General features: G+C 44.8%; 1 protein-coding gene, 2 long non-coding RNA genes and 1 pseudogene across 6 annotated transcripts; 2 read left to right on the forward strand and 2 right to left on the reverse strand.

Moving 5' to 3' along the window:
• The first annotated feature begins 44161 nt into the window (after positions 1-44161).
• Positions 44162-55712, forward strand: LOC130277185 (uncharacterized). Its single transcript, XR_008845390.1, has 3 exons — positions 44162-44247; positions 46753-46803; positions 55575-55712. It is a non-coding gene; the product is annotated as an uncharacterized LOC130277185 (long non-coding RNA).
• Positions 55606-174113, reverse strand: LOC130277184 (uncharacterized). Of its 4 annotated transcripts, XR_008845386.1 has the most exons (6): positions 174071-174112; positions 172521-172550; positions 148657-148720; positions 144640-144744; positions 95563-95756; positions 55606-55744 (listed from the first exon to the last, which is right to left on the reverse strand). It is a non-coding gene; the product is annotated as an uncharacterized LOC130277184 (long non-coding RNA). The 4 variants fall into 4 exon arrangements; XR_008845387.1 differs by lacking the exons at positions 144640-144744; positions 148657-148720; positions 172521-172550 and having other exon boundaries at positions 174071-174113; XR_008845389.1 differs by lacking the exons at positions 144640-144744; positions 148657-148720; positions 172521-172550; positions 174071-174112 and adding an exon at positions 107303-107407.
• On the forward strand, positions 55752-56003 carry SMIM38 (small integral membrane protein 38). Its single transcript, XM_056527582.1, has one exon. It carries the CDS (start codon positions 55788-55790, stop codon positions 55917-55919), a length of 132 nt encoding a protein of 43 aa, XP_056383557.1. The 5' UTR covers positions 55752-55787; the 3' UTR covers positions 55920-56003.
• Positions 93077-93169, reverse strand: LOC130277964 (U2 spliceosomal RNA; annotated as a pseudogene).
• Positions 174114-288358: the final 114245 nt, after the last annotated feature.

Raw genomic sequence — 288358 nt, forward strand, 5'->3', positions numbered from 1 at the left:
GTAGTTTCTTTCCAATAAAATACAGGGGGTGGAGAGGGATTCTCCAGGGTGCAGAGAGAGAATTCACATAACCTTAAGTTTGCACATGTTGTTAGGGAAAGTATTTCTGTTCCAAAAGGTGTATTTATTTTTTATTTTTATTAAAATCTGCTTAATATGGCAGAAATAGTGAAATGTATTCATTCTTGTGCTGCCAAGCCAGCTTGTCTAAATTCTCTTCATATCTCAGTTTAAGTTTGTTTGTCCCATAAACCTAAAATACTAAAATATAAAAGGCTAATTCGTACGTCTATACTATGGCTGCCAGTAAGCGCGGTTGTAATATAGAAATGTCTGTATTCTGTTTATAGGAATTCAACCTAATGGGGTTGAACAGGATTGTGTTAAAAAAAAAAAAAAAAAAATCATGGCTGCCTAAAAGATAGCACCACCCATGTGGACAGGTTTTGTGGGGTATTGCAGCTCGGCCCCATTAGCTTCAATGGAGCTAAACTGAAATGCTAAACACAACCCGTGGACAGATAAGTAATATGAAGACTGACTTCCAGGAACAACTTTAGAAGAAAGGATTGGTTTGCTAGAGATCAACAGTCTGACAGGCCCAGAAGACAGGAGTAATCTGAGACAGTGGTTGCTAGGGACCATAGTCTGACAGACCCAGAAGAAAGGAGTAATCGGAGACAGTGGTTGCTAGGCACCATAGTCTGACAGGCCCAGAAGACAGGAGTAATCTGAGACAGTGGTTGCTAGGCACCATAGTCTGACAGACCCAGAAGACAGGAGTAATCGGAGACAGTGGTTGCTAGGGACCATAGTCTGACAGGCCCAGAAGACAAGAGTAATCTGAGACAGTGGTTGCTAGGCACCATAGTCTGACAGACCCAGAAGACAGGAGTAATCGGAGACAGTGGTTGCTAGGGACCATAGTCTGACAGGCCCAGAAGACAAGAGTAATCTGAAACAATGGTTGCTAGGCTAATGCAGCCTGACAACCCAATATAAAAGACTCTTAAATGGCAAATCCATAGCAACCAGGTGAAAAGAAAAAAGGATCTTGGCAGCAGGCCATTCTGTGTGTCAGCCTGAAGAAACATTGTGGGCAAAAAATATAGAGCGGGTTATGTCTAGAGCAGGGTCTGAAAGGGCCATGCCAGAAACGGGCATACAAGAAACCAAAGAGTATTGGGAAAACGTATCAATACCCATGCAGAGGGAAAGTGGAGCCCATAGCAACCGGAGTCCCTCTTTAATTTTTTAAAAAGGCCTTTGAAAAATGAAAGACGCAATCTGGTTGCTATGGGCAACTGCACCACCAACTACACAGGTTTTCATAAATCTTACTCAAAATATCAAGCCTTACTACCCTTTGCCTTCTATTATACATAACCCCATTGTTCTACTAACCTTATCTTAATATATTATGTTTATTTAAGAGATTTGGAATTTTTTTTTTTATGTTCTTGTTTTTTTTTTTTAGCACTTTAAGCAAAACTTTACTATTTCTTAGCACTTTTTAAAGATTTGAGGAGGTGACCGAGGCCGAAGCCGCCAAAAGGGGCTTACTATAGAAAAGTGTTGTGTTCTGGGTTTTCTATTCTATAAATTATTGCACAAAGCGGGAAGGACTTCATTTTTGACGGAAGAATTATTTAATTTTTTGAATGTGTGCATTTTTTTATTGTCAAACAAAATGAGAAATTAAATATTTTCAACAAATTGTGTATTGTAATATTGTATGCTGGGAGGAGAGCATCGTAAAGACGTGTGGAAACTTATAGGCCAGTATTTTCCAAACGTTGTGCCTCCTGCTGTTGCAAAACTACAACTTCCAGCATGCCCAGACAGCCTTTGGCTGTCTGGGCATGTTAGGAGTTGTAGTTTTGCAACAGCTGGAGGCACACTGTTTGGGAAACCATGGTATAGTGCAGGACCTCCGCCCCAGCAAAGGTGCACAACTGCACTTGGGGTTGAGCACTTTGTATCACCTTAGATCACATCAATGTAAGTGTTTGAAACCATGGTATACGCTGCTGTTTTGGCATAAACATTTCCAACCATGGTTGTTAGATATAGCAGGGTGAAGAACAAGGCTGTAGGCTTCTACCCCTGTCCGGCTGCTTGATGTGACCGAATGCTGGACACTGGCTCCGTACGATTGAGCAGCTTCACCCGGCTGTATCTAACAATTGAGAGGATCTTATGATTGAGACTAGAGATGAGCGAACTTACAGTAAATTCGATTCGTCACGAACGTCTCGGCTCGGCAGTTGATGACTTATCCTGCATAAATTAGTTCAGCTTTCAGGTGCTCCGGTGGGCTGGAAAAGGGGGATACAGTCCTAGGAAAGAGTCTCCTAGGACTGTATCCACCTTTTCCAGCCCACCGGAGCACCGGAAAGCTGAACTAATTTATGCAGGAAAAGTCATCAACTGCCGAGCCGAGAAGTTCGTGACGAATCGAATTTACTGTAAGTTCGGTCATCTCTAATCGAGACCCTGACTGATCTTAAGTTTTGACGTGTCTGTGCAATGTGCCATGCTTAAAGGGGTTATCCAGGAAAAAACTTTTTGTTTTAGATATCAACTGGCTCCAGAAAGTTAAACAGATTTGTAAATTTCTTCTATTAAAAAAATCTTAATCCTTTCAGTACTTATGAGCTTCTGAAGTTAAGGTTGTTCTTTTCTGTCTAAGTGCTCCCTGATGACACCTGTCTCGGGAACCGCCCAGTTTAGAAGCAAATCCCCATAGCAAACTTCTTCTGGACGGTTCCCGAGACACGTGTCATCAGAGAGCACTTAGACAGAAAAGAACAACCTTAACTTCAGAAGCTCATACGTACTGAAAGGATTAAGATTTTTTTAATAGAAGTAATTTACAAATCTGTTAAATTTTCTGGAGCCAGTTGATATGTATAAAAAAAAAGCCATTCATTGTCTATGGGAGCGCAGGAGATACAATGGACTCTGGTATATCTGTTGCTCCTATAGCCAACGAATGGAGGGCATGGCGTGTGCTGCGCGCTCCAGTCAGCGGGAAACAAAGCAGGGGGCTCTGTTCTAGAGATCACAGGGTATCCCCTCCACTACTACATTAGACACTTAAAGGGGTACTCCCGTGGAAAACTTTTTTTTTTAAATCAACTGTTGCCAGAAAGTTAAACAGATTTGTAAATTACTTCTATAAAAAAAATCTTAATCCTTCCAGTACTTTTTAGGGGCTATATACTACAGAAGAAATGTTTATCTTTTTAGATTTCTCTGATGTCATGACCACAGTGCTCTCTGCTGACCTCTGCTGTCCATTTTAAGAACTGTCCAGAGCAGAAGAAAACTCATAGCAAATATATGCTGCTCTGGACAGTTCCTAAAATGGATAGCAGAGGTCAGCAGAGAGCACTGTGGTCATGAGATCAGAGAAATCTAAAAAGATGAGCATTTCCACTGTAGTATACAGCCCCTAAAAAGTACTGGAAGGGTTAAGATTTTTAAATAGAAGTAATTTACAAATCTGATTAACTTTCTGGCACCAGTTGATTTAAAAAAATAAATAAATAAGTTTTCCACAGGAGTACCCCTTTAAAGGGTTTATTCACCATATTCACTTACCTGGCAGGCAGTAATGGACATGCTTAGGAAGGATCTGCACTTGTCTAGGGGCTAAATGGCTATGTTGTGAGATTACCATAAAACTGTGGCTAGCTTTTTGTGTACTGGGTATTTCCTGTTCGATTTCGTTCTCTCAAACTAAACATCTCATAGGGGAAATTAATAAAAACTTGTCCAGAGGAAAAGTTGCCCATAGCAACCAATCAGCTCGCTACTTTCATTTTTAACAAGGCCTCTGCAAAATTAAAGAAGCGATCTGATCTTGCACAGGTTTTGATAAATCTCCCCCATAGTTCCTTGTTAGTGTGAGGTCACTTTCCTCCCTCCCCCACATCAGCCACCCCACCCATTGAAACTCAAATGAGCTGCATTCCATTCAAAAGACCAGTGTTTTCTATCCAGGGTGCCTCCAGCTGTTGTGTGAATACAATTATTTGCAGAATGATCTCCCACCCACCCACCCAGCGGCCTCTCCACCCATTGAAGCAGGACGGGCTCCCTTTGCACACCTGACTAGTGATGTTGTCACGTCTCGGCTGCACTGCAACTTGGAAGTACCTGAGACCTGAGTCATTTTGTATGCTATTAAAAATTATTAGGGCGAAAAGCACAGAAGAATTTGCGAGACCATCATGAAACACAGGTACAGACACTATATTATGAACTACACTAACTGTAGCATAGTCAAATAAAAAAATTCCTGGAATACCTCTTTAACAGGAGACCCCTTTTTTTTTCTTTTTTTCTTTTCAGTGCTGAAATACCCCGGTAAGCATTAACATGGTTCCCTATCAAAGAACGGTCACCCCCTGACAAAGGTTTGCGCTGAAATGTACGTTGGGTTGGTGTCCCTCGTGTCCTGACTTCATCTGTGTAATGCACTGATTTATTGGGTCATGCAGGGCGATGATGTATGTCCCCGATGGCTTCCTGACTAATGAAATGAACCAAGTGGCTCAAGTACCAGCGTGTCCTTCAGGTGAAAGAACATCCAATTGACCACTAAACTGGTGTCTGGACTGTTCTTCACGAACCGCAACGCATCGTGTTCAAGGGGCACATATATACACATGACCAGGTGGACATCACTGGTTTCGTGGTTGCAGTATACCCACGATCATAGTAGGGTATGTTATGTGTCTGCTCGGGGACAAATACCAGAATGGACTTTCTTTTATACCTATCTGACCAATTTACCATCCGGTTACTATATTTACTGTCAGGTTAGGCTTATCTCCCTGTCCTTGTGCTTCTATCTTCACCTGCTTCTTGTAGACCAGTGTATACAGCTGCCAGGACATAAATAACATGGTGACCTTTGAGACTTTCATTGTATTCTAAGGCGCAGCTATTTCTTTTGCACCTGCCTGATTTATTTGTACAGAATGGTATACGCAATGCCAAGAAGGTGCCCTACAGGTCGTCGTTCTATAGTCGCAATCAAATGCTTTCTATTTGTCAGTGTTAGACATTTTACACGACGCAATTCTTACTATGGTAGACAAGTGGGCCAGACAAACACTTTTATGGATGAATAACACAGATATTTTGGTTAAGAATCTACAGAACAAATTACATTTGCATCTATATAAAAGGACAGGGGATAAGATGTCTGATTGTGGGGGTCCTGCGATCTCGGCATGCGGCACCTTAGACATCCGGTGCATGGAGCAAACTTCGCTCCGTGCCGGATGACTGGTGATGCGGGGTGGAGGCTTGTGACGTCATGGCTAGAGATGAGCGAACTTACAGTAAATTTGATTCGTCACGAACTTCTCGGCTCGGCAGTTGATGACTTATCCTGCGTAAATTAGTTCAGCCTTCAGGTGCTCCGGTGGGCTGGAAAAGGTGGATACATTCCTAGGAAAGAGTCTCCTTGGACTGTATCCACCTTTTCCAGCCCACCGGAGCACCGTAAAGCTGAACTAATTTATGCAGGAAAAGTCCAACTGCTGAGCCGAGAAGTTCGTGACGAATCAAATTTACTGTAAGTTCGCTCATCTCTAGTCATGGCCATGCCCCCTGAATGCATGTCTATGGGAGGGGGCGTGACAGCACGAGCGGGGCGCAGCTGTGACGTCACGAGCCTCCGGTGCTCCACCTGACTCTCTAAACGAACGCCAGGTGCAAGGGAGATCCCGGGGGTCCCCAGCAGCGGGACCCCTGCGATCTGACATCTTATCCTTTGGATAGGGGATAAGAATTCTAGGGGAAGAGTACCCCTTTAAGGTATTATTTTGGAGGTGTCATGAATGTGAAGTCACATTTATAGTTATGAGAATCCTTTTAATGCATACCAATAAATAATTGTTTTTAAACTTGATTTAAACAAGGGTCTAATAGGGCTGTGATATCAAACTTTAATTGGCCTTTTGAGTTATATTTATAGTTTTTTTGCTGCTAGAAAATTCTCTTATGCAAGGCCTATTTTCTTGAACAACTTCCCTCTTACTTGGCCCAGGTCTGACGCATCGTCCTAGGGGAATCCAAGTGAGGAATTCCTTCCATAGATAGATGACTGACCCAGGAGAGTAGGCCTGTGTCGCCCAGTCTGTGTGTAATGGAGACCCCAGAAACTCTGGGGGAGATTTATCAAAACCTGTCCAGAGGAAAAGTTGCTGAGTTGCCCATAGCAACCAATCAGATCGCTTCTTTCATTTTTAACAAGGCCTCTGCAAAATGAAAGAAGCAATCTGATTGGTTGCTATGGGCAATTGGGCAACTTTTCTGGACGGGTTTTGATGAATCTCCCCCTTTGTCTCCAACGCTACCACTTTCTTCTATCCTGTCGGCGGGTCTTGACTAGGTGAACTATAGCTTGTAATCCTCTCTGTTCTCTGGTTCGGGTAAACCAGGGCTTAAAGGGGTACTCCAATGGAAAACAATTTTTTTTTTTTTTTATCAACTGTTGCCAGAAAGTTAAACAGATTTGTAAATTACTTCTATTTTTTTTTCTTAATTTCTTTTCTGTCTGACCACAGTGCTCTCTGCTGACACCTCTGTCCATGTCAGGAACTGTCCAGAGCAGGAGAGGTTTGCTATAGGGATTTGCTTGTACTCTGGACAGTTCCTAACATGGACAGAGGTGTCAGCAGAGAGCACTGTGGTCAGACAGAAAAGAAATTCAAAAAGAAAAGAACTTCCTGGGGAGCATACAACAGCTGATAAGTACTGGAAAGATTAAGATTTTTAAATAGAAGTAATTTACGAATCTGTTTCACTATCTGGCACCAGTTGATTTAAAAAAAAATGTTTTCCTCTGGAGTACCCCTTTAAATTCCCTCCCACTAACTTTTTTCTTTTCTAAGAGTCTATGCACACTATGGAACAGTGGTGGATCCAGAGTCTAGTCTTGGAAGGGGCCCTATCAGGCTATATTCACACCGAGGGAATGTCCACATGGAAAATCCTATATATATTACACATAATATAGTGGCAGGAGGGGTCCCTCGGGGGATCCGACACTGCTTTGGGATTGTGTTGTCCCGGTCCCGCATCTGATGCAGCACCTGTATGTTTGTGGGTCCCCATAGCCAGAGTCCCTAGGACGTAGGGATCCCCGTTCTATAGTCTGCCTTTGTCACCCCTATCTCATATAGTAAATCAATAGTTTATTCAAGCTTAATGTAAATAGACTGATATACCTGTAAATAAAGGGTTAATTACCTGTTCCATAGCGTTGCAGGACCTGCGGGTAACGTGACTAGGTAAACTCTATGGTATTCTGCATAAGGACCGTTGGAGGCCCTGTGACGTAAGCAATCCCATTACTCTCTGTAATGGTGATTGACAGATGTTCGGACCAATCAGATTCACCCCGCCCCCTGCCCATATAAGGGAGCAGTGAACATGTTTTCTCTCTCTTGTTCCTGCGCAGCCAAGCAGTAAGGATCGCTCTCTTGTTCCTTGGCTGTCAACTGATCAACACCTGCGCAGCCATTCTCGCAGTGAGTTAGGCCTGACCCTTGCGGCGACGGCTGATTAATACTGAAACTAGAGAGTATCAATCCCCAGACACTCTGCAGCATCACCGGACCTAATATAACCCCTAAATCCGGACAGATCTGCAATATCTGCCCTAAATTAAGAGACTTTAATTTAACTCAAGGTCCGCAACAACTGCCAGTCACTACGCAATACAAGGACTGTAAATTAGACTGTTACTGTGTCTTGGATGTACCGCAAGCACTTAAGTAAAATCTGTTCAAGTTCAATCTCCTTGTGGACCTTCATTCATTTTATGCACCTATCGTTCCTAGGTAGGGCGGCGATAGGCCGGAGTATCACCTCAGCATACCAGCCCTCAGCCTGGCGTCACGAACTCTAGAGTTAACATTAACCCCTTATCTACCTAAACCATACCACCACTACCATACACCCCCCCCCCAAGGGCTACCACAGAATCTTCGGCCGGAAAAATTTAAGCGAAGATCGCAAGGGTGCCCGGCACCATTGACGTGCTAGCGCAGCAGCTGGCAATGCATTCCGATTTGCTCCGCCAATGAAATTCCGTAGTGTGCACTGTGCAGCAGAATCCGATTGACATCAATGGGACTCTGCTGAAACAGAATTTCCAAGTGGAATTCCACTTGGAAAATCCGTAGTGTGCATGGGCCCTTAGGCTTCCTATAATAGTCTTTTTATGGAGGCCGCTGTATTGAAAAATAGCCACAAGATGGCAGTGTTTCCTACTTGTGTGCCTGCAGCAACAAGGTGTTTGTGTGTGACTAAAGTCATCTGACGCTCAACCCCTAGACCAGTGTTTCCCAACCAATGTGCCTCCAGCTGTTGCAAAACTACAACTCTCAGCATGCCCGGACAGCCTTCGGCTGTCCGGGCATGCTAGGAATTGTAGTTTTGCAACAGCTGGAGGCATCCTGGTTGAGAAACACTGGTCCAGACATGTGCTATGCTTTGGGTAAATGGGTAAAACCTAAAGTTTGGTTACAGGCAGAAAAATAAATATGGGCCCATATCTGTGTGATTTAAAAATCTGGTCATTCGCTAAGATCTTGCAAATTTTCTTTTTAATGACTCATGGCTTGTCTTTATTGTGATAAAAACCAAAGAATAACGCGTTTCAAGGCTGGAAGAAGCTCCATTTTGCCATATGTGCATTTGAGGAAGAGACGTCTTTCAGCCACAAAATGCGTTATGCTTTGACCTCAACTCATTATGTGCAAAACCAACGTTTTCAGTCAGATGGCTAAATCTGGGCCATGGTCTTTATTGTGGTATAATCCAAAGTATAACGCGTTTCAAGGCTGTGTGTCTCTCCCCAGGGCTGGTGCAAGGATTTTTGCCACCCTAGGCTAAAGCTAATTTGACTCCTCCCATTGACCCGCTCCACCTTACTACTGGGGTGACACACTGTAACAAACACCCTCCTCATGTAATCACCTTACTACTGGGGTGACACACTGTAACAAACCTCCTGCTCATGCAATCTCCTTACTTCTGGGGTGACACACTGTGGCAAACACCCTCCTCATGTAATCTCCTTACTTCTGAGGTGACACACTGTAACAAACCACCTCCTCATGTTATCTCCTTACTACTGGGGTGAAACACTGTAACAAACCCCCTCCTCATGCAATCTCCTTACTACTGGGGTGACACACTGTAACAAACCCCCTTCCCATGTAAACTCCTTACTACTGGGGTGACGCACTGTAACAAACCTCTTCCTCATGTAATCTCCTTACTACTTGGGTGACACACTGTAACAAACCTCCTCTTCATGTAATCTCCTTACTACTGGGGTGACACACTGTAACAAACCTCCTCCTCATGTAATCGCCTTACTACTGGGGTGACACACTGTAACAAACCTCCTCCTCATGTAATCGCCTTACTACTGGGGTGACACACTGTAACAAACCTCCTCCTCATGTAATCGCCTTACTACTGGGGTGACACACTGTAACAAACCTCCTCCTCATGTAATCACCTTACTACTGGGGTGACACACTGTAACAAACCCCCTCCTCATGTAATCACCTTACTACTGGGTTGATACGCTGTAACAAACCCACTCCTCATGTAATTATCTTACTACTGGGGGACAGTTTTGCTTCTGTCAGGAACTGGAGAAACGTTTTTTTGGAGGACAAACAGCACCCCTAACAAGAAGACGCTCTAGGTGGCTGACTATTTTGCCTATAGGTGGAGCCGGCCTTGTCCCCCCCCCCAACCCCCTTACTATGCACAATATCCAATATTACCATCCAAAACAGTAACCAGCAATGTTCCCGGAAACACCTTTTCTGCCCCTTCACAGTTAAAGGGGTACTCCACTGGAAAAAATTTTTTTACTTCTATTAAAAAATCTTAATCCTTCCCGTACTTTTCATCTGCTGTATGCTCCACAGGAAGTTCTTTTCTTTTTTAATTTCTTTCCACCCTGACCACAGTGCTCTCTGCTGACACCTCTGTCCATTTTAGGAACTGCCCAGCAACTGAGCAAATCCCCATAGCAAACATATCCTTTTCTGGACAGTTCCTGACATGGACAGAGGTGTTAGCAGAGAGCACTGTGGTCAGACTGGAAAGAAATTGAAAAAGAATACAACTTCCTGTGGAGCATACAGCAGCTGATAAGTACTGGAAGGATTAAGATTTTTAACAGAAGTAATTTACAAATCTGTTTAACTTTCTGTCATCAGTTGATTTAAAAAATTTTTTTTTCCAGTGGAGTACTCCTTTAAAATCCCTCTTGGGTGCATTCTTGTATTACACCAACACTTGACAACCCGGTGTCCTGTATCCCGTGTACTGTAATTGGTGTTTTTCCGTGAAAAGGCCGGAACAATGACTTTTTCTGAAGAAAGTCAGAAACAAAGCTTTAAGGTGTTAAGACGGCACAAGAAAAGGCCCAGATCAAAGGGAAAGGGTCAGAATGCCATAAAAGGGAGCAGACTGTTCGTTAAACTTTAGCACCTCCAGCAAAGAGCGCCATTATACTCGCACATTAGATTACGTGAAAAGACGGCGATTCTTTATGTAACTCAATCAATGCTGGCGGCTGCCTCTGCCCCCCTGCGCACCTGCCTGCTTAATCTTTGCAGGTTGATAGGTAAGCGCAGAACTCTGGGTAGGCAGACACATACCCTTTCGAATTTTTGGGAAAAAGATGTTTTCATATGGCATCGATTTATTTACAAGACCATGAGATTGACGCGAATTGCGGTGAATGTGTTAAACGTTCTGCACGTGTTAGAGACTTAATTTGCCACCTCATTGTTGGGGAACTAGTCTTCCCCCAATATCCAAATGTTTGTCTTGAACAGGGTTTCCCAACTAGGGTGCCTCCTGCTGTTGCAAAACTACAACTCCCAGCATGCCCGGACAGCTAATTTCTATTTGGCTGTTGTTTACCAAGCAGACTTTCCCAACCAGTTTTGCTCCAGCTGTTGCAAAGCTACAACTCCCAGCATGCCCGGACAGCCGTTGGCTGTCCGGGCATGCTGGGAGTTGTAGTTTCGCAACAGCTGGAGAACCGCACCTTGGACACCTAGGGAGATTTATCAAAACCTGTCCAGAGGTAAAAGTTGCTGAGTTGCCCATAGCAACCAATCAGATTTCTTCTTTCATTTTTGAAAAGGCCTGTGAAAAATGAAAGTAGTGATCTGATTGGTTGCTATGGGCAACTCAGCAAATTTTCCTCTGGACAGGTTTTGATAAATCTCCCCCCTAGGGTGTTAGGCTGGGTTCACACCTCGTTTTGTACTTACGGTTCCCGTATACGGCTGGGAGGAGGGGTGGGCGGGGCTTAATCGTGGCGCCCGCACTCAGCCGTATTTGGGAACCGTATTTAATGCATGTCTATGAGCTGACCGGAGTGAACCGCAGCCTCCGGTCGGCTGCTTTTTCGGCCGTATGCGGTTTCCCGACCATAGGCAAAAACGCGGTCGACCACGTTTTTGCCTGCGTTCGGGAAACCGCATACGGCCGAAAACGCAGCCGACCGGAGGCTGCGGTTCACTCCGGTCAGCTCATAGACATGCATTAAATACAGTTCCCCTATAAATACGGGCTCCGCGATTAAGCCCCGCCCATTCCTCCTCCCAGCCGTATACGGGAGCCGTAAGTACAAAACGAGGTGTGAACACAGCCTAAGACAGTACGGGGGTTATTTATTAAAACCCTGTGTATAAGAAAAATAGTGCAGTTGCCCATAGCAACCAATTAGATCGCTTCTTTCATTTTTCCAGAAGCCTTTTTAAAAGTGAAAGAAGCGATCTGATTGGTTGCTATGGGCAACTGCTCCACTCTTCCTCTACACAGGTTTGGATGAATCTCCCCCTATTTCCCAATCAGTGTTGCTCCAACTGTCTCAAAACCACAACTCCCAGTAGCCATTGGATATCTGGGCATGCTGGGAGTTGTAGTTTTTGCAACAGCTGGATGCACCTTGGTTGGGAAACTCTGGCAAACATTACCATTTGAGAGGGGGGGGGGGGGCGTACATTCAGGGGTACAGTTTTCCTCTGTTCAGGGTCTCAGTGGTCAGACTGCAACGGAACAGCTTGTTCTCCTCTTTCCTATAGGAAGGGGTACTCCGGATAAAGATGTTCTCAAAACAACTGGCTCCAGAATGTTAAACAGATTTGTAAATGACTTCTATATAAAAATGTTATTCATTCCAGTACTTATCAGCTGCTGTATGCCCCAGAGGAAGTTGTGTAGTTCTTTCCAATCTGATCACAGTGCTCTCTGCTGCCACCTCTGTCTGTCAAGAACTGTCCAGAGCAGGAGAGGTTTGCTATGGGGGATTTGCTTCAATTCTGGACAGTTCCTAATACAGACAGAGGTGGCAGCAGAGAGCACTGTGGTCAGACAGAAAAGAACAATTCAACTTCTTCTGAAGCATACAGAAGCTGATAAGTACTGGAAGGATTAAGATTTTAAAATAGAAGACATTTACAAATCTGTATAACTTTCTGGCACCAGTTTCCCCTCTGGAGTACCCCTTCAATTATTGGAGATGGAAATACCCTTTCTTAGTGGATAAGGAAGTATTACTTTACTGAGAGTAGTGGATGCATGGAATAGCCTTCCTTCAAAAGTGGTATCTGCAGATACAGTAAAGTAGTTTGAGCATGTATGGGATAGGCATAAGGCTATCCTTTATATAATATAGAGATAGGCATAAGGCTATCCTTCATATAAGCTGGAGATATGCATAAGGATATCCTTCATATAAGATAGAGATAGGTATAAGGCTATCCTTCATATAAGATAGGGATAGGCATAAGGATATCCTTGCTAATATGCTCAAAAAAATAGGGTCCTGTACAAGACCTGTAATTATTCCCTCTTAGCCTGAAAACAATAGTGTATCAGCAGCTGACCATAACCAGTGCAAGAGGTGCCTAAAATATACCTTTTATTATTAATTATTAAAATGACAAAGCAAATAGTGTGTATCAAGTGCTCGCATTCTGGTTTATATATATTAAAAAAAAAATCTGTTAAAAGATAAATATATCAGACCAGGAGTGCTACATTAGTCTCACAAAAGCTCATCCAAGATCTGTTTGAATGACTCAATAAGGTCGTTATGCAATAATCACTCCCTCAGTCATCCATCACTGGTGACTGGCTCACCAATAAGATAGGGATATGTATAGGGCTATCCTTCATATAAGATAGGGAGAGGCATAAGGCCATTCTTCATATAAGATAGGGATAGTCATAAGGCTATCCTTCATATAAGATAGAGATAGGCATAAGGCTATCCTTCATATAAGATAGGGATAGGCACAAGGCTATCCTTCATATAAAATAGGGATAGGCATAAGGCTATCCTTCATATACTATAGGGATAGGCATAAGGCTATCCTTCATATAAGATAGAGATAGGCATAAGGCTATCGTTCATATAAGATAGATATAGGCATAAGTCTATCCTTTATATAAGATAGGGATAGGCATAAGGATATCCTATATATAAGATAGGGCCAGGGACCTTTGCATTCCTTTCCTGGCACTGGAAGTGAGAGGTGGTGCCTGGTAACTATTAAAACCAAGTACACTAAGCGATTGTCTGCGCTAGTGATTGTGTGTCTGTATACAAGAGTGTGAAGTATACAAGTGAGTGTAAGTATAAAAGTGAGAGGGACTTAAAATTAAGGGACTTTAAATTCAGGGAGTTCAATTGAAATATTTGATGTATTTTTTTTTTACTATTATTTTTTGCAATCCCATATCTAGTATGGCCTCCATGTTTGAGTTTGGGTTCATGGAGAACTGGGCCGACTTCGCTGTCGGATACCGGCTCTACAGTAGGGACGGGCTGCACCTCAATTGGGATGGTGCAGCTGTGCTTGGGGAGAAGATGGCTAGAAGGGTGAAGGAGTGTTTAAACTAGGGACTGGGGGGGGAGGGAACCTACAACATAGAGGGGGAAGATAGTGTAGACGGAGAGGGGGGACTTATTAATATACCTGGGAGTGGAGCGGGGGAGGGGTTAGAATAGGTAATAGGGATAGGAGCGGAGGGAGGGGTTAGAATAGTTAATAGTGATCGGCTTCATAGGAAGACAAAACATACACCATTGAATTGCATGTTGACTAATGCCAGAAGTCTGATCAATAAAACAGAGGAACTGGAGTGGTTGATGTCTGAGGAGGATTATGACATAGTGGGTATAACAGAGACTTGGTTGGACGATAGCTGTGACTGGGCGGTCAACATACAGGGATATAGTCTACTCAGGAAGGATCGCACAAAACGGAAAGGGGGGGGGGGAGTTTGTCTTTATGATAAGTCCAGTCTGAGGGCCGCACTGCGGGAGGATATACGGGAGGGAAACGATATTGTGGAGTCATTATGGGTAGAAATATATGGAGATAAAAATAATAAAATTCTGATAGGGGTTTGTTATAAGCCACAAACATAATGGAAGAGGCAGAAGATCAATTACTGAGACAAATAAACAAGGCAGCAAATCAGAATGAGGAGATAATAATGGGGGACCTTACCTATCCTGATATAAATTGGGAGACCGAGACCTGTGAGTCTCATAAAGGAAACAGGTTTCTGACTATAGCTATAGGCAATTATCTGTCCCAAATGGTGCAGGGCCCGACCAGAGGGGGCGCCCTACTGGACTTAATATTAACCAACAGATCTGACAGAGTAACTAATGTGCAAGTAGAAGGACATCTAGGAAATAGTGATCATAATATAATACATTATAACTTGTTCTTCAATAAGAGAATCTCTCGAGGGGACACAAAAACAATGAACTTTACGAAGGCAAAGTTTGATCAACTCAGAGAAGCCCTTAACAATATAAAATGGGATAATGTCCTCAAAAACAAGAATACTGACACTAAATGGGAGACTTTTAAAAATATCTTAAATTCTCACTGTAAGATGTATATACCTTATGGGAATAAAAGGGTCAGGAATAAAAGAAAACCAATATGGATGAATAAAAATGTTAAGGGGGCAATAAACGACAAAAATAAAGCATTTAAACTACTAAAACAGGACGTCAGTGAAGAAGCATTAAAAAGCTATAGAGAAAAATGTAAAAAAAAAAGATAAAAGCCGCAAAAATAGAGACAGAAAGAAACATTGTCAAAGAGAGTAAAACTAACCCCAAAATGTTTTTAAACTATATAAATAGCAAATAGGTTAACATTGAAAGTGTTGGCCCTTTAAAAAATAATTAGGAAGAAATTATAAACCGGCATCAGGAAAAAACAAATATATTAAATAAATTCTTCTTCACTGTGTTCACCGAGGAAAATGAAATGCCAGGTGAAATACAGCGAGATAAGGTAAACTACCCAGTACAGGTCACGTGTCTAACCCAGGAAGAAGTACATGTCACCTGTCTAAACCAGGAAGAAGTACAGTGCCGTCTACAAAAAATCAAAATAGAGAAATAAATCATTAGGTCCAGATGGCATTCACCCCTGTGTTCTATAGGAATTAAGTAATGTAATAGACAGACCCCTATTTTTAAAGTTCAGGGACTCTATAGTCACAGGGACTGGCCCCAGGACTGGTGCATAGCAAATGTGGTTCCAATATTTAAAAAGGGGTCAAAAGGTGACCCTGGGAATTATAGGCCTGTTAGTTTAACCTCCGTTGTGTGTAAATTGTTTGAGGGTTTTCTAAGAGATGCTATTTTGGAGTATCTTAATAAAAATAAGTGTATGACCCCATATCAGCATGGGTTTATGAGGGATCGGTCCTGTCAAACTAACCTGATCAGCTTTTATGAGGACGTGAGCTCCAGACTGGACCAGGGGGAATCGCTGTATGTCGTATATCTGGATTTTTCCAAAGCATTTGATACGGTGCCACGTAAAACATTGGTGCATAAAATGAGAAGGATGGGGCTGGGGGAATGTGTGTAAGTGGGTAAAGTAACTGGTCAGTGATAGGAAACAGAGGGTGGTTGTTAATGGTACTTATTCTGATTGGGTGACTGTTACTAGTGGGGACCACAGGGGTCAGTCTTGGATCCTGTTCTATTTAATATATTTATATATATTTATTATAATGACCTTGTAGAGGGGTTGAATAGTTAATTAGCAATCTTTGTAGAGGATACTAAACTCTGTAAAGCGGTAAACACTAGAGAGGACAGTGCACTGTTACAAATGGATCTGGATGGGTTGGAGGTTTGGGATGGGAAGTGGCAGATGAGGTTCAACACTGATAAATGTAAGGTAATGCACATGGGGAGGAAAAATCCGGGCTGGGATTATGTATTAAATGGGAGAACACTTGGGACGACTGATGTGGAAAAGGACTTGGGAGTTTTAGTTCACAGTAAATTTAGCTGTAGTGACCAGTGTCGGGCAGCTGCTGCCAAGGCAAATAAAATCATGGGGGGCATCAATAGGGGCATAGATGCCCACGACAAGGAAATAATTCTACCGCTGTACAAATCACTAGTCAGACCACACATAGAATACTGTGTACAGTACTGGTCAGACCACACATAGAATACTGTGTACAGTACTGGTCAGACCACACATAGAATACTGTGTACAGTACTGGTCAGACCACACATAGAATACTGTGTACAGTACTGGTCAGACCACACATGGAATACTGTGTACAGTACTGGTCAGACCACACATGGAATACTGTGTACAGTACTGGTCAGACCACACATAGAATACTGTGTACAGTACTGGTCAGACCACACATGGAATACTGTGTACAGTACTGGTCAGACCACACATGGAATACTGTGTATAGTACTGGGCACCAGTGTACAAGAAAGATATAGTGGAGCCGGAGAGGGTTCAAAGACGGGCAACCAGGGTAATACAGGGAATGGGAGGACTACAGTACCCAGAAAGATTATCAGAATTAGGGTTATTTAGTTTAGAAAAAAGAAGGTTTAGGGGAGACCTAATAACTATGTATAAATATATCAGGGGGCAGTACAGAGATCTCTCCGATGATCTATTTATACCCAGGACTGTATCTATAACAAGGGGGCATCCTCTACGTCTAGAGGAAAGAAGGTTTCTACACCAGCACAGACGGGGGTTCTTTACTGTAAGAGCAGTGAGACTGTGGAATTCTCTTCCTGAGGAGGTGGTCATGGGGAACTCTGTAAAAGAATTTAAAAGGGGCCTGGATGCATTTTTGGAGAGTAATAACATTACAGGTTCTGTATACTAGATTTATAGGGACAGAACGTTGATCCAGGGATTTATTCTGATGCCATATTTGGAGTCGGGAAGGAATTTTTACCTCTAGTATGAGGGTTTTTTGCCTTCCTCTGGATCAACTCAGTAGGGACTCATTAGGGTTATAGGTTGATCTTTTTTCAACCTTATGAACTATGTTACTATGAATATTTTTTGCGCAAATCTACATCTGCTCACAGCAGGCATAGAAAAAGTTTTTTTATTTTTACCTGCCTAAAGTTGAAACTACACCTAAGGGTTTACTAACTTTAGGGTTTACACCTAAAGTTTACTAAGGGGAACCGGTTACGTAAGAAAGTTTTTTGTCATGCCAAAAATGTTGGTCGGTCGGGGTCTCTGTGTTGAAACCCCCAACACTGAGGGAAACAAGCTGTTGCAGTGCACTTCACTCCCCGGCATGTAGCGATATCCATTATACATCTATGGGGCTGTCTATAGAAGCTGGACAGAGATTGCTACAGCTCGCTTCTCCCGGCTCGTTCTCCTGATCAGTGGGGGTCCCAGCACTGAGACCCCAGGGGGAGATTTATCAAAACCTGTCCTGAGGAAAAGTTGCTGTGTTGCCCATAGCAACCAATCAGATCGCTTCCTTAATTTTTAAAAAGTCCTCTGAAAAATTACGCGATCTGATTGGTTGCTATGGGCAACACAGCAACTTTTCCTCAGGACAGGTTTTGATAAATCTCCCCCCAGGTGATTAGAAACGTGGATCTGGAGGGACAAAAACGGCAGAGCTTCCTCATGGAACAAGTATCGTCTGATACATAATATATGTGTCGAGCAGATAGTGTGTGGTGAGTGTACTTGTACCACTCACCTTGCTTAGTTGTGTATAATGACACAACTGCAATAGCGCTTAGACAGTCAGATAGGTGATGCAGCCTCCTGGTTCCGGGTCTTGGAATGCTCCAGGCCGGTCAGTGGAATGGTAGGTTTAGGAAAAAGATACCAGGTTGTTGGCGCAAACCACCAGCGATAGATAACAGTTTCTTCAAAAGGAATTTTTATTGCCAAAGAAAACAACGCGTTTCAGAGCTTTGGAGCTCCTTCATCAGGTAAGAATGGCAGCATGACAATACAAGATACACAGACGCTCTTTATGCTCAAAATTGGCGCCAGATTCTGGCGCCAATTTTGAGCATAAAGAGCGTCTGTGTATCTCGTATTGTCATGCTGCCATACTTACCTGATGAAGGAGCTCCAAAGCTCTGAAACGCGTTGTTTTCTTTGGCAATAAAAATTCCTTTTGAAGAAACTGTTATCTATCGCTGGTGTTGTGCGCCAACAACCTGGTATCTTTTTCCTAAACCTACCATCCCAGGTGATTAGAAAAAGGCATAGGATGACGTCGGATCCTTCTGACCATCACATGTGACTGATAACAGCTGACTACATGACTAGTTCTCCGGAGCCGCCCACATGACTACTTGCAGCTCTTTAAGTATGGCGTGCGCTACTTTTTAAGGTTTATCCTCTTCTTTCACACGGTAGGAATTGCTATCAAGAGTGATTATACTTTGTTGGTGGTTTATGTACTGACAGGCCCCCTTTAAGAGACACGCTTCTTTTAGTAAATTTAGTGCAAATCTCACCAATTACCTCTTCTTTTAAAGCTTTCCCATATTCCGTTGTATTTTATCCCTGGGCACAAGGAACCTGATCAGTCGCTGACTTAACTTTTTGAAAGCATATGACCACTAGGGGTCAGCAAACAACTAGCGAATGGAAGTTCTTGGGCTGCACATCCAGAATGTTAGAGCGCACAAAGCGAGGCCTGGCAGATGGCTCCTGGGGGACATCAACAACAGAGGGCCCTGTGAAGGAAACACGAACTCCATGGTTGGTTCACCTCTGACCTCACCTGACCAAACTAGTGATATCATAGCTGACTACCTGATGGAAACACCCTGGTGATGTCACAGCATTTTATACGACTAAAACTAGTTGTGATGTCATGATAGCTTACAAGAGTGACGTAGATTTGTGATGTCACAGCATGTCACCTGAAGCCCACTTGTGATGTCACAGCCATCGACCCTACTTTCATATATAATTGGGATCTCATAGCTGTCTACCTTACTGTAATACACTTGTGATGTCACAGCAAGTCACCTTACTTTTAAGGGGTATCCCAATTGTGATGGAGGGAATGGGGTATGGGGGGGCTTTGACAGAGGGAACGGGCTAGCGCCGTAGCACCGCATGGCACTAACTTATAGTTTATCTACACAGGGTGCCTCCAGCTGTTTCACTACTACAACTCCCAGCATGCCCTGACAGCCTATAGATGTCAGGGCAAGCTGGGAGTTGTAGTGGTGAAACAGCTGGAGGCAGCCTGTATAGATAAACTAAGGGCGGAAGTGTTGTCCCCAGCAGGCATCAGTTACGTGGTGCCTGCTGGGGAAGTCTGCCTGGTAGTGAGCACACTGCCAGGCAGACAAAAAGTTATTTTTAATATAGTAAAAAGACTAATTAAAAGCAGGGAGGGGGTTAGGGATAGATTGGCAATAGGCAGGGACAGAAAAAAAAAATAGGATGGTGGGAGCTACCCTTTAAAGAGGTACATTTTTTTAAAATCAACTGATGCCAGAAAGTTAAACAGATTTGTAAATTACTTCTATTTAAAAATCTTAACCCTTCCAGTACTTATCAGCTCTGTATGCTCCACAGGAAGTTCTTTTCTTTTTGAATTTCCTTTCTGTCTGAACACAGTGCTCTCTACTGACACCTCTGTCCATTTTAGGAACTGTCCAGAGCAGGAGCAAATCCCCATAGCAAACCTATCCTGCTCTGGACAGTTCCTGACATGGACAGAGGTGTCAGCAGAGAGCACTGCGGTTAGACAGAAAATAAATAAAAAAAGAAAATAACTTCCTGTGGACAATACAGCAGCTGATAAGTACTGGAAGGATTAAGATTTTTTAATAGAAATTTACTAATCTGTTCAACTTTCTGGTACAAGTTGATTTAAAAAAAAAAAAAAAAAAGTTTTCCAGTGGAGTACCCCTTTAACTTAATGTAATACTTGTGATGCCATAATAGCTTACATACATGACATACATGATACAGATTTGTGATCCCAAAGCATACTGCGTCTGAAACCCACATGCACCGTAAATGAACCCACCTATGATGTCACAGCCGTTTACCTGGCTTTAACACACGTCTGATGTTACAGATTTGTGATGTCATTGTATGCTACGCCACTTTTATGTCCCAGCAGTTTACCACACTTTTGTGATGTCACAGCAGCTTACCTGAATGATGCAGTTTTGTGATGTCATTGCATGCCTCCTATTTGTAACCCCCTTGTGATGTCACAGCCATTTAACTCACTTTAACACGGTTTTGATGTCACAACAACTTACCACCTCTATAATGCAATAGCATGCTACCAACCTGACACCCACTTGTGATATCACCCTGCTGTACCACACTTCTGATGTCATTACATGCTACCTAATTAAAATCCTCCTGTGATGTCATAGCTATTAACCCTGCTGTAGCACACTTCTGATGTCATTACATGCTACCTAATTAAAATCCTCCTGTGATGTCATAGCTACTAACCCTGCTGCACCACACTTCTGATGTCATTACATGCTACCTAATTAAAATCCTCCTGTGATGTCATAGCTATTAACCCTGCTGTACCACACTTCTGATGTCATTACATGCTACCTAATTAAAATCCTTCTGTGATGTCATAGCTATTAACCCTGCTGTACCACACTTCTGATGTCATTACATGCTACCTAATTAAAATCCTCCTGTGATGTCATAGCTATTAACCCTGCTGTACAACACTTCGGATGTCATTACATGCAACCTGTTTAAAATCCTCCTGTGATGTCATAGCTATTAACCCTGCTGTACCACACTTCTGATGTCATTACATGCTACCTAATTAAAATCCTCCTGTGATGTCATAGCTATTAACCCTGCTGTACCACACTTCTGATGTCATTACATGCAACCTGTTTAAAAGCCACTTGTGATGTCACAGCAGCTTACCTGACTGATTGCAGATTTGTGATGTCATCGCGCGCTAGCTATCCCAAATCCACTTATGATGGTCATAGCCATTTACTCCACATTAACACATGTGATGTCACCGTAGTTGACCTGATTGATGCAGATTTGTGATGTCATAGCCCTACCTATCTGGGACCAACTTGTGAGGTCTCATCAGTTTACCTAACTTTAACAAACTTGTGATGTCACAAAAGTTGTAAGGTGTTCGCCTGACTAAAACCCAATTGTGATGTCACAGCAGCTTACTGGATGGAAATATGTGATGTCACAGCTGCCTGTCAGATAGAAATACTCGACTGGGGCAGACGGGAAGAGTTCTATGTCCTGTCCCGTGTGAAGGCGCACAAAGACCACTCATCGTGTGGTCTGCACCAGAGAGGAGGAGGAGACAACACTGTTGGCATGGGGGCAGGGAAGAGACCAGTTTCTATTTTTATTTATTTATTGTTTTCAGCAAGCGGACACTTATCTGCCTACAGGGACACCCATCTACCTACAAGGAGCACCTGTCTGCTTACCGGGGCACCCATATATCTACAGGGAGACATATCTACTTCCTTGACAGGTGCCTCGAGCACCTATCTACATACTGGCAAGCCAACTTACCGAAGGGTGATTTCCAACATTTGGGACACTAGGGAGAAGAGGGGGGGGGGGGGGGGGGTGTAAGTCATCTGCTTTATCTGCCTAGGACACCAAAACCCTGTTTCCCGCCCCTGGGACCCTCGTTTTACAACATCTGTAGCGGGGCCTCAGTTTGGAGACTACTGCTGTAGTTTTACTAAACAATAACATTTAGGCCACGGTCAGGCAGTGTTATGTGGGCACCATATAAAAATAATATATAGAGAGAGTGTGAACAGGTGCCAATAAAAGATATCACACTGAACACAGCCCAAACTAAGGTCGGCTCCAGATTCCAGATATTTGTAGCCAGAGATGAGGTAACATAGGAACCAATATGTTTCTTTGGGATAATGGACTCTACATGGAAGTACCAGCCCAACATGGACGCCCTTACTCCATGACCTATAATGTTCCAGTGTAATCTTATTTAAAGGAAATGTTTGAGCTCTAAACATTTTCCCACAGTGTGAAGACAATATCGTTGCCCTTTGCCAAAAAAACGCATTCACATTGATCTCTCCCGTCTCAGCATTTCAAGGTATGCTACTGGAAGAGGAAGAAAAAGCCTTCACTCCTTGCCAGATCCCTCCTATTGATGTTATCATGTAAGGAAACCCGTTGACTTACAAGGCCTGGAGGTGTCACCCAGAAGGCCGTACCTTGAGCCTGGCAGGAGCCGCTGTGTCTCAGGGGAGACCTGCAGTAAAATGTTAATCCTGTGCAAATACCAGATATAATTGTTTAAAGTGACGAGCTCAGCTGTTCTCTTAAAGGGGAAGTATGCATTTTTCACATAGGAGTGGTCTTTTTTTTCTTTTCCCCTTTGAACTATTGTTTTATTTCATTTTCTTGGTGACAGAATTTGCACACTTTGCCAGGGGCTGAGCTGTTTTTATCATGGCCTGACAGGTGACAGTGCCCTTCATTGTGGAGCACGGTGAGCATTGTAAAGCAGGTTAAAGGGTATATTCGCCTTGGAGCAGAAATCACAGTTTACCTATAGAATAATTCTATTAGAAAGGTTGAGTCACATTGTAAATATGTCGGTATTTCCTCTTGTATTGATCATGTCAGGTGCACTTACTATTCTGTTGGTGAGGTCACTGTGTACATATGTTATATAACTTATCCTGTACTGATCCTGAGTTATATCCTGTATTATACTCCAGAGCTGTACTCACTATTCTGCTGGGGAGGTCACTGTGTACATACATTACATTACTTATCCTGTACTGATCCTGAGTTATATCCTGTATTATACTCCAGAGCTGTACTCACTATTCTGCTGGTGGGGTCACTATGTACATACATTACATTACTTATCCTGTACTGATCCTGAGTTATATCCTGTATTATACTCCAGAGCTGTACTCACTATTCTGCTGGTGAGGTCATTGTGTACATACATTACTTATCCTGTACTGATCCTGAGTTATATCCTGTATTATACTCCAGAGCTGTACTCACTATTCTGCTGGTGGGGTCACTATGTACATACATTACATTACTTATCCTGTACTGATCCTGAGTTATATCCTGTACTATACTCCAGAGCTGCACTCACTATTCTGCTGGTGAGGTCATTGTGTACATACATTACTTATCCTGTACTGATCCTGAGTTATATCCTGTATTATACTCCAGAGCTGTACTCACTATTCTGCTGGTGGGGTCACTATGTACATACATTACATTACTTATCCTGTACTGATCCTGAGTTATATCCTGTACTATACTCCAGAGCTGCACTCACTATTCTGCTGGTGAGGTCTGTGTACATATATTACATTACTTATCCTGTACTGATCCTGAGTTATATCCTGTATTATACACCAGAGCAGCACTCACTATTCTGCTAGTGGAGTCACTGTATACATACATTACATTACTTATCCTGTACTTATCTGGAGTTATATCCTGTATTATACTCCAGAGCTGCACTTACTATTCTGCTGGTGAGATCATTACTTATCCAGTACTGATCCTGAGTTATATCCTGTACTATCTGAGTACCCGGTGTTACCCAGTTTTTCCTTCCTAATCCTTGTTGTGGAGGAAAATCAACAGAGGAGGAAGCTTTTGACTTCATATCCCATCCCCATATATTGTTGTTATATCCCAACCCCATATCCCGTCCTCATATCCCAATCTCATATCCCGTCCTTCTATCCGTCCTCATATCCCATCCTCCTATCCCGACCTCATATCCCGACCTCCTATCCTGTCCTCATATCTCTGCCTCATATCTCGACCTCCTATCCCGTCCTCATATGCTGTCCTCATATCTCTACCTCATATCCCAACCTCATATCCCGTCCTCATATCCTGACCTCCTATCCGTCCTCCTATCTTGACCTCATATCCCGTCCTTCTATCCCATCCTCATATCCTGTCCTCATATCTCGACCTCCTATCCCAACCTCCTATCCCGTCCTTATATCCTGTCCTTATATCCTGTCCTCATATCCCGACCTCATACCCTGACCTCATATCTCGACCTCATATCTCGACCTCCTATCTCGACCTCCTATCCCGTCCTCATATCTCGACCTCCTATCCTGTCCTCCTATCTCGACCTCATATCTCGACCTCCTATCCCATCCTCATATTCCATCCTCATAAGCAGTCCTCATATGCTGTCCTCATATCTCGACCTCATATCCCGACCTTCTATCCCGTCCTTATATCCCTTCCTTATATCTCGACCACCTATCCCGACCTCCTATCACGACTTCCTATCCCGACCTCATATCCCATCCCCATATCTCGACCTCCTATCCTGACCTCATATCTCGTCCTCATACCCCGACCTCATATCTCGACCTCCTCTCTTTGTGAGATGGGATGTGGCTTGCAAGCCGGATTGACACATTCACCAGGAGGTGCAGAGCGGAGCTTGTGGAGTAAGGTACTGGAAGTCCCATATACTCGCATGGGACTTGAAACAAAAACCCATCTTTTATGTAAGGGTGTATGTAAGGGTTAATTTATCTATCATATCTTTTTATTTGACATATTAGTAATATGTGTATCGGGTATTATGGGACTTTAAACAAAATCCCCCGACCCTCACAAATGGGGGTAGTTAAGGGTTAAATTAACTATCCTATATTTTAAGTGGACATATAAGTAACATGTGACCAAGTATTATCAAAATATCTCCAGCTGTTTGGAAGTTATGAAGTAACATATATTTCCCATTGACTTGTATGGGACTTTAAACAAAAACCCTGACCCTGGCAAAAGGGGGTGAGTAAGGGTTAAATTACCTATCCTATGTTTGTTGTTGACATATAAGTAACATTGTTTCATGTTAATATCTTCATTCGTTTGGACGTGATGCTGGAACATACACATATATATACATACATACACACATTGGGGGACATGTATCATTATTTGTGTACGGTAGAAGCAGTTTACCCCTTTTGCCGAATTCTAAATTATGCGCAGAAGCGATAAATTTATCAATCAAGCGCAATGATTTTTATAAATTGCGGGCAAACATAGTAATCTCCTCAATCCACTCTTTGAAAAATAGAATCGATGATTTAGAGCATCTTGCTATGTCAAGTCCAAGATGGCTTATATTTGCGTTAAAAAAAAGGTACTTGCGGAAATGTTTTGGGTGTAAAGGAAAAGTACGCAGTTAATAAATCCGTGCGTACTATAGATGTCACTCCAAGGAGGAATTGCGCAAGAATTTACACACAAAAACGGTGTAAATTCTTTGATACATGTCCCCCATTGAGTTATATATATATGTAGATTATACTCCAGAGCTGTACTCACTATTCTGCTGGTGAGGTCACTTTGTACATACATTACATTACTTATCCTGTACTGATCCTGAGTTATATCCTGTATTATACCCCAGAACTGTACTCACTATTCTGCTGGTGAGGTCCCTATGTACATACATTACATTACTTATCCTGTACTGATCCTGAGTTATATCCTGTATTATACTCCAGAGCTGTACTCACTATTCTGCTGGTGAGGTCACTGTGTACATACATTACATTACTTATCCTGTACTGATCCTGAGTTATATCCTGTATTATACCCCAGAGCTGTACTCACTATTCTGCTGGTGAGATCACTGTGTACATACATTACATTACTTATCCTGTACTGATCCTGAGTTATATCCTGTATTATACTCCGGAGCTGCACTCACTATTCTGCTGGTGAGGTCACTGTGTACATACATTACATTACTTATCCTGTACTGATCCTGAGTTATATCCTGTATTATACCCCAGAACTGTACTCACTATTCTGCTGGTGAGGTCCCTATGTACATACATTACATTACTTATCCTGTACTGATCCTGAGTTATATCCTGTATTATACTCCAGAGCTGTACTCACTATTCTGCTGGTGAGGTCACTGTGTACATACATTACATTACTTATCCTGTACTGATCCTGTATTATACTCCAGAGCTGCACTCACTATTCTGCTGGTTTTGCTAAAATTTATATTCAGCTGGGGGCCCGGAAAAAATAGAAGCAAACAAACTATACTTACCTAATCCGGCCTTCCACTGGGCTTTAATCTGGTCCCCGATCTAATGTCTTCTTTCTCATTTGAAGACAAGTGCTTGGTGAGGACCTGATCACTGGCGACACCGCTGAAGATCAAGGCACCAGGTGAAGCCATAAATGGGGGCAGCTGGGACCAGGGCTAGGTAAGTGTAATTTTGTTTTCCAATTTTTTTCCCGCCCCCAGCAAGATTAGCATTTTACCAAAACACTGATTATCCCCTTTAAAAAATGTTCTGGCAAGTTTCTTTTTTCCCCATCTAGGGAACCATCACCATGATATTTCCAAAAGTTACCATGGAGCCCTGAAATTTCTCTCTCGGGTATCTCTACTAGTTCAGCTTATTAAGTTACATGTACTGGCGGATCCCTCAAAGAACACAGGGTTTGTTCGTAACCATGAAAACATATGAGTCAGCACAGGTGCTGCGTACACAAATCGGGAGCACTTTCCTTTTTCTTGAGATTAGTTGCAAAACTTTTGTAATATTTTACATGCACTGGAAAAATACTGTTGCCAAAGCGTCCATGGCCTTTAAGAAATCAATAAATTCTACGTACAATGCTACTTAACATGTAGGGCGGTGTTCTCCAACTTGATGTGTGGTGTCCCGGTACTGTATTGCATACTGTACCTAGTGTAGAGGTCCCCAAAGTAAAAGTAACTACGTTCAGGTAGGGTTCCTCAGGTGGGACAGCCCCTAGTCGCCTCTCCTCAAGTCTATTTTTATTGATAATAAATGTATATATTTAATAATTATATATTCTATATTAATGTATAGTACTTACCTTGTTCAGCTTCGCAGGACCTTCGGTAATGTGACCATGCTAGTAACCTCTATGGTATGTTGTAGGACCTTAGGAGGTCCTTGGGTCACGTGTTACCCACAAATCTCTGTAATGGTTATTGACATCAGTATGGACCAATTAGCGTTAGTCCAGCCCCTGCCCATATAAAGGAGCTGTGTCCAATTATCACCCTCTTTGGTTGCTGCTCTGGTGGATGCCGGACTAATAGGATGGTGCTACGCAACTTTCAAAGACACGCTAGGCCTCAAAACCTCCGGCCTCAGCGGAACCAAAACCGTGAGTTCAAATCTAAATCCCCGCTAATGCTAGCGTGACTACTGGACCACAACTAACCCCTAAATCCAGTGGAGAAACGCATAGTACTAAAAGACTCTTAATGCAAAAGTCCCAACCTTTGTCAATCTCCAAGGAAAAGCTGTTGTTATACTCAGAGACTGTTGTATTATTGAAGCTTGCAGAAAACCTTCAGTAAACATTAAAGGGGTACTTCGCCCCTAGACATCTTATCCCCTATCCAAAGGATAGGGGATAAGATGTCAGATCGCCGGGGTCCCGCTGCTGGGGACCCCGGGGATCGCTGCTGCAGCACCCCGCTATCATTACTGCGCAGAGCGAGATCGCTCTGCACGTAATGACGGGCAATACAGGGGCCGGAGCATCGTTACGCCACTGCTCCGCCCCTCATGACGTCACGGCCCGCCCCCGTCAATACAAGTCTATGGGAGGGGGCGTGGTGGTCGTCACGCCCCCTGCCATAGACTTGCATTAACCCCTTAAGGACCCGGGCTTTTTCCGTTTTTTCATTTTCAATTTTTCCTCCTTAACTTTAAAAAATCATAACTCTTAAAAATTTTCACCTAAAATGATATATAATGGCTTAATTTTTGCGTCACTAATTTTACTTTGTAATGACATTAGTCATTTTACCCAAAAATCTACGGTGAAACGGGAAAAAAAATCAATGTGCGACAAAATTGATGAAAAAACACTATTTTGTAAGTTTTGGGGGCTTCTGTTTTTACGCAGTACATTTTTTGTCAAAAATGATACCTTATCTTTATTCTGCAGGTCCATACGGTTAAAATGATCCCCTACTTGTATAGGTTTGAATTTGTATCACTTCCGAAAAAATTCAGGAATACATGCAGGAAAATTTATACTTTTAAAATGGTAATCTTTTGACCCCTATAACTTTTTTATTTTTCTGTGTTCAGGGCGCTTTGAGGACTCATTTTTTGCGCCGTCATCTGAAGTTTTTAGCTGTACCATTTTTGTTCTGATCAGACTTTTTGATCACTTTTTATTCACTTTTTTGTGGTATAAAAAGTGATCAAAAATGCGCTATTTTGGACTTTGGAATTTTTTTGCGCATACGCCATTGAACGAGCGGTTTAAAAAGCGGTATATTTTTATAATTCGGACATTTCCGCACACGGCGATACCACATATGTTTATTTTTATTATTATTTACATAATGTTTTTTTTATTTTTGGAAATGCCGGGTGATTCAAACTTTTATTAGGGGAAGGGATAATTGAAAGGGTTAATGATTTTTTTACCCTTTTCTTATGCAATATTATAGCTCCTATAGGGGGCTATAACATTGCATGTACTGATCTTTTACACTGATTGATCCATCTCCATAGGAATGGATCAATCAGTGTTTTCGGCGATTGATTGCTCAAGCCTGGATCTCAGGCTTGAAGCATTCATTCGGCGATCGGACAACACAGGAGAAGGTAAGAGACCTTCCTCCTGTGCTACAGCTGTTCGGGATGCCGCGATTATACCGCGGCGATCCCGAACAGCTCCCTGAGCTAGCCGGGCACTTTTACTTTCGTTTTTAGCCGCGCGGCTCAGCTTTGTGCGCGCGGCTAAAGGGTTAATAGCGCGCGGCACAGCGATCAGTGCCGCGAGCTATTAGAGGCGGGTCCCGGCTTCACTATGACGCCGGGCCCGCCGCGATATGATGCGGGGTCACCGTGTGACCCCGCGTTATATTGCAGGACCGGGACTCATTACGTACGCATACGTCATGGGTCCTTAAGAGGTTAAGGGGACGGGCCGTGATGTCATGAGGGGCGGAGCCATGACGTCACGCTGCTCCGGCCCCTGTATCGCCCGTCATTACGCACAGAGCGAACTCGCTCTGCGCAGTAATGATGGCGGCGTGCCGCGTCGGCGATCCCCGGGGCTCCCCAGCAGTGGGACCGCGGCGATCTGACATCTTATCCCCTATCCTTTGGATAGGGGATAAGATGCCAGGGGCGGAGTACCCCTTTGATGCTGTTTCAGAAACTCTCCATTTGTGGACAATCTATTCTTCTTATCTACCTCCCTATCGCTCTTGGGAAGGGCGGCGGTAGGAAAAGCGTTATTGAGGAACCCTCACCCTGGCGTCACGAATAGCAAGGGTTAACAAGCACCCTTTAATTGCTGCACAGCTACACTCCCCATACCCTACACCCCCCAGACAGATGCAAAACTTCAACTCCCAGCATGCCCTGACAGTCTGTGACTGTCAGGGCATGATAGGAGTTGTAGTTTTGCAACAGCTGGTGAGCTACAGGTTGGGGAACAATGATGCAGAGCAATGTTTCTCAACCTGATGGTCTCCAGTTGTTGCAAAACTACGACTCCCAGCATGCCCTGACAGCCGGAGGCTGTCAGGGCATGCTGGGAGTCTTAGTTTTGCAACAGCTGGAGACCTGCAGGTCACTTGCAGGTCGGGGGCGACAATGATTGAGTATACATGAAAAAGAAGATGGTTTACAGACGATCTTACACCAGTTGGAGGCTATAGATAAAGCTGAACCCAGTATGGATTCCAGTAGATAAACTGTGCCAGGCATAGACTGATTGGCAGATCTGTAAGTGGGCATGCCACCCGGCCTTTTACTGTTGGCTTTGAAACCACAGCCAAAATAGCGGGGAGGTGAAGGGACATAGTCGCGTCTGTGCCAAGTATAATATATGCCATGACAAGCTTTTTGTTTCCTCAGACGTGTGCCATTCTCGTCTCTAATTGGCGAGCTCTTTAGGGCGGCTGGTCCCTGGCACTTTGTGAGGAGATCTGGGCATTAAACCACTTCTGGAAACGCCGTGACATTATCCTTCCTTCGTATTTATGAGGGCGAAAAAGTGATGTAGAAGACCAGGCGGTAAGCAGGGAATGAATATGAAATGTGCCCGTCTGGCACTGTCATTGAACTGATGGTATTATCCCCTATGTGACTACATCATCATGATAAATCATCATTAATCATAGTCGGGGCTATGTTCATCATTAGTATTATCAATTATCATCATCACTGTAATCAATTATTGTCACCACATAAATGTCTATGATCATGATAAATTATCTTTAAAGGGGTACTCCGGTGAAAACCTTTTTTCTTTGAAATCAACTGGTGGCAGAAAGTTAAACATATTTGTAAATTACTTCTATTAAAAAATCTTAATCCTTCCTGTACTTATTAGCTGCTGAATACTACAGAGGAAATTATTTTCTTTTTGGAATGCTCTCTGATGACATCACGACCACAGTTCTCTCTGCTGACGTTATTATAATAATAACAACGCTTTATTTATTGTTGTCCTTAGTGGGATTTGAACCCAAGTCCCCAGCACTGCAAGGCAGCAGTGCTAACCACTGAGCCACCATGCTGCCCTTAGCATACATCTGCTATGCATGGTTGCTAAAATGGACAGAGATGTCAGCAGAGAGCACTGTGCTCGTGATGTCATCAGTGTTCCAAAAAGAAAGGAATTTCCTCTGTAGCATTCAGCAGCTAATAAGTACTGGAGGGATTAAGATTTTTTAATAGAAGTCATTTGCAAATATGTTTAACTTTCTGCCACCAGTTGATTTAAAAGAAAAAAGGTTTTCACCGGAGTACCCCTTTAATCATAGTCGGGCTATGTTCATCGTTATAATTATAAAACATCATCATGATTTATGGTTTATGATTAACAATGATTTTTAATGCTAATAGATAATCATAGTGATGACAATAATTAAGAATTATGGCAATGATAATGATGATTGATAATGAAAAAGATTATAATTATCTTTTTCATTATCAATCATCATTATCATTGCCATAATGCTTAATTATTGTCATCACTATAATTATCTATTAGCATTAAAAATCATCGTTACTCATAGTCGGGCTATGGTTATCGTTATAATTATCAATCATCATCAGCAATCCTTTTCATTATCAATCATCATTATCATTGCCAGAATTCTTAATTATTGTCATCACTATGATTATCTATTAACATTATAAATCATCATTAATCATAGTCGGGCTATGTTCATCATTATAATCAATCATCATCATCACCATAATCAATTATTGTCACCACATAAATGTCTATTATCATGATAAAATATGTGGTGACAATAATTGATTATGGTGATGATGATGATTGATTATAATGATGAACATAGCCCGACTATGATTAATGATGATTTATAATGCTAATAGATAATCATAGTGATGACAATAATTAAGAATTATGGCAATGATAATGATGATTGATAATGAAAAGGATTGCTGATGATGATTGATAATTATAACGATAAACACAGCACGACTATGATTAATGATAATTAATAATAATAGATATTTATGGTAATTACAATAATTGATGACTGGTGACATCATGATGATTGGTGATAAAAAAAGAATTGTTGATGATGATGGTAATGATTTTTGATAATGAAAAAGATTGTTGGTGATGATGATTAGAGATGAGCGAACTTACAGTAAATTCGATTCGTCCCGAACTTCTCGGCTCGGCAGTTGATGTCTTATCCTGCCTAAATTAGTTCAGCTTTCCGGTGCTCCGGTGGGCTGGAAAAGGTGGATACAGTCCTAGGAAAGAGTCTCCTAGGACTGTATCCACCTTTTCCAGCCCACGGGAGCACCTGAAAGCTGAACTAATTTAGGCAGGAAAAGCCATCAACTGCCGAGCCGAGAAGTTCGTGATGAATCGAATTTACCGTAAGTTCGCTCATCTCTAATGATGATTGATAATTAGGATGGGGAACACAGCCTGACTATGATTAATGATAATTTATAATGAGAATAGATAATTATAGTGATGACAATAATTAAGAATTATGTCGATGATGATTGATAATGAAAAGGATTGTTGATGATTATTTATAATTATAACGATGAACATATTCCGACTATGATTAATGATAGAAAAAATTGGGGTATGTGCAGCTCACAGAATAAATTAGTCTATATGGAATGTACTTACACCAAAAAAAGTCCAAAGTAAAATAATTTGTAGAAAGAAGAAGGTACCAAAAGCCTTTAGACTAATACCATAAATGGTGCATGATGGTTAATTACAGAAATAAAATAAAATCGGACTGTGCTTCACTTTAAATGATGAAAAATAATTTATTGTAAAATAATTATGTAAAAATGAGATATTAACCCCTTAACGACGCAGGACGTATATATTTACGTCCTGCGCCGACTCCCGCGATATGAAGCGGGATAGTGCCGCGATCCCGCATCATATCGCGTCGGTCCCGGCGCTCATCAACGGCCGGGACCCGCGGCTAATACCACACATCGCCGGCGATGTGCGGTATTAACCCTTTAGAAGCGGCGGTCAAAGCTGACCGCGGCTTCTAAAGTGAAAGTGACCCGGCTGCTCAGTCGGGCTGTTCGGGACCGCAGCGGTGAAATCGCGGCGTCCCGAACAGCTTACAGGACACCGGGAGGGCCCTTACCTGCCTCCTCGGTGTCCGATCGGCGTATGACTGCTCCGTGCCTGAGATCCAGGCAGGAGCAGTCAAGCGCCGATAACACTGATCACAGGCGTGTTAATACATGCCTGTGATCTGTGTAAAAGATCAGTGTGTGCAGTGTTATAGGTCCCTATGGGATAACAATGATCAGTATAAGAGATCAGTGTGTGCAGTGTTATAGGTCCCTATGGGATAACAATGATCAGCATGAGAGATCAGTGTGTGCAGTGTTATAGGTCCCTATGGGATAACAATGATCAGTATAAGAGATCAGTGTGTGCAGTGTTATAGGTCCCTATGGGATAACAATGATCAGCATGAGAGATCAGTGTGTGCAGTGTTATAGGTCCCTATGGGACCTATAACACTGCAAAAAAGATGTAAAAAAAAGTGTTAATAAAGGTCATTTAACCCCTTCCCTAATAAAAGTTTGAATCACCCCCCTTTTCCCATAAAAAAAATAAAACAGTGTAAAAAAAAGTAAAAATAAACATATGTGGTATCGCCGCGTGCGTAAATGTCCGAACTAAAAAAATATATAATTAATTAAACCGCACGGTCAATGGCGTACGCGCAAAAAAAATTTTGGTCACTTTTTATACCATTAAAAAATGAATAAAAAGTGATCAAAAAGTCCGATCAAAACAAAAATCATACCGATAAAAACTTCAGATCACGGCGCAAAAAATTAGTCCTCATACCGCCCTGTACCTGGAAAAATAAAAAAAGGTATGGGGGTCAGAAGATGAGATTTTTAAACGTATACATTTTCCTGCATGTAGTTATGATTCTTTCCAGAAGTGCGACAAAATCAAACCTATATAAGTAGGGTATCATTTTAACCGTATGGACCTACAGAATAATAAGGTGTAATTTTTACCGAAATATGTACTGCGTAGAAACGGAAGCCCCCAAAATTTACAAAATGGCGTTTTTTTTCCGATTTTGTCGCACAATGATTTTTTTTCCGTTTCGCCATGCATTTTTGGGTAAAATGACTAATGTCGCTGCACAGTAGAATTGGCGACGCAAAAAATAAGCCATAATATGGATTTTTAGGTGAAAAATTGAAAGGGTTATGATTTTTAAAAGGTAAGGAGGAAAAAACGAAAGTGCAAAAACGGAAAAACCCTGAGTCCTTAAGGGGTTAATATAAAACATAAATAAAGGACATAAATTAATACCTCCTTACACAGGGCCCTTGTTCATATTACCTCCCCACAAGGGCCCTGTGTAAGGAGGTATTAATTTATGTCCTTTATTTATGTTTTATATTGATATCTCATTGTTACATAATTATTTTACAATAAATTATTTTTCATCATTTAAAGTGAAGCACAGTCCGATTTTATTTTATTTCTGTAATTAACCATCATGCACCATTTATGGTATTAGTCTAAAGGCTTTTGGTACCTTCTTCTTTCTACATATGATTAAAGATAATTTATCATGATAAGTCATTTATCTTTAATCATAGTCGGGCTATGTTCATCGTTATAATTATAAATCATCATCAACAATCCTTTTCATTATCAATAATCATCATCATCATCGCCATAATTCTTAATTATTGTCATCACTAATTATCTATTCTCATTATAAATGATCATTAATCATAGTCAGGCTGTGTTTCCCATCATAATTACCACTCCTCATCATCATCATCATCAAAAATCCTTTTCATTATCAATAATTGTTACCATAATCATCAATTCTTGTCATAACCATAAATATCTATTATCATTATAAATTATCATTAATCATAGTCGGGCTATGTTCGCCATCATAATTATCAATCATTATCATCAACAATCATTTTCATTATCAGGAATCATTTTCATCATCATCTTCGCCATAATCATCAATTATTGTCATCACTAGAGATGAGCGAACTTACAGTAAATTCGATTCGTCACGAACTTCTCGGCTCGGCAGTTGATGACTTATCCTGCGTAAATTAGTTCAGCTTTCAGGTGCTCCGGTGGGCTGGAAAAGGTGGATACAGTCCTAGGAAAGAGTCTCCTAGGACTGTATCCATCTTTTCCAGCCCACCGGAGCACCTGAAAGCTGAACTAATTTATGCAGGAAAAGTCATCAACTGCCGAGCCGAGAAGTTCGTGACGAATCGAATTTTCTGTAAGTTCGCTCATCTCTAGTCATCACCATGAATATTTATTATCATCATAATTATTCATACTTAGGCTATGTTTATCACTATAATTATTAATCATCATCATCAACAATCCTTTCCATTATCAATAATCATTACCTTCATCATCACCATAAGCATCAATTATTGTCATCACTATAAATATTTATTATAACTATCAATCATCATTGTCAATCACCATAAATATCTATTGTCATTATACTTAGACTCCTCAGCATTATCATCATTACCAACAACATAATCATCATCATTATTATAATTATTATCAATCATCCGCAGTATTGTTATCAGTTATCAAGCATCATTATAATCATCATTACCATTATCATCAATTATCATTAACTTCATCAGTTCTCATCAATCATGGTTACTTGGTATGGTTGAAAGAAGACGCGTGTTCATCAAGTGAAACAAGACATCATCAGTATCATTGGGCATCACGCTCAGCCGCCATCATCCTCATTAACGTCATCATCTGCATCATTATCATTAATCACAGTCACACGGGGTGGATGAGGGAAGACACATTCATCAACACAAACAGCTTGTCATCAATCATCATCATCATTGTTCGATGTTCGCATCAATCATCATCATCATCGCTCCCATCACATAATCAGTCATTAATATTATCTTTATTATTGATGAAATCACAAATTGTCATTATCATCATCATCATCCGTGCTCCCATCATAAAATCAGTCATTGTTATTATCTTCATTATTGGCGAATTCATAAATCATCATTATCATCATCATCATCAATCATCATCATCATCGCTCCCATCACATAATCAGTCATTATTATTATCTTCATTATTGGCGAATTCACAAATCATCATTATCATCATCATCATCAACAATCATAATCATCATCATCATCGCTCCCATCACATAATCAGTCATTACTATTATCTTTATTATTGATGAAATCACAAATTGTCATTATCATCATCATCATCAACAATCATCATCATCATCATCGCTCCCATCACAAAATCAGTCATTATTATTATCTTCATTATTGGCGAATTCACAAATCATCATTATCATCATCATCATCATCATCAACAATCATAATCATCATCATCATCGCTCCCATCACATAATCAGTCATTACTATTATCTTTATTATTGATGAAATCACAAATTGTCATTATCATCATCAGCATCATCAACAATCATCATCATCATTGCTCCCATCACAAAATCAGTCATTATTATTATCTTCATTATTGGCAAATTCACAAATCATCATCATCATCATCATCATCAACAATTATAATCATCATCATCATCGCTCCCATCACATAATCAGTCATTACTATAATCTTCATTATTGACGAAATCACAAATTGTCATCATCATCAACAATGATCCTCATCATCGCTCCCATAACATAATCAGTCATTAATATTATCTTTATTATTGACGAAATCACAAATTGTCATTATCATCATCATTATCATCATACTCACTCCCATCATAAAATCAGTCATTATTATTATCTTCATCATCAATTATCATTATCTCATCATCAATCATCACCATCACTGTAAGGCTGCGTTCACACGCTGGGAATCATAAGCAGCACCGCAGCTAAATACTGCGTTGGATTTTTGCCGAAATCTCTCTAACAATGGCGCATTTTACTACAATTATGCACCGTCGCAGTAAAATGCACCATTTTTACCGCAATTTGGGTATTTTGTGGCAAAAACGCATGCGATTATTAGCTGCTGTGCACCAAATTAGTAAATCTGATTAAAAAAAATACAGTCAAGATTCAGTCCACATTGGGAGAAAAAATCTGTGGTGTAGTTCACATTGGGGACTATGGCTCAGATCCCCTTGAACACAATGGGGAAGATTTATCAAAACCTGTTCAGAGGAAAAGTTGCTGAGTTGCCCATAGCAACCAATCAGATCGCTTCTTTCATTTTTTAAAAGGCCTCTGGAAAATGAAGGAAGTGATCTGATTGGTTGCTATGGGCAACTCAGCAACTTTTTCTCTAGACAGGTTTTGATAAATCTCCCCCAATGAATGCAGATAGCGGTAGTTTTCAGGTGGAAAAAAAACACCAACTCTGCATACAAAATTATTTAGGGCCTGTTCACACGGTGGACCTTCAGCCAACGGAGCAGCAGGTGTCAGTGGTAGGACCATGCAGACTAGCACCGTTTCATAGACAGCAATGCAGTCCGACAGAATTATACCCGAAGTATGAACATTTTCGCCATGGAAAATGCGCATGGTGCAGCAGCGTCCTTTTAAAGGGGTACTCCACCCCTGGACATCTTATCCACTATCCAAAGAATAGGGGATAAGATGTCTGATCGAGGGGGACCCACCGCTGGGGACTCCCGCGATCTCGGCTGGGGCACCCCTGACATCCAGTGTACGGAGTGAACTCTGCTCCGTGCCGAATTACGTTCGAGGCGGAGCGGAGGCTTGTGACGTCATGGCCATGCCCCCTCAATGCAAGTGTGGTGTCGGGGTGCGATGTGAGGTGAAGGGGCTGATGGTGTCCCCAGGGGTAGATGGTGTTAACCCCTTAAGTGTTCGTGATGCCAGGGCGTGGTTTGCCTATGTAACCACCTGAAGGTAGCACTGTAGTTCTAGGTTAGGCAGGGCAAATAATAGTCCAAGGCCAGGTAGAGAGATGATACAGTCTTTACAGCTAGGCCAGGATCTCAGAGAGGTGACCCGTAACACAGGGGACCTCGCAGCTTGCTGGGACTTGCAGTGACTTTGACAGACTTTAACCCAGCCACGCTGACAATAATTGACTTGACTTGACTGAAGATAGGGACAGCAGACAGAGATGACTTGACTTACTGACTTGTGGCTGTAATTTAGGCTTGAGGCCTCCAGATGTGCTGGACACTGGCTCTGAGACGTCTGGACTGGACTTCACCTCAGGACCTAAGAGCAATGAATGATATAGAGACAGATTGCAGCCCCTCCCTTCCTTATAAAGGGGGGTGGGCTGTGCAAGGAGCCCATAGGCTAGCTGCGGGTCATCTGGTCACCTGGTGCTCTCTGGGTAACAAAACATGTGACTTTAACATTTAACAACCATTTTCATGTGACTAATAACCATGTGACCATATCACAGGGACTCAAGCATGATATTAGGTCGGAGTCCGGCGTGAACCCAGCCTAAAACTCTGCGCAACTGATGCTACAACTGATGACAACATGCATCAGTTGTCATCAGTTATTTAGCATTTGGCATCCATTATTTCTGACAGCCGGAGGGGGGAACACAGCAAGATGCGTTCCCTTGTCCGGCCTGTCTATCCGTCCGGGGTCCAACTTGATAAATGTCAACTGTCCCATTCACAACAATGGGTTCAGTTCTATCATCAGTTTTTATAGCCAGCAACGAAGGGACAAGATGACGGACGGCGGACATACGTGGACGAGCCAAACACTGCATTTCTCCTGGAGTGACCTGGAAACAATTATCAAAACCTGTCCAGAGGAAACGTTGCTGAGTTTCCCACGGCAACCAATCAGATCGCTTCTTTCATTTATCAGAGGCCTTTTTCAAAAATGAAAGAAGCGATCTGATTGGTTGCTATGGGCAACTCGGCAACTTTTTCCTCTGGACAGGTTATAATAAATCTCCCCCTAGGTGTCCAACCTGCGGCCCTCCAACTGTTGCAAAACTACAACTGCCGGCATGCCCGGACAGCCACCGGCTGTCCGGGCATGCTGGCAGTTGTAGTTTTCCAACAGCTGATGGAACACTGGTTAAGAACAACGGCTAAATAAAAATGAGCTCCCTTCACCCTCCATATCTTTTCCCAACTAGACACACTTGCCATCCAAAAATTCAGATATAACCAAAGAATGGAATTGTTAAGACGATTCAACTTTTTTGCGAAACTTTTTGAAACTTTTTGAAACTTTTAAGGTTTTTCAATTCATTTGTAAAAAATAAAAAATAAATAAATAAACCCAAGCCTAAATTTTGATTCCGCACTTCATAATGCCCCTCCGCAAGCTGCTCGCCGTCTCAGATCTGGCCTTTGTGCCAAGCCTCACACAGTTAGTTTCTGCCACAACCAACAAGCTGTCAACATTTTCTTAGCTGCGAGCTTTGTGCCTTTGTTCTGTTGGCCCGCACGAGCCTTGCAGCTGGTGTTAGAAGCCACTGGAGCAGCCTGTGATCAATCGTCTGTGAAATTCTCCCTGAACAGCCATGTATTCCTCATTTCTCATCCCTAATGACGCCCGGATTCCAGTCTATTCACTGGCAGTAAAACTTTACAAGGGCTGTGTGTTGGGGCACACTGGGTCTACAAGAATAGCAGGACTAATGGCTTAAAAAGCAACTGTGAACGTTAAAAATTATCGCACGCATGGGGTCCCCTCCATAGGCTCCTTTTAGATCTCAGATAAAGCTGATTTGATTATTTTAATACAAATGCAATGGTGACAATGAGAGAACAGTTGTTAAATATAACAATCCAATAGAGCCCGGGATTTTCATGCAGAATGTGTTCTTGGCTTCCCCCCCCCCCTCCTTTCGAGGCTTTCAGATACAAAGTATCATAAATTCTGGCGCGCTATATGGGGAAGGACAATCGGGAAAGTGACAGATATATGCAACAGGGCGACTGCCATATAGACACTTGTGGGAGCTGTTGGGAGCAAGATGGGTGGAAAGTGGGAAATGGTCATTTGGAAACATCATAGTCCTTGAGACGCCTTTCATTGGATGGATTATAACTAGATGAGATCCTAGGGGGTGGGGTTACATTTATAGGAAACGCCCATTATTGGTCACACACCAGCCTTCACATTTTTTGTTCCTAAAAAGCCATTGTCCCTGGTGATAATTGGCAAAAAAAATAACGCATCTGATTTGTGGGGCACTTTGGGACTTTGAAAAAGGACTTAGTTGGAACTGGTTAAGACAGTAAATCTGGCTGAACAGGTTGTAATGAATGAGGTAAAATGTCTATTTCAGAACATGCTTGCTAAAATGGCCACTCACTAGCTCACTCCCCCTCTCATTGTGTTTGAAACAATGTGTATAAGATGGCGCCTCCAGAAAAAGCTACACCCAAGATGATAAGACCCACGTATTGGATGAGGAACGCCTGCAGATGGAAGAAACCAATCACGAGGACAGTTATTCATGACGTATAGCTTTGCACACGGCACATTGTTACAGACTATAAAAACACTTGTAACCAAGTATTATTGGCTGAACTTTGTGTCAGAGTGATTTTCTTCTCTCGATCCGGATACCTAATTAGGAAGGGGGCAGATATTCATCTGATACCGGGTCCAGTTCCGATCCATTTCAAGGTAATGACTGCTACTGGTCCATCTTTTGTTTATCGGCCTATCCCTATATCATTTAGTCTATCATGGGCAGTGGCATTTGATAAGGATGATCCTTATGATTTTGAAATCTGATCAATATACATATATTAGAAATAGATATATATGCTAATATTCTGCATAAAAAAATTATTTTCCTTACGAGACATTTCAGCTTGCTGTTTGCTTGTGACTAAGATGAAGACCTTGGGATGAGGCCAGAAGGCGCCAGATAAGAAGAGGATAGAAGTTGGGAGGCAAAATATTTGAAGAAATATAGACTGAGTAGAAGGGCAGATATATCCGGAATTTTCTGGTAGCATAGGGGGATGGCAACATAAGTGAACTACGACCAAGAAAGAAATGAATGTTTAATATGCTAATATATACAGATGCAATACTCAAATAACCAATCAAAATATAACATGACGATTCTGACTTGATAACTAACCTCCCCTTTTTGTCAAATTTTAAAACCACTGTACTTCCGTATAATAATAAACAGAACTCTGAGAACTCTTTGGGACAGCTCCTTAACTTCCTGCTGAAAAGGAGTTTTATAGCAACTTATTGTCTGGTGTTTATTTCTTGTGTCGACACTCAGCAGTATACATCAGCAGTCACTTACAGTTTAAGGCCTAACCAGATGCCATCCTTGACAGCTTCATCAACAATAAAACTGATGCAGGATGGTGGTTGACCTAGCTTGTGAATATTGTGGGAGAGTAATGATTCACTCAATATATGTTCATTGGGGGAGATTTATCAAAACCTGTCCAGAGGAAAAGTTGCTGAGTTGCCCATAGCAACCAATCAGAGGCCTCTTAAAAAATGAAAGAAACAATCTGATTGGTCGCTATGGGCAACTCAGCAACTTTTCCTCTGGACAGGTTTTGATAAATCTCCCATAATATATGGATACATGGACAATATATAAGTTTCTCCCAAACATTGTTCAGTGCTAGTTAGGGTTGCCACCTGGCCGGTAATTTGGCCACCCTGATGGCATCTTTGTATTAAAAATACAATGCAATGGCCGGTATTTACCCAACCAATCCTCCAACTCCCAAAATGTTGCACCATAACCTATACCAGCTTTTCCCAACCAGAGCGCCTCCAGCTGTTGCAAAACTACAACTCTTAGCATGCCCGGACAGCCAACGGCTGTCCGGGCATGCTGGGAGTTGTAGTTTTGCAACAGCTGGAGGCACCCCAGGTTGGGAAACACTAACCTATGATATATACTACTATATAGTCCAACATGCTGGAAGTTGTAGTTTTGCAACAGCTGGAGGCACCCCTGGTTGGGAAACACTGAACTATACTATATACTACTATAAAGTCCAACATGCTGGGAGTTGTAGTTTTCATTTGGGGCAGCTGCTGAGCCACAGGCTGTATCAGGGCATGCTGGGAGTTGTAGTTAGTAACTAACTGTAACTCCTGAATTTAATTTAAAAAAAAAAACGATCAAAAAGTCACATCAAAACAAAAATGGTACTGTTAAAAACGACAGATCGCTGCGCAAAAAATATGCCCTAATACAGCCCCGTATAAGGAGAAATAAAAAAGTTATAGGGGCCAGAACAAGACAAAATTTCCCCCTCATATGTGTATCCTGTGATGTTACGCATACTGTGTGATGTTCCAGTACGGGATATGCTCCTACAGTCCTATCTGGTTGAGTCCCTATACGTCCTCAGGGCTCACCTGCAGTGTTCCCCCTATAATGTGTATAAGGCTGGGTTCACACTACGTTTTCTCCCATACGGGAGCGCATACGGCAGGGGGGAGCTAAAATCTCGCGCTCCCGTCTGTCACCGTATGCGCTCCCGTATGTCATTCATTTCAATGAGCCGGCCGGAGTGAAACGTTCGGTCCGGTCGGCTCATTTTTGCGCCGTATGCGCTTTTACAACCGGACCTAAAACCGTGGTTGACCACAGTTTTAGGTCCGGTTGTAAAAGCGCATACGGTGCAAAAATGAGCCGACCGGACCGAACGTTTCACTCCGGTCGGCTCATTGAAATGAATGACATACGGGAGCGCATACGGTGACATACGGGAGCGCGAGCTTTTAGCTCCCCCCTGCCGTATGCGCTCCCGTATGGGGGAAAACGTAGTGTGAACCCAGCCTTAGTTATATATTAAGGGTAAAGGACCTTTGATATGGTCACATGATTGTTAGTCAAATCTGGAGGCCTCAAGCCTAAATTGCAGCCACAAGTCAATAAGTCAAGTCATCTCTGTCGGCTGTCACTATCTTCAGTCAAGTCAGTTATAGTCAGCGTGGCTGCGCTAGAGTCTGTCAAGTCACTGCAAGTCCCAGCAAGCTGCGAGGTCCCCTGTGTCACTGGTCACCTCTCTGGGAACCCTACTACCCTGTAAAGACTGTTAGACCTGTGAATCCAGGTAGAAAAAACAGACATGGCCGCACACCCACAATTATGGATGACGTGGCGAGTGGGCTTATACCTTTTGATCAAAATGTATACTAGCAACCTGTTCGTTTTTGAAATCATACTGAGAAGCAATTAGATCAAAATACAAAATTGTGGATGTGCGACCATGTCTGTTTTTACTACCCGGATTCAGACTGTTATACCTGTTCAACTTCAATAAAGCTACGGTTAACCTTAACCTGGCCTTGGACTATTATTTACCCCTGCCTAACCTAGGAGTAACAGGATTACCTTCAGGTGGTTACATAGGCAAACCACGCCCTGGCATCACAAACACTTAGGGGTTAACACCATCTACCCCTGGGCAACACCATCTGCCCCTACACCTTACATCGCACCCCCGTGGCTCAACACACTGTATATAATTGTGGTAGCTTGGGGGTGTAGGGTGTAGGTGGTGTAGCTGTGCAGTGAGGAAAGGGCGTTGGATTAACCCTTAACTGTCGCGACGCCACGGTGCGGGTTCTTCCTCTATATATATCCTACCGCCACCTGTCCCAGGAACGATAGGGAGGAATAAAGGATTGCCGACAACCGGAGGTTTAGTAAACTGCAGATAACTTCACTGCAGCTTTTATGCAGATTGATAACGGCAAACGGTCTATACAGAAGAGTGGTCTGTAAGTTCCTCACAGTTGGTTGGGACCTTGTAGTATATAAGCTCTGAGTCTGGAATTACGCTGTTCCGCTGGATTTAGGGGAATTGTTTAGGTCCAGCAGTCACGCAGGATTAACGGGATTTAGATTTGGTAAACTCACGGTTAGTAAGTTGCAGCATTGATAGGCTTCAGGCCTAGTCCTGTCTTTAGATTTGTGCTGAGCTTTAGATTTGTGCTGTCATATCCCGACAGCGAGAGATTGGTTAACAGCTCCCTTATATGGAGAGGGGCAGGCTTAGAGCTTATTGGTTCCCACCAGCTCTCAGTCCTTTCACAAAGCATTATGGTACATCATGTGACCACATCATGTGCCCTGTAAGGTCCTTAAGCTTAACTTAACATTAGACTTAATGATCATGTGACCTAAGGTCCTGGAAGTACTATACACATAATAAAATATATACAATTTATACACATCAAACATAATAGAATTAAAGAAGGAAGAGGTGACAAGGGGTTATCCCACCAGGAGGATCCTACCGGTACATAGGAACTCTGACTTTGGGGACTTAGCACACAAGGTATGGTACAAGGTACGGTACCGGGGCACCACATAATTAATTATGTAAATTAGCATGGCCGGTATTTTTTTTTGCAAGAAAGGTGGCAACCCTAGTGCTAGTGTGTGACAGGAAAGAAGCTGTGCTTAGCTGAGCCTGTAAGAAGCATGTGTCTACCATAGAATAGTGAGGGCGACCAGTAAAGAGAGACAGATGTGAGTCAGGTTAAGTGAAGAGATCTTAATACAAGGGTCAAGTGCAGCTTTAGAAACCACCAGGATGTCATAGAAGGGGTACCTGGTGGAGGAAAAGGGTTACTGCGCTAAAGCTGGGATTGGAAGCGTTTCCTGAAGAAGACAGTAGAGAGGAAAATGTTATAGCCATATTTAAAGGAGCTGGCCTTGACTCACCCACACCTTCTGGACATTTCTCCTGAAACCCATGTGACTTTGACTTGTAATTAGACTTGACTTGACTATGTGCAGAACATGACTTGACTATGTGCCGGACTTGACTATGTGCAGAACATGACTTGACTATGTGCAGAACATGACTTGACTATGTGCAGAACATGACTTGACTATGTGCAGAACATGACTTGACTATGTGCAGGACTTGACTTGACTATGTGCAGAACATGACTTGACTATGTGCAGAACATGACTTGACTATGTGCAGAACATGACTTGACTATGTGCAGAACATGACTTGACTATGTGCAGGACTTGACTTGACTATGTGCAGAACATGACTTGACTATGTGCCGGACATGACTTGACTATGTGCTGGACTTGACTATGTACAGGACTTGACTTGACTATGTGCAGAACTTGACTTGATTATGTGCAGGACTTGACTAACTTCAGTGACAGCAGACATAGACTTGTAGACTTACTGGAGAGACTTGTAGCTTTGTGGTCTCCAGATGCTGAACACTGGTCCTGAGATCTCTGGTAGCTGCTTCAGCAAAGGCTTGTTCTCAGCAGCCGGTGGTAAAGCTAAGAGAGCTAATTAAAGATGGCCACCCCTTTATATAGTGAGGGGGCTGGACTAAAGCCCATCAGTCAAGCTGTGGGTCATAGGTTAAGCTGGTGCTCTCTGGGAGTACATGTTGCAACAAATCATATAACTGCATAACATAACATGTGACAGGCTCACTCACAGGTCCTTGAGACCTCCACAGGTCCTTGAGACTATCTAGACATAGGGTTCCTGTCTAAGCATTAAAGGAAAATACACACATTTATTAAACAAACAGGGAGACAATAGGGGGAGACCCTGCAGGGGAGCCCCCAGGTCACTGAGGGACTCAACCTGACAGAGCCTACAGGTAGTATAGGACCATGAACATGTACTGGGACATTACACTGCCACTTGGCAAAATTGTGCCAAAAGACTGTATTTTCACTTTATTATCTGAATCAAGAAAAGAAGAGTGGGCTTTAGTTTCTACAATCCTGTTTTTAGTGTCTCAAGCCTCAAAACCCTCAAAACACTAAGGCCACCTCAACTTCCATCATGCCTTACACCTACACCAGGAGTGCCACTTCAAGCAACGCCCAGACCAGCCCCTTCTAGGAAAACGGGTACACCAGTGAGACCCCTTGAGCTCACCAGAATGGCCGGCTGTGGAACTACATGGCCCAGCCAGCCCGCAACAACTTAAAGAGTACCTCTCATGATCTTGTTAAATTTTATAATCCTCCCAGTTCACTGCCCCCATCATGATAAACCACCCCCTGCCTTTATTTTTATTATTTGTTAGTTTTCTACCTTGACATTGCTCTGTATTTTCTGCTCAGTCTCAGTCAGATTCCCAGACTGGGAAGGGGCGTTCCCCAGCAGGCGTGACATCATCTGAAGCCATACAGGGGGAACTTCCTCCCTCACTCTGCTACACACAGCCCAGAGCAGTTCAGTGTGAGATGAGCTATGACTGGCTAGGGCTGAACACCAGCATTTTCTGATTTTGGACTTCTGCCAGACCAGCAGGAGTCTAAAGTATGTGCAGGAGATGGGGGGAAATGTGCTCTGGACAAGTAGGGAGACATCTAGTGGCAGCTTTTTTAAACACAAAACATAGAAAACATTTTTTTTTAAACAAAGTACATTAGAAAGATTTTTTATTTACCATAAGGAGTGCAATAGCAAAAATGAGTTTCAACCTTGTGTGTCTATGTTTGTGAGTCCATTTGTATGTGTGGGCAGCTGAAGAATGAAAATTAGTGCTCAAAAAGGCAACAAATGCATAAAAGGAAGACAAACAAAGCAGAGCAAAAGAAACATGCCATTGCCAAATGCTTACAGTCCATTCGGTGGTCATTTTTTTCCTTTGAAGCCTCGGTGCTACCAAGAATTCTCACCTTGGAGTACTGAGAAAGTGTCAAGGTGACACGTGATATCAGATACATTACTCTCGCTGTGTTGACTCTCTTATAGTTCATTTTCTCTAATCATTTTATGGTGCACCATGGGAAGTTTGCATAAAGTCTAGAATAGTGTTCCTCATATCTTCTTGACTTTCAGCTGCAGCTAAAACGATGGAGAAGGCAACGAATTAGGACGAGCCTGCACCCTGTAAGTCTTACTCATTTTCTGTATATCTTATTGCTTATAGTTACCTGTCGCAGTGAATGGGGTCTTCATTCAGAAGCCAAATTTGACCACCATCATTAACTGTATTTCATACATCGCATTGAATGGGGGGTTGCAGGTTTTCGATATACACATTAATAAAGATGGTAAAACAGAGTTACTGTTATTGCTGCATACTAAGTCTGCCTTTGGTAACATCTAACTGCAGGTAGCGCCGTCACTTAGGCTCTATCCCTGGGGTCATGTGAGTAAAAACTAAATGAATATAAGGACCTTATAAGCCATCAATGGGGTAAGCCTAATTTACTGAACATTGGCAATATTTTCTTTGCTCTTTCCCCATTTCTCTTTAGGTCCAATGAATACTTCTCCATGGTCCGTTGAGGATTTTGTGCATACGTATGGGAATAGGCATAACGGCACTACCAACAATATTATTCTGATGGGATTAGGGGTCCATCATTTTATATAAATTCTGTAAATCCAATCTATATGATTTACACAGGTCCATCGTGTTTCCCCTGAGGAAGCAGGTGTCTTTTACCTAGACGCGTCGGGATCGGGAATCATGTGTATTGTTGTCTATGAGTTAGGATTGAGAATCATGTGTATAATTGTGTGATGATTCATGGTAAAAGTCCATTGACTATAGGTCTAATGGTGTATATGAATGACCCCAATAATATAATCTTTGACCGCTGAATGGTGGTCAGTGGCAGCAGTTGTCCCCAGGTGGACTGTGTTGATTATTTACTTTATATTATATTTTTCCTGTACACTTTTTTGGTATCCACATTATTTTGGTGTATATTTTATATTGACTAGTAAAAGTTAAGTTTTAGAAGCACCTTTATTTTCCTTTGAGGGAATTCTATATTCACTTAATAAAGATGGTACCCAGCACTCACCAATCTTGCAAAAGTGGAGATTTAGTAAGCCATAACACGGTACAAGAGGGACATGTTTCGGTGTAGGAGCCTTCCACAGCTGAGGAAGGCTCCTACACCGAAACGCGTCCCCTCCTGTACCGTGTTATGGCTTAATAAATCTCCACTTTTGCAAGATTGGTGAGTGCTGGGTACCATCTTTATTACTGTTTACCTGACTCTACCTCATGCTGACATACCTGCTATACTGAATCCATATACACATTTCTGACCAAAGTGACCATCATCACCTGACATTGGCAAGAATGACTGAAAATATTAAAGAAAATGTAGAATTGTAATACAATATGAGATTATTAGGCTGTTGATCCAAATCGGCAGGATCTGACCATTTTTTCTTACCTGAATGGTCAGCTTTGATCTCCTGCACAGGTAACAAATGCTGGGTGACAGCCAATAATAGAAATCTTTATGGTGTACTGATTCATGATTACTGTCAATGGGATTTTCTTTTATATTTGGATGCTACTAAGTTGGGTACCCATTATAGTGCCCATAAGTAATAGATATATATGGAAGACCATGAAGGGATCTAATCTAAATTTTGTTCAATTCAAAAGTTGGACTTTGAAACCATAAGAACATAAAGGAGGAACTAAAACTGGAAAATGACAGGGATCTGGGGAAGCTGGGCGCGCGGGGCACAGATATGGTAAATTAAGTATAATGTGGATAGGTGTAAGGTTATGAACTTCGGCCGTAAAAACAACATGTACAATTATGGGCTAAATAATAAAACGTCAGGTAAAACTTTTACTGAAAAAGACTTAGGAGTACTGGTGGACAGTACCTTAGCGTCCAGTGCCAGGCAGCTGCTGCCAAGGCTAACAAAGCGAGGCATAGAGGCTCGTGACAGGGACTTCTACTTTAATTATCTTTGTTGCCCTCCTCTGCACCCTCGCCAGTTCAGCCATGTCCTTCCTTCTGATTTACAGGGACACAATACTCCATATATGGTCTGACTAATGATTGATACAGAGGTAAAACTATTGGGGGGGACATTTACCAAACCCTGTGTAGAGGAAAAGTTGGCCAGTTGCTCATAGCAACCAGGGCTGATGCAAAGGATTTTTGCCGCCCCTTGACCCCGCCCATTGGCCCTGCCCTTTGACACTCCCCACCTTACTACTGGGTGACACACTGTAACAAACCTCCTCATCATGTAATCCCCTATTACTGGGGTGACAAACTTTAATAAACCCCCTACCCATGTAATCTCCTTACTACTGGGGTGGCACACTGTAACAAACCTCCATCCCATGTAATCACCTTACTACTGGGGTGACACACTGTAACAAACCTCCATCCCATGTAATCACCTTACTACTGGGGTTATGGTATGGGGCGGGAGTTGAGGCGGATGTATGGAGGTACGAGCGATGTCAGGATGCTGGACGGACCTGATCTGCCTGTCTTCCTCGGAGGTGGCACTGTGCCCCTCCAGCAGGCAGAAGTCTGCAGATTATTATGGTACTGGGGGAAGGGAGGTGCGACCAAGGTGCTGGCTGGGCAGTTGCTTCGGATGAACGGCAGGTGCTTCAGATGCTAGCTGGATGCTAACTTTCTTGTAGCGGGCAAAGCGGCACCTCCATCAAGAGGGCGCTCTAGGCAGCTGCCTATTTTGCCTATAGGCAGAACCGGCCCTGATAGCCACCAATCAGATTGCTTCTTTTCTTTTTCAGATGCCTTTTTAAAAATCAAAAAGAAGGGATCTAATTGGTTGCTATTGGCAACTGCTCCACTTTTTCTCTGCACAGACTTTGATAAATGTCCCCCCCCCCCCCTAATAGTTTTACCTCTGTATAAATAATTAGTCAGACCACATATGGAGTATTGTGTCCCTGTATATACAGTAAGAAGGACATGGCTGAACTGGCGAGGGTGCAGAGGTGGGCAACAAAGATAATTAAATGGGGGCACAAAGGAAGGCTAACTACTAATTGGGGCACAGAGAGGCCTAACTACTGCATGTTTACACAGAGAGGCCTAATTACTGTAAGGCTATGTTTTCACAATTTCGGAGCGGAATCCAGCAGAAAATTTTTACACGGAAATTGTTTTCAAGGAGGAATTTCCTCAGCGCATGAAGACAGCTCATTTCCTAGCGGTCATAGCCCCATTTTCGGCCTACACCCTGCTTTTTGCCAAACGTCTGTACGTGTTTCCCATGTGGACAAGAATTTGGCCGTGTGAACAAGGTGGCACATAGGTGGCCTCACTGCTATATGGAAGCACAGAGGGGACCTGTCTACTATAGGGGGACACAGAGGGGCCATAAATACTATATGTGGCCACAGGGCAACACTAACTACAGTACGTGGGCCTAACTACTATATGGGGAAACTGAAGGGGTAATATTACTGTGAGGTGCAAAATAGATGGGGAATTTGTATAGGTGTAAGGAGGTGCTGGAGCGAGGAGCCTGACATCTTTGTCTGGCAGATACACATGGCCAGGAGAAGTCTTCATGATGGCTCGGGCAGGGGAAGGAAAAGGAAAAAGTCAATGACTGATCAGAGAAGATGCCCTGTGAGTCATTGGATGTAACTGACCTGCAGAACCTGTGTAGAGCTGCTATATATCTCTATATGGGTCACAGTATTGAAGGGAGGCATATTGGCCTTTGTACAGTGGATTTAAAGGGGGATAGGGGATAAGATGTATGATTGCAGGGTCCCACCACTGGGGACCTCCACAATCACTGTGCAGCCCCCGGCTTTCTGTGCCGGGCGCTGCCTCTGAGACGGGGACGTGACATCACGGCCACGCCCCCTAGTGATGTCAGCCCCCCCCCCCAGTGACGTCAACCCCCGTGACGTCACATCCCCGTCTCTGAGGCAGCGCCCGGCACAGGGATGTATAAAGCCAGAGTACCCCTAAATTCAATAAAAGCATGGTGGTATTCTTTATATATATTATGCGGTAGTGATATGATGTCATGGTGCAGCAGTATTATTTGTCCCTTGTATACTGGTACCATTGGTAATATTGACCTTGGTATAGTGGATATATATATATATATATATATATATATATATATATATATATACATATCCTCTTAGCGCTGTGACATGGGGGGATGGGGATGCAAAGGACTCTAGCTATGCCCCTGCAGAGGTTGCGGTGACAATTGGTCCCTCTGCAATAGGGGGTCTTTGTCACATAAAGAGGCTTTAAAGAGGTACTCCACTGCCTCAGCATTCGGAACATTTTGTTCCGAACGCTGGGTGCGGCCTGCGGGGATCTATATATACACTGCTCAAAAAAATAGAGGGAACACTTAAACAACACAATGTAACTCCAAGTCAATGACACTTCTGTGAAATCCCACTGTCCACTCAGGAAGAACACTGATTGACAATCAATTTCACATGCTGTTGTGCAAATGGAACAGACAACAGGTGGAAATAAAAGAGTGGTTCTGTAGGTGGTGACCACAGACCACTTATCAGTTCCTATGCTTTCTGGCTGATGTTTTGGTCACTTTTGAATGCTGGCGGTGCCTTCACTCTAGTGGTAGCATGAGACGGAGTCTACAACCCACACAAGTGGCTCAGGTAGTGCAGCTCATCCAGGATGGCACATCAATGAGAGCTGTGGCAAGAAGGTTTGCTCTGTCTGTTATTGTAGTGTCCAGAGCAAGGAGGCGCTGCCAGAAGACAGGCCAGTACATCAGGAGACGTGGAGGAGGCCGTAGGAGGACAACAACCCAGCAGCAGGACCACTACCTCCGCCTTTGTGCAAGGAGGAGCAGGAAGAGCACTGCCAGAGCCCTGCAAAATGACCTCCAGCAGGCCACAAATGTGCATGTGTCCACTCAAATGGTCAGAAACAGACTCCATGAGGGTGGTATGAGGGCCCATGGTCCACAGGTGGGGGTTGTGCTTACAGCCCAACACCATGCAGGATGTTTGGCATTTTCCAGAGAACGCCAAGATTGGCAAATTTGCCACTGGCATCCTGTGCTCTTTACAGATGAAAGTAGGTTCATACTGAGCACATGTGACAGACGTGACAGAGTCTGGAGACGCCGTGTAGAACGTTCTACTGCCTGCAACATCCTCCAGCATGACCAGTTTGGCGGTGGGTCAGTAATGGTGTGGGGTGGCATTTCTTTGGGGGGGCCACACAGCCCTCCATGTGCTTGCCAGAGGTAGCCTGACTGCCATTAGATATCGAGATGAGATCCTCAGACCCCTTGTGAGACCATATGCTGGTGCGGTTGGCCCTGGGTTCCTCCTAATGCAAGACAATGCTAGACCTCATGTGGCTGGAGTGTGTCAGCAGTTCCTGAGAGGAAGGCATTGATGCTATGGACCGGCTGCCGTTCCCCAGACCTGAATCCCATTGAGCACATCTGGGACATCATGTCTCGCTCAATCCACCAATGTCACATTGCACCACAGACTGTCCAGGAGTTGGCGGATGCTTAAGTCCAGGTCTGGGAGGGAATTGTGGTGAGCCACGGTGAATGGCGGGACCATGGGGTGTAGCAGTGTAGGTGGATGGGGCAGATGGTATTAACCCCAGGGGCAAGGTGTTTTAACCCCTAATGTTCGTGGCGCTTAAGTGGTTTTTGGGTATCGGGAACCACCCAAATGATATCTCCGCTATCCCAATGGCTAGGCAGTGAAATGAGAGTCCACAACCAGGTTATGGTTTAACGGAGGCCAGAATCCCAGAGAGGTGGCCAGGAACACAGAAGGACCTCGCAGCTTGCTGGGACTAATTGTACTTGTAATAGACTTTAGATAAGTGACTTTAGGCTTGACTGGACTGTAGGTAGTGACAGCAGACATAGACTTGACTTACTGGATGTGACTGTAGATTTAAGGCCTTCCAGGTAGCTGGACACTAGCACTGAGACATCTGGTCTCTCTGTTCCTCAGCAGCAAAAGAGGCAGATTACAGCACCTCTCTTCTTTATAAAGGGGGCTGAACTAGAAGCCCTTAGGTCAAGCTGCGGGTCAAGTGTTAAGCTGGTGCTCTCTGGGTAACATGTGACAACATCATGTGAACATATCATGTAACATCTCACAGGTCCTTTAGACAATTACATTAGTCCTCCAAAGGTCCTTTATACTGTCTATACATTAGTATACTGACTATACATACAGTAATGTACAATAAATAGCATTAAAGTAACAGCAGGGGAGACACTGTCACTGAGGGACTCAACCTGACAGGGCCTAAGTGTAGTGCAGGATCATGTCCTGTACTGGGACATTACAACATCCCTCAGGAGACCATCCTCCACCTCATCAGGAGCATGCCCAGGTGTGGTAGGGAGGTCATACGGGCACGTGGAGGCCACACACACTACTGAGCCTCATTTTAACTTGTTTTAAGGACATTACATAAAGTTGGATCAGCCTGTAGTGGGGTTTTCCACTGTGATTTTGAGTGTGACTCCATATCCAGACCTCCATGGGTTGATACATTTGATTTCCATTGATCATTTTTGTGTGATTTTGTTGTCAGCGCATTCAACTATGTAAAGAAGAAAGTATTTCATACGCTTAGTTCATTCATTCAGATCTAGGATGTGTTATCTTAGGGTTCACTTTATTTTTTTGAGCAGTGTAGATATATATATATATATATATATATATATATATATACAGTGATCCCTCAACTTACAATGGCCTCAACATACAATAGTTTCAACATACAATGGTCTTTTCTGGACCATTGTAAGTTGAAACCAGACTCAACATAAAATGTTATGGACAGTCCAGATCTGTGAAACGTGTCAATGGCTGGAAGAACTGACCAATCAGAATGGGCATTCACTGGTACAGTACAGGGAGGTATTACATGTTCTGTACTCTTTACCTGTCCCAGGGTTACCTGCTCATTGGACACCAGGTGAGGGCGACTCCATGTTACTTTACTCCATGTTACAGTACTGCGTGTACTGTACAGGACCCCGAAGAAGCTCCTGTCCTCTACATAGACCAGTGTTTCCCAAGCAGGGTGCCCCCAGCTGTTGCAAAACTACAACTCCCAGCATGCCCGGACAGCCAAAGGCTGTCCGGGCATGCTGGGAGTTGTAGTTTTGCGACAGCTGGGGGCACCCTGCTTGGGAAACACTGACATGGACAGTGATTTACAGCTCCCAGCAGATCTTTCTTACTTTTATATATAAGGATTTGCTTTATCTATATTAGTTATCTACTTATTTTTCTTTATTCCTCACTTTTTCCTATTTTTGGATGACATTTTGGTGCCTTTAGAACCAATTACCAGGTTTCCATAGAGTTCTGGTCTCAACATACAATGGTTTCAACATACAATGGTCATCCTGGAACCAATTAATATTGTAACTTGAGGGACCTCTGTATATATATATATATACATACAACTAGAGAAAACCGACTTGGTCGCACATCCACAACATGCACAAGGATCTTATGATTCTCAGCAAAATGTATTAAACTAACAGATCGTTAGTGTACTTTATGATCAGTGCAAGCCCACTCGCCACGCCATGGCCACCGGTAAATAGTGGGTCCCTAACGTCCCTAGCATAAAATAGCGTAGCACTGGGCGGTGACCACCACCGCTGCAACACCAGTGCCCACAGGGGGAACAACCCACTGGCCGCGTGTCCCCATAGTCACGGTGCCACAGCAGCAATAGACGCACCAGAGTGAACAAGGTGTGAAAGGTCACTTATCATGTGCTCCCAGTCAGACCGGGAGGCTGCCAGAAAGGAAGGGGCCCTGTGCAGCTTCCTGCTAATTTATATAAGGCTGGGCTGAGGGGGAGGGGCAGAGTGCAGACCAAGTAAAAACAACAAAAAAAGAGAGGGGGATAGAAAACACAATGGGAATTCAAATAGAGAAAACAGACATGGTCGCACATCCACAACATGCACAATGATCTAAGGCTTCACAGCAACATTTATTAAACTAACAGGTCGTTAGTGTACTTTATGATCATGAAGTGCAAGCCCACTAGCCACGTCATGGCCACCTGTAAGTAGTGGGTCCCTAACGTCCCTAGCATAAAATGGCGCCCCTCATGATGTCACACCACGTCTCCTCAATGCAAGTCTATGGGAGGGGGTGTGGCAGCCATCACGCCCCCTCCCATAGGCTTTCATTGAGGGGGCATGGTATGGTGTGATGTCACGAGTGGCGTGGCCGTGACGTTATGACCACCGCAGCCCGCACTGAGCATTCGGAACAAAATGTTCCGAATGCTGGGGCAGTGGAGTACCCCTTTAAAGGGGTACTCTGCCCCTTGCATCCTATCCCCTATCCAAAGGATAGGGGATAAGATGTCAGATCGCCGCGGTCACGCTGCTGGGGACCCCGGGGATCGCCGCTGCAGCACCCCGCCATCATTACTGCACAGAGAGAGTTCACTCTGTGCGTAATGACGGGCGATACAGGGGCCGGAGCAGTGTGACGTCATGGATCCGCCCCTCATGCACCCTTAATGCAAGTCTATGGCAGGGGGCGTGACGACCACCACGCCCCCTTCCCATAGACTTGTATTGACGGGGGCGGGCCGTGATGTCATGAGGGGCGGAGCCGTGACGTAACGATGCTCCGGCCCCTGTATTGCCCATCATTACGTGCAGAGCGATCTCGCTCTGCGCAGCAATGATAGCGGGGTGCTGCAGCAGAGATCCCCGGGGTCCCCAGCAGCGGGACCCCGGCGATCTGACATCTTATCCCCTATCCTTTGGATAGGGGATAAGATGTCTAGGGGCGGAGTACCCCTTTAAATGACACCTCTGACCCACTGATTGATGGAATAGTCTTACAATGCATTTAATCTTTTTTTTTTTTTTAGAGCTTTATTGGATTGAGGAGGACAATTTGATTGGGCAATTGTGGAACTGAAGATCTTCTCTGTGAAAAGTGCACGTGATGCTTACTGGAGCTGACGGAGCGTCCAAAAATTCAGAGCTGGTCTGCACGTGAAGGCAATACTTTTTCCCCTCTTGGAAGTATGAAATCTTTCTGAAAAAAAAAAAGTCACTTTACTTCTGAATTATATTTAAAGATGGAGTCAGGAATCCTGGTATTTTTGCTTGTTATTATTATCCTATCAAGGTTCATATTATGGTCCTGTCTGAGCACTTACATAGACTATAAACTTGCTAAAAGATTCCCTAACAGACCAAAGAAAGACTAACATGGATAGAATGTTTACGATTCTTAATGGAGAAATATTGTCTAAAAAAAATAAAATACAGTTAAATGGACACTCTCATAAAAAAAAATTGCTAATGCACTCCTTATGGTAAATAAAAAATATTTCTAATGTACTTTGTTTTTAAAAAAAATATATAAAGTTTTCTATGTTTTATTTGTGTTTAAAATAGCTGCCACTAGGTGTCTCCCTACTTGTCCAGAGCATATTTTTACATTTTCCTTTGCACAGACTTTGGACTCCTGCTGGTCTGGCAGAAATTCAAAATCAGGAAGTGATGAGGGGTGTGTGCAGCCTTAACCAATCATCGCTCATCTCACACTGAATTGCTCTGGCCTGTGTGTAGCAGAGTGAGGGAGGAAGTTCTCCCCTGTATGGCTTCAGATGATGACAGAAATAATTAAAATTAGTACAAAAAGAGGGGGGCTCACCAAATCATACAATGGGTGCTACTGCTCAGTAAGCAAGAAACTTGCTATACAAGGGTAAGGATTACTGTAAAGAGTGCACACCACAAGATCAATTTTCATATATATAACAAATTTTATTAGGTATCACATAAAAATTGCAAAAAAGACAAAAAGGGCTAAAATCACTTAAAAAGCTCTCAATCGAGCAACCTCTACAACATGGGAGAGGGGCCATGAACCCCCTTCTCACCAAAGTCCCGTCCCTCTGTGATACGATATAATGGCTCAAGTAGTGGTGCTAACTGATAAGATAATACACATGCAACATTAATCTTATCACCAAATCAAATAATCTTAACACCAAATGAAATGAAATACACAATGTGCAAAGAAAAAAATAAATTCATATCACCAGTGCATAGCAACCACAGAACAAAGGAGCCGAAATAGTAAATGGCGGGACGGGACCCCTAAGCCCCACGCATTCCGTCACCGTTTGTGACTTCCTCAGGGGAAGTCACAAACGGTGACGGAACGCGTGGGGCTTAGGGGTCCCGTCCCGCCATTTACTATTTCGGCTCCTTTGTTCACATTTAGGAATTGACAAGGAATTTACTTGCGTAATGCTGCACCAGTATTCAGCTCCAATTTCACCTTAAATGAAAGTTCTATTGACTTTAATGGTCTTTCCGCTGCTCTGTCCACACTAAACAATTTCCGTGGGTAAAATTCTGATGCAGAATATTTATCATGTTCATTGTTCATTCTTCTGGTGGAATCTGCAGGTAAAAGCCCATTGAAGTCAATGGGACTTTTTTCCTGCCGAAATGAGCTTGAAATGGAATTGACTCGGACTGACGCAAAAGTGATCCGGAATTGATGGAGAATTAATGCTGCCCCAAAGTGGCTGAAATTTCTCACAGCATTTCCTGATCCTCCTCCTGAATTTCTCGTCTGATTCCTGGTCAATTCCTCAGTGTGAACATGAGGCAGGCAGACAAAAAAGTCTGCAAAGAAGAGTTTCAGCCAATATCTGCAGAGTGATGTCAGACAGAGGAGGAGTCAATGTGGCCCCCCCCCCCGCTATACAGCCCCCGGAACATGCACCAGTAATTGTTTTCCCTATAATACTTGCATTTGACACACCAGAGGGAAAGAATTAATTCCAGAGTATATCACATGATCGTAGTACATTCTAGCACCTCTATATATTTAAAGGGGTACTCCACTGGAAAACATTTTTTTTAATCAACTGGTGCCAGAAAGTTAAACAGATTTGTAAATTACTTCTATTAAAAAAAAATCTTAATCCTTCCAGTACTTATCAGCTGCTGTATGCTCCACAGGAAGTTCTTTTCTTTTTGAATTTCCTTTCTGTCTGAACCCCAGTGCACCTCTGGCCATGTCAGGAACTGTCCAGAGTAGAAGCAAATCCCCCTAGCAAACCTCTCCTGCTCTGGACAGTTCCTGACATGGACAGAGGTGTCAGCAGAGAGCACTGTGGTAAGACAGAAAGGAAATTCAAAAAGAAAATAACTTCCTGTGGAGCATACAGCAGCTGATTAGTACTGGAAGGATTACGATTTTTTAATAGAAGTCATTTACAAATCTGTTTAACTTTCTGGTTGATTCTTTCTGTTTAACAAGTTGATTAAATAAAAAATATATAAAAATGCACTCCTTAAGGGTGCGTTCACACGCTCTTTGTATTTGCGGGTTCTCCGCTGTGTATTTGAAAGGGGCGGGCTCTTCTCGGCTGTCCATAGCAGATTGTCCGTGGTGGAATTTACACTGCGGAAAATCCGCCGCAGTGCCTACTGACCTCAATGGGGCTTGCGGCGGATTTTCCGCAGCGTAAATTCCTCCGTGGAAAATCTGATGTGGACAGCCGAGAAGAGCCCCCCCCCCTTTCAAATACGCAGCAGAAAACCCGCAAAAACAAAGAGCGTGTGAACATATCCTTAACATGTTCTTTTGATAGAGTTCCATTTAAAGGGGTACTCCGGTGAAAACCTTTTTTCTTTTAAATCAACTGGTGGCAGAAAGTTAAACATATTTGTAAATTACTTCTATAAAAAAATCTTAATCCTTCCTGTACTTATTAGCTGCTGAATACTACAGAGGAAATTATTTTCTTTTTGGAATGCTTTCTGGTGACATCACGAGCACAGTTCTCTCTGCTGACGTTATTATAATAATAATAATAACGCTTTATTTATTGTTGTCCTTAGTGGGATTTGAACCCAAGCTAACCACTGAGCCACCATGCTGCCCTTAGCATACATCTGCTATGCACGGTTGCTAAAATGGACAGAGATGTCAGCACAGAGCACTGTGCTCGTGATGTCATCAGTGTTCCAAAAAGAAAGGAATTTCCTCTGTAGCATTCAGCAGCTAATAAATACTGGAAGGATTAAGATTTTTTTAATAGAAGTAATTTACAAATATGTTTAACTTTCTGCCACCAGTTGATTTAAAAGAAAAAAGGTTTTCACCAGAGTACCCCTTTAATGTTATTGTTTTAATAAGGATGATAGCAGCTTACATCCAAAAGCAATGCTAAACCTGACGTTGGGTTATGTCTGGTATTACCGCTTTGCTCTTTGGAAGAGAATAAGCCCGACCTGTAATACCCCAAAAAAATCTGTGGACACATGTGGCGCTGTTTTGGAAAAAAAAGCAGGCCCTGTTTTACTTATGTTGCACAAGCCCTTTAAGAACAAAGCCCGGGCTGTAAAACTGTCATGGGAAATGGATTGTTATGCAACGAAAACCTCAGATGCCTATGAAAAGAAACAATGCATTTATAAAGCTATAAAGTCTCATCGGCAAGTCTGACATGACTAATGGTCTTAATCACTGGAATGAACACAATGGATCTCAATATGAATCTTGGGTCTGACTCACACACATAGGATAAATATAGATGAAATGGATTAAGAGAAAAGGTCAATGGAAATCAAAGCTTGGCTCCGACTGGACCCAACTGGAGCAAAACCATCACAGCGCCTCTCCATGGCTGGATGAAGATTGCAAGACAGAAAATGACATCCCATGAGTCGGGCGAGACCTTTTTAAGACATGGGACTTTTGTTTTGTAAACAGGTGTAAAAATCACGATCACGAGGTTCCAAATCCGTTCACAGGATTATGTTATGTGTATAGAGCGGCTTCGTGACTCCTGACTGTAACCAGACTATAACCGGCTGTGTCCTATTTATTCTATGCAGCCATTCTGTACACCCATTGTGTAAACCGGCAGTATCAAACTCAAAGCTCTTAAAGGGGTTATCCAGGAAAAAAATATTTATATATATATATATATATATATATATATATATATATATATATATATAAACTGGCTCCAGAAAGTTAAACAGATTTGTAAATTACTTCTATTAAAAAATATTAATCCTTTCAGTACTTATGAGCTGCTGAAGTTGAGTTGTTCTTTTCTGTCTCTCTGATGACACCTGTCTCGGGAACCGCCCAGTTTGGAAGCAAATCCCCATAGCAAACCTCTTCTACTCTGTGCAGTTCCCGAGACAAGCAGAGATGTCAGCAGAGAGCACTGTTGCCAGACAGAAAACAACAACTCAACTTCAGCAGCTGATAATTATTGGAAGGATTAAGATTTTTTTAATAGAAGTAATTTACAAATCTCTTTAACTTTCTGGAGCCAGTTGATATTAAAAAAAAAAAAGGTTTTTCCTGGAATACCCCTGTAAACTACAATTTCCAACATGTTCTGACAGCTTAAAGGGGTAGTCCGCGGCTAGACATCTTATCCTCTATCGAAAGGATAGGGGAAACGATGTCTGATCACGGGGGTTCCGCGCGATCTCCGCGCAGCACCCAGAGTTCTGAACAAACACTGGGTCTCGGCAGCACTGGTCGTGATGTCACACCCCCTCCCATAGACATGCATGACGTGGCATGACCATTGTTTGTTATGAATGCCAGGTGCTGCGTGGAGATCACGGGGGTCCCAGTGGTGGGACCCCCGCAATCAGACATCGTATCCCCTAACCTTTGGACACCTCTGTCAGTCTCAGGAACTGTCCAGAGCAGGAGAGGTTTGCTATGGGGATTTGCTCCTGCTCTGAACAGTTCCTGAGACAGACAGAGATGTCAGCAGAGAGCACTGTGGCCAGACTGGAAAGAACTACACAACTTCAGCAGCTGATAAGTAATGGTAGGATTAAGATTTTTAAATAGAAGTAATTTACAAAATCTGCTTAACTTTCTGGCACCAGTTGATATGGAAACATTTTTTTTTCACCGGAATACCCCTTTAAAAAAGAGATATAATTGGAATCGCTGTCTAAGAAAAAACATCCACTGCCAGAACTTATATTTTTTGATCACCCCACCCCATACATTTAAAAGCGGTCAAAAAGTCATATGTACCCCAAAATGGTATTGATAAAAACCACAGCTCACCGGACAAAAAAAGAGACTGTAAACAGAAAAATACAAAAAATCTGGTATTTCTGTAATCGATAATTTTTTACCTTAGACTAAATGCTGTAAAAAACATAAATAAAAATAATTAGAAAGCTATGGACATATGGTAGCTAGCCTTCATGGGGGATTTTCCAGGAGTTCTCCCCAATTTTTTTCTCCAGGAGCCTTTTGGTATGGTTGTACATGGAAATCAATGTGTTAATAATGGCAGCCGAGAAGTTTAACCCCTTAAGGACTCAGCCCATTTTGGCCTTAAGGACTCAGACAATTTCATTTTTACGTTTTCATTTTTTCCTCCTCGCCTTCTAAAAATCATAACTCTTTTATATTTTCATCCACAGACTAGTATGAGGGCTTGTTTTTTGCGCGACCAGTTGTCCTTTGTAATGACATCACTCATTATATCATAAAATGTATGGCGCAACCAAAAAACACTATTTTTGTGGGGAAATTAAAACGAAAAACGCAATTTTGCTAATTTTGGAAGGTTTTGTTTTCACGCCGTACAATTTCTGGTAAAAATGACATGTGTTCTTTATTCTGAGGGTCAATACGATTAAAATGATACCCATTATTATATACTTTTATATTATTGTTGCGCTTAAAAAAAATCACAAACTTTTTAACCAAATTAGTACGTTTATAATCCCTTTATTTTGATGACCTATAACTTTTTTATTTTTCCGTATAAGCGGCGGTATGGGGGCTCATTTTTTGCGCCATGATCTGTACTTTTTTTTGATACCACATTTGTATATAAAAAACTTTTAATACATTTTTTATAATTTTTTTTTTAATAAAATGTATTAAAAAAGTAGGAATTTTGGACTTTTTTAATTTTTTTTCGTTCACGCCGTTCACCGTACGGGATCATTAACATTTTATTTTAATAGTTCGGACATTTACGCACGCGGCGATACCAAATATGTCTATAAAAAATGTTTTTTACGCTTTTTGGGGGTAAAATAGGAAAAAACGGACGTTTTACTTTTTTATTGGGGGAGGGGATTTTTCACTTTTTTTTTACTTTTACTTTTACATTTTTTTACATTTTTTTTTACACTTGAATAGTCCCCATAGGGGACTATTCATAGCAATACCATGATTGCTAATACTGATCTGTTCTATGTATAGGACATAGAACAGATCAGTATTATCGGTCATCTCCTGCTCTGGTCTGCTCGATCACAGACCAGAGCAGGAGACGCCGGGAGCCGCACGGAGGAAGGTGAGGGGACCTCCGTGCGGCGTTATGAATGATCGGATCCCCGCAGCAGCGCTGCAGGCAATCCGATCGTTCATTTTAATCGCGAACTCCCGCAGATGCCGGGATCTGTATTGATCCCGGCACCTGAGGGGTTAATGGCGGACGCCCGCGAGATCGCGGGCGTCGGCCATTGCCGGCGGGTCCCTGGCTGCGATCAGCAGCCGGGATCAGCCGCGCATGACACGGGCATCGCTCCGATGCCCGCGGTTATGCTTAGGACGTAAATGTACGTCCTGGTGCGTTAAGTACCACCTCACCAGGACGTACATTTACGTCCTGCGTCCTTAAGGGGTTAAAGGGGCACTCCGCTGCTCAGCGTTTGGTACAAACTGTTCCGAACGCTGGAGTCGGCGCCGGGAGCTCGTGACGTCATAGCCCCGCCCCCTCATGATGCCACGCCCCCTCCCACTGACTTTCATTGAGGGGGTGGTGCGTGACGTCATAAGGGGAGGGGCTATGATGTCACGAGCTCCCGGCACCAGCTCCAGCGTTCGGAACAGTTTGTTCCAAATGCTTAGCAGTGGAGTACCCCTTTAAAGGGGTATTCCAGGAAAAAACTTTTTTTTTTTTTTTTTTATATATATATCAACTGGCTCCAGAAAGTTAAACAGATTTGTAAATTACTTCTGTTAAAAAATCTTAATCCTTCCAATAATTAATGGCTGCTGAAGTTGAGTTCTTTTCTGTCTGGCAACAGTGCTCTCTGCTGACATCTTTACTTGTCTCGGGAACTGCACAGAGTAGAAGAGGTTTGCTATGGGGATTTACTTCTACTCTGGACAGTTCCCGAGACAGGTGTCATCAGAGAACACTTAGACAGAAAAGAACAACTCAACTTCAGCAGCTCATAAGTACTGAAAGGATTAAGATTTTTTAATAGAAGTAATTTACAAATCTGTTTAACTTTCTGGAGCCAGTTGATATATATAAAAATGTTTTTTTCCTGGATAACCCCTTTAAGTCCATTATAACGCACCAAATATTTGACAGAGTCCTGTCTGACGCCTGCTCCGGCCGTATCTGTATACAGCAGGAGACGGCACAGTACCTCCTTCCAAATATTCAGTGACTCACTTCTACTTCAAGCTCATTGTGAAGGATTCGGGATTCCCCACATTTTTGTTGTTCTAAAAGGAGCAATGCTTAAATTACATAGGAAAGTCATGGTAGAAAAATCCACATCTATTTATACAGCGATCCTATATGTTTTATTACATTTTCGTACATAGAAGAGAGGGGGCCTAGGGCAAGATCAAAATGGACCCTCACTATATGCTGGGTTTGCCCATCCAGAATTGTATACTATATGAACCTAACTGATTCCGTCCTTTGCGGGTGATCTATCACCTTTTGTTTCATTCTTATTTTATACACAATTGTTCTAATAAAATATTTTTAATGCATAATTCCCAGTGTTTACATTTTTTATAGCTTACAAATTAAAAAATACACAGTATGCAGTGTGCTCCTTAGCTCCCTCTTCAGGTGGGAGCAGAGGCTGGGAGAAAGGCCAGGAAGTGAAGGTGGGACTAGGACACCTCTGTGCTCACGCCTGTCCTATCAGACTGCAGCATGAAAAAAAGAGAGGAGGGGGTTACAGAGCAGCATGCAGTGACTGGCTAAAGAGACCCAGCACAGCACAGCAGTCTCAGGGAGGAAGTGAATGCATGATGAGCGAGGGCAGGCTCAGTGCTTGCCCCGCACACACCCCTTCCTAAGAAGTAGATGTCAGAATGAGTGAGCAGCAGAACAAAGGGATTTGTGAGCCAGATACATGAGCTAGACCCAGTGAGTAACATATAGAAGCATCATTTTGTTCTGTGATATGACAGGTACTTTCTTTAGATCTATGTAGTGGATTTGGAGCTATGTGTCAGGAAATTGTAGACGGGACAGCTACATAGATTTTGTATAAGCGCCAAATTTTGTGCCCATTTGATTAATCTGGGCATCCTAATTGATGCTAGTACACTGTCAATATATTTGCACCTAATGACGCTTTCAGGGAGCACAAATAAATCAGTGCAAAGACCAATTCAGCTCTTCTACCTCTGTGTATGTGTGTGCATATATATATATATATATATATATATATATATATATACACACACACACATATCAGTGCTTCCCAACCAGGGTGCCTCCGGCTGTTGCAAAACTACAACTCCCAGAATGCCTGGACAGCCAATGGCTGTCCAGACATGCTGGGAGTTGTAGTTTTGAAACAGCTGGAGGCACCCTGGTTGGGAAGCACTGATATGTGTGTGTATATATAGTATCACAAGTATCACAGCTTGTAAATGCGTTTTGTAGCCAGGCAAGAGTCTTTCAATTCTTGTTTGAGGTATCTTTGCCCATTCTTCCTTACAAAAGTCTTCCAGTTCTTTGAGATTTCTGGGCTGTCTGTCACGCACTGCTCTTTTAAGGTCTATCCATAGATTTTCAATTATGTTGAGGTCAGGAGATTGTGAAGGCCATGGCAAAACCTTCAGTTTACGCCTCTTGATGTAATCCCCCGTGGATTTCAAGGTGTGTTTAGGATCATTATCCATTTGTAGAAGCCATCCTCTCTTTAACTTCAGCTTTTCACAGATGGCATCAAGTTAGCATCCAAAATTTGTTGAAATTGTATTGAATCCATTTTTCCTTCTACTCATGAGATGTTCCCTGTGCCACTGGCTGCAATACAACCCCAAAGCATGATTGATCCACCCCCATGCTTAACAGTTGGACAGAGGTTCTTTTCATTAAATTCTGTTCCCCTTCTTCTCCAAACGTAGCTTTGCTCATTCCGGCCAAAAAGTTCAATTTTAACCTCATCGGTCCACAGAACTTGTTTCCAAAATGCATCAGGCGTGGTGAGGATGTAGAAGTTTTCTTCTGATGACTCTTCAATGAAGACCATATTTGTACAAGTATCTCTTTATAGTGGAATAGTGTACCACAACTCCAGTGTCTGCCAGATCTTTCTGGAGGGATTGTGCAGTCAAACGTGGGGTTTGAATTGTTTTTCTCACAATCCTGCGAGCTGTTCTGTCTGATATTTTTCTTGGTCTTCCAGATCTTGCTTTAACTTCCACTGTTCCTGATGAATGCCATTTCTTAATTACATTTCGAACAGAGGATATTGACATCTGAAAACGTTTTGCTATCTTCTTTTAGCCTTCTCCAGCTTTATGAGCGCCAACTGTTTTCAGTTTCAGATTTCTAGACAACTGCTTAGAAGAACCCATGGTGCTGATTGTTGGGGCAAGGTCAGATGAGTCTGGGCATTTAAAACCTTTGAGATTGACATCACCTGGTCTTCCCAGATGATGATTGAGAACAATCCATGACACTGGCAGGTCTCAGCTTTGCAAAGGGGGCAGTGCATGCTATAAATTCTGCAGGGTGCCCAAACTTTTCCAGTTGCCATTTTTTTGTTTTCTGTTATTTTGAAAGTGTAAATGATGGAAATAAAATCTAACTTTTGTTGACATATTATAAGAATGTCTAATCTGTAATTTGATGCCTTTTGGAGATTTTTCCATCTTTCCTTGGCTTCTTTATGCACATTAATACAAATTTTTACCTGGGGTGCCCAAACTTTTGATCCCCACTGTATACATATATATATACATATATATGTTGTTTTGGAGAAGAAATGGTTAATTATCTCTGCTATGTTCACTGATGAATAACAATAATTCGAAGGTTATGTGTTTATTTTGTATCTCTCCCAGAATCCGTACGGCACAGTAGCAGCAACATGACAAAAGCTGCCCGGGGCGCGGCTCTCTCCCGTGTATGTAGGCAGCAGGACTTGGCTTCTTCCCCGTCTCCACATGTTGAAGGGGATTTCCGTCTGTCTTTCATCTTTTGTCGCAGTGAAAGCTGTTCCGGTAGAATTTAAATAACACCCGTCCCTTTATAAAGTGGATTTTTTTTAATGAGATGTTTGCTCTAGGGCTATGTTCACACAATGCAAAACGAGTTAAGATTACCGATGTAGTTTTGCAAAATGGCTGTATATTTTATAGCTACAAATATGACTGAAAAGACAGCAGTGTTTCCCAACCAGTGTGCCTCCAGCTGTTGCAAAACTACAACTCCCAGCATGCTCGGACAGCCAACCCAATGCTACTTCCTTTCTCCAGCCTTAAAGGGGTACTCCGGCGCTATGACATCTTATCCCCTATCCAAAGGATAGGGGATAAGATGCCTGATTGTGGGGGTCCCGCCGCTGGGGACCCCTGTGATCTTGCACGCAGCACCCCGTTAGAATCAGTCCCCCTCCCATAGGCTTGCATTGAGGGGGCATGACGTCACATGGGGGCAGAGCCGTGACATCACAACGCTCCGTCCCCTTGATCGCCAGTAATCAGACCCGGAGCGAACATGCTGTGGCAACTGATTCTAACGGGGTGCTGCATGCAAGATCACAGGGGTCCCCAGCGGCGGGACCCCCGCGATCAGGCATCTTATCCCCTATCCTTTGGATAGGGGATAAGATGTCTTAGCGCTGGAGTACCCCTTTAAGGCTCACCTATGCCATATCATCCCCCCTCTTGATCCCCCCCTGTGCCATTTTAAGTCTTCCTTTATCACCCCCTGTGCCCACATCACCCCCCCTTTATCACCCCTTGCCACATCATTCCCCTCAATATTCCCCCCTGTGTCATTTCGTTTCCCCCTTTATCCCCCTGTGCCACATCATCCCCCCTTTATTTACCCCCTTGTGCCATTTCATTCCCCCCTTTAATCCCCCTGTGCAATTTCCTTCCCCCCTTTATTCCTCCTGTGCCACATCTCTGCCCCCCTCCAAGCCATTTCATTCCCCCTTTATCCCCCTGTGCCACATGGTCCCTTGCCTCTGATCCCCCCTGTGACATTTTATCCCCCCCTGTGCCATATAAATTCCCCTCTTATCATTCCCTGTGCCACATCATCCCGCCTCCCCTCCTCTCTCTGATCCCCTGCTATGCACTTCTCACCTGTCCTGTGTCCCCCGATGCACTCCAGCAGGCTCAGGTGCAGGGGCTCGGCATCACGGCAGGTCCAATGTCCTCTGCGCTGCAGGTCCTACCACTCTGCGGCAAGACGTCAGGGGCGTCACTCATCAGTGCCGGCAGCCGTCTACTCACTAATTTAACGTGGCCTCGGCCCGTGCTGCTGATCTTGAACAGACAGCTGGCGCAGCGGCCATTTTAAATCAATCAGCAGTTGTGGCTGCTGTTGCTGCGGAACCGGACCGCTCACCGACACACTAGTGTGTTGCGGCACCCAGTTTGAATAGGCCTTGCCCATCAATTCATCCTTTACCTTGCAGGACAATGGGGAGATTCATCAAAACCTGTCCAAAGGAAAAGTTACTGAGTTGCCCATAGCAACCAATCAGATCGCTTCTTTCATTTTGCAGAGGCCTTGTTAAAAATGAAAGAAGCGATCTGATTGGTTGCTATGGGCCACTCAGCAACTTTTCTTCTGGACAGGTTTTGATCAATCTCCCCCAATGTGGCTTCCTGGACAGCGACAAACTTGTAATTGTACGGGGGCGCCGAGCCTCGTTGCTTGTTTGTTTGTTTCTTTGGCCGTTGTCATGTCCGTACGGTCACACGAGGCAGCTCCCAGATTTCAGTTCTGATACAATGCCCGCACTTCCTCCAGGATTTTGTTCCTTCGCCCTATTTACAGCCCCTGAATCACCGCCAGGTTGTATAAGCAAACGAAATATCATTTGAATGCGGGTTAATAAAGATTAGTCAGGTAGATGGTGTTCCTCGTAAAATCCAAACGATCCTCTCCCGGGCCATGTTTGCTCCTTATTGTTCATTCTTTCTATGGTTTATGCCTCTGAAAAGTTAATATTGACAGAAATAGTTTAGTTTAGTTTTGAAGCCTCCGCCCGCTTAACTCGGCACAACACGTCCCAGCACATTTGTGGTCTCAAAGTTCCAAATGAGTAGAAGAACGAACGGAAGAGCACTCACCGCTAAGCGGTGAGTGCCCTTCCATTCGTTCTACCTTGTTTCCCTGAAAACCCTACCCCGAAAGTAAACCCTAGCAGGATTATCAGGGTGGGCTGCAATATAAGCCCTACCCCCAAAAATAAGACCTAGGCCAGCGGTAATCAACTGGCGGACCACGGTCCAGATCCGGACCGCGGCCGCCAGTAATGCCCGCAGACCCCACTGTAGAGGGGTGGGGGCACTGTAGGAGTGTGGAGGATGACGGGGGAAGGGGAGGATGGGGGCTGTAGCAGTGTGGAGGATGGGGGGCTGTAGGAGAGTGGAGGATGGGGGGCTTCAGGAGTGTGGAGGATGGAGGGCTGTAGCAGTGTGGAGGATGGGGGGCTCCGGGAGTGTGGAGGATGGAGGGCTGTGGGAGGATGGAGGGTTGTAGCAGTGTGGAAGGTGGGGGGGGGGGGTGCGGCATCCTCCACATTGCTACAGCCCCCCCATCCTCCACACTGCTACAGCCCCCCCATGTTGTTCAAGGTACATACCGTAAATAAATAAGCCCTAGTGTGTTTTTTTGTGACTAAAATTAATATAAGACCCGGTCTTATTTTCGGAGAAACACGGTACTACTCATTTATTGATACAGTCTATTTTATGGGGTGGCCATCTTGCCTGAGCTGCTTTAAAGGGGTACTCAGCTGGAAAACATTTTTTGTAACTCAACCGGTGCCAGAAAGTTAAACAGATTTGTAAATGACTTCTATTTAAAAATCTTAATCCTTCCAGTACTTATCAGCTGCTGTATGCTCCACAGGAAGTGAATTTCCTTTCTCTCTGACCACAGTGCTCTCTGCTGACACCTCTGTCCATTTTAGGAACTGTGCAGAGAAGGAGCAAATCCCCATTGCAAACCTCTCCTGCTCTGGACAGTTCCTGACATGGACAGAGGTGTCAGCAGAGAGCACTTTGGTCAGACAGAAATAAATTCAAAAATAAAATAACTTCCTCTGTAGTATACAGCAGCTGATAAGTACTGGAAGGATTAAGATTTTTAAATAGAAGTCATTTACAAATCTGTTTAACTTTCTGTGGTCAGACTGAAAACTGCAAGATTTCAGGATGATTTTATAATACTGATAATAAAATGAAAATTTAGAAAATTCACCAAAAATTCGTAAAAAATATGTTTAACATAAAAACTTAATATTAACAGTAGGTCATTTTCTGATGTCACATTCTTCTTAAGAGACTTTGTGAACCCTGATCTTCCCAACTTTGTCTCTTGTGCCTATAGGGACATAACTGAGTTTGTGGAGGCATCGTGGAGTTTCCAATTCAATATAAAAAAAACATGAGCAATTGAATGAGTTAATAAAAGTTCAGGAGGTCACTGTGACACCAAGAACTAGGACCTCAGTTTAGTTCTTTCTGTACTTGTAGCGCTTTCCTTTAAAGGGGTATTCCACTGCTCAGTGTTTTGGGACAAACAGTTGCGAACGCTGGAGCCGGCGCCGGGAGCTCTTGACATCATAGCCCTGCCCCCTCATGATGTCATGCCCCACCCCCTCAATGCAAGTCTATGGGAGGGGAGCGTGACCGTTGTCACGCTCCCTCCTATTGACTTGCATTGAAGGGGTGGGATATGACATCATGATGGGGCGGGGCTATGATGACACGAGCTCTCGGTGCCAGCGTTCGGAACAGTTTGTTCCGAACACGGAGCAACGGAGTACCCCTTTAAGCTTGAGACACAGCTTCTGGGGTGCGGCCATGACTGGGCCTAAAGATGTAAGGGGTACCATGAAATGGTGTCTTGGTGTGGCATCATATTTTCCAATGTTTCCACATGAAAATTAAAAGGGGTATCCAGTGAGTCCCAGTTAGATGCAGCAAGGCCCTTGTTCAGCTCTATTATCTATTAAAATATACACCCCTTCTTGGAAGCTAAACATGTAGAGAAATCTATCCTCACAGTAGGCTTGGATCAGGGTTTAGGAAAAGCTTAGTTGCCGTAAGGACTCGTGACATGTGGCCTATACGTAGGAGGTATGGCTGACATTAGCAGCACTAATTTTAGTCTCCTCAGGAATAGCAGTAGTCAGGGACAAGACATGAGCATCTGGCAAAGGCCAAGCATAGACTAACTAGAACAGGCTAAGCTCTACCTCTTTTCCTCTGGAGAGTGGGGAGGACTTGGGACTGTCTCCTGCAATAATTGGCTAGGAGTCTATATGCGACTAATGTCCTGTTCAGCTATACATGAATTGCAATGCAGTGCAAAAACATTAACCTGCTGCACTCTGTAGACCTCAGTCTATGCTTTATACTTGTGGTCTACGATAGAGAATACATTTATAATGCAGCTAATACTCTTGCAGGACAATCCAGTATCTATGATTCCCAATATGCATCCAGCAACTCTTTTATTACTCTAATGGGTAGCAGCTGGACATGCTGCACTGGGCCAACACCAATTACCATCCTGCAGTCGCAGGAGGTGGTCGAAAGCTGAAAACAGCCAAAGCCACTGTTTTACGCAATTTACTTAAAGGGGTACTCTGCTGCTCAGCTGTTGGAACAAACTGTTCCGAATGCTGGAGCCGGCGCCGGGAGCTCAGCGTTCGGAACAGTTTGCTCCAAACGCTGAGCAGCGGAGTACCCCTTTAAATTATGTAAACCATATAGCTCACTGTGCTATGCTGTTAGCACAAGTCCCCTAAACTCAGTGGGGACTGCCAAAGGTGTTTCCCCCTACCACCTCCGGCAGCCACATGCAGTGAAAACGTTGCTTCTTGTGAAGAATATGGCACCCCAGAGAAGCATCACATCACACCTTTAAAGGGGTACTCTGGTGGAAAACACATTTTTTTTTAATCAACTGATGCCAAAACAGATTTGTACATTACTTCTATTTAAAAATCTTAATCCTTCCAGTACTTATCAGCTGCTATATGCTCCAGAGGAAGTTGTATTGTTCTTTTCAGTCTGACCACAGTGCTCTCTGCTGCCCCCTCTGTCCATGTCAGGAACTGTCCAGAGCAGAAGTTTGCTATGGGGATTTGTTCCTGCTCAGGACAGTTCTTGACATGGACAGGGGTGTCAGCAGAGAGCACTGTGATCAGACAGAAAAGAACAACTCAACTTCCTGTGGAGTATACAGCAGCTGATAAGTACTGGAAAGATTAAGATTTTTAAATAGAAGTAATTTACAAATATGTTTAACTTTCTGACACCAGTTTGATTTAATAGGTGCCAGAAAGTTAAACAGATTTGTAAATGACTTCTATTAAAAAATACTTACCGTTCCAGTACTTATTAGCAGCTGTATACTACAGAGGAAATTCTTTTCTTTTCAAATTTCTTTTTTGTCTTGTCCACAGTGCTCTCTGCAGACACCTGAGGCCCGTGTCAGGAACTGTCCAGAGGTGCATAGCTTTGCTCATGGGAATTTTCGCCTGCTCTGGACAGTTCCTGATACGGGCCTCAGGTGTCAGCAGAGAGCACCGTGGACAAGGCAAAAAGAAATTTGAAAAAAAAAAAAGAATTTCCTCTGTAGCATACAGCCGCTAAAAAGTACTGGAAGGGTAAAGATTTCTTAATAGAAGTCATTTACAAATCTGTTTAACTTTTTGGCACAAGTTGATTTACATTTTTTTTAAAGAGTACCCCTTTAAAGGGGTACTCCGCCCCTAGACATCTTATCCCCTATCGAAAGGATAGGGGATAAGATGTCAGATCGCGGGGGTCCCACGGGATCTCGGCTGCAGGACCCACCTTTTGCGGCTTCCGGCAGCACTGGAGGCTCTCATCCTAACCCCTCACGACCACGGTGATGTGAGATCGTGACTTCACGACTCCGCCCCCATGTGACATCACGCCCCGCCCTCTCAATGCAAGTCTATGGGAGGGGGCGTGACGGCTGTGTGACATCACACGGGGGCGGAGTCGTGACGTCACGATCTCACGTCACCGTGGTCGGGAGCCGAAGCCTCCAGCGTTTCCGGAAGCCGCAACAGGTGGGTGCTGCAGCCGAAATCCCGGGGGTCCCCAGCGGTGGGACCCCCGCGATCTGACATCTTATCCCCTATCCTTTGGATAGGGGATAAGATGTCTAGGGGCGGAGTACCCCTTTAAAGACCCATAAGGATTATGCCATCACACAGGCTCTACACAGTCGACACATACACAATGATATAAAACTAACACAATAACCATGCAAACAGAGAAGCGCCACGTTGTGTAATTACATTGGCACTGTGACTAATACCCCATTTTTCTCAATATATTTCTGCATAATCCAGACAAATAAATGATATATTCTAAGTATACGTCCAGAATTCAGCTTAATGTCATCGATAATGGACTTGTCAGATCCAGGTGTTTGCACGCCGCCGCTGGTCACCATTACATCACACGGTGCTTACTGCCACCATCACAAGTCCTATTATCTTTAATACCATTTCCATAGTCCATCTATAAATCAACAAAGCTGTAAAATAGGCCATAAGCCATGACGGGGAATCATCTACCTGACAGGTCATATAGATGGATGATGCAGTTCTCCTGAGTAAATGCATCAGCAGACGACCTGTGAGGTTAGCGAACCTGATAAAGGAGCCGATAACAAGTCCTCGAGTTTGTAGATATCCTCTGGCAATAGTGGAATATCAGCGACGAGCAGGTGCATTCGGCAATGAGGGCAGCTGGGCAAATAGTGGGATGTGTGGTGAGAGTGTTTTCCTGCCTGTCAATTGGTTTTTGAGAGTCCATATGGTAATCTGATTGTAGAGTAATGTAGATCCATTAACTAAAAGTCATTCTTAGGAGGCAATAAAGCATTAGGGGCTGCAATAAAAAGCTGAAGTGGGTAACGTCTCAGTGATAGAATGTGCAGGTGGCACGGAGGGTGTAGTGACGCCAATGCATTTCAGTAAACAAGTGAACTCTAGTTACGGACGAAGGTCTCTCTACTCAATGGTACTGTAGCAGATGTGGGAGGTAGGAATCCCGGGTTGGGCCTCCTAAACCTTCCCGTGGGTGACGACTTCTGCACCGGCGGGGTGAAATTGACATAGTGCCGAGGATGGTGATAACTTTTTATTGTATAATCATAAAAAGAATCAGTGTTGGATGGACAACGCGTTTCGGAGGGGCTCCTTCCTTTGTCAGGTCCGCGAATGCTTTTCCCACCACAGCAGAGCTGCGCAAAATTCATCATCCTGCTGCATCTTCTTGATAAATAAGATGCACGCAAGTCAAACCCACCGCCCAAATAAGCGTGGGGAAAATAGCTCTATCGTAGACATTCTTTGTGTATTCTATTGACTTTATAGTGTAATGTTATTTAATACGGTAAAACACAGAGACCAGACGGCACTCACCGGTCAGTGGGGTACATTATTACTTCAGTGTGCACATACAGTGGCATGTCAGGGAGTCAGACACACAGCGGGAGACGTATCGGGACGAACGTTTCGTGCGCGATGACGCATTTCCTCTAGCTGATGCTCAGCTAGAGGAAGTGAGCCATCACGCACAAAACGTTCGTCCCGAAACGTTTCCCGCTATCTGTCTGACTCCCTGATCTGCCGCTGTATGTGCACACTGAAGTAATAATGTACCCCACTGACCGGTGAGTGCCGTCTGGTCTCTGTGTTTTGCCATCTTCAAGCCCTTGCATTCTTTCTGACTGAGCACCATCGCACAGTGGACAGTTGCGGTGGTGGTGCGGCAGCCTCCACTCCTGCCGGAGCACAGTCCCCCGCTCTCACATCACTAGCTGCAGCAGTGCCGGTGAGCTGTTTTCTCTTTTGCATATCATTATTTAATACAGCATCTATGGGTCCTGGGTGATGCCCAAAGGAAAGTGTATGAAGTGTGCAGGGTATGACCACAAAGAGCAGGTAGGTCATTCTTTTAAGAAAGGGAAGCTGACATCACTTTCATGTTGCCTAAAGTGATGACAGGTTCCCTGTAAAAAGCACAGACGTAAAGGGGTACTCCGCTGCTTAGCATTTGGAACAAACTGTTCCGAACGCTGGAGCTGGCGCCAGGAGCTTGTGATGTCATAACCCCGCCCCCTTCATGACGTCACGCCCTGCCCCCTTAATGCAAGTCTATGGGAGGGGGTGTCCCAGTAGAGGGAGCTAACATGAGGAATCTGGTAAAAGAAAGCAACTTGTATGCATGCTGCAAATTAGACCTCGCCCGTCTACCTTCCTCCTCTGTCTATGTGTAAAAGGAGAGGGGGAAGGGGGTTTTGTACTTTTTTTTTCATTTCCACTGTCACCATTTTGTTGGTGTCTGAAGAGTGGTAAAGAACAGACTAGATGTCTCTTGATGGGTCAATACTCCTCTGGGACTTCAAGAAAATGGTGTTGGCTCCCCCCCCCCCCCTTCATTTCACCTAGCCTGTGCTATGCACATGTGCAGTAAGCAGTCAATACTTGATATTTCTTATTTCTTCTCTTTTGCTCTATATCTCTCAGTCAATAAGAAAAGTTGCTGGGCATAGAAAAGTTGTGATTTATGTCTCTGTGATTTTTTACCTTTTGCTCCCCATGTTGGAAGCATCATTCAGGAAGTAATAAAGGTTCTCTAGCTATGCAGGGCCAGTTTTAGGCTTAGCGTGGCCCTGGGCAAAATCAAACGTGGGGCCCCAAAAGTCATAATAGTACACTAACCAGATGTGCACATTTTTGGTCACTTTAAATACCATAAAAAAATATCTAAAAAGCAATTGAAAAGTCCCATCAAAACAAAAATGGTACCGATAAAAACTACAAATCACAGCGCAAAAAATTACCCTCATACTGCCCCATATACAGAAAGATAAAAGAGTTATAGGGATCAGAATAGTACAATTTTATATTTTTGTATAGTTCTCCCACATTAAGATGGCAGCATAGTTCTCCCACATTAGGTTGGCAGTATAGTGCCCCCACATTAGGTTGTAGTTCCCCCACATTCGGTTGGCAGTGTAGTTCCCCCACATTAGGTTGTAGTTCCCCCACATTAGGTTGTCAGTATAGTTCCCCCACATTAGGTTGGCAGTATAGTTCCCCCACATTAGATTGGCAGTATAGTTCCCCCACATTAGATTGGCAGTATAGTTCCCCCACATTAGGTCGGCAGTATAGTTCCCCCACATTAGGTGCAGTATAGTTCCCAACATTAGGTGCAGTATAGTTCCCCCATATTAGGTGCAGTATAGTTCCTCAACATTAGGTAGGCAGTATAGTTCCCCCACATTAGGTTGTAGTTAGTGTTGCTCACGAATATTCGCAATTCGAATATTATTTGCGAATATCGCATATTCGCGAATTCGCGAATTTCGCTAATATAGCGCTATATATTCGTAATTACGAATATTCGTTTTTTTTTTTTCACAGTACACATCACAGTGATCACCCCTCTCTGCTTCCAGCTTGTGTGGTGTAAAGAAGGCTGTAATACTACTGTGTGAGACTGGCGTGCGAAAATTCGCATATACGAAAATTAGCATATGCGAAATTTAGCGTATGCTAATTTTGTATATGCTAATATTCACATATGTTAATTTTCGCATACGCGAATTTTCGCATATGCGAAGATAAAACGAGAATATAATGAATATGCGAATATTCGCGAATATATGAAGAATATTCGTCCATATATTCGCGAATATTCACGAATTCGAATATGGCCTATGCTGCTCAACACTAGTTGTAGTTCCCTCACATTAGGTTGGCAGTATAGGTCCCCCCCACATTAGGTAGGCAGTATAGTTCCCCCACTTTAGGTTGTAGTACCCCCACATTTGGTTGGCAGTGTAGTTCCCCCACATCAGGTTGTAGTTCCCCCACATTAGGTTATCAGTATAGTTCCCCCACATTAGGTTGGCAGTATAGTTCCCCCACATTAGATAGGCAGAATAGTTCCCCCACATTAGGTTGGCAGTATAGTTCCCCCACATTAGGTTAGCAGTATAGTTCCCCCACATTAGGTGCAGTATAGTTCCCCACATTAGGTGCAGTATAGTTCCCCCACATTACGTGCTGTATAGTTCCCCCACATTAGGTGCAGTATAGTTCCCCAACATTATGTGCAGTATAGTTCCCCACATTAGGTGCAGTATTGTTCGCCCACATTAGGTGCAGTATAATTCCACCACATTAGGTGCAGTATAGTTCCCCACATCAGGTTGTAGTTCCCCAACATTAGGTTGTCAGTATAGTTCCCCCACATAAGGTTGGCAGTATAGTTCTCCCATATTAGGCTGGCAGTATAGGTCCCCCCACATTAGGTTGGCAGTATAGTTCCCCCCACATTAGGTTGGCAGTATAGTTCCCCCCACCTTAGGCTGGTAGTATAGTTACCCCACATTTGGCTGGCAGTATAGTTCCCCCACATTAGGTTGTAGTTCCTCCCCATTAGATTGGCAGCACAGTTCCCCCACATTAGGCTGGCAGTATAAGTCCCCCCACATTAGGTTGTAGTTCCCCCACATTCGGTTGGCAGTGTAGTTCCCCCACATTAGGTTGTAGTTCCCCCACATTACGTTGGCAGTATAGTTCCCCCTCATTAGGTTGGCAGCATAGTTCCCCCATATAAGGTTGGCAGTATAGTTCCCCCACATTAGGTTGGCAGTATAGTTCTCCCACATTTGGTTGGCAGTATAGTTCTCCCACATTAGGTGAAGGTTGGCAGTATAGTTCCCCCACATTAGGTTGGCAGTATAGTTCTCCCACATTTGGTTGGCAGTATAGTTCTCCCACATTAGGTGCAGTATATTTCCCCCACATTACGTGCAGTATAGCTCCCGACATTACGTGCAGTATAGTTCCCCACATTAGGTGCAGTATAGTTCCCCCACATTAGGTGCAGTATAGTTCCCCACATTAGATTGTAGTTCCCCCACATTAGGTTGTCTGTATAGTTCCCCCACATAAGGCTGGCAGTATAGGTCCCCCCACATTAGGTTGGCAGTATAGTTCCCCCCCCCACATTAGGTTGGCAGTATAGTCCCCCCCCCCCCCCAATTAGGCTGGTAGTATAGTTCCCCCACATTTTGCTGGCAGTATAGTTCCCCCACATTAGGTTGTAGTTCCCCCCCCCCCATTAGATTGGCAGCACAGTTCCCCCACATTAGGCTGGCAGTATAAGTCCCCCCACATAGGTTGTAGTTCCCCCACATTCGGTTGGCAGTGTAGTTCCCCCACATTAGGTTGTAGTTCCCCCACATTAGGTTGGCAGTATAGTTCCCCCACATTAGGCTGGCAGTATAGGTCCCCCCACATTAGGTTGGCAGTATAGTTCCCCCCCACTTTAGGTTGGCAGTATAGTTCCCCCCACCTTAGGCTGGTAGTATAGTTCCCCCACATTTGGCTGGCAGTATAGTTCCCCCACATTAGGTTGTAGTTCCTCCCCATTAGATTGGTAGCACAGTTCCCCCACATTAGGCTGGCAGTATAAGTCCCCCCCACATTAGGTTGTAGTTCCCCCACATTCGGTTGGCAGTGTAGTTCCCCCACATTAGGTAGTAATTCCTCCACATTAGGTTGGCAGTATATTTCCCCACATTAGGTTGGCAGCATAGTTCCCCCATATTAGGTTGGCAGTATAGTTCCCCCACATTAGGTTGGCAGTATAGTTCTCCCACATTTGATTGGCAGTATAGTTCCCCCACATTACGTGCAGTATAGTTCCCCACATTAGGTGCAGTATAGTTTCCCCACATTAGGTGCAGTATAGTTCCCCCATATTAGGTTGTAGTTCCCACACATTAGATTGGCAGCACAGTTCCCCCACATTAGGTTGGCAGTATAGTTCTCCCACATTTGGTTGGCAGCACAGTTCCCCCACATTAGGTGCAGTATATTTCCCCCACATTACGTGCAGTATAGTTCCCCCACTTTACGTGCAGTATAGTTCCCCCACATTAGGCTTGCAGTATAGTCCCCCCACATTAGGTTGGCAGTATAGTTTCCCCCCCCCCCCCATTAGGCTGGTAGTATAGTTCCCCCACATTTGGCTGGCAGTATAGTTCCCCACATTAGGTTGTAGTTCCCCCCCATTAGATTGGCAGCACAGTTTCCCCACATTAGGCTGGCAGTATAAGTCCCCCCAAATAGGTTGTAGTTCCCCCACATTCGGTTGGCAGTGTAGTTCCCCCACATTAGGTTGTAGTTTCCCCACATTAGGTTGGCAGTATAGTTCCCCCACATTAGGTTGGCAGTATAGTTCCCCCATATTAGGTTGGCAGTATAGTTCCCCCTCATTAGGTTGGCAGTATAGTTCTCCCACATTTGGTTAGAAGTATAGTTCCCCCCACATTATGTGCAGTATAGTTCCCCCACATTAAGTGCAGTATAGTTCCCCACATTAGGTGCAGTATAGTTCCCCCACATTAGGTGCAGTATAGTTCTTCCACATTACATGCAGTATAGTTCCCCACTTTAGGTGCAGTATAGTTCCCCCACATTACGTGCAGCATAGTTCCCCACATTATTTGCAGCATAGTTCCCCACATTAAGTGCAGTATAGTTCCCCACATTAGGTGCAGTATAGTTCCCCACATTAGGTGCAGTATAGTTCCCCCACATTAGGTGCAGTATAGTTCCCCACATTAGGTGTAGTATAGTTCCCACACATTCGGTGCAGTATAGTTTCCCACATTAGGTGCAGTATAGTTCCCCACAGCCCTGCGGGTGGCTCAGTGGTGGATTCCCCCCCCCTGGATCCACCACTGAGCAGCCTGCAGGAGGCCCCCTGGGGGATTGAGGCCCTGGGCAATTGCCTGGATTGCCCCATCCTAACACCGGCCCTGTAGCTATGAGCCATCATCCACCTAACCATCAACCAGCACTGGTGTTGTCATATGTAGAAGAGAGACTTTTGGACCCTCTCAATCACTGGACCCAGTTGCACAATGCCTCCCATAGCTATAGTATGTGAACTAGAAGAAGCGATGGCCCGGCACTGGCAGGACTAGGGTATATGAATTACGAACAGGGGAAAGGACTGTTGTCTCTCGAAATAGAGTTATTCCCGGAGGTGCAACGTCCACAAAAAACTTTAACAGCTTAGAGGCAAGAAATGAGAAATGAGACTGCACTCACCATCCAACTCCATTTAATCGGACATATAAAGGTGCAGGCGGGTGCGGTGAGGCAGGGGCAAACCGGAACAGGCTGTTTCATTATTCAAGCCGGTATGAAGCGCATTCCAGCGTGAAACAGCCTTTTCCGGTTTGCCCCTGCCTCCACCGCCGCACCCGCCTGCACCCTTATATGACAGAATAAAACGGCATTGGATGGTGAGTGCAGTCTTAATTCACTCTTGCCTCTAAGCCTCCTATAGCTATGTCCAAAAAAAACATAAAAAAATATTATATGGAAAATGTATGACTTAAATGGAAAAAGTTTCCATAATGTAGTATGGGGATCAGTAATACATTATATTCCTCTACCTATAAGCCATATATTATTGACTTGCTCATATTCCCTACAGATTCCTATGGGACCATATATCCATCTCAATTTTTTTTTCTATCTCCGCAGGCCACAAAAGTCATTGTTCTCCAACTTTGAGAAGACATAGGAAATTCTATAATCCTTTAATCTTCGTGGGTGTGAAACCCATTAGTCTATAGGATTCAATTTCATTCTGTGTCATATAACACCATGATGCACAACCTTACAAATGTGCCATAATCACGCATCCAAACACATAGGGAGCAAGACAGACAGCTCAAGACAATAGTGGATGGATTTTCTTTCTCCATTGAGAGGACTTCTAGCCAAAATGTAAAATTGTTGACATATTAGAAAATCAGAGCTTACAGAGCATTATTGACCCACAGAGACATTGGTATTTTGGGTGGACATCCTTTAGGGTAACAGTTCTTATACTTGAGATCAGTGGGTTTTGTTTAAGGTTGGAGCTCCTTGGGTCCACCAGTGGAGATGATTCTGAAGGCCATCTTTTGTGGGCACATTTAAAAAGTACCTGTCACCAATTAAACTTTTCTAAACTAACTCAGGCTATGTTCCCTAACTACTCCTACACACCTCCCACCATTAAAAATATTTCAGACCTTTAAAAAGCTGTGTATCATACCTTTATTCTTGCTCACATAGTGAAATCTCCCAGCAGGATAAAGTGGGGGCGTTTCCCAGCAGGCATGACATCACTGAAGCCTGCTGGGGGATCACTTCTGCCCTCACATGGTTGCAGTGCTGTGATCAATAGAAGACCTCAAGCTCTGTGCATCTTTCAGTGAGGCTCTATGCATGTTTCATTGAGGCTCTTTGCGGCTGTCAGTGAGGCTCTTTGCAGCTGTCAATCAAGCTTAGTGCAGAAAAACACTTCCTGAGTTTGGTCTCCTGCCAGGCTGGGAGGAGACCAAACTCACTGTATTAATTGTGGCAGGGAACAGAACAGAGCCACCTAGTGGCCGTTTTTTCTATTACATTTTAAACATATTTATGTTGATAATTTTAATAGCAAGTGAATGGGAAAGTGTCTGCTAATTACACAAGGAAAACTATATTACAAGTTTTATTTGGCAACAGGTACTCTTTAAGCGACATAGGTGGGTCAGCACATCCGTTGTAGGTGGTGCATGAGAATGGATAGATATAGTAATGAAAAGAAAGTCCCAGCACTCACCAATGTTTCAAGCTTAAGTGGTAGTTTATTGTGGATCTTTCAAACAGGACGGGTTTCGGCCCTTAGACTTCCTCAGCAGAGGAAGGCTAAGGGCCGAAACGCATCCTGTTTGAAGGATCCACAATAAACTACCACTTGAGCTTGAAACAATGGTGAGTGCTGGGACTTTCTTTTCATTACTATAGTTACTCTTTAAGAGCATCGTAGCCTATGGTATCATCATTGTGTGCGTGGAGTAAGGTTGCCCGAACCTGCCAATTTCATGTAGACCAGCTGACTGTTTTATGTATGTGGGGGACTCCCAATTCTCCCCTGACAGATGGTGTTGGGAGAATAAGGATCAGGCATGTTGATCTCAGTGCTCAAGCCTTTTGTTCTTCCTGTAGGGAAGCCACCACCATGGGTGTCTAGCATTGTTTTACTCCCCTATCTGCATTGGTAACACATGCACTCCGCTCAGGATCGGCGTTAAGGTGGAGCAAACCGGGCAATTGCCCAGGGCCCCCATCCCCCAAGGGGCCCCTGCCGGCTGCTACAGTGTTTGCGACTCGGGGAATGTGTGGGAGTGCAGACAGCACCATTTAGAAGTGAGCCTTGCTGTTTCTTAAAAGCTCTCGGCAGAGGCCATTCATGTAGTGCTGGCAGGGAGAGGCCGGGCTCCTTTAACAACCGCCCCCCCCCCCCAGCTCCCCCTCCTACTGCTGCTGGTAGATTCGCACAGTGTATCTGCCTGTCGGCCGATGGGTGAGATAGCCTGCAGGCTCCATAAAGCACAGAATCCGGCCATCAACACCTAGCTGCTAAAGTATTCTCTGCCCCAGCAAGCTCTCAGTAAAAGTAAGTATATTTATATCTAGTGCAGTGTTTCCCAACCAGGGTGCCTCCAGTTGTTGCAAAACTACAACTCCCAGCATGCCCGGACAGCCAGAGGCTGTCCGGGCATGCTGGGAGTTGTAGTTTTGTAACAGCTGGAGGCACTCTGGTTGGGAAACACTGATCTAGTGTGTGAACATGTGTGATGTGAACTATCTCTCTTTATAATGTGCTCCTCATTTTTTCTAGGGCCACTGTGATGGAGTTCCATGCACCCTGGACAACTTTCCGTCCGCTCCTCCCCTCCCCTCAGGTCTGCGGACAATTACGAACCGGCTCTGCAATATACATTTATTATCTCCACCTCCCAGCTCTGTATTACCGGCTACTGCATGTACTGCTGCTGCCATAGCGCAGCTTCACATCGCCGGCTATCTTGGACGTGTCAATTAGGTGTCAATTGACTCCTAACATTTATTATCAGCAAATATATATGGCATCACAAAACATATATATATATATATATATATATATATATATATATATCTATATATCCATCAGTGTTCACAAAACAGTGTTTAGATAGATTTAGCCAAATTACAATTCCCAGCATGCCTTGACAGGATATGGATGTCTGGGCATGCTGGGAGTTGTAGTTTTGAAACAAACACTGTTTGGTAAAAACACAGAAAAAAGATATATGTATATATATATGTGATAGCCTTGGGGAGTAGGGTATATGGGATGTAGCTGGGCGGTGACTAAAGGGTGTCTGATTAACCCTTGCTATTTGTGACGCCAGTGTGAGGGCTCCTTAGTCATGCTTGTCCTATCGCCACCCTTCCCATGAGTGATAGGGAGGTAGATAATAATGGAATGACCCCAACCGGAGAGTTTTCTGAAACAGTTGTAACTTTTACTGAAGATTTTATGCAAGCTTCATAATTGGAACAGTTGCTATACATGCAAGCTTTCTTTGGAGATTGACAAAGGTTGGGACTTTAGCAATTTAGAGTTTTTAGGATAATATGCGCTGTTCCACTGGATTTAGGGGATTTAGTTGCGGTCCAGTAGTCACGCTAGCTTTAGCAGGGTAGTTTAGAACTCACAGTTTAAGTTCCGCTGAGGCCGGTAGGTTTCCAGGCCTAGCGTGTCTTTGCAAGTTGCGCAGATCCGTCCTGCTAGTCCGGCATCCACGAGAGCGATAATTGGCTACAGCTCCCTTATATATGGGCAGGGGCTGGACTAGTGCTAATTGGTCCAATACTTGTGTCAATCACCATTACAAAGGATTATGGGTAACATGTGACCCAAGGACCTCCAAAGGTCCTCCAACATACCATAGAGGATATTAACATGGTCACATGACCGAAGGTCCTGCGACGCTAAACAAGGTAAATACTATACATTATATTAAATATACATTATTACTAAATATGTACATGTGTCAACACTGTAGAATTAGAGTAGAAGAGAGGCGACTAGGGGCTGTCCCACCTGGGGGACCCTACCCGAGAGTGGTTACTCTGACTTTGGGGACCACCACACTAGGTACGGTATGCAATACGGTACCGGGACACCACATATATATATTTTTTCTTCATGTGGTTTCCAAACAGTGTGTTGCCAGCTGTTTCAAAACTATAACTCCCAGCATGCCCAGACATCCATATCCTGTCTGGGCATGCTGGGAGTTGTAATTTTGCACTGATATATATGTCAGTGTTTATCAAACAATGTATTGCAAACTTTTTGTAAAACTACAGCTCCCAGCATGCCCTGACAGTTTTATATATATATATATATATATATAGAGAGAGAGAGAGAGAGAGAGAGAGAGAGAGAGAGAGAGAGAGAGAGAGAGAGAGAGATACGTACATTAGTGTTTACAGTACTGGAAGGGTTAAGATTTTTAAATAGAAGTAACTTACAAAACTGTTTAACAAAACTTTCTGGCACCAGTTGATTAAAAAAAAAAAAAAAAAAAAAAGTTTTCCACTGGAGTACCCTTTTAATATTGTCCGTGTCAACATTGCAATCTCAATCCAAGGAGTGAGAAGTCCTATCCAGAGCAGGAGAGGTTTGGGATTTTCTCCTACTCTGGACAGTTCCTAAAATGGACAGAGGTGTCAGCAGAGAGCACTGTGGTCAGACAGAAAAGAAATTCAAAAAAGACCACCTCCTTGAAAAATGGGGACAAGAATGGTCTTATATGAGCACTACACTACTACTGCTTATACCAGTGTATCCCAACCGGGGTGGTGCCTCCAGCTGTTGCAAAACTACAACTCCCAGCAAGCCCGGACAGCCGAAGGCTGTCCGGGCTTGCTGGGAGTTGTAGTTTTGCAACAGCAGGAGGCACCCTGGCTGGGAAACACTGGCTTATACACGCCTTCTAGATTATGGTACATGTAGCCCATTTGTGCTAGGTTCAGTATAATCCCACTTTCTCCGTATAGCCGAGCCTACGTTTTTTCGATGCGCCGGGTATCACTGACAGTAATTGTGTGTACAGGAAGGGCTGGACAGGCCACCAAAGCTTTCTAATGCTGATATTTAGACTATGAACTCATGCAGAAGCAGATCCGACTTTGTTCTTCCGACTTTTTGTTTTCTTAAGTAACTGTCATAATACCCTCATTGTGTTTGCATTGGTTTATTCTGTATGTAAACAAATCTCCGCGACCATTTGTTCTCTCTCTCAACTGTGTCTTTCTTAGCATCTGATTGAACTTTTTTCAACAATGCAAAACATTGTTTTTATCATAAGAGATATAGTCTGATAGGTCATCGGGGCAAGATCCTGCAAAGGGCAGACTGTCACTTGATTCTTTCTCGCTTCCTTTCACTTGGGTATTTACAGAAGCATATCATGAGGGTGGATAATATATTCGGGAATTGTTTTCGCTGGGACCACAGGAAGTGTGTGTAATAGGACTACGGTCCATAGAAAAACGAGTTCTATATTTAGTGTTGCATGGGACCTGAGAGTAAACTACTGTTACATGGGTGATGTCCCAGTACGGGATATGCATCTCACAGTCCTATCAGCTTGAGTCCCTGCACGTCCTCAGGACTCACCTCTACCCAGGGCCGGACTGGGTGTGAAAACATACCAGCCCCATAGTGTTGCGTCATTATACCAGCACTTCGTCATTTTCTTGTTCATAAAAGGTAAAATATAGTTCCCCCACATTAGGTGCAGTATAGTCCCCCACATTAGGTGCAGTATAGTCCCCCACATTAGGTGCAGTACAGTTCCTCACATTAGATGCAGTTTAGTTCCCCACATTAGGTGCAGTATAGTTCCCCCACATTAGGTGCAGTATAGTTCCCCCACATTAGGTGCAGTATAGTTCCCCCACATTAGGTGCAGTATAGTCCCCCACATTAGGTTGGCAGTATAGTTCCCCACATTAGGTTGGCAGTTTAGTCCCCCACATTAGGTGCAGTATAGCTCCCCCACATTAGGTGCAGTATAGTTTCCCCACATTAGGTGCAGTATAGCTCCCCACATTAGGTGCAGTATAGTTCCCCACATTAGGTGCAGTATAGTTCCCCCAATTAGGTGCAGTATAGTTCCCCACATTAGGTTGGCAGTATAGATCCCCACATTAGGTTGGCAGTATAGTCCCCCACATTAGGTGCAGTATAGCTCCCCCACATTAGGTGCAGTATAGTTTCCCCACATTAGGTGCAGTATAGCTCCCCATATTGGGTGCAGTATAGTTCCCCACATTAGGTGCAGTATAGTTTCCCCACATTAGGTGCAGTATAGCTCCCCACATTAGGTGCAGTATAGTTCCCCACATTAGGTGCAGTATAGTTCCCCCAATTAGGTGCAGTATAGCTCCCCACATTAGGTGCAGTATAGTTCCCCACATTAGGTGCAGTATAGTTCCCCCACATTAGGTGCAGTATAGTTCCCCCACATTAGGTGCAGTATAGTCCCCCACATTAGGTTGGCAGTATAGTTCCCCACATTAGGTTGGCAGTATAGTCCCCCACATTAGGTGCAGTATAGCTCCCCCACATTAGGTGCAGTATAGTTTCCCCACATTAGGTGCAGTATAGCTCCCCACATTAGGTGCAGTATAGTTCCCCACATTAGGGGCAGTATAGTTCCCCCACATTAGGTGCAGTATAGTTCCCCACATTAGGTGCAGTATAGTTCCTCACATTAGGTGCAGTATAGGTCCCCCACATTAGGTGCAGTATAGGTCCCCCACATTAGGTGCAGTATAGTCCCCCACATTAGGTGCAGTATAGTTTCCCCATATTAGGTGCAGTATAGTTCCCCACATTAGGTGCAGTATAGTTCCCCCACATTAGGTGCAGTATAGTTCCCCCACATTAGGTGCAGTATAGTTCCCCACATTAGGTGCAGTATAGTTTCCCCACATTAGATGAAGTACAGTTCCCCACATTAGGTGCAGTGCAGTTCCCCACATTAGGTGCAGTACAGTTCCCCCACATTAGGTGCAGTACAGTTCTCCCACATTAGGTTGGCAGTATAGTTCCCCACATTAGGTGCAGTATAGTTCCCCCACATTAGGTACAGTATAGTTCCCCCCACATTAGGTGCAGTATAGTTCCCCCCACATTAGGTGCAGTATAGTTCCCCCACATTAGGTGCAGTATTGTTCCCCACATTAGGTGCAGTACAGTTCCCCCACATTAGGTGCAGTATAGTTCCCCACATTAGGTGCATTATAGTTCCCCCACATTAGGTTCAGTACAGTTCCCCCACAGACATACAGCCGTCAGCCATATACAGTGTATGGCTGGAGGCTGTATGCCTGTTTACTGCCCCAGTGTTCTGACCACCACTCCACCAGTCCGGGGTCACGATCTACTGATATGGCCTATGGGCCATAGCAGTAGGTACCAGGAGCGGTGGTCGAAACAGTGAAGATGATGTGCTGGTGATTGGTGACTTACTATGCGCGCGTCCTCCTCACTACTCCGCTCTGCTCTTCTATGGGTTCATGCACGGGATGTCAGTGACGTCCCTGCGTGCGCTACCTCTTGGGGCCGCAGAGAGGTAACAGGGACATCCTTGTGTCCTGAAAAGATTTTTCGGGACACAGGGATGCCCCAAATGTGACGGCGGCCCCCTGCGGGCACGGGACCCGGAGCAGGCTCTCCATGAGCGCCAATGATGATCTGGCCCTGGTTGCGGAGGCAGAATAGTGGTGCCGCTCGATCCCTCTTCTAGTCCAGTACATGTCAAATTCTGTCAAGAGGTTGGTCAAAAATGTGGAAGAAAGACCACATGGCTACGTTGAGGGGGAGACATGTCAAGTTCTGTTCAAAGGTTGGGTAAGGATGTAAAAGAAGGAGCTCATTGCTATGTTTAGGGTAAACATGTCTAAATCTGTCCAAAGATTTGGCAAGGATATGGATGGAAAACCTTATGTCAATGTTGAGGGGAAAAGTGTCAGTTTCTGGTAACGATATGGAAGAAGGACCTCATTGCTATGTTGAGAGTAGACATGTCCAAGTCTGTCCAATGGTTGGGCAAGGATGAAGATGGAGGACCTCATGGTTACAGTATGTTGAGGGGAGACATGTTAAAGTTTGTCTAAAGGTTGTGCAAGGGATGTGGACAGAGGACCGCACAGCTATGTTAAGGGGAAACGTAACATTTTCTCCAAAGGTTGGGTAAGGATGTGGAAGGAGGACTTTGTGGTTATGTTGAGGGGAGACATGTTAAATCCTGTCCAAAGGTTGTGCAAGGCCTGAGGATAGAGGACCTCATGACTATGCAAAGGGGAGACATGTCAAGCATTTCATGGTTATGTTGAGGGGAGACATATCAAATTGTGTCCAAAGTTTGGGCAAGGATATGGATGGAGGACCCATGACTATGCGGAGGGGAGACTTGTCAAATTCTTATTCACTAATAGAAGGTTAATATCTTGATCTTATTATTATTATTTGGTCATCTATATACTGTATATGCTACAACCAAAGTATGAGCTGAAGACAAAGAGCAAGCACCACAGGCAGTTCAAACTGGGATATGTCACTGGTTTAGAAACGGTTGCAATTCCCAAGACAAGACATGAACCTGAAGCTATTTTTGTAAGTCTGTCATATATCTCATTTAGGAGGAGGGGATGAGCACTTATTCTCACAGCAGCCTTACACCCACTCATTGAATTTAGAAAGGCCAGTTTCCAAGACATCACAACATTAGCCGTGGAACCTGCTTTGTAATCGTGCCATTAAATGATAAAGAGCCATATGATTGCCCTAAGGCTGCAACGTCTCTGGCACCTGTATGAAAAAGATGAGGGATGTAACTCAATTGGTGAGAGATGACTCTGTGGTTCAGTTCTTATCATGTTCTGAAGAGACCCATGATATGAATAGGGCTAGTATGCTGCCATTTTATGGATTGATTGTGGCAGATATAACAACTGTGCCCTTATATAGCTTATGGGTATCCCCTACATTAGGCATCCATCTTCCATATTAATACTACCATGAAAGAAATTGATTCTTTACCAGGAGGTCTTAGACCAGTGTGGTTTCCCAGTGCTGAACACACTTGTCTTCCTGACCTGTCAGGTGGATGTCACCTAGCGTGTCTGTTTCGGGCACCCTGCTCAGGTTCTTTATGCTCTTGTGCTCTTTATGCTCTTGTGCCCTAAGGGGTTAACCACTTGTTTGTGTAAGAGGATGCTGAGGGGATCACATGTCTGCTTCAGCCAATCAGGGCTACTGCCCTGCCCCCCTAAGTCTGGCTAGACTGGGAGGAGCTAGAGCAGTCGAGAGAGGGAGTTAAGGAGAGTGGATATCACCTCTAGACCTCTGCTGTGGACCTGTACCTCATCACATGGGGACAGGCCTGAGACATCCAGTTGCTGCACTAATCTTCCTGAGCGACAACACCCTTCACAGGATCTCACTGATCAGGCAAGTCAAGTTCCTAAACTAGAGCAGGAGATAGAAAGCCTCAGGAAACTCTGGGGTCCAAATAGGTCTAGTCTGGATTTAAGCCCTAACTTAGGATTCCCAAGTGAAGAGCAGAGTCAGAGTTTGTCAGCTCCTAATTGTTATACAAGTTATTCAGTCAAGTTCAGACCTGTGTAAAGTAAATTTCTGTCAAGCAAGACGTTACTCTAGTTACTCAGTGAGGACTACAAGTCCCATAGAGCCTAGAAGCAACTGTGATCCCTAAATCATTTGCCAGCAAACTTTGCACTGAATGTTGAACTGTTCCTGTTTATTTCGCAAATAAAATTGAAGTCGTTTTTGTAATCCTGCATCTGTTGTCGGTCGGTATTGCCTCAGCGCTTGGACCAGGAATCTACAACCCTTGGAGTGTGGAGGTTAACACTATCATGGCGTCATGTACTCTACTTTAGTCCACCAGTACTACAGTACATACACGCCATTGCCTCAAGTATCTACCACACAAGGTCCCATCACTACAAACCATAGTTAACCTGCAGAAGGCAACTGCCATAGAGAACATTGAGAATAAGCCCCCTGATATATACATAAATATATAGCCAAGAAGAAAATCCTTCAATCAGTAACAGTTCACACTTAATATGACAGTGGGATAGCCACACTTGATCAACACCAGAGAGCCATATAGGTGGTGGTCCACTAGGCAGAGTGGCAGATATGACAACAAAGAGAGGAATTAAAGACTGGCACTCACCAAGTCCAGGCAAATAATCTTTAATCAACAAGATTACAGCAGGTTTTGATACAGATGGCTGGGGTGTTCGGGACATCTCTTTAATGAGTGAAGATGCACTTCAGGACCGCTGTTTCGTGTGTGATGACGTACTTCCTCTTGCCGACGCGTCGGAAAAAGGAAGTATCTCATCACGCACGACACGGCTGTCCCGAACGTCCCCTGCCATTTGTACCATATCCTGCTGTAATCTTGTTGTGTGTGCTTTATAATACGATTAAAGATTATTTGCCTGGACTTGGTAAGTGCCCCTCTTTAAAGGAGTTGTGCAGTAAAAAATAACTTATCCCCATCCCTCGGACCCCCCGCGATCTCCTGAATGGGACCCCGGCAGTCTGCGAGGGTCGGAACGGCCGCTTCCTTCAAACTGTCGGGGCCCCGTTCAGGAGATCGTGGTGGAGTCCCAGCGCTCCGACCCCCCGTGATCTATAACTTATACCCTATCCTTTGTGTATCCTTTTGGTTCTTGTCCCTTGGTACAGAGCAGGGTACTAGTTGGCGGGGTTAGGGGCCTTTGATGTTGCCCTGACATGGTACTGTTCCTCCTTAGAATTAATTAAAGAGTTGGACATTGTGTAGCTTTCTCCAATGGGTGGTGCAGCCTTCTTCTTTATTTATAAGAGCTAATTTGCATACACTTTTTCCCAAGAAACATTGCCTGGTCTGTAATACTCCAGTTAGTGAAACAGTATGCCATGAGAGCTACATACCAGTACCATTACTTGGTTCTGCACTGATGAGGAGCAATACCAGGATCCTCTGTGGTCCCACTGAACATAGATACCATGGGCTTGTATGATCTAAAGGCGGCCATACACTTTGAATGTTCAGCTGTTGGCTGAACATTCAATCATCTGATAGCTATCTCCCCCAATCTCCTCATACACATGAATGTTTAGCACGGTCAAGCATTTTCAATGGAGAAAGGAGCGGTAAGCTGCTGTCAGACAGCTCTGGTGGTGGCTTATCTCTTAAAGAACAAAAGAGTCTGGCAGTCGAAATCCATCATCAAATAAGTGTATGGTGGCCTCCTGGCCCCTGACATCAACTAAGACATTTGGCTAATCCAATGGAAACTGGTCGGTTAAGCTAGTTTTTCACTTAAGTGTTTGGGGACCTTAAGTGTGTTTAAGAAGAATGGTGGTAGGTTCAGGTTTTGTCTAAAGGCTCGTCTACTGAAAACTTTTTTTTGTAGTATGAGTATGGCAAACCGATTCACTTTGACGGAAGATTGTCTTATTAAAAAGAATAGGATCCATCTCAAAAACCTACTGGGTCCTTAATAAGGCAATAAAAGGTCAAGCTGGTCACTATTACTAAATCCCATAAGAAGCCATTTAGAAGATCTGTTGGAGGGGATCCTGTTTAGATTCCAAAAGATTATTGCTGTTAGCCAGAGATCTCTATGACCCAAATGGGGCCATTTCTGTGATATGTACACTTGGAATCATTTTGGTTGCCCAGAAGTGTCCATTTACCAGTGAAGTTTATTTCCAGTATCTAGCCAACCCAAGAAGATCCTTCAATTCTTGGTACTGTTCCGTATCTGCCGATCTGCCGAAGGGAACATCTAACAGTTGCCTTCAAGACTCTTGAATTATTGACACCTTGTTTTTAATACTTTATGTGATTAATGAACGGGTTGCCTGTTTTTTTGTTGCCTGGAGAAGGGATCTTCATTTTGATGTCTTCTTCAAAGGATGTTTCCTACAGCTTGCGAACACCCACCTGCACGTATTGTGAACACAGTCACCTTTCAGCTGGAATTCACCGTCTGTTTGTGTTCGGATTCCATATATTGCTCAGACTGGTATAATGGTGTAAAATCCCACATTAAATAAATTCCTGCCGGGTTCCTAAAACATTCCTTACATTAAGGTAATGCTTGGAACATGTGCGTGGTTGGCTTTCACCACTTATTATATTGTGGAAATGCAGGGGGAAAAAAAAAAGAAATTGGAAAAAAATCAAAAAAGTTCAATTGAGTTGTTCAGTATACATCCGACTAAGCCTGGAGGGGGGTGATCAAACACAAGTATGCAGAACAGAGGAACAGACATATTCTATGGAGGAGGAGGAATTCTTGTCTGAGTCCTTGGAAGGAGGGTCATGGAGTAAAATCTACAAGTAAGGCTCTGTTCTCAGATCATTTTGGCAGCCTCCTTTGAAAATTTTGGAGTTTCGAAAAGAAGAATAGTGATGGATGAAAATTTAAGTGAATGAGGTCCATCGGGTGCCAGAAATATCCAAGATCTGTTTTGAAGCCTAAAGCTCCATTCACCAAAATCCAAGCCACGTCTAATGACACGCTGAATCTTATGCACATGAACAGGGTTTCCGCTACCGTGTTCAGACGCAACAGAAAACTTGCATGTGAATTTTTGTCTGAACTGAAGGATAAATTAGAGATTTTATAAGTAAGCCCTACAGAACACTCATGTCCATCATGTAGAATTTTCTGGCAAAATTCTAGGTTTGATCTTAAAGGTGTACTCTGGCAAAAAAATAACTTATCCCCTATCCACAAGATAGGGGATAAGTAGCTGATCGCAGGGGACCAACCTCTGGGGCGCCCCATGATCACTGGGAGGGGACCATGGCGCTCTCAGTGAGGAGCGCGTGTCATCTGCCGATAGATGGCATGCACTCCATTCATTTCTATGGGAGCGCCAATGATGCCCTAGTGCTGTGCTTGGGTCTTTTCAGCTCCCATAGGAGCATGCACTCCTCCCTGAGCGCTGGGTCCCGTCCCTGGCGATAGGTTATTTTTCGCCGGAGATCTCCTTTAAAGAGTACCTCTGATTATCTTGTTAAATTTTATAATCCTCCCAGTTCACTGCCCCCATCAACAAAAAATGGCTTAAGTTGCAGCAAATTTATTAGACGAGTGAACAAGGTTTTTTAGTAGAATTTTTCTAAGGCCATCTCAAGACCCTAAAATAGTATGTAAATGTAAAGGGGCATTTCCATCTCCCAAATGTATTCCCTATCCAAAGGTTAGGGGACAACATGCTGATCTTTAAGGGTCTAAACGCTGGGACCTCTGTGATCATGAAACTGTGACAAATAATTTTTTTTTATCTAAGAGCCGAGGAACGCGCTCTCGAATCACCCAAGGTGCAAGAAAAAGTGCACACGTGTTACACTAAAGAAAAGTGAACACGGGATGCGGTCTATCCCAAGCCCTTCTCTGACAGGAGAGAGGCCCCCAACAAACCTTACCCTTTGCCTTCTGGACCAAAAGGCACCTGCGAGGTTCCAGGTTCGATGTCTCTTTTCGCCGAAGCTACTAAGGGACCACAAATGCTCCCAGCATCCCCATTGGCGTCAGCCAAGGTATCTGCCCACAGAGCCGATAACGGTTGGTGTCCTGCCCATACAGGAGTACCCGGGTTGTTTTCAGGGAGGTGCGGAACCTAATGGCCACACACACCTCCCCTAGACCGCTAGGAGGGACACCCAGAAGGGCTACCACATCCTAACAGTCCTGTGGACACACAACACGCAAAAAATGACACAGTGACAAAAAGGAAATAAATAAGTGAATGTGTGCAGATATACTGCCCGGACATACTCCCGGATCTATAAAAAATAGATCTTGGCCAGAAGGCCGGTAATCAAGAGGTGAGTGCTACAAGGTGAAGAGTTCATGGTGCTAGTGCTTCCACTCAGTGAGCCAATACTCCCAGTGAGTTTCGGCACCTCAGGGTCACCACTCCCCGAGGCACTAAAGTACCTCGGCTCTAGACCCTTTCAGCCTCATGGCGAGACCCGGAGGGAAACAGGTCACATCGGGGCAGCCTTCGAGCTGATTCCTCAGAACCAGCCCCAGAACGCCCTGGTACACCTGTCCCCTCTATGCAGCACCCATCCCCACCAGCTCTACACCGGTGTTGACCAGACCACCGGCATGAAATTGATAAGATCAGATACTACACTTGATCTTAGCCAAAAGGCCGAGAATTTCTCGGCTGTGACAATTTCCCCACATTCTCGTGATCGATGGGTGTCCCAGCAGTGAGACCCCCACCAAGCAGCTTGTTATCCCTTTTCTTGTGGATAGAGGATAACTTTGGGAGAGACCACTGCTTCACACGTACAGAAAGTGCCCTGACTAAAGTCTGTAATAATCTCCATATTGCTATATCTCAAGGCAACTACTCTGTTGATTTTTTCTGTATTATTTAGCACTGTAGATCACCAACTCCATCCCATTGTTCTTAAAGAAAATCTGTCATCAGTATCAACCGCACTAACTTGTCATACAGGCTTGTAATGCGGGTGATACTGATCAAAATTATGCTTACGGCATCCCGAACCATCACTCTGTTCCGCTGTAATTCATCTTTTCCATATATGCAAATTATTTGTTTTGGGCAGGGGCGGAGCTACGAACCCTGTTTTGGGTACTGTGATGTCATCTTCGTCAGGAGACGATCTCAGCCGAATGCCACTTTCGGGTGTAGCCAGGAAGCGGCGCATACACAGTACAGGCCGGGGGTTATGAATAAGGAGGCCCGGTGAAGATGACGTCACAGTGCCCGGAGCAGGGTTTGTAACTCCGCCCATGCCCCAAGCAACTGATTTGCATATACCAAAAAAGATGAATTACGGTGGATGAATTACGATGGAACAGAGTGATGGTCCAGGATGCCGTATCATTTTGATCAGTATCACCCGCACTGTGTTGGGGTCCCATCCGAAGTGAGGCCACCTCCACATGGTGGATGGGGGACACGTTTTGATCAAAAAAAGTCTGCTAAGAGCCTCCAATTTTTGACCAAGAGTGCTGCTGCAAACTTCTTTTTTCCATATTAAAGAGAAGCTCCCACCATCCTTTTATTTTATTTTTCTGTTCCTGCCTATTACCCATCTATCCCTACCCCCCTCCCTGCCTTTAATTTTTTTTTTTTACTATCCTATTAATGCCTTTTTTGTCTGCCTGGTAGTGTGCTCACTTACCAGGCAGACTTCCCCAGCAGGCGTGACGTCACTGATGCCTGCTGGGGAGGGACTTCCGCCCTTAGTTAACCTATACAAGGTGCCTCCAGCTGTTTCACCACCACAACTCCCAGCTTGCCCTGACATCTATTGACTGTCAGGGCATGATGGGAGTTGTAGTGATGAAACAGCTGGAGGCACCCTGTGGTGAAAACAATAACTTTGTCATGGCCGCGGCGCTACCCCCGCAACGCAATCCCCCACCCCAAGCAATAAACTTCATGGCTGTGGCGCTACCCCCGCAGCTACCCCCCCCCAAGCAATAAACTTCATGGCCGCGGCACTAAAAATCCTCCCACCCGAAACAGACATACCGAGTCCTGAGCAGCAGCGGGAGGCGGGGCCGGTGTTTGAGGCCAGGGAGCCAATGCGCTCTCAGCGCTCGCTCCCGCCTGTTTGATTGACAGGCAGGGAGCGAGCGCAGTCTAAATTAATTCGGACTGATTGCCCGGCCGGCATCGGTCCGAATTCAGGCGTGACGTCACGCCAGGCTGCAGCCGGCCACTAGGAGGGAGACCCCCTAGTGGCCGGTTTTCAAACGTTAATTTCACCCTGATGATAAAAAAATAAATAATGAAACTATATGACAGATATGTTGTAGTACATAAGTACTACAATATAGCAACAAAAAAAAAGGTTGGTGACAGTGCCCATTTAAGGTATAGTATAACACAAAATCAGACAAATACATTGGCCCTCATTTACTATTGCAAACCCGACATGTTTTGTCAGGTTGTGCGCCAGATTGGAGCCAGAAATTCTGTCTGCACCGGAATTTGCGCCAGAATTTGCGCCAGAATTGAAAAAACCCAGACTAACTCTCCATTTTGGTAAGAAAACCTGAAAAGGGGGTGTGGCCATCAGGAAAAGATGGCATGGTCACCTAAAAGGGGCGTGTTCCCGACATTTTTACAAAAACCCAACATATTTACTAAGGTTTCCACAGAAAATGTGGTGGATTTCAGCTGAGGAAAACCCAACAGGTCAGAGCATGTGCAAAAAAAACAAAATGTAGGGAAAGTGGAAAATGTAGGGAAACCTTAGTAAATACCGTGGGAAAAAAATTGTAGGGAATTAAAACCCACAAAGAAACCTACACAACACTCTTAGTAAATAAGGGCCAATGTGTATGATGGTCCCGCCTACTCACAAGCACACCTGCGGCCCACCCTAATCTTTTCCCTAGCTTGGATTGGATACCTTCAATTGATGCACATTGAATAGATGGGGCCCAAACAAAGTCCTGCTCTACAGTGTTACATGGAGCAGGCTGAAACCTTTAAAATGTCCTCAAACAGATCTCAAAGTCAGAGTTTAGGGTGCCCTTTTGTGGGCCAGGGAAGAGGGGTTTCAGGCTTACCCTTGCACAGGCTATAAATCAGGTCAGTCCAGCCTCAAGTTCTCTTTACTGCTCCCTGAGGCTTTCCTGCTACCAGTACTGGATCTTGTTCAACCTACTGGCAGATTCCTCTCAGCTGCTGCAGGCACTCTTTGAACCAGGATCCCTAACAGGCTGCCCCTCTGTGCACCTTCTCTCTGATTTCTCTGCTGGAACTGAAAAAAAAAACAAAAAACAAGATGGCAATGAGCACATGTTCACAAAACTCCTCCTTCCCAAGCTTAAGTCACTGCTCAGTTAATTTGCTTGTGCAGTCTGTCATCTACTGGACACTTCATGTAATTGCAGGATAATGCACAACAATAATCCCAGGGGATGTAAAATATGTGTAGCTCACTTAGGATAAAAGAAATAATGTGCTTGAGGTTAAAGGTGTTGCCTTCACCCAAAAGGCCTAATGTAATATGTAGAAATTATAAATAAAAAATATTTATGTGAACCAGTCCTCAAAAGCACAGGGGAGAGAAAAAGGAAAAGACTAGTGGAGATGGGATCCAAGAAATGGTCTTTATTATATAAAAAGGATATATATGACCAATCGCCTAGCAGGGCCCTTGCTAAAGGCGAATGGAATATACTGGGTAAAAAATAGATATAATAAAAAATACAGAATATAGTAGGATTAAAATGAGATAAATATGATGGGTAAGTAGCACCAAAGAAAATTCATTAATTAAATATCTGCTGCATATATCAGGAGAAAACGTTCTCAGTCCATGTAATTCATAGGAATATTTCAATGAAAAATCCACAAGAAATGTCCAGAATGAAAAGTCACAATTAGTTTGGGTGTCTCCGGAGTAACGATATATGGTAGTGAGTGTAGCGACAATAGCTACAATAGGAAATTCATGGACAGGTAATGCAGACAATGTGGCAAACACTGTCAGCGATGAAGATGTCAAGTCTCGGTGCACAGCACCACTCACCCTCCTTTGGAGTCCTCAGGTCCGGGCTGGCACGGCTGAGTCCGGCACTCTGGATATCAATGCCCGCCTGGGTGGTATGCTGGGTGAATGGCTGAATCTCCGGGGGTCCGAGTGTCCTTGGCTGGCACGGGAGGCGTCCGGCCTTGGGGAGGATGATGTCCAGGAGTAACTCTGCCGACCGGGGCTGTGAGAGGATGCAGGTAACAGGTGGTGCGGATTGCACGTATGAATAAGGTGCTAACAGCGCGCGTGCAGCAGTGGTCCCGGAATCGTGGGCATCCAGCTGTTGCAATTGGAATATGGCAGATACAGTCTATTTAAAGTGATATACACTTATGGATAAGGTGCAGATAATGGGCTAGACGCGTTTCAAGGCCGCGGGCCTTTTCTTCAGTAGCTTTCCCAAAAAAATCACTGAAATAACTTCTACATCCAACAACTACACACACAAAATATCTGAATGTCTTACCTGCCACAGCAAGGGAGTAATTTACCTAATCCAGTGTACATGCGGAAAACAATATATAGGCCGCACAAAGAGACAATTAAAAATACGCATTTCAGAACACATCTACAATATAAAAAAAGGGTTAAAAACACATCCATTATCCCTCCACTTCATTGAACATCATAATCAAAATCCATCAGATCTCTTTTTTCTAGCCATCCAAAATGTAAGAAGATGTTGGCGAGGTGGTGACTACATTATGAAGATGTCCAAAGCAGAATCAAGAAAGATTTTTGATTTTGACACCATAATTCCAAGAGGATTGAACGCAGAGCTTGAAGTCTTTGGGTTCCTTTGATCTTATCTTGTAGCGTGGCTCTCCCTCATGACCCGTCACTGGCTGGCCGTTTATCGACCCAGTGACGGCCCTTGGGGGTGAGCCTCCCCAAGACTATCCACAGAACATGTCTATGGACCTCTCCTTTGAAGTGCCCTCCTCCTGCTTTTTTACATTTTATATTTTTTTATATCATATTCATCCATTTTCATATTTTTTATTAATTAATTTCTATCTTTTATCAATTAATTTTTATATACATTTTTACTAAATTTCATCAATTAATCCATTCCCACTGTGGCTTAACTTTATATAATTTTAATTTCTATACACACCATAAACTACATATGTACCATTTACATCATTATCAATACATTATCATATCTTGCATTGCAGTTGTTCACTTTTTTATCAAAATATTTATTTATTTATTTTTATTTTTATTTATTTTTTCACACACCTTTTAAGAATTTTACTATTCATATTTTTTCTCATGATTTCCACTATAGTCTTGATCCATAGTGCATCTCTACACATACCCAATGACCATTATTTTTTTATTTATTTATCTATTTATTTTTTCTCCTGACTCACACTCATATCTAATTCACCATCTTTATCCCTATGTTTTCTTTTCTTTCTTCTCTTCCCTATTCCCATTTTCTATCTGGATCCATTACCCATTTTACAACATACCTGAAACTTCCAGTCTCCACTTTTTCCTCTTTTCCAATTAGTATTACATCATCACTGCATGGAGACTATATAAAACCAGCATTTCCACCCTTTATCCACACCTATAGCTACTGAAGAAAAGGCCCGCGGCCTTGAAACGCGTCTAGCCCATTATCTGCACCTTATCCATAAGTGTATATCACTTTAAATAGACTGTATCTGCCATATTCCAATTGCAACAGCTGGATGCCCACGATTCCGGGACCACTGCTGCACGCGCGCTGTTAGCACCTTATTCATACGTGCAATCCGCACCACCTGTTACCTGCATCCTCTCACAGCCCCGGTCGGCAGAGTTACTCCTGGACATCATCCTCCCCAAGGCCGGACGCCTCCCGTGCCAGCCAAGGACACTCGGACCCCCGGAGATTCAGCCATTCACCCAGCATACCACCCAGGCGGGCATTGATATCCAGAGTGCCGGACTCAGCCGTGCCAGCCCGGACCTGAGGACTCCAAAGGAGGGTGAGTGGTGCTGTGCACCGAGACTTGACATCTTCATCGCTGACAGTGTTTGCCACATTGTCTGCATTACCTGTCCATGAATTTCCTATTGTAGCTATTGTCGCTACACTCACTACCATATATATCGTTACTCCGGAGACACCCAAACTAATTGTGACTTTTCATTCTGGACATTTCTTGTGGATTTTTCATTGAAATATCCCTATGAATTACATGGACTGAGAACGTTTTCTCCTGATATATGCAGCAGATATTTAATTAATGAATTTTCTTTGGTGCTACTTACCCATCATATTTATCTCATTTTAATCCTACTATATTCTGTATTTTTTATTATATCTATTTTTTTACCCAGTATATTCCATTCGCCTTTAGCAAGGGCCCTGCTAGGCGATTGGTCATATATATCCTTTTTATATAATAAAGACCATTTCTTGGATCCCATCTCCACTAGTCTTTTCCTTTTTCTCTCCCCTGTGCTTTTGAGGACTGGTTCACATAAATATTTTTTATTTATAATTTCTACAATAATCCCAGGGGGTTACACTTTTTAGTTCCAGTCTGGCCCTACCTGCGAGTAATTTCTTCCATAATCTGAACCTCTCGCTCCCATTTCCAAAACTTTGCTCGTGCTGCACCATTTCTTTGGAATACAATTAGTGTGTAATTCTGTGATGTCTGAATATTGGGGGAGATTTATCAAAACCTGTCCGGAGGAAAAGTTGCCCAGTTGCCCAATGGGCGGTTGTAGGCACAAAAACAATAAAAGGGAGCTCAGGAATGGTATTTGAATCCTATTAAAGGGGTACTCCGGAGGAAAACTTTTATTTATTTATTTATTTTTTAAATCAACTGGTGCCAGAAAGTTAAACAGATTTGTAAATTACTTCTATTAAAAAATCTTAATCCTTCCAGTACTTATTAGCTGCTGAATACTACAGAGGAAATTCTTTTCTTTTTGGAACACAGAGCTCTCTGCTGACATCAAGAGCAGTGCTCTCTGCTGACATCTCTGTCCATTTTTAAGAACTGTTCAGAGTAGGAGAAAATCCCCATAGCAAACATATGCTGCTCTGGACAGTTCCTAAAATGGACAGAGATGTCAGCAGAGAGCACTGTGGTCGTGATGTCAGCAGAGAGCTCTGTGTTCCAAAGAGAAAAGAATTTCCTCTGTAATATTAAGCAGCTAAGAAGTACAGGAAGGATTAAGATTTCTTAATAGAAGTAATTTACAAATCTGTTTAACTTTCCGGAGCCAATTGATTAAAAAAAAAAAAAGTTTTCCACTGGAGTTCCCCTTTTAAGCATTATTTAATGGGGTACTCCGGTGGAAAAAAATGTTTTTAAATCATCTGATGCCAAGGGGAGGTTGAAGGGGTATTCCGGGTTTATACATCTTATCCCCTATCCAAAGGATAGAAGATAAGATGTATGATCGCAGGGGTCCCGTCCCTGGGTACCCCAGCAATCTCGGTGCAGCCCCTGGCTGCACCGAGATCGCGGGGGTCCCCAGCGGCGTGACCCCTGCGATCATACATCTTATCCCTATCCTTTGGATAGGGGATAAGATGTATAAACCCGGAATACCCCTTTAAGCCAAACAATCCTTCTGGTCAGCAATGTCCAGTGCAACTGTAAATGGCATATAAAAATGGAATAATTGCTGGGCATGTTGATAGTGAACGTGTTGTACGGCGTTTTCTTGCAGAAATTGCAACACTTGTTCCGTCTTGTATGGCGGATTAGCTCTTTGAAGGGATAAGGCCGAACTGCATTACCAGACATGGCCTACAGGCATGAGACAACCTTCTCTAGTGCTCTCTCCTATGTGAACAGTTCTCCTACATGCCGTTTCCATCAGCATTTCCTGCAGCACGCTCTTCCAATACTTTGCTTTCATCTTTTTGTCAGCATTGATTATCCACAATGAGGGAATGGTAACCAGAAGACGACACACATGGGATATGCAGACGTCTACTTCCTCCGCTTCAAAAATGTCCAATATATCTCTAATATGATACATACAGTCTTTTCTTTGCCAAAAAAATTCTGCAATCCTTCTTTCAAATGACATACAGAGGTTTAGGTATGAGACGTAGGAAGCGTTTTGTTCTTTCTTTATACTATGATCAGCGGGGACCCTATCGATCAGCAGGGGCAAAACTGCTTCATCTGGAATATTTATCATCAATAAGACAATGTCATGCCATCTCAATAATGGAGAGCGGCATGAAGAGATGACCTCTAACCTAAGCCTCCCGTAGTCACTGACTATAAGACAAATACACAAACAGAGGATGGAAGGGGCTGATCACTTCAGTTTTTGGGAACTGCCTTGCCCCTGGAGTGTGGTGGGCCAAGATTTGCATTGCGCAAAAAAGTATATTAATGATAAATTTCCCCCAAGGTCGTGCCATAAGAGGCCCCTGCTGCCCTATAAAAAGGGTCTCAGAGGCTTTTTTTTGATAGTGTACATATTTTGTCCAGTGGACATACTTTGACAGGGGGGGGGGGGGGGGGGTGGCATCACTGGATGGAGAGAAGCAGGATTGTTGTTTCAATGAATTAGCCATCATCTAGTCTGTTCTGGCTATGTTTGTGGTATGGGGGGTGTGATGCAGGGCCGATGGTATTACCCTAGGGGTAGATGGCACCAACCCCTTGTGTTCGTGATGCCAGGGTGTGGTTTATCCCAATACCACCCGAAGGTATACCACTGGATCCTGTGCTAGGCACGTGGGCAATAAGGACTCCGACGCCAAGTTACGGACAATGGTAGCTTTACTGAGGGTAGATAGATGGAAAAGTCTATACAGTTCAGCCAGGGCCCATGGAGTGACCAGTGACTTCAGAGACCTTAAGGGCTTGCTGGGACTTGTAGTAGAACGGGACAATTTAGTGCAGGCCACGCTGACTTGACAGATGACTTTGACTTGACTGACTTGTGACTGACAATACTGAGACTGTGGCTTACTTGTAGCTGGTTGTGGCTGCAGACTAGACTTCAATGACTCTGGACACTCTCCAAGACTGGACTGCACTGGACCTCAGCTTAGCAGAAAGAGAGAGAGAGCAGAGGCTCCGCCCAGGGCTTATATGGGGGAGGCTCTGGTGGGGTCCCATTGGTCACCCCTAGGTCAAAATCATTCAGCAGGCATCCCGACTCATCGCTCAGGGGAGTCCTGAGACCCCCCCCCCCCCCCATGTCAATTCAGACCAGCGATCTGCACTGATTCCAGATCATACGGTCTCCGGTGACCCTGAAAATAAGGAGGATCGGGGTGTCCAAGACACCCACGATCCCCCCTAAAGGGTTAGGAGTGAAGTGGCAGGGGTGCCACCCCTCCTATCCCTGCTATTGGTCGTTCAGAAGCGACCAACCAATAGCAGATCGGGAGGGGGGGTTAAAGTTCGGTTCCCCTGTTCTGCCCACCCACAGTAATCCGGGCAGAACGGGGGAACTGTCTTATGACCGGCGCCGTAGGTCACTTACCATCGGCATCGGCGGCGATTGGCGGTGGTGGCAGCGGGCGGCGATGACGTGCGGCTGGCTCCCTAATGCGGCGTGCTGCAGACTACGGAAGTGGGTGAGTTGCCTAGTATCATCTGGAGGGCTACAGTTTGGAGACCACTATACAGTGGTCTCTATACAGTAGCCCTCCAGATATTGCAAAACTACAACACTCAGCATGCCCAAACAACTGTTTCATGTTTTAGAATGCTGGGATTTGTAGTCTTGCAACATCTGGAAGTCCACAGTTTTGAGATCACTGTGCGGAGGTTTCTAAGCCATGGCCCTCTAAATCTTGCAACACTACAACTCCCAGCATGCACGAACAGCAAATGGCTTTCTCGTCATGCTGGGAGTTGTAGTTGAATGCCTCCAGCTGTTGTATAACTACATCTCCCAGCATGCCCTTCGGCGATCAGTACATGCTGGGAGTTGTAGTTTTGCAACAGCTGGAGGCACACTGGTTGGAAAATACTGAGTTAGGTAACAGAACCTTACTGAGGGTTTTCCAACCAGTGTGCCTGCAGCTGTTGCAAAAGTACAACTCCCAGCATGAACGGTCTGTCAGTGCATGCTGGGAGTTGTAATTTTGCAACAGCTGGGTACATTCACACAGGTGGGTTTACAGTTAGTTTCCTGCTTCAAGTTTGAGCTGCGGCAAATTTTCAGAGACTCACCGTAAACCCCCGCCTGTGTGAATGTACCCTAAAAACACTACACTACACTACCACATAATAAAGATTAAAACACTACATACACACCCCCTTACACAGTCCCCCCCCCCCAATAAAAATGAAAGACATATTGTACGGCAGTGTTTCCAAAATGGAGCCTCCAGCTGTTGCCAAACAACAACTCCCAGCATTTCTGGACAGCCACTGACTGTCCAGGCATGCTGGGAGTTTAGCAACAGCTGGATGAACCCTGTTTGGGAATCACTGGTTTAGATTACCCCTATGTTCACCCCTATGCAATCCCTAATTTAGTCCTCAAATGTGCATGGTGCTCTCTTTCTTCGGAGCCCTGTCGTATTTCAAGGAAACTGTTTAGGGCCAAATATGGGATATTTCCATACTTGGGAGCAATTGCATTTCAAATTTTGGGGGGCTTTTTCTCCTTTTATCCCTTATGAAAAGGACAATTTGTGTCTACACCAGCCTGTTAGTGTTAAAAAAAAAAACATGCTGGTGTTGCCCCATACTTTTTATTTTTACAAGAGGTAAAAGGAAAAAAAGACCCCAAAATGTGTAACACAATTTCTCCTGAGTACAGAAATACCCCATATGTGGGCTTAAATGCTCTGCGGGCGCACAACAAGGCTCAGGAGTGAGAGCGCACTATGTACATTTTGAGACCTAAATTAGTGATTTGCACAGGGGTGGCTGATTTTACAGCGGTTCTGAGATAAACGTAAAAAAAAATTAATACCCACGTGTGACCCCATTTTGGAAACTACACCCCTCACGGAACGTAACAAGGGGTATAGTGAGCCTTAACACCCCACAGGTGTTTGACAAATTTTCGTTAAAATTGGATGGAAAAATGAAAAAACATTTTCACAAGGGAAAATAGGAAAAAAAGCTCAATAGAAATGGGGTTACAAATTTTGAGGGGCATTTTCTCCTATTACCCCTTGTAAAAATGTGAAATTTGGGGGGAAAAACTGCATTATTGTGAAAACATTTTTTTCATTTGCACATCCGACTTAAATGAAAAGTGGGGTGTTAAGGCTCACTGTATGCCTTGTTTCCTTCCCTGAAGGGTTTAGTTTCCAAAATAGTATGCCATGTGTTTTTTTTTTTGCTGTTCTGGCACCATAGGGGCTTCCTAAATGCGACATGCCCCCCAAAAACCATTTTAGCAAAATTCACTCTCCAAAATCCCATTGTCGCTCCTTCCCTTCTGAGGCCTCTAGTGTACCCACAGAGCACTTGACATCCACATATGAGGTATTTCCTTACTTGAGAGAAATGGGGTTACACATTTTGGGGGGATTTCTCTCCTTTTACCCCTTGTAAAATTTCAAAAAATGGCTCTACAAGAACATGCGAGTGTAAAAAAATGAAGATTTTGAATTTTCTCTTTCACTTTGCTGCTATTCCTGTGAAACACCAAAAGGGTAAAAAAAAACTTTCTGAAGGTCATTTTGAATACTTTGAGTTTTTATAATAGGGTAATTTATGGGGTATTTCTTACATGAAAGCCCCTCAAATCCACTTCAAACTGAACTGGTCCCTGAAAAATTCCGATTTAGAAATTTTGATGAAAAATTGGAAAATTGCTGCTAAACTTTCAAGCCCTCTGGTGTCTTCCAAAAACAAAAACATGTCAACTTTAGGATGCCAACATAAAGTAGACATATTGTATATGTGAATCAATATATAATTTATTTGGAGTATCCATTTTCCTTACAAGCAGAGAGCTTCAAAGTAGAAAGAAATGCAAAATTTTCACAATTTTCATGAAATTTTGTGATTTTTCCCCAAGAAAGTATGCAAGTAACAACGACAATTTACCACTATGTTAAAGTAGAATATGTCACGAAAAAACTATCTCGGAATCAGAATAAATGGTAAAAGCATCCCAGAGTTATTAATACATCTCCTGCCCCTTCCTCTTCATGTTATGCCACGTTGAGGGCCACAGTGCTGGCCAGTCTTTGCATGTTGAGCTCTGCGTGAATATCAGCACCTCCTCCTTCATACACAAGGCCTAGCAACACGGGCAGGGTCTGGTGGTACTGCCATATTCACAAAGAAGACACAACAGCAGTACGATGACAATATCAGTAAATATCAGGTGATGTGCAAACGTATACAGTCAGGAGCTGTATATTAGGCAGACAAGCCCCTCATGTACAACATTCACATCTCCTGAGTGTATAATTCCACCCATCCCCTAACATTTACCAATCCATGTTGTACCTGTACGTCATGGAATGGGTGAGGGAGCATGGTGCAGGCTCAGGGGTCGGGTCCGCACCGCAGATTCTATTGCTCAATATCCTTCATTTAACTGTTTATCAATAGTGATCTCAGCGTTCAAATGTTAAATCCTGGTTATTCCCTGATGTCTAGTGGCCCCATGGGTCCCCCCAAAATGTAATCTGAGGGTGCCAATGAGTTCTTGGATAAGCCTGAGGCCCTACCTGTGCCTCGGCCTCTTCCATGGTTTAGCAATTGTTAAAGTGGTACTCCACTGCTCAGCATTTGGAACAAACTTTCCAAATGCTGGAGCCGGTGCCGGGAGCTCGTTAAATCATAGCCCCGCCCCTCATGATGTCACACCACGCAATGTGTCCAAAAATAAGCAATTTTTGTGTCACGCCCCCTCCCATAGACTTGCATTGAGGGGGCGTGACACTAAAATTGCTTATTTTTGGACACATTGCGTCACAGAAAAAAAAGGAATAAAAAGCGCTAAAAAAGCCAGAACTACACTAAAGTGGTAGTGTTACAAGCTACAGCTGATGGCACAAAAAGTTAACCCTGAGGGTGCGTTCGCATGTGCTTATTTTCTGCTGCAGATTTGCTTTAGCACATTTTGCAGCCCATTGAAGTCAATGAGCAGCAAAATCTGCAGCAGCAAATCTGCTGCAGATGCAGCAAAAATACGCACGTGTGAACGCACCCTGATACAGACCTGTTGGAGGAAAAATAAAAAAGTTATAGGGAACATCACAGTAAACAGATTTTTTTTTTACCATAAAATGAATCATAAATTATCCAAGTTTGGTATTATCAGAATTGTACTGGCCCATAGAATAAAGGTAGCATGCGAGGTTTTTTTTTTCCATATTTTTAACTTTGAAAAATTTTTGCCCTACAAAATTTGGGCAATTCCATGTTTACTTCTTCAAATTTTCCCCTACGTATAATTTTTTTTTCTAGCTGCCTCATATATTATCCCCTTAAAGGAAAACTTTTTTTTAAATCAACTGGTGCCAGAAAGTTAAACAGATTTGTAAATTACTTCTATTTAAAAATCTTAATCCTTCCAGTACTAATCAGCTGCTGTATGCTCAACAGGAAGTTATTTTATTTTTGAATTTCCTCTCTGGCTGACCACAGTGCTCTCTGCTGACACCTCTGTCCATTTTAGGAACTGTCCAGAGCAGGAAAGGTTTTTTATGGGGATTTGCTACGTGATAACGTAGGTGTATAATACAGATGAACCCAAATTTAGAAGTGCTCACCCTCGATGGTTGTACTGAACCAAGTACAACAATGGAAAAACGTGTGAGTGATCAGTAAATCATGGATCCAGCAGCCGCTCCTGGGATATACAGCAAACACAAAGAAGACCTTCAGGTTTATTACCCACAATGCAACGCGTTTTGCGGAAAACCGCTTCATCAGGCATATGCCTGATGAAGCGGTTTTCCGCAAAACGCGTTGCATTGTGGGAAATAAACCTTTTCTGCCTCACCTGAGTTCCATGCACCCTGCTTGATCCTGAGTTTCTTGGAGGTCTTCTTTGTAGCTCCTAAAATGGACAGAGGTGTCAGCAGAGAGCACTGTGGTCAGCCAGAAAGGAAATTCAAAAAGAAAAGAACTTCCTGTGGAGCATACAGCAGCTGATAAGTACTGGAAGAATTAAGATATTTAAATAGAAGTTATTTACAAATCTGTTTAACTTTCTGGCACCAGTTGATTTAAAAAAAATAAAAATAAAAATGTTTTCCAGCGGAGTACCCCTTTAATGTTAAGTTTATGCCCATCTGACTGATTTCAAGTGTCAGACAAATTATAAAGCCAAATATCTCAAGAACAGTATGAAAAATGAAGAAATGAATGAAGAAATTGTAAAAAGGCGTGTGATCAGGGCGTCCTACGCTATTGAATGACAGTAAAATCTACATTTTTGGGGGTTGCCCAACGGTCCTCTTTCAGTACCTGCTTGGATAAGGATCTATAGATAGTGGGGAGATTTATCAAAATTTGTGCAAAGGAAAAGTTGCCCAGTTGCCCATAGCAACCAATCAGATCGCTTCTTTCATTTTCAGCAAGGCCTCTGCAAAATGAAAGAAGCGATCTGATTGGTTGCTATGGGCAACTGGGCATTTTTACCTCTGCACAGCTTTTGATAAATCCCCTATGGTGACACAGGAGTGGCTATTTGTTATTCTTGTAGCAGTCTTTCCCATACATGTTTTCTAAGCCTTTCTTGTCTAACTACTAACCAGTTCAACTGTACAGGATGTGTAATGCCGGTAAGTAAACCTGCCGGGGCAACACATCTGTGGCTTGTTTTATCTCTGTTTAGAATACTTTTACCTCGCAATAGCATTCTTGTCACACGCTTCCTTAAAGGGGTAGTCCAGTGGTGAAAAACGTATCCCCTATCCTAAGGATAGGGGATAAGTTTGAGATTGCGGGGGGGTCCGACCGCTGGGGCCCCCTCGCAATCTCTCTGTACGGGGGCCAGGCTCTCCGGCCATATAGCGGGCGTCGACCATCGCACGAAGCGGCGGCCAACACGCCCCCTCAATACCTCTCTATGGCAGAGCCGGAGATTGCCGAAGGCAGCGCTTCGGCTCTGCCATAGAGTTGTATTGAGGGGGCGTGTAGGCCACCGCTTCGTGCGGAGGTCGACACACCCCCTTCCCGCGGGCTGTCAGGGCTCCGTACAGGAGATCGCAGGGGGCCCCAGCATTCGGACCCCCCGCGATCTCAAACTTATCCCCTATCCTTAGGATAGGGGATAAGTTGTTCACCACTGGGTCACCACTGGACTACTCCTTTAAAGTCTCACTTGGTGTTCTTGCCTTGGGTGCATTTTCTTGACAAGTACAGAAGGTGTAAATAGACTAGCTATTGTAATGTCCGTTTATCTGTTTTTGCACTTTTTCATTTTATTCAGACCTTATTTTCATTCGTTATACAGTGACCCCCCGACCTACGATGGCCCCGACATACGATAATTTTAACATACGATGGCCTTTCAGAGGCAGCATCAACATACGATGCTTTTGTATGTCGGGGCCATCGCATAAAGGGCTATCTGGCAGCGCAGACTGCTTCAGCTGCCACCGGATAGCCGTTTACGGTGCCCCGTGTGGTCCAGTGATGATCACTTACCTGTCCTCGGGGCTCCGGCGCGTCCTCTTCGGGATCCCCTGCATCGTCGGCACTCTCCTCCAACGTCATCACGTCGCTGCGCACGACGTCCCGTCATCCAATAGGAGCGGCGTGCGTAGCGATGTGATGGTGGTGACGGAGAGCGAGGATGCCTGGGAAGCAGAGGCCTTGCCGGAGCGTCGGGGACACCCCGGGGACGCGGCGACAGCGATGGAAGGCGACATCCAGGGCAGCGGTGACAAGCGGTGACGGTCCGGAGCGGCGGGGACAGGTGAGTACAACTTCCTCTAACAGTGGTCTTTAACCTGCGGACCTCCAGATGTTGCAAAACTACAACTCCCAGCATGCCCGGACAGCGCCCGGTTTTCACGATCCGGTCCCCATATGTCCAAAACGTAGTGTGAATCCAGCCTAAGGCTCATTCTGTAAATAAGATAGGGAATAACAAGTGTGTGGGGGAGGAGGTCTGACCGCTGCAAATGGAGAACATAGGACACTGGATATAGTGTATGGACTGGCAATCATTCTGCCGCAGCCTACCGTGCATTCTTTTCCCATTAACACACCATTTGGCAAGATATTGACAATCAGGGCTGCCCATCCCTTCATGAAGAAAGTGCCCGTAGGAGGGTAGGGAATGCGGTGAGGCCGTATAACACGGTCGGCGTTCTTCAAAGTCAATGACTGATTCCTTACAGTTATTTTAGAGACCAATCCCTACTCCATAATATGTTTTTATAGGTGCAGAAAGTGATTTCCACAGAACCAAGATCAATAGACGGAACAATACGGCACTGATGACAGCGTCTGAAAGCACGCACTCAGCCATATCTCACTTTCTCCGTAATTTGGAGTTTTTCGGAGAGACTCCCATCACAGCTATTAAACTAGTTATGTAATGTAACTCTCCGCCGGTGTCATATTTTTTTTTTTCTTTCTCTTTCTTTCAAACCGTCTCATGTTTGCAATGTTTACTCTTTGGCTTCGAGATGAGTTGGATGCAAAGGTAAGCGCTATTGTTTCTTTGCCTTCCCATGGGAAAATGACATGACTCTGGATGTCTTTCAACAAATGCAATGTAATGTGGGGAAAGGAACAGTGCGCTGACTGTTGACATTTAGCAAACCTTCTGGTTGACACCTTCGTTGCTGGGCATTTACTGTACACTAAAGGGACTGGGAAAAAAAATGCTGTGACTTCATTAGGTAGAAATATTTGCTGGGGGTTTCCCTATATTTGTTGTTTCTGCTTCAGCTTGGAAAAGGTTTTTGGAAAAAGAACAAAGATCCCTTTTTTCTCTCTCCTAAAACAGCTCCACCATCGTGCATAGGCTGTGTCTGGTATTGCAGCTCACTTTAAAGGGGCTGCCTCATGTCAAGCCTAGAATAAATCAGCTGATTGAGCAATGGACGACCATTTACAGTGATCCCGAAACTTATAATGGTCTCAACATACAATATTTTCAATAATATTTACATTGGTCTTCATTGGACTTTTGTAATTTAAAACCATACAATGCTACATACAGTCCAGATCTGTGAAACGTGTCAATGGCTGGAAGAACTGACCAATCAGAATGGGCATGTCACTGGTAAAACCCTGGTATTAATGACTGGCTATCTGGTAGCGCCCCCTACAGTACAGGGAAGTATTACATGTTCTGTACTCTTTACCTGTATTACTGAAGTGCATGCACTGACTGGTGTCTGGTAGCGCCCCTATAGTACAGAGGGGTATTACATTTTCTGTGCTCTTTACCTGTACCAGGGTTAGCTGCTCCTTTGGACACCAGGTTAGGGCGGCTCCATTACTTTTTTAGGACACTGTGTGTTCTGTACAGGACCCTGAAGAAGCTCCTGTCCTCTACATAGACAGTGATTTACAGCTCCCAGCAGATCTTTCTTACTTTTATATGTAAGGATTTACTTTATCTATATTAGTTATCTACTTATTTTTCTTTAATCTTCACTTTCTCCTATTTTTGGATGACATTTTGGGGTTTCAGAACCAATTACCAGGTTTCCATAGAGTTATGGTCTCAACATACAATGGTCATGCTGAAACCATTATAAATTGCAACGTGAGGGACCACTGGATAGGCCTCAGAGACATTACTTGATGCTACCAGGGGTTAAAGGGGTACTCCCGTGTAAAACTTTTTTTTATTTTTTTTTTATCAAATGGTGCCAGAAAGTTAAACAGATTTGTAAATCACTTCTATTAAAACATATTAATCCTTCCAGTACTTTTTAGGGGCTGTATACTAAAGAGAAATCCAAAAAAGAAATGCATTTCCTCTGATGTCATGACCACAGTGCTCTCTGCTGACCTCTGCTGTCCATTTTAGGAACTGTCAAGAGCAGCATCTGTTTGCTATGGGGATTTTCTCCTGCTCTGGACAGTTCCTATAAATGGATAGCAGAGGTCAGCAGAGAGCACTGTGGTCATGACATCAGAGGAAATGCATTTCTTTTTTGGATTTCTCTTTAGTATACAGCCCCTAAAAAGTACTGGAAGGATTAAGATTTTTTAATAGAAGTGATTTACAAATCTGTTTAACTTTCTGGCACCAGTTGATTAAAAAAAAAAAAAAGAAGTTTTACACGGGAGTACCCCTTTAAGCGTCACCTTTAGGTGAATGGATTGGCGGTTAGTGTTGGGCTCGAATATTCGCATTTTGAATTTTTATCGCGAATATCGCAAATTCGCGAATATTGCAAATATATTCAAAATTGCGAATATAAATTTTTTTTGCGCATATGTGAATATTCGCATATTGCTTCTTTTCACTTGTGGGCCAATAAGAATGATGCAAATACACTTGTCAGAGGTTATCAACAACATCCCTAGCAACCAATAGTAAAGTTGCCCACCCCCTCACTGTTTTCTTCCTCGAATACGCGAATATGTGAATATAACGAATACGCGAAATTCGCGAATATAGGACGAATATTCGTCTATATATTCGCGAAATATCACAAATTCGAATATGGGCAATGCCGCTCATCACTACTATGCTCCCCTTATAGCTACACCCTTTGCTTGTGGGGTCCTTATCATAAGAAGTTGTTGCAATCTCTTCAGCAATCTCTGTTAGGCTGGGTTCACACTACGTTTTGTCCCATACGGGAGCGCATACGGCAGGGGGGAGCTAAAAGCTCGCGCTCCCGTATGTCACCGTATGCGCTCCCGTATGTCATTCATTTCAATGAGCTGACCGGAGTGAAACGTTCGGTCCGGTCGGCTCATTTTTGCGCCGTATGCGCTTTTACAACCGGACCTAAAACTGTGGTCAACCACGGTTTTAGGTCCGGTTGTAAAAGCGCATACGGCGCAAAAATGAGCCGACCGGACCGAACGTTTCACTCCGGTCGGCTCATTGAAATGAATGACATACGGGAGCGCATACGGTGACATACGGGAGCGCGAGATTTTAGCTCCCCCCTGCCGTATGCGCTCCCGTATGGGACAAAACGTAGTGTGAACCCAGCCTTACATCTATATGCCCCAAAGGGAACCTGTCATAACTATCATGTTGCTTAAACTGAGTGTCATCGGGGCGGTCCCCAGTGTCTTCTATCGGCCCCGCTGGGCATAATTGATAGATCTCTTCCTATAGCCTATCAATTAAAGCCGGTGGGTCCGGGATAAGCCGCCGGTAACCGCTGAAATGCCTTATGGTTCAGGCAGCATGAAAGTGATGATGTGTTCCCTTTAAAAGAAGCTACGCTGCAATAACAGACACGGCCCATAGACAAAAGTGGCTCTTCTTTTTCTGATCCCGTTGTGATGTGAAAGGTTAATGTGGTCTGAATGGATGACCCTTGAATCCTGTATGTCGTATAAAGGTATATTTCTGGCTTTTTTTTCCAGCAGCTAAAAATAAAGACTGGAGGTCAACATCACGCAGCAAAAGATTAAAAGATAGAAAAAACATATCCACGTTACATTGTACACATAATACCTGGAGGGAACTGCTATATATAAACTGAAGGTCGGTGATCGTGTGAAAAGTTCATTGAGATGAATCAAACTGAAGTAATTCAGTACCTTGAGCAACCAAAAGATGGGAGAACCCCTCTACATTTATGGAAGGACAGAAACAATATAAATAATATCAATAAATATATAAATAATACAAAAAAAATATCTATATAAAGGAATATGCAAAGCAGCTGAATCTCTATACACCAGAAGCGGTGCTCCTCCCTAAGGAGAATACTTATCCCTTATATATATATATATATATATATATATATATATATATATATATAATGACAAAGAAGACATTGATATGTTGAGGAGAACTCATATTACAGAGGATAAGGAGACTTATGAAGCAACATGCTTGAAAATACTTGTGTTCTTTCTCTGTTAATATTCTATTATTGCCCCTTAACCCCTTCCCGCTATAGGACATATGCATACGTCCCAGCACCCGACATGTACGCACACTGGACAGCGCAGGAGATCATCGGCAGGACCTGGCTGTCAATCACAGCTGGAGTCACGCGATCGCGTCGGTGCATTGCAGTGGATTGCAATTTGCCATAGAATGTAATGTTAGACTCAGCACTTTTCTCGGCTTGAGCGCTCCGCCTCCATTACATTCTATAGGCTGACACTCGCACACCAGCCCCCAACCATTGGTTACTGCGGGGTCTGGGGGGGGGGGGGGGGTGTGAGTGTCACGTGACATATTTAATAGTCACCGCATCGCTCCTCACTGCAGTCTCACCTGGGTTATCACAGGGAGGGGATCTCCTCTCCCTGTGATAACCCGAAGCTTCATGCAGCTCACTTGGCTCCTGTGGCCCGATTCCGAGTGCAGAATCGGGCCACACAAGCTAAGCCATATGCTCTTCACTGTATTTACTGTTTAATGTCACCCGCCAGCGCTATCGATCGCGTGCCCCCGACGAGCACCATCAGTCAGTACCGCTGTGCCCGTCAGCGGTACTGTTTAATGTCACCCGCCAGCGCTATCGATCGTAATGGAGGCGGAGCGCTCAAGCCGAGAAAAGTGCTGAGTCACACATTACATTCTAACCCCCCCCCCCCCAGCCCCCGCAGTAACCAATGGTTGGGGGCTGGTGTGTGAGTGACAGCCTATAGAATGTAATGGAGGCGGAGCGTTCAAGACAAGAAAAGTGCTGAGTCTAACATTACATTCTATGGCAAATTGCAATCCACTGCAATGCACCGACGCGATCGCGTGACTCCAGCTGTGATTGTCCCGGCAGCATTAACCCCGTAGATGCCGTGACCAATCCTGGTGTTGACAGAGGGAGCGCGCTCCCCCTATTCACCAACGGTGGCGTTGGTTGCTGTGGCAGCAGGAGGTCAGATCATGACCTCCTGTATGCCTGCTACGGAAGCCTGTGAGATCCAGACACAGCCACTGTATTGCAGCATAGTATAAACTGTAAAAAGTGTAAAAAATAAAATAAAAAGTTCTCCAATAAAAGTATGAAGTGTCAAAAAAATATATAAAAATGTCCCTTTCCCAATAAAAGCCCTGCATTATCACCAAAAAAGATCAAAAACACAAATCATATAAATAATAGGTATTGCCACGTCCTTAAAGACGTGTACTATAAAATTATAATGTAAATTATCCCGCACGGTGAACGCCGGTAAAAAAAAAAAAGCACAAAATTTGCCAATTTTGGTACAAATAGCTAAAGTTCAAAAGGTAGCACATATCACTAAAATGATACCAATAAAAAGTACAGTTCATCCCGCAAAAAATAAGCCCTTAATCAATGGAGTCGAACGAAAAATAAAAAAGTTACGGCTGTTGGAAAATGAATGGCAGAAAAAGAATTTTGCTCAGAAAAGGAAAAAGAACATAGAAAGCGATATAAAATGGGTATCGCCATAATCGTACCGACCCACAGAATAAATAGAACATCACTTTTACCGCATTGTGTACACCATAAAAAGAAAAAACAAAAATGCGTTTTTCACAAAAAATGCTGCATGTGTCAACAAATATGCGCCACTTATATAAAGTACAGGGTGGGCCATTTATATATACACCTTAATAAAATGGGAATGGTTGGTGATATTAACTTCCTGTTTGTGGCACATTAGTATATGTGAGGGGGGAAACTTTTCAAGATGGGTGGTGACCATGGCGGCCATTTTGAAGTCGGCCATTTTGAATCCAACTTTTGTTTTTTCAATAGGAAGAGGGTCATGTGACTAATCAAACTTATTGGGAATTTCACAAGAAAAACAATGATGTGCTTGGTTTTAACGTAACTTTATTCTTTCATGAGTTATTTACAAGTTTCTGACCACTTATAAATTGTGTTCAATGTGCTGCCCATTGTGTTGGATTGTCAATGCAACCCTCTTCTCTATATACTGCTATATACTACTATATACACCGCAGGAGAAAAGCTAGCACAGGCTTCCAGTATCCGTATACACTGCTATATACTACTATATACACCGCAGGAGAAATGCTAGCACAGGCTTCCAGTATCCGTATACACTGCTATATCCTACTATATAAACCGCAGGAGAAATGCTAACACAGGCTTCCAGTATCCTTATACACTGCTATATACTACTATATACACCGCAGGAGAAATGCTACCACAGGCTCCAGTATCTGTATACACTGCTATATACTACTATATACACCGCAGGAGAAATGCTAGCACAGGCTTCCAGTATCCGTATACACTGCTATATACTACTATATACACCGCAGGAGAAATGCTAGCACAGGCTTCCAGTATCCGTATACACTGCTATATACTACTATATACACCGCAGGAGAAATGCTAGCACAGGCTTCCAGTATCCGTATACACTGCTATATACTACTATATACACCGCAGGAGAAATGCTAGCACAGGCTTCCAGTATCCGTATACACTGCTATATACTACTATATACACCGCAGGAGAAATGCTACCACAGGCTCCAGTATCTGTATACACTGCTATATACTACTATATACACCGCAGGAGAAATGCTAGCACAGGCTTCCAGTATCCGGAGTTTCAGGTGCTGCAGAATGGGCAAAACAAAAATTGGAACAGGACCCTCAGTTTACACAGAAGAAATGCATTTCCTCTGATGTCATGACCACAGTGCTCTCTGCTGACCTCTGCTGTCCATTTTAGGAACTGTCCAGAGCAGCATATGTTTGCTATGGGGATTTTTCCCTGCTCTGTTCAGTTCCTAAAATGGACAGCAGAGGTCAGCAGAGAGCATTGTGCATTTCTTTTTTGGATTTCTCTTTAGTATACAGCTTCTAAAAAGTACTGGAAGGGTTCAGATTTTTTCAAAGTGATTTACAAATCTGTTTAACTTTCTGGCACCATTTGATTTAAAAAAAAAAATAATAAGTTTTCCACGGGGGTACCCCTTTAAAGGGGTACTCCGCTGCTCAGCGTTTGGAACAAACTGTTCCGGACAATGCTGGAGCCGGCGCCGGGAGCTCGTGATGTCATAGTCCCGCTCCCATCATGATGTCACGCCCCGCCCCCTCAATGCAAGTCTATGGGAGGGGGCGTGACGGCTGTCACGCCCCCTCCCATAGACTTGCATTGAGGGGGCGGCGGCGTGACGTCATGAGGGGGTGGGGCTATGACGTCACGAGCTCCCGGCGCCGGCTCTAGCGTTCGGAACAGTTTGTTCCAAACGCTGAGCAGTGGAGTACCCCTTTAATAATGGCTATGGCAAACAGGAAACAGGGTTCGAAAAGCAGGAAGTGCTGCCATCTTTTTTTTTTTTTTTTTTTTTTTAAACTAAGGTGAGCCTGTCCCCAACCAATATCTGTGCATGTGCACTTGGGAATACCAGCAATCAATCTGCGGGAAAATCTGGCAACAAGTGTTTAACTCCCCTGTAGTGCCCCCACAGGGCAAATTGAGAATTACAAAGTTCTTATTTATTGGCTGTTCATGTAGTAGCATGATCTCGCGAGTCCTCCAGAGGAAATAAATGAGGGTCCCAGATGGGAGACTTTCTCTTTTAAATAAATAATGGGTTTTCTAGACCAGATGACATTAAATAAAATGCTGTTCATTTTAATCAGTATTTGAAATGCATTTCCTAGATTCCTTTATTACCTTTTTACACCTAAGTGACCAGTTTTGTTGGTGTGTAGTTTTGCCTATAAACATTATGTCGATAGAAATCTGAAATACTTTCCCTTAGACGGTAATGCAGCGGTAGTTACTCTTCGTTTTTCTGACCAGCGGCATATACACAGATAATCCACGTTGTGACATCAACTAAACATCTAATGGATGGTCTACTCTTGCCACTGGCACAATTTTCGTAATTTTGAGACGAGGAGAATATTAGTAGGTGGCAGAATTAAAGGGGTATTCCAGGCAAAACCTTTATAAATATATATATATATATATATATATATCTATATATATATATATATCAACTGGCTCTGGAAAGTTAAACTGATTTGTAAATTACTTCTATAAAAAAAATCTTAATCCTTCCAATAGTTATTAGCTTCTGAAGTTTTCTGTCTAACTGCTCGATGATGATGTCACGTCCCGGGAGCTGTGCATGATGGGAGAATAGCCCCATAGGAACTGCACAGCTCCCGGGACGTGAGTCATCAGAGAGCAGTTAGACAGAAAACAACAACTCAACTTCAGAAGCTAATAACTATTGGAATTATTACGATTTTTTTTAATAGAAGTAATTTACAAATCTGTTTAACTTTCCAGAGCCAGTTGATATATAAAAAAAAAAGTTTTGGCCTGGAATACCCCTTTAACTATTTACATTGGCATCTGATTTTACATTGAGATGTCCTAAAATTTTTCTAAAATAACAAAAGGTGTAACTTAAAGCTCCTGGGCCAAAATCTGTAACTGGGCCCTCACTTACCATGTGCCATTAAAGGAGTACTCCGGTGGAAAACATTTTTTTTTTTTTAAATCAACAGATGCCAGAAAGTTAAACAGATTTGTAAATGATTTCAATTAAAAAACATCTTTATCCTTCCAGTACTTTTTAGCAGCTGTATGCTACAGAGGAAATTCTTTTCTTTTAGAATTTTTTTTTTGTCTTGTCCACAGTGCTCTCAGCTGACACCTGATGTCCGTATTCGGAACTGTCCAGAGCAGGAGAAAATCCTCATGCTGCTCTGGACAGTTCCTGATATGGACATAGGTGTCAGCAGAGAGCACTGTGGACAAGACAAAAAAGAAATTCAAAAAGCAAAGAATTTCCTCTGTAGCATACAGTTGCTAATAAGTACTGGAAGGATAAAGATTTTTTTTATAGAAGTAATTTACAAATCTGTTTAACTTTCTGGCACCAGTACATTTAAAATAAAAATAAAAAGAACCCCTTTAAGGACCCTTAGGTGCCATGGTCCAGGTGTGACAGCAGCATCTGTACTATCGTTATAGCACTGCACCTGGTATTAAATGAGCTATCCAATCATTAGAGGTTATTGCCTCTCCATAGGATAGTGGATAAATGCTTCCTCACAGAGGGTACGATTGGTGGGACTCAAAATTGGCAATCTCAAAAACGGAACCCAAGTCTCCCATCACTACTCAATGGCAACTTCCAGATATAGCCAAGTACAGAACTTGGCTATCTCTGACAGCTGTAATAGAAGATGTATAGAGTAGGGGTCACTCATGCCCACCACCGATCCATTGTGATGGATTCCGGATTCTTGGTCCCCATTCTTGAGATTTCTACGGTCAGATCCCAAGTAATCAGAAATTTTTAATCCTAGGAATGGAAAATAATGGAGATAACCCTTTTAACTAGGCTAACCAAACCTAAGTAATGTTCATGTCAGACCAAAACCCATATATAGTTGGGATTCAATTGGTTATATGAATCTTAATTATTTATGGAAAACAGCATAGGATAGTTAGCTATAAACCCATATTTATCATTTTTGTTTTTGCAGTTGCAGGCACAACGATGGGTTCCCACATTGCCCTGTTATATGGATGCCCACTTTAAGCTTATAAAGTTGACATGGACTCAAAGCCACCATGCCAGATGTTTCTTTAGCCCAACAGGAGATGTCTTTTTACACGCCTTAGGCTGCTGTCCAATCCCATCAAAGTTTATGGGAAGTATATGGCCGTATTAAAGGGGAACAAACTGTTCCGAACGCTGGAGCCGGTGCCAGGAGCTTGTGATGTCATCGTTTCAAACGTTTCAAACGCTGAGCAGCGGAGTACCCCTTTATTAGGAACTTCCAAATAAATGGAGCATAAAGGAAATGCTATGCATATGTTTTCTTGAACGGACTTGAGCGTATGTCCCAAGTGGTGCAAATTAAACCATAATATGAGATAACTTGGATAACAAGTAATGTAAAGTGTTCAAAAAGATGGGGTTTCTTGTGAGCGCGCTACTGTGTGACGAAGATGATGAAATAAAACAGCAATATGAGCCAGCACTTACGCAGGACTAACTTTTATTGAAAGAAAAGGAAGTCAAATGTAAAACAGGACAACGCGTTTCGGTGCACTCTCGCGCCTTCCTCAGGTCCACAAATATAATTTTATGTCGTCCTGGCTGGGTTTCCTGCGGGCGGGCTCTTGGATAACAAGAACATTCTTGGAAAAACAAAGACCGTTTCAACAAAGACAATTAAAATATGAATATATTCACGCCATAGTACACTGTGTCTATAGGTAAATCCGGCCCAGCTCATGACACTATTCTAATTGATCCTATTTCTGACATTTTGTAAATTTATGTAAGAAACGCAAGAACGTTGTTTGCCATAGAATTAAGTATATACACTTTCCTCTTACAAGCTGAACTGATTTGCTAAGTATACCTTAAAATGATCTTGTTCTTTGTTCTGAAAAATAAATATGATGTCTTAAAGGGCTGTAAAAATGTACTCGGAAGAACAAGCTACAGAATGCTAACCGAGAAATCATTCACCGTCTGGGAACAAAACCAGTAAGAAATGCAAAGTCATGTGATTGTTCACATAACCTGATGAAATACTTTCCCTTATTTCCTACATCAGAAGAAATACGTCTACACAAATATAAATGCAATGCAAGTCTGGCATGGCGACCTTGCATTCAACATTTTTTTTTTTTACAAATAATATATTGTCATAACATACTTGTCCACAATGGTGATCAGAATTCAGAAATTTTACTTTACGGTGAGTGCGGCCTCCTGGGCAACATTTCGAGACACATAAGTCTTAACTATATATTGGGTACCCCAAACCCTTCAGACCCTTCATCAGCACCACAGAACCCAAAAAAGGTTTAAAGGGAAACTGAGAGCCAGGTTACCCAATACAACAAACAAGTGAGTGATCCAGCTCACCTTCCCTGATGTACGGTGCTCGGACCGGTGCCAGGCAAGGCATCCAATATTGAAGAAAGAAAGTACGGAGGGTCCAACACTTTGTTGCAAGCAGCTTTATTGAAGATACATCACACCATAAAAACGACAGTCAGTCAGACATGTTTCGAGTGCAAGTGCTCTTCCTCGGTGACCCTGTTTCCATCCCCTCTGCTCTCTTACCTGCTGGGTATGCCTGGTCCCACCCCCATTGCGCAAAGTGATGTCGGCTAATAACTGGTCTATCTTTGGAACTGGACCACAGATCTGGTTAAAGGGGTATTCCAGGATTTTTTTTAATCTGACTATGCTACAGGGGCTGTAAAGTTAGTGTAGTTCATAATATAGTGTCTGTACCTGTGTGTGACGGTTTTCTCACAATTTTTATGTGATTTTCACCCCAATATTTATTTTTAACAGCATACAAAATGACTGTTGTCTCAGATTTTTCCCAGCTTGCAACACGGTCGAGACCTGACTCACTAGTCAGCTGATGACAGGGAGCCTGTCTGCTTCAATGGGTGGAGAGAGCAATCTGCAAGTAATGCAACAGCTGGAAGCACCCTGATTGAAAACCACAGGTCTACAGCTCATTTATGTTTCAATGGGTGGGGTGGCTGATGTGTGGGAAGGAGGAAAATGGAATCATGGGATTTGTAGGCAAACAAGAAAACTGAAAACAGGAAATAAAAGTTCACAAAAAGCTAGCCACAGTGTTATGGTAATCTTACAGCCTAGCCATTTAGCCCCAAGACAAGCGCAGATCCTTCCTAAGCATGTCCATTACCGTCTGCCAGGTATGTACTAAAATCACCTTATGGTGGATAACCCCTTTAAGTTATACCTTATGTTAATCCAGTTCACCGGCACTATAACCCCGTGTATTGGGTTTAGTGCGGGTAAACCAGCTGTCAATTTCCCTTTAAGATCCCCAGACTATTTTAGACCCCTTACACAGACCCTCAAATGCTTTCAGACCCCTTGTGTGCCTCGTAATAATTAGATCTCAAAATTTTGCTACTTGAATATTCATCCTTAGCACAGTGGCACTTGTCCTGATGCCGGGGATGTGTCTGGTGGCTCATTCTGGACGCCTAATGGTTCTTAGGCAACTCTTTTATGAGAACCTTGTGTGTTTTTCTTGGCAAACGTTATAAATCTTGTTAGAATAACCCTATACTTACGTTCTGCTTTCTTATGTAACTACTAAAGTTCAGATCCCCAAATCTAAAGACATTATTTCTTGCCAGTACCAAATAGAAGAAATGGAAGACGGCACTCCGGTATTGGTGTCCAAATTCAAGAAAGGTGGTTTATTGATCCCAATACATACAAAATGATGCAACGTTTCGACCTAACAATAAGGGCCTTATCAAGCATTTTTGGATTTCTTGCCAGTATATGTCCCCATAGCTTTACCCTTTACGGAAGATGTTCTTGCAAAAACTGATATTTCCGCCTTAAAATCATGTGGTTGTGAAGTCTGCACAAAGAGAAAGTACAGTGTGCAATCTTCTTTCACTATAACACTCTGCTTCGTAAAGGGAAGCAAATAGAAAAATGTCATAGAAGATAAACACTGAAAAGAAAGGAACAGACATGTAAAAAAAACACAACCGGTATAAGACATCAGAGGAAAGTGTGGGAGTGAGAAGAATAGGGGACATCAAGCAAAAGGCAATATTGTTCGTATGAAGAAAAGAAAAGCCGGCCACTCACAGTAGTCCATCTTCTGGCTTTTATTGCAGCATATAATACTCACAAATACATAAAGGGAGAGGGAACGAGCGGGGGGTACAAAGGCAACAACTCCGTTTCGCACTTAACAAGTGCTTCTTCCGGCCATATGGCCGGAAGAAGCACTTGTTAAGTGCGAAACGGAGCTTGTTGCCTTTGTACCTCCTTCCCTCTCTTTTTGTGCCTCCAATTGTGCCTCCAACAAGGGGGGGGGGGGGGAATGTGACAAGGGGGAGGAGAATGTGTTAAGGGGGGGAGAATGTGACAAGGGGGGGAGAATTTGACAAAGGGGGAGGAGAATGTGACAAGGGAGGGGGGAGAATGTGACAAGGGGGAGGAGAATGTGACAAGGGGGAGGAGAATGTGACAAGGGGGGTGTGTGATGGGAGGGGATGTGACAGGGGAAGAAAATGTGACAAGGGGGAGAGAATGTGACAAGGGGAGGAGAATGTGACAGGGGGTGTGACAAGGGGGAGGAGAATGTGACAAGGGGGGGTGACAAGGGGGGGATGTGACGGGGGAAGAGAATGGGACGGGGAGAGGGAGAATGTGACGGGGGGAGAATGTGACGGGAGGGGGGAGAATGTGACGGGGAGAGGGAGAATGTGACGGGGGGAGAATGTGACGGGAGGGGGGAGAATGTGACGGGGGAGGAGAATGTGACGGGGGAGGAGAATGTGACAATGGGGAGGAGAATGTGACGGGGGAGGAGAGTGTGACAGGGGGAGAATGTGACGGGGGAGAATGTGACGGGGGGGAATGTGACGGGGGAGAATGTGACGGGGAGGAGAATGTGACGGGGGGAGAATGTGACGGGAGGGGGGAGAATGTGACGGGGAGAGGGAGAATGTGACGGGGGGAGAATGTGACGGGAGGGGGGAGAATGTGACGGGGGAGGAGAATGTGACGGGGGAGGAGAATGTGACAATGGGGAGGAGAATGTGACGGGGGAGGAGAGTGTGACAGGGGGAGAATGTGACGGGGGAGAATGTGACGGGGGGGAATGTGACGGGGGAGAATGTGACGGGGAGGAGAATGTGACGGGGGGAGAATGTGACGGGAGGGGGGAGAATGTGACGGGGAGAGGGAGAATGTGACGGGGAGAGGGAGAATGTGACGGGGGGAGAATGTGACAGGAGGGGGGAGAATGTGACGGGGGAGGAGAATGTGACGGGGGAGGAGAATGTGACAATGGGGAGGAGAATGTGACGGGGGGAGAATGTGACGGGGGAGAATGTGACGGGGGAGAATGTGACGGGGGAGAATGTGACGGGGAGGAGAATGTGACGGGGGGAGAATGTGACAAGGGGGAGATGTCAAATAGGCGGTGGGCATAAAATGGGTAGGTAGATGTGAAATGGAGTCGATTGGACATGAAATGGGGGGATTTCACCTTTTTTTTTTTTATTATATCGCATTGCATATCAAAATCCCAATATTTAGGCCCAAAATCGCAATCGCACATTTTCCCCATATCGTGCAGCCCTAATTCCCAGGGATTTCATCTGAAGTTTGGCACAGATTCCATGCCCTAATCTGCATCAAATCTGAAGGCAATCCACCATGCAAATGACAATCTGTAGCACATAGGTGACACATTACTTATTTGCCCCATTCATGACACAGCATAAATTCAAGGGTTGTCTTCAGATTTCTTCAAGATATGGGACGTCGCCTGGAGGGCTCGGTCCATCTCACCCCTACAACAGGAGCACTTAAAGGGGTACTCAGGTGGAAAACTTTTTTTTTTTTTATCAACTGGTGCCAGAAAGTTAAACAGATTTGTAAATGACTTCTATTAAAAACTCTTAATCCTTCCAGTACTTATTAGCTGTTGAATACTACAGAGGAAATTATTTTCTTTTTGGAACACAGAGCTCTCTGCTGACATCATGACCACAGTGCTCTCTGCTGACATCTCTGTCCATTTTAGGAACTGTCCAGAGTAGGAGAAAATCCCCATAGCAAACATATGCTGCTCTGAACAGTTCCTAAAATGGACAGAGATGTCAGCAGAGAGCACTGTGGTCATGATGTCAGCAGAGAGCACTGTGTTCCACAAAGAAAAGAATTTCCTCTGTTGTATTCAGCAGCTAATAAGTAGTGGAAGGATTAAGATTTTTTTAATAGAAGTCATTTACAAATCTGTTTAACTTTCTGGAGCCAGATGATATATATACATATATGTATACAGTGATCCCTCAACTTACAATGGCCTCAACATACAATAGTTTCAACATACAATGGTCTTTTCTGGTAGCGCCCCTACAGTACAGGAGGTATTACATATTCTGTACACTTTACCTGTGCCAGGGTTACCTGCTCCTTTTGGACACCAGGTGAGGGCGACTCCATTACTATTTTTAGTACATTGCGTGTTCTGTACAGGACCCCCAAAGAAGCTTCTGTCCTCTACGTAGACCAGTGTTTCCCAAGCAGGGTGCCCCCAGCTGTTGCAAAACTACAACTCCCAGCATGCCCGGACAGCCTTTGGCTGTCCGGGCATGCTGGGAGTTGTAGTTTTGCAACAGCTGGAGGCTCCCTGCTTGGGAAACCCTGACATAGACAGTGATTTACAGCTCCCAGCAGATATTTCCTACTTTTATATGGAAGGATTTGCTTTATCTCTATTAGTTATCTACTTATTTTTCTTTAATCCTCACTTTTTCCTTTTTTCAGATGACATTTTGGTGCCTTTAGAACCAATTACCAGGTTTCCATAGAGTCATGGTCTCAACATACAATGGTCGTCCTGGAACTAATTAATATTGTAACTTGAGGGACCACTGTATATATATATATATATATAAGTTTTTTTTCCTGGATAACCCCTTTAAGTCACTTCTCGTGGATAATAAATATGTGTCATCCAAATCCATCCCTAGTTTGCGTTTCGTAAAAAACAAAGTAAACTTCCAATGAGAACTAAAGCTGAGTTTTTAATTATTTAAAATTTTTTAACCCTCCTCTCCAGTGTTAGGTATTGAGCTCCTGAATGAGCCGGAGTTATTATATCTGTTATATTATAATTCTCCGGCTCATTATGTTCTCACCGTCTGCATCTACATGTCATCCTCTTTGTTCGTGTAAGTAGCGCATATCACATGTCCCCTACTTAGCTCTCTATCCCTTAACCACTGCTTAACCTGAGGATCAAATAGAACCTGCAGCCAATGGAGCTGACAAATGGATTTCAGACAGCTGCCAGCGAGCGGGCGCTATGAATGAATCAGTCCAAGTGGAAAACTCGCCCCTTCACAAAAGGAGGCACCACTCTTTTTCCTACTGCAGAAAACATGTACAAAAAAAAAAAAAAAAAAAACGTAAAAAAAAAAAAAAAAAAAGTAGGAGAAGCCGGGTGCTGCTTTCACAGTCCTCCCCTCCTACTTACATCTGGCGTCGATATCAGATGCAAAGGCTGGCATACTGGGAGCCACAAATATCCAGCTGAACCCGGGGACGGGAGGGTAATAATTGCGCTAATTGACCTGTTAAAATATTAAATAGCACTCACACACAGATTGGAGGGACGCGCAGTTGGTGAAGATCCCCTTGGGTTTGAGGAGATTATATATATCAGTCATAAAGTAGAATACCGGGTCTAGAGGTCAGGGTAAGTCATAGAGTGGTTAATACTGCATCCGAATGCATAACACCAGCCGCAAGGAAGGAAGAGGATCCTATTAAAGGGGTACTCCGGTGGAAAACTTTTTTTTTTTTTTTAATCAACTGGAGCCAGAAAGTTAACCCCTTAAGGACGCAGGACGTAAATGTACGTCCTGGTGAGGTGGTACTTAACGCACCAGGACGTACATTTACGTCCTAAGCATAACCGCGGGCATCAGAGCGATGCCCGTGTCATGCGCGGCTGATCCCGGCTGCTGATCGCAGCCAGGGACCCGCCGGCAATGGCCGACGCCTGCGATCTCGCGGGCGTCCGCCATTAACCCCTCAGATGCCGGGATCAATACAGATCCCGGCATCTGCGGCGGTTCGCGATTTAAATGAACGATCGGATCGCCCGCAGCGCTGCTGCGGGGATCCGATCATTCATAACGCCGCACGGAGGTCCCCTCTCCTTCCTCCGTGCGGCTCCCGGCATCTCCTGCTCTGGTCTGTGATCGAGCAGACCAGAGCAGGAGATGACCGATAATACTGATCTGTTCTATGTCCTATACATAGAACAGATCAGTATTAGCAATCATGGTATTGCTATGAATAGTCCCCTATGGGGACTATTCAAGTGTAAAAAAAAATGTAAAAAATGTAAAAGTAAAAGTAAAAAAAAAGTGAAAAATCCCCTCCCCCAATAAAAAAGTAAAACGTCCGTTTTTTCCTATTTTACCCCAAAAAGCGTAAAAAACATTTTTTATAGATATATTTGGTATCGCCGCGTGCGTAAATGTCCGAACTATTCAAATAAAATGTTAATGATCCCGTACGGTGAACGGCGTGAACGAAAAAAAATAAAAGTCCAAAATTCCTACTTTTTTAATACATTTTATTAAAAAAAAAATTATAAAAAATGTATTAAAAGTTTTTTATATGCAAATGTAGTATAAAAAAAAAGTACAGATCATGGCGCAAAAAATTAGCCCCCATACCGCCACTTATACGGAAAAATAAAAAAGTTAGAGGTCATCAAAATAAAGGGATTATAAACGTACTGTCACGATGCCGGCTGGCAGGAGGTGGATCCACTGTGCCAGAGAGGGATTGGCGTGGACCGTGCTAGTGGACCGGTTCTAAGTCACTACTGGTTTTCACCAGAGCCCGCCGCAAAGCGGGATGGTCTTGCTGCGGCAGTAGTGACCAGGTCGTATCCACTAGCAACGGCTCAACCTCTCTGACTGCTGAAGATAGGCGCGGTACAAGGGAGTAGACAGAAGCAAGGTCGGACGTAGCAGAAGGTCGGGGCAGGCAGCAAGGATCGTAGTCAAGGGCAACGGCAGGAGGTCTGGAACACAGGCTAGGAACACACAAGGAAACGCTTTCACTGGCACAATGGCAACAAGATCCGGCGAGGGAGTGCAGGGGAAGTGAGGTATACATAGGGAGTGCACAGGTGAAGACACTAATTGGAACCACTGCGCCAATCAGCGGCGCAGTGGCCCTTTAAATCGCAAAGACCCGGCGCGCGCGCGCCCTAGGGAGCGGGGCCGCGCGCGCCGGGACAGGACCGAGGGAGAGCGAGTCAGGTACGGGAGCCGGGGTGCACATCGCGAGCGGGCGCCACCCGCATCGCGAGTCGCATCCCGGCTGGAGGCGCTGTAGTAGCGAGGATGAGGCGAGCGCTCCGGGGAGGAACGGGGACCCGGAGCGCTCGGCGTAACACGTACTAATTTGGTAAAAAAGTTTGTGATTTTTTTTAAGCGCAACAATAATATAAAAGTATATAATAATGGGTATCATTTTAATCATATTGACCCTCAGAATAAAGAACACACGTCACTTTTACCATAAATTGTACGGCGTGAAAACGAAACCTTCCAAAATTAGCAAAATTGCATTTTTCGTTTTAATTTCCCCACAAAAATAGTGTTTTTTGGTTGCGCCATACATTTTATGATATAATGAGTGATGTCATTACAAAGGACAACTGGTCGCGCAAAAAACAAGCCCTCATACTAGTCTGTGGATGAAAATATAAAAGAGTTATGATTTTTAGAAGGCGAGGAGGAAGGAGTCCTTAAGGCCAAAATGGGCTGAGTCCTTAAGGGGTTAAAGGTTACCCGTCAGATCCAACAAAAAAACTTTTTTTTATACAGTACAGACCAAATGTTTGGACACACCTTCTCATTCAAAGAGTTTTCTTTATTTTCATGACTATGATAATTGTAGATTCACACTGAAGGCATCAAAACTATGAATTAACACATGTGGAATTATAGACATAACAAAAAAGTGTGAAACAACTGAAAATCTATCATATTCTAGGTTCTTCAAAGTAGCCACCTTTTGCTTTGATTACTGCTTTGCACACTCTTGGCATTCTCTTGATGAGCTTCAAGAGGTAGTCACCTGAAATGGTCTTCCAACAGTCTTGAAGGAGTTCCCAGAGATGCTCAGCACTTGTTGGACCTTTTTGCCTTCACTCTGCGGTTCAGCTCACCCCAAACCATCTCGATTGGGTTCAGGTCCGGTGACTGTGGAGGCCAGGTCATCTGGCACAGCACCCCATCACTCTCCTTCTTGGTCAAATAGCCCTTACACAGCCTGGAGGTGTTTGGGGTCATTGTCCTGTTGAAAAATAAATGATGGTCCAACTAAACGCAAACCGGATGGAATAGCAGCCGCTGTAAGATGCTGTGGTAGCCATGCTGGGTCAGTATGCCTTCAATTTTGAATAAATCCCCAACATCGTCACCAGCAAAGCACCCCCACACCATCACACCTCCTCCTCCACACCAGCACACCTGTGAAGCGAAAACCATTTCAGGTGACTACCTCTTGAATCTCAACAAGTGAATGCCAAGAGTGTGCAAAGCAGTAATCAAAGCAAAAGGCGGCTACTTTGAAGAACCTAGAACTTTTTTGTTATGTCTATAATTCCACACGTGTTAATTCATAGTTTTGATGCCTTCAATGTGAATCTACAATTTTCATAGTCATGAAAATAAAGAAAACTCTGAAGGAGAAGGTGTGTCCAAACTTTTGGTCTGTACTGTATATATCCCTCAGTACCTAATCCTGACCATGTACATCTTATTTTTATGCGTCTAGCACCTTTATTATTTTTTTTATTACACTTTTAATTTAGCTCACTAGTCTGAATTCCTCTCAAAGGGAGGGGGCGTTGCCTCACTGTGCAGGTCTCCGCCCCCTCCCTCAGTATGCTGTCTGCTCACATCTCCCCTAGCATTAGCAAAACTACAAATCCCAGCTTGTCCTCACTGACAGTAGCGGGACACAAGCTGACAGTGGGAGGATTTTTCCTCCAGCCCTGCGCTCACAGCTGTCAACCAAGGAAGTGTGTCCATGACATAGGTGATGATGCATGGACACAGCAGGACTAGTATGTTTGACTGGATTTTTCAGTATGAAATACTAAATATTTTCTAATGAAAGCAATTGCAAAATCTATTGGTTTTGCATGCTTTACAACATATCAAAAGTTTTCGTATCTGACAGTGCCCATTTAAACAGATTTGTAAATTACTTCTATAAAAAAAATCTTAATCCTTCCAGTCCTTCCAGAAGCTGAATAGTACAGAGGAAAATTATTTTCTTTTTGGAACACAGTGCTCTCTACTAACATCTCTGTCCATTTTAGGAACTGACCAGAGCAGCATGTTGTCTATGGGGATTTTCTCCTACTCTGGACAGATCTTAAAAATGGACAGAGATGTCAGCAGAGAGCACTGTGCTCGTGATTCGGCAGAGAGCTCTGTGTTCAAAAAAGAAAAGAATTTCCTCTGTAGTATTCAGCAGCTAATAAGTACTGGAAGGATTAAGATTTTTTAACAGAAGTAATTTACAAATCTGTTTAACTTTCTGGCACCAGTTGATTTAAAAAAAAAAAAAAAGTTTTCCACAGGAGTACCCCTTTAAGTGCTAACTAGGCTCTTCTTCAGGCTTGTTGGTACCTCTACTGGCCCACTGTACCTGGGGAAAAATGCCCACTGGCCCCCATAACTATTTCCTTGCATAACTCTGCATGATTTATATTTATTTCCCTATCCCTATATGCACTCTGTAGGCGTGTGTGAAATACTTCTATCTGTTATACACTGTTCCGAACGCCGGAGCAGGCGAAGGGAGCTCGTGACCTCATAGCCCCGCCCCCTCATGACATCACACCCCGCCCCCTCAATGCAAGTCTATGGGACTTGCATTGAGGGGGCGGGGTGTGACGTCATGAGGAGGCAGGGCTATGACGTCATGAGCTCCCGGCGCCGACTCCAGTGTTCGGAACAGTGTGTTCCAAATGCTGAGCAGCGGAGTACCCCTTTAAGCTGGTTATACCCATGAGAACCAAGTAAGCCAAAGCCACCGATTTCAGCACCTCCAGATGAATAGGGAGGCCTCACAATGCTCTCTAGGTGGCAGATGTTTGGGGAGAGAAGGATCGGGCTGTTGGCTACTGTTCTCAGGATGATCAGTCTTTGCCATTGCCTGCCATTGGCTTCCCTCCTCCCCATTCAGAATACATGCACGCTTGACCAAGCTGAGGGTCCACGGGAGAGATTTATCAAAACTTGTGCAGAGGAAAAGTTGACCAGTTGCCCATAGCAACCAATCAGATCGCTTCTTTCATTTTTGAAAAGGCCTTTTGAAAAATGAAAGAAGCAATCTGGTTGCTATGGGCAACTGGTCAACTTTTTCCCCAGTACAGGTTTTGATCAATCTCCCCCCTATGTATATGTGGGGATTAGGAGAGATCTAAAATGTATGGCCCAAAAATGTATAAACCAGACAAATATTGCCCATTTCCCTCTTGATCCTCCCGTGTGCTATTACACCAGCCCTTTTGACCACCCCCTCTGTCCCACCATTACACTCCCCCCTTTTCTTCATCCCCCGCGGTGCCACTGCGTTCACACCTGGCCTGTGTCTCTTAGGCTATGTTCACATGGCCCTGACAGCGGAGTGCCGGAAAAACATGCCAGCGCTAGGACCGCTTGGCAATGCAGTGTGTTATCCACAGAAAGAAAAGACATGTTTATTCTTTCTGCGGACACCGGAATTTAAATTTCCGCTAAAATAGATAAAAATAGATAAAAAAAATTTATGGGACTCTGCTACTGAAGAATCTCCATACAGAATTCCAATGGGGAATTCAATGTGGAAATTCTGCCGTGTGAACATAGCCTTAGAAAGGATTAAGATTTTTTTAATAGAAGTAATTTACAAATCTGTTTAACTTTCTGGAGCCAGTTGACATATAAAAAAAAGTTTTTTTCCTGGATAACCCCTTTAATAGTGACCAATGGCCACGGCTGCTGCGGGACTGTGACCTAATAATAATAAAATGGGATTGATGTTAAGAATTTTAGTCTGTGAACAGTGCTCTAGAATATGTCAGAGATATATGAGAGACAAAAGGGTTAAGCGAGCCCGATCAGCCGTAAGTGTCAGTCTAACGTAAAGGTCACATTATCAGATGCATAGAAAAGTTTCCCACATTCTTCTGCTCCGGCTTCTAGCAATATAGCCAACTGAACCTGATACAAAGTCCATGACAATGCTCCCCAGTGTGTGTGGTGAGGATTATCGGTTTAATAGGTTGGACAGGAAACATTCGGAAATAACAGCGCAATGAACTATAAAAGAAGCGAACTCGCCTTATCAGCAGCAAAAATAAATATTAACAATGGCAGCTGCTACACTAGGGCCGCCTATTCACATGCAAACACACAAAAAAAAAATTCAGCTGAATACATGCGTAGGTGTAATGCAGCCATAATACGTCCCGTTACGGGGGAAAAAACGAAGAAAAAAAAAACGCCACTTTTACGGTTGTTGTGACATCAAATATTTGTTTGCACTGGAGAACTGCGAGTCAGCTAGATCCCGAGCCCTAAAAGATAATGAGGGCCCATAAAACAGAGGTGTAGCTGACGACGGCGCACGCCCGCTTTGTGCCCGGCAGATGTCATATGAGTGAGCGAATTACAAGGACGGATGCTTACAGCTATGTACGTTGGTATATTGGTGCCAATTTTCCCCAAGGTTTTTTTTCCGGTAGGGAAAGTAATAAAAAATTATTTTCTCAAGCTCAAATAATGAAGGTGATTATGTGAAGCTCCAACGTTGGAAAGTTGCTTTAAAGGGGCACTCCGGTGGAAAACTTTTCTTTTTTTAAATGAACTGATGCCAGAAAGTTAAACAGATTTGTAAGACCCCCCCCGACCTACGATGGCCCCGACATATGACGAAATCGACATACGATGCTTTTTTATGTCGGGGCCATCGCATTAAGTGCTATCCGGCAGCGCCAAATGCTTAAGCTGCTGCCGGATAGCAGCTTAATGTTCCCCGTGCGGTGCGGTAAGTATTACTTACCCCTCCACGATGCTCCGGGGTGCCCTCCGGGTCCAGCGCTGGTCTTCCGGCGTCTTCTCGGCCCTCACGGATGACGTCAATACGCTGCTGCGCACGCCATCCAATAGGAATGGCGTACACAGCGGCGTAATGACGTCGCTACGCAGGCCCAGTAAGGCCTTGCGGAAGACAGAAGAGGACCGGAAAAGACAGAAGAGGACCGGAGAAGACAGCGGAGAGCCCAGCGGAGGCCCGGGATCACCATCTCGAGCGGCTGGGACAGGTGAGTACAGCTTCCTATACTTTACATTGCACGGATCCCTCAACATACGATGGATTCGACAAACGATGGCTCGTTTGGAACGAATTACCATCGTATGTTGAGGGACCACTGTACTTCTATTAAAAAATCTTTACCCTTCCAGTGCTTTTTAGCAGCTGTATGCTACAGAGGAAATTCTTTTCTTTTTGAATTTCTTTTCTTGTCTTGTCCACAGTGCTCTCTGCTGACACCTCTTTCCGTGTCAGGAACTGTCCGGAGCAGCATAGGTTTGAAATGGGGATTTTCTCCTGCTCTGGACAGTTCCTGATACAGGCATCAGGTGTCAGTAGAAAGCACTGTGGACAAGACTAAAAAGAAATTCAATAAGAAAAGAATTTCCTCCGTAGCATACAGCTGCTAAAAAGTACTGGAAGGGTAAAGATTTTTTTTTTTTAATAGAAGTAATTTACAAATCTGTTTACCTTTCTGGCACAAGTTGATTTAAAATGTTTTCCACCGGAGTACTCCTTTAAATAATACATCTTGAGAATCGGCAGAATTGCCTTATAGGGAATCCGTCACCTGTTTCATGCTGCCGTGGGCAGCATGAAACGGGTGCAGGAGGGCGGGGCCCCGGATCACTATGATTAAGGCTTGAGGGTTTTAGGGATATCTTAGTTTAAAAGCCAATGGTAGTCATTGGGGAGGTCCCTGAACCTGCTCTCCACCCCGGTGGGGCGGAGAGCAGCTTCAGGGACCGCCCCAATGACTAGTTACCCAGGTCCCGACAGCTGATTTCTTTGAAACGCCCGAGCATATATTAAAGTGTTTCGGGACCCCTGTACCTGTTTCATGCTGATTTGTATGAGCAACTCTGCTGGGTAAAGTTGGCCATGCATTTTAGACAGTTGTCTGCCAAATGCTCTCCTGATTTTCCCCCCCAAACACATGCACACTCAGCCCGAATGAGTGTGCAAGTGTTCTGAATGGGGAGACAAGAGAAAGTTTCTGGTAGGAACGCAAGATATCAGTTTGTCTCCAGGGTGTACATAGAAGAAAGGGGCCCCATAGCAAAGGTTGTAATGGGCCTCCTATTATGGCATACGATTTATTTTCCCTTGTTTTCCATGACCCCTATATCAATACCCTCACTAGTAGCAAAAGGAATGGGAGTAGCCCCACCCACTTGACTATGCAGCCCAGAAGAAGCAGAGATTTACATGAATAAATAACAAGTTATCTGGAACTTTTCCTACGAAACTCTATAACAATCTGCTCAGTTCCTCCTGTTCCATAACATGCTTCCCATGTTTAAATCCCTGTACACAGGGTGTACATTTACGCCCTACGCCCACTCCCTGTCTATGAAGCATGCTCAGGAACTGAGCTTGCTTTATAGACAGTTGGTGTCACGATTCGGCTTACAGGTTGTGGATCCACTGTGTCAGCGAGGGATTGGCGTGGACCGTGCTGGTGGACCGGTTCTAAGAGGCTACTGGTGTTCACCAGAGCCCGCCGCAAAGCGGGATGGTCTTGCTGCGGCAGTAGCAACCAGGTCGTATCCACTAGCAACGGCTCAACCTCGCTGACTGCTGAGAAGGCGTGGGACAGAAGGACTAGGCAGAGGCAAGGTCAGACGTAGCAGAAGGTCGGGGCAGGCGGCAAGGTTCGTAGTCAATATGGATAGCAGGAGATCAGGTAACACAGGCTTGGACAACACTAAACGCTTTCACTGGCACAAGGCAACAAGATCCGGCCAGGGAGTGCAGGGGAAGTGAGTAGATATAGCCAGGGAGCAGGTGGAAGCTAATTAAGCTAATTGGGCCAGGCACCAATCATTGGTGCACTGGCCCTTTAAGTCTCAGAGAGCTGGCGCGCGCGCGCCCTAGAGAGCGGAGCCGCGCGCGCCAGCACATGACAGCCGGGGACCGGGACGGGTAAGTGACTTGGGATGCAATTTGCGAGCGGGCGCGTCCCGCTATGCGAATCGCATCCCCGCCGGCAATGTCAGTGCAGCGCTCCCGGTCAGCGGGTCTGACCGGGGCGCTGCAAGGAGAGAGACGCCGTGAGCGCTCCGGGGAGGAGCAGGGACCCGGAGCGCTCGGCGTAACAGTTGGTCCCGGCTGCCATGAGCCCAGACCCAATGAAAATGTTGGACATCACCGATCAGGGTCAGGTCTGGCCTTAACCCTTTAGAGTTAATTGAGGCATCTAAAAGTGCCAAAAATCATTTGCCGGTAGCTCAGTGAAGCTGATTATCAGCTGAAAGGAAAGACGGAGGGTCCCTACCGGCATCCTTCCTGTCAGATCGACACTCAATCACTGCAGGCAGCCTCTGTAGCCTGTACTAATGGAGCACCAACAACACTGATCAGTGCAGTGCTATGGGACAGCACTGTTCGCTGTATGCAATAGAAAGATTACACGTAATAGTGCCTTATGGGGACTAAATAATAGTGAATGAAATGTGTGAAAATATTGTTAGCAAATGTGAATAAGCCCCTTCCTTAACAAAAATTTGAACCACGCCCCTTTTCCTATTTTTCAAATAACATAGTGTTAATAAAAATAAAACATATGTGTTATCACCATGTACTTAAATGTCCAAACTATTAAAATATAACATCCAGGAAGAAGCAAGTGGGAGGCACTCGTGGATGCAACCCGTAGAATTTATTCAGGTTCGGTCAGAGGATCTGTAACCGAACCTGAATAAATTCTACGTGTTGCATCCATGAGTGCCTCCCACTTGCTTCTTCCTAAATATTGGATTGTCTATTCTTCTTGGGATTGAGCAACATGTACACACGGATATATCTGGAAGACCGGACCTTGGTTGCAGTTCACACCACCTCTGGCTTTTTGGTAGGCGGCAGTGCTGACTTTCTATTTTTCTTCTTGAACATTATTAAAATATAACATTATTAAAACTGCTCGGTGCTCAATGACGTAAACGTAAAAAAAAAAAAAAAATACCAAGGTCCAGATTTTTTAGTTCTTTTATACACTCAAAACAATTTTTATAAAAAGCATTCTAAAAGTCCCATCAAAACTACAGATCACGGCGCAAAAAAAGAGCCCTCACACATCCCCGTATACAGAAAAACGAAAAAGTTAAAGGGGACAGAAGAGGACAATTTTGGCCATTCTGATTATCGTACAAAAGGTTCTATTTTTTTAAAAGTAGTAATAGAAAATAAATCCTATATAAATTGGGTATCATTGTAATCATATGTACCTACAGAATAAAGATAAGGTGTCATTTTTACTTAAAAGTGCTCTGCGTAGGAACTGAAGCGTCCGAAATTAGCAAAATAGCGAAATACATTTTTAGATTTTTTGAATTTTTAGATTTGGTGGTAATATGAGGGACATAATTAGGAAAGCACAATGTGTGTCGCGAAAACAAGCCCTCATATGGGTTGGTAGGTGGTAAAATGGAGGCGTTATGGCTATTAGAAGCCAAGGAAGGAAATAGGAAATAGTACTTAATTTCATAATGGCGTGTGCTTACCTTTCTAATGCGATACTTAAACCCCTTGTGCCATTATTTCCCCCTCCAATCCCCCTGGGCCAATATATGAGATACATACCAAAACAACCTCCAAAACTGCGGTGTTACATTTTTAACATGCTTGTGTCTATCCCGTTTGGCAGGAGTCGGAGGGCCGCACTGATGGGTGACGTCCTTCTGCACTGTGCTAGCACCTCCGCAAAACACCAGGGACGTCACATGTCAGGTTCGGCAGCCACTGCAGCTCACATAAAGTGGCCGAGGTTCAATATAGTGGGCTGCCATAGCAACTGTGGCGTCCAATCACAATGCATGGCCGGTATTTGTCAACGAATTGCCGTACCCCCGCATAACCCTTGGCGTACCCCTAGGGGTACACACCTGGTTGAGAACCCCTTGTGGTGTCTGGGGTGTTGCAATGGTGGAGCAGGATCTGGTGGTATTAACCCTGTGGGGTGAGGTGTTATTAACCCCTTGTCAGGCCCAAGGCCTGATTATTAAAATCCTATATGTGCATTATAAATTATATCTGTGTATAAACTAAGACATGGGTGAGGGGTCATTCAGACTGTGTTTTGTGTATTGCATTTTATTGGAGGTCTGGCTGTCTTGGTATCTCCTTTGAAGTCGTGCACTCTGGTCCCATCATATAATCAAACAGATAAGGGGCCAGGAAGAGAGAAGACCCCCTGGTGGGACCAGAGGGGAGGGGGGAATGGAGTCTCCCTCCCAAGAAAGCAGATATGTTATTTAAAACAATGCTAGACTCAAAGTTGGTTGTTAAATGCTGGGCAACAAGCTGACGAGACCATCCTAAGAACAGCTGAAACTCACTCTCTTGGAACTGCTATACCATCATGCTGTAAGAACTTCATCTTTTGTTTTCTGAACTTGCCTTGCAAAACTCTTTTATTTATTTTTGTAACTGTATGTCATTTTTTCCTGCATTTTAAACAAACATATATATATATAGCACTGTGATACCTTTTATCAGATTAAATGTTTAATTCATCCGCTCTGGTCTTTGATCTCTAAATATATGAGCTCACCTTTCTGAAGGCAGCTCTGGTGGAAACACGTTTATCTAAGGGTAAATTTGGTGACTTGCTGGGACTAGTAGTGGATACCCAGAGGTCTGGCGGCTTTAACCCTTGCACCATCACACTCTCTCTAGCGTCTTGGCTGGACCGATAGGGTGTGATCGTGACACCCCTGATTTGTTGTGACGCCTGTGGTTGTTTTCTGTTTAAGGCCCTGCCGACAACCAACCCAGAAACGGCACGCAATAAAGGAATGTCCACAGCAGGAATTGTGCAAATAACTGGAACTTTTACTTAAACTTCTTATAGAACAGTCTTTACAATTATGCAGTTTCCTGCAACCGGGATGCAGGATACCTCACAGGCTTGCTGGGACTTGCTGGGTATTGAGATTTATGCAGGCCACTGTGCTACTAATTGTATACTTGAGTTGAGTAGTAGTCACTAGAATTGTAGATAGAGCTTGATAACTCACGTTTTGAACAGTGTTGCTTGCAATTCAAATTTTATTCGCGAATATCGCATATTCGCGAATTCGCGAATATAGCACTATATATTTGAAATTACGAATATTCGCTTTTTTTTTTCACAGTACACATCACAGTGATCATCCCTCCCTGTTTCCAGCTTGTGAGGTCTAAAGAAGGCTCTAATACTACTGTGTGAGACCGCCGGGCGAATATTCGCATATGCGAATATTGATCCCTCCCTTCTGCTGCTTCTATCCAGTTACACTAGTATACTTGCTATAAAGTTTATAAATTTTCACATATGCAAATTTTCGTATGTGCAAATTTTCGCATATGCGAAAATAAACACGCGAATATAACGAATATGAGAATTTAGCGAATATACGACGAATATTCGTCCATATATTCGCGAAATATTGCAAATTCGAATATGGCCTATGCCGCTTAACACTAGTTTTGAAGTGGCTGCAGGTTCCTTAGGCTTTGGCCTAGTGGCAATTGTGCAGAAATTGGTATTGCTGTAGTGTACAAGATGAAGAGCAGGAACCAAGAGAGTGAATTTAGAGACTACAGCCCCTTATATACTAGGGGGGCTGGACTAAAGCCCATTGGTGCAAAGCCTGAAGGTCCTGTACCCAGGGAACTCTAGGTACATCACATGACAGTATCACATGACCCAGGAAGGTCCTAAACATTTTATACATTTGTACAACTGAACAATATACATATATATTATGGGCATATTTATTATGAAGCAGTAACTGATGAGTAAGGGGGGAAGCCCTGCAGGAGAGCCCTATGGACGGCAGGGACTCTTCCTGAGGGGACTTAAGGCAGGAACAGGACCATGTCCTGTACCGGGAAACCACACCCTGATCTAGAGCAAAAAAACATTGTCATTACACATACTGGTGAGGAAAGAGCTGAATGTCATCAATATAAGGGAGATTTATCAAAACCTGTGCAGAGGAAAAGTTGTCCAGTTGCCCATAGCAACCTATCAGATCACTTCTTTCATTTTTCACAGGCCTCTTTACAAATGAAAGAAGCAATCTGATTGGTTGCTATGGGCAACTGCACCGCTCTTCCTCTGCGCAGGTTTTGATAAATCTCTCCCATTTAGTGTAATGGTGTGCGGAGAAGAGCAGAGATCCCCAGCAGCGCAGAGTATTACAGGAAATATTTTACTTGTCTTGGGGATGCACTCAAGCAGATACCTCAGAGAGGTACGTGACCAGGGGCAGTATCATGAAATGAGGAGGGGAATAAGGCAGGGTCACGCCGCAGCACAGAGTATTTCAGGATAGTAAGTTAAATCAAGGAAAAACCTATTTAAGGGTGGGTTCACACCAAAGTTTTTCAAGTACGGTTCCTGTATACATTTTCATTATAGAAAACGTATGGAACCGTATTGAAAACCGTATACATAGACAAACAATTGAAAACCCTGCACCCGGTTGCGTACGATTTGCTTGCAATCCGTTTTTTTTCCCAACTAGTTGACCATGGTTTTGTCTCCGGGTTAAAAACCGTATTGCAACCGCATACGTTTTTTTTAACATGGACGTCAATGGGAAATGCATACGGGAAACCGTACACGGATTTTACTTTGCACATGCACATTTGCATCCTAAAGTTAAAATTTTCAATTTTTTTTTAATTTTAAATAAAATTTTAAAAAACGTATGTTTTTTTTTTTATTAAAAACGGACGGAACCGTATGCACTTTTTAAAACAGTATACAGTTTTAAAAACGCATACGGTTTTCTTTTTCCCATACATTTCCATAATGTTCTATCCGTTTTTTTGCCATACGGTTTTCTTTAGAAAAACGGATTGAAGACACATCATCATGGAGGCTCTGCTTGGTTTGGGATTCAGAGATATACAACACTATATTGGTATGGTACAGTGTCTCCCAAACAGGGTGCCTCCAGCTGTTGTAAAACTATAACTCCCAGCAGGTCCGGACAGTCAAAGGCTGCCTGGCATGCTGGGAGTTCTAGTTTTGCAACAGCTGGAGGCACCCTGGTTGGGAAACAACGTACTATGCAAATATAATGTTGTATAGAGAGAATGCATTCACTCACGTGGGTCTGCCAAAGACTGTCTGGACATGCTGGGGGTTGTAGTTTTGCAACAGCTGGAGGCACCCTGGTTGGGAAACAATGTACTATGCAAATATAATGTTGTATAGAGAGAATGCATTCACACACGTGGGTCTGCCAAAGACTGTCTGGACATGCTGGGGGTTGTAGTTTTGCAACAGCTGGAGGCACACTGGTTTGGAAACACTGGTAGAAAAGTGCAACATGACTAGACTCAGTATTTCCCAACCAGCGTGCCTTCAGTTGTTGCAAAACTACAACTCCCAGCATGCCCAGACAGCCTTTGGCAGACTCATGTGAGTGAATGCATTTTCTTTATACAACATTCTATTTGTATAGTACAGTGTTTCCCAACCAGTGTGCCTCCAGCTGTTGCAAAAACTGCAACTCCCAGCATGTCTGAACAGTCGAAGGATGTCCGGGCATTCTGGGAGTTGTAGATTTGCAACAGCTGGAGGCACCCTGGTTGAGTAACACTTGTCAAGAAGTACAGTATAATTAGACCTGTCGTTTTTCAAGCAGCGTGCCTCCAGCTGCTGCAAAACTACAACTTCCGGCATGCACGGACAGCCAAAGGCTGTCCGTGCATGCTGGAAGTAGTAGTTTTGCAACAGCTGGAGGCACACTGGTTAGAAGACACTGATCTAGACTCTCAGAAAGTCCTTTCAACAGCTGAAGTAGTGAGTTTCTATCCTGCTTCTTCCTGTAGGTGGCAGCATTGTGCCTTTCATAGCATGCTATGGAGAAAGACATTGTATACAGCTGCTGTGTGTACCGTATAGCTTTATATGCTACTACCCATATATTCCTGCTATGGGTTGTACAAGTTTGTATCACCTTTGATGTGACAGGCCTAGCAAATAGCCGGTCTCCTCATCTGACATGTACTATAATTTTGTTCAATTATTATAATATGCCGCTTCTGCTCTGTCCACATGACAACGGCCTCGCCTGCAGCCCCACTATGATAGTTGTAGAGCTCGCTACAGTCAAATGCATACGAATCCCAATCTCACTGATAAAGGGAATGTCCACCCTAATGTCCAAAATTTTGCGCTAAATTCTTAGTATCTCTTTATATCAGCTAGTGCTTCAAATTGATGATACATTGCTCCGAAACCCCTGCCTTAGAATTCAAAGCAAAAATTCAGACTCCCTGCACCTGTCACTAGAGGGAGCTAAGAAGCTTCCTGCATACTGCGTTAGGGTAGGGTCACATATAACGCATCTGCAGTTGCAGGAAATCCACCTTAGATTTTGCTACGAGCAGACACACAGAGCTACCCGGCAGCAGCCCTGTGTGTGCAGTAAGGTTTACTGCACACACAGAGCTGCGGCAGGGTATTCCTGGGTGTTTGCTCATAGCACAATCCGCAGCATATACGTGTAACCATCCATCTCCAAGACACAATGATAACTAATGAAATTCAGGCAGCCTGCAGTCACCACTAGGGGGACCTTAGAAGCTTCCTGCATACTGTATTACTTTTTTAAGTTCAGTGCACAAGCAGTATGCAGGGAGCTCTAAAACTCCCACTAGAGGTGATTGCAGGCCTTCTGAATTTCATTAGTTATGTCTGTGCCTTAGAGCAGTGGTTCTCAACCTTTTTGTTTTGGTACCCCTTGGTAGTCCATTTTCAAATATTGTAACCCACCCCCATATTAGCAGCAATTTTTTTTACTCCTTTCCCCAGGCCCCCTGGTCCTCTCCCTATCTCCCCAGCCCCCCTGAACCTCTCCCTATCTCCCCAGCCCCCCTGAACCTCTCCCTATCTCCCCAGCCCCCCTGAACCTCTCCCTATCTCCCCAGGCCCCCTGAACCTCTCCATATCTCCCCAGCCCCCCTGAACCTCTCCATATCTTTCCAGGCCCCCTGAACCTCTCTCTATCTTCCCAGGCCCCCTGCTCTTCTCCCTATCTCCCCAGGCCCCCTGCTCCTCTCCCTATCTCCCAGCCCCCCTGCTCCTCTCCCTATCTTTCCAGCCCCCCTGCTCCTCTCCCTATCTCCCCAGGCCCCCTGAACCTCTCCCTATCTCCCCAGGCCCCCTGAACCTCTCCATATCTTTCCAGGCCCCCTGAACCTCTCTCTATCTCCCCAGGCCCCCTGCTCTTCTCCCTATCTCCCAGCCCCCCTGCTCCTCTCCCTATCTCCCCAGGCCCCCTGAACCTCTCCCTATCTCCTCAGGCCCCCTGCTCCTCTCCCTATCTCCCCAGCCCCCCTGCTCCTCTCCCTATCTCCCAGCCCCCCTGCTCCTCTCCCTATCTCCCCAGGCCCCCTGCACCTCTCCCTATCTCCCCAGGCCCCCTGCTCCTCTCCCTATCTCCCCAGGCCCCCTGCTCCTCTCCCTATCTCCCCAGGCCCCCTGCTCCTCTACCTATCTCCCCAGGCCCCCTGCTCCTCTACCTATCTTCCCAGGCCCCCTGCTCTTCTCCCTATCTCCCCAGGCCCCCTGCTCCTCTCCCTATCTCCCAGCCCCCCTGCTCCTCTCCCTATCTTTCCAGCCCCCCTGCTCCTCTCCCTATCTCCCCAGGCCCCCTGAACCTCTCCCTATCCCCCCAGGCCCCCTGCTCCTCTCCCTATCTCCCCAGGCCCCCTGCTCCTCTCCCTATCTCCCCAGGCCCCCTGCTCCTCTACCTACCTCCCCAGGCCCCCTGCTCCTCTACCTATCTTCCCAGGCCCCCTGCTCCTCTCCCTATCTCCCCCAGGCCCCCTGCTCCTCTACCTATCTTCCCAGGCCCCCTGCTCCTCTCCCTATCTCCCCAGGCCCCCTGCTCCTCTCCCTATCTCCCCAGGGCCCCTGCTCCTCTCTCTATCTCCCCAGGCCCCCTGCTCCTCTCTCTATCTCCCCAGGTCCCCTGCTCCTCTCCCTATCTCCCCAGGTCCCCTGCGCCTCTCCCTATCTCCCCAGGCCCCCTGCTCCTCTCCCTATCTCCCCAGGGCCCCTGCTCCTCTCTCTATCTCCCCAGGCCCCCTGCTCCTCTCTCTATCTCCCCAGGTCCCCTGCTCCTCTCCCTATCTCCCCAGGCCCCCTGCACCTCTCCCTATCTCCCCAGGCCCCCTGCACCTCTCCCTATCTCCCCAGGTCCCCTGCTCCTCTACCTATCTCCCCAGGCCCCCTGCTCCTCTCCCTATCTTTCCAGGCCCCCTGCTCCTCTACCTATCTCCCCAGGTCCCCTGCGCCTTTCCCTATCTCCCCAGGCCCCCTGCTCCTCTACCTATCTCCCCAGCCCCCCTGCTCCTCTCCCTATCTCGCCAGGTCCCCTGCTCCTCTCCCTATCTCCCCAGGCCCCCTGCTCCTCTCTCTATCTCCCCAGGCCCCCTGCTCCTCTCCCTATCTTTCCAGGCCCCCTGCTCCTCTACCTATCTCCCCAGGTCCCCTGCGCCTTTCCCTATCTCCCCAGGCCCCCTGCTCCTCTCCCTATCTTTCCAGGCCCCCTGCTCCTCTACCTATCTCCCCAGGTCCCCTGCGCCTCTACCTATCTCCCCAGGCCCCCTGCACCTCTCCCTATCTCCTCAGGCCCCCTGCTCCTCTACCTATCTCCCCAGGCCCCCTGCACCTCTCCCTATCTCCTCAGGCCCCCTGCACCTCTCCCTATCTCCCCAGGCCCCCTGCTCCTCTAGCTATCTTCCCAAACCCCCTGCTCTTCTCCCTATCTCCCCAGGCCCCCTGCTCCTCTCGCTATCTCCCCAGGCCCCCTGCTCTTCTCCCTATCTCCCCAGGCCCCCTGCTCCTCTCGCTATCTCCCCAGGCCCCCTGCTCTTCTCCCTATCTCCCCAGGCCCCCTGCTCTTCTCCCTATCTCCCCAGGCCCCCTGCTCCTCTCGCTATCTCCCCAGGCCCCCTGCTCTTCTCCCTATCTCCCCAGGCCCCTTGCTCCTCTCGCTATCTCCCCAGGCCCCCTGCTCCTCTCCCTATCTCCCCAGGCCCCATGCTCCTTTCCCTATCTCCCCAAGCCCCCTGACTCACAAGTGATGACTTCACTGTTCAGAGTCATTCACTTTTCCTTTATTCACTAACTGGCCTAGACCATCATTAAGATTTCTCCTGGCAAAGACTTGTCTCCACAGAACCTGTCAGGCAAACATATTAGGCTACTTTCTTTAGCACAATGCCCACCTCTTTACAAACACCCCATGCGCATTGTCCTTGAAAGTAATAGTGCCTGCTTTGTGTCCCCATGTAGTAGTTAGACCCCCGTTGTGCTCCTGTATAGTTGTTGGCCTCCATACTGCCCCCAATAGAGTAGTAGGCCCCCTCTGTGCCCCCATACAGTTGTAGGCTGCCACACTGCCCCGATATAGTTGTAGGCCCCCACATTAAACCCATGTAATTGTAGGCTGCCACACTGCCCCCATATAGTTGTGCCTACCTATTGCATGATATACTGTATACAGTAGGGATCAAAAGTTTGGGCACCCCAGGTAAAAAATTGTATTAATGTGCATAAAGAAGCCAAGAAAAGATGGAAAAATCTCCAAAAGGCATCAAATTACAGATTAGACATTCTAATAATATGTCAACAAAAGTTAGATTTTATTTCCATCATTTACACTTTCAAAATAACAGAAAACAAGAAAGTGGCATCTGCAAAGGTTTGGGCACCCTGCAGAGTTAATATCTTGTACTGCCCCCTTTGGCAAGTATTACAACTTGTAAGCGCTTTTTGTAGCCAGCCAAGAGTCTTGTTTGAGGTATCTTTGCCCATTCTTCCTTACAAAAGTCTTCCAGTTCTTTGAGATTTCTGGGCTGTCTGTGACGCACTGCTCTTTTAAGGTCTATCCATAGATTTTCAATTATGTTGAGGTCAGGAGATTGTGAAGGCCATGGCAAAACCTTCAGTTTACGCCTCTTGATGTAATCCCCTGTGGATTTCGAGGTGTGTTTAGGATTTTATCCATTTGTAGAAGCCATCCTATTTTTAACTTCAGCTTTTTCACAGATGGCATCAAGTTAGCATCCAAAATTTGCTGAAATTTTATTGAATCCATTTTTCCTTCTACTCATGAGATGTTGCCTGTGCCACTGGCTGCAATACAACCCCAAAGCATGATTGATCCACCCCCATGCTTAACAGTTGGACAGAGGTTCTTTTCATTAAATTCTGTTCCCCTTCTTCTCCAAACGTGCCTTTGCTCATTCCGGCCAAAAAGTTAAATATTAACCTCATCTGTCCACAGAATTTGTTTCCAAAATGCATCAGGCTTGTCTATATGTTCATTTGCAAAGTTCAAACACTGATTTTTGTGGTGAGGACGTAGAAGAAGTTTTCTTCTGATGACTCTTCCATGTAGACCATATTTGTACAAGTATCTGTTTATAGTGGAATAGTGTACCACAACTCCAGTGTCTGCCAGATCTTTCTGGAGGGATTGTGCAATCAAACGTGGGTTTTGAATAGTTTTTCTCACAATCCTGCAAGCTGTTCTGTCTGATATTTTTCTTGGTCTTCCAGATCTTGCTTTAACTTCCACTGTTTCTGATGACTGCCATTTCTTAATTACATTCCGAACAGAGGATATTGACATCTGAAAACATTTTGCTATCTTCCCATAGCCTTCTCCAGCTTTGTGAGCGTCAACTATTTTCAGTTTCAGATTTCTAGACAACTGCTTAGAAGAACCCATGGTGCTGATTGTTGGGGCAAGGTCAGATGAGTGTGGGCATTTAAAATCTTTGAGATTGACATCACCTGGTCTTCCCAGATGATGATTGAGAACAATCCATGACACTGGCAGGTGTCAGCTTTGCAAAGGGGGCAGTGCATGCAATAAATTCTGCAGGGTGCCCAAACTTTTGCAGACGCCATTTTTTTTCTGTTATTTTGAAAGTGTAAATGATGGAAATAAAATCTAACTTTTGTTGACATATTATAAGAATGTCTAATCTGTAATTTGATGCCTTTTGCAGATTTTTCCATCTTTCCTTGGCTTCTTTATGCACATTAATGCAAATTTTTACCTGGGGTGCCCACACTTTTGATCCTCACTGTATATAGGCCACTTTATAAGGGTTGTCTAGTGGTATCTAAACAAAAGTTGTATAGTTTTCTTAGGTTCTTTGTTTTACTCATTTACCATCTCTGCTTGCTGCCAGTGACTGGAAACATTTGTCCAAATGACTATTTTGTAGAATTTGTTTCTGGAGAGAGCCTTAAGGTAGGGTCACCTCTACTGGAAATGCTGTGTAGAGAAAACGCACATGTGCAGTAGCTGCAAGGTGGAAGAGATTTATAAAAACAAATTTAGCTGATTTTTTTCTGAATTTTCCCAAGTGACTTCAAAGTAATTGGAGGACATTAATTATCTGTTGTGTTTTGGTGTGACATGGCACACATGTTGTGGACAATTTTCAGTGTCTGGCCAGACAGAGTGATCCAGCTAGTTCTAAAGTGCGACATTACAATGCAGTTTGGCGCACAAAACTGTGCACCTGGCTGCATGCTACACTTTCCAAGGAAAGAGCTATGGGTCAAAAGTGAGCCAAATTGGGGAGTTCTTTTTTTTTTTTTTTCATGGAATTTTTTATTTTTTTTATGGAAAGTGACTATTGTGAGAAGAGTTTGGAAACTGAGGATGATGTTGAAGCCTCAGGCTCACATTTGGAAACCACTACCACCTTTTTACCTTTACCTTGATCTTATCTGCTCCATCATATTCTGTAGTGTAGCCCCTGAAAATGCTATTTTTCAATTAGGTAAAAGAGCTTTAATGACATCATGATCATGTGACCACACACCTGTGTGGGAGGAGCAACCAAAAGAAAATACATGAAGAGACTACTCGTGGGATAATAAAGGTAAGAAGGGGTAGTCTATGTGAAAAAGAAGGGGATGGGGCAGCCTATGTGAGACAGAGGGGACACGGGGCAGTCTCTGAAAGAGAGGGTGACATAGGCAGCCTATGTGAGAAAAAGGGCACATGAGACAGACTATGTGGGACACTGGGGGACATGGGGTGGCCTATGTAAGAAACAGAGGGGTGAAGGAGTCTATGTACAAAAGAGGGGGCATGGGGCAGTCTATGTGAGAAAGAGGGGGCATGGGACAGTCTATGTGGGACACAGGGGGACATGGGGTGGTCTATGTAAGAAAGAGGGGGTGAAGGAGTCTATGTATAAAAGAGGGGGCATGGGGCAGTCTGTGTGAGAAAGAGGGGGCATGTGGCAGTCTATGTGGGACACAGGGGGACATGGGGTGGTCTATGTAAGAAAGAGGGGGGGGAAGGAGTCTATGTATAAAAGAGGGGGCATGGGGCAGTCTGTGTGAGAAAGAGGGGGCATAGGGCAGTCTGTGTGAGAAAAAAAGAGCATAGGGCAGTCTGTGTGAGAAAGAGGGGCATGGGGCAGTCTATGTCAGAAAGAGGGGCATGGGACAGGCTATGTGGGACACAGGGGGTAGTCTATGTAAGAAAGATGGGGGATTGGAGGATTCTATGCGAAAAAGAAGGGGCATGGGGCAGTCTGTGAGAAAGAAGGGGCATTGGACAGTCTATGCAAGAAAGAGGGGGCATGAGGCAGTCTGTGTGAGAAAGAAGGGGCATTGGACAGTCTATGCAAGAAAGAGGGGGCATGAGGCAGTCTGTGTGAGAAAGAGGGGGCATGAGGCAGTCTATGTGAGAAAGAGGGTCATGGGACAGTCTATGTGAGAAAGAGGGGCATGGGACAGTCTATGTGAGAAATAGGGGGTATGGCGCAGCCTATGTGAGAAAAAGGGGGCATGGGGCAGTCTATGTAACAAAGAGGGGATATGGGGCAGTCTATGTGAGAAATAAAAAGCATGGGGCAGTCTAATGTATGTGAGAAAGAGGGGCATGGGGCAGTCTATGTTAGAAAGAGGGGGCATGGGACAGTCTATATGAAAAAAGAGGGAATATTGGGCAGTCTGTGTGAGAAAGAGCATGGGGCAGTCTATGTGAGAAAGAGGGGCATGGGACAGGCTATGTGAGCAAGAGGGGGGATGGGGCGCTCTGTGTGAGAAAGAGGGGACATGAGGCAGTCTGTTTGAGAAAGAAAGAGCATAGGGCAGTCTGTGTGAGAAAGAGGGGCATGGGACAGTCTATGTCAGAAAGAGGGGCATGGGACAGTCTATGTGGGACACAGGGGGTAGTCTATGTAAGAAAGATGGGGGGGTGGAGGATTCTATGTGAAAAAGAGGGGGCATGGGGCAGTCTGTGAGAAAGAGGGGGCATTGGACAGTCTATGTGAGAAAGAGGTGGCATGGGGCAGTCTATGTGAGAAATAGGGGGTATGGCGCAGCCTATGTGAGAAAAAGGGGGCATGGGGCAGTCTATGTAACAAAGAGGGGATATGGGGCAGTCTATGTGAGAAATAAAAAGCATGGGGCAGTCTAATGTATGTGAGAAAGAGGGGCATGGGGCAGTCTATGTTAGAAAGAGGGGGCATGGGACAGTCTATATGAAAAAAGAGGGAATATTGGGCAGTCTGTGTGAGAAAGAGCATGGGGCAGTCTATGTGAGAAAGAGGGGCATGGGACAGGCTATGTGAGCAAGAGGGGGGATGGGGCGCTCTGTGTGAGAAAGAGGGGACATGAGGCAGTCTGTTTGAGAAAGAAAGAGCATAGGGCAGTCTGTGTGAGAAAGAGGGGCATGGGACAGTCTATGTCAGAAAGAGGGGCATGGGACAGTCTATGTGGGACACAGGGGGTAGTCTATGTAAGAAAGATGGGGGGGTGGAGGATTCTATGTGAAAAAGAGGGGGCATGGGGCAGTCTGTGAGAAAGAGGGGGCATTGGACAGTCTATGTGAGAAAGAGGTGGCATGGGGCAGTCTATGTGAGAAAAAGGGGGCATGGGCAGTCTGTGTGAGAAAGAGGGGGCACGAGGCAGTCTATGTGAGAAAGAGGGGGCATGGGGCAGTCTGTGTGAGAAAGAAAGAGCATAGGGCAGTCTATGTGGGACATACGGGCTAGTCTATGTAGGAAAGATGGGGGGGGTGGAGGAGTCTATGTGAAAAAGAGGGGGTATGGGGCAGTCTGTGAGAAAGAGGGGCATGGGACAGTCTATGTGAGAAAGAGGGGCATGGGGCAGTCTATGTGAGAAAGAGGGGCATGGGGCAGTCTACGTGGGACACAGGGGGACATGGGGTAGTCTATGTGAGAAGAGAAAGTGTGACCCCAGTTAAAGCTACATTTGTCAAGAAAACAAAATAACGCCCTGTGTGAATGTCTTTACAAAAAAAAAAAAAAAAAAAAAAGATAGAATTTGGTTGAATTTCTGTGAACTTTTCTCATGTGATGATTGGTAACATGGACGGGGGAGGATACTTCCTCAGAAGTGTCCCTGAAGTAGATTATTCACATTTGATGTAGTCAAATCCTAGATAAAAAATGTAAGGGGTATTCCTATGTGGACATGTATGGCCGCCCACAGGACATACCATAATCGTTCAATAGACGTCCTAACTCTTCAGAATAGGGGTCCCCTGGGCAAAAGCCAAACACAGTTGAGTGAGCTTTTATTGACTTTAATAGGAGTCGTGTAAATGTTTAACACCACAAGCTACATGTTCTATTTCCTTTGCCATAAAGGCTTTGTTTGCGTCTGCGTTGAAGTGGGATATGCTGAAAAATTAAGTCCGATCCATGGAGACCACACAACTTCTAGGACTTATAGGTCCCCTGCCCCATCTGGGCCCATTTTTAGCTGAACAGGCTGCACTAGTGGGCAACACTTATTTTACTGTAATAGAATAAAACATATAGTGCCAAGAAAAAAGTGCCACATGGGTCAAATAATAGCACCATACAGAATTATAAATTATTTCTACTTAATAAGGACAAAAGGTCCTGGTGAGAATGATATGATTCTATTTACTCTTTTGTTCCTGGGATTTAAAGGGAATGTGTCACCTAGATATTTTTTATAATCTGTTTCTATTTTCTAAGTGTAATGCACATTATTACGGGTGGTAGTCATCTAGCCTGAGCATTTAGAGCCCATGGACATAGACAACAATAAACACGAGCTGTCTAATCGATATGAATGGAAAAGATGTCTGGGTGTGCTCTGTGACCTCGGCTGAGGTAAATCCACAGGGAGGGGAGGCTGATCTGTGAGTATCAGCTATTGTGTTTACCTCTGTTATCTACGTACTGGTGTCACCTCTTACTGTAATCCCGTCTGTGATGGTAAGGAGGACACTGCAGGGAAATGAACAGGAAGTCTCTGGTTAGTTTTAGATAGGGCTGTCCCAATGCCATTTCTGAGTTTGAGTACCAATACTTTTATTCTAGTACTCACCGATACGAATCACAATTTTTTATTTATAGGCAATCTGACACTAGGGTAACCCTGTTTCTAACGTTGCGTACCGTGCTAAAATTCTCCTGCCCGCTCCGGCAGATGTCACCCCTTCCATCAGCCAGTGAAATTGAAGCAGGGATGAGTATGCATGGCGAGAACAGTGATATCAGCTGGAGTGGGCAGGGGTTGCTCATACAGCATCAGCCTTCTCTATTGCGCAGAATAAGGAAGAACAAGGTACTGTAGATAGTAGCAGCCCCCTGTAGATAATATCAGCCCCCCTGTAGACAGTCCGCACCACCCCACCCTCAGTGACATCCTATGGAGAGGCAAGTCACATTCACGTCACTCTGCTTCCTCAATAGCGTTACACTGCGATCGAAGCAGCGCAGGCGCAGTGGTGAAGGAGGGGTGTTGTGTATGTCACATGCTCTTCCATAGGCCACCATGTTTGCAGACAAAAGCAGAACGGGCCATACTTCAGTCACTGCGTAGTACTCCCAGGCAGCAGGTATCCAACTTGGCATTGGGGACATTTTCACAAGCCCCCGATACCGCTCAAAGGTCTGGCATCAGCCCCGATACTGGTATCGACATCGGGACTTCCTTAGTTTTATGCCTAGTGGGCATAAGGGAAACTGCAAGATTATTTTAAACTATAGATAGTAAAATGGAAAATTAGGAAAAACATCACCATAAATTCTTTAAAAATAGGTTTAAAGGGGGTACTCCGTTGCCCCAGCTATCGGAACATTTTGTTCCGAACGCTGGGTGCAGGCGGCGGGGGTTGTGACGTCATGGCGGAGTACCCCTTTAAGGGAAGGAGGGATGGGTTAGTTTGGGTTTCGTTGACTTTTCTATCTAGTTTGGGTCTCAATAGAGATGTACTCGCATTTGTTCAGAATTCTATGGAAATGGTATTTAATTGTCAGCTGTTTCTTTGTATTTATTTATGAAGTTATTTATTTACATATTTATTGATTTTTAATGCAACATATCTTTTGTCTTAATAAAAATTTTGTAAAAAAAAGATATATATATATATATATATATGTTTAACATAAAAACTTAATTTAAACAATTTGTCATTTTCTGAGGACACATCCCCTTTAAATGGGCACTGTCACCAACTCTATTTTTTGATATGTTGTACTACTTATGTACTACAACATATCTCTAGTATACTTTTATTATTATTTTTTTTATTAAAATGGTTTAATTTACCTTTGAAAACCGGCCACTAGGGGTCTCCCTCCTAGCGGCCGGCTGCAGCCTGGCGTGACGTCACGCCTGAAAAAGGACTGATTTTGGCTTGGCAATCAGTCCTTTTTCAGTTAGGCTGCACTTGCTCCCTGCCTGTCAATCAGACAGGCAGGGAGCGAGCGCATTAACTCCCCGGCCACTGGCTGGGAGGCCACTCCTCCCGCACATCGCCGCCGCCTCGTCGCCGCCGCTGTCCCTGCACGCCCGCTGCCGGACTCTTCAGTAAGTGTAATGAGGGAACGGGGTATGCGGAGGGGGGTTTGTGATGGAGAGAACGGGGTATGCGGGGGGGGTTGTGATGGAGGGAACGGGGCATGGCGCGGGGGTTAACGGAGGGAACGGGCTAGCGCCGCATGTAACTAACCAATAGTTTATCTACACAGGGTGCCTCCAGCTGTTTCAATACTACAACTCCCAGCATGCCCTGACAGCCAGTAGATGTCAGGGCAAGCTGGGAGTTGTAGTGGTGAAACAGCTGGAGGCACCCTGTGTAGATGAACTAAGGGCGGAAGTGTCGGCCCCAGCAGGCATCAGTGACGTGGGGCCTGCTGGGGAAGTCTGCCTGGTAGTGAGCACACTACCAGACAGAAAAAAAGTTATTTTTAATATAGTAAAAATAAAAATTAAAAGCAGGGAGGGGGTTAGGGATAGATTGGCAATAGAGGCAGGGACAGAAAAAATAAAAATAGGATGGTGGGAGCTACTCTTTAACTTTTATTGTATGTTTAATTTTATAACCTGGTCTTTTATAAAATGATGCTAGTTGGTTGACCTTCAGGTTGCTTTCCAGTAGGTCAACTGGTTACAGGACCTATCCCTTTTAAAAAAGCTTCAATTCTAACACAAAAAAATAAAATAAAAAATAAAAACATTTTTGAGCTTCACATTTTTATATTGTTTTCTTTTGTTTAGTTTTTCTCCCTCTCCTCATGCACGCTCGGCCAAGACGAGTGTGCATCTGTAAGGAGCAATCAGATTAGACAGTTTTCTGTTGGTTTTCTTCCCTCTCTCCATTAAAAACACTGCATGCTCAGCCAAGACGAGTGTGCATGTGTATGAAGCAATCATGTGGGATAGTTGACAGCCGATGGTTTTCTATTGTCCCTTTTAGTCATATTGATAACAAGGTGTTTTATAGTCATATCTCTACTGGGAAAGCTGGGTGACAACCAATGCGCTTAGAATTTCAGCACAGAAGCTTTCCTGTGCTTCTGATAGGATGCTCATATATGAAAAAGTCATAAATCTTAGGTTGCTTTACCATTCAGGAACACAGGAAAGCTGGATGAAAACCTCTGTGCGAGGACAGGTCAAAGGCTTATACTTGTTTTAATTTTCATCAATCGTGTAAGCCAGTGTTCCTTAACCTGGGACTCACAAGCTATTGCAAAACCACAACTCCCAGCATGAGGGAGTTGTAGTTTTGCAACAGCTGTATTTGTAGTGCTGGGAGTTGTAGTTCTGTAACAGCATTATTCGTAGTGCTGGGAGTTGTAGTTCTGTAACAGCATTATTCGTAGTGCTGGGAGTTGTAGTTCTGTAACAGCATTATTCGTAGTGCTGGGAGTTGTAGTTTTGCAACAGCTGTATTCGTACTGCTGGGAGTTGTAGTTCTGCAACAGTTGTATTTGTAGTGCTGGGAGTTGTATTTTTGTAATAGCTGTATTCATAGTGCTGGGAGTTGTAGTTCTGCAACAGCTGTATTCATAGTGCTGGGAGTTGTAGTTCTGCAACAGCTGTATTCATAGTGCGCTGGGAGTTGTAGTTCTGCAACAGCTGTATTTATAGTGCTGGGAGTAGTAGTTCTGCAACAGCTGTATTTGTGGTGCTGAGAGTTGTAGTTCTGCAACAGCTGTATTTATAGTGCTGGGAGTAGTAGTTCTGCAACAGCTGTATTCATAGTGCTGGGAGTTGTAGTTCTGCAACAGTTGTTTTCATAGTGCTGGGAGTAGTAGTTCTGCAACAGCTGTATTCATAGTGCTGGGAGTTATAGTTCTACAACAGCTGTATTCATAGTGCTGGGAGTAGTAGTTCTGCAACAACTGTATTCATAGTGCTGAGAGTTGTAGTTCTTCAACAGCTGTTTTCATAGTGCTGGGAGTTGTAGTTATGTAACAGCTGTGTTCGTAGTGCTGAGAGTTGTAGTTGTGTAACAGCTGTGTTCGTAGTGCTGGGATCTGTAATTTTGGAACAGCTGTTTTCATAGTGCTGGGAGTTGTAGTTCTTCAACAGCTGTTTTCATAGTGCTGTGATCTGTAATTTTGGAACAGCTGTATTCATAGTGCTGGGAGTTATAGTTCTGCAGCAGCTGCAGTTGCAGCTTGGCGGCAGCCATTCACCAGGACGAGTCCCTCACAACGGAGATGAATAGCGGTGTGCGGCCAATAGCGGCCCTGCAGAGATGCCTTCCATTGGTTCCTTGCTTCCCATTCACAAAAACACCTTTGTCCTTCTTCTCTTTCTCCTTCTAATCTCCGTCTCTATTAGATGCAAGATGAAAGAGGGGAAAGGCACTTGTTAATTATTGCCCCCCTCCCCTATGTAGGAATGCAAGCCATTCCCCCCCCCCCCCCCCCTCCCGCCAGGACGGAGGATTATAGTAAGAATAGTTCATAGAAAACCATCTATAGGAACCCACAATTGCTGCATTGAGCCCATTCTAACCTGGAGTCCAGCTGCTCAGCCTAATGAGAATTTGCATATATAATATAAGCAATATCAATGGGCTGGTAAGAAATATTTGCATAGTAATAGAGCATGTGACGTTCCACCTCACTTACATGGAGAAGTGTTACTCAAAACATTCCTAAGTACGTCCTAGATCAGGTATTTGTCCTATTGATGATCGACACCTACGTGTAGAGACAGATGTCAGGGATGGGGAGGATTTCCTATTGGGAAGCAGCTATTGGGTTAATGAAGTTTGATCAGTGTATAAAATGAAAAGTTCTGAAGCGAGTTCTCGCCATTTTCAAAATATATGCTTGCTGTTGGTGAGCTCTCTAATTAAAGTTTTTTGTTGTTGTTAAAAACTCCTGTCCATCTTTTCCAGCATCAAAAAATAATATTTAAGTAAAACTGTCACTCCAAGATACATAGCTTACTAATATAGGGTTATCACTAATTGGACATGCTTTAGCATGTTTTTTGCATGATTTACACCTACAGGAAGTTGTGTAGTCCTCTCATTGTCAGTGTGGTGTTGTTTCAGCATCTCTTTGCTCCTCCCTCTCTCCTGAGATGACAAGTCACTATCTGCTGTCTCAGGACGTGTGGCTTGCCGTGTGGATCTTGCCTCTTAGCTCTAGGTCCACCCCGTGAGAGATTTAATCACCACTGACCAGCCCCTAGAGCTACATCACCATATATTTATATTCGCAGACAAATGCCACAGGCAGAGAAGCAGACAGGTAATGAATAAAGCAGGTGCCGCAGACGGTTCTGTGTTTTGCCATGTTCTGCAGCAGCTCGAATCTGGGAATTCTTAGAAGTGCTGTGGGAGGGCTGAGGTGAATAATGCATTCTGGGAATTGTAGTACTGCACAACCAGGAAGCATAGTGATTATCTGACATAAGAGTTGACCCCCCCCCCCCCCCCCCCAAAACAAATGGATCCTTGGTTTTTAAAGCTAGGGCAGACAGGTAAGCAATGCTGAAAGTTTCGGAAGCATTTTTCCGGGACGTTCATTGGCTCCATCATTGGAGAAGAAGAAGGAAAAACGGAACGCATGATTCCACTGCACTCCAGACACCAACGGTGATAGATCACCTTAGATTGAGATATCAGTGATATGAACAAAGCCCACACCTAGTATGGGCAGATAGTCTGGTGTCTCCACTTTTAACAATACCTACTTGGTTAGAAGGTCCCATGATGATAAACTCATTAAAAATGAGTCTTCTCATTGGCATTCCCTGTAGTCATCTGTAGGGAAACTTAGTATCATGTATTCAATTTCCCTGCAGTGCCACTACAGGGCAAATGAGGCATTACACAAAGCTCATTTACCTCATTGGGTTGTATAGTGCCTGACATAACAAGAACACAGTGGACACATGGTGCCATATAGCAGAATGTCATCTGCAATGTATCCTGTAGGCCTCAAAAGTAAAAGACCCAAATGCAGTAGTAAATTTGGTCCATAATCTACCAACATAACAACTTGCACTGACACTACCGGATGAACGTTTTAGGTGGTCCAGGATGCTGTGTTCTTCTGGAAAGTAGGGGCTCCATGGCAAATGTGTGTCTAGTGGGGCTCTTGCTATCATGTCCAATAAACCTGTGTATTAGTTATACATTATTGATGCATCTCTATAGAAGATCAACAAATAAACCTTCAAGGAGCTGAAAAAGAGAGAAGACTAGAATAGAGCGGTGGACGGCCATTCATCCAGTAACCCAAGGGAAACAAACACGGTGATTTTATTTAGCCTGGCCCGTTAGTCCGCAGGTCTTCTTAAGTCACACATCCTAAGTGTATCATAATGACGGCCATTTATCAACGTCAACGCTTCAAAAGGGATGTTTGTTTTTTTGGGAAGAAAAGGGACTTTTTGTGGGAGGACAATTCATCAAATTATTAAATGAAATTATTTTCGGAGGCTTTCATGACCCTGTGTAGGTTGGGATTTATTGAATTTATATTGGAAAGATGGAAGACTCCTCAGATGTGTTGAATAGTGCCTTCAAGAAGAGGGGGGATCTGGAGCTGTGAAAAGGGTAGGGCCTATCTGTTAGGGTTATGTCGTGGGGGAGGATTAATCACCTGGACTATACATCATGGAGGGACCACCCAGCAGTTATATACTGGCTTCATGGGTAATAACTGTTCCATCTGCTCCTTAACTTGCTTAATTTTCTTATTCCGTTGGTCTGAGACTTTGGGGGTCAAAGGCAAGCGAAAGACAATAGACTTGTCAATTGTTACTTCACAATCTCTATACTTCCCATGACCAGTGATTCCGAAACTTTTTCAGTTCACAACTCCCTTAGCATCCTGAATCCATGATCACAGCTCCCACTGACATATAGCACTAGTATGGTACAATAGGGGTCGTAGTATGACACATATAGGACTGGTATATTATAATGGGCCCACCCTCTGCGAACTAACAATCCGCATGTAGGTTACACAGCGCAAGAACACTGGCCCTGGCAATGTCATCACGGTATCTGTACACCATCCACTTCTTCACAGCCTCTAGTTAATATAAACGAAAGAAAAAACAACAAGAGGTGCGCCCCTAGTGAGAACCGTTTAACGGGTGTAACCGAAAAATAGATAAAGATGAGTTCTTACCCATAGGTGTTGGGCTCAGGGCACTACACATACAGTAGCGTCTGGAGAAACGGCCGGACCGCTGCCACGAGGTACTTCCCGGGGTGACGTCAGTCTATCCGGTGGAAGGGAAGTTACAGGATTTTTGGAAATAGGTTCCTCTGAATAAAGGTGCTGGTCCCCAAATGTTATAAACAGGTTTTATTTGCAACGCGTTTCGATCCCGGACAGGGATCGAAATGCGTTGCAAATAAAACCTGTTTATAACATTTGGGGACCACAGCCTTTATTCAGAGGAACCTATTTCCAAAAATCCTGTAATTTCACAGCCTCTAGTTGGCCCTGCCAGCTGGGGCTCGGCGCCCTTGGAAGCCATCCATGTCTCCCCAAGGCACCGGGGTGCACAGTTTGGGTAGCGCTGCCATAGACGATAAACATTTTGAAATTTATAAATAATACCCCCTGAGCTGCCACCCAGTGCCCTGCTCTTTACTGGTGATGGGCAATAACCTAAAAACAGCTGTCTTCTGGCTAAGATGAAGTGTACCATGTGTTCTTATCAATGGCTATGAGCTGGGGTACCGGTTATGGACAGGTACATTAACACACAGGGACTTTTCATTCTAGGTATACCCAGGTTGGCCCAATAGCTACTTGTTGGTGACCCAAACCTCTTGTTTTTAAGCCATGATGGCCGATTGGTTTGAAAACCGAAAGCATTAAAAGTGGTGACACAGGGATACCTGAACTCACTAGGGGATGGGACCCTCTGACTGATGGAACATTGTATGTACTTCTCTCTCACACTTTGTCATTTTTAGGACCCTGGGAAGGCAGTTTTTATAGGTGGTGTCAGCCTAGTGGCTGTTACACATGCTACAAATGCTATATTCATATCTCATTTATGATATTTTTGTATTGTATTTTATTATTTTTTCTTGATATAACACCTTGGATAATTTGTACGGACTGGAATAGGTAAAGACCGGTTGGCCCTATGTCAAAGACCGGTTGGCCCTATGTCAATCTGATCTGTAGATACATCACAGAAGAGCATAGTCAATGAGCATGCAGCTCTGGAGGCAGCAAACACTTTACATAGCGATGTGATTGACTGTAACTAATGGCTGTATAAGGACGTCACGTATTTATGCATCAATGTGTTCTGAGGTCTGGGGTCCACCGCACGGCCTAATGATTTATGTCTTGGTTAAGCCCGGTTGTCTGCGTGTTTACCCCTTCTCTCAGGAATACTGCAATTGCTGTAAAGCCACAGAACTCCTTCTGATCACACGTCTTTCAAGACTCCTTTGAACGACTGAAGGAACGTTAATAAAGCAGCCTACAGAACAACCTATTGATGACCTGGAAAAAGCCTCTCTGTTTCATTCGGAATTTCCATAACCTGAATGTGCAAATGACATGGAAATTCGGCAACAAAAAGGGCACCCTGTGTCTGGCTCCTGAACCTTCTCTAAACATCGTGTTTTTATGCTGTATGATTTGGTCACGGAGAAGGCAAAAGTTCACTCCAGTTTCCAACACATCTAGAAGGAGCATTCATTGCTGCTCCCTATGATGATGGATGGAGGCACAAATACATTTGGCCAATGTTTGGGCTAATCAGAGGCTTGTGCCACCTAATCCTTGGTATTAGAGATTGGCGTAGCCAGCCTGCCCAATTAAAGCCTTGTTGTCTGTATAGCTCGAAAGCCCTAGAAATGGTGAACCGGGGGTGCCTAATCTCACTTGGGATCACTGCCAAAATTATTTTGTCACTGTGCCCTTTACAGGGTACGTTGCTATTTTGGGAAGACTATCCACAAGTCCAGAAGGTCTGTGTGTGCAGAGCATGTCCCCATTCATTTGTGTGACAGACAGTAATACTCTGACTTGCTTACAAAGGAACAAAGATAGTCAAGTATCGTGCATCATGTGTGATACTTAAAGGGGTACTCTACCCCTAGACATCTTATCCCGTCCCCAAAGGATAGGGGATAAAATGCCGCTGGGGAACCCCGTGATCTCCGTGCTGCACCCACCGTTTGTTTAGAGCGTCGGGTTCAGCGCCGGAGGCTCGTAACGTCACGGCCGCGCCCCGCTAGTGACATCACAGCCCCGCCCCCTCAATGCAAGTGATCTCGATCTCGTGAAAAGGGAGAAAAACACACTGAGCATGTACTTCTCCCTGCTTGTTTTCCTGATTGGCGGAGGTCTGAACACTCAGACCCCCACCGTTCCAAACTTTTTACATGTTGCATGGACATGTCAAAAGTTTGTCGTAATGACAGTTAGTGTTGGGCACGAATATTCGCAATACGAATATTTATCGCGAATATCGCATATTCATGAATATAGCGCTATATATTCTCAATTACGAATATTTGCATATTTTTATTTTCACAGTACCCATTACAGTGATCATCCCTCCCTGCTTCCAGCTTGTGGTGTAAACAAGGCTCCAATACTAGTTACTGTGTCAGACTGGCGGGCGCCCGAAGATTCGCATATGAATTCTCATATTGATCCCTCCCTTCTTTTAGCTTGTGGGCCAATGAGAATGATCATGTTTGCTGAAGATCACGTGATATTGCGCATACAAATTTTTTGGCGATTGTGGATGCAAATTTTATGGCGCATAGTAAAAAAAAGGCTGCGAATATGCGAATTTTGTGAATATATTGCGAAATATCGCGAATTCGAATATGGCCTATGCCGCTCAACACTAATGACAGTGGCCATTTAAGCCTTTCTGATTGAACTTTCCTGTGCAATTTCTACTGTTCCCCCACATGATGCAACTTAATGTACTGCTAAAGCAAGACATCTTATTTGCTCTCATTGTGGTTTTCTTGCAAAGCCCAATAATGTTACATGGATTGCAGGGCAAAGTGTTGCATATAAAGCAATTTCCTAAAAAACTATTGTAATTAAAATTACTTGGAAGTGAACCTTGTTTTAGGTCTAAAATTCTGCGCTGTTAAAGGGTGACCCCCCCCCCTCCCCGCACACACACTTTCTGTCCTTGCTCCTACTGAGCATGGCGACACAGCCTGTTACTACACCTCTCATACGTGAGCTGCTTAGGAATGAGCATTGAAAGGGCTTTTCTCATTATACGACAACTCTTAACTTTTTAAATGTATCTTTATAATGAGGTAAAGGCTCCATTTTTCTGATACATAGAAAATAACCTGCAAAGACATTGGGGGTGGGGGATTTGTCGAGACCTGTAAAAGGGACGTAAAAGGAGCAACTTAGTTTTCATGAATCAGTTTGCAAGTACTACTACTACTCCAATCATTCGTAATTAACTCTCTCTTGGTGAGTAACTGCTCAATCGTCCTGCAGGTACTACTGCTCCTATCTGCTCCATTATTTCTGAACTGACACTTACATGTATGTATTTCTTGTGGGTATTATTATCCTGCTCTACCATTAAGACCTGGGGTCATCTGAGTATAGGGAGCCATTATTTAGGAGCCTGCTACAGGTCAAGTCAGGCTAGTAGAACCCGAGGAGCCAGCAGCTGCAAATGCAATATTCCTACCTTATTTATGATACTTCAGCATTGTATTCTATGCTTAAATATTTTTTTTTTTGCTATAACACCTTGGATAATTGTACAGAATGGATTAGAGAAAAAACACTTCTCTATGACAATCTGATCTGTAGCAGATGGGACGGGATCACTGCCCACGTTATTTTTTTACTGCACTATTAACAGAGTTCAGTGCCCATTTGGGAAGTCCATCCAAGAGGTCCTGGGTGTGTACAGCATTTCTTCATGCACTTGAGTGAAAGAGAACATATTTTGGCTTTCAAGGGCAACCATACCTTAAATTACTTAAAGGGGTATTCCAGGCCAAAACTTTTTTATATATATCAACTGGCTCCGGAAAGTTAAACAGATTTGTAAATTGCTTCTATTAAAAAATCTTAATCCTTCCAATAGTTATTAGCTTCTGAAGTTGAGTTGCTGTTTTCTTTCTAACTGCTATCTGATGACTCACGTCCCGGGATCTGTCCAGTTCCTATGGGGATATTCTCCCATCATGCACAGCTCCCGGGACGTGACATCATCATTGAGCAGTTAGACAGAAAACTTCAGAAGCTAATAACTATTGGAAGGATTAAGATTTTTTAATAGAAGTCATTTACAAATCTGTTTAACTTTCCGGAGCCAGTTGATATATAAAAAAAAGTTTTTGCCTGGAATACCCCCTTTAATGCATCTTTACAATGAGGTATAGGCACCATTTTTCTGATACATGAGGGTGTTTTGGGACTTCCCAGGGGCATTTAAGAATCAAAGTCCTTTGCCTTGCAATCGGCAACATAACTGCAGGGGTCCGATTGTTCTACCCGGCAGCCAAAGTTCTCTTCATGCAGCTCATGCAGACCCTGTGGAAATATGCTATTGGAGCCTGACTCAGCAGACTCTACTAACAGATCACTGATCAAACTAATCAAACTAATCATTGCTTAGTAAATACAATCTAACGATTGCATATACGGTAATATAGTCCCCTGTGTGGAGTGTAAATAAAAAATAAATAAATAAAATAATATATATATATAGTATTAAACCCCTCCCATAATAAAAATTAAAAACCTCCCCTTATCCCATGTTTCATATAGAAAAAAAATAAAAATAGACATATTTGGTATATCCGTGTGTAGAAATGTCTGAACTATTCAAATATAATGTTAAAGAGATACTCTGGCGCTAAGACATCTTATCCCCTATGCCCAGCAGCGGGACCCCCGCGATCTTTCACGCGCCCCCTCCCATAGGCTTGCATTGAGGGGGCGGAGTGTGAGGTCACAAGGGGGCGGGGCCATGACGTCACAATACTCCGGCCCCGTGGTCACCAGTCATCAGAACCGGAGCGAACATGCTTCGGGGACTGATGGTAACGGGGTGCCGCGTGAAAGATCACGGGGGTCCCCAGTGGCAGGACCCCCACGATCAGGCATCTTATCCCCTATCCTTTGGATAGGGGATAAGATGTCTTAGCGCTGGAGTACCCCTTTAATGATCCCGTAGGGCGGGGTCTCAAACTGGTGGCCCTCCAGATGTTGCAAAGCTTCAACTCCCAGCATTCCCGACAGCCGTTAGCTGCAGCAAATGGCTGTCTGGGAATGTCCAGGCATGCTGGGAGTTGAAGTTTTGCAACATCTGGAGCCGCCAGTTTGAGACCCCGGCCATAGGGTGAACAGTGTAAACATAAAAAAATACTAAAGTCCAAAATTGCTGATTTTCGGTCACATCACATTTCTGAAAAAATGTATAAAATGTTATCAAAAAGTCCTTTCAAAACAAAAATGGTACTAATAAAAACAAACCACAGTAGAAAAAATGCATACCCATATACAGAAAAATGATGAAAAGTTTGCCTTTAAAAAATATATAAAAATAGTACTATAATAGAAAAGCATGTAAATTGGGTATTGACCTACAGAATAAAGAAAACATGTCAGTTTTAATGTAAAGTGCACTGCGTAGAAACAAAACCTCCTAAAATTATCAAAATTGCATTTTTTCCCAATTTTTCCTCACAAATAGTAATATTTACATTTTATGGTAAAAAGAAATAACAATTGGTCCCACAAAAAACGAGCCCTCATATGGCTCTGTGGATAGAAAAATAAAGGGGTTGTGTCTCTTAAAGGGGTACTCCGGTGCTTAGACATCTTATCCTCTATCCAAAGGGGATAAGATGCCTGACTGCGGGAGTCCCGCCGCTGGGGACCCCAGTGATCTTGCACGCGGCACCCTGTTTGTAATCAGTCCCCGGAGCATGTTCGCTCCGGGTCTGATTATGGGCGATCACAGGGCGGGCGGCGTGTGACGTCACGCTTGCGCCCCCGTGTGACGTCACGCTCCGGCCCTCAATGCAAGCCTATGGGAGGGGGCGTGACAGCTATCACGCCCCCTCCCGTAGCCTTGCATTGAAGGGCAGAGCGTGACGTCACACGGGGGCGCAGGCGTGACGTCACACGCCGCCCGCCCTGTGATCGCCCATAATCAGACCCGGAGCGAACACGCTCCGGGGACTGATTACAAACGGGGTGCCGCGTGCAAGATCACGGGGGTCCCCAGTGGCGGGACTCCCGCGGTAAGGCATATTATCCCCGATCCTTTGGATAGGGGATAAGATGTCTAAGCACCAGAGTACCCCTTTAAAAGGCGAGAAGAAGAAAATGCAAAAATGAAAGTTAGCTGTGTCCTCAAGGCCAAAATGGGCTGTGTCCTTAAGGGGTTAAAGACCACGTTGGAAAAGAGTGCATTATCGGAATTGACTTTCTTGTTCAGTCCATCTACGGTAAAGCTATCTGAGATGACATTAGCTGACTCATTCATGTCAATATTTGCTCAACCTTTGCATAATTCTCAGAAAATCATGCAAATTTTCTTGCAGCGCTGGAACCATATCACCTGCTTTAGCCTTGCAGATAAGAGGGTAAATGGAGTTCTGGAATAATCTTCAAATGCATTCCAGGTGGAATTGGAACCAGAAATGAATACACCTATTTTTCATGAATAATCTAAGTTCAAACAATCAAGTCAGATACATAATCTCCTGACCTTACCAAATGGTCCTGAAGACATCACTGTGACCGAGTCAACAAAACTGTGACCAGATGGTCATGTGTCATCTAATTTCACCCTTGATGGACAAACTGGGCATTGTTCTTGTTCCTTGACTCTCGGACTGAAGCTAGCCATAGACATTATCTGTCGGTATATCCATGCCTGAATCCTCAAGCAATCTTAGCGATCTAGATTTCAATTTAGATTTCATGTCTTTGGCAAATGAAAGGCATATAGTGGTAACAGAAATGAAACAGGTTGACAAGTGGGCTACATGTTTCTACTTTCAGAGTTATAGCTATAGGGGATGGTGCAAAAGTAGCATATGCACCTAAGCTCATCATACATATGGACCCTATCATGCACCTACATGCTTAATGGGGAGTAAAAACATTATAAGCAGGTTCATATAGAACACACCTGACCCTTCCCTTACATCTACCATCAAGGTAGAGTCTGGAGGCCCCCGAGCACATTGGTTGGCAGAACCCATGTAGGCCAACTTAAATTCTGCACACAGATGCCAGTCAAGACTATAGCCTGCTTGACATTCCCCACTTGAAAGATCCAAGAGCTGCAAAAAGATCAACAAGGCCAGAGTTTTCCTGGTTAGATGTAATGTTTCTTCCAAGACAAATGGCACCTGAGTAGTCTCACAATCAACCCTTCAACCTGTAAAAACCATGCATATGACCTTATCTGCCATGAGGTGAGCTGAGCAACTCACCTCAGGCAGAAGATTGCAGAGTCCCTGAGGGGCAGCCTGTTCCATGTACTGGCGGTAAATCATACTGTCTAGCATCTTTTGTTATACACTTTCATTCTGTAACATTGGCTCCATTGATCCCATGACCTGCAATTGACAGCTGGACACAGATGTGCAACGCAATGTAGAGCCCTGTGCAGAAATTTTTTCTTAATCCCGCTCTCGCCCGCTCCTGATGGAATTATTTCTGTGGTGTCAGACGGGGTAATGTGTAGTTAACCTTTTTGTGATGCCAGGGCGTGGTTGACCTATACACCACCCGAGGTAGGCCAGCTACACCTGTGCCAGGCACGGGGCAAATAATCACTCCGACGCAAGGTTACGGTTAACTGGCTTGCTTTACTGCAGTTGACAAGATGGTACAATCCGTTACGGCTCAGAGTAGCATGAAAGAGTTGCAGGGTGAACTTAGGGAAGCTTATCGGCTTGCTGGGACACATAGCTGTATATGACTAATGCAGCCCACGCTATGCTTTAGAGACTTGGACTTGACTAGCTTGCTGACTTGACTTGTATAATATCCCCAAGACTGTAGGCTTACCGCAAGACTTTGACTTTCACCTCGTTAGTGGGGCTGAGTTGTAGTAGATGCTTGGTTGCTGGACTTAGGCCTCAGGCCTCCTTTCAGATCCACCTCACCAAACTGTACCTCAGCAACCTCACTGTACCTCACTATATAAGCGGACAAGAGACCCCATTGGCCGAACAAGTCACCTGTTCACCACTGCATACTCCCCTTAACAACAAGGTCCTTGACAACAATAGATTTCTTAAGGTAACAAGTGCATAGAAAATACAATACATTAACCCTTATAACATCACATTATATAGTGCATTATAGACAGTTCGGAGGAGAGGAGACCCATGATGGACATTGAAGCAGCATCTGCCACACAGGATGGGCAGAAGTACAGAAGAACACGTGATTCTGTACTGGGTTACCACATTACCATTACCGCCCGCTCCTGCAAGGTGTGTGTTCAACTCCTGCCTGCTCCAGGAACATGTGTGTCCTATCCTGCCCGCTCCCGCTTACATTTTGTCCCAACTTTTAGAGATAGTACCCCCTGTGCCATTTCATCACCCCCTATTGCCATTTCATCCCCTCTTCATACCATTTCATTACCCTCTTGTGCCATTTACCATCACCCCTCATGCTATTTCAGAGCTTTGCAGGACCACCCAGGATTTTGTGAGAACTGCCGTATATTCTGTGACGACCTGTTCCCGCCTGCAACAACCTCATTACCGCACGCACACGTAAGCATTTTATTAGGTCCCACTGGACCCGCAGAATCCCGATGTTAGGCGTCAGAACGCAAGGCAGTCAGGACAGTATACACTTTTCTGGTACTGTTTTACGCTACAGATTTTCTACACACCATTCCGGTTTCCTTCTCCTGCAGTAGTAAAGTTAAAACCAAACCTTACCGTACATATAAAAAGTTCCCATATACACAGGAGTCATGATATATACATTTGCAGGCCCTGACTTTAATATGCAGTCTTGGTTTTGGTATTTTTGACGGCAAGAATGGAAATAAGAACTGGGCTATTCTTATGGTGAAAAATATTCAAAAATGTGAAACCCCAGTGGAAGCCTCCGTTTTTTATTTTTTTGGGACCTCTATATGGATATTTCCGGAATTTTCTGATGAATATTCCCACACTTCCAATGTGTAATTTGTAATAATAACAAGGTCCTTTTTGTTCCAAATAGCTTATTTTTGTGAATGGAGAGCCTATGATTAAAACCTGTTAAGAGAAGGATCTTTGTGGTTTTGTGGCTGGTACAGTTAACACAAGCAGGAATAACAGTTGTGGTGAAAGTACTTCCTCTTCCCTCGGGCCACTTCCACATCCAAAATGAATGTGTTCCCCCCAGCCCCCCCCCCTCCTCCCGCTTCTTTACTTTTTTTGTGCAGAACGACAATTAACTAATTGAAGGAACCTTGCAGCGAGCAGAATTATGTTATCAGCTGGAATTCATTCATCTTCTAAGGAACAGGGGTAAGATGGAAGCTGCAGATATGAGTAACCACAATAGGACCATTAACAGAACAGTCAATGTAAACACCCTTAAGATACGTTTGTGGTAAAGAACAAAAGGTTGGGTTTCTAGGTTGTCTTGTGTTGTATAGCCAGGGCTGTAGGTCTACTTCTGTGTGATCCTGGAGGCAGGCATGGGATGTCAACTGGGTGACTTGGGCCGCAATGCAAAATCTCTAAAGGCCAACTATACATATTAGTCAAAAGTCGTCCGAACCCATTGTTTTCGGTAGAACTGGCCAACCATCTAATTTGTAGGCCTCTAGACTTTCCTCCTACAGATGATGTCAGCGAAGAGAAGGGTCGAGCATGTCCAAAGGATAGGGGATAAGATGTCTGATCGTCGGGGTCCCGCCGCTGAGGACCCCCGCAATATAGCATGCGGCACCCACCTGTTTCTGCTCCGTCCGTCACGCCCCCTCCCATAGACTTGCATTGAGGGGACGGGGCGTGACATCACACGGGGGCGGAGTTGTGACGTCACGGACTTCCGTTACGGTGGTCGGGACCCAGACCCTCCAGCGCTTCTGGAGCAGAAACAGGTGGGTGCCACATGCTATACTGCGGGGGTCCCCAGCGGCGGGACCCCCGCGATCAGACATCTTATCCCCTATCCTTTGGATAGGGGATAAGATGTCTAGCGGTGGAGTACCCCTTTAAGTCCTGGGTATAACTGTTTCCCCTGCACCTCCTTGGGCTACATGCATGACAACTTATATGTGCAGGAAACAGAGGGACAACTCCAGACACTCAGTAAAATTGAAACTTCAGGTTCTGGTTAAAGAAGATGTGTGACATACAAAGGTCTCTTTGTATTGTTTTTTTTTTTATTATTATTATTATTATCTATTATTTTAATTCCCTGCAATTTATTTTCCACGGTATTTACTAAGGTTTCCCTACATTTTACACTTTCCCTACATTTTGCTTTTTTTTTTACACATGTTCTGATCTGTCGGGTTTTCCTCAGCTCAAATCCACCACATTTAATGTGGAAACCTTAGTAAATATGTTGTTTTTTTGTGAAAATGTCGGAACACGCCCCCTTTTTGGAGAACACGGCCCCTTTTCCCGGCAGCAACACCCCTTTTTCGGGTTTTCTTACCACAATGGAGAGTTAGTCGGGGTTTTTTCAATTCTGGAGCAAAATCTGGCGCAGACAGAATTTCTGCTGCAATGCGACAGAATCTGGCGCACAATCCGACAAAAACAGGTCGGGTTTGCAATAGTAAATGAGAACCAATATGTTCATAAAATTGTACACAGAAAATAATTTTTTTCCCCATAATACATCCAATACATACAATCCAGAATTAAATATATTATCAATTAAATATATTAACAAAATTCCCCAACCCCACCCTTAAGGCTGTGAAAAGAGTGACTAGTCCAACCTCCTCTCCCCAGAGGGCTAGACCCCAAAAAACTGTTTATTCTAAGTCTGGCTATTACTAGAGTAAAACATCTCTGCTCCAGCTGGGTAGACCAGTCTGTCACATAAAAGTGTATACACCTAGTAAGAGTATACCTCTTATGTTCAGTTTAGTTCAGGCCCATCCTGTGTCCTGTTCAAGACAAAGTCTACGAAAAAAAAATGTCTCAAATTCTGTTCCAGTTGCAAGAACCATGTAATCTGAGTCAGATCTGGGCGGCGTGCGCTGTGATCACGGCACAGTACTGAGTTCAGAGGTTTTTCCCAAAAGGTTGTCTCCAGTCCTAGCTATGAGGGAAATGTTCTTCCTGTATCCTGTTTCCAGCTCCAAGAAGGAGAATCTACTGGCCAGAAGTGGAGAACCAGTTGGACACGGACTCTTCTGCTTACACTAATCTCTTTGTGGATCTGCAGTCAGAATTAGTGCTGTGTGGCAAAACACGCAAAAAGTTTCTTAAGTGTATGATATGCCCATAAGGTATTGCGTTGGAAAATTGTGAGCAAATTTCAAGTATCTGCACCACAGTAAGCCAAACTCTGGACTGGTCCTGTGTCCTTTCTGGAACTGCATTTCAGCCAGTTTCACTTCTAAACAAGGGTGAAACGCGCAATAGAGACTTCCAGTCAATATATCTGCTATGAAAGCAACTCTTAAAGGGCTAGTGACCAACATTTTACTCATCTGCCTGAAACCACAAGTTGCACAAGTGTTTAGATTTCTTATTCCCATAATATTTTTTTTTTTGCTCACAGGGGACCATCAAGACCACCCTGCCACATGACAACACCATATATTGCTACCAAAGTACTACTACTCCAATTTAGCCTGACTGACAGCTCCATTTTTTCATCAGTGCACTACATATGCAAATGTGGAAAAAAGACAGAGAGGCAACATTTTTATAATTTCCCTTTGAAAAATAGGATATTGTGGCGCTAAAAGGTTGTGTACCATAAATGCAGAGGAAGGTCCCCATGAGACTTGGCGAGATATGTCAGACTTTTCAAGGCCACAACCTCCAAAAATAAGTCTGACAGATTACATCATGTCTATGATTTGCAGTAATTTTATATTTAGCAAAGGTTTTGTTATGCTGGTGTTACACATGAGACCGCATGAGAACAAGAGCACCCAACTAAGAAGTGAAACTTTCAAGGGATTTTCGTAATCAGTAATATGGAGGCCAAGGACATTACCTCTTTCACACTGGTTCCCCAAAGTCAAGTTTCCAAAATGTCAGCTACTGCTGCAAGTTGCTGGGCAAATTATAGCCTGTGTTATCCTCCAGAGCAGCATAGGAATAAAAGAAGGAAAATTTTGGTCAGAACGAATGCTGGACCTTTATTCTTTTGTTCTGTAGGAGAATGCCTCCTTAATATGACATAACATGGGGCATGGCACAACAAAATAAACTTTGTATGCCACTTTTGCTCTTCACTGGATAGGTGGATAGTTTCAATTGGTGTGGTGTTTGTAAGAAAAGATGGTAAAGACCTTTAGTCCTGTAGGCTCGGAGTCAATACCAGGAATTAAGCCAAAGGAGTGAGGAAAGACAAGAGCGTAATTGGGAAATAAGGTCAATAGCCACACAAACATGCAAAACACTCTACAAGCAAAATATAGCAGGCTGATTCCCTTAGTACTCCCGATCAGGCTTAGGAGGAGAGCCACAGCTAAATCCAACAGGGCCATGGCTAAAAGGAGCATCCTGTTCGGTTGCCTATGGTGAGTAGGAGGAACAAAGAAGTACAGTAGGGCCCCAAAGAAGTCAAAGGGTGCTTTATCCAATTAGGTTGTACACAGCCATAATATAGCCACATGCCTAGGACTGCCAAATAGCATCAATGGTCTTGAGTGTTATACCCAAGGCGTGTAATGGAGGTAATGGATTTACTTTCTTTCATTCTCTTAGGTATGTTCAGTGTTCAGGTGAGAATAAATAATGCATCCCAGACTTTAACGCCATATGGGAAATGTTTCTTTTAGAGAACGCCTTTCATGGCCCTTGATGATGACGATCATAGTCAATGTGATGTTTATCAACAGATCAGACTCATTCCATTATAGAGGAATTGTAACCAGGCGTAGAGGTGCTTGGAAAGCCAGAATGCTACTGTAAACAGCAATCATCATTAACGCTCGGTCCGGATTGGCCCCTTTTTGGAATTCTGGAGAGAAGGAAGACTCATAAACACGAAGGTTCTTGGCACGCAAAGGCCTTCTTTCTTTTCCCTACTGGTACCTCTCCACCGCCATCCCCACCATCTGTACTCTTCATGTCTTTACTACTACAGTACAATACATTTTTTTCTCTATAAATTGTCCCAGCATGGCTTAGCAAGGTCTTCTATGAATTTTATATCTCCAACTCAACCATAAGGTCCATTTTCTCAGAGTAAATTCATTTATATAACATTCTGGTGCAACAAGGGTCAAAAGTGCCAATACAAAGTATTGGTATTGTATGGATTTAAATAAATGAGCAAGACACTCCACCAATGATGATATCTATTGGGAGCAAAAAATAAATAAAATAAAAAAAAAAAAACATAAGGCAATTTAAAAGTCTTATATAAGTCTCAAATATAATAACAACTCTTAATTGTGCTCACCCAAGTTCATTGGCACAGCCATCACCTGCGATATCCTGAACGCTGGTAAAGTGCAAATAACTGCATCTTATATTTCACCGATCACCGTGCCCATTGGCTTCTGACCAGCTCTCCTTAGAGAGTGTATAGATTCATAGAAAGTCTCTTAGACTATGAGTCCATAAACTTCACTGCGGAGAGCTGTGCCTTCATGCTAGAAAATGGGGCACAGTTCAGTACCAAATATCAGAGCTGTATAGTACTTAAATAACAGCTGTATAATAGCCAAATAACAGCACAATATAGTGCCTAAACAGTAGAGCAGTACAGAACCTAAATAATAGAGCTGTATAGTACCTAACTAATAGAACTGTATAGAAACTTAATAATAGAGCACTATAGTAGCTAAATAATAGAGCTTTATGGTACATAAATAACAGACCTATATAGTAGCTAAATTACAAAACTGTATAGTACCTATATAATAGAGTTGTATAGAACCTATACAAGAGAACCATATAGTACCTTAAAGGGGTATTCCAGGATTTTTTTTATTTGACTATGCTACAGGGGCTGTAAAGTTAGTGTAGTTCATAATATGGTGTCTGTACCTGTGTGTGATGGTTTTCTCACAATTCTTATGTGATTTTAACCCCAATATTTATTTTTAACAGCATACAAAATTACTGTTGTCTCAGATTTTTCCCAGGTTGCAATGCGGCCGAGACCTGACACACTAGTCAGCTGATGACAGGGAGCCTGTCTGCTTCAATGGGGGGAGGGATCAATCTGCAACTAATGCAACAGCTGTAGGCACTCTGATTGAAAACCACAGGTCTTTTGAATGGATGCAGCTCATTTATGTTTCAGTGGGTTGGGTGGCTGATGTGTGGGAGGGATGAAAATGGAATTATGGGGTTTGTAGTAAAAAAAAAGAAAATTCAAACAGGAAATACCAGTTCACAAAAAGCTAGCCACAGTGTTATGGTAATCTCACAACATAGCCATTTAGCCCCAAGACAAGTGCAGATTCTTCCTAAGCATGTCCATTACTGCCTGCCAGATATGTACTAAAATCCCCTTATGGTGGAAAACCCCTTTAATCACAGCTGTAGGCTACATAAATATTAGAGCTGTACAGGACCTAAATAACAGAGCTGTACAGTACCATAATAATAGAACCATATAGTACCTAAATATTAGAGCTGTATAGGACCTAAATAATAGAACCATATAGTACCTAAATATTAGAGCTGTATAGGACCTAAATAATAGAACCATATAGTGCCTATATATTAGAGCTGTATAGGACCTAAATAATAGAACCATATAGTACCTAAATGTTAGAGCTGTATAGGACCTAAATAATAGAACCATATAGTACCTAAATGTTAGAACTGTATAGGACCTAAATAATATTACTAGATAGTACTTAAATTACAGAGCTGTATAGGACCTAAATAATAGAGCTGTATAGTACCTGTATAAAAGAACCATATAGTACCTAAATTACAAAATAGAAGAGGCGATGGCTCGGCACTGGCAGGACTAGGGTATATAAATTGCAAACAGGGGAAAGGACAGGGGTCTCCCAAAAGAAAGTTGGTCCACAAAAGGTTATAACAACTTAGACGCAAAGAAGAAATGAGACTGCGCTCACCATCCAACGTCGTATTATTCTGTCATGTAAAGGTGCAGGCGGGTGCGGCGGCGGAGGCAGGGGCAAACTAGAACAGGTTGTTCCATGCTAGACTGCGCTTCTTCAAGCCTGGTATACCATCTTGAAGAAGCTCAGTCTAGCGTTAAACAGCCTGTTCCGCTTTGCCCCTGCCTCCGCACCCACCCGCACCTTTACATGACCAAATAAAACAGCGTTTGATGGTGAGTGAAGTCTCATGGGGGGGGGGGGGCATCAGAGGACCAACACCGCGTCAGTTCATCAGGGGGATGTGTTCCATCTGTCCCCCATGGTACTGACGCCCATGTTGCTTGTTTAGACTGCTTTCCAGCGCTGAAGTGACATGGTGTAAGTTTGTGCATAAATCACGGTGCTGCGAGTTTTTTGAGACTTTTTATGAATCAGCGCCCACTGGATAAAACTAGTCTAAAGCACTGCCAATTGTGGTTCACTTTCAAATATGAACAAAAGCAAAAGTCTCACAAAAGTCGCATGGGAAGTGACTGAGACTTTTGGTGAGACAATTTTAGGCAGAAAAAAAAAGTTTCTAAACAGCTTCATGAGTTCCCCTCAGAGTACCTAAATAATAGAGCTGTACAGTACCTAAATAATAGAACTGGATAGTACTTAAATAATTGAGCTATATAGCACCTAAATAATAGAGCTGTACAGTACCTAAATAATAGAACTGGATAGTACTTAAATAATTGAGCTATATAGCACCTAAATAATAGAGCTCAATGATCTAAATAACAGAGCCCTGTAGTACCTAAATAACAGAGCTGTATAGTATCTTAAAAACAGAGCCATTAAAGGGGTACTCCAGCCCTAATACATCTTATCGTCACGCCCCCTCCCATAGACTTGCATTGAGGGGGCAAGGCGTGGTGTCACATAGAACAGAGTCGTGAAGTCACGATACTCCGGCCCCGTGGTCGTCACGCTGCACACTCGGAGCGTCCAGCGCTGCGGAGAGCTTGCAAAGGTGGGTACTGAATGACAGATTGCGGGGGTCCCCAGTGGCGGACATCTTATCCCCTATCCTTTGGAGTACCCCTTTAAATAGCTAAATCATTGCATTATATTGTATCTAAATATCAGATTCAGATCTATAGAATGGCTACATAATAGAACTGTAAAGTACCATATAACAGAACATAAATGGCTGAGCTACAGTATATAGAGCCTAAATAACAGCGCTGCAAAGTACAGTGACCCGTCGACCTACGATGGCCCCGACATACGATCATTTCAACATACGATGGCCTCTCAGAGGCAGCATCAACATACGATGCTTTTGTATGTCGGGGCCATCGCATAAACGGCTATCCGGCAGCGCTGACTGCTTCAGCTGCCACCGGATAGCCGTTTACGGTGCCCCGTGTGGTCCGCTGACGATCACTTACCTGTCCTCGGGGCTCCGGCGCGTCCTCTTCGGGATCCCCTGCATCGTCTGCGCTCTCCAGCGTCGTCATCACGTCGCTGCGCACGTCGTCCCGTCATCCAATAGGAGCGGCGTGCGTAGCGACATGATGGCGGTGACGGCGAGCGAGGATGCCGGGGATGCAGAGCATCGGGGACACCCTGGGGACGCGGCGACAGCGCTGGACGACGACATCCAGGGCAGTGGTGACGAGCGGTGACGGTCCGGAGCGGCAGGGACAGGTGAGTACAACTTCCTATACCAGTGGTCTTCAACCTGCGGACCTCCAGATGTTGCAAAACTACAACTCCCAGCATGCCCGGACAGCCGTTGGCTGTCCGGGCATGCTGGGTGTTGTAGTTTTGCAACATCTGGAGGTCCGCAGGTTGTAGACCACTGTCCTATACATTACATTGCACGGATCCCTCAACATACGATGGTTTCAACAAACGATGGTCCATTTGGAACGGATTACCATGGTATGTCGAGGGACCACTGTACCTAAATAACGGAACATAAATGGTAAAGCTACAGTATATAGCGCCTTATTACAGAGCTATCTACGATATCCCGACTCCGTCAGCCATATTCAGCAGGAAATGACTTGCACTCACTTTGCTCTGGCACAGGATGTTTTATGAGGCCTAGAAATGATTAAGACACAAAATAGGATGTTTAAATATAACTCGCAAGCTCAGTTGAACCTCATCCATCACTTCTGCATCTGTTCACATTGGTGTAAACAATAGGACAAGCTTGCTGAGAACATACAGCTGCGGCTGTGAATATATATATATATATATATATATATATGTAATCTTGACCTATCGGAGGAGAAGGAGCATCCGAGGGTCTCAGACATGAACCTTGCTGTTGTCTGGATTCGGCTAAGCCGCACTAAAGCGGTTCTGTCACCGTGGGTAAACATTTCCTGATACATTAGAGCTTCGAGAACCGCCAGAGCTGTCATGTTTAATGCTGGATTGGAGGAAATGCTTCTTCTATCTCCTCTGATATTCTATACTGATGGTGACTGTAGTCCATACATGTTTCCTATCATTTAACTTCTATACCAGTGGTTTTCAACCTTTTTCGTGACTGTACCCCCAAAGGGTGAAATTATGTTCGTGGGTACCCCTCGCGCGTAAATTTGTGCTGAATTTACACACGAAGGGTACCCGTGGACAAAATAAATAATAAAATTACTTATTTTCATAATGGCGAGTGTTTACCTTTATACTAACGCGATACTTAATCCCCTTGTGCCATTATTCCCCCCTCCATCTTAATCCCCTTGTGCCATTATTCCCTCTCCCTCTAATCGCCTTGTGCCATTATTCCCTCCTCCATCTTTATCCTCTTGTGCCATTACTCCCCCCCTCCATCTTAATCCCCTTGTGCCATTATCCCCACCCCCATCTTAATCCCCTTGTGCCATTATCCCCCCCCCCCCCCCCCTCCATCTTAATCCTTGTGCCATTATTATCTGATATGGCACAAGGGGATTAAGATGGAGGGGGAATAATGGCACAAGGGGATTAAGATGGAGGGGGGGGGGGATAATGGCACAAGGGGATTAAGATGGAGGGGGGGGGGGGATAATGGCACAAGGGGATTAAGATGGAGGGGGGATAGGGATAATGGCAGAGGGGATCAGAGGGAGGGGTAATAATGGCACAAAGGGATTAAGATGGAGGGGGAATAATGGCACAAGGGGATCGGGGGGGGGGGGGATATTTATTACCCCTCCCCCTCCATCTTCATCCCCCTGTGCCATAATTCCCCCTCCCTCTGATCCCCTTTTGCCATTATCCCTCCCCCCCTACATCTTAATGCCCTTGTGCAATTATTTCTCCCCCAATCCCCCCTGGGCTAATATATATATATATATATATATATATATATATATATATGAATATATACATACATGCAATAACATCCCTCCCTCCCAAACACTTAGTTTTTACTTTTTTTTTTTAACATTACTTGGCCTGTTTGGGTATACGGCCAGGGGCGTAGGAACCGGGGGGGACGGATCCCCCCCAAGAATTAAGGTTGGGGGACCGATAATGGCTTCATACCCTCCCGCCCGCCGCTGCTACTACGCCCGCACCATGCTGCTCAGCACAGGTCCCTGTCTCCCAGTCCCAGTCTAAAACTTTACCTGGCACTGTGCAATGCTGTGCGGCCGGGCGGCTGGATCTGCGGAGGGACGTTGCGGAAGTGACGTCACTCCGCAGACCCGCGCAGGACGTCACGTCACTCGCCGAGACTGAGACTGGAGACTGGAGAGGTGCAGCGGTAGTAGGTAAGTGTGTCTGTTACTATGTGTGTGTGTCTGTCAGTCAGTGTTTGTGTGTGTGTGTGTATATATGTGTATGTATCTCTATCTCTGAATTCCACCCCACCCACCCCAATTCCCCTGTGGCAATTCTGCCTTTACCTATGGGGAAGAGGGGGGAGGGGGGTAACTGCCTAAACCTATGGGGAAGAGAGGGGGGGGGGGGGGGGGGGGGTAACTGCCTATACCTATGGGGAGGAGAGGGGGGGGGGGGGTAATTGCCTATTCCTATGGGGAAGAGGGGGGGGGGTAACTGCCTATACCTATGGGGAAGAGGGGGGAGGGGGGGTAACTGCCTATACCTATGGAAAAGAGAGGGGGGGTAACTGCCTATACCTATGGGGAAGAGGGGGGAGGGGGGGTAACTGCCTATACCTATGGAAAAGAGAGGGGGGGTAACTGCCTATACCTATGGGGAAGAGGGGGAGGGGGGTAGCTGCCCATACCTATGGGGAAGAGGGGGGGGGGGGTAACTGCCTATACCTATGGGGAAGAGAGGGGGGGGGGGTAACTGCCTATACCTATGGGGAAGAGGGGGGAGGGGGGTAACTGCCTATACCTATGGGGAAGAGGGGGGGGGGTAACTGCCTATTCCTATGGGGAAGAGGGGGGGGGGTAACTGCCTATACCTATGGGGAAGAGGGGGGGGGGTAACTGCCTATACCTATGGGGAAGAGGGGGGGGGTAACTGCCTATTCCTATGGGGAAGAGGGGGGGTAACTGCCTATATCTATGGGGAAGAGGGGGGGGGGTAACTGCCTATACCTATGGGAAACAGGGGGGGGGGGTAACTGCCTATACCTATGGGGAAGAGGGGGGGGGATAACTGCCTATTGCTATAGGGAAGAGGGGGGGGGGTAACTGCCTATACCTATGGGGAAGAGGGGGGGGGGTAACTGCCTATTCCTATGGGAAAGAGGGGGGGATAATTGCCTATTCCTATGGGGAAGAGGGGGGGGTAACTGCCTATACCTATGGGGAAGAAGGGGGGGGGGGGGTAACTGCCTATACCTATGGGGAAGAGGGGGGGGTAACTGCCTATACCTATGGGGAAGAGGGGGGGGGTAACTGCCTATACCTATGGGGAAGAGGGGGGGGTAACTGCCTATACCTATAGGGAAGAGTGGGGGGTAACTGCCTATATCTATGGGGAAGACGGGGGGGGGTAACTGCCTATACCTATGGGGAAGAGGGGGGGGGTAACTGCCTATACCTATGGGGAAGAGGGGGGTAACTGCCTATACCTATGGGGAAGAGGGGGGGGGGATAACTGCCTATACCTATAGGGAAGAGAGAGGGGGGTAACTGACTATACCTATGGGGAAGAGGGGGGTAACTGCCTATACCTATGGGGAAGAGGGGGGGGGGTAACTGCCTATACCTATAGGGAAGAGAGAGGGGGGGGGGTAACTGCCTATACCTATGGGGAAGAGGGGGGGGTGTAATTGCCTATACCTATAGGGAAGAGGGGGGGGGGTAACTGCCTATACCTATGGGGAAGAGGGGGGGTAACTGCCTATACCTATGGGGAAGAGGGGGGGTAACTGCCTATACCTATAGGGAAGAGAGATGGGGGGGGGTAACTGCCTATACCTATGGGGAAGAGGGGGGGGGTAACTGCCTATACCTATGGGGAAGAGGGGGGGGGGGTAACTGCCTATACCTATGGGGAAGAGGGGGGGGGGGGTAACTGCCTATACCTATGGGGAAGAGGGGGGGGGGTAACTCCCTATACCTATGGGGAAGAGGGGGGGGGTAACTGCTTATACCTATGGGGAAGAGGGGGGGGTAACTGCCTATACCTATGGGGAAGAGAGGGAGGGGTAACTGCCTATACCTATGGGGAAGAAGTGGGGGGGGGGTAACTGCCTATACCTATAGGGAAGAGAGAGGGGGGGGCAACTGCCTGTACCTATGGGGAAGATGGGGGGGGGTAACTACCTATACCTATGGGGAAGAGAGGGGGGGTAACTGCCTATACCTATGGGAAAGAGAGGGGGGTAACTGCCTATACCTATGGGGAAGAGAGGGAGGGGGGTAACTACCTATACCTATGGGGAAGAGAGGGGGTGACTCTGCCTATAGGGAACGGGGGGGGGGGGGGGTGTAACTGCCTATACTTATTGGGGGGGCTACCTAACTTTATACCTGGATGCCTAACTACTTACCTACATACAAGGCTATCTAACTATGTACCTTTCCTTCATACATGGCTGCCTAACTACCTAGCTAGCCCCCTACCTACCTGGCTGGTCACCTACCTACATATCTGGCTTCCTGATCTACCAACCTAGTTACCTATTTACCTGGCTACCTACCTACCTGCCCTTTACTGTGCAGGACACCAAGGAGGGCATTATTACAGTTTGTGGGCCTATAGATGGGAAGATTGTGTAGAGGAGGGGAGGGCACTGAATATATGCAGAGTCTGACATGTTTTTCCTGCAGATGTTAAGAGATCCACATGGCGGTCTTATCCAGAAGGAGAAGAAAAGGAAAGAGGACGCCGCTGAAAAGACGTAATTGTGAGTCCCAAAATGTAACTGTAATCACTTATATGGTATACAGATCCTGTGTACAGCTGATATCTACCGCCATATGGTCCTGTATATAATCACTTATATGGTATATACATCCTGTGTACAGCTGTTATCTACCGCCATATGGTCCTGTATATAATCACTTATATGGTATATACATCCTGTGTACAGCTGTTATCTACCGCCATATGGTCCTGTATATAATCACTTATATGGTATATACATCCTGTGTACAGCTGTTATCTACCGCCATATGGTCCTGTATATAATCACTTATATGGTATATACATCCTGTGTACAGCTGATATCTACTGCCATATGATCCTGTATATAATCACTTATATGGTATACACATCCTGTGTACAGCTGATATCTACTGCCATATGATCCTGTATATAATCACTTATATGGTATACACATCCTGTGTACAGCTGTTATCTACCGCCATATGGTCCTGTATATAATCACTTATATGGTATATACATCCTGTGTACAGCTGTTATCTACCGCCATATGGTCCTGTATATAATCACTTATATGGTATATACATCCTGTGTACAGCTGTTATCTACCGCCATATGGTCCTGTATATAATCACTTATATGGTATATACATCCTGTGTACAGCTGTTATCTACCGCCATATGGTCCTGTATATAATTACTTATACCGACCCTTTATAGTATACTGGTCTGTATATAGTGGTTTTATTCAGTACAACATTTTCAGTTTTCCACCTACAGAGCTATATGAGGGCTTTATCCGCATCAATTTGGTTTTGATGATTTTTTCCTCCTATTTTTTGTTGTTGGTAGTGTGTATACAGAGGAGCTGTTACAATGTTTGCATTTGCACTATTTGGTGAGGTTATCAAATGTATTTATATTATATTTATATTTGCTGGGTATCCCCTTAAATTTATTGCCTGTTGTTAAATAAATGTTATTTACAATTGTAAGTTTTATTCTCTAAATGTAATTTTTTTGTGCGATATAGGAAAGTTCCCCCCGCATATATATTGTATCCATCCCATCCCCTCTGCCATTTCTTTACCCCCCCCCATCCCCCATCCCCCATCCCCCATGCCATTTCTCAAACCCCTGATCCCTCGTCCTCTGTGCAATCGGCCCCTCCCCCGTTTTTTTAGCTCCACCCCCACATAGCCACACCCACAACCGGTATGGGAAAGGTGGCAACCCTATACTACCTGTATTCTTTGGCAGGCCCCGCTGATGCCTGAGGCCGGCACATATTAATTCATTATATTCCCTTTAATAAAGTAATGAATTCTGGGGGATGAGTGAGGCGACGTGCCTGTGCGCAGTTACGTACGGCAGCGTAGCTCTATTTGCCCGCCAAAGAAGAGCTGTGTCGCAGTTGGAAAAGAGCCCTTCACCAAGACGTTCGCCTGCAAGGTAGCTCCTGCTGCTCCAGCTTAATCTATGGCCGCCCGCCCGCCTGCAATGATATTTCTCACATGAATCATCATCATTCAGCTTTCTACTAGGAAAGCTGAGTGAATGATGATTCCTATGAGAAATATAATTGCAGCCATATTTTTTCACCCAGCTTTCCTAGACTGTCTATGGAACAGCAAAGTTTGCCTAAATATGTGGTAATATATATTTAGGCAATGTTTGCTGTATTGAAGTCTAGGAAAGCTGGGTGGAAAAAATATGGCTGCAATTATATTTCTCACAGGAATCACTCAGCTTTCCTAGTAGGATTCCTGTGAGAAATTTAATTGCAGCCGTATTTTTTCCACCCAGGTTTCCTAGGCTTCAAAACAGCCAAGTTTGCCTACATATGCGGTAACGCCTAAAATATAATTGCACAAATCTAACAGCAGCCATAGGAAAGCTGAGTGAAAAATATTATTGCAGCCATATTTTTTCCACACAGCTTTCCTAGGCTTCAAAACAGCCAAGTTTGCCTACATATGCAGTAACACCTAAAATATAATTGCACAAATCTAACAACAGCCATAGGAAATATTATTGCAGCCGTATTTTTTTTCACCCAGCTTTCTTTTTCTTGCATAGGAGCACTGAGAAGTCTCTCCATGTCTGCTCCCTCCCCCCTCTCACAGCATGCATGCATAGATAATAAGAGAGAAGCAGGAACAGCATTGACTCCTCCAAATTCTGAGATTTTTTGGGGTGAACCTGCAGGTATTGACTGCTGGATGTTGTGGATAACTCCTGTCTAGTTAGAGCAATGAGAGTACTAGGACATCAGAGAGGCAGGTTCCCTGCACTGCACCCCCCTCTATTAGCTAGAATGGAGGACTGCTGCAGAAAATATATCTGACTCAGTCTTGTATTGCACGGTGCCCATTGTTTCGAATTAAAGGGGTTATCCACCACAAGGTGATTTTAGTACGTAGCTGCCAGACAGTAATGGAAATGCTCTGGAAAGTGCGTGTCTCGGTGCTATATGGCTATGTTGTGAGTCCACCATAATGCAGCTGCTTTCTTTTTGTAAAATAGCTATTCCCTGTTGGAGTTCCCTTTCTGCAACTACAAGCCCCAGGATCCCTTGTTTGTAAGTGTGAGTTCACCTTTCTCCCTCCCACACATCAGTCACCCCACCCTTTGCAGCACACCTGAGCTACAATTCCCTGCACCCCTGTGGAGAGTGATCGCTCCCCCACCCAGCGGTCGCTTGACTCTTTGTAACACACAGGCTCCTTTTAAACACCTGACTAGTGATGTAATATCTCGGGTTACACTGCAACCTGGGAAAACCTGAGACAACACTTATTTTGTATACTGCTTAAGTTAAACATTGGGGCAAAGATCACATAATAATGCGAGGCCACCATCACACACAGGTACAGATACTATATTATGAACTACACCAACTTAACAGCCTCTGTAGAACGGTCAAATAAAAAAATTTGGATCCAGGGTATAATGACAACACAGGTGCCAAACCGCTTGGGTCAAAAAGATCCAGGGGTATAAACCCCCTCAATTGTCACCCATCCCTAAAAGAAGTCAAACCCTACAGTGTATATATATATATATATATATATATGTATAAGATAGACCTTTCCTATTTAGGGTTAGCAGGGTGACTTGGCATCTGCAGTACCTGATTGTTTAACTCTGTCTTAAAATCATCTAACAGAGCTTTCCCAACATGTTTTATAGTACCAACTGCATCATCAGGGATAGCTTCGCTATCCCTGATGATGCAGTTGGTACTATAAAACATGTTGGGGAGGCTCTTTTTTGCACCTGCAGCTTACCTTAGCTGATCGCTGAGGTTTTTGGTGCTTGGATCATCTGCTTTGCTATCCCTGATGACGCAGTTGGTACTATGAAACATGTTGGGGAGGTTTCAGGTATTTTTACCCATAGCCAACTTTACAGACAACCTGTTACTGCAGCAAGGCCCCCAGATCCTGTTGCAAATTGCTCTGTTTGTTAGCACCGTCATCCTTGGGACCTTAAATAGCCAAGAAGGAACAGTTGTAGGCCTCTGAAATCTCAAGCAATGCTAGTTTCTGCTGGGTGGAGTTTTCCTTTAAGTCTTTTCTTTTTTTTTGCTGTTTTATAACGGACCCCTATGGCTTGTGGGGTTTTCTTGCCTTTTATGTGCATCTTCTGCTGAGGAAGTAACCCTGACACTGTGTGAATGGGCTCTATAGACGTTATGTGTCATTAAACATTAACAGTCTTGCACTGCGTTGGGAAATCACTAAATCATGTAGAATGGAGCCCACTGCTTTTCGAGGCCCTGACAATTATTTTACAGTATGCCTGTCGCATTCCTGAAACTCCTCGGTAGTTTCATTCTGATTCAGCTCATTGTCTGTACCTGGGAGGTACAATAACTTGCAGTAAGTCAAGCAAAGCAAAAGCTCTGAGAGCAGGAAGCTTCTGTCTCATTGAGAAAAACAGTCCCCAGGTTTCTCACCATTCACGACAAGCTGAGCGGTGTTCACGTGCAAAAGTGCAAGGGATAGGAGAAGATATGGGCAGTTTCAGTTTAGCTATATTCTCATATATTATATTCTTATATATATATATTAACATTTATATTTTTATGCAAAAAATTGAGTAAAGTCCCTTATTTTTAAAGGGGTACTCAACTGGTGCCAGAAAGTTATTCAGATTTGTAAATTACGTCTGTATGCTCCACAGGAAGTTGTGTAGTTCTTTCCAGTCTGACCACAATTCTCTCTGCTGACACCTCTGTCCGTGTCGGGAACTGTCCAGAGCATGAGAAAATTCCCATACAAACCTTTCCAGCTCTGGACAGTCCCTGACATGGACAGAGGTGTCAGCAGAGAGCGCTGTGGTCAGACTGGAAAGAACTACGCAACTTCCTCTCGAGCATACAGCAGCTGACAAGTACTGGAAGGATTAAGATTTTTAAACAGAAGTAATTTACAAATCTGTATAACTTTCTGGCACTATACGTACATTTCGCACTGAGGCTTCGTCTTGTCCCCTGACGAAGCCTCAGTGTGAAATGTACGTTGGTATATTTATAGGTGTGTGGTTTCAGATAGAACACATGGCAGGTATTACTGTTTGATAGTGCCTTTTATGATTTTTTTCTTTCTATGTAGGTAGCCTTTTGTTACTGTTTGTTATGTCCTTTTTTTGCCCAGATATCCTGTTGAGTGAGGCCTCTTTGATACTGCTGCTGTGGCTTTTTGGCTCTTTTAAGTTTTTCTGTGACTTATATACCTGTACGTTACCATTGTGTGCATACTGTTACCACTACCGTGCCTTCTGTACCTGTAACCTCCGTCCCTTACACCTATCTGTATTTTTTTAAAGTATACCTGTTGTTAGCAAAAACTATTTCTATAATGTAGATAATACTATTATTTGTGAAAAAAAATGTGAATTTTTTTGAGTGAAAAAATGCTGTCCCTGTAACTATTGCCTGTGTGTCTCTATAAGGGATTTCAAATACAGGAAGTGAGGGCAGGACAAGCAGGGCTCTGTGCAGGCTCCTGACTAATTACTCATCCTGCTGTATGAGCCTGGAGCGTGTCACAGAGCCTTAGTGAACAGAGCCCTGCTTGTCCTCAGTGTACAGAGCCCTGCTTATCCTCAGTGCACAGAGTCCTGCTTGTCCTCAGTGTACAGAGCCCTGCTTGTCCTCAGTGTACAGAGCCCTGCTTGTCCTCAGTGCACAGAGACCTGCTTGTCCTCAGTGTACAGAGCACCGCTAGTCCTCAGTCAACAGAGCCTCACTTGTCATCAGTTTACAGAGCCCTGCTTGTCCTCGGTGCACAGAGCCCTGCTTGTCCTCAGTGTACAGAGCCCAGCTTGTCCTCAGTCAACAGAGCCCCGCTTGTCCTCAGTGTACAGAGCCCCGCTTGTCCTCAGTGTACAGAGCCCCGCTTGTCCTCACTGTACAGAGCCCCGATTGTCCTCAGTGTACAGAGCCCCGATTGTCCTCAGTGTACAGAGCCCCGCTTGTCCTCAGTGTACAGAGCCCCGCTTGTCCTCACTGTACAGAGCCCCGCTTGTCCTCACTGTACAGAGCCCCGATTGTCCTCAGTGTACAGAGCCCCGCTTGTCCTCAGTGTACAGAGCCCCGCTTGTCCTCAGTGTACAGAGCCCCGCTTGTCCTCAGTGTACAGAGCCCCGCTTGTCCTCAGTGTACAGAGCCCTGCTTGTCCTCAGTGTACAGAGCCCTGCTTGTCCTCAGTGTACAGAGCCCTGCTTGTCCTCAGTCAACAGAGCCCCGCTTGTCCTCAGTGTACAGAGCCCCGCTTGTCCTCACTGTACAGAGCCCCGCTTGTCCTCACTGTACAGAGCCCCGATTGTCCTCAGTGTACAGAGCCCCGCTTGTCCTCAGTGTACAGAGCCCTGCTTGTCCTCACTGTACAGAGCCCCGCTTGTCCTCAGTGTACAGAGCCCCGCTTGTCCTCAGTGTACAGAGCCCCGCTTGTCCTCAGTGTACAGAGCCCCGCTTGTCCTCAGTGTACAGAGCCCTGCTTGTCCTCAGTGTACAGAGCCCTGCTTGTCCTCAGTCAACAGAGCCCTTCTTGTCCTCAGTGTACAGAGCCCTGCTTGTCCTCAGGGTACAGAGCCCTGCTTGTCCTCAGTGTACAGAGCCCTGCTTGTCCTCAGTGTACAGAGCCCTGCTTGTCCTCAGTGTACAGAGCCCTGCTTGTCCTCAGTGTACAGAGCCCTGCTTGTCCTCAGTGTACAGAGCCCTGCTTGTCCTCAGTGTTCAGAGCCCTGTTTGTCCTCGGTGTACAGACCCCTGCTTGTCCCCGGTGCACAGAGCCCTGCTTTTCCTCAGTGTACAGAGCCCTGCTTTTTCTCAGTGTACAGAGCCCTGCTTGTCCTCAGTGTACAGAGCCCTGCTTGTCCTCAGTGTACAGAGCCCTGCTTGTCCTCAGTCTACAGAGCCCTGCTTGTCCTCAGTCTACAGAGCCCTGCTTGTCCTCAGTGTACAGAGCCCCGCTTGTCCTCAGTGCACAGAGCCCCGCTTGTCCTCAGTGTACAGAGCCCTGCTTGTCCTCAGTGTACAGAGCCCCGCTTGTCCTCACTGTACAGAGCCCCGATTGTCCTCAGTGTACAGAGCCCCGCTTGTCCTCAGTGTACAGAGCCCTGCTTGTCCTCACTGTACAGAGCCCCGCTTGTCCTCACTGTACAGAGCCCCGATTGTCCTCAGTGTACAGAGCCCCGCTTGTCCTCAGTGTACAAAGCCCCGCTTGTCCTCAGTCAACAGAGCCCCGCTTGTCATCAGTTTACAGAGCCCTGCTTGTCCTCGGTGCACAGAGCCCTGCTTGTCCTCAGTGTACAGAGCCCTGCTTGTCCTCAGTGTACAGAGCCCTGCTTGTCCTCAGTGCACAGAGCCCCGCTTGTCCTCAGTGTACAGAGCCCTGCTTGTCCTCAGTGTACAGAGCCCTGCTTGTCCTCAGTCAACAGAGTCCTGCTTGTCCTCAGTGCACAGAGCCCTGCTTGTCCTCAGTGTACAGAGCCCTGCTTGTCCTCAGTCAACAGAGTCCTGCTTGTCCTCAGTGCACAGAGCCCCGCTTGTCCTCAGTGTACAGAGCCCTGCTTGTCCTCAGTGTACAGAGCCCTGCTTGTCCTCAGTCAACAGAGTCCTGCTTGTTCTCAGTGCACAGAGCCCTGCTTGTCCTCAGTGTACAGAGCCCTGCTTGTCCTCAGTCAACAGAGTCCTGCTTGTCCTCAGTGTACAGAGCCCTGCTTGTCCTTAGTGTACAGAGCCCTGCTTGTCCGCCCTCACTTCCTGTATTTGGACTCCTCACATAGACACACAGGCAATAGCTGCAGGGACAAAATGATACACATTTTTTTTTTTTACCAATGTATATTACAAATATACATATAATGGTATTATCTATGTATATTACAAATACACATATAATTGCATTATCTACATTATATATACAATTTTCTAATAAAAGGTATGATTTATTATATTCATGGTTTTGTTGGGGTAACAATACAGTTTCATAATATTTTGAACATTATTTGGTGACTGGGGACTAAAATGTATTGTGTCCCAGGCGCAGCTGTATTCTGTGCTGCTTAGTTTTGGGGTAATTAAATTTTAGGGGTAGCAAAGACCTCCCTTTCTCCAGTATTATAAATGGCACATGGTGGGTGTGGGTGTGTGGGTGTGGGGGGGCTATTGCAGATTTTGCATTGACAAACTGTGTGACAGCTGTTGAGAACTTATTATGGAATTTTTATGTTTTTTTCTCTGTTAGCCATGGTATTGAGCTCTGCTGACTAACACATGACAGCGAGATCAAAGGTTTTCTATCAATTGGCGTTGAGATCACATTCCTAAGGAGCCCGGTCCTCGGAGGGTGACGCACAGTGACTCATCTGGGTCATTCGTATCAAATTCTGCTACTGTATGAAAGTATCTTCCCGTACTCCTCCATAACAAAACTGATAGCAAAGAGTAACTTGTTATCCTATTGCTGGGAAATGGTGGCCATCTTGAGCACCATCTGGTGCTGGAGAATATCAGTTCACCATATCAGTTCTTCCATATCAGTTCACCATATCAGTTCTCCATATCAGTTCATTATATCAGTTCACCATATCAGTTCTTCCATATCAGTTCACCATATCAGTTCTTCCATATCAGTTCACCATATCATCAGTTCTCCATATCAGTTCACCATATCATCAGTTCACCATATTAATTCACCATATCATCAGCTTTCCATATCGGTTCATTATATCAGTTCACCATATCAGTTCACCATATCTGTTCACCATATAAGTTCTCCATATCAGTTCACAATATCAGTGGGGTCACGTTTGGACTGTCCTATAGTCCATAGAGGACCAAGGCTCTGTTACAATAATGACCTCCAAAAGGACTAGCAGTTGACAGCCTTATAGGAAGGTGACTTGGGGTCAATCACTTTCTGCAGTTTCTTATACCCTGGGTCACTATTGAAGATGTGTCCTGTGAGTGCAGGGCAACCATGAAATTAGAAGTGAACAAGTACATGGTAAATATGGGACCAAGAAACCCCATTCTGACCTTAAAGGGGTACTTCACTGCCCCAGTGTTCGGAACATTTTGTTCCGAAAGCTTGAAACGGGCAGTGGGGGTCATGACGTCATGCCACACCCCCTCAATGCAAGTCTATGGGAGGGAGCATGGTGGCATGATGACAGGAGGGACGTGGCCATGACGTCACAACCCACCCGCACCCAGCGTTCTAAACGAACCCTCCCATAGACTTACATTGAGGGGGCGTGATGTGACATCACCAAGGACGTGACCATGACGTCACAACCCTGCTCTAATTTTTTTAAGGGAACGCTGGGTGCTGCACAGAGATTGCGGGGGGTCCCAGCTGCGGAGCCCCACCATCAGACATCTTAACCCCAATCCTTTAGATAGGGGATAAGGGGATAAGATGTCTAGGGGTAGAGTAACCCTTTAACCCCTTAAGGACCCAGCCAATTTTCACTGTAGGACACTGCCATTTTTTGCACATCTGACCACTGTCATTTTAAGCATTAATAACTCTGGGATGCTTTTACCTTTCATTCTGATTCCGAGAAATTTTTTTTCGTGACATATTCTACTTTATGTTAGTGGTAAAATTTTGTCGATACTTGCATCATTTCTTGGTGAAAAATTCCAAAATTTTATGAAAAAATTGAAAATTTAGCATTTTTTTTTTTTACTTTGAAGCTCTCTGCTTATAAGGAAAATGAATATTCCAAATTAATTATATATTGATTCACATATACAATATGTCCACTTTATATTTGCATCATAAAGTTGACATGTTTTTACTTTTGGAAGACATCAGGGGGCTTCAAAGTATAGCATCAATTTTCCAATTTTTCACAATATTTTCAAAATCGAAATTTTTCAGGGACCAGTTATGTTTTGAAGTGGATTTGAAGGGCCTTCTTATTATAAATACCCCATAAATGACCCCATTATAAAAACTGCACCCCTCAAAGTATTCAAAATGACATTCAAAAGGTTTGTTAACCCTTTAGGTGTTTCACAGGAATAGCAGCAAAGTGAAGGAGAAAATTCTAAATCTTCATTTTTTAAACTGGCATGTTCTTGTAGACCCAGATTTTGAATTTTTACAAGGGGTAAAAGGAGAGAAATCTTCCTAAAATGTGTAACCCAATTTCTCTCGAGTAAGGAAATACCTCATATGTGTATGTCAAGTGTTCGGCGGGCGCAGTAGAGGGCTCAGAAGGGAATGAGCAACAGTGGGATTTTGGAGAGTGAGTTTTTCTGAAATTGTTTTTGGGGGGCATGTCACATTTAGGAAGCCCCTATGGTGCCAGAACAGCAAAAAAAAAAAAAAAAACACATGGCATACTATTTTGGAAACTAGACCCCTCAAGGCACGTAACAAGGGGTCCAGTGAGTCTTAACATACCACAGGTGTTTCACAACTTTTTGTTAAAGTTGGATGTGTAAATGATTTTTTTTTTCACTAAAATGCTAGATTTCCCCCAAATTTTTAATTTTTACAAGGGTTAATAGGAAAGAATGCCCCTCAAAATTTTTTACCCCATCTCTTTTGAGTATGGAAAAACCTCATATGTGCACATCAAGTGCTCTGTTGGCGCACTACAATGCTCAGAAGAGAAGGAGTCACATTTGGCTTTTGCAAAGTAAATTTTGCTGAAATGGTTTTTTGGGGGCATGTCCCATTTAGGAAGTCCCTATGGTGCCAGGACAGCAAAAAAAAAAAAAAAACACATGGCATACTATTTTGGATACTACACCCCTCAAGGAACGTAACAAGGGGTACAGTGAGCCTTAACACCCCACAGGTGTTTGACGACTTTTCGTTAAAGTTGGATGTGTAAATGATTTTTTTTTTTTCACTAAAATTCTGGTTTTCCCCTAAATTTAACATTTTTACAAGGGATAATAGGAGAAAATGACCCCAAACATTTGTAACCCCATCTCTTCTGAGTATGGAAATACCTCATATGTGCACGTCAAGTGCTCTGTTGGCGTACTACAATGCTCAGAAGAGAAGGAGTCACATTTGCTTTGCAAAGTAAATTTAGCTGAAATGGTTTTTTGGGGGCAGGTCCCATTTAGGAAGCCCCTATGGTGCCAGGACAGCAAAAAAAAAAAACCACATGGCATACTATTTTGGAAACTACACCCCTCAAGGAACGTAACAAGGGGTACAGTGAGCATAACACCCCCCAGGTGTTTGACGACTTTGGATGAGTAAATACATTTTTATTCTTATTTTCCACTAAAATGCATTTTTTTCTCAAAATTTTACATTTTTATAAGGGGTAATAGGAAAAATGCCCCCCAAAATGTGTAACCCCATATTTTCTGAGTATGGAAATACCCCATGTGTGGACGTCAAGTGCACTGCGGGCGCACTACAATGCTCAGAAGAGAAGGAGTCACATTTGCAAATTTTGCTGAAATGGGGGGGCATATCGCATTTAGGAAGCCCCTATGGTGCCAGGACAGCAAAAAAAAAAAAAACACATGGCATACTATTTTAGAAACTACACCCCTCAAGGAACGAAACAAGGGGTACAGTGAGCCTTAACACCCCACAGGTGTTTGATAAATATTCATGAAGTGGGATGTGAAAATGAAAAATTAGATTTTTTTACACTAAAATGCTGGGGTTACCCCAAATTTTTCATTTTCACAAGTGGTAAAAGGAGAAAATGTCATTGTAAATGTGTAAATACATTTCTTAGGAGTAAGGACATACCTCATATCTTGGCGTAAACAGCATGCACACCGGTCTCAGAGGTGCCGGAGATCAGTCAGGGTCCTTGAGCTTTGGCTTTCTCCTATGGAGCCAGAACAGTGGGACCCCCCTCAAGGGGCATTACATGGGGTAAATAACTGGGGTACACTAAATAACTAAAATGGGGTACAGTGGGACATAAAATTATAAATTATGTTCCCAGAATGAGGACCCAGAGCATAGCCAAAACTAAAAAATATGCCCACCCCAAACCCTGTGCTCTGAATCATCATTCTGGGAATGTGATGTGTGTGGCCGTCCCTAACTTGTTGCCTCAAATGTGCACCCCGCTCAGGTGGAGAGAGAGCGCTGCGCATTTGAGGCAACATAAAAAGTCCTCGATGATAGTGACTCAGTGACCCATGACCCATTTTTTGTAAAAAAAAATACCCTCAGAGGTCTTATCAGTTTTTTTTTTTCAGATGAAACATTATTTTGGGCAATTTAGTGGTTTATGGGGTTAAAACTTGGAATGTACTCTGGACTTGGTACATTGGGGTCAAATTATGGAAGATGAGAAGAGAAAATTTAGTACTGCATGGAAGAGTGATACTCCCTGAAGCAATCCTTAATGCAGAGGCCCGGATGATCGGGGCAAGTGTCACATTGAGTGGTGATATCCTTCCGTATCCCCCTCTTGTAACACACTCTGCATCTTTTCTGGGTTCGTCCCTTCTTTCCAGTGTGGGGGACTTCACCTGGAAAGTGTTGACCTGGGACGATCCTGGCACCTATTACTTCAGTTCCTTGGGAAGTCTGGCCTGCTCTTTCCCAGTCGCCAAAGATCAGGACCTTTAGGACTTCTTCTTGGAACTGGAGGTATGTCCCTGTGTTGCCAGCGTGCTGGGACAGTACAAAAGAGTTGTACATGGCAACCTGTACCATGTAAACCGCAACTTTTTTGTACCATACCTGTGTTTTGCGCATGGCCATGTATGGCTTGAGGACTTGATCAGAAAGATCAACTCCCCCCATATACCGATTGTAGTCCAGAATACTATCGGGCTTGAGGACCGGTGTTGTGGTACCTCACACAGGGACAGGTGAGTTGCCGTTGCCATGAATAGTGGTCAGCATAAGCACATCCCTCTTATCCTTATACTTGACCAACAACAGGTTTTCATGGGAAAAGGCACGGGACTTTTTCCGCACAGTCCCACAAGCGGACGTCGATCTGGCGTCAAGGGATGTGAAGAGAGGGATGCTGGTATAAAAGTTGTCCACGTACACGTGGTAGCCCTTATCTAGCAATGTGTGCACAAGCTCTCAAACGAGTTTCCCGCTAACACTCAGAGTGGGGGAACAATCTGGGGGTTCAATACGGGAATCTCGTCCCTCATACACTCTAAACTTGTAAGTGTACCCGGAGGTACTCTCACAAAGTTTATAGAGCTTCACGCAATATCGCGCCCGCTTCGAGGGAATATACTGGCGGAAGATGAGTCTCCCCTTAAAAGTGATAAGAGACTCATCAACCTAGAGCTCCCTAAGCGGTACGTAGGCCTCCAAAAATTTGGGGTGGACATGCCTCATTATCTGCATAATGAAGGCATTTCCGAATGGCCTCGAACCGCTTCCGTGTCATGGCCATACTGTAAAACGGGGTCTTGTATAGGACGTCCTCGCTCCAGTAGTGCCTGACACTAGGCTTTTTGTCCAGGCCCATATGCAGCAAGAGGCCCCAAAATTTCCTCATCTCTGCTGCATCAATGGCGTACCATTCATTGGGCCTGGCCAAAAAAGAATCAGGGTGGTGGGCGATGAACTGCCTGGCGTACAGATTCGTCTGCTCCACCATTAGATTGACCAGGCAGTCACTGAAAAAATAACTGAAATAGTCAATTTCAGTGAACCCGGCCATGTCAATCCGGATTCCGGAGTCGCCAACAAACTCCGGAGCCCGTGGCTGATAACCCTCTGGGGGTCTCCAGACAGGTTCACCGGAAAGGGGCTCCGGTAAACTTGTCTCGGGGTCGGACTCCTAGAACCAGCGGCATTGTCGCTTGTACTAGTGCCGGCCATTGGGCCACTATCATGGGGGGTGCGTGGCCTCACCTGGCGGCGTCTCCGCCGCCATACAGGGGACTCATCATCACTGCTAGATGATGGGGAGGACGATGAAGAACACAGGAATGTTGGATCTTCATCGTCCTCACTGGCAGATTCGGAATCGGAGACAAGAAAAGCGTATGCCTCCGCTGCCGAAAATGCCTGGCGAGCCATCGCCTTTTTCTACGGTGGCGGGGGGTGGTGGGGTGGAGGTGTTGGGGGGGGGGTGTGTTGGGGGGGGAGTATGTACTGTGTGTGATTGGTGTAACTATAAACTGTATGGGGGGGGGGGGGGGAAAGCGCTGCGGCCCAAAAAAAAATGGGGGGCCAAATGCAGCGCCTTGAACCCCTAATAGGGCCCGGGTCACACTGAAAAATTGCGGCGAACCCTTGGGGACCTAGTAGGGGGTCGGGGGGGGGAATTTTTTAAAAACTTTTTTTTACTTTTATTTTACTTTTTACCCTACCTTTCCCTGGATTGTATTCTTTCCCTGATCTATGGGGGGGCTTCTTTACTTCTGTGGGGGCTCCAATCTCAGCAGAGGGGGTCTTCCTCTAGCAGCTCTGACCGCTGACTGAACCCAGCCAGCTGCGGGAGCTGCAGGAGGATGCGGTTAACCCCTCCCCTGCCGGCTGCTATTGGCTGGACGATCCAGCCAATAGCAGCGATCCTGGGGGGGGGGGGGGGGGGTGACGAAATCACCACCTCCCGATAGATACAGGAGGTGATCGGGGGTGTATCCTACACCCTCGATCACCTTGTATCTCCGGTCAGCGGGTCCCCCTGGGCGTTTGCACGGGATGCCTGCTGAATGATTTCAGCAGGCATCCCGGTCCGATCCCCGCCCGGCGGGGACCGGAATTGTCCATGACGTACGCGTACGTCATGGGTCCTTAAGTACCAGGGTGTCATGACGTACGCGTATGTCAAGGGTCCTTAAGGGGTTAAGCGGGGCTGTGGAGATAAGGAGCTAACAATGAGTTAGTAGGTTTGGAGGCTTGTGGGCTCCTAGGGATGTCAAGGTGTGTAAAACTGTTAAATTAATGGGATTTAACCCCTTCATGAAGCATCAAATTTTCATTTTTGCCTTTTAAATATTTTCCTCCTCACCTTTTAACCTCTTAATGACCGCCAATACGCCTTTTTACGGTGGTCTTTAAGGGTACTTATTCACGGCGGGGCTAGAATAAGCTTTAGCGTCTCTCTTATGTGGGGATCACAGGAAGTAGTCTGTCAGTAGACACCTCCACTTCAGGTGGTTTAACCTTTCACATGCTGTGGTCAAATCATGACTGCGGCATGTGAAGAGTGCCGCTTACCTCCAGCATCAGCCCTGGCGATCCTCAGCCCCGCTTTGCATGGCACGACTGCCATGCAAAGCAAGGCTGAGGATCCCCAGCGCTGCCCCCAGGCTTGCCATTGGTGTCTGTATACCCGGCTGTGTAGTTCAGCATTGCCAGGAACATTGCCTGTCATAATAATGCTGACAGGCTAAATGCACTGCACTAGTATATTAGAACAGTGTATTACACCAGCCATCTGCTGATCACTGTCAGTCCCTTGGATGGAGATATGGGCCAAATGAGTTGTGGTGGATCTGTAGAGGGATGGAGATATGGACCAGATGAGTTGTGGTTGATCTGTAGAGGGATAGAGATATGGACCAGATGAGTTGTGGTGGATATGTTCATGGATAGAAATATGGACCAGATGAGTTGTAGTGGATCTTGTACAGGGATGGAGATATGGACCAGATGAGTTGTGGTGGATCTGTACAGGGCTGGAGATGTAGACCAGATAAGTTGTAGTAGATATTGTACCTGGAGGGAGATATGGACCAGATAAGTTGTGGCAAATCTGTACAGGGATGGAGAGAACAGATGAGTTGTGGTGGATCTGTACAGGGATGGAGAGACCAGATGAGTTGTGGTGGATCTGTACAGGGATGGAGATATGGACCAGATAAGTTGCAGTGGATCTGTATAGGGATTAAAATATAGACCAGATGAGTTGTGGTGGATCTGTTCAGGGATGGAGAAATGGACCAGATGAGTTGGATCTTGTACAGGGATAGAGATATGGACCAGATAAGTTGCAGTGGATCTTGTACAGTGATGGAGAGATGGACCAGATGAGCTGTGGTGGATCTGTGCAGGGATGGACATATGGCCCAGATGAGTTGTGGTGGATTTGTAGAGGGATGGAGATATGGACCAAATGAGTTGTGGTGGATCTGTAGAGGGATTGAGGTTTGGACCAGATGAGTTGTGGTGGATCTGTAGAGGGATTGAGGTTTGGACCAGATGAGTTGTGGTGGATCTGTAGAGGGATTGATATATGGACCAGATGAGTTGTGGTGGATCTGTTCAAGGATAGAAATATGGACCAGATGAGTTGTAGTGGATCTTGTACAGTGATGGAGATATTGACCAGATGAGTTGTAGTGGATCTTGTACAGGGATGAAGAGACCAGATGAGTCGTGGCGAATCTATACAGGGATGGAGATATGGACCAAATGAATTGTGGTGGATCTGTAGAGGGATGGAGATATGGACGAGAGGAGTTGTGGTGGATCTGTAGAGGGATGGAGATATGGACGAGAGGAGTTGTGGTGGATCTGTAGAGGGATGGAGATATGGACGAGAGGAGTTGTGGTGGATCTGTACAAGAATAGAAATATGGACCAGGTGAGTTTTAGTGGATCTTGTACAGGGAAGGAGATATGGACCAGATAAGTTGTAGTGGATCTTGTACAGTGATGGAGTTATGGACCAGATGAATTGTGGTAGATCTGCACAGGGATGCGGATATAGACCAGATAAGTTGTAGTGGATCTTGTACAGGGATGGAGATATGGGCCAGAGGAATTGTGGTGGTAGTGTAGAGCTGTAGACCAGATGGATTCTGGAGAGATGACTCTATTCACCAGATGTGGAGCTATACCCTTATAGGACCATGGGGCTGTTTCCCTCTTGCAAGCTTAGGACATTAAGGACTTCCCATCATGTGACATCAGTATGAAAAAAGGGTCATGCCGGCCAGCCTCTACTGACCACCAAGGTCATGTGATATGCAATGATAAAAGTTAGAAGAGACCAACAACAATGAGCGGTATCATACAGGTTGCGACTATTGAGTATTTATTACAAACGTAACGTTCTGCGCAGATACAATGTATCCATTCTGTTACATTTTAAACCTGCAGGCGCTGAGTCGCATCCATTATTAGGGCAAGGGAATGGTGAATCCCGCAGGTTATCGATTAACATTAAAAGAATAGCAAACAGCCTGATATATCCCCTGGATCTAGAAATGTCACAGTGGTGATTCATGCAGATATGGCCGGGGAAGGTATATTTTGCTGCACGAATAGAATGCTAAATATTTCACCTTGAAACGTGGTTAACATGTGACTCAGGGGAGAACTTCAGTGACTCACGTATGAGTTATCTTTACCCAAAAGCTTTGAAGAATGCGAATCCATAAAACAATTTTTTTTTTGGGGGGGGGGGGGGGGTACTCTGGTGGAAAACTTTTTTTTTTTTTTTAAATCAACTGGTGGCGGAAAGTTAAACAGATTTGTAAATTATTTCTATAAAAAAAAAATCTTAATCCTTCCAGTACTTATTAGTTGCTGAAAACTACAGAGGAAATTCTTTTCTTTTTGGAACACAGAGCTCTCTGCTGACATCACGAGCACAGTGCTCTCTGCTGACATCTCTGTCCATTTTAAGAACTGTCCAGAGTAGGAGAAAATCCCCATAGCAAAGATTATGCTGCTCTGGACAGTTCCTAAAATGGACAGAGATGTCAGCAGAGAGCACTGGGGTCGTGATGTCAGCAGAGAGCTCTGTGTTCCAAAAAGAAAAGAATTTCCTCTGTAGTATTCAGCAGCTAATAAGTACTGGAAGGATTTAGATTTTTTTTAATTGATGTCATTTACAAATCTGTTTAACTTTCTGGCACCAGTTGATTTAAAAAAAAAGTTTTCCACCGGAGTACCCCTTTAAAGATATCATCTTATGGATACTAGGTTGATCTAGGGCATTGCCTCCAGCTGTTGCAAAACTACAACTCCCAGCATGCCCGGACAGCCAAAGGCTGTCCGGGCATGCTGGGAGTTGTAGTTTTGCAACAGCGTCACTCCAATGGTGTACGAGGTAACACAATGTGTATTGTTGCCATAGTCAATCCATAGCTCAGTAGTACACCTCACGCATTCGCTCAGATTGAGTGTTTTTTACCCAATTATTTTATCTGTCATTTCTGTGTTTACTGTTTCTTTAAAAACGGCTTTTCAAACTGGGTGCCGTGACACTTTAGTGTGTCGGCGGTAGTCCCCAGGTGTGTGGCGGGACCGTCCCGTCCTGCATCAGCAGCTGCCGCTGGACACTGTTATTAAGTGGGCATGGCCCATGCGGTTGATCATGAAATGGCAGCCGGCGCAGCGCAGAGGAGTTTTTCGCAGAAGGACGTCATTTGCCAGACCTGCCGAGATGCCGCGCCACCACCTGGGCCTGATAGAGGGCACCAAGAGACACAGGCCAGAAATGCAATGGCACAGCAGGGGATCAAGAGGGGAGAGGTCAAGAGGCGGGCTTGTAATGATGTGGCACGGGGATAGTCAAGAGAGGGAGAATTAAATGGCACGGGGGGATAAAGAGTGGGGGATGATATTTTACAGAGGGGTCGAGAGGGGAAAAGTGGCACAGGGGGTGATTAAGAGGGCTGATTAAGTGGGGAATATAATGGCACAGGGGGTGATACAGAGGGGGACGAAATGGCACAGAGGAGGATCAAGGTGGGATGTTGTGGCACAGAGGGTTGGTCAAGGGGGGATGATAAAATTTCACAGAGGGGGTGTCAAGAGGGGGAATAAAGTGGTACAGGGGGTGATGAAGAGAGTGATAAATGGCACAGGGGTGATTAAGGGGGTGATGAAGGGTGGGAATGATATGGCACGGGGTGATGAACAAGGGAATAAAATGGCACAGAGGGTGATCAAGGGGGGATTATGTGGCACAGGGGGTGATGAGGGAGGGAATCAAGTGGCACAAAGGTTGGTCAAGGGGAGAATGAAATGGCACAGGGGCATGAAGGGAGGAATGATAGGGCATGGGGAGGGATGAAATGGCACAGGGGAGGATCATGGGAATAATGATGTGGCACAGGTGGTTATAAAGAGGTGAGGGGGGATGAAATGGCACAAGAGGTGATGAAGGGGGAAAAAAATGTCATGAGGGGGATTAATGGGGGGGGAATAAAATGGTACGGGGAGGTTCAAGGCGGGAATAAAATGGCACAGAGGAGGATCAAGGTGGGATGATGTGGCACAGAGGGTTGGTCAAGGGGGGATGATAACATTTCACAGGGGGGTCACGAGGGGGAATAAAGTGGCACAAGGGGTGATGAAGAGGTGAGGGGGGGATGAAATGGCACAAATGGTGATGAAGGGAGAAATAAATGGCACAGGGGTGATTAAGGGGGTGATGAAGGGGGGGGGGGAATGATATGGCACAGGGTGATGAACAAGGGAATAAAATGGCACAGAGGGTGATCAAGGGGGGGATTATGTGGCACAGGGGGTGATGAGGGAGGGAATTAAGTGGCCCAAAGGTTGGTCAAGGGGAGAATGAAATGGCACAGGGGCATGAAGGGATGAATGATGGGGCACGGGGAGAGATGAAATGGCACAGGGGAGGATCATGGGAATAATGATGTGGCACAGGTGGTGATAAAGAGGTGAGGGGGGATGAAATGGCACAAGAGGTGATGAAGGGGGAAATAAAATGGCACGAGGGGCATTAAGGGGGGGAATAAAATGGTACAGGGAGGTTCAAGACGGGAATTAAATGGCACAGAGGAGGATCAAGGTGGGATGATGTGGCACAGAGGGTTGGTCAAGGGGGGATGATAACATTTCACGGGGGGGTCAAGAGGGGGAATAAAGTGGCACAGGGGGTGATGAAGAGGGGGATAAATGGCACAGGGGGGAGGATCAAGGGAATAATGATGTGGCACAGGTGGTGATAAAGAGGTGAGGGGGGATGAAATGGCACAATTGGTGATGAAGGGAGAAATAAAATGGCACGAGGGGGATTAAGGGGGGAATAAAATGGTACGGGGAGGTTCAAGGGCGGGAATGAAATGACACGGGGGGGGGGGGTCAATGGGGGAGGAATGAAGTGGCACCAGGGGGGGATCCAGGGGGCAATAAATGGCGCAGGGGGTGATAAAGGAGGGGTGGCACAGGGGATAGCAGACACATTTGTGATGCTGATACTGGATACTGGTATCATGTCATGCGTCGTAGGACATGCAACGTGAAACGAGCAATTGGTGGTATGGTGAGGAGTGTGTCACCAAACTATTCACAGCTGAAAAGGTGTCACTAACATGAAAAGTATGACAAGCTCTGCTCTAAAGATCTCCATAGCACTACATTAGATAGCATGCCCCATGCATTACAGCACCAAGGACAGCTGCCCAAATCTTCATTGTTCAACATGTCCTCTGAACCTGCTTCCCTTTTTTTCCCCCCCAACTTTGCAGCAAGGGAGCGATGTGTCAGAGGTCGCCTTAAATCTGTCCGTCCTGTGATTTGGAAAAGCCGGGAGTGGCACTGATGTGTCGCCCCCCCCCCCCCCCCCCCCGCGTGGCGGTCTGCGCAGCTGTCGGATGGTGGCACTCTCTCAGGGGTTCCTGCTTTTGTCAGCTGCATCCTATCAGGAAACCGGATTACAGGAAGACATTCTTCTACCATAACATACGGCCAAATATTATGAACTCATCATTTGTGATTAAAAAAATAATTCATTTCCAGTTGCTTTATAAAATTTACAGTATCCGCCCTGTTGGATTCTACTGTAAAATCTTCCGATTTTTGCAGGGAGGTCAATGAACTAAAATGACTGTAGTCACTTTGTCTTTATATACAAATCTAGTTTATATGACGGTATAATCATAATAAAAACTGAATAGCTGTTCAGGGAAATGCATATTAAAGGGCGCATTTACTTTTGCAACCCTGTTTTTATCACTCTAATGGACCAAAAAAAAATAAAAAATAAAGCAACTTTGCAAATAGTCATCAGTAGAAATCTTTCACCCTGTAATACTGCCTGAGTTCCCGACCATTAGGTCTACCCTGAAAAAACAAAAACACTCCCCCTTACAGGGATTATCCACCATAAGGTGATTTTAGCGCTTAGCTGCCAGACAGTAATGGACCTGCTTAGGAAGGATCTATGCTTGTCTTAGAGCTTAATGGCCATGTTCTGAGTCCACTATAACGCTGCTGATTTCTTTTCGTGAAATGTTTTTTTCCTGTTGGAGTTCTCTCTCTCCATCTTCAAGTCCCAGAATTCCTTGTAAGTGTGAGGTCACTTTTCTCCCTCATCCACATCAGCCTCCCCACCTATTGAAGTACAGGTGAGCTGCCTTCCATGCTGTGCTGTCAACAAAAGACCAGAGTTTTCTGACCACGGTGCCTCCAGCTGTTGCAAAACTACAATTCATTGCAGAATTATCTCTCTCCCACCCAGGGCCGCCATCAGGAATTTTGGGGCCCCATAAAGTCATAGTGTCTGGACCCCCCCCCCCACCCCCCCCCCAAAAAAAAAAAAGCAATAGTCCAAAAAAATACTGTATTTTAGCTAAACTGGATACAGGGCAAAAATGAGCCGACCGGAGTCACTGTATGACTCCAGTTGGCTTATTCAAATGAATTAGATACGGGCCGTGTCCGGTGACCAGGTCATCAAAAAGTAATGTGATCCCAGCCTTAGGGTGCATTCACACAGAGTAATTCAAGAGGAATTTACTCGAGTAATTCCTCTTAAATTCTCCTCTCTAAATTAATGCACATCTCCTCTGCCCATTGACTTCAATGTTATTTCCGCTGTCCTGTTCACACTGCGGAAATTCTGCTAGCGGAATTCCGACGCTGAATTCCGTTCCGCTTGAAGAACATGTTCATTCTTCAAGCAGGATCCTCTAACAGAAATCAATTGAAGTCAATGGAAAAAAAAAATTCCACCGACATCGTATTCACGTGCAATTTGCACGGATTTCACACCCTTCACTTCTTTCTCCCCCATTTCCACGTGCAATTCTGCTCAAATTCCGCACGAATTTCCCGCGAATTGCGCGCAAAAATTAAAAAAATTCCGCCCATAAATTTTTCCGCGTGAATTACTCTTCGTTTACTCCGTGTGAACGCACCCTTAGTGTGAAGGGCGGTGGCAGGGAGAGGGCACAGCTTCCATACTCCATGACAAGTAAAGGGAGGACAAACAGTTCATCACTTCTGGGCTTTCAGGAGACTTGGAAAGCTGGGTGACATTACACAGTGCAGGGCTCACATTACTTTGTCTGGTGAAGCAGCTATATTGAAGGCATTAAAGGGGTACTCCGGTGAAAACCTTTTTTCTTTTAAATCAACTGCTGGCAGAAAGTTAAACATGTTTGTAAATTACTTCTATTAAAAAATCTTAATCCTTCCTGTACTTATTAGCTGCTGAATACTACAGAGGAAATTCTTTTCTTTTTAGAATGCTCTCTGATGACATCACGAGCACAGTTCTCTCTGCTGACGTTATTATAATAATAATAACTCTTTATTTATTTATTGTTGTCCTTAGTGGGATTTGAACCCAAGTCCCCAGCACTGCAAGGCAGCAGTGCTAACCACTGAGCCACCATGCTGCCCTTAGCATACATCTGCTATACATCTGCTATGCATCTGCTATGCATGGTTGCTAAAATGGACAGAGATGTCAGCAGAGAGCACTGTGCTCGTGATGTCATCAGGGTTGCAAAAAGAAAGGAATTTCCTCTGTAGCATTCAGCAGCTAATAAGTACTGGAAGGATTAAGATTTTTTAATAGAAGTAATTTACAAATATGTTTAACTTTCTGCCACCAGTTGATTTAAAAGAAAAAAGGTTTTCACCGGAGTACCCTTTTAATAGTTTGGACTATTCCGCATGCATTGATATGTGCATTTTTTTTTTTTTTTAAATAGGAAATGGGGTAATTTAAATGTTTTTATTAGGGGAGGGATGTCACCATCACATGTTGGGGGCGGAGCTTAGCTGTGGAGGAGAAGAGAGATGGTGGCTGAAGGACCTGAGTGATGCTGTGGAGGAGGCGGGCTGAGCTGGAGGAGGTAGTAAGGTGATTACATGAGGAGGAGGTTTGTTACAGTGTGTCACCCCAGTAGTAAGGAGATTACATAAGGAGGAGGTTTGTTACAGTGTGTCACCCCAGTAGTAAGGTGATTACATGAGGAGGAGGTTTGTTACAGTGCGTCACCCAAGTAGTAAGGAGATTACATGAGGAGGAGGTTTGTTACAGTGTGTCACCCCAGTAGTAAGGAGATTACATGAGGAGGAGGTTTGTTACAGTGTGTCACCCCAGTAGTAAGGTAATTGCATGAGGAGTAGGTTTGTTACAGTGTGTCTCCCCAGTAGTAAGGAGATTACATGTGGAGGGGGTTTGTTACAGTGTGTCACCCCAGTAGTAAGGTGATTACAGGAGGAGGAGGTTTGTTATAGTGTGTCACTCCAGTAGTAAGGAGATTACATGACGAGGAGGTTTGTTACAGTGTGTCACCCCAGTAGTAAGGAGATGACATGAGGAGGAGGTTTGTTACAGTGTGTCACCCCAGTAGTAAGGAGATTACATGAGGAGGGGGTTTGTTACAGTGTGTCACCCCAGTAGTAAGGAGATTACATGACAAGGAGGTTTGTTGCAGTGTGTCACCCCAGTAGTAAGGAGATTACATGAGGAGGAGGTTTGTTACAGTGTGTCACCACAGTAGTGAGGAGATTACATGGGGAGGGGGATTGTTACAGTGTGCAATCCCAGTAGTAAGGAGATTACATGAGGAGGAGGTTTGTTACAGTGTGTCACCACAGTAGTGAGGAGATTACATGGGGAGGGGGATTGTTACAGTGTGTCACCCCAGTAGTAAGGAGATTACATGACAAGGAGGTTTGTTGCAGTGTGTCACCCCAGTAGTAAGGAGATTACATGAGGAGGAGGTTTGTTACAGTGTGTCACCACAGTAGTGAGGAGATTACATGGGGAGGGGGATTGTTACAGTGTGCAATCCCAGTAGTAAGGAGATTACATGAGAAGGAGGTTTGTTACAGTGTGTCACCACAGTAGTGAGGAGATTACATGGGGAGGGGGATTGTTACAGTGTGCAATCCCAATAGTAAGGAGATTACATGAGGAGGAGGTTTGTTACAGTGTGTCACTCTTATACTCCGGAGGCAGCTGTATTCCTGTGACCTGTAAGAATCCTGAAACCGTGCAAGATGGACATTTTCGTTTTTGTTTTTGCGCAAACTGGGGGGGGGGGGGGGGTGTATTAGAAATCTTGGGTGAGTTCCCACACTTTTTTTTTCCAGGACTTGACCCCTGATTAAGTACCTGGGCACCAGGACGTACATTTACATCCAATGCCCTTAAGGGGTTAAAGAGGATCTGTCAGTTGGAAAAGAGGGGTATAAATATAAGCCTTTTTGTTATTATGCAAATTAAGCTAAGGTGTCCAGGGGGGCGTTTTCCAGCAAGACAGGAGGTAAGTCTGGCCCATGTTTTTTTTTTTTTTTTTTACTCCATCACCATCTATATGCTACTTAGTAGGTCATGTAGATTCTTTACATGTCTTTTTATGTGTCTAGCTTCTGTAGTGGGCTCAAAAATCTCGTCTGTTCTGCTGCTCACTCATTCTGACATTCACTGCTCAGGAAGGGGCGTGTCCGAGGCAAACCCTGAGCCCGCCCTCACTAACCATACATTCACTTCCTCCCTGAGTCTGCTGTGCTGGGTCTCTTCCTCCAATCACTGCAGGCTGCTCTGTAACCCCCTGTCACAGAAAAATGACATGTCACAGAGAAATGTTAAAAGTTTTCAATCACGGTCTTAGTGCCTAGACCCTCACTGATCAGGAAAATGAAGGGGGAGAAGAGCGCTGTTGCATGTGTCACTCCCCGGCTGGCAGCATTATTCTTCTTGAGGCCCCTCTCTAATAGGCCATCCAGAGAAACTTGACAGAGATAGCCTGGGGGATGTAGGGTATAGGGAGTGTAGCTGTGCGGTAATTAAAGGGTGCTTGTTAACCCTTGCTATTCGTGTGGGCTCCTCTGCAGGGTGAGGGCTCCTCTGACATTCTTGTCCTACCGCCACCCGTCCCAAGAGCGATAGGGAGGTGTGAAATAATTGAATGTCCACAACCGGAGAGTTTGCTGAAAACAGTCGGAACCTTTACTAAGCTTCATAACCGGAAAAGTCTCTATACAGGCAAAGTCTCTCAGAGATTGACAGTGGTTGGGACCTTAAGCGTTTTAGAGTTCGTAGACTGATATGCGCTGTTCCACTGGATTTAGGGGATTTAGTTTCGGTCCAGTAGTCACGCTAGCTTTAGTGGGGATTAGTTTAGAACTCACGTTTTAGTTTAAGGCTGAGGCCGGCAGGTTTCTAGCCTAGCTTGTCTTTGAAAGTTGCGCAGATCCGTCCTGCTAGTCCGGCATCCACGAGAGCAGCAACCCAAGAGAGCGATCATTGGCTACAGGTCCCTTATATGGGCAGGGGCTGGACTAGAGCTAATTGGTCCAATACTGCTGTCAATCATCTTTACAAAGAGTTACGGTTAACGTGTGACCCAAGGACCTCTAAAGGTCCTCGAACATACCACAGAGGAATTACCATAGTCACATGACTGAAGGTCCTGCGACACTAACTAGGTAAGTAGACTAATATGCATTATATTAAATATACACATTATTAAATATGTACACATAAACATTATAGAAGAGGCGACTAGGGGCTGTCCCACCTGGGGATCCTACCTGAACGTAGTAACTCTGACTTTGGGGACCACCATACAAGGTACTGTATGCAATAAGGTACCGGGACACCACAGCTACAAGTAAGGGAGTGAAATGAAATACTGCACGCCCCCCCCCCCCACCTTGTCCTGCTGATTGGGTGGGGGTCCCAGTATGGAGACCCCTACTAATTAAAACTCTATGACATGCCAAAAGCTTTACACTTTCAAGAGCCTAGAAAAGGATAGGAAATAAGTTCCGTATTTTTCGCCGTATAAGACGCACTTTTTCTTCCCCAAAACTGGGGGGAAAAAGTCGGTGCGTCTTATACGGCGAATACACCCCTATCGCGGCGGTCCCTGCGGCCATCAACGGCCGGGACCCGCGGCTAATACAGGACATCACCGATTGCGATGATGCCCTGTATTAACCCTTCAGACGCGGCGATCAAAGCTGACCGCCGCGTCTGAAGGGAAAGTGACACTAACCCGGCTGTTCAGTCGGGCTGTTCGGGACCGCCGCGATTTCACCGCGGCGGTTCCCGAACAGCTCGACTGAATAGCCGGGTTAGTGCTTACAGGACACCGGGGGGGGACCTTACCTTTATTTTTTTAGATTTTGCCCCTAAAAATTAGGTGCGTCTTATACGCTGGTGCGTCCTATAGGCCGAAAAATACGGTAGCTGATCGCGGGGGGTCTGACCGCTGGGACCCCCTGCGATCTCCAAAACAGGACCTGGCTCTCAGCGAGGAGCGCGTGCTGCAGATGGCATGCGCTCCATTCATTTCTATGGGAGTGCTGAGGAGACCCAAGTACGACACTCAAGCATCATCGGCGCTCAATAGAAATGAATAGATGACACACGCTCCTCACTGAGAGAGTCGGGTCCCGTTCCCTCCCAGTGGTCGGGCCCCCACCCCCGCGATCAGCTACTTACAGTATCCCTAGGGGATAGGTTAATTTTGGCTGGGGTTCTTCTTTAAGCCAAACCAGGTTATCCATCTTTTTGAAGAGGCACCAAAGATAACAGTGAAAGTTACCAACAGTGAAGTCTGTCGTGTTGTCACATTTGTAATAAAATGACCATGTGCAAGATCAGACAGTAAAAAAAAGTGAAAGCCTACTCCTCCTACTGGAAGCTGCACTATTCATGATCACGACCTTCAAGACTGCACAAGTACGAAGCAGCTGGCACAGAGCAACGCCATAAAAAGCAACTACCCGCCTCTGCAAATAAGGGAACAAGACGAACAAAACACTAGGAAACTATTGAGGCCAATGACACAGTACACAAAAAAAAAGTTGAAAGGAGCACAATAAAGTAAAAACCTTGATAATCGTCCCTAAATAAACAATTTAAGATTACAGGACATACCAAAAGGATTCCCTTTGATCTTCTCTCAGAACTGCAACCTGGCAAAGAACCAGGACTGATCCTTAGTGAAAGAGGACAATATAATAAGGATATGGTTGAGCGCAGAGTCCTCCAACCCTCCCTTTCCTCATTCCTGATAAACACATAAATGAACTATGAATAAAAGGAATGAGAAGTATCTCATAGTCCTCTCGGTCTTCTTTTTATAGAGAGTTACTCCACAGAACTATGTGTGGTGACTTCAGTGTGGATATCAGGCTGTGGTGCCACTTGTGGTTAGGGTATAAGATAAAGTTTGTGACGCCAGGGCACCGTTAACCTCTAAGGTCCGAGGATGAGATAGCTTCTCCTGGGCCAGGCGTTGGTAATGAATACAACGATGCAAGGTTACGGATAACTATCTTTACTATCACCGAGATGACTGAATCCTTGACAATACAAGCTTTTGTGCAGAGGGATGTACAGAGGGTAACCCGCGGAACCTGTAGTCTTCCTGGGAGTTGTAGTTGCTGTTGCTTCAGCTTTCAGATTATTAGCAGCTCACGCTGATTTAAGAGATTTAACGTCACTTACTGACTGAAGATGTGATTTTCCCCAAGAGCTTTGCGTACAGCCAGGCTTTGACATTCACCTGTGCGCGGGGGTCTTCTAGAGGTTAGTGTGGCTGTAGTATTTTGAGATTTTCTTCTCCCTAGGCTTCTCCTCATGGTATCTTCTCTCCTAAATCCTTCTCCTCACTAAACTGAACAGCTCCCCCTCCCCCCCACACACACTACACTAGGTTTGGGGGTCCCCCATTGGGCATCAGGGTCACCTGGTCACTCTGCCACAATCCTTTAAAGGTACAGTGCATAAATTAATACATAACATAACACCAAAATATATCAGAGTATAGCAGGTCAGACTATGGAGCAGTGGGCCCAACACAGAGACAGCAGGGATGCCTGAGGCAATCTTTGGCCCACGGGACAGCGTTTGGTGCTGGGACACCACATATAGTTGTTGTCATCAGTATTTTTCTATTTCTCTTCTTTATTTTGTTCTTTTATTTATTTTCCTTCTTTACTCATTTGTCTCATTCTTCTTTTTTTGTTAGTTACAAGGGTTCTCTGACAAGCTGATCGAATAAACCCCCAACAATCAGCTGTAATATAAGATGGAATCTGGCTACACATGTTCAATTACCCTGCAGTGCCCCCACAGAAGAAATGAGGTATTACGCTGTCCCTGTTGATAAGTGCATGTGTGCTGGGCAATCAGCTGTAATGTAAGAGGGAATTTGGCTACACATGTTCAATTACCCTGCAGTGCCCCCACAGAAGAAATGAGGTATTACGCTGTCCCTGTTGATAAGTGCATGTGTGCTGGGCAATCAGCTGTAATGTAAGAGGGAATCTGGCTACACATGTTCAATTACCCTGCAGTGCCCCCACAGGAGAAATGAGGTATTACACTGTCCCTGTTGATAAGTGCATATGTGCTTGGCAATCGGCTTTAAAGGGGTACTCCGGTGGAAAACTATTTTTTTTTTTCTAATCAACTGGCACAAGAAAGTTATACAGATTTGTAAATTACTTCTATATAAAAATCTTAAACCTTCCAGTACTTATCAGCTACTGTATGCTCAACAGGAAGTTATTTTCTTTTAAAATTTCTTTTCAGTCTGACCACAGTGCTCTCTGCTGACACCTCTGTCCATGTCAAGAACTGACCAGAGTAGGAGCAAATTCCTATAGCAAACCTCTCCTGCTCTGGACAGTTCCTGCTCTGGACAGAAGAGAGCACTGTGGTCAGACAGAAAAAATGACTCAACTTTCTCTGGAGCATACAGCAGCTGATAAGTACTGGAAGGATTAGTATTTTCATATAGCAGTTATTTACAAATCTGTGTAACTTTCTGGTGCCAGTAGATTAGAAAAAAATTGTTTCCCCCCGAAGTACCGCTTCAATGTAAGAGGGAATCTGGCTACAAGTGTTCAATTACCCTGCAGTGCCCCCACAGAAGAAATGAGGTATTACGCTGTCCCTGTTCATAAGTGTGAACAGTGTGAGTTGTGCTTTGTATCTGCTTTCTGCTCTGGATGATAAGAGTTCTCTAATAGGGTAGTTAGAGAACCAGGATTTTGGGAGTTGTAGATGGGGAGAGACCCAGGTCACAGGCCACAGCTGCACTAATTAAGGATATTGCTATTGTATAAATCAGTGTTTCTCAACCAAGGTGCCTCCAGCTGTTGCAAGACTACAGCCATTGGCTGTCCGGGCATGCTGGGAGTTGTAGCTTTGCAACAACAGCTGGAGGCACACCGGTATGAACATCCCTATATATATCATAAAACAAATACTAGGCAAATCTTTGTGATATAGATGAATGCAGGGCAGTACAGACAGCAATGACCAGAGCGGAGGGGGGAAGTGACTCTCTTGCAGAACAGGATGATGACAGGCCTGCGGTTTGCTGGTTTCTCTCCCATGAAATCTCTCTTTGCTAAACCATTCAAGAAGCATGCAGATGGAAGTAAATATACAGCGGATGAGCTCATAGTCACGGTGGGATGTGCAAATATCACGAGTAGGAAATGAAAGTGAAGGCAGATAAACAGACTCAGTCCTGCAAACAGTACCAGACCCGGGTGCATTGGGGCCCTCCGAGGCAGCAGTTCTAAGGGGCTATTCAAAAACACTTTAAGGGTAGGGTCACATGTAGCACATCCGCAGTGTATTTGACATTGCAGATGCACTACTGACCGTTCCAAGAGTCAGCTCCTGCTGTGCCTGTGAGTCCTGCTTTGTCTGCTTTGTAGGAGCAATCCGCTGCTACGAGCAGACACACAGGGATCGTGAGTTGCGCGTGCACGCTCAGTGTACTCAGATACATCACGGTCGCTCCCCCTGCTCCATGAATGTCTGTGAGCACACTGGGCATGGGTGCGCTGTGTGTCTGCCCGTAGCGGCAGATTGCTGCTACAAGCAGACAAAGCAGGACACACAGGCACAGCAGGAGGCACACTCAAGGGATGGTCAGTAGGGTATCCACAGCATGAAATATGCAAATACTAATGATATGTGACTGCACAATGATAAGTACACTAAAGGTAGGTCCACAGGTAGCACATCTGCAGCGTATTTGACGCTGCGGATGCGCTACTGATACTGACCGTCCTTAGAGTGTGCCTCCTGCTGTTTCCGCTTTTTCTGATTTGTAGCAGCAATCCACCGCTACGAGCAGATACACAGGGATCTGCGGGACGCACGCATGCAAAATGTACTCACAGGTATCACAGTCGCTCTCCCTGCTCCCTGAGCTAGGCCAAGAGCGGCCGCAATGTCTGTGAGCACACTGCGAATGCGCGCGACTCGCTGATCCATGTGTGTCTGCTCGTAGCGGGGGATTGCTACTACATGCAGACAAAGCAGAACACATGGGCACAGCAGGAGGCACATTCTAGGGACAGTCAGTAGCGCATTTGCAGTGTCAAATACGCAAATACTGATGATATGTGACTGCACAAGGATAAGCACATTAAGGGTAGGTTCACACGTAGCGTATTTGACGCTGCGGATGCGCTACATGTGAACCTACCCTTAATGTGCTTTTCATTGTGCAGTCACATATCATCAGTCAGGACTGTGACACATAGAAGGACGGACAATGAGCTGCTCCACCGCCTGCTCAAGAATGAACAATTGGAATCTGACCACCCATACACATACAGGCTCGGCCCATTTGAGTGTGCACGTGTTTTCAATAGGGAAAAGCTAGTAAGTTGCTATGATGCGTATTGAGGCTTTGAATAGGCACTGTAGAATCAACAACTTTATATATGTTGTACACCTTTGCAAAATGTATATTTATATTCATCAGAAAAAAATGTATCTGCTTTTTATAGAAATTACGACTTATAAAAAAAAACAAAAAACACTAGGGGTCCCCATAGCGTCTAGAACTTGATCCTGTCCGGCTGCAGCATCATCTTTGTCCCAGCTGAAACACAGGCAGAGACATTGTCCACTAAGTGTGGGTGGGGCTAGTACTCCTCTATGCTCACAGAGCAGCCTGCAGTGATTGGATGAAGAGACCCAGCACAGCACAGCAGACTCAGGATGCATGGTGAGTGAGGGCAGACTTAGTGCTTGCCTCGGACACGCCCGTTCCTGAGCAGTGGATTTCACAATGAATAAGTGGCAGAACAGAGGGATTTGTGAGCCACATGCAGAAGCTAAACACATAAAAAAGACGTGTAAAGAATCTGCATGACCTAGTGAGCAACATATAGACGCATTATTTTTTTCTATAATATGATAAGTACACTTTAAGTTTTTAAAGCAACCGTCGACATAACTTTAGCGGATAGTAATAGTACAGTATGAGCAAAATGCAGCTATGTAAGTACTGCTTGAGGGTTTTAGATCTAGAGTACTTCAGGTAAACTAAAGCTGGCGTACCCTTCAAGAATCAAGAACGTGCGGCCCAGCTTGCATGTTTTGTACATAGGGAGAGGGGAGGAAGCTGCTGCCAGACACCTCTAAAGGTGGCATATCTCCCCTAAGAACAAATGGATTAAAAGGGTACTCCACTGCCCCAGCATCCGAAACATTTTTTTTTCAAAGGCTGGGTGCTGGCAGTTGTGATGTAATGGCCACGCCCCTTGTGACTTCACACCACGCCCCCTCAATGCAAGTCCATGAGAGGGGGCGTGGAGATGCCCCCTCCCATAGCCTTGCATTGAGGGGTCATGGTGTGGCGTCACGAAAGGTTGCCTGCACCCAGCATTCTAAATGAACACTGGGTGCTGCACAGAGATCGCGGGGGGTCCCACCGCTACAGATATCTTATCCCCCCATCATTTTGGATAGGGGATAAGATGTCTAGAGGTGAAGTACCCCTTTAAGCATGTTGAAACACAGCATGCCCGACCATTTATAGTAGTATATAGGTCAGTGTTTCCCATCCAGGGGTGCCTCCAGCTGTTGCAAAACTACAATTCCCAGCATGTTGGACTATATAGTAGTATATAGTATAGGTCAGTGTTTCCCATCCAGGGGTGCCTCCAGCTGTTGCAACACTACAACCCCCAGCATGTGGGACTATATAGTAGTATATAGTATAGGTCAGTGTTTCCCAACCAGGGGTGCCTCCAGCTGTTGTAAAACTACAACTGCCAGCATGTTGGACTATATAGTAGTGAATAGGTCAGTGTTTCCCATCCTGGGGTGCCTCCAGATATTGAAAAACTGCAACTCCCATTATATTGGACTATATAGTAGTATATAGGTCAGTGTTTCAAATCCAGGGGTGCCTCCAGATATTGCAAAACTACAACTTCCATTATGTTGGACTATATAGTAGTATATAGTATAGATCAGTGTTTCCCAACCAGTGGTGCCTCCAGCTGTTGCAAAACTTTAATTCTCAGCATGTTGGACTATATAGTAGAATATAGTCTAGGTCAGCGTTTCCCAACCAGGGGTGCCTCCAGATATTGCAAAACTACAACTCCCAGCATGTTGGACTATATAGTAGTATATAGGTCAGTGTTTTCCAACCAGGGGTGCCTCCAGCTGTTGCAAAACTACAACTCCCAGCATGTTGGACTATATAGTAGTGTATAGGTCAGTGTTTCCCATCCAGGGGTGCCTCCAGATATTGCAAAACTACAACTTCCATTATGTTGGACTATATAGTAGTATATAGTATAGATCAGTGTTTCCCAACCAGTGGTGCCTCCAGCTGTTGCAAAACTTTAATTCTCAGCATGTTGGACTATATAGTAGAATACAGTCTAGGTCAGCGTTTCCCAACCAGGGGTGCCTCCAGCTGTTGCAAAACTACAACTCCCAGCATGCCTGGACAGCCAACGGCTGTCCGGGCATGCTGGGAGTTGTAGTTTTGCAACAGCTGGAGGCGCTCTGCTTGGGAAACACTGGTATAGGTTATGGTGCAACATTATGGAAGTTGGAGGATTGGTTGGATAAATAACGGCCATCGCATTTCCGGTATTTTTAATATAAAAATACCGTCCAGGTGGCAACCCTAGCCCCATGGAATATACTGCTTTAGTCTATCTATGGGAATTAAGGGGCAGATGACATCTCTGTAACTGGATGCCCCTGGCACAGATAAGCGTTGTGCCACTGCACCTGATTTATCTCAGGTAAATATGATGATCTCACACTTGGCGAGCTGATCCGCGCTCTTGGCCGGGCCGGGCCGCGCTGGCAGAGACAGAGACATTGCTTTAGGATGACTGGGAGAGATGAGGGGTTTTCCGTTCATACTGCTTTACTGACACCCAAGCTGACAGCTGCCCACTTGGCTAAGTGCAGGGCATCCAAGAATAAGGGAACCTTCTTGTTCCAGCTGGCAATTCCTTATCTAACAGTCAGAGCTTTGTGAGTGCGGACAGCTGCAGTTGCAGGAATTGGCGGTATCTATATCATTCGGATTTGGGAACTCAATGAAAGGACATGAGGCAGCTCACGAGATTTCCTGTAAGAATTAACAGCTGGATTCTATTGCGCGGCTGACATAGAATGGCAGATTCTGTTTTATGCGATGGTATAAAATGATGGTAGAAGTTCATAAAAAAAAAAAGGGGGGGGAACATAACATAAGGGAACGTACCAAGTCATAAAAGTCAGCAGAACGAAAGATTACACTGGTGATAGTGTACGCGGAGGATCTGGCGGCATACGTCATAAAAAGCCATAATGTAGTAGGGGAAGAGCCATGGACTGTGCCGTAAATGTAGTTATTCACTTTCCTATAGTTGAAAAGACTTTTCTGGAGGCGGCCATATTGGAAACAGTACATTTCCTTTCTGTGTTATATGCATCAGAAGTGTGTGTGGGTGCTGCTTTACGGCAGCTGCAATATTCCATCAACTGGCTCCGGAAAGTTTTAAAGAGATTTTTAAATTAAAATAGTGATGAGACGAGAAAGGAGAGGGCACACAAAAGGCGACTTCACCTTAATTATGGTGCAGCACGGTATCGGCAACCTAACTAGTCGTCTCCTGCGGGGTGCCTATACAAAGATTAAAGGGGTATTCCAGGCAAAAACTTTTTTTTTATATATATATATCAACTGGCTCCGGAAAGCTAAACAGATTTGTAAATTACTTCTATTAAAAAATCTTAATCCTTCCAATAGTTATTAGCTTCTGAAGTTGAGTTGCTGTTTTCTGTCTAACTGCTTTCTGATGACTCACGTCCCGGGAGCTGTCCAGCTCCTATGGGGATATTCTCCCATCATGCAAGGGATATTCTCCCATCATGCAAGGGATATTCTCCCATCACACCCCTACCCTTCAATTCCCTGGTTGAACTTGATGGATATATGTCTTTTTTCGACCGTACTAACTATGTAACTATGTAACTATCATGCACAGCTCCCGGGACGTGACATCATCATTGAGCAGTTAGACAGAAAACTTCAGAAGCTAATAACTATTGGAAGGATTAAGATTTTTTAATAGAAGTAATTTACAAATCTGTTTAACTTTCCGGAGCCAGTTGATATATATATAAAAAAAGTTTTTGCCTGGAATACCCCTTTAAAGTATCAAGTATAGACACAAAAGACGGCACGTACGTGCACTCACTGCTCAGCGGAGACAGCTCGGTGTAGAAGTCCAGTGTACGGGGGGCTGGATCACAGCATCAGCGCAGGTGTCATCACCCCGAGTGGGTCCTTAACCTAACACTGGAGTAGCGCTGGGTGGCCACACTGCCTCTGGGACACCAAGCCCACAGGGAGGATGACCCAGTGGCCGGGCAGCCCCACTGCTGCCCGACCAAGCCCCTGGCTCTGGGCCAAACCACCCCACAGACAAAACATCACAGCAACATTGGCCGCCACAGAGCACCACACCAGTGTGAACATCTACCATGTGCTGGGAGGGCTGGGAGAATTCTGGGAGGAATATATGCATACATAATTCAAAATGCCTGGGCCGAATGGGTGGAGTGGAGTGCTGGCTATGAAAGAAGGGAGAGACTACAATTGTACAACAAAAATAGAGACTAGGTGGCCTTGATGTGGCGAGTTGGCTTGCACTTTTTTGATCTGTGGTGATGGTATGATGAGGGCAGATGGAATTACCTTGGGGGCAGATGGCATTAACTCTTTGTATTCTTGATGCCAGGACGTGGTTTATTCTCTACACCACCCGAAGGTATACCACTGGATCGTGGGCTAGGACTCTGATGCCAAGTTATGGAAAAACGGCAGCTTTACTGAGTCAGACAGATGTAACAGTCTATACAGTTTGGCTAGGCCCAAGGAGGGGATCACTGCCTTCAGAGGCCAAAGGGCTTGCTGGGAATTATAGTGGACTTGGACAATTTGAAGCAGGGCCTGACTTGATACAGAACACTTGACTGACTTGACTAGACTGACTTTACCCCGTTTGTAGCTTACCAGGCTTTGACTTGGACCTGGGGGGTAGTGGACTTGTGGATCTGTGGCTGCGTGGTAGACGTTAGGCCTCTTTAGGACACAAGACACTCTCTCCAGACTTGACCTCACTGTAGCTCAGCAAAGACTCAAAAAGAGTGAGGAAGCTCCAATCAGGGCTTATATGGGGGAGACTCAGGAGGGGTCCCATAGGTCACCCTGGGGGTTACATGGTCACTGGTACCTTCCTTGGTTACAATCACATGACAACAACACTTAAAGGTATATTCCATTTTATGTACAATACACTGGATAACATAGGCACTTAGGATTTATATACAAGAAAAAGGTGCGGGGGGGGGGGGGGGGGGGAGGCAGGGTCACCAAGTGGAGTCTGCCTGACAGGACAGCAAGGGTACAGGGGCCCACCACATACTCCCCCTCTTAATAACAGCCATCCTTGGCGCCCAGTCCTGGAGGGCGGACGACATTAAGGTGGCCACTGAGGCCTGTTGAAAACATGAACAGTTCCTGGGGCATTTCGCGAATGTCCTTCTCAGGGCTGGTGCACAAATAACTGGGAAAGAGTCCATGTGGCATTGTTCTTAAAGGGGTACTCCGCCCTGGGGACCCCCGGGATCCCTGCTGCGGCACCACGCTATCATTACAGCACAGAGCGAGTTCGCTCTGTGCGTAATGACGGGCGATACAGAGGACGGAGCAGCGTGACGTCACGGCTCCGCCCCTCGTGACATCATGGCCCGTCCCCTTAATGCAAGTCTATGGCAGGGGGCGTGACCACCACGCCCCCTCCCATAGACTTGTATTGAAAGGGGCGGGCCGTGACATAACGATGCTCCGGCCCCTGTATTGCCCGTCATTACGTGCAGAGCGAACTCGCTCTGTGCTGTAATGATAGTGGGGTGCCGCAGCGGGGATCCCAGGGCTCCCCAGCAGTGGGACCATGGTGATCTGACATCTTATCCCCTATCCTTTGGATAGGGGATAAGATGTCTAGGGGTGGTGTACCCCTTTAATGTCCATACATGCTCAATTTTAGTAAGGGTACTAATAACGGAGATTAAACATGTGAGATTTTTAAAAGTCGTAACTGCTTGCTGGAGAAATAAGGTGAGCTCGGATTGGGCTGCTGGAGGCTTTCTAACCAAATGCCTTTGCTACTGGGGGTCTTCGGCTATAGCTACTACTTAGAATATTTATTCTATACTGACTATGAGTATACTATGGACAAATAACTTTTGTACAAAGGTACTATTATTCTCTGTACCTGGATGACAACTTTCCCTGTGTAGACCTTTGGGATCTGCGCAGCACCACCTCTGAAGAATCGGGAACCCTCGGAGCTTTAGCCGGCTCTTCTTCAGTGAACTCAGGAGCTGGAATTGGTTCAAGACTTGCAGGACTAAGGATCGCTGGCATTTGTAACGGAGACATTGGAGACATTGTTGGTGCTCTGGAGACAGGTGTATAAGCTGGAGCCAACGGTGGCAGAGCAGGGACTGGCGTGTTGACTAACATTGGTTGGCTTAATCCCAGGGTTGGAGACACAGAAGAATGCTGGCTGATTTGGAGGAAAACATGAGGAAATCCATGGATGGGTGGATCCCCTAGCCAGGAACATACTCCCTTGCTGGTCGGACATCTGGGGGAGGTGGCGATGGAAATACTGGTAAATCTTCTTTAAGACAGACTTTGATATGATTTCGGTGAACGACTTGTGGCTCATACCCAGGCTTCTGGACTTTGCACACATTGGACTCAGTATAGGGTATAGCCGTTACAGTATAGGGTTCTGTCTACCAGATGGAATCTAACTTGTTAGTTCTCGGGAACTTCCGTAGCCAGACTTTATCACCCACCTGGAGTGGTTTGGCAGAGGCATGGCGGTTGTATTCTTCTTGTTGTCTTTGTTGGGCCTCGCCCATTTTCTTACTGACAAACTCCTTGGTCTCTTGAATCCTTCTATGATGGTCAGAAACCCACTCCAGGGATGTTTGTAGAGAATTGTTGATTGGGGCCTGCAACCCCAATGTCCGGTCTTTCGGCAGTTGCCTGTGTCGTCCCATCATCAAGAAGAAGGGGTTGTACCCAGTAGAGCAATGCACTGTATTGTTGTAAATTTCCAACAACTCGGGCAGTAGCCGGGGCCATTCTTCTTGTCTTGACATAGAGGCTGCTCCCAGCATATGGATGATGACTTGGTTTATGCGCTTACAGAGCCCATTACCCTAAGGGTGATAGATGGTGGTTCGGAGTTTCTTACAGTCGTGAAATTGACATTGTTCTTGAAAAAGTTGGGCCTCAAAAGCCATTCCATGGTCAGTTAGGACAGATTCAGGACATCCAAGGGTTTGCACCCACTTGGAGTAGAACATCTGGGCCACTGTCTTGGCTGTGAGATCTTTGACGGGTACAACGACAAACCATTTGGAGTAGTGATCCACCATCGTGAGAGCATAGGTATACCCGGACCGGGTAGCAGACAATTTCACATGGTCTGTCACTGGTTGGGTCTGTCACTCTGGATGGATTGGAGGGGTGCTCTTGTGTCCTTGCACACATTCTTGGTGACATTACAGACAGCACATTCACTGCACCATTTCTCAATGTCGCTCTGCATTCAAATCACCAGAGACTGGATCCAAAGAATTTCGGTACAACAGTCCTTTGTGCACAAACAGTCGCTTCCTCTGTCGCCACAGACGTTTCAACTCGTAGTCACAGTGGGCCCGGCGTGGACGGGTTGGTACATTTTTCACCAGAAGGTAGTCCAACAGATCCCCCATAACTTGAATTTCATCTTGTAGAGTCTTCCAGGTGTACAGGTCTTCTTTAATCTTTTCGGACCTGGGCTCACAGTCCATGAGGCGGTCAAAACATTCTGGTTCACAAACTGTTGATAAAATGGGGGCATCTCCATGTCTTCCCACACGTCTTCAACAGGTGGTTCTTCGCCGGGGGGTCATCCAAGATAGGACACTGGCATTGACATTTGACTTGCCACTTCTGTACTTGATGGAGAAACTGTAATTGGCTAATCTTAAAGCCCATCGCTGTTCAATACCACCTAACTTGGCAGTATTCAGGTGAGCCAGCGGGTTATTACCTGTGTAGACAGTAAATGGAGTGGCAGACAAATAATCTTCAAACTTTTCTGTCACAGCCCATACCAGGGCGAGAAGTTCCAATTTGAATGAGCTGTAATTAGCATCCTTCTTCCCTGCTCCTCGCAGGTTAGGACTGGCATAGGCAATCACTCTCTCTTGTCCATTTTCGACTTGGGACAGGACAGTTCCCAGACCTTCAAAGCTGGCATCAGTATATAGCAGTATATAATGGCTGACTGTAGTCTAGATACACCAAGATGGGTGGTTCTGTCAGCAGACGTTTAAGAGCTGTGAACGCTGTCTCTTGCTCTTCGGCCCATTCTCCCTGTTGGAGAGCTGTGAGGGGTTCTGCAATTTGGGCGAAGTGTGGTATGAAGCGGCGGTAATAGCCGGCAAATCCTAGGAAGCTCCTTACATCTTTCACTGTGCGCAGGGTAGGGCAATTCTTGACAGCATACACCTTTTCAGGATTTGGCTGGACTCCCTCTAAGCTGAAAGCATGGCCCAGGTAATGGACTTGAGGTTTGAGCAAGTGACACTTTGATGGTTTGATCTTCAACCCATGCTTGATCAAGACTTGAAAGACGTCTGACAGATGATTGAGGTGCTCCTGGTAAGACTTGGAGTACACGATGACATCGACAAGGTACAACAAGACACTTTGGAAATTCAAATGACCCGGGCACCTTTCCATCGGATGCTGGAATGTAGTGGCGGCATTGCATAGCCCAAACGGCATATTTTTAAACTCGAACAAACCCATGGGCTTCACGAGGGCGTTCTTCTCCCGATCCTCTGCAGCCATGGGCACTTGCCAGTATCCGCTGGTTAAATCCAGGGTGGAGAGGTAAGCAGCAGACCCAAGGGCCATAAGTGACTCCTCGATCCTTGGCAAAGGATAAGCATCTTTATGCGTGACATTGTTAAATTTCCTGTAGTCGACACAGAAGTGGATGGTGCCACCTAGGGACTCTGACTTTCTTGTATCACGTCTGCTTCTTTCATGTCGGCCAGCATCTTCTTGACAGTCTGATACATGCCTGGCGCGACTGGACAGTGCCTTTCCTTGATCCTGTGAGGATGTGGTGCTGGATCATTGAAGTCTTCCCAAAGGCTGTGGGATATTTGTTAAAAGCTTCGTGATACCTTTTGGTGACATTTGACTCCATTGACTTGGTCCCTTGGGGGTAGTGTCATCTCTTACCAGGAGCTGTGCCCACCAGGGCTCTGGGGGGTTAGCACTGGATCCATCGGCAACTTGAGCTGCACGCTGTCGGAGGTACAACTGAGCCACTGGAGTGTATTTGGGTAGGACAGTAGCAGAATCAGACAGGTTTACTAACCGCACCGGGACTCTCCTGTTGGTGACAGTGACAAGACTTCTTGCAGCTTGGACAAGAGGATGATCTTCTAACTGCATAGGCCTGATAGTCCCTATTCTTTATTCTGGGACATACACAACACCAGATGATGGTCTCTGTGTTGGGTTGTAAGGTCACCGACCTGTTGTCTTGAACTCGTACTCTGTAGATTTCACCTTGCTTATTGGCAAACTTCTGCTCTGCCTGTACAACTTTCAAGAGGTGCTGCGCAGCCTGCTGGTCTGAAGGGGACATATGGGGAAGAGAGGCATACAAGGCATCTAATATATCAGTAAAACAATTCCTCATAATGTTCATCCCCAGTATAAATTCAGCTGACCCCTTATCTGTCACATTGGTTACTTCCTGCCCTTTCAGTACATGTTCACCCAATCGAATGGTTGGCTCCCAGTATCCATGTCTGGGGACTGGTTGCCCATTACCTGCAACTACTTGGAAATTAACATCATCAGGCTAACATAATACACGAGCATCCCAATGCTGAAAGAAAACACATTTAGATATGGTAGACACTTGTGACCCAGTATCTATTAACGCTTCTAAAGGTACACCTTCTACAATAACTGTTACAAAGGGTCAGGAGGCGACATAAAGTGAGAGTCCTGACTTAGGTCATTCTGGAGTTGAGCCTGCTGACTTTTCTCCCACTGGACGATCCTTGACCCTAGAGGGAATTCCGTTTAAACCCCATCAGTGCATTTTCCAGTGGCTGGACTTGTTACAGTAACTACAGAAGGATCTGTTACTCCCAGAATATCTAGCGAGTGAAGGAGAACAGTAATTGGGATTACATGGGGCAGGAGCAGAAGGGGATTTTCTAGGCAAGGATTGCTCACAGGAGAGTGGAGCAGGCTGGGTGGGGAGCTCCTTGATAGTCTTAGTCTATTGTTCAAGGTCTTGTTTAATACTCTGTAAATCTGAAGCCGTAGTGACTGACATTGCTGCTTGGACTGTGGCCGGGACAGTTGAAAGGGGCGGTATAGGTCTGACCTTAGCCCATGAGCAGGTGCAAGGGGGGGGGGGGGTAGAAAAATCTTTGGACTCAGATTCAGCTCCATCAATAAATCTGTCCATGAACACCTTGTTGCCCTCCTCTTGAGTTATACCATCTAACTTCTTGATAGTCTCTAGGGCATTCTGTAGGGCTACAGCATATGCTCTCAAGATCTCACCTGGCTTTTGTCGCCTTTCATACAGCCAGATACATACCTGATGGAGAGAGTGACTCAAATACCTGGTACTTCCCTTCAAACATCTGCTCCACTGTCACCTTCTCAGAGCCTGCCCAGGTGCAGACTTCCTCTAGTGCCGGTCCCTGGAGTTGTCCTGTTAACAGTTGCACCTGTTGATTAGGAGGGAAAGAGTAAAAGACAAACAAACTTTGGATCCTCTCTTTGATATCCCTCATTGTAGGTAGGTGTGCAGACATTGAAACACCAGGACTCTTGATACGTGCTGGAGGCAGGGGTGGCAGGACCCTGGCTTTTCGAGCAGGTGATGACCTCGACGCTGGAGATGAAGGGGCGCTGGCGCCCGGTTGATCTGTGGTGCTGGGTTCAGACATCTCGTTGATTTTTGAGTGCGCAGTCACTTTAAGAAGAATGGGGTGTGTTCCCCTTTAAGAGAGCTGATGAGGTGCTGCAGCGGCTCTGGTTTGAATGATGGAGGTACTACAGCAGACACTTTCCCTCTATTTTGCAGGCACCCGGTGATAAACAGCCTTGCGACCAGGCTTGCAGACAATAACGGTACAGCAATGACATATTCAGGTATCCGAGACTTGGCTTTGATGATCGGTGGTGTATTCAGAGCTTGTACTGCAGCGCTTACTTTGCAGGTGACAGCCGGAACTGAGCGCAGTAACCGTAACCTCCAAGATGGCTGCACCCAGGGAACTTCCTGTTTAGGTCCAGTCAAAAAAATCTTCCCCTGTCTAAACACAGGGTGGCTCTTTGGTTCCTCCTCGCTGGGAACTGACATGGGTGGAGCTGCGACCGCTCGCGCAGGAAACACCGGACCAGATTAACTCTTTCAGGTACAGACTCTATACCGTTCACAATAGCAGATAACAGACTTTTCTTCATCTCCCCCTCTATTTCACAAGCACCTCGGAACAAACACTTTTCACTGATGAAGTCCCGTACACTTTCTGGCACTATTTTACTATTTTTGTTTGCATCTGGGTGCAAATTTTCGAAAACACTGGACACAGTTCAGACTGGAGGGGTACTCTTTGCATAAGGCGCACACCTGTATCCTGTTCGTGACGCCAAAAGTTGTGGTGAGGGTGAGATGAGGGCAGATGGAATTACCCTAGGGGCAGGTGGCATTAACCCCTTGTATTTGTGACGCCAGGGTGTGGTTTATCCTCTACACCACCCGAAGGTCATGACATCAGAGTGACTCCATAAATATCCCTCATAGACAAACTATGACTGGCAACACAGATTTTACTGCTGGTGTAGGGTTTCCGAGTTCCCATAGGACTTTAGTAATAAACTCACGGGTAACGCTCTGACATATCATCACAGCTCTTTGTGGTCTGCATTCCACAAAACCTTGTGGTATTGAATAGATTCCGCATCACAGCAAGAAAGTGCTGTAAATCAGCCGTGTGTGTGGGCAAAAAAAAATCCCCTTATTTCTACAAAAAGAGAAAACTACAGAGAGAACGTTACTAAAGGAAGTCCTGACAATGCGTCCTACAATGGCTGTCGTCCCATTAACCAGCTCTATTGCCGACAAGGTGCAATGAAAACATCTCACCGCCGTGTCAGGCCCCAATGGGGTGAACTGAAGTGTGAAATGATGAAGAATAGGTGCACAATGCAGTCCGAACGCCTAGCAACTACTTCTGGAGGAGCTGAGGCCTTATCTAGGAAGCTAAAGGGCCGTGTAGCGCGGCTTGCACGCTCCAAAGCAGTGGTCTCAAACTGTGGCCCTCTAAATGTTGCAAAACTTCAACTCCCAGCATGCCCGGACAGCCACCCAGTCTAGTGTTCCTCTAATACAGGGTGAAGCCAATGGCCTAGTTGGTTTAAAGGGGTACTCCACTGACATCATAGCTACGCCCCTTGTGGCATCATGCCACGCCCCCACAATGCAAGTCTATGGGAAGGGGCGTGGCAGCCGCCACGCCCCCTTCCATAGACTTGCATTGAGGGAGCGTGTTGTGACGTCACGACCCCCGCAGCCCGCACCCAGCATTCAGAGCTAAATGTGTGGAGTACCCCTTTAAATCTAAGGTTTCTAAGCAACTGGGTTAGCCATGCCGAAAGGCAAGAGGATCCCTATTAGACTGGTGGATACTGGCTAATTGTTCATTTGTCATCGATAGACCATGATGGAACTATTTTTGCAAGTGAAGGTGGTCAACCCAGAGATTGACCCAGAGATAGAAAACTTTTTTCTTTAAATCAGCTGACCGGGCATGCTGGGAGTTGAAGTTTTGCAACATCTAGAGGTCTACAGTTTGAGACCACTGATCTAAAGTCCCAAATTTCAGTGCAGAAACGGCCATATTGCGCAATTATCGAGTATGTGCAAATATGTGCAGACTTTTTGAGCACGTGCGCCCCCTGCGCCAAGGGGATGTAAAGGGGGATGGAGGAGGCAGGAAGGGGGCATGCCAGGGGCACCCCTCTTCTCATGCGACTTTATGGCCGACTCCCGTGGAAAACTTTTTTTTTTTTTTTTTTATCAACTGGTGCCAGAAAGTTAAACAGATTTGTAAATCACTTCTATTAAAAAATCTTAACCCTTCCAGTACTTTTTAGGGGCTGTATACTAAAGAGAAATCCAAAAAAGATATGCATTTCCTGTGATGTCCTGACCACAGTGCTCTCTGCTGACCTCTGCTGTCCATTTTAGGAACTGTCCAGAGAAGAAGAAAGTCCCCATAGCAAAGATATGCTTCTCTGGACATTTCCTAAAATGGACAGCAGAGATCAGCAGAGAGCACTGTGGTCAGGACATCACAGGAAATGCATTTCTTTTTGGATTTCTCTTTAGTATACAGCGACTAAAAAGTACTGGAAGGATTAAGATTTTTTAATAGAAGTGATTTACAAATCTGTTTAACTTTCTGGCACCAGTTGATTTAAAAAAAAAAGTTTTCCACGGGAGTACCCCTTTAAGTTGCAGAAACATATGTCTGTGATGGGCGCAACAGCAGCCAGGGAGCTTCCGGATTTACTAAGAGGTGCGCGAAGCTTGACTTATGCGCGGAGCACCAAAACGGTACACATAGTGCATGACCCCCTAAGTGTCCCAATTAAGATTTTAGAAATCGGAGGAGTAGCTGTAGAGGTTACAGAGCTGGTTGCTCCTTGAGAAGACAAAAAGTCCAGAAATAAGTCACAAAGAAAGATTGGATACCAGACATTTTATTGGTCCAGTTTGGAAAATGATGCGGCAAAGTTGGAGCTTTAAAAGTAGGACAACTTATACCCTATCCAAAGGATAGGGGAGAAGTGGCTGATTGTGGGGAGTCCAGCCGCTGGGACCCCCCGCGATCTCCTGCTCGGCACCCCGCTCTCCTAGTGCACAGAGCAATTTCAGCTCCATGCAAGGAGACAGTTGTCCCCCGCACAAAAGCGGGGGACAACACGCCCCCTCCATGTTTCTCTATGGGAGAAACGGTGACACAGGGATGTTGTAGCTCCGCCTCTACCATAGAGATACATGGAGGGGGCGTGTCGGCCACTGCTTCCCAACACAGCTCTTTCCCTGCAGAGAGTCAGAGAGCCGTGCAGGAGATCGCAGGGGGTCCCATCAGTCAGGCCCCCTGTGATCAGACACTTATTCCCAATCCTTTGGATAGGAGATAAGTTGTCATGCAGCACATAACTCCTTTAAAGGGGTACTCTGCCCCTAGACATCTTATCCCCTATCAAAAGGATAAGGGATAAGATGTCTGATCGTGGAGGTCCCGCCACAGGGATCCCCTGCGATCTCCTGCAGCCCCTCCCATAGACTTGCATTGAGACGGGGGCGTGACGTCATGAGGGGGGCATGGCCGTGACATCACAAGCCTCCGGCGCCGCATCTCCAGCCATCCAGCACGGAGTGAAGTTCTGCTCCCTGCACCGGATAACTGGGGTACTGCAGCTGAGATTGTGGGGGGTCCCAGCGATGGGACCCCCGCGATCAGACATCTTATCCCCTATCCTTTGGATAGTTTATAATATGTCTACAGGCGGAGTACTACTTTAACCTAAAACTTTAGCCCCCCCCCCCTCTCCCCAATAAAAACAACACAATGCATGTCCTGCTTCTTACCTATCACAAACTATTGTTAATACTATTGTATTTTTATGTAGCTGAAAGACTTATAGATCCCTCAGGCATCAAGTCCCGGGTGTGGCTGTACCTCTGCACCCCTATAGCTACAAAATTGCATGCAGCTTTAAAGTAAAAACTAGGTCATAAGTTGTATACATCATGTTGACTTACAGGTTATTAGTCGCTTTACTGTACATAATAGCTCAAAGCCAAGTTTTTACTTCTTAAGCAGTGAGTACTAGAGAAAAATGTGCAGCTTCCAGTTCATACATGCCAAAGAGCAGCGAGGGCTCGTCTTTCGTATTACTCACACTGTGTACAGAACTTAAAGGAATTATTCTGGATTACAGCACACACTTCCACATTGGCTGCCTATTACCGATGTCTCACAAAATATACAATTTACTAAATCTTGAAAAATATTCTCATAAAACAGTGAGCGTAACGCAGTGTCCTACTGGGTAGTCTGCTGGTTGGTGTCCTCTGGTTGGTGCATTGTTTTGTTAGCGTGTTGTACTTTTGTGTTCTTTATGCAGTATTCTCATGCTTTATATTGTAGCTGTGATTGTTTGAGGTTTGGGGATTGTTTCAGCCTTTTAAATCCAATAGAGATATCAATAATGGTCCCTAGTCCACCAGGGATATTAATAGTAATCATTAGGGATATTATAGAACCACAAGACCACAATGAATGACCAAGGGATGAATAAAGTACCATATAATCCACACGAAGAGATATCAATTACATGTCTGTTTATAGTGACCTTGTGCCTATGGTCACGAAGAAAGTCCCAGTCTAGTGTTCATCTAATACAGAGTGAAGCCAATTGCCTAGTTGGATTAAAGGGGTACTCCACTGATGTCATAGCCACGCCCCTTGTGACATCATGCCACGCCCCCACAATGCAAGTCTATGGGAGGGGGCGTGAGGTGACGTCACGACCCCCGCAGCCCGCACCCAGCATTCAGAACTAAATGTGTGGAGTACCCCTTTAAATCTAAGGTTTCTAAGCAACTGGGTTAGCCATGCTGAAAGGCAAGAGGATCCCTATTAGACTGGTGGATACTGGCTAATTGTTCATTTGTTAACGATAGACCATGATGGAACTATTTTTGCAAGTGAAGGTGGTCAACCCAGAGATTGACTTTAAAGGGGTATTCCAGGAAAAAACTTTTTTTTTTTTTAGATCAACTGGCTCCAGAAAGTAAAACAGATTTGTAAATCACTTCTATTAAAAAATCTTAATCCTTCCAATAATTATCAGCTGCTGAAGTTGAGTTGTTCTTTTCTGTCTAAGTGCTCTCTGATGACACGTGTCTCAGGAGCTGTCCAGAGTAGAAGCAAATTTCCATAGCAAACCTATTCTACTCTGTGCAGTTCCTATGGGAATTTGCTTCTACTCTGGACAGCTTCCGAGACACGTGTCATCAGAGAGCACTTAGACAGAAAAGAACAATTCAACTTCAGCAGCTCATAAGTACTGAAAGGATTAAGATTTCTTAATAGAGGTAATTTACAAATCTGTTTAACTTTCTGGAGCCAGTTGATATTTAAAAAGCTATTTTCCTGAATAACCCTTTTAACAAAGCCAATTCTTTTTTGTGATGGACCCAAGGGGATAAATATATAAAAAATATTTTACAATTTCCATGTGAGTATATGGAGACCATTGCCCTCATTTACTAAAGTCCAACCGACTCTTTGTCTCGGTTATTGTGCCAAAATTTTTGTCGCAACATCTGTGCGACTAATTATGCGAATTATGCGAATTAGTTGCACAACCGACATCTTAGAAAACACTCGGGGTGTTTTTCTTTCACTCTGAAATGGGTGTGTTTTATGCAAAAATGGACGTTTTACCGACAAAAACCAAAAAATACTCGGGGTACTTCCAAAATCACTCGTGAAAAAGTGTGAGTTTGCCTCACACAATAACCAACAGCCAAAAGACCGAGTGAAATTCCAAAAATGGAGTGATTTGTAACAAGGGACTGTTTGCCATTGTGTTTTGTGTGAAAGTAACTTGGTTTATAACCGAAAACATTTTGTGCAGTTAAACACTTTTATGAATAAAGTATTTAATGTTTGGGGGATAATTATTATTATTATTTTTTTTTTTTTTTTTACATTATAACACCTGAATAATTTTAATTTATGAAACTGTTTATAAACAAACTAGTCCAAAACCTTTTGACTCACACAAATACATTTTTATTTTAAATGGCCTTTAAGGTCCCAAAAAAAGTTTGTGTTACGTGTTTGGAGTTTGTGCGACACAAATGACTAGTGCGACACAAAAAACACGTGCGACAGAAAAATAACCGACATGTGCGACAGATCAGTAAATAAACCTGGAAAAAAAATGGAGTGATATAGAAGACACTCCACAATAAACACTGCACTTTTAGTAAACGAGGGCCCTTGAGTCTACTCAGGAGTTAAACTAGTGATAGGGATGACCTCACCAAACATATTCCGACAGTAAATGCCCCTTGAGGGTCTTGTTATTATTGTTATTATTATTATACATGGATCATCTTTCCTACATCACATCTGCACCGATCTCACTCTTTTTGAACGTCAAAATTAGGCTAAGGCCCACCATGGTGTCACGTAGGTGTTAGTCTATGCGCCGGCCAGTCAACACTTGTTGGAATATGTGGGATCAAAAAATAGTCCTCTTTTAGACATAAATTCTTAAAAGACTTCTAATCCCAGACACATACCAAAGGCTTGAACCTGCTTGTCCTTTTGCTGTCTAACCCAACAGCTTCATCCCAATGCTATGCAGGGTGCCCCAATAAAGCTCTCCTCTTCTCCTTTGTGGGGATTATCTCTTTATGATCCTACACAGCTAATGAAGGGCTAACAAGAACGTCCCATCCAGTAAACATGGAAGGCCGGAAAATACAGATAGAAAACATGTCTACTGAAGCCTACTGGAGTTGGACTAGGAATTACACATCATACCATTATAGCTGAGAAGTGACAGGTCTGCCTTAGGAGGATGTTAACACTTAAGCCTGTCACTACCCCCATTCCTGGTATATTCACGCATCCATCACCTTTAAAAAAAGGACACACAGGAAATCCCATCGGCAGTAAGAGTTGTTTGCATGCCATCCCCCATGTTATTCATCTTCCATCCATAAAATAGTCAGGTCATTCTACAGCTACGTGATTGATGCCAAGACCCTCATGGTATGAAACCAACTAACTGGAAGAAACAGTAGAAAGAAAGAAACATTGTCTTGATGATTATTTCATTGAAAATAATGGGGCATTAAAGTGTGATTGTGGGGGTGCAATCCCTTGGACCCCAACAGATCAGAAGCACACAATTATGCACATGGCTCTCCAGCTACCATGTGCTTTTTTTTTTATAGGAGGTGGAAACATCATGCTTTGGGGCTGTTTTTCTGCCAAGGTACCAGGACGACTGAAAGGAAAGGATGAATGGGGCCATGTATCGTGAGATTTTAAGTGAAAACCTCTTCCCATCAGCAAGGGCATTGAAGATGAAATGTGGCTGGGGCTTTCAGCATGACAATGATCCCAAACACACCGCCCAGGCAACGAAGGAGTGGCTTTGTAAGAAGCATTTCAAGGTCCTGGAGTGGCCTAGCCAGTCTCCAGATCTCAACCCCATAGAAAACCTTTGGAGGGAGTTGAAAGTCCGCGTTGCCCAGCGACAGCCCCAAAACATCACTGCTCTAGAGGAGATCTGCATGGAAGAATGGGCCAAAATACCAGCAACAGTGTGTGAAACCCTTGTGAAGACTTACAGAAAACATTTGACCTCTGTCATTACTAACAAAGGGTATAGAACAAAGTATTGAGATGAACTTTTGTTATTGACCAAATACGTATTTTTCACCATAATTTGCAAATAGATTCTTTAAAAATCAGACAATGTGATTCTATGGATTTTTTTTCTCATTATGTCTGTCATAGTTGAGGTATACCTATGATGAAAATTACAGCCTCTCCTCTTTTTAAGTGGGAGAACCTGCACAATTGGTGGCTGACTAAATACTTTTTTGCCCCACCGCGTGTGTGTATATATATATATATATATTTTTATTTTTTATTATTATTTTTTTTATTTATTTATTTATTTATTTTTTTTTTGGTTTACAGACGCAGTCTGCTATGCTGGGAATTGCAGTTTTTTCACATCTAAGGTTGTCACAAGTTTGAGGCCTTTGGTCAAGGACAGTGGTCTCTAAGCTGAGTACCTCCATCTATTGCAAAATTGCATGCTGGGAGATGTAGTTTTGCCACAGCAGGAGGTCCACAGTTTGGAGACCACCGGTCTAGGGGGTTATTATTAATATCATTGCTTGGCGTTGGGCCAAACCGCTATAAAATGTATGGTCTCTCTCTATAAGGCTAAGTTTGTAATTTGGGAATAGATATTATGTCCATCTCTTTCCAAAGAGGCTCTTCCAGGCGCCTGAGGTTCCCTGAGGTCTTATTTTCCTGATGGAAAGTTTAAATGGAATTCTTTGGGCAACGGGTAGAAAAGAAGCAAGGTGAGAGGTGGAGTAGAGGGTCAGCAGAGTTGAGGATGGATTGGAGGGAAGCAAGCCGGGGCGTAGCTATAGAGGTAGCAGTCGCACCGGGGCCCTGGTGCCTGAAGGGGCCCCAAAGCACATCTTCTCCATATGAGACCAGTATTATAATTGGCATATGGGGCCCTGTTGCAGATTTTTCATTGGGGCCCAAAAGCTACAAGCTACGCCTCAGGAAGCAAGAGTGTTTAATGGAAATCAACAGAGGGGGATGTTGCAGTAGCCCAAGCGGTAAATGATGAGGTCATGTACCAGTAGTTCAGTTGAGTCAAACCTGAGAAATAAGTGGATTTGAGAAACATTTTTGAGTTAAAGGCAGCAGGAGGTGGTGAGGCTTCCCTCATAATTCTCAACAAAGCTATTTCATTGTAAAGCCGATTCATAAAATCCAGCTATAAGTCTTGCAGAACTATACCTGTATGGCAGTGTTTCTCAACCAGGGGGCCCCCAGCTGTTGCAAAACTACAACTCCCAGCATGGCCAGACAGCCAAAGGCTGTCCGGCCATGCTGGAAGTTGTCGTTTTGCAACATCTGGGCTCACCCTGGTTGGGAAACGCAGCTATAAGAGATAGCATTTATTGGCATGTATAATGAACACATAACAATGGCCAATCTGCATCTTATCATGGGCAGCGTGAAAAAAAATAAAATGAAGTTTGGGTAGAAACTTTGAGGAACAGGCTATATAAATATCTCCAGAGGAACTGAAGCAATTAATTATCTAAAAGGGAAGAAAAGTATTAATAAAACATGTGTCTATAGATGTCTATATAGTGTTATGGTTACAATTTCCAGCCTCTCCGTCCTGCCAAAATGGTCTTTTTAATGTGTGTGCGCGCTAAATATATTCCAAATGAGCAGCGATGTGCTGAATTATCCACAAAACGATACTGGACTCGTAACCGCATGTGCTGAAGCCCCTCGAATTCCTCCTTGTGCCGTTCCTTAATACGGACCATCTTTGGAATCTCCGCCATGGATGAGACTCGAATGGAGTCAAATAACAATTTCGACTTTTGCTCTATCGCTCTCCTGCCAAGATGAAAACAAGAGCATTCCCCCTAACAATGGCTTACAGTCCCTTTGATGCCAAAAATAAATAAAGGCAAAAAAAAAAAAAAAAACAAGATGTTTGATAGTTGTCCAAAGCAACTGAAGGTGAAAACACTAATATCCGGTCCTCGCAGTTATATATATTTATAGCGTACAGTAGAGTAAGTGGGATCATTCTTTCTCTCCCGTGAGGCTAGACTTCCGTCTGTTGTGTGAGACTCCACAGAAGACGTAATACTCTGTATACGCCACACTCCGCACTATAATAAGCGGTATACAGTACGTACAGTATGATAAAATGCTGCTACAATCAATCATATACTCTCAAGTCAACATTGACAACCAAGGGGATGTGACTCTGCCCTGTTCATCATGAAAGTATATACCCTGACTACATTAGCTGCTAATGGGCCCCTGCAAACATGGGGCCAAAACCTGACTGGCTTTATATTTGTCTATTGGTCATAGAACAAAAGGGTGAGGATTAAAGGGGTATTACATATACAGGTTATTACACTATAAATGACTTAATACAGTGGTCCCTCAAAATACGATGGTAATCCGTTCCAAATGGACCATCGTTTGTTGAAACCATCGTATGTTGAGGAATCCGTGCAATGTAAAGTATAGGACAGTGGTCTACAACCTGCGGACCTCCAGATGTTGCAACATCTGGAGGTCCGCAGGTTGAAGACCACTGGAATTGGAGGTTGTACTCACGTGTCCCCGCCGCGCCAGACCATCACCGCTCGTCACCGCTGCCCTGGATGTCGCCGCGTCCCCGGGGTGTCCCCGATGCTCCGGCAAGGCCTCTGCTACCCCGGCATCCTCGCTCTCTCACGTCGCCGCCATCACGTCGCTACGCACGCCGCTCCTATTGGATGACGGGACGGCGTGCGCAGCGACGTGATGAGGACGCTGGAGAGCGCCGACGATGCAGAGGATCCCGAAGAGGACGCGCCGGAGCCCCGAGGACAGGTAAGTGATCGTCAGCGGACCACACGGGGCACCGTAAACGGCTATCCGGTGGCAGCTGAAGGAGTCTGCACTGACGGATAGCCGTTTATGCGATGGCCCCGACATACAAAAGCATCATATGTTGATGCTGCCTCTGAGAGGCCATAGTCTGTTGAAATTATTGTATGTCGGGGCCATCGTAGGTCGGGGGGTTCACTGTATAGTGTTATCATAAATTGTACTGGCTTCCGCATGTTTTTGCTCGATTTACCCCTGACAGGAAGTTGTGTAATCCCCTCATTGTCAGTGTGGTGTTGTCTCCAGCTTCCTGACTCCTTCCTCTCTCCTGACAGGAAGTTGTGTAGTCCGCTCGCTGTTAGTGAGGTGTCGTCTCAGCAGCTCCCCGACTCCTCCCTCTCTTCTGAGACGACGCATCATCTTCTATCTCAGGAGACGTGGCTGGATCTTGTCTCTCCTCTATAGCCCCGGCCCCTAACTGATTTTAGCACTTGAGACCAGCCTCTACAGCCTACATCACCATCGCCCTATCATACACACATATAATGTACATCTTTATTGGGACTTTTAGGGGAGAATAAGGTGTGTATACAGCATGCTGCCTTGTGCTGAAAGATCCCACAGGCAGAGGAGCAGACAGAGAATGTATGCACCAGGTGCTGCAAACTTGCTGATGAGTGATAGTCTGCTGTGACATGAGATGAGAGGGGGGTTAGAGGAACTTACAGGATTTATGTGGTAGAATAGTAGGCAGGGTGGGAGGACTGAAATGAAGAGCTGAGGGAAAACAAGCATTCTGGGAATTGTAGTTCTAAGCTACTGTTCAACCAGGAAGAACAAGACAAGACTAGAGACAAGATTGTATACGAAGTCTGAATAACTGTCTTTTTTTTTGTTTAAAAAAGACGGGGGAAAAAAATATGAAGTTCTCCTGCCCCTTGTGATTAACCCCTCAAATACATACCTGTATGTCCTGGATCGTTTAATGCCTATGAAGTGACTTCTGATCTAACTTATATACCAGTGAAGCCCCTTCCACGTTCCACAGTTTGAAGCTCAGTGCTTAAAAATGTTACCATTTGCAGATCTTGGAGACGCCGTCTACTTCCTCGACTTGCAGAACCTTAAAGGGGTACTCCGGTGAAAACCTTTTTTCTTTTAAATCAACTGGTGGCAGAAAGTTAAACATATTTGTAAATTACTTCTATTAAAAAATCTTAATCCTTCCTGTACTTATTAGCTGCTGAATACTACAGAGGAAATTATTTTCTTTTTGGAATGCTCTCTGATGACATCATGAGCACAGTTCTCTCTGCTGACGTTATTATAATAATAATAATAACACTTTATTTATTGTTGTCCTTAGTGGGATTTGAACCCAAGTCCCCAGCACTGCTAACCACTGAGCCACCATGTTGTCCTTAGCATACATCTGCTATGCATGGTTGCTAAAATGGACAGAGATATCAGCAGAGAGCACTGTGCTTGTGATGTCATCAGTGTTCCAAAAAGAAAGGAATTTCCTCTGTAGCTAATAAGTACTGGAAGGGTTAAGATTTTTTAATAGAAGTAATTTACAAATATGTTTAACTTTCTGCCACCAGTTGATTTAAAAGAAAAAAGGTTTTCACCGGAGTACCCCTTTAAGGCTTGTCCTTTCTTGTGTTGCAGTTTCAACGTTGAGGAGCGTAGTATTGTATATACAGTTCCTATGAAGACCTATGTCTCCCTATGTGTTCACCAAAAGACAGAAAGATATAGCCGGCACTGTCGTTAAAAAGTCCCGCACTTCACAGGTTAAACTAGGCTCTGGATAGGTGAAAACATTTGGGTGGCGCTACAACACTGCACACAAATAGTCTTCAATACAGTTTCAAATAGAGAGACAAATAACGGAGCACTCACCGTTTCGGACACATTCGTTCACGGAACCTGGTCGGTCCCGGCAGGGTGTAGGCGGATGGCTTCAGGGGGAGCTCAGACGTCAGGCCACGGACCGTATCGTGCCGACCAGGTTCCGTGGACGAATGTGTCCAAAGTAAATCGCCCTTCAGCTGAAACGGTGAGTGCTCCGCTATTTGTCTCTCTATGTGAAACTCTATGTCTCGCTATGGTTACAGTCCTATGGAAGTCTCAATACTTTAAATTACCGTAATATACGCCAGTCCAAATACCAGCATACTTTTATACAGTAGGTATTAGTATTGTATCCCAGTCTACTACGTGGAAATATCCAAAAGAGCCTGGTGCCTTAGACTATTTTCAGTCAGACACAAGTAATTATGTATAGTGAGTAATAGAGAGCGCAAACACCATTATATCATTAAGAGAATGGGAACAAGAGAGACCTGTAATACTGAAGAAAGGGTATTAACTCGTTGAAGTCTATGTCTCTGTGCCACCTGGGTTATTTGGCTTTCTATATAGTGTGTCCCTATGTCAGTAAAGTATTTGGAAATTTTTGGACATGGTCCATATATCTTTTGCCCATGCCCTTGTGTTGTCTGCCATTTTCTTGAGATGCTAAATCCCCCATTAGACCTTGACCCGGGTTCTGTTATTAGGCTACGTTTCCCCATCATGTTTTCCCCATTTGTTTGGGGTTTACAACAGCTACATGTCGAAAAAAAAGGCACGCTCCCGACCGATCTACTGAGTTAAATGGACCGATGTAGTCAACTAGTGATTATGCTCAGTCAATTTTCCATTTACATCAATTTTTAGGGACTCACAATCCATTCAATTTTTCTTTCTTCGAAATGATTTACACCCCTTGGTGTTTTTACTGTTTTGTTGCATTACAACCTGGAAATAAAATTACCGTAATAGATAGATAAATATTTTTTTTGCATTGCACAACAAGCAGACTACTTTGAAGGTACAAAATATTTTTTACAGTGACACAAACAAAAACCTTAAAGGGGTACTCCGGAGGAAAACCATTTTTTTTAAATCAACTGGCTCCAGAAAGTTAAACAGGTATGCAAAATACTGTTATTAAAAAATATTAATCCTTCCAGTGTTTATCAGCTGGAAGTTGTGTAGTTCTTTCCAGTCTCACCACGGTGCTCTTTGCTGACACCTCTGTCCATCTCAGGAACTGTCTGGAGCAGGAGAGGTTTGCTATGGGGATTTGCTCCTGCTCTGGACTATTCCTGACATGGACAGAGGTGTCAGCAGAGAGCACTTTGGTCAGACAGAAAATAAATTCAAAAAGAAAAGAACGTCTTGTGGAGCATACAGCAGCTGATAAGTACTGGAAGGATTAAGATTTTTGAATAGAAGTAATTTACATATCGGTTTAAAGGGGTACTCCGCCCCTAGACATCTTATCCCCTATCAAAGGATAGGGGATAAAATGTCTGATCACGGGGGTCCTGCCATTGGGGGACACCCCGGGATCTCGGCTGCAGTGCCCCTCTGTTATTACTGCTCAGAGCAAACTCGCTCTGTGCGTAATGACGGGCAATACAGGGGCTGGAGCGTCATGATGTCACTGCTCCGCCCCTCGTGATGTCACGGCCCGCCCCCTCAATACAAGTCTATGGGGGGATGCTCCGGCCCCTGTATTGCCTGTCATAACGCACAGAGTGAGTCTGCTCTGCGCAGTAATAACAGAGGGGTGCTGCAGCCGAAATCCTGGGGGTCCCCACCCGCAGGACTCCCGCGATCAGACATCTTATCCCCTATCCTTTTGATAGGGGATAAGATGTTTAGTGCCGGAGTACCACTTTAATGAATAGATATGCTTTCAAACATTTTTTTTTTTTATACCACTGTAACCATTCGGAAAATTTTCTCTGGTCCATTGCATAACGTCTTAAATATAATTTAATGAATAAACAATGTAATTAATAGTTTAATAAAATACAATTTAATTACAAGTTGTAATGCAACAACTATTTTGCCAAGGCGCTATATATATATATATATATATATATATATATATAAATAATGATTACTATGTGCAGCAAGCTGGGGGATTGCAGAAATCATTTATAGGAGGGGGAAAGTAAACCCTGCGTACACAGAGGGGCTATAGAACATCATTGTAGGAACATATGTGATTGGTAAGTCAATAAGGACTAAGACTTTCCTCTATTTACAGGGATGGTGCCGATCCCATTAGAATGTTTATCTCATAATTGATTTTATGAGGAAAATCACCCATTTAATTACTTGTGGTACTTTCTCCTCCATTTCCTGCTGTAATAATTCAGGTATGTTTATGTTTTATGTTTAGCTGAACAACCAAACTCCACTTTCCCACAAAAGTAGGTGTGTAGAGAAAATTGACATACCAAAGTACACCCACGTAAAGAAGTCTTATTTTCTTTGTCTGCAGCCAGCCAAAAAAGTCTGATGCTAACATTGGGATCCCACCCAAGTATAAGCTGAATGTGCAGGAAAGTTTGGATAGAGTTTGCTTCCAGAGATGTGTCCTGTGCATGTGAGCAGTAAAAACCCTCACAGGCTATTGGCAAAAACACTGATACATACAAGGACAGCTTACTGAAAATATAGATCTGACTGCTGGGCCGAAGGAGGGCATAGATGGTAAGATTGAGGGTATGTTCATAAGTGCAAATTTACCTGATGTCAAAGCCCCCTGTGTCACCCCCCCCCCCCCTGTGTCACCCTCCCATGGCCTTAAAGTGTACCTTACTTTAAAAAGAAGTAAAATAATAAACCTGCCTGGTTGTATGCCAGCAGTACTCACACCTGGACTTCCTTTTCCTTTACTTCTCTGGCCAATCACAGGACAGCATCAACTCCTCTTTGCTATGCCATGACATAGTGTCTGTGAACGTGTGCTGAACAGACTGCTACTGTGCTTGGGGAATATTTACACAGTACACTACTATAGATGGGGGGGGGGGGTGTTTATTGATGCACTGGCTTTGCAGGGTGCTATATGAGTAGAAAGGAAAACAACAACAGCATCACAGCAATGAATTACCTGATGTCAAAGCCCCCTGTGTCACCCCCCCCCCCCCCCGTGTCACCCCCCATGGCCTTAAAGTGTACCTTACTTTAAAAAGAAGTAAAATAATAAACCTGCCTGGTTGTATGCCAGCAGTACTCACACCTGGACTTCCTTTTCCTTTACTTCTCTGGCCAATCACAGGACAGCACCTACTCCTCTTTGCTATGCCATGACATAGTGTTTGTGAACGTGAGCTGAACAGGCTGCTACTGTGCTCGGGGAATATTTATACAGTACACTATTATAGATGTGGAGGGGGGGGGGGGGTTATTGATGCACTGGCTTTGCAAGGTGCTATATGAGTAGAAAGGAAAACAACAACAGCATCACAGCAATGAAACGGTTATAGTCCTGGTCTAAAAAGTGGACTTCTGATGACAAGCTGTTTACACTGTGCAGCTTGATGCGTTTTCTTACTCAAAGTGCGTTTTTAAGAGAAATATCGCAATGAGAAAGTGATTTGTGCTATAATTACAATTGAGGTGCTTTATGAAGATTTGACATCTTAAAAGGGGTACTCTATTGGAAATTTTTTTTTTTTTATCAACTGGTGCCAGAAAGTTAAACAGATTTGTAAATTACTTCTATTAAAAAATCTTAATCTTTCCAGTACTTATTAGCTGCTGAATACTACGGAGGAAATGGTTTTCTTTTTGGAACACAGAGCTCTCTGCTGACATCACGACCACAGTGCTCTCTGCTGACATCTCTGTCCATTTTAGGAACTGTCCAGAGCAGCATATGTTTGCTATGGGGATTTTCTCCTACTCTGGACAGTTCTTAAAATGGACAGATATGTCAGCAGAGAGCACTGTGCTCGTGATGTCAGCGGAGAGCTCTGTGTTCCAAAAAGAAAATAATTTCCTCTGTAGTATTTAGCAGCTAATAAGTACTGGAAGGATTAAGATTTTTTAATAGAAGTAATTTACAAATCTGTTTAACTTTCTGGCACAAGTTGATTTAAAAAAAAAAAAAAAAAGTTTTCCATGGCAGTACCCCTTTAAACAGATTTGTAAATTACTTCTATTTAAAAATCTTAACCCTTCCAGTACTTATCAGCTGCTCTATGCTCCCCAAGAAGTTCTTTTCTTTTTATATTTCTATTCTGTCAGACAGTGCTCTCTGCTGACACCTCTGTCGATTTTAGGAACTATCCAGAGTAGGAGCAAATCCCCCTAGAAAACCTTTCCTGCTCTGTACAGTTCCTAAAATGGACAGAGGTGTCAGCAGAGAGCACTGTGGTCAGACAGAAAGGAAATTAAAAAAAGAAAAGTACTTCCTGTAGAGCATACAGCAGCTAATAAGTACTAGAAGGATTAAGATTAGTAAATAAATTTCTGGCACCAGTTGATTTAAAAAAAAAAAAAAAGTTTTCCAAAGGAGTACCCCTTTAAGGCGGCTGTTTTCACATTGTATTTTTTTACACATTTTTCCTTCATTTTAGCTGTTTTTGAGCAATTTTAAAATGTGATAATAATTACAAGTTTTTATCATATTTAACGCAAACTCCCAAAAATAAAGTGGGAAACTTTTTGAACGTTGCTCAAACAAATATAGACAGTATGTCCTCTGTTGGCAAAACCTCTCGTTCTACTGTTTTTATGAATGGAAATGAGGTTGACAACGTCTGCGAGCATGTGATAACACAGTCCGTATCATATTTCACATTTTCAACGTTCTTTGGTTTTAGAGGAAGGAAGAAGAAGACAGATTTACGAGACAAAAAAATGAAGACACAGTTCACATCTGGGAGGGGGGGGGGGGGGACATGGTGATGTTCATTTAGTCCTATGTCCAAGTCCAACTATAAATTCATATTTTCTTTTTCTCCCCATATATAAAAGTATTTGTGCCTGTAAACGCAGCTCCAATGGCCAATGTAGACTGAGAATCTGCTGGATAAGCCTTGTGTAACATGTGCAACATATGCGCCATTTGTGCGCCAATTGGCAACATAATGTCGCACTTTACAATTTGCTGGAATTTATTACAAGGTACCGTATTTTTCGCCCTATAGGACGCACCGGCATATAAGATGCACCCAATTTTAAAGGTGCAAAATCTAGAAAAAAAAGATTCTGAACCCAACAGTGATCTTCAACCTGCGGACTTCCAGATGTTGCAAAACTACAACTCCCAGCATGCCCGGACAGCCGTTGGCTGTCCGGGCATGCTGGGAGTTGTAGTTTTGCAACATCTGGAGGTCCGCAGGTTGAAGACCACTGGTATAGGAGGTAATACTCACGTGTCCCCGCCGCTTCGGACACGTCACCGCTGCCCTGGATGTCGCTCCATCGCTGTCGCCGCTTCCCGGGGGTGTCCCCGACGCTCCGGACGTCTTCTTCCCCGGGATCCACGCTCTCCGTCGCCGTCATCACGTCGCCGTCATCACGTCGCTACGCACGCCACTCCTATTGGATGACGGGACAGCGTGCACGATGACGTGATGACGTCGAAGGAGAGCGCTGGCCATGCAGGGGATCCCGGCACGGAGCAGACACCGAGGAGGCAGGTAAGGTCCCTCCCGGTGTCCTATAAGCTGTTCGGGACGCCGCGATTTCACCGCGGCGGTCCCGAACAGCCCGACTGAGCAGTCGGGTTAGTGTCACTTTCGCTTCAGACGCGGCGGCCAGCTTTGATCACCGCGTCTGAAGGGTTAATAGAGGGCATCACCGCGATCGGTGATGTCCTGTATTAGCCGCAGGTCCCGGCCGTTGATGGCCGCAGGGACTGACGCGATAGGTGTGTATTCGCCGTATAAGACGCACCAACTTTCCCCCCCCCACAGTTTTGGGGAAGAAAAAGTGCGTCTTATACGGCGAAAAATACGGTATATCCCTTATTTTTAAATCAGGCCATCTGAGAAATACTGAAAACTGCACAGAAAACTTGCACTAGGTTGCACCAAAACACAAACAAATGCATTTTCCTGATCAAGACTGACATACGGCGGTCTTAGTTGTATTGCATGTTGTCCCTTATGAGGGCCCAGGAATGCCGCAGGTTCGATCTGGGTGGACAATCCATCCGATGATGGCCTTTGACACCTTGGTGGGGATCCTGTAGTCCACGTTCAGGAGAGAGATGGGACGCGACACTGAAATCGCAATCAATGTAATGCATGAACATCTGTCTTTTAGATATTTTGAATAAAGGGGTAATCCGGGAAAGTAAACTTTTCAGACTCTTATCCGCTATCCACAGAATAGGGGATAAGTCTCTGTGTGGTGACAAGGAGGTGCAAGGAATACCTGATCCCTTTGTGACGCCAGGGCACTGTTAACCTATATACGATCCGAGGTTGGGAACAGCTTCTCCTGGGCCAGACACGGGAGTAAATAAGCAAACTGACATCAGGTTACGGATAACTGTCTTTTACTGAGCAGGTGCAGATAGTAATACACACAGTACGGAGCAGAGGAGAAGGGATGAGGTGTAACCCTTGAGAGCCCTGTTGCCTTACGGGGACTTATGGTGCTTTTTGCCCACTTGAATAATACTGACAAGAATAGAGAGTGTAGATTTCCAACGCAGACTAGGGTTCTGACAAGGTCCTATTACTATCACTGCCAGGGTTTGACTCACCGGTGTATGGAGGAACACAGAATGGCGGGATGACTTTAGAAGATATTTTCTTAGGCTTCCTTGTAGATTGACCACACACTACTACCATCTCCTTTCCACACTATACTCAGCACTGATCACACTCCAACTTGGAAGGAACTTAGACTGGGGCAACTCCTCCCCCACTACACTATATACTGAACAATTTAGGGGTTCCCATTGGGCAGTAGTAGTAGTAGTAGTACACAGGCAGTAGACAGACAACATATTATACAGTGCTTATAGAAAATATAATAAAGTGCATTAACATGATGAACATAACAGATACTTTCATAGTGGGCCGAACACAGGTGCATCTGACCTGCCCGAGGAGATTCGCAGCCCACAGGACAGCCTTTGGTGCTGGGACACCACATCTGTCTGCTAAGGGATATTAAAGGGTTAGTTTGTGGAACTGAACTTATCAGACACTTATACCCTTTCCAAATAGGAGATAAGTGTCAGATTGCAGGGCCCCCCATGATTTCCTGTATGGGGTCCCATATATTTACCCGTCTTCAGCACTTTCTGGGCGCCACCATCCTAGACGAGCGCTATTGACAGCCCGTTCAGTCAATCAATGGCTGCGGTGGGACTTCGCTGTGGCTTGTGATTGGCTAAGTGGGCTGTCACTACGCTTGTCCAGGAAGGTGGGGGCAGGATGGGTAGGAAGACAGGGTCCAATACAGGAGATTGTGGGGAGTCCTCTCAATCCGACACTTTATCCCCTAACATGTGGATAGGGGATAAGTGTCCCCTTTAATATCCCTTAGCTTCACGCTGCAATTACAGGATACGGTTGGACTCGTCATCCCCCAGAGGTGCCAAAATCTCCTGTTAATTAGGAGATGTGTTTACCAAGTGGTGCCGAAAATAATTCAGAAATTGCCAGAACCACCTCTGAGAGACTAATCCAGCTCAGTATCCGGATCTCATGTGTTTGGCCACAATAGGGGCTGATAAGGAACATTCATAAGGAGATCTCCTGTACGTAGTTTCAAAGGGTCAGAAAAGTTCACTGGGTTAATAAAAACAATTACAGAAAGGCTGAGAGAATAACACAGCACAATGACCTTTACTGTTCAGTCAGTATCGTCACCATGTACAATGTGCACCTCAGTGACATAGATCGGTATTTATAACCTAAATACAATGTTGAACCTTGTCGCACACACCTAAAAATATTACTGTCCAATCCCATTGATTTTGGCTGGATTGGTCAACCATCTGATGAGTATAGTTGTCTCCTGATTCATCCCCAAGGACAGATGTCAGAGCGAAGATTTGGGAATGCTCAAACATGGAGGGCAAGAACATAGCAACTCTTATATTTCATAAAAACAGGGGTTTGGCATCGGCGCACGATGAGGAATTATCCTGTTCGTGATGCCAATTTTTGTGGTGTCCAAGGGGTGTTAGTAAGAATACTTGATCACTTCGTGACGCCAGGGCACGGTTATCCTATACATGGTCCAAGGTTGGGAACAGCTTCTCCTGGGAGTAAATGAACACACCAACGTCAGGTTACGGATAACTGTCTTTACTGAGCTTGTGCAGATGGTATTACACATACAGCTGGTTTTAGGTGAGAGAGTGCAGCGTAACCCCTTGGGAGCCCTGTTGCCTTGCTGACTCTTGTGGTGCTTACACTAAACAGATTTATACTGACTTGTGAGACAGATGATTGAGTCCTGGTAGCTAGGGTCCTGTCAAGGTACTGAAGACTTGCCCGTAGGGGCATGAACTTCCTCCTTGCAGGATGACTAGAGAGAGTAGATTTGGTCTAGGCCTCTCCTCAGAGCACACGACACCTGAACCAAACTGCAGCTCAGGAGCCACTAGAATAGACTGTGTCTAGCACTGGACTGACTAACTCCTCCTCTGCACTACACTATATAGGGGAGACTTTTGGGGTTATCATTGGCAGTCAGGGTCACATGGAGTTTACCACTCTCAATTAAAGGTACAGTAACATATAAAACATATATACACATATTAACACCATAACTAATTCAGAAAAATATATGACTCTGTAATAGAATTAATATAACTGTGAGTCCTTGAGTGGGCCCAACACCTTATGCTGCCAAGCTGCCCGAGACAGTCCAAAGCCACAGGACAGCTATTGGTGCTGGGACACCACAGGGGCATACATAGAAAGCGCCATTGCAAATGCCAAAATAGGGATCCTGCATGTACTGTTTATTTTACACCTTATTTTACATTTTGGGACATGCTTTAGGGGGTTGTGTACAGAGGGGGCACTCATTGTCATGACTGGTTTGCCTTCCAGGACAGTAGGGCCCTGTATGTAAGTTCCTTTTTCCATGACCCTTGGGCCAATTCTAAGGCCCCTTAAAGAGGTGAGTCCTGCATAAGTTCTGGACGGCTGGCTATATTAAGCGATTTAAGGGGAGTCAGGGAGGTGCGGGTGGCTGGATAAACCGTGGTTCAATGGAATATTGGGTCACCACTTTATTCACACTTCTGGACTGGATGCAATCTTTAAAGGGGATATCAAGCAAATATAAATGTATCCCCTATCCACAGGATAGGGGCGATCTGATCATTGGCACTGTCATAGAAATGAATGGAGGACATACCATCTACCAGTAGATGACACGCGATCCTCTCTGCGAGAGCCAGGGTCTCGTCCCGGAAATCGTGGGGGCCCCAGCACTCGGACCCCCCGCGATCAGCTACTTATCCCCAATCCTGTGTATAGGGGATAAGTTTAGTTTCGCCAGAGTTGTCCAGGGAAGTCCGCCCTAACTTGGCAGACGGGCTGGCACTGGTCTGACCAGAGACCAATAGGAAATCCAGTGAAAAGCAAAGGGGACTTTGTTCAGAACTATCTACTATTAAAAAAAAATCCTTACTGGGGCTGAAATATGTAGGAGAATCTATACGATCAATGGGTTCAAGAACAACTTGCTTGCAAACAGGATCAGTGACAGGTGGCCTATATTTGAGGTATGCCTAACTTTTACCATTACCTAGGCTCACTACCGTAGTCTCCTCAGGAATAGCAGGGCTGAGGGACAAGATGTGCACCAGACCTTAACTCACTAGAATAGACTTATGTCTCTCTTTTTTCCCAGGAGAGGTGGCTGACTTGGGTCTGGCTTCTTCATTTATTGGCTAGGAGTCAGCATGTGACTAAATCGATTAAATTCCAGAACACAGTAAAAGTCCAGAACACAGTACCTGCAAGGGCAGAGAAAGGATATAAAGGGGTCCAATAGAAGGGTACAGAAGCCAGGATCAGGGAATATGGAATAGCTTAGTCTTTGGCACAAGGCTGCAGAACTGAGTTAGAGAACTGGCTGGGTTTTGAAGTCCACAGAAGCCAAGAATTCCCCTATTGATGAGACAACACAGGTGTGGCTGGTTCTATGGGATTGTCTGATGGTGAGGATGTCCCTCAGACATTCCACATGCTCTACAGGTACAGATGACGTGTTTTGGGCATAGCAGATATGAGTTCTGTTTCAGGCATGCGCACCTTGGTGCACTCGTCCCCGGCCACCATGACAGCGACAGAGAGAAGCCAGGATGGTTCTTGCCGCGGATTTCAACCGTGCCCAGGTAAGGGCACCCCTCTGGCTCAATGACAATCATTCAGCTTTACTGTGTAAAGCAATAAATGTGACATTAAAGGGGTACTCCGCTGCTCAGCGTTTGGAACGCTGGACCCGGGAGCTCGTGACATCATGGCCCTGCCCCCTCATGACATCACGCCCCTCCCCCTCAATGCAATTCTATTCTGCTGTCACGCCCCCTCCCATAGATTTGCATTGAGGGGGCGCGGGCGTGACATCATGAGGGGGCAGGGCTATGACGTCACAAGCTCCCGACGCCGGCTCCAGCGTTTGGGACAGTTTGTTGTTGTACCCCTTTAACCCTCTGCACTCTGTAGACCTTAGAATACTCCTACAAACCTACAGAATATTCAGCGACTTAGACCTTCAGCACCTGAAACGCATTAGTTTCATCCAGCAAACCCTTTATTTACTCAGCAAGATGACTATTCTACTGGATAGCAGGTGGAAAAACTCTACTGGGCCTCCACATATGTTTAAATAAAAGCCCCTGAGGTGGCTTATTGACATTAATGGAAGTTATGGAAACATCGTTGTGGTGCGTAACTCCCATTGAAGTCAACTGGACGTCCACACACATATTAGTATTTGTGCTCCTCCTTGTATGTATCTTTGTGCCCTTCCTCACCTTTTATCTTCTTGGCATGAGATATCCTGAGAAAAAAGGCGTTGTGAATAATGCAATTATATATATATATATATATATATTTTTTTTTTTAAGAGTATATTACACCACTCATCTCAGGGTTATCTTATGCCAAGAGAAAAGGTAAGGAAGGGCACATCCGTGTAAGATAGATTCAGCCGTTTCAGCTATTTGTTTTGCCCACGCAGCCAGCTTCCTCATACAACCTTGTAATGGGGAGTATTCAGACTTGGTGCCCACGGCAGCATGGACTATAAAAACAGCCCTGCCCATAAGCAAAAGGGTTGAAGCCAACCAGGGCTAGTGCCATAACAGCTGCTCTATGGTTGTCACTTTTGTCAACTATTGGTGATCAGATCTACTGTTACACAACTTGAAGCACCACAGTCACTGGTGACTGCAGACACCTCAATGCCTCGTCTGTACTGTAATAAGGTAAGGGCTACAGAGTGTGAACGGAATCTCCGCTCGCTGAATTCAGCGAGCGGAGATTCAGAAGATTCAGACTGGCAGCCGGCGGAGACCCATTCACACTAATGTTAAGTTCACACCGTGGAATTCCGTACTGTGAACATACCTTAATAATGCTGGGGAGCCTACTCATGGCCTCTCAGCCTCTGCACTGGTCAGATAGGCTTCATTCACCCAAAAATCTTGGATGCCACCAATTATATCCATTCGGTGCCACTGGTATCTGGCATGTAAGAAAGTAGGCACCACCATAAGGTTTGGTTTCTTGTTTTTGGCAGAACAGAAAACCAAATAATAGTGGCACAGCTGTGAACCTACCCATGACTATATAAGTTCCTCAAGTGACAGACGTGACACACTACTTAGAAGCATGGCTGGTGGTTCTACGCTCTCCTTCAAGAGATTGCTCAACAAAGCACCATAAATTAATTAATATTATGCATCACCGCATACTTTATGTGGGTGAAAGGAGTATAAGGGGTTATGTTTTGCATTTTGGCTAAAACACCTTACATTCATTTGTAGGCACAAACAATCCTGTTCGTATTGCCAAAAAGAGTTGTGGTGCCATAGGGGTGTTAGTAGAAATAGTGACGCCAGGGCACAGTTATCCTATACATGGTCCAAGGTTGGGGACAGAATCTCCTAGGCCAGACACGGGGAGTAAGTGAACACCCCAACGTCAGGTTACAGATAACTGATGGTATTACACATACAGCTGGTTTTGGGTGAGAGAGTTCATCGTAACCCCTTGGGAGCCCTGTTGCCTTGCTTGGACTTGTGGTGCTTTCACCAAACAGATTAATACTGACTTGTGAGACGGGTAGATGAATCCTGTAGGTATGGTCCTGTCAACTTACTGAAGCCTTCTCCGCCAGGGCATGAACTTCCACTGTGAAAGTAATACTTGCAGAATGACCAGAAAGATTGGATTTGAGTTAGGCCTTCCCTTGAGGATTCTCCACACAGCACAACACACCTGAACCTCACTGTTGTTCAGGAGCCACACTAGGGTGAACTGGGGTAACTCCTCCCCCCACTACACTATATAGGGGAGACTTTAGGGGTTCCCAATGGCAGGCAGGGTCACATGGGGGTCACTGCTCTCACTTAAGGGTTCAGCAACACAGAATAACATATATACACATAACAGTAATATAATTAATTTAGAAGAATATATTATTTTGCAATAGAATATGAACATAATTAATATAACATGTCTCTGGTGGGCCCAACATCGTGTGCTGCCATGCTGCCCGAAACAGTCCAAAGCCACAGGACAGCTATTGGTGCTGGGACACCACACTACAATGTATTAGAATGTAAGGCACCACAGACATTTCATAGAGGTGCAGGGACACTTGTCAAAGACAGGAGTCCCTGCTTCTACACAGTAGCCCACTGGGATCCCTATGATCTCTTGCCTGGCACCCCGGCTCTGCTCATGCACTGAACGGGTTCTGCTCCGTTTACGGAGCTGTGTCGACCAATACACAAAGTGGTCGACACGCCCCCTCCATGCATCCTTTTGGGAGAACCAGAGATACACGAGCACTGCATTTCCAGCTCTCCCATAGAGTTGTTAAGTAATGGAGTATCCCTTTAATCCACCACTGCACTCATTACATTGACACTCTGCACCGAACCCAGGGATTATATGGCTGATGCCAATTTGGTTGTTGAATCTGAATCAAGGTTTGCTGATTTCTAGTGATAATTCCTATGGCAAGCCAAGGAATTACAAGCCAGTTGGGACCACTGCTCTATATTAACCTATATTGAATTTTTTTTAAATTTTTTTGCTTTTGCCACCAAATGAGGAAGCGAAACACACGTTGGGTTGCGTATGCATTGGGTTCTTTGGCATTATACATGGCTGGAATTATTTCTGCCCAGACTGACTTTGCCCAGTACTTGTCTGTCTCTGCTGTATTCTTTCTTTTATTTGCAGTATAGTTTCTGTCTACTTTCAATGTAGCGTACAGCTTTCACCATACGGGTCTCTTCGCCTCATACCTCAGAGCCATTGTTTATTTGCCTCACCCCCTGCATTTTCTGAGTGTACCATGGTGTCCATATTACTTTTCTCATGCATTTTATTATTCATCTTTTTATGTAAATGATGTTCATTTTAAGATTGTACATTTGTATCTTTTTGTCGTGCTATGGGGATTTGCTCCTGCTCTGGACAGTTCCTGACATGGACAGAGGTGGCAGAAGAGAGCACTGTGCTCAGAATGGAAAGAACTACACAACTTCCTCTGGAGCATACAGCATCTGATAAGTACTGGAAGGATTTTTTTTTTAAATATAAGTGATTTACAAATCGGTATATCTTTCTTGCACCAGTTGGTTTGGAAACATTTATTTTCCACCGGAGTACCCCTTTAAAGTCGATGAACGCAAGGACCCTTGCAGGAAAACCCATGACATGTTGACAGATAAGCTCTTCCTGATGCGGAGAAAGATACATTAGCAATTAAATGGTAAATGGCTCTAAATCAAGCCATGTATCTAGGCTATAATTGTAATCACGTACATACAAGTACTAACCACTCTCATCCTTGTTCCTCTCCCGAAATCCTTATGTAATCTCGTTGCTTTTTGATGCATATAAAGCTCATTGACTCTGCTGACATTCTCCCTTTTATGTCAACCTGTTTGCTCAGGTAGTGGAATGTAAAAGGTTTCTTTTCCTCCCGTTGAGAACCTCACACCCATCCTGGCAGACTGAGCTGTTTTTACTGCCGATAATTATACCTACACGTAACTCGAATACTTTCCCACGGATACAGCTCAGTCCGCAGCAGCATTGGGACATAGTTATACAACTTGTGTTTCTTGCCGTCTCTTACGGCTGATGGAGTTTTTACAGAACGTGCCATCTTTCCATTTTTGAAGTTTTTTTTTTGCTTAGTGTTTGCACTATAGGTTGGCGCGCTCGGCGGGATTTGCAAAGTCAATGGCACAAAGTAATTATCATTGGACGGTGACAATTGCCTTGTGTAAATGAGAGAAACAATCGGCCGTGTGTTCGGTGTAAACCAAAGGGATTGTTTGTACCTTGTAATGTGAAGGGTTTCCCATGAGCGGTGGAAACCGAAATATTCAGGTCAATGTTCTTTTTGTTTTGTTTATTATTTTTTTTTTTTTTTAACTCTACTTAGATCCAGAATTCTGTGCTGATTCGTTTTTCCCAGTATCTTTATAGCGTTCACAGCTCCGTTTTTTTCTGACGGAGAGCTCCAAACCCTCTGCTTAGATGTAGAATGTATTAAAATTCTGTCTGCCTGCAGCGGGCGCTAGGGGAAGCTTGCTGCATAGCATGTTATAGTGTTTAATCCCTTAAAGGGGTACTCCACCAAGAAACATCTTATCCCCTACCCAAAGGAAAGTAATTTACAAATCGGTATAACTTTCTGCCACCAGTTGGTTTGATAAGATTTGTTTTCCACCGAAGTACCCCTTTAGGGTACGTTCACACGAGCGGACCCACAGCGTATTTTACGCTGCAGATCCGCCGCTGAAGGACCCCTACATGGTAGCTTTACATGGGCCTGCTCAGAGCGGCAATACGCTGCTACGAGCAGACACACTGCGATGTGCCACTTGCTGCGCATGCGCTGTATACTCGCACATCGCGGCAGCTCTCGGCCAAGCTCATGGAGCAGGGGGAGCAGCCATGATGTGCACGAGTACACTGCGCATGCGCGGCAACTCGCACATCGCAGTGTGTCTGCTCATAGCAGCGTATTGCCGCTCCGAGCAGGCACATGTAAAGCCACCATGCAGCGGTCCTTTAGCAGCAGATGTGCAGCGTAATTTACGTTGCGAGTCCGCTCGTGTGAACACACCATTAAAGTTGATGAATGCAAGGACCCTTGCAAAAAAAACCATGATAAAGGAAAGGGATTAAGATGTCTGATCTCTGGCGCGGCACCCTAGTCATCCATGCACTGGGCGAACGCTGCTCCGTGCCGGATGACTGGCGACTACAGCCGCCACGCCACCTTTATTCATGTCTATGGGAGGAGTTGTGACGGCTAAGTACTAGTCAACATACCGCCTCCCATAGACATGAATGGAGGGGGCGTGACGTGATGCCACGAACACGGAAGCTCCAAGCTTCCGTGTTCTAGAGGCCGCCGCTGCAGACCCAGGATAAGGGATAAGATGTCTAGCAGCGGAGTACCCCTTGTAAGTGTACCTGAAAGTGGAGGCTGTACCATGTCATAGACCAGTATTTCCCCAACCAGTGGGGACTGCACCCTCCCCTAGACCAGTGTTTCCCCAACTAAGTCACCTCCAGCTGTTGTTAAACTACAACTCCCAGCATACTACATCACTGCAAATATTAGTAGTATTATAGTACAGTATAATAATATGGATACTAGTAGACTTTCCTTCATATGGCACAGTGCATCCCAACCAGGGTGCCTCCAGTGGTTGCAAAACTAAAACTCCCAGCATGCCTAGACAGCCAAAGGCCTAGACCTATGGCCCCATTCACACTACAGAATTTGCGGATTTAAGAATTCCCGGAATCGGCACCTGGCAGGGATAACAGGTTCTGATTGGTGTTCAGGTAGTAATAGTTTGAAATCCCGCAGCGATGCAGGGCAGCTCCTGGGGCTTACTAGTGCATGGGGGTGATTGCTGCGGACTTCCAGGCACTCGACAATCACTCCTATCTGCTGAACGGCTGCCCTTGGCATGCACTACCACCACAATTGTGCACTAGGCAGCCAAGAGAGCCCATTGCACAATGGTAGTGGTAGTGCATGCCCAGGGCAGCTCTCAGCATGGATCTAAAGCACCCCAAAGAGGATCAGCTGATCCTGTATGCAGCATAATTCTATTAAAGGGGTATTCCCCTGGAATTTTTTTTTCTTTTTAAATCAACTGGTTCCAGAAAGTGAAACAGATTTATAAATGACTTCTGTTTAAAAATCTTAATCCTTCCAGTACTTATCAGCTGCTGTATACTAAAGAATAAGTTCTTTTCTTTTTGAATTCCTTTTCTGTCTGACCACAAAGCTCTCTGCTGACACCTCTGTCCATGTCAGGAACTGTCCAGAGCAGAAGAGGTTTGCTATGGGGATTTGCTCCTACTCTGGACAGTTCCTCACATGGACAGAGGTGTCAGCAGAGAGCACTTCCTGTGGAACACAGCAGCTGTTGGGTGTGTCTGACTTCCAGAGAGAGAGGATTGAAGCAGTGTTTCCTACAGCCTTTTCCCCAGGAGGGTGGCAGCTTCCTTGGGAGAGCCTCCTGCAATGGAGCCCCAGACTTCCACCCCTCGAACTAGGCCGGAGGGGGGTGGGAGTGAGAGAGCTACGGCCGATTCCCAGGACGGGGTGAGAAGATCCAGCAGGCTCCGCAGTAATGTGGAGCCCACTCCCCCGTCCTTCGCTGGAAACCGCAAGGCGTCCGGTAAGAAGCTTATGGTTATGTCTTCGGGGACTGTGTCTGATACTATGGAACCCCAGCAATGGGGGGTGAAGGGTCCCAGGGAGTCGCTAGCTACTTTCGGTTCCCGCATGCAGGCAAATCTTGTAGAATATGAGCAGCTGGGGAAAAAGCTGAAAATCATAAGGGAAGACCTGAAATTTGCTCGCTACCAAACAGATAACTCTGCCAAGGCTATGAGGGCTAAGTTTGCTGCCAGGGTGTGTGAGCTGAAGGCAGAGGAGCAGGAGGTGGTGAGAGCCCGAATGCTGATTGTAGAGGGAGCAGGCATGTTTAAAGAAAAATTAAAGAATGAAGACCGCTATAAAACCATGCGGACCCCTGTGAAGGAGGAAGAGGATAGTCAGGGGGAGGAAGAGTGCTTGTGTGTCACGGAGGAGAAGATGGAGGAAGGTGGTGAGGGAGATGGCGGCAGTGAGGGTGATGAGAGTGAGGGGGATGTGTGTGATACCCCGTGTACCCCTAAGACCTCTGTCACCCCGAGTGCGGATTACATCAACCCTGCCCAAGTCGCCCTACCAGCCACCTCTGAGGAAAGTGACAGTAATGATGGCGGTGACAGTGGACTGGTCTGTGGGGGGCTCCTGCGGGCCATAGTGATGCAGGAGTCACCCACCCGTCTGGAAAATTTCAGTTTTGGCCAGGACCTGGGCCCTGAGGAGAGGAAGAGGAAGAAGAAGAAGAAGAAAAAGGCTGAGGAGCAGATAAAGTTTGTTTTCTCTCCTATCCAGCAGTCTGGGCCACCTGAAAAGTTGGTTCAGGCTGCTGGGCCCCCCACCCTGCCAGATCCCGCTTCTGCTGTGGAACGGGACCAGCACGGGGGGTACAGTGCTGCATCCAACATGGCCGCGGGTGCTACAGTCACGCGTCCTGCTGGTAGGGAAGAGCAGAACAGGCTAATAGTGGGCAATAGTTATGCGGCAGTTTGCAAGGGGAGCGGTTCCCCGAGTATTGTGGGCAATGTTACTAGCCCTGCGGGGCACTTCCCTGAGAGGGGGGGGAGTGTCCAGGCGCCTGAGGTGTGTGGTGAGATCTTCTGCTTGGGGGGCGGTCCCCTGGGCGCTGCTAGTAGTGTCGGTGCTGCGGGGCACTCCCCTGAGAGGGGGGGGAGCGTCCAGGTGTCAGAACCTGCTGCTGAGCCTGTGCGGTTGGGCACAGTGTGTGGCGCAGGCACTGCAGGGATCTCCCCTGTGAGAGAGGGGAGTCCCTGCACATCAGTGGCAGGAGGAGTGGTGGAGGTGCGCCTGGAGGGGCAGCCTCAGCTTCGGGAGGTGATGTCGGCGGTGACATCTCGAATGGAGGAGGAGTCATCGTCGCCGACAATGGCAGCCGCCGGTGACCTGAGAATGTACAAAAAGGCCAAGCTAAAGCATGTCCAGGCCAGCCCAGAGGTAGTGGGTGAAGCAGCTGCTGATCCCAAAAATACTGTCAATAAAAGCAATGTTAATACAAGGTGTGTGAAAGATGGGAGTGGTAGTGCTGTGGATGAGAGGGGTGTATGTGGCAGTGGCAGTGGTAGTGGTGCAGATGGGAGGAGTGGTAGTGGTGTGAATGAGAGTGGTGATAGTGGAGTGAATGAGAGGAGTGGTAGTGGTGCAGATGGGAGGAGTGGTAGTGGTGCAGATGGGAGGAGTGGTAGTGGTGTGAATGAGAGTGGTGATAGTGGAGTGAATGAGAGGAGTGGTAGTGGTGCAGATGGGAGGAGTGGTAGTGGAGTGATCGGGAGGAGTGGCAGTGAAGTGATTAAGAGTGGTGATAGTGGAGTGAATAGGAGGGGTGGTAGTGGTGTAAATGAGAGGAGTGGTAGTGGTGCAGATGGGAGGAGTAGTGGTGTGAATGAGAGTAGTAGTAGTAGTGGTGTGGATGGTAGGAATAAGAGTGGCTTTTGTGGCAGTACAGGTGGCCTAGGTGGGGATGTAGGGACGGTGTCTGGTCCGGCTGCCCCCCCGGTCGTCAGGAGTTATGCAAGTGTGGCGGCTGGGGGTTCAGTAGGATCTTTACCTCCTGCATCTGGTGAAGGTCAGTTGCAACGGCGTCTCCTGGAGGCACTAAAGAGAGGAGAAAGGACGCTCCAGGTAGAGGGAAAGGAGATGGACCTGTCTTTTTGGGTGGAGAGACATGGTCTGGGAGCGTTCCGAGAGAGGAATGGGGAGACCGTATGGTCCCTCCAGACACACGGGCAGGAGGTAGGTCGCAGGAATGTGGCCCGTTTGGTCTGGAAAGGCGAAGATGCGTGCCCCCAAAGGGGCAAGGTGGTGGAGCTTCTTTTCCAGATGGGTTTCAGGGCTGGGGACATCTTTGCCCTGATTCACCCCTTCGGCTCCTCCGAGTTTGACGTCAGCTTTGTTAGGCCGGAAGGACTAGATCTCTTTTGGTCTAATTATGAGCTGATGAAAAACGAGCCCGGATGGCGAGATTTCGCTGTAAAAGCGGTATCTCGCCAGAGTATGGTAAAGAAAGTGACCGTTTTGACCCGTAACGAGTCACTTTCTTGTTATGACATTATGACCTGGCTGGGCAGGTACGGGGAGGTGACGGACGTCCCCCGGAAGAACTTTGACGAGCACAATATATGGTCTGGGGCCTGGACGTTTTCCGTTCGTCTCAGGCGTTCAGGGAACACGGTCACCCACATCCCTTCGGCCGCCTTTCTGGGACGCGACAGGATTCAGATCTTCTACCAGGGGCAGCCGAGGCTGTGTCACAGGTGTGGTGACCCAAACCACTTTAGTGCCAACTGCACTCAGCAGATATGCGCCCTCTGCTGTGGGGTGGGTCATCTGGCGGCCACCTGTGGGCAGATTCGGTGTAACTTGTGTGGTGACTTAGGTCACCCGTTCAGCCGGTGTCCACGCTCGTTCTCCAACACTGTGACCGCCCCAGCTGGGGAGAGCCTAACGGTTGCCCCAGCGGGGGAGGGGACTAGTGGAGGAGAGGGGGCACCAAAGCCAGTGAAGGAAAAACATAAGACCCCCTCTATGCGGAGGCGAGAGGAGAAGCGCAGGTTGGAGAGGGCCCTTGAGAATGCCCAGGTGCCAGGGGTAGCTCGGGGTCCCACTCCAGACACTGGCTCAGAAGGAGGTCAGAATAACTCTGAGGTTTTGGGTGGGGCCGAACTGGATGAGGAGATAGGGAGACTGCGTAGGGAAGAAGGTCAAGATGCTCCTTCCTCCAGTCATGCCTCTGAATCCGAAACTGTGGATGAGGAGGAGAAGGAGGGGCAGACAGTAAATGGTGGCCAGGAAAAGAAGAAGAGGAGGAAGAAGGGTAAGAGTAAGGCAGCGCCGTCCTCCTCTTCAGTTGTAGCCTCAGACCATAGAAGGAACAACTCAGTCTCTGACCCTCTGATCGTCCTTTCAAATCGATATGAGGCCCTTGGGGATACCATCTCCCCTCCTCTTCTCGAGGGTCCGGAGGCAGTGCGGCCTCCAGGAGGTGCCGAGCCTCCTTCCTCTGGGGCAGTTTCCTCAGGGGGAGAGGTAACACCAGATGCTGGAGGTAAAGATCCTGGGATGGATATATCCCTGAGTTTAAAAAGAGGCAAAGGGTCTTCCTCCGATTCAGATGGGGGTGGAGGGAAGGAGAGGAAGAAGGTTTAAAGGGTGAGGCCATCTAACTCAATCACCCAGGATGGCGGCACTCACCCCACTGACACTGGCATCTATTAACTGTGCCAGCATAAAGTCTGATACGGCTAGATTCGCAGCCTTTGATTTTCTCGGCCATGTTGAAGCCGACATTTTGTATCTGCAAGAGACCAGGTTGTCAGATCTAGCCTCCCTGGTAAAAGCCAGAAGAGAGTGGAGGCGCGGTCCCTCCCACTGGTCTCTTGCGGCTGAGCCGTATAGTGGGGTGGCGGTCCTTTTTACCGCTCCTGTTGAATGCAGACGGGTTATTGAGTTAGAAATGGGGAGGTGCCTGATCTTAGATGTCTTCATGAAGGGACAAGAGCTCCGGCTCATTAACATCTACGCCCCACAAACTAAGCGGGGCCGTAAAGATCTCTTTATGAGGATTAAGCCCTTTCTTTTTACGAGTCGGCAAGTGATCTTTGGAGGGGACTTCAATAATGTCACGAGGTCCCAAGATAGGAGAGGCTCCAATGGTCCGCTGACTTGCGATAGTGTGGCACTGATTAGCATAGCTAGAGAAGCTCGCCTAGAGGACGCCCACATCCGGAGCCCCTCAGGCCACACGGGTTTCACCTATCATCAAGGTAGTCGCAGGTCTAGGATAGATAGGTTTTATTTAAAGGAGGAAGCTGTCTCTTCCGCAGTGTCCGTGGTTGAGGTGGAGTTCTCCGACCACTGTATGATTTTGTTTTCCCTGAATGTTTCAGAGACCCCCCGGATGGGAAAAGGTTATTGGAAGCTGAATTCGTCCCTCCTGGAGGAAGCGGAGATAAGACAGTCCTTTGAGGATTTTCTTCAGAGTCAGGTACCTTTACTGGGCCTATGTAGTAGTAAGTCAGAGTGGTGGGAGATATTCAAGAAGCGGGTTGCGGGGTTCTTCCGCCAGCTCTCGAGCCTCAGGTCCCTGAACAGGTATCGCCTGTATCAGGGTCTGAGGAGGAAACTCGAGCTCCTTGTCTCGACTGGAGGTAGCCGAGAGGATATCTCCAGAGTGAAATCCTTGCTGATGAGGTGTCAGTACGATAGGCACGCATCTTTGGTTTTTGAGAGGGATTTCGGGAAGTACCGCTCGCCCGACCCTTACAGAAACTGTAAGATGTCAGTGAGTAGTAAAGTCATTTCAGGACTGATTGATAGTACAGGATCTCTGAATCGGTCCAGATCAGGGATCTTGGAGGTCGTCAGATCCTTCTACTCGCACCTCTTGGGGAGGAAGGATCTAGATCGAGACAAGATGTCGGCTTTCCTGGCTGAAACCATTCCTGAGCCAGGGGTAGACCCCTCTCTTGATGTTTTGGCAGAAGGAATCAGGGAAGAGGAAGTGAGACTGGCGATCGAGGGGCTCGCCCCTAAGAAGTCGCCAGGTCCGGATGGCTTAACATCCGAGTGGTACAGGACCTTTAAGGAGTCTTTAGCTCCCCTCTTGACTGAGGTATTCAATGAGTGTCTCTCGTCGGGCACTCTGCCGAAGTCAATGAGGAGGTCAGCCCTGATTCTTCTATCAAAGGGTAAAGATCCCAGCCGTATTGAGAATTGGAGGCCCATAGCTCTTCTCAATACGGACAGGAAGCTTCTGGCCAAGATACTGTTTAATCGGCTGGTGAAGTTTGCACCCCGGCTCCTTTCAGGAGCTCAGCACTGCTCTGTTCCAGGCCGAAGCACCTTAAGTGCGGTCCTTAGTGTCAGGGAGGCAGTGGAGAGGAGTAGTGCGGGTTTCTGGAAGGGGTACTTGCTGTCCCTGGATCAGGCCAAAGCGTTTGATCGGGTGAACCACGAGTACCTCTGGTCCGTCCTCCTGAGATATGGCTTACCGAGTACTTTTGTGAATTGGCTTAAGATCTTGTATGCAGGGGCAGAGAGTTTCCCACTGGTGAACGGTTGGTCTGGCCGCTCTTTTGAGGTGGGGTCCGGAGTCCGTCAGGGTTGTCCTTTGAGCCCGCTGTTATACGTGTTCGCAATCGATCCCTTCGTCCGGAGGGTAGATTGTGGGCCGTTGGCGGGAGTCGGGATGAACCTGGCAGAGCTGGATGTCGCCCAGAGAGTGGTGGCGTACGCTGACGATGTCACCATTTTCGTGTCCTCGCGAGAGGAGGTTGATGTGGTGATGTCGGAAGTGGACCGCTACTCGGAGGCATCCGGGTCTAAGATCAACCGGGATAAGTGTGAGAGTCTCTGGCTGGGAGGGGGAGATCCCACGTTTGATCTCCCGGACACCCTTCCAGGGCCCCAAGAGTCAGCAAAAGTGTTGGGCATCATATTCGGCCAGGATGATTATTCCACCAAAAACTGGGATGGTAAGCTCCAGGATGCCACTCAGAAGGTGGACCAGTGGAAGGGTTGGTCTATGACCCTCAGGGAAAGGGTACACCTGATCAAATCGTACCTGCTCCCCTTGTTTATCTATCTGGGCAGCGTATGTATCCTGCCAGAGGCTTACTACACTAGGGTCTACAGCCTGTTTTTCCAACTGTTATGGGGGAACAGGATGAACCTAGTCAAGAGGGAGGTTACGTACCGCACGAGGAGACTAGGGGGTTTATCTATGGTAAACCCTGTGGTGTTCTTAACCAACACCTTCTTGAAAGCTAACATCTCAAACCTCTGGTCAGAGAGGGCTTCTCCGTGGGTACTCTCCTGTAGGGAATGGTTTCGGCCTTTCTTCCAGGAATGGGAGACAGGAGGGCAAGTGAAGGACCTCCGTACGCCCCATGGATATCTTCCGGCTTACGCTACCCCGACTCTGAAGGCGATACGTCGGTGGGGTCTGGGAGTGTGGGAGATCAGGACCCAGTCAAGGCAGTTCCTTGACAAACGGGTTCTGTTGACCCACTTCCAGAAGCCTCTGGCGCTCAGGGACTGCCCAGGTCGGGATCTGAGGGTGGGGTTGTACCTTTTAAACATGAAAAGGATCCCCCAGAAGTTTTGGGACTTGGCCTGGCGCTGCTTTCAGGGGAAGCTATATGTGAGGGACAATTTGAAGTGTAGGAACTCTGATGACCGGGGATGTCCCCGAGAAGAGTGTGGGGACACGCTGGAAAGCATGGACCATTTCCTGCTTCATTGTCCCTTTAATATAGGAGTTTACAACAGGGTGGGCGCTTCCATCGGCTGGAGTCAACTTGCCGGCCTTACCTATCAGGAGTGGGCTTATGGGGCATTCAGGAACCTGGGTGGCCGAGATCGGGGCACTTTATTCTTAGTCAGTTTAGTGGTTAGGTACTACACGTGGAATGCACGGTGTTTAGTGTCGACCCAACAGAAAATCCTCTCCGAGGTGGAGGTCTGTAGGAACATCACCGGTGACCTTGGGAAGATCAGGTCTTTGGAGCATGGCAGTCTTGGTACCAGTAGGGCTTCTCTCCTATGGAGAGGGTTTTCCTTTGATGTGCCCTAGGTACTAGACCTTTTAGGTAGAGTACCTTTATTTTGGTTAGGGACAGTGTTATAGGGATAGAGATAGGATGAGAACAGGGTTAGTTTGAATGAAGGGATAGGATTAGGGAGAATTGTAGGGGGAGTTAGTTAGTTAGTTTTGAATGTATCAAGTCTGCCATCCTTCTCCCTGGTGGTGGGCTGATGCATGTGCACGCTAGTTTTTTGTTTTGTTTTTAAGCTGATATGGTATGAAGGGCTTACAGGCGACCAAACTTGGGCCTAAAGTGGTTTGTGGTTCAGTGTGTATAAGTTTGTGTATAAGTTGGTTGGGAGGAGTGCTAGGTGGGGAGGGTGTGCTTGTGGGTGGTGGTGTTCATCTTTGGGGGACCTGACATGGGTCAGTTAAGGACTGGACTTTGTGAACTGTAAGAACGGTATGGACTCTGACCCATGTACAGGAGGGGTGGTGTGGGTGAGGGTACAGTTTTAGTGTAGGGTTTTTCCTAGGGTTTTCTATTGATTTTGTAGGGGTTTTCTGTAGTGCATATATTTTGTTTATATTCTATTTTATTTATATAGTATATTTAGTAATTTTGTACCTATATTGTGTTATATCTATATTGTTTCATATTGTTTCAGCGTTATGGTAGCCGGACCAGTTGCTGTGTTGATATGTGGTTTATTTAGTTTATTTCAGTTATTTGGTCTGTTTTATGTTTTCTTTGGTATTTTCATTAGTCCCGGATAGAGGATCCAGTTAATTTGGACGTTTTGTAAGTGAATGTATGTGTGATATGATTATTTTGATGATTATTATTATTACTATTATAGTTTTTGTTTGTGTGTATATATGTATATGTATATATCTATATATATATATATGTGTGTGTATGTATGTGTATATATATGTATATGTATAAAGATTAAAAAGATATAAAAAATTTAAAAAGAGAAAAAATATTAAAAAAAAGTAAAAAAAAATATAATTTTTTTTTTTTTTTTTTTAATTTTTTTTTTAGGTGTGCTTGCTACGTTTCTGTTTAGTTTTCTTGTTGCGTGTTCCCAAGTATGGATGGTTTTGAGTTATAGTCGGATAATGATAACTTTTATGTTTATATTTTGACAAGCCAAGTTGTGCTATTTTATTTATTTATTTATTTTTCTTATGTTCATTTTCGGTAAGTGTGTGAGTGTTTGATTAGATATTTTGGGCATATTTTAATATCTTAGTATTTTAGTATCTCAGTAAAGCTGGGCTGGCCGGTTAGGCAGGGTTTTGTTTATGAGGTTTTGTTTTTGGTTCTAGAGTATTTCTTATTTATGTTATAGCTGGTTAAGCTTGCTTTGTGTTTTGTATTTGATAAGTTTTGTATTTTTCTAATAAAAAGAGTGTCAGCAGAGACCACTATGGTCAGACAGACAATGGCTTGGACAAGCCATGAGACAAAATAAGAGGCCAAGTTGCTCTTGCAGGAAAGCACAGTGCTAAACCAGTATTTCCCAACCAGTGTGTGTCTCCAGCTGTTTCAAAACTACAATTCCCAGCATGCCCGGACAGCCTTTGGCTGTCCGGGCATGCTGATAGTTGTAGTTTTGCAACAGCGGGAGGCACATTGCTTGGAAACCACTGGTCTAATGTATTGCGAAACTTAAATAAATAAACTTGATCTATCTTTATTTATTTATTCATGTATTTATCTATTTTTTGTTATTATTTATTTTTATTTATGTATTATTTGTGTTAAATATTTCTTTTGTCATTTCCACACTTCTTACAAAAAAAAAAAAAAAAATATTAAACATTTTTTAAGGAACTGCCTGAGGGCTTGCTTTTTTTTTTTATGTCCGACAAAAAGTTTCTGCATTTTCTTATGCACATTGGCCCTGATTTACTATTGTAAACCCGACAATATGTCGGGTTGTGTGGCATTGCGCCACAAATTGCCTCTGCGACAGAATTTGCGCTCAAAAAAATTTTAAGAACCCGGCCAAACTCTCCATTTTACTCAGAAAACCTGAAAAGGGGCATTCTCAAAAAAATCCTAACCTTATCTAAGGTTTTTCGCAGAAAATGTGGTGGATTTGAGCTGTGGAAAACCCCACAGCTCAGAGCAGGTGTAAAAAAAAGCGAAAAGTAGGGAAAAGTGCAAAACATAGGGAAATATTAAAGGGGTTATCCAGGAAAAAACTTTTTTTTATATATCAACTGGCTCCAGAAAGTTAAACAGATTTGTAAATTACTTTTATTAAAAAATCTTAATCCTTTCAGTATTTATGAGCTTCTGAAGTTTAAGGTTGTTCTTTTCTGTCTAAGTGATCTCTGATGACACCTGTCTCAGGAACCGCCCAGTTTAGAAGCAAATCCCCATAGCAAACCTCTTCTAAACCGGGCGTTTCCCGAGACACGTGTCATCAGAGAGCACTTAGACAGAAAAGAACAACCTTAACTTCAGAAGCTCATAAGTACTGAAAGGATTAAGATTTTTTAATAGAAGTAATTTACAAATCTGTTTAACTTTCTGGAGCCAGTTGATATATGAAAAAAAGTTTTTTCCTGGAATACCCCTTTAATAAATACCATGGGTAAATGCTTGTAGGAATTGAAAGGGGTACTCCGCTGCCCGAGCGTTTGGAAAATTTAGTTCCGAATGCTTGGAGCGAGTGGCGGGGAACATGACGTCACGGCCATTCCCTTCATTACATCACACCACGCCCCCTCAATACAAGTATATGGGAGGGGGCATGGCATCCGCCACGCCCCCTCCCATCTACTTGCATTGAGGGTGCGTGACGTGATGTCACAGAGGACATGGCTGTGATGTCACAACGGGATCCCCACGATCAGATATCTTATCCCCTATCCTCTGGATAGGGGATAAGATGTCATGGGGCGGAGTAACCCTTTAAAACCGACAAGGAAAACTACACTCCACTCTTAAATCAGGGCCATAATGCATTGAGTGTATTGTGAGCAATGTAAAAATATAGGGGTGGTGCAGCACCCATTGGGTTAGACTGCACATATCTACGGATATCAACCCGTAGAACTAGTTTCTACAGTATAAATCATTTTCAGCACTGTGCGCAGGGCTCAGGTCCTACAGGTACGTGTGGGAACTGAGTTCCTGCACTTTTTCCACATCAGGGTCACCATTCCCATTAGCAGGAGCCCTGCAGGACCAGCACTTGAGTGAAAATCTTTGGTGAGTTCCCTCACTTTTTTTTCTCAGGACTTCACCCCTGACTGTGCGGTACACAATTTAATGCTTTCCTCTTATACACTCTCTTTTCCTCGCCATACAACTAACTAGTGGCTTCGTTTGTCTATTTTCTTTATTTTACTAAATTATCATATCCGTGGTAGTTTTTATGGGTACCGTTTGGTGTTACATACAACTTTTCAATCACTTCTTATTCTAGTTTTTTGGAGGAGGGATGAACAAAAAATCAATTCTGCATTTTCTTTTTATGTTGATGGCATTGACTGTGCAGGGAGAATAACATCATTTTTACAAGTTTCTGAATTTACTGATAATTGATGTATATACTTTTTTTATAGTTGATATTTTTTGGAAAATTAAAGTTTTTTATTTAGTATATATATATATATATATATATATATATATATATATTGACTAATCTTCATTTAACTTAAAAAACCATTGACTTAATGGCCCCTCCCATAGACTTGCATTGAGGAGGCATGGCCGTGATGTCACGAGACTCTGCCCCCCTTCGCCAGTCATTCGGCATGAAGCGAAGTTCACTCCATGCACCGGATGTCTGAGGTGCCACAGCCAAGATTGCGGGGGTCCCGAACAGCAGGACCCCTGTGATTAGACATCTTATCCCCTATCCTTTGCTTAGGGGATAAGATGTCTAGGGGTGGAGTACCCCTTTAAGGGCTGCAGGACTCCTGCTACTGGGAACTGCGTTCCTGCAGTGGAAAAAGTGCAGGAACTCCTTTCCCATGAGTTCCTGCAGGACTTGGGCCCTGCACAGCACGTTCACTATGTAGACCATTTCCCATCTATTTTCGTTATATACCCACTATTACCCTCACGATTTGTTCTTTTTTTATGTATATATTTTTATCTTTATGTACTATAATAAAATGATGTTTTACATGGCATCTTTCTACATTTTTGGTACCATATTTAATCTTCGCTTTTACATTTATGTTATATACTTATTTCTGATAGACTCTATATAGGTTGTATGCACTAAATTCAGTAATAAATTACCCGGCACTGGCAGTGGAGGTTATGTGTAAAACATGGCAGAATTTCTATGTCTATACAGAATAGGCTTCTTCTATTACAAATGGGCCTTAACAAAAGTAAATTAAAAAATAATTAGAAAAAAAGAGAAAAAAAAAAGGAAGCAATGGGTCCCGGCGGCGCTCCACACCAGGAGATGAGGATTATAACAGGCACTAATCATTTTTTGGGGAAGCCGATGGCATAAAATGTGGAACTTATTGCTAAGCATTTTAACATGAAAACAAACACAAAGTAATATATTCGGTAATGACTTCCAGCCTGTAATCCCAACATTACTGGGAGGACGGAGATCCAGGACTCGGGTGCAAAAGCCATAATTAGGAATAATTGCAACGACATGCCCGACCGGTGAACAATATATCACCGCTGAAGCCGTGCGTGGCCCCCGAAGTACGCATCATCGTATTATTATTATTATTACAGGTGGATTTGTAGGGTGGGACCTGGTTGACATAAAAAATATCCTGCAAAGACCTTCCTGACTCCTTCCAGCTTGTGATATTACAACTATGGCAGGTGATACGGTGATATCATGCTTGCCGTCCTCTCATCCAGCTATGGGCGTGTCAGTATTTGCTGCAATGTCGTCAACCCCAGCTATGAGTCTATGGAAACGTATTCTACTGATATGGGACTGGAGTAGGGACTGGACTGCTTCCTCTCCCCACCATGACACTGTAGCTTGCCGCCACCACCGAGGGATACAAACCAATCTATATCAATGTCCATCAGTTTGGGTAACCCTTCTCCATCAATCCATGTCCTTCTTAATAAGAATGTAAAAGATCACAAAGTGTCCCCCCGGCTGAGATCCATATCGATCAGTGAGGAAACCTGACAATGTTCTGTTTCCCTGCAGCGCCCCTTACAGGAAAAGTTAAAGGCCCCTAGACATCTTATCCTCTATCCAAAAGATAGGGGATAAGATGTCTGATTGTGGGGGTCCGGCCGCTGGGGATCCCCGCAATCTCGTCTGGGGCACCCCAGACATCCGGTGCACAGAGCGAAATTCGCTCCATGACGGATGACTAACGATGCGGGGCGGAGGCTCGTGACATCGCGGTCACACTCCATCAATGCAAGCTATCACGCCCCCTCCCGTCGGCTTGCATTGAGGGGTGGAGTGTGACGTCACACGGGGGCGGAGGCATGATGTCACACGCTGCCGGCCCAGTAGTCACCCGTAATCAGACCCGGAGCGAACATGCTCCGGGGACTGATTACAAACGGGGTGCCGCGTGCAAGATCACAGGGGTCCCCAGCTGCGGGACTCCCGCAATCAGGCATCTTATCCCCTATCCTTTGGATAGGGGATAAGATGTGTAAGCACCGGAGAACCCCTTTAAGAGAAAGATACAGCCATGCTTCGTGAGCAGAGCATGATGCATCGTCTCAGGAGAGTGGGAGAAGCCAGGGAGCTGCAGAGAAAACATCATACTGATAATGAGAGGAATACACAACTTCCTGTCAGGAGAGAGGGAGGAGCCAGGGAGCTTCTGAGACAACATCACACTGACAATGAGAGGATTACAGGATGCCCTGTCAGAAGAGAGGGAGGAGCCAGGGAGGTGCAAAGACACCATTATACTAATAATGAGAGGAATACACAACTTCCTGTCAGGAGAGAGGGAGGAGCCAGGGAGCTTCTGATACAACATCACACTGACAATGAGAGGATTACAGGATGCCCTGTCAGAAGAGAGGGAGGAGCCAGGGAGGTGTAGAGACACCATTATACTAATAATGAGAGGAATACACAACTTCCTGTCAGGAGAGAGGGAGGAGCCAGGGAGCTTTTGAGACAACATCACACTGACAATGAGAGGAATACACAACTTCCTGTCAGGAGAGAAGGAGGAGCCAGGGAGCTTCTGAGACAACATCACACTGACAATGAGAGGAATAATCAACTTCCTGTCAGGAGAGAGGGAGGAGCCAGGGAGCTTCTGAGACAACATCACACTGGCAATGAGAGGAATACACAACTTCCTGTCAGGAGAGAAGGAAGAGCCAGGGAGCGGCTGAGACAACATCACACTGACAATGAGAGGATTACACGATGCACTGTCAGAAGAGAGGGAGGAGCCAGGGAGGTGCAGAGACACCATTATACTGGTGAGAGGAATACACAACTTCCTGTCAGGAGAGAGGGAGGAGTCGGGGAGCTGCTGAGACAATACCACACTGATAATGAGAGGACTACAAAACTTCATGATAGTGCGCTAAAGCCAGTATAATTTATGATAATACCATATTAGTAAGTTTTATGTTTGGAGGAAGGTAGGAGACCTCCCTCTATTTACTTGGATTTCTGGTATAAATATTACAATGACGCTCACTGTTATTGTGCGGGACCTGTACTGAAGTATTATTTGGCACTGTATGGCGGTATTCTGGTATAAATATTACAGTGACGTTCACTGTTATTGTGCGGGACCTGTACTGAAGTATTATTTGGCACTGTATGGCGGTATTCTGGTATAAATATTATGGCGACACTCCCCATTGTTGTGCGGGAACTGTATTGAAGAACTATTTGGCACTGTTTGGCGATATTTTGGTATAAATTACGGTAACATTGCCCAGAGCCGTTTTCTCTAAAAACTAAAGAGGTTTATTGCATCCAATAAAGCATTTCTAATAAGAAATTTACCGGCAGTAACACTATAACCAGAGCCTGCGGTTCCACCCCTCCCTTTCTTTGCATTCTTGAGCTGCCAAGATTTGCATGTTGAGTTCTTCTCCTATTCTTACTGCTTGTGGGTGAAAGTAACCCTTACAAACAAGATTCCCGTGGTTTGCAGACCAGACAAAGTTACGGTGCACACCTCGCTCTTTCTGCCGTGATTTGCATGCCGAGAGATTACCTGAAGCCTTGTATACATTAGATTTGCATCCATTCAAATCCTGGAGCATTCAAAGGATCAATGAGTAAGCAATAAATCCTTGAAAACACAAAAGTAAAATAAAAAACGTAACTCAAATTTCATGTAAAAATTTCATAACTGTTCCTCAGGCAGTCAAGACAGAACATGAGAGAAAACTGATGCAAGGTTTTCCCATGAGTCAATAGACATTATGTATTCAAACATTCCTCGGTGACTGTTATGTGTGATGGTGCCGATAGTGTATAATCTCTATTTACAAGCCGTATCAAGATGTTTTGTAGCCATGGCAGTGCCCAGAGGGGATGTGACTCAGCTTTCTATATACCCTGCATACCAGTAGTATAAGTAGCTGCAAGTTATACTAAACATCCATACAATGGGGGAGATTTATCAAAACCGATAGCTTTTTTCATTTTTTTTACAGGCCTCTTTAAAGGGATATTCCGGTGGAAAACTTTTTTTTTAAAATAAACTGATGCCAGAAAGTTAAACAGATTTGTAAATTACTTCTATTAAAAAATCTTAATCCTTTTAGTACTTTTTAGCAGCTGTATGCTACAGAGGAAGTTCTTTTCTTTTTGAATTTCTTTTTTGTCTTGTCCACAGTGCTCTCTGCTGACACCTGATGTCCGTGTCAGGAACTGTTCAGAGCAGGATAGGTTTGCAATGGGGATTTTCTCCTGCTCTAGACAGTTCCTCATATAGACATCAGGTGTCAGCAGAGAGCACTGTGGACAAGACAAAAAAGAAATTCAAAAAGAAAAGAATTTCCTCTGTAGAAAACAGCAGCTAAAAATTACCGAAAGGATTAAGATTTTTTTAATAGAAGTAATTTACAAATCTGTTTAACTTTCTGGCACCAGTTCATAAAAAAAAAAAAAAAAAAAAAGTACCCATTTAAGAATGAAAGAAGTGATCTGATTGGTTGTTGTGGGCAACTGCACCACTGTTCCGCATCACAGGTTTTGATAAATCTCCCCCCAATGGGTCTATATTAGACAACTTCAAAATAAGACATGTTTCAAGCGCTTCCTCGCTTTTCATCAGTGATCACTGGTGAAAAAGCGCACATGCGCTTGAAACCCGTCTGGTGAACTTTCAGGGGTGCTGAAACTGGTGTTGTGTTTCACTTGCTACCACAACAAAGCTGATTTTTTGCTTTGGAAATGCTGGATCATCTTCTCTCCATTGTGTATACTGCTGCTCTGCAACATACATCGGGAAGAAGGTGAGCTGGACCTGGGTTGCAGTCCCAAAATGAACAGTTGCCCATAGCAACCAATCAGATTGCTTCTTTCATTTATAAAGAGGCCTCTAAAAATGAAAGTAACAATCTGATTGGTTGCTATGAGCAACTGGTCACCTGTTCCTCTACACAGGTTTTGATATATATCCCCCATAACGGGAAAATGTATCATTTTGTGTATAAATCCCCTCTGCCTGGGCATAAGTCATGTGCACTTCCCCATATTTATCGAAGAGTTGTACATTCTTCATAAATAGCAAAGTAGTTTAGGCTGCATTCACACTTCATTTTTACATTACGGGTGCCAGATTTGGCTGGGGGAGGGGCAAACCGGGCGTTCCCGCACCCCAGCCGGACCAGCGCTGAACTCCATTTACTTTAATGAGTCGACCAGAGTCAAATTGTGACTCATTTTTGACCCGTATCCGGTTTTGTGACCGGACCTAAAACCGAGCAGATTCCACAGAAGGAATTGACATGTCAATTGGAATTTCTGCGGCAGATGTTTCCACGGTGTGCACGGTGCGGAAGAGTCCTGCTGGAAAGTTTTTCAGTGCTGAATTTTTCAGCTGGATTCTTATCGGGGATACTGCCGTGTGAACGAGGGCTAAAACCAGCTAGGCAGTGCCCGGTCATACACTCGTATAGGGCCGGCGGCCTTTTACAGCTGTCGTAGATATTATGACTGCCACATACTTGCTGTTTTGTCCTCTCTCCGTGTGGAGACTGTTTTACAAGCTCGGTTTTTCCCACAAATGTAAGCTCTGCCTTTGATCCGTCTGCCTCCTCTGAGGAATGGCGGCATTTTTACACGTAGGTAACAATTAGGCGTGTATAATTTCTTTCAGCACAAGTCATGTGTCACAGTGGTGGAAGAGACGTTCTCATCATGTTCACAGTCTGGAGAGGCTACATAAAATCAGTATTTTCTGGTTGAACACACAAGCTCCTGGTTTGGTCATTTGCATTTAGGACCCCACCAGCAGAATAGCAAGTGCAGCTCTGGAGTATAATACAGGATATAACTCAGGATCAGTACAGGATAAGTAATGTAATGTATATACACAGTGATCTCACCAGCAGAATAGTGAGTACATCTCTAGAGTATAATACAGGATATAACTCAGGATCAGTACAGGATAAGTAATGTAATGTATGTACACAGTGACCTCACCAGCAGAATAGTGAGTACAGCTCTGGAGTATAATATAGGATATAACTCAGGATCAGTACAGGATAAGTAATGTAATGTATGTACACAGTGACCTCACCAGCAGAATAGTGAGTACAGCTCTGGAGTATAATACAGGATATAACTCAGGATCAGTACAGGATAAGTAATGTAATATATGTACACAGTGACCTCACCAGCAGAATAGTGAGTACATCTCTAGAGTATAATACAGGATATAACTCAGGATCAGTACAGGATAAGTAATGTAATGTATGTACACAGTGACCTCACCAGCAGAATAGTGAGTACAGCTCTGGAGTATAATACAGGATATAACTCAAGATCAGTACAGGATAAGTAATGTAATATATGTACACAGTGACCTCACCAGCAGAATAGTGAGTACAGCTCTAGAGTATAATACAGGATATAACTCAGGATCAGTACAGGATAAGTAATGTAATGTACAGCGGGCATCAAAAGTTGGCCACCCCAGGTAAAAAATTTTATTAATGTGCATAAAGAAGCCAAGGAAAGATGGAAACATCTCCAAAATGCATCACATTACAGATTAGACATTCTTATAATATGTCAACAAAAGTTAGATTTTATTTCCATCATTTACACTTTCAAAATAACAGAAAACAAAAAAATGGCGTCTGCAAAAGTTTGGGTCCACAGGTGGGGGTTGTGCTTACAGCCCAACACCGTGCAGAATGTTTGGCCTTTGCCAGAGAACACCAAGACTGGCAAATTCGCCACTGGCGCCCTGTGCCCTTCACAGATGAAAGTAGGTTCACACTGAGCACATGTGACAGACGTGACAGAGTCTGGAGACGCCGTAGAGAACGTTCTGCTGCCTGCAACATCCTCCAGCAAGACCGGTTTGGGGGTAGGTCAGTAATGGTGTGGGGTGGCATTTCTTTGGGGGGGCAAGATGGGAAAGATTGAAGAGGGTATGAATGGGAGATCTGAATACACAGGGTCCATTTGCAGTTTGTTTCCATGGAGATCTATCGGTCTTCATAGGAGGTGATGAAGTCCATTTTTTATTTTATTTTTGGATGCATTGGAGCAATATAAACTGTAATAAATGAGTCATATACTTACTGTTTTATCCTTTCTCAGTCTGTGTGAAGAGGATCTGCCCAGGAGTTATCTGCAAACAAGACCATGTGCATCATTGCTTAATTTTATTTTATTTTAGATGCTATGGAGTGATAAAATGAAATGGTTGCAAAAGTCTACATACCCTAAACATTATCCTACATGTCCTGGCAACATGATCCTTCCCTCGCTGCTGTCTTGTATCCACGAGTATGAATGGAACCGAATGTATTTAGATCAAAAAAGCGGAGAAATTTATTTTAATGGCACTTAAGCCGAACATTTATCATTAGCGTAATTTGACATTATGGTTAATGCAAGCCACACGCGTGGTCTGGGAAACAAAGGGATGCCTGATGGCTCACGTGGGCCGATGCCCCAGCCGGGGAGAGAGGGGCACGGTGCTGCTCACTGATGGGCATGCAGCAATTATTGCATTGATTAATATTATTAAACACAGACAGGATGTTGGACCGTCCTCTGCAACATGTTCAAGACTCCTTCAATGGAAACGGAGACAGAAAAATTGCTGAGAACCAACCCCCACTTCAAATAAACATCTGATTGTGATGATTCATGTGTTTTGCAGTGTCAGAATGAAAGAGAAAATGGACTTTTCCTGCTTTTGTGACTTTTTCGGAGATCGGGGGCGGGAGGGGGGGGGGTTAGGAAGGGGTGGTCTTGTTTTTAAAAAAAAAGGCTCTGTTGTGAGAAAGAAGCCTAGAACATTTGACCCGCAGTTGTTATGTTACTTAGATTAGTTTAAGTGCAACCAGCAGAGGTGTGTTGAGTGGGGCTCATTATCCGGGGCCCCCGGACATCTGCTTCTTATTTGCTGGTGTCTGGCTGCTGGTATGCGGCGGCAAGTCTCAGAACTAACACAAGGGGATTGTGTTCCTGGCACAAAAGTCCACAAAGTGACTCTACGAGGTGCGCGCAGGAACCGGCAGAAAGTACAAAAGATCTCGGCGCATTCCGATACTAATTCACTTATTGTTTGGGATCAATAGGGTGCACGTTACCTGTTAGGGCCTAATGCTACACCCCCCCCCCCCCCATCCTGTTGCGCTTCATCGATTACATGCACTCAGCTATGGCCTAGTAGAGCTCATGCACATGGCCGAAGTATGGATCTGGATTGCAACTGTGGTGATCTTGGGGGGATAAAGCCTTGTGGGGATGTAGGGTAGTTAGGGTGTTGCTGTTCAGAATAGTAAAAAGCGCTGTTAACGCTTGTCACTCGTGACGCCAGGGTGAGGGTTAAATACTGTAATTCTTAATAGGCCTATTGCCACCCTTCCCAAGAGCAATAGGTGATGCAGAAATAAAGGATTGTCCACAACCACTGTTAAAGGGGTACTCCGGTGAAAACCTTTTTCCTTTTAAATCAACTGGTGGCAGAAAGTTAAACATATTTGTAAATTACTTCTATTAAAAAATCGTAATCCTTCCTGTACTTATTAGCTGCTGAATACTACAGAGGAAATTCTTTTCTTTTTGGAATGCTCTCTGATGACATCATGAGCACAGTTCTCTCTGCTGACGTTATTATAATAATAATTTTATTTATTGTTGTCCTTAGTGGGATTTGTACCCAAGTCCCCAGCACCACAAGGCAGCAGTGCTAACCACTGAGCCACCATGCTGCCCTTAGCATACATCTGCTATGCATGGTTGCTAAAATAGACAGAGATGTCAGCAGAGAGCACTGTGCTTGTGATGTCATCAGTGTTCCAAAAAGAAAGGAAATTCCTCTGTAGCATTCAGCAGCTAATAAGTACTGGAAGGATTAAGATTTTTTAATAGAAGTAATTTACAAATATGTTTAACTTTCTGCCACCAGTTGATTTAAAAGTAAAAAGGTTTTCACCGGAGTACCCCTTTAACTGAAAACCTGCAGGAACTTTTACTGAAGAATTTCTGTACATGCAGCAATAGGAACAGTCCAGATAACAGAGTCTCTATAGATATAGCTGATCAGCGATTGACAGTTGGTTGGGATCAGATAAGCTCAATTTAGCTTCTCAGAGATTTTGTAGCATAGATCCGCTGGATTTAGGGGAGTAATTAGGTCCAGTGATCTTGCGGTGAGTAGCGGGGAATTGCTTAGTCTATCCGCTATGTTAGAGGCCGAGGCCGCAAGGCTTTGGCCTAGTAAATTGTCTTGTAAGCTGCGGAGGTCCTACCTCTTCCAGAGTCAGCAACCCAAGAGAGATCAAGATGGCGCGGGTCCCTTATATGGGCAGGGGCCGGCCGTTTTGGATTGGTCCATAACAACTGTCACTCACCGTTACATTGCATTAATGGTGAACACGTCATGGGAACCTCCAAAGGTCCTTTAGCAAAACCATAGAGCTCTAACCTAATCACGTGACCCGCAGGTCCTGCTACGCTGAATAGGTAGGCATCTAAATATATACATTTTTATACTTATATTTATAAGAACTTTCATACAGTCATAGACTAACTGAGGGGTGACAAGGGGATAACTATATGAGAGGGACCCCGGCGTTCCTAGGGACTCTACAAAGGTAACGTATGAAATACGGTATCGGGACATCACACAACGATCTGGGTTGCGCTGATGCATTTTAGTGTTGCATGGAAATATCATAGGGCGGCACACTGAGTAGTGACAGTCTAATCTCTTACTAGACTGTTCTGCAAAATCACATGCAAATAAATCATCTCACTTTAAAGGGGTGCTCTGAAGGGGAAAAAAAAACATTTTAAATCAACAGATTTGTAAATTACTTCTATATAAAAATCATAATCCTTCCAGTACTTATCAGCTGCTGAATGCTCCAGAGGAAGTTGTGTAGTTCTTTCCAATCTGACCACAGTGCTCTCTACTGCCTCCTATAGCTGACACCTATAGCTCTTCCAGTGTGCCTCCAGCTGTTGCAAAACTACAACTCCCAGCACGCCTGGACAGCCTTTGGCTGTCCAGGCATGCTGGGAGTTGTAGTTTTGCAACAGCTGGAGGCACGCTGTTTAGGAAACATTAATTAAGAACCTTGTTTTCCTTGTTATCAATCCCCCCCCCTCCTGTTGCTCAAATCTTCTCTGAAAATCAGCTGATCTATTCATGTATCTGCAAGACAAGTGATAAATGTCTAAGAAGGGGGTAGGAGGGAGCTGATATAAAGTATATCTCCCCGCCGCTTAAAGGGGTACTCCGGTGAAAAACTTTATTTATTTATTAAATCAACTGGTGCCAGAAAGTTAGACAGATTTGTAAATGACTTCTATTAAAAAAAATCTTATCCCTTCCAGTACTTATCAGCTGCTGTATACTACAGAGGAAATTCTTTTCTTTAAAAAAAAAAATTTCTGTCTGACCACAGTGCTCTCTGCTGACACCTCTGTCTGTCTCAGGAACTGACAAGGGCAGGAGCAAAGCCCCATAGCAAACCAATCCTGCTCTGGACAGTTCCTGACATGGACAGAGGTGTCAGCAGAGAGCACTGTGGTCAGACAGAAAAGAAATTTGGACAGAAAAGAACTTCCTCTGTAGTATACAGCAGCTGATAAGTACTGGAAGGGTTAAGATTATTTAATAGAAGTCATTTACAAATCTGTTCAACTTTCGGGCACCAGTTTATAAAAAAAATAAATAGTTTTTCACCGGAGTACCCCTTTTAAACAGATTGTGGAGCGTAGCCAGAAGAGCACACCACAGCTTTTACCTGTCAGCACATCTACCACCTGCCCGCGCTGCACATCTACCATCCGCCCAATACCAGTTGCAAGACTACAACTCCCAGCATGCACAGTGAGGTCTTGCAACAGCTAGCGGGCGGATGGTAGGTGGGAGATGTGCAGAGAAAATGTGTCCCGTCCCCATGAGTAGCAGGGATGCTAATAACTGTGTCTCGCTGTAAAGAAGAAAACTGCACCCCTGTAGTGGAGAGTGTGCGTGCGCCTCAGCCAATCATTGCCCCAGGGCAATGATTGGCTGAGGCGCACGCACACTCTCCGCTACAGGGACGCAGTTTTCTTCTTTACAGCGGCACATTTGGCTTCAGGGGCACAGTTTTCTTCATCACATCTGCTTTAATCTGCAGTAAGGGACCGTGTGACCATTGATTCAGATTAATCAAACTGTGTGAGAGAAAAAAAATAGAGAGATTTTCCCACAGCAGCCAATCACAGCTCAGCTAACGAGCTGAGGTAAAGTGAAAGCAGAGCTGTGATTGGTTCTTGTGGTAAAATCCCTCCACTTTTTCTCTCACACAGTTTGATAAATCTGGGCCATTGTGTCATAAAATGTATATATAGAGCGAGCACAACCAGCAGCACGATACGTCAGGCTGTATAGGATACAATGGAAAGAGTTGCCACATGGGGCTGCTAGCATCTCCTTCGCGAGAAGCATGTTCTGTTCGCTTCTCTGTTTCCCATTCAGATTTTTTCTTCTGTTCAACAAGAAACCCATCTGCCACACGATCGCCTTGAGGTTTCTTAAAATGCAGTTTTACAAGTTTGGAAGAATAGCTGAGCTCATTCATAAAACAGGAGAGAAGAATGTCCGATTTGCCTGCTCGCAGCACAGCCATGTGAAGTATGTGTGGGAAGCGAGCGGCAGACGCGGGCCACCTACACATGTGTATGAAAGAGCAAGTGTGCCCAGATGTCTTCAACATGTGTGTGTGTGTGTGTGTCGTGGGATGCGGGTGTCGTCGCCTCATGCGCAGTATGTCACTTTTCAGAGTGGGCTTTAATGCACTATGAGGGTCAGCTCAGGGGCACAATGTCTGGTGCAAGAATCTCCGACCCCTATCATTTCAGTTGTTGCAAAACTACAGCTCCCAGTGTGGCGAACCACACTACGCTTACATGGTGTCCGCTACATTCAAGAAGGAAGCTTTCAGGAGAAGTATTAGAGGGCCTATAGAGTAGGGTCGCACACTGGGCATCCCCAGCGTATTTCACACTGCGGATGCGTCGCTGGCTGCAGCTGGGAGCTTGCTCTGCAGTCGCTCTGTGACTGTCGGCAGCGGGCGCATCCACAGCATGAAATACACTTTGGATGCGCTCAGCATTCATGTGGGTGGAGGGGCACCATGGCAGAGGGGGCTTACAGCATACATGTGAGTGGAGGGGCACCATGGCGGAGGGGTATACAGCATACATGTGGGTGGAGGGGCACCATGAAAGAGGGGTATACAGCATACATGTGGGTGGAGGGGCACCATGGCAGAGGGATATACATCATATATGTGGGTGGAGGGGCACCATGAAAGAGGGGTATACAGCATACATGTGGGTGGAGGAGCACCATGGCAGAGGAGGTATACAGCATACATGTGGGTGGAGGGGCACCATGGCAGAGGGGTATACAGCATACATGTGGGTGGAGGGGCACCATGGCAGGGGATATACAGCATATATGTGGGTGGAGGGGCACCATGACAAGGGGGTATACAGCATACATGTGGGTGGAGGGGCACCATGGCAGAGGGGTATACAGCATACATGTGGGTGGAGGGACACCATGACAGGGGATATACAGCATATATGTGGGTGGAGGGGCACCATGACAAGGGGGTATACAGCATATATGTGGGTGGAGGGGCATCATGACAGAGGGGTATACAGCATACATGTGGGTGGAGGGGCACCATGACAGAGGGGCATACAGCATACATGTGGGTGGAGGGGCACCATGACAGAGGGGTCTACAGCATATATGTGGGTGGAGGGGCCCCATGGCAGAGGGGTATACAGCATATATGTGGGTGGAGGGGCAGCATGGCAGGGGGGTATACAGCATATATGTGGGTGGAGGGGCCCCATGGCAGAGGGGTATACAGCATATATGTGGGTGGAGGGGCACCATGACAGAGGGGTATACAACATATATGTGGGTGGAGGGGCACCATGACAGGGGATATACAGCATATATGTGGGTGGAGGGGCACCATGACAGAGGGGTATACAGCATATATGTGGGTGGAGGGGCCTCATGGCAGAGGGGTATACAGCATATATGTAGGTGGAGGGGCCCCATGGCAGAGGGGTATACAGCATATATGTGGGTGGAGGGGCCCCATGGCAGAGGGGTATACAGCATATATGTGGGTGGAGGGGCCCCATGGCAGAGGGGTATACAGCATATATGTGGGTGGAGGGGCCCCATGGCAGAGGGGTATACAGTCTGCAGCAGTCCCAGCTCCATGTGTTAGGAGGGTTCCTGCCTTCACAGCTGCTGCCCTAGAGCTTCTTCTCCTCTCTAGTCAGTGAAGCTGCCACCAGTCTCCCCTCTGCCCAGGACAGTCTCTATACCAGATGTGATAGCCTGGGGGATGTAGGGTATGGGGAGTGTAGCTGTGCGATGACTAAAGGGTGCTTGTTAACCCTTGCTATTTGTGATGCCAGGGTGAGGGCTCCTCTGTAATGCTTGTCCTACCGCCACCCTTCACAAGAGCGATAGGGAGGTAGATAATAATGGAATGTCCACAACCGGAGAGTTTTCTGAAACAGGTGTAACTTTTACTGAAGGTTTTCTGCAAGCTTCATAACCAGAACAGTCTCTATACATACAACTGCTTTCTTGGAGATTGACAAAGGTTTGGACTTTAGCAATTTAGAGTCTTTAAGGTAATATGCGCTGTTCCACTGGATTTAGGGGATTAGTTGCGGTCCAGTAGTCACGCTAGCTTTGGCTGGGGTAGTTTAGAACTTACGGTTTTAGTTCCGCTGAGGCCGGTAGGTTTTCAGGCCTAGCATGTCTTTGCAGGTTGTGCATATCCATCCTGCTAGTCCGGTATCCACGAGAGCAGCAACCCAAGAGAGCGATAATTGTCTACAGCTCCCTTATATGGGCAGGGGCTGGACTAGAGCTGATTGGTCCAATACGGATGTCAATCACCATTACAACGGATTATGGGTAACATGTGACCCAAGGACCTCCAAAGGTCCTCCAACATACCATAGAGGATATTAACATGGTCACATAACTGAAGGTCCTGCGACGCCAAACAAGGTAAGTACTATACATTATATTAAATATACATTATTATTAAATATATACACGTATAAACAGTACAGAATTAGAGTAGAGGAGAGGCGACTAGGGGCTGTCCCACCTGAGTAACCCTACCTAAGCGTAGTTACTCTGACTTTAGGGACCACCACACTAGGTACGGTATGCAATACCAGGACACCACACAGACATTACTCCTATCCAGGACATTGTACACTTTACCTCTGATTGTCTTCTTCTCCACACACAGACCGATGCGCTCCTCTATCTGCAGGCAGATCTCTTCCCTCTGTAACAGGAAGCCTCTGATTGGTTGATGCAGATGCCTCTCCCAGGTTGTAGGACCAATGAGCAGCTTCTCTTAGCTCAGGGGAGACGACATGATAGAGCAGACACTGCATGATCTCAGGGGCTCCGCTCTGTACTATGAGTAGTGATCACACTGAGGATCAGTGCATCAGGGGAAATCACAGAAGCGGGACACATGGGGGCCGTTCCGGGATGGCGGGGCATGGCCCCAAAAACGGGAATGCCCCGCCGGATCCGTGACGGTTGGGAGGTATGCTGTCAGCGTGGTATAGGCTAGGTGATAGACTTGATCTCTCTGGTTCTCCTTGTGTTCCCCTAAGGACCGGTGGGTGATCTGGCTTTTTATAAACTCTAAGGGTGCGTTCACACAGCCGTCTGTCCCCATTTTTGTATCCCCGTTTCGGTTCCGTTCTTGCAGGCAGCAAACGGATTAAGAACGGTTTAAAAAAAAAAATCCCATTCATGTCAATGTGATTTTTTTTTACAATCCGTTGACATCCGTTTCTACCCATCTGCACACATTTCCGTTTTTTTTTTTTAAGGCAGAAAAAAGGCACATGCAGTATTTTTTCTACCGTCAAAATAACGGAAGAAAAAGTGGATACAGTAAATTTAATATTGAAGTCTATGGAAAATGGATGAGCCTTTAAAGTCATCTGTTTGCATCCTTTTTTTTAAATCCGTTTTTTGATCTGTTTTTACTTCTGAGCATGCTCAGAACAATCCATTATTGTCCGTTTATTTTTTTATTATTTTTTTTAAAGTCTGTTTTTATTTTTGACGGGAGAAGAATACCACCTAACCTACCTACACCTGAGATGTAAGTTTACCCTTGAAAGGGAACTTAGCTTTCTTGAGTAACCTCTGCAGTATGTGTGTGTAGTACATTAACCCTTTTCGTTCCTTGCAGGGTCAGCTAAACTGGGCAACATACATAAAGTCCTACGTATAGAAGAAAGACATGCTCTGATATAAAGACTTACAGGACTATTATCCATTGTGGGACATTACAACAGCACAGGCTTTGTTCACACTAGTGTCATAAATTCCATTAATCCGTTGTTTCCCAACCAGGGTGCCTCCAGCTGTTGCAAAACTACAACTCCCAGCATGCTCGGACAGCCTTTGGTTTCCAACGTGTTTCCCCATAGTCTACGGTTATTCAGGGACAATAACACAGATTCACTAATGATTGGCCCTTTTCGGTGGCAAACAGATGAGGTGGGGGCATAAACCAAATAGCCAGTCCATCAATGTGTAGTCCTGTTGTGACTTTACGGTAATCAGATGGCAGACATCAACCTGGGACGGTCAGACAAACCATGAGACAAAATAAGTGGCCAAGCTGTTCTTGCTGAAAACACGGCACTAAACCAGTATTTCCCAACCAGTGTATCTCCTGCTGTTTCAAAACTACAATTCCCAGCATGCCTGGACAGCCAAGCTTGGAAAAGGTTCCAGTGTGGAATTGAAACGTTCCTGCTATGTTGTGAGACAATAAATTCACTTTTTTGGGGGAATTTTTCGGAGTGCCGCACTGCTGTTTTTCTATATCAACTGGCTAAAGAAAGTTAAACAGATTTGTAAATTACCTCTGTTAAAAAATCTTAATCCTTCCAGTAAGTTCCAGGAAGTTGTTCTTTTCTTCTGTCTGACAACAGTGCTCTCTGCTGACCTCTCTGCTTGTCTCGGGAACTGCACAGAGTAGAAGAGGTTTGCTATGGGGATTTGCTTCTACTCTGGACAGTTCCCGAGACAGGTGTCATCAGAGAGCACTTAGACAGAAAAGAAAAACTCAACTTCAGCAGCACATAAGTATTGAAAGGATTAAGATTTTTTTAATAGAAGTAATTTACAAATCTGTTTAACTTTCTTGAGCCAGTTGATATATAAAGACATTTTTTTCCCCTAGATAACCTCTTTAAGCCTGCCTGGAGAACGGAGCAGTTCAGCATGACGATTAAAAAAATCTTAATCCTTCCGGTACTTATTAGCGGCTGTATAATACAGAGGAAATTCTTTTCTTTTGGGATTTCTTTTCTGTCATGAGCACAGTGCTCTCTGCTGACACCTCTGTCCATTTTAAGAACTTTCCAGAGCAGCATATGTTTGCTATGGGGATTTTCTCCTGCTCTGGACAGATCCTGACACAAACAGAGGTGTCAGCAGAGAGCACTGTGGTCGTGACATAAAAGAAATACCCCCCCCCCCAAAAAAAAAAAAAAAAATTCCGCTAATAAGTACTGGAAGGATTAAGATTTTTTTATAGAAGTAAATTACATTCTGTTTAACTTTCTAGCATCACTTGATATAAAAAAAAAATAGTTTTCCACTGGAGTACCCTTTAAAGGAGTACTCCACTGGAAAACATTTTCTTTTAAATCAACTGGTGCCAGAAAGTTAAACAGATTTGTAAATTACTTCTATTTCAAAATCCCAATCCTTCCAGTACTTATCAGCTGCTGTATAATACACAGGAAGTTCTTTTCTTTTTGAATTTCCTTTCTGTCTGACCACAGTGCTCTCTGCTGACACCTCTGTACATGCCGGAACTGTCCAGAGCAAAAGAGGTTTTCTATGGGAATTTTCTCCTGCTCTGGACAGTTCCTGACATGGACAGAGGTGTCAGCAGAGAGCACTGTGGTCAGACAGAAAGGAAATTCAAAAAGAAAAGAACTTCCTATGTATTATACAGCAGCTGATAAGTACTGGAACGATTGGGATTTTTTAATAGAAGTAATTTACAAATCTGTTTAACTTTCTGGCACCAGTTGATTTAAAAGAAAACGTTTTCCAGTGGAGTACCCCTTTAAACCTAATGTTGTCCGAAGGATCATACTCACTCTTCCTGCTGGCAGTATTCCCAGTCACAGCGCTCGTGGCTACAGCCGAATTGGTTTGGCCACATGTACACTTCATTTATTGGAGAGATGATGGGCGCAGTAGTCCCTCTGCTTCAGGGTCACCTGTGCAAGGTTCATGTGTTCCTGAGTGGCCACATCACTAAATGTGAACAGAAAAAAAAAAAGAGCAGTGAGATCTCCAGAAGACACAGAAAGCCCATCACATTGCAGGAGGCGGCATATACATCAATATACATTATCACTTATGTGACATCTACTAGGTAGCAGCCTCCCATTGTTCTCACTGAGATTCTGCTGCACCATGCACACTACGGAATTTCTGTGGCGGAACGTCCAGACCTCATGACGGAACATGTTCATTCTTTGGACATAATATGCTTGGAAGTGCATTGTTGTCACCAGGGCCGGTGCAAGGATTACTGCCTACAAAAGCGAAGCTCCATTCTGCCCCCCCCCCCCCCGCCTCAAGTCACCTGCCCGCTAGCTGTTGCAACTACAACTCCCAGCAACTTGATGGACTCTGGTCTTTTTTCAACCTTATGAACTATGTCCTCACTGTAAGGGATAGTAAGGGATGCTGGGAGTTGAGCAAGAGCTCTAGAAGCTCCAATGATAATCCGGCCCTGCTGGTTGGAAAACACTGCCTTAGATGCTGCACTTACAGGGGGAGATTTATCAAAACCTGTCCAGAGGAAGAGTTGCTGAGTTGCCCATAGCAACCAATCAGATCGCTACTTTCATTTTTGAAAAGGTCTCTGAAAACTGAAAGAAGCAATCTGATTGGTTGCTATGGGCAAAACAGGAATTTTTTCTCTGAACACGTTTTGATAAATTTCCCCCACAAACTTTTGTGACTTTGGATATACAGGCGAAGACATTAGGCAACAAGCGTCTCCATGCCATCCAGACCCCGCACATGAGTACCTGTGGGAGCGCTGATCCCAGGGCTCTCACATATTGTCACCTAATCCTTTCTTTCCTCCTTGGCCATGTGTGGTTTTCCCTTCTCCCTCCCTTTTTTTCCTCGCCTGCCCCGCGCACATTCCAGGCTGAGCGCCTGCAGCACAAGGATTTTTCAGTGTGAGGGGATTAGACACACAGGAGACAGCAGCCCGGCATAACACATTGTGGGGGGCTACCGTGGGGTGTGAAAGAAAAAGATGGAGCAATATTAATAAATCCTTTTTTTTGTCTCTCCGGAAATTAAGTTTGGATCTTAGGGATGTATCCAGGATTTCTAGATTTTTCTTGTGTCTGATCTTTATCTGGAACCAAAGTTCAATCTTCCTCCGAAATAGAATAAACTGATTTTAAAGCTTTTTTTTTTTTACATCTTGGCCCTGAAGTCTATGGAATCGGACGCAGAGTTAAAGGCGGTCCTATAGAATTATGTTAACAAGACCCAACCTATATGTAGTCCCTGACATATATCTCTGATACATATGGTATACATTGGTCATTGAATCCCATTATATGAAATGCACATCTGATTTTTACCTTTTGTTAGATGTTTAAGCTTGCCTATGGAAGCCGCCAACTCTCCCACTGTATACAGGGCCGATTCTGCCTATAGGCAAAATAAGCAGCCACCTAGAGCGCCCTCTTGATAGGGGCACCGCTCTGCCCGCCAGCATCCAAAGCACCAGTTTCTCATCCGAAGCACCCGCCCAACCAGCACCACCGTTGCATGGCACCCCCTCCCTGATACCATAATAATCTGCATTCTTCAGCCTGCTGGAGGAGCTTAGTGCCACCTCTGAAGCCAGACAGGCAGGTCAGGTCCATCCAGCATTCTGAAATCAATACATCCGCCCCATGAGGAGGAGGTTTGTTACAGTGCATCACCCCAGTAGTATGGTGGGGAGTGTCAAAGGGAGGAACCAATAGGCGGGTCAAGGGGCTGCAAAATTAGCCTTGGGTGGCAAAATCCTTGCTCCAGACCTGACTTTATAGGCCAGTGTTTTCCAACCAGGGTGCCTCCAACTCCCAGCATGCCTGGACAGCCGTTGGCCTATAAGCGCATAGTGTGTATGTTGGGAGCACCATGCCGAAACGCGTCACATCCTTTTGTACCTGTGATCCATGTAGCTCCAAGTGAATAAAGATGGCACATTGATCTGCACCGAGCTGGAGTTCTTCGTAATTTCGGTCTTCAGTTATTTGGGTGCAGTCCGTGCCCTACGCCGTGCTCAGCCTGGTGGGCTAGGCGTGAGCTGATATACACATTCATTGCACATACAACAATGGTACAAATACCAAGATAAGAACCCAACCTAAAACTGGACATACACTTTTGCCCAGGTTTAGACCATGGCTCGACAAATCCCAGACGCAAAGTCTCCATGGCAACTAAGACTTTCCTCCAGGCGCCCTGGTTTTTATCAGCCCCACCAGCAGCAGTGGTGTAAAGCGGTCACACCTGGCAGTTAATGTGTCCCCTTAAATCCTGCACTGAGCCGCCTATACTTAGAGTAACGCTGCTCTGTGCTGCTCGTGGCTGTGGCCGATGGTAGTTCCTTCTATTTAGAGCCTCCTGTGCCGCTGCGCTGCCCTTAGCAACCTCCAACCTTAAGGGGTACTCCGCCCCTGGACATCTTATCCCCTATCTGGCGTTCAGAACATTTATGTTCAGAATGTTGGGACCAGTCAGTTGTGGTTGTGACATCACGCCCCGCCCCATTTATTCATGTCTATGGGAGGGGGCGTGATGGCTGTGGTCACTCATCATGCCCCCTCCCATAGGCATGAATGGAGGGGACATGGCGTGAAGTCACAACCACTGCAGCAGGAACCCAGCATTCTGCACAAAAATGTTCAGAACACGGGGGTGCCAATCGGAGATCACGGGGTGTCGGAGCGGCCAGACCTCCCCGCGATCAGACATCCTTTGGATAGAGGATAAGATGCCCAGGGGCGGAGTACACCTTTAAGCATCTCCTCCCCCCTTTCCTTCCCCAACACAACCAGACCCTTGCACCCTATCCTACAGGGATGAGTTTTTTAATACTAGGTACCCCAGAAACATTTCTGCAGGCACCCATGGCTGAGCATGTATCTATATTGATATCTGCATGCCCATCTAATCCATATGGTCATGCACGCTGCAAAGGGGAAGAGTAGAAAGCCGCTGCCAGACATCTCTAGCAGCAGCTTCTTTCCCTAAGAACAAAGATATTTGACTTGTTGAAATCAGGTTGGAAAACGATGTTGAAGGGGTACTTTGGTGGAGAATATTTTATTTTTAATTTTTTTCAAATCAACTGGTGCCAGAAAGTTAAACAGATTTGTAAATGACTTCTATTAAAAAATCTTTACTCTTCCAGTACTTTTTAGCGGCTGTATGCTACAGAGGAAATTCTTTATTTTTGAATTTGTTTTTTGTCTTGTCCACACTGCTCACTGCTGACACCTCTGTCTGTGTCAGGAACTGTCCAGAGCAGCATAGGTTTGTTATGGGGATTTTCTCCTGCTCTGGACAGTTCCTGATACGGAAAGAGGTGTCAGCAGAGAGCACTGTGGACAAGACAAAAAAGAATTTAAAAAAGAAAAGAATTTCCTCTGTAGCATACAGCTGCTAATAAGTACTTGAAGGGTAAAGATAATTTTAATAGAAGTAATTTACAAATCTGTTTAACTTTCTGCCACCAGTTGATTTAAAAAAAAATATGTTTTCCACCGGAGTACCCCTTTAAGGCCTGGTGTTTGTCCATACTTTCATCCACTCTACACCAACCTTGGGCCGGTTCTCTAGCATCCTTCTTGCTAACAAAGCTGGTGGGATGAACCAGGCCGGGGGTTCTTTCTTTTCAAGTTCGCCATAGCAGCTGCATGGATTACCTCTATGGCTTCAGACCTCCCTCATTGCACCCGTTCATAGTCGATTGTGTTTGAAAAAGGTCGTATAATTGACCGAAACGGCGCACTTTGCATTTTCATGCCCGTGCACTTGTATCCTTTGTCTGAATAGTCACAAAGCACGGACGTTGACATGTGATCTTCATATTCTTTGATGAAAAATTTGGCACACTTTTATCATTTTTGAAAAATTATTTTTTCAATTGGCTGTAATATTCCCTGTGTTTTTGCTGCGATTTGCCAAAATCGTGGTTGAAATGACATTTTTTTAATCAAAATTCTCACAAATGACGTAAAGTATCAAAATTTTTGCCACAATGTTGGAAAAATCACAGAAAACTCAGAAAAAATAAATGCAATGTGTGAACAAAGCCTTAGGAGAGCTGTATAACTACTATATATCCTGAGCCCATAGAGATAGTAGCAGTAGACAGATAGAGCTGAAGAGAAAGTGTATAACTATTATAAATCCTGATCCCATAGAGATAGCAGCAGTATACAGATATAGCTGGGAGGCGAGGTGTATAACTACTATATATTCTGATCATTTTGACATAGCAGAGGTATAAAGATATAGCTAAGAGGTGGAGGTGTATAACTAATATATATCCTGAGCCCACAGAGATAGCAGCAGCAGTATACAGATAGAGCTGGAGGGGAGGTATATAACTACTATATATCCTGAGCCCATAGAGATAGTAGCAGTAGACAGATAGAGCTGAAGAGAAAGTGTATAACTATTATAAATCCTGACCCCATAGAGATAGCAGCAGTATGCAGATATAGCTGGGAGGCGAGGTGTATAACTACTATATATTCTGATCATTTAGACATAGCAGAGGTATAAAGATATAGCTAAGAGGTGGAGGTGTATAACTACTATATATCCTGATCCCATAGAGAAAGCAGATCTTTCCCCTCCAAGCTCTGTCTGTATACTGCTGCTATCTCTATAGGATCAGGATATACAGTAAGTATCCACCTCCCCTCCCAGCTCTGTCTGTATACTGCTGCTATCTCTATGGGATCAGGATATATAGTAAGTATCCACCTCCCCTCCCAGCTCTATCTGTATACTTACTATATATCCTGATCCCATAGAGATAGCAGCAGTATACAGACAGAGCTGGGAGGGGAGGTGGATACTTACTGTATATCCTGATCCCATAGAGATAGCAGCAGTATACAGACAGAGCTTGGAGGGGAAAGATCTGGGAGCTAGTAGGAAGTAAAAATCCAGGATTGACATCCTGCTCAGACACCTTAAAGGGATACTCCACCCCTAGACATCTTATCCCCTATCCAAAGGACCTGGCGTTTGTTTAGAGAGTCTGGTGCAGCCCCGGAGGCTTGTGACGTCATGGCCGCGCACCACTCTTGACGTCACGGCAACCCCCCCTCAATGCAAGTATATGGGAGGGGGCGTGACAGCCAGCATGCCCCCTCCCATAGACTTGCATTGAGGGGGCGTGGCCGTGGCATCAAGAGCGGGGAGTGAACGTGACGTCACGAGCCTCCACCCCGCATTGCCAGTCATCGGGCACAGAGCGAAGTTTGCTCCGTGCACCGGATGTCTGGGGTGCCACAGCTGAGATCATGGGGCTCCCCAGCAGCGGGACCTCCACGAATAAGATATCTAGGGGCGGAGTACCCCTTTAAGATTCTACTAAATAAACAGACACCAAAAGACGGACTCCTATTAACGTCAGTGTGATCCGTCAGGATCTGTTGGTGTCTATTGTGCACGGGACCATCAGATGGGAGCGAGGCCTTTAGGGGCTCCTGGTCTGTTTTCATATTGCCCTGTAGTAGGGTTCCCTAACCTGTAGCTCTCCAGCTGTTGAAAAACTACAACTACCAGCATGCCCGGACAACCAAAGACTGTCAGGCCATGATGGGCATTGTAGTTATGCAACAGCTGGAGAAACATATGTAATATCCCAGTACAGGACATGGTCCTGCATTACATTTAGGCCCTGTCAGGTTGAGTCCCTCGTAGACCTGGGGGCTCTCCTGTAGTGTCTCCCCGGCTGTTATTATAGTGTTATTTAATGTAATAGGATTATAGTCAGTATGTCAATGTATAGTCAGTATAAAGGACCTTTGGAGGACTAATGTAACTGTCTAAAGGACCTGTTATGTTTATGTTGTTCCATGTTACCCAGAGAGCACCAGCTTAACACATGACCTGCAGCTTGACCTATGGGCTTCAAGTACAACCCCTATTTATAAGGAAGGGAGGTGCTGCAATCTGCCTCTTTGGCTCTTATGATTTAGCTGAGGAACAGTGGAGAGGAGATGTCTCAGTGCTAGTGTCCAGCTACCTGGAAGGCCTCAAATCTACAGTCACTTCCAGTAAGTCAAGTCTATGTCTGCTCTCACTACCTACAGTCCAGTCAAGCCTAAAGTCAATTATCTAAAGTCTATTACAAGTCTAATTGGTCCCAGCAAGCTGCTAGGTCCTTCTGTGTTCCTGGCCACCTCTCTGGGATTCTGGCCGAGCTGTAGAGACTATAACAACTGTCTGACCTCAGTAAAGCCTCCGTTAAATCATAACCTGGTCGTGGACTCTCATTCCCTGCCTAGCCATTGGGATAGCGGAGATATCGTTTGGGTGGTTCCCGTTATTCAAAAACCACTCTGGCGTCACGAACATTAGGGGTTAAGAACACCTTGCCCCTGGGGTTAATACCATCTGCCCCATCCACCTACACCGCTACACCCCGTGGTCCCACCATTCACCGTGGCATAAAGTTGGGGAATGCTGCCTTCATAGTCTCAGCCGCTGACTAAGGATCCGCATTTGATGCTCGACATGGGCAGGGCGCACAATCCTCCTCTCACTCTATATAATGAATATAGCTAGGAGGCTTTCAAACATTGGCATGTACCTTCCTGGTCCCAGCAATGAGAGGTATGTGATTTCAGTGCGGACCCTCCCAGTGACATGTGAGCGTACGCTTAGCTGGGTGTATTTTTTTGTCACGATTTACTGCAATTATTTTGGCATGTGATTGAAGGCCGACATGAAGCGTCAGATAAGAAAAGCTAATCCCTTTCCTGCTCCGGGGGGTCGGTAACATTGACAATATTATAACATCACTGAGCTGTCATGGAGGTGGAAGGAAAATACATCTCTTGTGAAGTGTTTATCTCTAAATGCGGGAACTGAAAATTACCCAAAGCTGCGAGATACATCTTGTAGGGATAAACCATATACCCATTACGGGATTTAGTATGTAACCCAGGAATAGTGATACTGAATGAATGGATATTTTAAGGTGTGGGAATTACCTAGTCGGTACCATCCTGTTCTAGATATGACCTTAAGAGTAGTAGCATTTTATTTTTATTTTTTTACTTTGGCTGTTATTAGAAAATAATGTAGTGGTTCTCGTGTATGCCTTGTGCTTACCTGATTTAGCTGATGTGGCAGGCATGAGATTGGCTCCATTGTGGAGGCAGTATACATTGTTTTTTATGGAGCTTTGAAGGGGTACTCCGCTCCTAGACATCTTATCGCGGGGGATCCTGCCGCTGGGGACCTCCACGATCTCCCTGCTTCACCTGACATTCGTTTAGGTGCAGCGCCGGAGGCCTGTTATGTCACGGTCACGCCCGATTTGTGACGTCACGGTCACACCACCAATGCAAGTCTATGGGAGGGGGGGTAACGTCACAGTCACGCCCCCTCAATGCAAGTCTATGGTAGGGGGCGTGACGTCCGTCACGCCCCCTCCCATAGACTTGCATTGAGGGAGCGTGACTGTGATGTCAAGAGCAGGGCGTGACCGTGACGTCACGAGCCTCCGTCCCGCGTCGCCAGTTATCCGTCATGGAGCAAAGTCTGCTCTGTGCACCAGATGTCTGGGGTGCCGCAGCCAAGATCGCAGGGGTCCCCAGCGGCAGGACCCCCGCGATCAGACAACTCCTTTGGATAGGGGATAAGATGTCTAGGGGCGGAGTACCCCTTTAACCCTTAATAAAGGTCCTCATACATTTTAGTGAATAGTCGGCTAGACCAGCCAGTCTAAAGTCTATGGTGGCCTCTCGACTTTTCCCTGAAAAATGATTTCTGAGGAAAGTGCAGTGTCCCACTGTGTGAATTTCTAGCACTTCATGGTTGTCAGATAGATTACCGCTGCACCTGATTGTTAATAAACTAAATATTCCTATTTTACAGTGTCCATTGACAAAGTCTATACGTGCTAAAAGGGAACCTGTCAGCTTTCATGCTGCCTAACAAGAGCTAACACTACTCCACCAGCATAAGGGGTACTCGGAAGAGCAAGGTACCCGACGGTCTAGGCCATCACAAATGATAGTCCGGGACTGGGCCAGTAGCAGGCTGGTATTATTAGGGTGGGAAGTGCAAAAATAAATGGCACTTCCCACCCTGGTACTACTAGGCTGCTGCTGTTTAGTTTTGTACTTGGCTGGTTGTGGTATAGAGGGGGGACTCCAACATGTAGTCTTACAGTATGTAATTGATATCACTCTTCTCCCTTCAGCCACCTCCAACATACAATCTTATGTTAATAACGTTTGTTCCCTCTTTCCCGCCGCCCCCTCAAATTACATCCCTCCATGCTGTCTCCCAGTGTAGCCCATCACTGTCTTCTGTTCCCCAAGCATACACATGTGCTTCTGCTTCCTACCTCACCATACTGCTGGCTGGCCCTTACTGAGACATCATGCATACTAGTTGCAACTCCATTCTAGTCAATGAAGGAGTCGAGTGGAGTGAAATACTTGCTGTTGGCCAACTGGCTCAAAAGAGATGTATTGCTGTCACTGAGTAACTGGGTCATGTGATCCTGACCCACAGAAACCTGACTATCTGTGAACTACAGAATGACATCATCACCTATCAGACCTCTTTTGTTTACTCATAGACTCCTCCCCTTCTAGATCTATCTGTATACTGCTGCAATCTCTGTGGCTTCCCAAGCTCACTTAAAGGGGTACTCCACTGCTCAGCGTTTGCAACAAACTGTTCCTAATGCTGGAGTCGGCGCCAGGAGCTCGTGACGTCATAGCTCCGCTCCCTCATGACGTCATACCCCGCCCCCTCAATGCAAGTCTATGGGAGGGGGCGTGACAGCCATCACAAGCTCCCGGCGATGGCTCCAGCGTTCAAAACAGTTTGTTCCAAATGCTGAGTAGTGGAGTACCCCTTTAAAGGGGTATGCAGGCTTTATACATCTTATCCCCTATCCAAAGCATAGGGGATAAGATGTATGATCGTATGGGTCCCCCACAATCTCTGTGCAGCGCCCGGCATTCTGTGCTGGGCGCTGCCACCAAGATGGAGAAGTGATGTCACAGCCACACCCATAGTGACGTCATGCCCACGCCCCCCTCCATTCATGTCTATGGGAGGGGGTGTGACGGTCAGGGGTGGGGCGGGACATTCATGTCTATGGGAGGGGCGAGGCCCCTGCGATCATACTTCTTATCCCCTATACTTTAGATAGGATATAAGATGTATAAAGCTGGAATACCCCTTTAATAGAGAACACCTGAACGGTTAGCTGTGCCAATTGTTCCTGCATATGAGAATATTGGGAGAGATAGCTGTTGGCCGATAGCAATTAAAAGTGTTTGGCCACCTTAAATTTCGCCTCTCTTCTACTCTAATTCTACAATGTTGATACATGTATATATTTAGTAATAAAGTATATTTAATATAATGTATAGTACTTACCTTGTTTGGCGTCGCAGGACCTTCGGTCATGTGACTATGTTAATATCCTCTATGGTATGTTGGAGGACCTTTGGAGGTTCTTGGGTCACATGTTACCGATAATCCTTTGTAATGGTGATTGACACAAGTATTGGACCAATTAGCACTAGTCCAGCCCCTGCCCATATAAGGGAGCTGTAGCCAATTATCACTCTCTAGCGTTGCTGTTCTCGTGAATGCCGGACTAGCAGGACGGATCTGCACAACTTGCAAAGACACGCTAGGCCTGAAAACCTACCGGCCTCAGCGGAACTAAACCGTGAGTTCTAATCTACCTCAGCTAAGGATAGCGCGACTGCTGGACCGCAACTAAATCCCCTAAATCCAGTGGAACAGCGCATATTATCCTAAAGACTCTAAATTGCTAAAGTCCCAACCTTTGTCAATCTCCAAAGAAATCTTGCATGTATAGCAACTGTTCCAGTTATGAAGCTTGCATAAAATCTTCAGTAAAAATTACCCATTATTATCTACCTCCCTATCGCTCTTGGGAAGGGTGGCGGTAGGACAAGCATTACAGAGGAGCCCTCACCCTGGCGTCATGAATAGCAAGGGTTAACAAGCACCCTATAGTCACCGCACAGCTACACTCCCCATACCCAACTCCCCGAGGTTATCACAAATGGAACAGCCCTTTAAGGTTTTTTCGCCTTATAAAGCAGTAATCACATCTTGAGCTCTTGCATTGTGCTATAGCTGGAAGCCCATCATTCCGCATTGTAATAAACACCCTCTATAATCTTCTTCACGACATCCGGGAGAGCGCGGTGAGCACAAGCTGCTTAGGGCACGGAGGTCACGTATAAAACACCGCAAGTAATTGGGGGTTAGCGCTTTCCTCCTATTGTACAATCTGTCCTCCTTAATGAAGAAGTAATGGGGCATTACCTCTGAAGGGGCTTTTTACCACTCAGGGATCATTCTTCTGCTCTTTAGATAATTGTCGGCAATCCCGGTGGTGGGGAACCTTGCGGTCTCTTACAAAGACAATGCGCTCTCTTTACAATGCTGCCTTAAAAACCAATGCCAAGACAGCTATAAAGAAGGTCTATAGCAGTGGTCTCAAACTGTGGCCCTCCAGATGTTGCAAAACTTCAACTCCCAGCATGCCCGGACAGCCGTTGGCTGGGAGTTGGGAGTTGAAGTTTTGCAACATCTCGAGGGACACAGTTTGAGACCACTGGTGTATAGGAATTACCTGCATTCAACTAGTCCCATAGTCACAATTAAATCTGCACATACACATGAGATATATATTGATATTAATTCACAGGTTAAAGGATTATTTTTTTATTTTTAAATCAACTGGTGCCAGAAAGTTAAACATATTTGTAAATGAATTCTATTTAAAAATCTTAATCCTTCCATTACTTATCAGAAGTTGTATACAACAGAGCAAGTTGTGTAGTTCTTTCCAGTCTGACCACAGTGCTCTCTGCTGACACCTCTGTCCGTGCCAGGAACTGTCCAGAGCAGGAGAGGTTTGCTATGGGGATTTGCTTCTACTCCGGACAGTTCCTGCAGAGAACACTGTGGTCAGACTGGAAAGAACTACACAACTTCCTCTGAAATACAGGAAGGATTAAAGGGGTTATCCAGGAAAAACCTATTTTTTTTATATATCAACTGGCTCCAGAAAGTAAAACTGATTTGTAAATTACTTCTATTTAAAATTTTAAAGGGGTATTCCAGGAAAAAACTTTATATATATATATATATATATATATATATATATATATATATATATATATAGGGGAGTATGCAAATCAGCTCATTACATCACCTTTTCAGGTGATGTTCCCTGGTATCAGCTTAGCTCCAGTTACGGAATATAAAAAGCTAATCGGGATTAATGCCAAGCCAGAACTCTCTCTCCAGGAGGAAAGAGCACCCATCTGCAGACAGCTGTTTCGGGATACTTGCCCCTCGTCAGTACAGAGCAGGGTAATCTGGCTTGTCTGAGATGAGGGGCCTTAGACCAACTTGCCCCTCATCTCAGCCAAGCCAGATTACCCTACTCTGTACTGACGAGGGGCAAGTACCCCGAAACATCTGTCTGCAGATGGGTGCTCTTTCCTTCTGGAGAGAGAGTTCTGGCTTGGCATTAATCCCGATTAGCTTTATATATTCCGTAACTGGAGCTAAGCTGATACCAGGGAACATCGCCTGAAAAGGTGACGTAATGAGCTGATTTGCATATTCCCCTACCCAGAATGCCTGCGGAGTGCTTAGTGGCCCTTGAAAGCTCCGTCACACCAGGAGTGGTGAACTCTCCCTGAGTTAAATACTCATCCCGTTTATATATATATATATATATATATATATATATATATATAAGTTTTTTCCTGGAATACCCCTTTAAAATTTTAAATAGAAGTAATTTACAAATCTGTTTTACTTTCTGGCACCAATTGATTACATTTTTTTTTCTACTGGATTACCCTTTTAATTATGTTGCCTATGCCAAGAAAAAGTATGGGCTAAAAGAATTCTATCATATTACCATTCTGTCATGCATGAGCCATAGTACTATACAAACTAAGAATATATGCATCGGGTCAGTATGTATTTTAAAGCCCTAGTTATTCTGTAATTTTGAATCATTACATATGATTTCACATGTGAGGTGTGCACTAGGGTTATGCTGGGTGTAGTAGTCCTTAATGTTTGTGTCAATTAGGGAAGCAAAGCAGAAGAGCAACAGAGCAGGCAAGGGTGAAAACCGAGAGGACAACAAGGAACAGAATCAGGCAGGAGAGTGGTCCAAAAACAAACAAAGGGTCAGGGAAGCAAGGAAACAAATTGTTTGGATTTTTTTTTTTTATAATTCTTACACATGCACCAAAAGTGAGCAAGGCACATGTGCCTCCCGCTGTGGCAAAACCACAACTCCCAGCATGCCCGGACAGCCTTTGGCTGTCTGGGCATGCTGGGAGTTGTAGTTTTGCAACAGCTGGGGGCACACTGGTAGGGAAGCAACATTTTAAATAATTTATATTCTGCACACACCTCTGGTCTGGTGAAATCTAGTATCATGCATTTTTGTGTAGGAAGCAAGTGCTAGATCATCCGAATTTCTGGATGTTTTGGTCCTGATGAGACAGACGGGGGCGGGGGCGGGGGGCGGGCAGGCAAAGCCATTGGAACAAATGTGAGGAGGAAGGGGGGGGGGGTGTATGCATTCACAACATATTTGCCTCGGGCCCATCAATGTGTTAGAACAGCCCCGCATATTATACATATAATTATCATTCATGTAAGTCCTAGTAACCGGCTGCTGCTATGTCCACACAACGGTCAGGGAACATTTGTGGTTGGAGTTAAAAAATGCAAAAATAACATATTAGGGATTCTTGGATTCATATACAGAAAAGAATAAGGAAGGGAAATGTCACAAGCACGCTAAATGTTCTACAGATCATCCGTCCTGTGCCGTAAAAATGTTTTCACTTGGAACACTATTTTATTAGGATAACATTTTCTGTACTGAATTTTATATATATATATATATATATATATATATATATATATATATACAGTGACTCCCCCCACCCCAACCTACAATGGGCCCGACATACGATCATTTCAACATGCGATGGCCTCTCAGAGGCAGCATCAACATACGATGCTTTTGTATGTCGGGGCCATCGCATAAACGGCTATCCGGCAGCGCAGACTGCTTCAGCTGCCACCGGATAGCCGTTTATGGTGCCCCGTGTGGTCCACCGTCGATCACTTACCTGTCCTCGAGGCTCCGGCGCATCCTGTTCGGGATCCCCTGCATCGTTGGCGCTCTCCATCGCCGTCATCACGTTGCTGCGCACGCCGTCCCGTCATCCAATAGGACTGCCGTGTGTAGCGACGTGATGGCGGCGACGGAGAGCGAGGATGCCGGGGAAGCACAGGCCTTGCCGGAGCGTCAGGGACACCTAGGGTACGCGGCGACAGCGATGGACTGCGACATCTTGGGCAGCGGTGACGGTCTGGAGCGGCGGGGACAGGTGAGTACAACTTCC

Source organism: Hyla sarda, chromosome 6 (genome assembly GCF_029499605.1).
Source record: "Hyla sarda isolate aHylSar1 chromosome 6, aHylSar1.hap1, whole genome shotgun sequence".
NCBI classification, from domain to species: Eukaryota; Metazoa; Chordata; class Amphibia; order Anura; family Hylidae; genus Hyla; species Hyla sarda.

Coding starts and splice junctions, on each gene's coding strand:
- SMIM38 (XM_056527582.1), top strand. CDS start 55,788: ATGGAGTCAGGAATCCTGGTATTTTTGCTTGTTATTATTATCCTATCA.